Raw genomic sequence first — 269,597 nt, 5'->3', positions numbered from 1 at the left:
GGAGACACTCCCAGCTGCTTATAGTTGGTGAAGAGGCGCACAGCATAATGATCTAAAAACACACACACACGCACACATGCACACTATTCCGGACCCACCGCAGACCCCCGATCTAGACCGGAGCCCAGAGCCTTCTGACGCCCCAAGTCTCCTCGGCTGCGGGGAGCTCGACCGCTGAGACCACGCTTCTTAGCGGAGCCCGAAGCTCCGAAAAACACCTGGAGCCGCAGCCTCAGTATCTTGGAAACCGTCTCCCCTCCCTTATTCCCAGTCCTTTCTATCAGCTCATTTAAATGTATTCATTGTTAAAGGAAACTTTATGTCACTATTATGAATGGAAAACAGGTGTTTTTTTCCTCTAAATACACTTTAAAAGGCTGAACATTCTTCCACATACCGTCTGAAATCAACGAGAGGAGGACACACCTAAGATCTGCATATTTCGTTGTGTGTAAATTTTACGTTAAAAAGCGTAAACTAAGACTCAACTCCAGCCAGCGACAGGCAAACGGAAGGGCTTTGGCGGAGTGGACTGACGATCGGAAGCTTGAAGTGTTTCAAAATATAAGACAGTTTGTAGGACCCACGGATCCGAGCGCAGAGAGGTGGAGAGATTCGGGAGACTTGCGAGAGTGCTAATGCGTTCCTGCAGATCTAGGTGGTGGGTATACAGATATTCAATATTCAGTGTACTATTCAACGTTTCTGTTTATCTGAATTTTTTCCATTATAAAGTGTTGGGGAAGGAATTTTGTTTGTTTGGTTTTTGGCCGCCTCCTGGTATATGGGGTTCCAGGGCCAGGGATCAGATCGAGCTGGAATTGTGACCTACACCGCAGCTGAGGCAACACAGGATCCTTAACCCACTGCGTGAGGCTGTGGATCGAACCTGAGTCCCAGCGATCCCAAGTGGCCACCAAACTCGTTGCGCCACAGCGGGAACTCCAGGAACTTTTTAATCCCCCAGCATTTGGGGATACAAGGGGGAGACTGGCAACATGAGCTTAGGGAGGTGGAGAAAACATCTTAAGAGCAGGTACTAGAATTCCTGGGAGTAGAAGAGGGAACTTTGGGGAAGGGAGAGCCCTGGAGTGGGAGATCAGCGCAGCCCACTTGGGGCAGGATGCGACCCCCACCCCCACCCCACCCCCGAGGGGACAGGTGGGTTCCTTAGACTGTCCTCTGCTCTCCTTAGGCGGAGTCGCAGACAGGATAGGTTGCCTGGACCCAGACCCCGCAGGATGGGTGCAATTTAGCCAATCCTGGGGGAGCTCTCCCACCCTCACGGTCCCCTGCAGGAGACCCGCCAGGGGGAACCCCACCACCTCCCAACCCTGGTTGGAGCTGTCCCTCCCACGATCGCCGGCGGAAACCCGACAGAGGGCGTGTGTGCAGTGCTAAGGTCGCTGGGGCCCCAGGATGGCCCTGCGAGGGCAGGAGGACAGAAGACCGGGCCGAGCTGCCAAAGAGGAACCCCTCCAACCACACACACACACACGCACTAGAATCCAGGGACCCCCGGGAAATGCAGACTGGGGGTGTCAGAGGAGAGTCACCCAGCTCTCCAGGCCCGAGGCGCTCAGACTGACCTCTTACTGCCTCAAGGAAGCCCAGCTTCCGCAGAATCTAAGCAGATCCCAAGGCCCCACAGGGCATCTCATGGCTGCGGCGGAGGGACCCTGATTGAGTCCAGAATAAAGAGTGGTCAGTGTGACATGCCCATCAGAGTGGCAGGGGTAGAGGCCCCTGCAGACGAGGACCCTCCCGCTTTTCTAGCGATGGGTGACAATGCCGCGGGTGGGGCCGGGGGAGGGGCGAGGGCTCCAGGAACGAGCCCTTCCCATCTCCAAGGCTTTGCTGGGGCACTTCTCTCCTCCAGACCCGGCTTTTCTCATCAGGCCCCTATCCGGATCTCCTCCTGGCTCTTCTTCAGCCAGGTCAAAGATCGCCTGCTCTGAGAAACCTGATCCCCCCTTTCCTTCAAGATTTCATCTCCCTATCCCACTTCCCCCACTTCCCCTGCGCGAAAGGCGCCTCGTTCCCACCCGCTAAACGAACGCTTTCCTAGTGGCGACTCATCTACTCCCAAAAGCCTGGAGGGGTCGGTATCACTATTGCCCCACGCCTGCAGATGCGCCAACTCAAATTCAGAGGTTAGGCGACCTGCCCCAGTTCGAACCTCTCGCAGCCTAGGGAGGCTGGATTCGGTTCCACCGCAAGTGGGACCACAGCACCAGGCCTCTCACCAGAAGCCACCCCCCACCACCACCACCACCGCGCCCCCAGCAGCAGTTTCCAGGAGTGTTTCTTCTCGTGCACCGCCGAAACTTGAAGAGCATCCACACACCTCCTCAATTAATGGTGAATTGATATCTAAAAGTTCTCACTGTAAATTCAGTTAGGAAGGATGTAATTTCCAGTAAATTGTATACACTGATTTTCTAAAAATAAAACTGGAGTTCCCGTCCTGGCGCAGTGGTTAACGAATCCAACTAGGAACCAGGAGGTTGCGGGTTCGGTCCCTGCCCTTGCTTAGTGGGTTAACGATCTGGGGTTGCCGTGAGCTGTGGTGTAGGTTGCAGACTCGGCTCGGATCCCGTGTTGCTGTGGCTCTGGCGTAGGCTGGCAGCTACAGCTCCTATTGAACCCCTAGCCTGGGAACCTCCATATGCCGCGGGAGCGGCCCAAAGAAATAGCAAAAAGACAAAATAAATAAATAAATAAATAAAAATAAAACTGCATTACGATTTTTTAAACCGGCATCCAATGAAATCACAATACCTTATAGACTCCATACAAACCGTAGTGTTTCAGTTTGAGCTTCTCTTCAAGTTTACATTTGTCTTCACCCTCATAACCCTTATTTCCATGCTACTCCATCAACAGAATTTTATCTTTATATAATACATAGTTAGAGTTCTCATCGTGGCTCGGTGGTTAACGCACCTGACCAGCAACCATGAAGACATGGGTTTGATCCCTGGTCTCGCTCAGCAGGTTAAGGATCCGGCATTGCCATGAGCTGTGGTGTAGGTCACAGACATGACTCAGACCCCATGTTGCTGTGCCTCTGTCATAGGCAGGTGGCCATAGCTCCAAATCAACCCTTAGCCTGGGGACCTTCATAGGTCCAGGGTGCAGTCCTAAAAAGACCAAAACCAAAACCAAAACAAACAAACAAAAAAACAGAAACCCACAGTTTAGGTTCAAATGTCTGTTACTGACCACCCTAACATGCCTCTCAGCAACTAGAATATGTACATAAATTGAAAATCTTTTGCTTCCTGTGACCGTAAGGCTTTGTGTCATATTTTTCTTCTACATTGATATGTCATTATTTTCGTCAGTACATGACTAATCAAAAATCATACATAGGAGTTTCCATTGCGGCACAGAGGAAACAATTCCAACTAGTATCCATGAGGATTCAGTTTCTATCCCTGGCTTTGCTCAGTGGGTCTGGAATTCCACAACAGATCCAGCATTGCCCTTAGCTGTGGTGTAGGTCCCAGAGGCGGCTGGGATCTGGCATTGCTGTGGCTGTGGCGTAGGCTGGCAGCTACAACTCCCATTCGACTCCTAGCCTGGGAACCTGCATATGCCACAGGTGGGGCACTAAAAAGCAAAAAACAAAAACAAAAGCAAAAATCATAAATGTACTTATGAATCTGAAAAATGTTTATTAAATGGAAAATCTGAAACACATACCCATGAAATGGAGGCACCTTTTTTTTTTTTTTGCTATTTCTTTGGGCTGCTCCCGCGGCATATGGAGGTTCCCAGGCTAGGGGTTGAATCAGAGCTGTAGCCACTGGCCTACACCAGAGCCACAGCAACGCGGGATCTGAGCCTCGTCTGCAACCTACACCACAGCTCACGGCAACGCCGGATCGTTAACCCACTAAGCAAGGGCAGGGACCGAACCCGCAACCTCCTGGTTCCTAGTTGGATTCGTTAACCACTGCGCCACGACGGGAACTCCCTGGAAGCACCTTTTTAATCCCACTTAATTCATGTCTGTGCAGCTGGCTATTTCCTTTTTGCTAGAATAAAATGGGGTTCGACATTAATTCTGTTCCTATTTTTCATATTTACAGATGTAAATATTGCAACATTCTGTTCACATGGAGAAATAAAAAAGGATGGAAAGAGTTTTGTGTCAGCACTAAAAACGCAACTCCTTAAACAATTTCAGATTATATTCCAAACTACCTCTCATCCATCTATCGTCTTGGTTATATACATCTTCCTTCGGTTTTGAATTAGAAGCCACAATAATTAGTCATTTGATGGAATATATTCCATTTTAGGGCCAGACTTGCAGTACATGGAAGTTTCCAGGCTAGGGGTCAAATCAGAGCTGCAGCTGCAGGCCCACACCACAGCCACAGCAACACCAGATCCAAGCCACATCTGACACCTACACCACTGCTCACGGCAACACCTGATCCTTAACCCACTGAGTTCCTGGGCCAGGGATCAAACTGGCATCCTCATGGATATTATGATGGGGCTTATATTTGATCTGACAGGCAGCAAAGACTACCAGGAGAAGCTGCAGAGACCTTGGGGAGGGAGCCGCACAGTCTACAGGCACAGCCAGGACTTGGGTCTGGTTTACTGCCAAGGAGAAAGGGAGAAGCAAAGTGTCACTCCAAATTCAGAAAAGCCTCCGGAAAAAACTTTCCTTAAAAAATACACATGCAGGGAGTTCCCGTCGTGGCGCAGTGGTTAACGAATCCAACTAGGAACCATGAGGTTGCGGGTTCGGTCCCTGCCCTTGCTCAGTGGGTTAACGATCCGGCGTTGCCGTGAGCTGTGGTGTAGGTTGCAGACGAGGCTCGGATCCCGCGTTGCTGTGGCTCTGGTGTAGGCTGGTGGCTAGAGCTCTGATTAGACCCCTAGCCTGGGAACCTCCATATGCCGCGGGAGCGGCCCAAGAAATAGCAACAACAACAACAAAAAGACAAGAGACAAAAAACAAAAACAAAAACAACACATGCAGGAGTTCCCGTAGTGGCGCAGTGGTTAATGAATCCAACTAGGAAACATGAGGTTGAGGGTTTGATCCCTGGCCTTGCTCAGTGGGTTAAGGATCTGGCGTAGCCGTGAGCTGTGGTGTGGGTTGCAGACGCAGCTTGGATCCCACTGTGCTGTGGTTCTGGTGTAGGCTGGTGGCTACGGCTCCGATTAGACCCCTAGCCTGGGAACCTCCATATGCCACGGGAGCAGCTCAAGAAAAGGAAAAAAGACAAAAAATAAAAAATAAAAAATACACATGCACCCGCATGTTCAATGCAGAACTATGCACAATAGCCAAACATGGAAACAACCCAAATGTCCATCAACAGATGATTGGATTAGGAAGAGGTGGTATATATACACAGTGGAATACTACTCAGCCATAAAAAGAACACAATAATGCCATTTGCAGCAACATGGATGGAACTAGAGACTCTCATACTGAGTGAGGTAGGTCAGAAAGAGAAAGACAAATACCATATGATATCACTTATAACTGGAATCTAATATACAGCACAAATGAACCTTTCCACAGAAAAGAAAATCATGGACTTGGAGAATAGACTTGCGGTTGCCAGGGGGAGAGGGAGGGAGTGGGGAGGTTGGGGAGCTTGGGGTTAATAGATGCAAACTCTTGCCTTTGGAATGGATTAGCAAAGAGATCCTGCTGTGTAGCACTGGGAACTATGTCTTAGTACACCATGCTGTACAGTAGGAAAAGTTGTATTGAGGAAATAACAATTAAAAAAAGAAAGAAAAAAATTTTTTAAGAAATAGCAAAAAAAACCCCAAAAAACAAATTCAGAAAAGCGATGTTCAGGTGCCACCACTGGGCAGGAAAAGAGGGGCCTGTTTTAGGGAAATCCAATAAATTCTGCTTTTGCATATTTTTATTACCATGTGCTCATTATAAATTATATGCTTACATACTGTATCAGTCGGCTATTACTGTACTAGTGCTGCTTAACAAATCACCCAAAACTTAACGGCTTAAACAATGTGAGTTTTTAAAAAATAACTTTATTGAACTATAATTCACCTACCATACAATTTACATGTTTAAAGCACAGTTCAGTAGTTTTTTGGTATATTACATTATTATTTTTAAAAATTGTGGTAAGGGATATGCATAAATGCAACACTGACCATTTAAACCACTTTAAGTGTCCAAATCAGTGGCATAAAGTACATTCACCATGTTGTACCACTATCATAACTATGTGTTTTCAAAACATTTTCATCCCCCACCCCAAGCAGAAATTCTGTACCCAGGAAGTAATAACGCCCCCTCCCCTGGTAGCTTCTGATCTGCTTTCCATCTATGAGCTTACCTTTTCTATCTATGTGAGATCATCCTTTTGAGTCTGGCTTACCTGACTTAGCATAGTGTTGTCCAGGTAAGCATGTATTGCTCTCGCTCACAGGTATGTGGTCAGCTGGCCTGGCTCCAGGCTGTGGTTGGGTTCAGCTCTGCTCATCACATCTTTATGGGCTCCTGGGACCAGCCATTTCTTAAAATGTGCCTTCTTCTCACTGAGGGTCATAGAAGCTTGAGAGATCAAGCTATGCTAACCAAGGCAGCACATTTAAGGCCTCTGCTCAGGGTACTTCCGTCCAAATTCCACCGGCCAAACCAAATCACCTGCCCAAGCTCTACCTCCATGGGCCAGGAAAATATACTTGGCCTACAGGGGAGAAGCTGCAAAGCCAGGGCACGTGGGGCGTGGTGAAGAATTGAGAACAATAACCCAATCTGTATACATACAGACTTCTGCGTGTAAATAAATCCTCCGCATCCCACCCTCAGGCCAGTCCTGCTACCTCTGTCCAGAGGGAAGCACAGGTACCAGGGTTCTGTTGTCCTGTGGCTTACTGCTTCCACTTAACAATAAGTTAGGTGCTCTTTCCCTGCCAATACGTATAGGTTTCTTCTGTAATTGCAGTGGGCTGTCTCAGAATTGGAGACGAGGATGCAGACATGCCCAGAGGGGGAAGACCAAAGGAAAACACAGCAAGAAGGCAGCCATCTGCAAGCCAAGGAGAGAGGCCTTGGAAGAAACCAGCCCTGCCAACGCCTTGCTCTCTGCCTTCCAGCCTTCAGAACTGTGAGAGAACCAATATCCATGGTGTAAGCCCCTCCAGTCTGTGGTACTTTGTTCGAAGAGCCCACTGCTCTAGGTCTTCCAATTCTAGAACATCTAATTCTTCCCAATAAGTAACAAATACTGTAGTGAACATTCCTGTGCAAGGGAGGTCTGAAGAACCTGTAGGCAGCGGATTCAGGGGGGGTTTGCTGTTTCACCCCCCAGGGGGCACATGAGGAACCTTCCATTGACCCAAGGCTCTGGGGTTGGGCTGTGCCGGGGCAGTCACAGGGGCTTAAGAGCTTTTCTTCGCAGCCCAACCTCTCCCTGCACTTCCACCCCACCCACGGGTCACGTCTCCTTCTGCTGGGCAGGGGTCATGACCATGGGCGGTGTCCAACCTGACCACAGCCACAGACTTTGCATGGTCCTCTGCGTGACTGGTCCAGTGGGAGGGGAGTTGGGGAGAGCAGGTTCCAGAATCCATGCTCACGCTCTCATCTCCTTTCCAGTTCTCTCTGCTTACACATGCAAATAAATAAAAGATTAAATATATAGAGGGGCTGGGGGAGGGCTTGGTCTTACCTTAGTTATCGCGGAAGGAAAAAGGCCGGGGAGAAGGTATAGCTGAAACTTGGCCTCTGTACAACACCCGCACCAGTTAAGGCTCAGACACAGGGTTTTGGGTGAAGAAAGGACAGCTTTATTGCTCTGCCAGGTAAAGGAGGCCACCGCAGGCTAGTGCCTCAAAACTCTCTCCTGTCCTGAGACGGGACTGCAAGGGGTTTTGTAGGGTTCGCTCAGAAGATGGGGTTATTTGATTAGGTGTCTATACTATGCTTCATCCACAGATCATTTCAGATGGTGTCAGTCCCTCCAGTGTGGTTTCTGCTTGTCTGCGGGGTTATCATTCCTTGACCTTTTCATTGGAAAGAAGATTGCTTACAGGGAAGGGTGTTAGGGGGTGTTCCGATTACAAAAGAAAACACTAGACCTCTAACTAGAAAGTAACACTTAATAATGTTAGTGGGCCAAGGCAGGGTATAACATAATGGAGACTGTTTTAACCAGTTTTATTTTTTAGCTGTAACAAAATTTCATAATCATTAACCCTTGAGTCAGTTTTTGAGACTGAGGGGAGGCGAAAGGAAAGGCCAGGCTTTTACGTCAAAACACAGAGCCTTAGGGGCTTGTACACGGTTTCAGAGGGACCAGGTTGGGGTGTAGGTTCTCCAGAGGTGCTTTGGGAGGAGGCAGAGGTCCCCAGGCCCGGACTCGGTCATGTGGCAGGGCCTGGCTGCGGGCCCATGTGTCTTAGCTGGTTCTTCTGGCTGTAACAAGCCAGAAGCCAGGGCGCAGCCGGCTGGGCAAGTCCAGGGAGGCTGCGTGTAGGGGGAGGAGGGGGTTTTCCTCAGCACCTCTCAGTCATCTGTCAGGGCAGCACAAGGCCATGGTCCCCCCAGCTCCGTCTCTGACTGGACGAGTGGCCGGCGCCCTGTGAGTCAGCCTGCTGCTGGAATCTTCTGAGAGTCATTGCTCTGAGCTGAGCTGACAGAGCACTAGAAGAAGGAAGGCCTCGCCCTTGCCACCCGGATGCTCCTGAGGGGCTTGGCTCTCCTCCACACTGTGGCCAGAGGCAGCCACGCAAAATGCTAAGCTGGCCTGTCTCCATCCTGCCTAACAGCTTCTGTAGCTCCCACATCCATGAAGTAAAGGCCAAAGTCCTCCTGTGCTCCATCCCTGACCCCAGGCCTGACCCCCAGCTCAAGACGGCTCACCATCACCCCCAGCACACACCCATGCTCTGAGGCACCCCTCCCTCTCACCTCCTCCAGCAAATTCCTCCGTGACCTCAGAGAGGCCTCCTGACCCCGGGCAGGGTCAGCCTCCCCGCTCTGTATTCTTGTGGCTCTTGCTCCCCTGACCTTAACACGTAGCCCAGTCCAACGTCACGACTTCTCATTTGCCGTCTTTCCCACTAGACTGTAGGTACAGTGGCAGCAGGGTCATGCTGAGCCCAGGGTGGGCCCTTGAGCATTTGATGCTGATAGAAGAGGCCTCTTGGAGTTCCCGTCATGGCTCAGTGGTTAACGAATCCGACTAGGAACCATGAGGTTTTTGGGTTCAATCCCTGGCCTCGCTCAGTGGGTTAAGGATCTGGTGTTGCCGTGAGCTGTGGTGTAGGTTGCAGACATGGCTCGGATCCTGCGTTGCTGTGGCTCTGGTGTAGACCAGTGGCTACAGCTCCGATTTGACCCCTAGCCTGGGAACCGCCATATGCCGTGGGAGTGGCCCAAGAAAATGGCAAAAATACCAAAAAAAAAAAAAAAAGCTTCTCACGTTCTGCTGCATTTGCTTGTCTTTCCTGGGGTCAGATGCTGCAGGGGGTTCATTTCTACCTCTCCAAATTTTAGTCTGAACAAGACCTAGTTCTTAGTTCCAAAGATGTGCAGGCTCTGATTCCAGTAACCAAGCAGGCCTTTCCATGTACTGGTCAGAAACACATTCAGGTCCGTCTCCCATGCCCCACACACGGGGTGCGGAGGCTAGTGAGGTTGACAGCACTCACCTCTCAGGGCCCTCCCCCTCCGCCCCCTCTGACAGGTGACACAGAGGGTGGTAGGTGTGGTCCCAGCAGTCCTAAGGCCCCAAGGAGCTGGGCCTGTCCCTTCCAGGTTCAGACCTGGAACAGGGCAGTGGTTTTGCCCACAGTTCCAACAGGTGTAACGCCATTGGCAGAGCCCACGGTGTATGTCCTGGCATCCCAAGCCGTGCTGGGAGCAGAGCTATAGGGCCACCTTCATCTCAGAGCTAATGGGTGTCATGGGTCCCCCCTGAAGTAGCAGGCAGCCAGGGGCTGGGCAGCTTATGTCTTAATCCTTTCAAATCGTATCACTAAGATCTATTCCTGCACCTGGATTTCAAACAGAGTGTTTGTGCCTGAAATTGCACAACTATATTACAGCAAAGTTGTATCATCTGGTGCATAGTTTAAAGCTTAGAGACAATTTAGGTGACAGTCTAATGGCCAAAGGGAGAAAGTCTGATTTAAAAGAGGCATTTCCTGGGAGGTTGGGGCCTCTTCCAGCACCTGGCACATATATGCATAGGGGGCACTTGGTTTAGAGTTTGAGGAATGAATGAATGATGTAATGTTTGACACAGAGACCCTGAGTCTGTGGGTCTTACTCTTTCCAGAAATCTGTCCGCAACTGTCCCACACAGACACACACTCACCACGGAGGAAGTCTTTGTTCACTGAGGGGAAGCAGGGAGTTGGCCACAGCAAGCTGATGCATCCTTCAGTCTTTATAAGTCACTAGAGCCCAAGAGGGGTGCAAGTAGGAATCTTCTAGAACGTTGTTTTTCTCTGTAAAAAAGAGGCAATAGGCAAGTATTGGAGGGGGCAGGTGTACCTGTAGAGGGAATACAACCCACTTGGTCCACTGGAGTGGCTGAGGGCTGAGGCTGGTGTTTCTGCTCCCCCTTGGGGTAGGGGTTCCTGGAAGGTGACCAAATATTTCACGCAATGGGTATTTACCAAGTGCTGCCATGGGATAGCCACTGGGTTCAAAGTGAACAGGCAGGGAGTTCCAGTCGTGGCTCAGTGGTTAACAAATCCGACTAGGAACCATGAGGTTGCGGGTTCAATCTCTGGCCTTGCTCAATGGGTTAAGGATCCAGCGTTGCCGTGAGCTGTGGTGTAGGTTGCAGACACGGCTCGGATCCTGCATTGCTGTGGCTCTGGCGTAGGCCGGTGGCTAGAGCTCTGATTAGACCCCTAGCCTGGGAACCGCCATATGCCGTGGAAGTGGCTCAAGAAAAGGCAAAAAGACAAAAACAACAACAACAAAGTGAACGGGCAGAATTGGGTTCTCCTCTTTAAGAGACACTAAGTAGGTAAACAAATATAGAAAGAAGTCAACTCCATATTATGGTCAGTGCCAGGAAGGAGGCAATAAGAGTTAAGCTGAGACCCAAAGGTTGAGTTCTTTGAGTTCCCATCGTGGCTCAGTGGTTAATGAATCCAACTAGGAATCATGGGGTTGTGGGTTCGGTCCCTGGCCTTGCTCAGTGGGTTGGGAATCTGGCATTGCCATGAGCTGTGGTATAGGTCTCAGACTCAGCTCAGATCCTGTGTTGCTGTGGCTGTGGTGTAGGACGGCACCTACAGCTCCGACTGGACCCCTAGCCTGGGAACCTCCATATGCCTCGGGTGGGGCCCTAGAAAAGACAGACAAAGGTTGAGTCCTTCATTGCAGACAACAGAATCCTCTCTAGCTGTTTAAGCAAAAGGGCATTTGTTGCAGAGTCTTAGTTCACTACAGAACTTCCAGGAGGCTTAGGGAACACACTTGGAGCCACAGAAAACAGCCCAGCCAGGAAGATGCCCAGCCCCCCATGGTCTGTGCCTGTGGAAGCCTTCCTGCTGCCACCTCTCTCCATGTCCAACACCTTGGACTAACAGCAGCATTCCTGTCTGCTTACGATGCTGCTGCCAGGAGTTCCTGTTGTGGCTCAGCAGTGAATGAACCCGACTAGGATCCATGAGGATGCAGGTTCGATCCCTGGCCTTGCTCAGTGGGTTAAGGATCCAGCATTGTTGTGAGCTGTGGTGCAGGTTGCAGCTGCGGCTCGGATCTGGCATTGCTGTGGCTGTGGTGTAGGCTGACAGCTGCAGCTCCAGTTCGACCCCCAGCCTGGGAACTTCCATATACCATGAATATTACCCTAAAAAGGCAAAAACCAAGCAAAAACAAAAACAAAAACAAAACCTGCTGTTGCCGAAGAAGTTTCCAGGTCCTGTGAGGGTGCTCCTGCTGTCAGAGCCTGGGTCCCATGCAGAACTCTGGCTTTTGGGAGGCGTGGGAAAGGGCGTTTTGAACTTCTTAAATAGGGGAAAGCACAAAAGAGAGAGGTTGTAGTGGGTTCTGCAGGATCTAATCTACGCTCTTGACACAAGACACAATAAAATGCTAACAATTCCCATGACTAGCGGAGTGGGTATGGAAGATTGATTTTTTTCTTTTAATGCATTTTATTTATTTTTGCTTGTTTTTTCCAGTAGATTAGGATGAACACGTCGTACGCATAAAACAAAGGGCAAAAGCCAATAGAGTTATTTTCAGAAGAAAGGAGACAGAGGAAGAGTTTCCCAGCCCAGCTTGGAGGAAAGGTCCTGATTCCGCCCACCAGCCTGATGGCTCCCTCGGGCAGGTTCTGACCATGTGGCAACCTGCAGCATTGCCACTTTCTGATGAGAACAAAATACACGCCCACGAACAAAATACACATGCATGTGCAAACAAAATACAGATCATATAATTTCAGTGATTCTATATACAAGTTAAGAGCTCTTGGGAGTTCCCACTGTGATGCAGTACTTTAAGGATCTGGCCTTGTTATAGCTGTGGCCCAGTTGCAGCTGCTGCTCGGATTCCACTCCTGGCCTGGGAGCTTCCATATGCTGTAGGAGTGGCTGAAGGGGGTGTGTGGGGGGGAAGTTCTCTTATTTGCATTTAAAATGGCATTGCACAATATAAAAATGAATAGTAAAGTTCATGCTAATTATTTTATTTTTCATTTTTGACCACTCCTGTGGCATGCAAAAGTTTGCAGGCCAGAAATCGAACCCATGCCACAGCATGGATCTGAGCCACAGCAGTGACCAGATCCTTAGCCCACTGTGCCACAAGAGAACTCCCATGGTAATAATTTTAATTTTTAATTTTTCTTAAAACATTAAATAGCCAATAATAAATACCACGAGAAAATGAAAGACTACAGAAGAAAGGAAAATCTATTTTAATACCATTAATGATACTTTTCCCTTTTGCTTTAAACAAGGGGCCTCCTTGTTTTCATTTTGCATTGGGTCTCATGAACTATGTAGCTGTTACCAGCAGTGGATATTATCATTTTGTAAAGTCTATGCACCAACGAAGATGTGGAGCTAACGGAAGTCTCCTGCATGAGTCGTGGGCACGTAAAATGGTACAGGATCTTAGAAAACAGTTTGACAGTTTCTTATAAGTTACCTATACACCTACCATAGACCCAGCAATCCCACAGCTATACTCCCAGGTATTCATCTAAGTGAAATAAAGACTTATGTTCATATGAAAAACTCTATAGAGTATTTACAGCGACTTTATTCATAAAAGCCCCAAACTGGAAGTAACTAAATGTTTTTCAACAAAGAAAGGGATAAACAAAGTATGTTATATCCACGCAAGAAAACACTACTCAGCCAAAAAAAGGACTTAAGCAGGGGCACAATATGAAGGTATCTCAAGTATACTTTGCTAAGAGAAAGAAGCCAGACTCAAAAGGCTCACACTATATGATCCCATTTATAGGACATTCTGGAATAGGCAAAACTTTTGGGAACGATAACTGATCAGTAGTTCCCAGGGGTTGGGGGTGGGGGAAGTAGTTAACTACAGAAGGAAATGGGGACTTTTTGGCAGTGATGGAAATATCCTACATCTTGATTGTGCTGGCGGTTATGCTATGGAACCAAATTTGGGTCCCCTCATCCATGTGCAGTGAAGCCAATCTACTGACACCAGGGTGTGGGGAAGGAAAGTACAGAATGCCCAGCCAGGAGTCCAGGCAGCTAGTGCCTTTAAGACCCAAGCTCCCCAGTGGCTTCCAGGTAAAGGTTTTAAAGACAGGGGGAGGGAGGTGGGGGGCAGGGTGGGTGATCCGCTCGGACCTTCTTCTGATTGGTTGGTGGTGAGGTCATCAGGAGTCAACATCAACCTTCTGGTTCCAACTGGTCTGGGGGCTACATGCTTGTGGGCAGCAAACAGTTAACTTCTTCCACCTAATGGGGGTTTCAGTCTGCAAAGTAGATCAAAGGATATGGCTCAGAATATGACCTATAGCCCTTGAGGACGAGGTAGAGGTCCTTGACTTTGTTAAATGGCTAAACTATTATTTTTGTCTTGACTGTTTTGCTTTGCTTTTGCATTTTCTCACTTCTTTGATAAAATTTATTCTTTGGAACTTGGGGAAGACCTAGGAGGCTAAAGTTTTTCTACAAACAAGAGGCAGGTGGAGGACACAGGGGTCTGTCCCAGGAAGACCCCATAGGGGCCTATGCAGTTACAGTTATACAACTGTATACATTCCTCGAGACTCAAATCTACACAGTAACCAGGGCAAATTTTAACTGTATCTAAGTTCTACCTTAATTTTGTAAAAAGCTTCTGCAGATTTACTAGCCAAAAAAAATGTGAGCTCCTGAGGTTTTCATGTACGACAGAAATCTTGAACTATGGACCAGGAATTCAAAAGCAGGAAACTTGAGGGAGCAAAGGGATTTTGCAGTCATTGGCCCCTGGGAATGAAGCTTTAATGGGGCCAAGGAATGGACCTGCTGGGTGGCTGCTCCCATGAAAAGCAGTTGTAGGACTGGGTGGCGGATGGGGCATAGGGTACCTGGCTGGACCCCCTGTCCAGTTTCCCCTCTCACTCTATTGTTATCTTCGCCTGCCAGCAAGAGCAGCAGCTGCGTGAGCTCCTTGCCTGCCTGCACGGAGCTGATTATATGCAGAATGGATTGATTGGTGTTGACAGGGAGCTATTTACCCGTCTAATTAATTATGCCAACTAATTTTCAACTTAATTGCACGTCTTAGGTCACTGGGTAATGAGACTATACAATCTTCATGTTGCTGCAGGCCTTGATGGGGATGCGGCAGGGAGAAGGTGGCAGCTGCTCCTTGAGGTCAAAGAGGCACGCAGGTTCCTGGGCCCACATCCCTGCTCTCAGGCCAGCCACCCCGCAGACACACTCTGGAATCCTAGCTGGGTACCTTCTGCCTGTGTCAGCTGGCCTCTGCCCCAGGAACTCTGAGCTGTTTATTCACCTAACAAACACTGATTGCCTACTACGTGCCAGCACCAAAGTGGGATAGGCGTTGGGGGTGCCAAGAAGCTAAATCATGCCTTGTCTGTCCCCCCACCCCCCACCATAAATTGCTGACAATCTAAAGCAGGAGGTTTTTCCCTTAAACTAGCAATTGCAGAGCCTGGGTGCAGAGAAGAACTGTGGAGACGAACCCAATCCGGGCTCTGCTTTGGGCCCTTAAGGGACTGACTTAACCTCCCCGTGTCTCAGTTTTATAAAACATTCCAGCGCTATGACCAGATGCAGTGTATCATACAAAACCAACAATATTCTAGGAGTTCCCGTCATGGCTCAGTGGTTAAGGAATCCGATTAGCCTCCTTGAGGATGCAGGTTCGATCCCTGGCCTCACTCAGTGAGTTAAGGATCCGGTGTTGCTCTGAGCTGTGGTGTCGGTCGCAGATGAGGCCCGGATCCTTGGTGTGGCTGGCAGCTGCAGCTCCAATTCAACCCCTGGCCTGGGAACCTCCCCATGCCAAGAACGTGCCCCTAAAAAGCAAAAAAAAAGAAAAAAAAACAAAAAAAAAAACAAAAAACCTCTAGAAAATGGGTTGGTGCTGTCTCAGGCTGAAGAGTGGAGCAGAAACTGGGCAAGATGGGGTCACTTATCACACAGGCCTCCTCCCTGAGATCTCACAGCCTTTGAGGTTCATCCCATAAAAGAGGGAGAAGGCGCTGTGGTTACCAGGGCGGCTCTGGGACTAGACCACCCATCTGTGGCTCCTGGCACTGCTGCTTCCCGGCCAGGTGACCTTGGTAGTCAGGTCACCTCTATGCTTTAATTTCCTTTATCCACGAGACAAATGGTCATCACCCTTCCTCAGAGGGCTGCTCGGAGGAGTGAAGGAGTTAACACATGCAGAGCATGTAAAGCAGCAGCTGGCAGTTAAGCCGTGTTCCCAAAGTGGGAGCTGTGATTATATGGACAGAAACGTGAAGTTCAGGGAGGTCCTCTAAGGTGCCTACCCAAGGTCACCTGTTATCATAGGCACAGTCTGAACCCAGTTGTGCCCAATGCCAAAGGGAACTTTTCGCCATTGCATCACTCAAGGAATTAAAGGCAGTGGGGCGATGAGACAGTGCCGCCCTCGCTAGTACAAGGCTGATGGAGGCACGTTCTAGAAGCACCGTGCAGGCTCAGAGGAGGAGCAATTCCAGCTGTTGGGAATTGTTAGGAAAGCATCCCTCCCGCAGATGGGCAGGAGGAGAGACCTGGAATGCTGAGGAGGATGTGACTAAATTGTGATGGTGGAAGCAAGGACGTAGCCGGGTGGATGGGCTGAACAAAGGCAGGGGACTGGACCTCCCATATGGGTGAGGGCCAGCCACCCACTAGGCCTGGGCCGTGGACCAGGCTTCCCCAGCATCAGCACTATTGACATTTAGGGCCAGATAGTGCTTTTTTTTTTTTTTTTTTTTTTTTAGGGCCACACCCGTGGCATATGGAGATTCCCAGGCTAGGGACTGAATCGGAACTGCAGCTGAGACCTACACCACAGCCACAGTCAATGCCAGATCCTTAACCCACTGAGCGAGGCCAGGAATTGAACCTGCATCCTCACAGATACTAGTTGTGTTCATAACCCGCTGAGCCACAACAGAAACTCCCAGGACTGTGCCTTTATTTTTTATTTTATTTTTTGTCTTTTTAGGACCGCACCCACAGCATACGGAGGTTCCCAGGCTAGGGGTCGAATCGGAGCTGTAGCCACTAGCCTACACCACAGCCGCAGCAACACCAGATCTGAGCTGTGTCTGTGACCTACACCATAGCTCACGGCAACACCGGATCCTTAACCCACTGAGAGAGGCCAGGGATCAAACCTGCATCCTCATGGATGCTAGTCAGATTTGTTTCCACTGAGCCACATCAGGAACTCCCCAGACCATGATTTTAAAAACACTGTTCTACTCCCAGACTGAGCCTCTGGGGCCACAGCTTCCATGGCGCTACAGATGCTTCTAGCATTTTCCTCCCAAAAGAAGATACGGCACAGAGAGACATCTGCCTCTACCATGTACCAGATGTTTGAAGACCTGCCATCCTACTTTCCTGGCTTATTTTCAGGCCCCCGCTCGTATCTCAGTAGCCCTCACCCCTCCAACAGTCTCACACACAGTACGTGTAGCTGTGATGCTCTGCCTGAAGCCTTTCTTGGGCTCCAGGGCTGTGCTTGGTGAGCCCACAGGGCAGGCCATCAGGGCTGGGGAGCTAGTGTGGCCCCCAGAGCAGCCCTCAACCAACCATCAATAGATTCTGGTAGACGGGTTAAGGATCCAGTGTTGTCACTGCAGTGGCTTGGGCCACTACTGTGGCAAAGTTTTGATCCCTGCCCCAGGAAATCCCACACACCTCAGGTGCAGCCAAAAAAAAAAAAAAAAAAGGAAGAAAAAGAAAATAGAGGCTAGTAGATAAATTCCAAAGCTTTCTCACCCTCTGGATTGGAAAATTTGAGATGTGTGTTCTATACCACCTCCTGGAGGTCCTGGGCAGGACCGAACCTCAGATATTCACAAAGCCAGATGTGAACGTGCAAACGACAGTGACCTGCTCCGTACCAGGCCCTGCAGCGGCACCCTGCCCTTCCTCCTTCACGTCTCTGCTCCCCTATAAGTGCTTCTTGGGATCACTTCCCAGTTAGCTACTTGTACGCAAATCCCCGTCTCAGAGTCTGCTTCTGGAAGAACCCAAAGGCAGCTGGGACTCTAGACAATGCATTCCATTGACACAGCATTGACCATGCCCTGGTCTGGCAAGAAAACACGGCTTCTCCATTCGAGGTTCATCTGCCTCAAACACGCCTGTGGCCACCTGCCCCTCCAACACCAAGACAGACCCATCTCATCGGTCCAGGGCCCCTGGCACAACCACAGATTCTTTTCAAGACCATATTCAAGCAGCTGCTTCCAGCGGGTGAGCACAGCCCCAGAAATGGAACCTCTCTGGGGGCTCTGTTCAAGTACAATTGTGGCAAACACAACAGGAGAGAGAAATGGGAGAGAGGACCTTTCCAGAGAATGGGGAAGGCCAGGAGCTTGGGGAGTTACCAAGAGAAAGGAGGAGCACCTGGTGAACAGTTCTGCCTGGCGGCCATCCAGCTTCCCTTGTCAAAGGAGACAGGATGGGGGCAGATCTCAGGGGCCCCGAAAGGGACATACTTGTCTTTGAACCAATCAGCATCCCAACCGAGGAGCCCTGGAGGGGACCCAAGGCATGGGGGTGAGGGTGCTGGGAGAGCCAGCCTGCTTTGTAAATAGGCCCCAGGGTCCTGGGAGAATTGCACAAGCTGGAAAGCCGCCCAGGTGAGCTGGGAGGAGAGGAAGTCTCCCAGGCTGAGTGTGCTCAGGCGTGACTGAGCCAGCCCTCCTGGCCCACGGGCAGGGTGGGTATCCCCCAAGATAAGCCAACCCCTGGCTGTGGATGGTGATCCTATGAAGCACTGCTCAGGACAGCGGTAAATCACTTCCTTGGAGCTGGTCCTCTTGAATGCTGGCCGCACACCAGTGCTGGGAGCGGGTGCTTTCTAGAAGTGCCGGGAGTCCCGTTCCTCCTGGGTAGCGTGGCCCGCTTGCCCTTGACATCAGGAAGAGCTCAGGTGACGGCCACTTCCCCGCAACTCAGGGAGAGGCAGCATGAGCCGGGCAAGGCACGTGGGCAAGATCCAGAAACGCCTGGAGGATGTCAAGAGCCAGTGGGTCCGGCCGGCCAGAGCTGACTTTAGCGACAATGAGAGTGCCCGGCTGGCCACAGATGCCCTTTTGGATGGGGGTCCTGAGGCCTACTGGCAGGTGCTCAGCCAGGAAGGTGAGGTGGACTTCTTGTCCTCAGTGGAGGCCCAGTACATCCAGGCCCAGGCGAAGGACCCCCCCTGTACCCCCGAGCTCCCGGGAGGGGCCGAGGCAGGCTCCAAGGGACTGGACTCCTGCTCCCTGCAATCAGGTACCTACTTCCCCGTGGCCTCGGAGGGCAGCGAGCCGGCCCTGCTGCACACCTGGGCCTCGGCCGAGAAGCCCTACCTGAAGGAAAAGTCCAGCGCCACCGTGTACTTCCAGACGGACAAGCACAACAACCTCAGGGACCTGGTCCGCCGCTGCATCACCCGGACCAGCCAGGTAGCGATGGCAGAGCCTGTCTCTCCTGGGCCGCGTGTAGGTGGGGAGGAAGGGGAGCTGGTGGAGAAGAGGAGACAGGGGTGCGTCCTGCTCTAAGGGATGGACCCCAGAGGACTGGGGCTTAGGATGGAGCCAGGGATGTTATTCTCTGCCTGGCCCTAGGTCGCTGACTTCCTGATCCCACTTGTCACAATCTAGGTCCAGGCCGCCACCCGATTGGACCCCTAACCTGGGAACCTCCATATGCTGTGGGTGTGGCCTTAAAAAGACAAAACAAACAAACAAACAAACAAAAACCCTGATATTTAAGCCCAATTTCTGCTAAGATCCCACTCATGACAAAATCCCCTTCCAAGTCCAATACTGTGTGAAATCTATGGGTCCAGAAGAAGCCAGCAGAGGTGAGGAGACTGTGCTCAGACGGAGAGGGAGGGAGCAGAGTTCTGGAGAATAAAATAGAAGATAACAAGGGGCAGAGCATCAGCTTTTTCTGGGCTACTTCAGAGCAGTGTTTTCTGTTCCTCCAACAAGGCGGCATCAGGAATTGACAGATGGGCACAGGCAGGCAGCCAGGAGCACCTGCACTGCCAGGGGCAAGCTGCCCCCCACCCAGGTCAAGTCCCTTGACTGCCCCAGGTCTCAGATCCACACTGGACTAAGGTCCCTTCCAGCTCCCAGGGCCTGTGCCTAAGTGGGCTGCCTCTGGTCTCTCTGTGCTAAAGTGCTGCGCTCTCCCGAGGGCTGCCGGCCTGTGTTGGGAGAATTCTCAACCACGGAGGAAGAAGCCGGGTGAGGGCTTGTGCAACCTCATCCCCTGGCTGGGTCCCTCTCCTGCCCCCACTCCACCTAGGGAGGTGTCCTCTCTTTGTCTCTGTGGCTCTAAGGCCTGCTGATGTCCTTTGCTTTATCAACACAGGATGTTATAAATTTAGGACAACACTTAAAAATCAGAAGATTTTACCCCAGAGGAAGAATTTTCAGCTCCTCTTAGCCGATGGGAAGCTCTGGCTTTGTTAGTGCTAAGTTGTCTTTTTTTTTTTTTTCTTTTTTTAGGGCCACACCTGCAGCATGTGGAGGTTCCCAGGCTACGGGTCTCATCGGAGCTATAGCTGCCAGCCCATGCCAGAGCCACAGCAAGGCCAGATCCAAGCCACGTCTGCGAACTATACCACAGGTCATGGCAACACTGGAGCCTTAACCCACTGAGTGAGGCCAGAGATCGGCCTGCTGGGGGTTCCCAGAGCCGCTTCCACTCCCCAAGGGACAGGCCTTCTCTCTTTCCCTTCACGCTCTCATTTCTTTACTCCACTGAGTCTCATTCGCTGGCCTGGCCCTGTACCCAGAGGGTAGAGCAGAACCAGAGGCCACCTGCCTTCGGGGAAGAGGGCTCTGGTAGGTGGCAGCGCTGAGCCCGAGCAACCCTCTGTGCCTGGAAGCGGCGGGAAGGGTGACTAAGACAAGCTTCACAGAAGAGGTGGCCTCGGAGGAGTTGAGTCTCAAAGGCTGAGTAAGCGTTTGCCAGGCAGAGAAGGGAGGGAAAGGAATTCCAGGCCTAGGGAGTGTCTGATGCCAAGGTCAAGAGGATGATGGGGCTGGATCCCCTGGAGGCGGGGAGACCTGCTGGTGTGGAATTGACTGCCAGGAAGAGGTTTCCACTCACAGTTCCCTGGGAGCAGGAGGCACCCACATTCTGCAGGACTGCACGGGAGCCCCGGGCTGCTCAGGGGCAGAAGGAGCCGGGGGAGCACAGGGGCTCAAGCCTTTCTTATGGTTTTGCAGAAAAGGCAAGTCAAGGCTTGCTGAACAGTTTAGAATTAGCTAGTTTGAATAACTGCAGGAGGCTCTAGGCCGCAGGTGGTCCCTGGTTGCCTTGTACCCAACACTGGGGTGATTTAGGGCCGGCAGGGGGAATGCTGTCTGGATTTGGGTGAGTTACACAAAGGAAGGCTGGGCCTGGGCTCTGGATGCATGGCCTGGTGTGCGTCTCAGAGACTGCTCCCAGGCAAGGTATTTGTTATTTCTACTAATCAGCCCGCCCCGGGATGTCAAAGCTTCATAAAATACAGAAAACATGAGTAACCCATTCCTCCAAGTGTGGGCCAGGATCCCTGAGGGTTTCCAAGAGACTTCCAGCAGCTCCGTGAGGTCCTGCCCTTTCTAACCGCTCATCTGCGTGAGGCCGGCTTATCTGTATATATTTCCTCCCCAACTGCTCATCACGACAGATTGCTGTAGAAGCAGCAGCTATGAGAACCAGCTGTCTCCTGTTAAGCCAGACACCACGGAGATTTGCAAAACTGTAAACTAACACCACTCTGCTCACTGCATTTTGTTGTTGTTGTTGTTTGGAAAGTATAGCTTATCTTTGCTTGCAAATTGTTATTTATGTTAACATGTAATGGGTTTAAGATCATTTTGGGTAATGAGTGTTAGTATTTTTAAATACCTTACAAACATTAAATGCTTTTCTCAGTTTAAGTTTCTAATAGGATAAATCTCCATCGTTATAATCCACCTACAGCAAAGCTCTTTGGAATCCTCAATAGTTTTCAAGAGTGTAAAGGGGTCCCGAGACCAGCGAGGCAGAGAACTTGAGCAGGCAAACCTCCTGTTCCCCGCCACCCCTCTTCCTCTCTCTGTAACTTGCAGAAAAGAAAATTTCTCAGCTCTCAGGGAGGTTGGTGAGGGAGGTGGGGGAGGGGAGGGGGAGGAGTGGGGATGGGAGCACGCAGGGGTGCAAAATTGGGGGGTGCATTCAAGGGATGGGACACAGCAAGAAACCTGAGCAGAAACTACACAACCCTGCCCTCCCCACCCCCAGGGAGCGGATGAGATGGTCCCCTCCCCACCCCTGAGAACCGGATTCTGGGGTGTGAACAGTACCAGGGTCCCCAGAGCAAGATCTCTGGTTGTCCCTCTGATAAGAGCTGCTGAGTGGGGGCGGGAGAGGAATGGGGTGCTAAGGGCCCCCTTCCAAAACCGGCTTCAACAGGGTTGGTGCCCCCCATCCCCAGGAGCCAAGTCCCCTTTCCCCACCCACCCCCTCCCGGTCCCAAAGCTGCAGGATTTCCAGCCCAGGAGGAACTTACGTCCTGGCAGGTAGTGAGGGATTCTCAGCCAGGTTCTGAGGTCCCCCGCAGGATGGCCCTGGCCAGTGGGAACTGCCCTGGCAGACAGCAGCCCCCTGGCTGGGCCCCTCCACTTCAATGAAGCTCCAGATGCCTGGAGCCTGCCTGGAAGGCTGTGCTCCCAGCTTCCTTCCTCAGCGAGGTATCCTGGGAAGGGCCTCCTCCTCCTCAGCCAATCCCACGCTGCTGCGCTGGTCCGGCTGATTGGCCCTAACAAGAAACCTGCTCTCTTTTTTATGTCCATGGTGGTATGGGCACTAATTTTAATCCTCCTCCAGAACCTGGTTTAAAACAACATTCTTAGAGTTCGCTTTGTAGCTCAGCAGGTTAAGAACCCAACCAGCACTCATGAGGATGTGGTTTTGATCCCTGGCCTTGCTCAATGCATTAAGCATCTGGCCTTGCCATGAGCTGCAGCCTGGCCATGGCTTGGATCCGCCGTTGCCGTGGCTGTGGTGTAGGCCAGCAGCTGCAGCTCCGATTCAGCCCCTAGCCTGGGAACTTCCATATGCCAGACGTGAGGCCATAAAAACCAAACAAAATAAAACAACATTCTGGCATTATCCACAATTGCTCATAAATAAAGCACATAAAATCATAGTCATATTTTAACTATGGACAAGAATGACAATCCTTACTTTTGTGCATAACCCGGGCTTATGGTTATATCCATTTTGCATGGTAGCTAATGCTCTTTTATCGTGCATTGTCTTAGTGCTAAAGAAACCGAGGCCCAGAGAGGGGAAGTGACTTGTCTGCAGGCTCTCGGCGAGTCTCCAGTAGCACCAGGGTTGCAGCCAAAATTCCCCACCTCCCAGGAGACTGCTTTTCCTTTGAATTAGCTTCCCCACAGGATTAGCTTCCTAGAGCTATGGTAACAAATGCTCACACATAACACAGTAATTTATTCTCTCACAGTTCTGAAGCCCACACGTCCAAAATCGTGTCAGCTGGACCACTCCCCTCCAGAGGCTCTAGGGAGTCTCGACCCTTCCCCTCCGAGCTGCCTGTGCTCAGGTGATTCTTGGCTTGTGGCTGCAAGAATCATGTGTGCCTCCATCTTCACATCGCCTTAAATTCTTCACTCTGTCTCTCCTCTGGGTGTCTTTTTCTCTCCTTTTTTTTTTTTTTTCTTCTGGACATGCCCACGCCATGCAGAAGTTCCAGGGCCAGGAATCAAATCTGTACCACAGCTGTGACCTGAACCACAGCAGTGACAACACTGGATCCTTAACCTGCTTCGTCACCAGAGAACAACTCTGGGTGTCTTTTATAAGGACCCTGGTCATTGAACTTAGGGCCCACCGGAAAATCCAAGATTTTCATCTTGAGAGTCTTACTTACACCTGCCAAGCCCCTTTTCTCAAATGAGGTCACATGGCAGGTTGGGGTTGGGGTGTGGGCACATCTCTTAAACTTCACTCCAGCAGTGGGAGGACAGGCCAGAGGCTCTCTGCTGGGGTGGAGAGGTGGGGTCAGGACAGAGGCAAGGCTCTCCCGCCCTTCCTGAGTCCTGCCTGGCCTGACCCTCCCCCTCCAGCCCTTCCACCCTTGCTGGGCCTCCAGGAGTTTGGCTGAAACCAGTGAGCACCTGGCCCTGACCCTTCTGGTGCCCCTCTGCCCTGGCCCCAGGTCCTGGCCATCCTGATGGATGTGTTCACGGATGTGGAGATCTTCTGTGACATTCTGGAGGCGGCCAACAAGCGCGGGGTGTTTGTCTGTGTGCTCCTGGACCAGGGAGGCGTGCAGCTCTTCCAGGAGATGTGTGACAAAGCCCAGGTCTCTGACAGTCACCTCAAGGTAGGGACCGTGACAATCCAAAAGGTACTTTGCGTTAGGATAGAACATGCTAAACTGTGGTAACGGATGCTCCCATCTCCATGGCTTAACATAATAAACGTTGATTTCTTGCTAAAGTCCGAGTCAGAGAGCCCTCCCTCAGCTTGCACCGTTAGTAGTGCCCAGCCTCTGGCCTCCGAGATACAGTGGCAGGGAGAGAGACGGCAGAGGATCCCGGGGGATGCTTTTAGGACCTGACCCGGAAGAGATTTTGCTCACTTCCGCTCATAGCCCCGTGACCTCACATGGATCCACTGGGGCTGTGAAGGATAAAGGGGCCCAAGCTCTGCCTCTTCTCCTCTCATGGAGGAGACCCAGTGGATACCCTTCCAGAGCAGGGCAACATCCAGGACCGTGTGATGCGCTCTCCACGGTCCCAAGAGGGGACTGATCCTCTAGGACTCAACCAAAGTCCTCACTTCCTTCTGGCAAGAAAAAGAAAAACCCAGAGATGAGGGTTCCTTTAGTCCTGGCAAACTGGGGGCAGCTAATTCAAGTTCAGATGCAAAACCGCCCACGGCTGTCACCGGTTGACCCAGCTGAACAGCAGGCAGAGGGCTCCCTTGGTGACTCCCCAGCTCAGGCAGGTCAGACTTGGGAGACCCCACATCCCCCTCTCCCCTTCCACACTGACTGGAGCGCAGCTGAGTCAGGCACCTCTGCCGCCACAGGCCGTCCTCTCACTACGGGGTCTGCTTGACTTTACCTAGATCGTACAGCTTCCGCACGGGGCTACTAAAACAGCCCAGAGTGGGCGCAGGCCTTGTCCTTGTGGGCCACACCCACCACCCCCGGGGACAGTGCAGCATGGCCCTCCTCCTGTCATCTCGCAGAGCTAATGGAGAGGCGGGGGAGGAGCTGTTGGAGGCTCTGGGCATGCCCTCCTCACAGCCCGCCCAGCCACCTGCTGCATTCCACCTGCCCTTTCATTCCTTCAACTTCCGGGAAGGATGCCTGCTTGAGGGCGGGGGCAGCAGTGCTGCTGGGGAGGAAGGGGACACACAGGGCCACGATTTGGGTTGTAGGCACACATTTTCTTAGAACAATCTAGGGTCCATCGGGATCTCCACGAAGCTGCGCCCTCTGGTTGCAGTGGGCCTTCCCTCTGCCTGGCTTGGAGTCAGGGAGTCATGTCACTGAAGCCACTTACAGGGCAAGGCTGGCCTTGCCAGACCTCTGTGGTCCATGGGAGCCTAGACTGAGGCTCCATGGGTACCAGGCCCTCATCTTTCTTCTATTTTCTGCTTTCTTTAAATTCTAACATCGCCCCTTTCTTTTTTTTTTTCATTGCTCAAATGTCAGGACAGCAAAGAAAATTGAGTAAATTCAGCCAAGGAAAAAATAAAAATGGTCCATAGTCCCACCAACTAGCGCTAACCCTGCTTACTCTGGGGAGCATCCTTCCAGGGGTTTTCTTAGACAAATGCGTGTCTGTAAATAGATGATTCGTAAGGACACCTTAACCTCCCTTCCAACAGAACATCTCCATCCGGAGCGTGGAAGGAGAGGTGTACTGTGCCAAATCGGGCAGGAAGTTCGCCGGCCAAATCCAGGAGAAGTTCATCATCTCTGACTGGAGATACGTCCTGTGTGGATCGTACAGGTGAGCGCTGGGTTTCGCCTTCTGCTGAGGCTTCGTAAGGCCAAGGCTGAGTGTGGTACAGACCAGCCCCAGTCACTCAGGCCCATACACCCACCAGCAGCTCCCCAGGGGCTCCTGCGCCACAACTGAGGCTTCATCACAAACATGAGGCTGGAGGCAGGACCAGCCTGGGCAAAGGAGGGAAATCTGGACCCTTCCTGCAAGGACTTTGGGGTGGAGAGAGGCCTTCCAAGTGCCTCAGTTTCCCTTTGTATTGCAGTAGGACATAAAATCCAGTTTCCTTCCTCCGATCTCTCAGGTGTGATTCTAAAGCCATGCAACTTGTTTTGTTGTGTGTGTGCCCCATTTCATTTTCAAAATGTTTAGTTATTTTATTTTTGGCTGCAGCATGTAGCAGCTTGATGTGGACTCTCGGTTCTCAGACCAGGGATGGAACCCCAGACCGCAGTGGTGAAAGTCCTGAATCCTAACCATTAGACCACCAGGGAACTCCCCCCCGCCCCTTTTTTAACGGCTGCATCTGCGGCATATGGAAATTCGTAGGCTAGGGATGGAATTGGAGCTGCAGCTGGCAGCCTACGCCACAGCCACAGCAATGCCAGATATGAGCCACATTTGTGACCTACACCACAGCTCATGGCAACGCCGGATCCTTAACCCACTGATCGAGGCCAGGGATCGAACCTGCATCTTCACAGATGCTAGGTCGGATTTTTAACCCACTGAGCCACAACGGGAACTCCTCCCTAGTTATTTTAATAGAAAAAATGCATTGAGATATAATTCATAGCCAGATAATTTACCCATTTAAAGAGTGCAATTCAATTCTTTTTAGCATCGCTTTTCTCTTCTGCAAAATGGGGGTAACAGTACCTCCCCTCACAGGTTATTGTGAGGCTCAATGAGATAAAATTTGTGAAATGCGGCATAGCTCCAAGCACACAATAGGTGCTCAATAAGAGGTTGCTATTAGGCAGCCAGCACCTTAGCAAAGCTCAAGGAAGGGACCCAGGAGAGGCAGAACTTGAAAAGGTGACAGCTGGGATGACATTGAACAGGTCCAGGCAATGCCACCCTGGCTGGGAAGAGGGATGTGTGGGCCCCTCAAGAACTGGAGGACACCGAAACAGCCTTCCTCTCACTTCAGAGTTGCCAGGGCTTGCTAAACTGTCACCATGTCCTAGATAAGATGACTTGTCACTTTCTGTGGCCGCCCCCACCCCTTCCTGCCCCCCGCTCCGTATCCCTGTCAGGAACGTCTCTACGTGGGACCTGTGGCTGGCACCAAGGACCGGAAGTGGCAGTAACCCAGCCTAGAGAGCAGATGACCAAAGTTTACTTCCCAGATCTACCCCTGGCTGGGTGACCTCCGCCAAGTTACCACACCTCTCTGTTCCTTCCTTCATGCATCAGCTACGTAGAGACCCAGGTGATACAGACTGGGCCTGCTGCGGGCATGGAGGAGGAGGGCCCCCCCCCCCCCCCCGCAGCTGCAGTCAAACTAGGTGGATAACCGATAACCAACCCAGGGGAGGGAGATGGCCTGGGTTGGTGGCCAGGCTGCCCCTCTCTGGCCTCCCTCTCCACCTCCCAGGCTGCAGTGAAGGAAGTGGGGGGCACCGTCCTTCTGTGGGGAGCAGTAGTATGCCGGGGGCTCTGAGACAAGGCAGCCTGAGGTCCCCGAGCCCACGTGTGTCCAGCCACAGCCTCTCTCTCACCCTTTTGTCTCAATCGGGGCATCTATGAAAAATGGAACCCGCCTGTTTCTGACCCTTGGGACCTGCATGCAGCCTGTGGTTGTTCAGAAAAGGCTGAGGTGGGGTGAGCACCCCTCCCCACGTGGCCAAAGCCACCTCTTCACCTGCTGTTCTTTCCCCAGAGAGCGACAAAAGCCTCTGGGCAGCAAGCTCAGGGTGGGAGCTCAGCCTCAAAACCCACATCTGGCCTCTGACCTTGACTTCTGACCTCAACCAAGTGGCACTAGACCAAGGTCACTACCTGGATGAGAAGGGTCTGGTCTGTGCCTGGGCAGCTGCCCCGGACCCCAGGAGCCAAGCCCAGAGGGGGAGGTCCACCATAGCCAAGGAATCCTCTCACTGGGTTTCATTATTAAGGTGAAACTCTCGTTAACAAAAATTAACCATGAAATGCACAATTCAGTGGCATTTAGCACATTCACAGTATGTGTAACCATCACCACAATCTAGTTCCAAAACATTTTCATTGCCCTCAAAAGAAACCCCATACCCATGGTACAGGGAGGAAAACTTTTTTCTAATGCCCCTCTGGGTCCTCTGGCTGGGGCCCTGTGCAGTGGACGACGAAACACAGGTTAACAGCAAACAAATCTATTTAATACTAGTTTATGTCACATAGGAGCCTTCAAAAGGCCTGATTTGACCCCTAGCCTGAGAACTTCCATATGCTGCAGGTTCCGTCCTAAAAAGCCCAAAAAATAAAAAAGAATAAAAAATTAAAAAAAAAAAGAAGGAAAGAAAAATGCCAGGATATTTCCAAAGTCACTGTACTGATTTGCACACCATCAGCAATGTAGAAATTTGTACATCCTCCATTTGTATGGTCAGTCTTCTTTTTTTTTCTGAAAAGGTATAAAATGGTAACTCATCCTAACCTTGATTTGCATTTTCCTGATCACTGATGATGCTCAGCATCTTTTCCTGTTTCTTCCCTGGTGAAACGCCTGCTTTGGCCTCATGCTGTTTTGCTTTTGTGATTTGTGGGAGCTCCTTGTGATGCTCATCTTTATCCCTCATCTCTCGAGAGGCCCTAGAGAGCTGGAGAGCCTCGTCAAGGAAGTCGGTGACCCTGGGCCAATCACCTACCCTCTCTGTGCCTCAGCCCCCCCATCTGTCAATGAGAAGACTATTGCCTCCCTCAAAGTGGTGTCACGGGGATTACATCCTTACAAAAGGATGGGTCAAGGCCTGACACAGCTCAATAAGGTGGTTCTGCTTCCTTCTGCCCCTCCCAAGGGCAAGGTCACCCTTCGAGATGAACTCCAAGGGCAAATACAAATGAAAACGAAGAAACATTATTCTCCTTATTGAAAATAAGAGGAGTTTCCTGGGGGCACAGTGGGTGAAGGATTTGGTGTTTTCACTGCTGCACTCCGCTGTGACATGGGTTCTATCCCTGGCCCAGGAACTTTTTCAGGCCATGGGCACAGCCAAAAAAAAAAAAAAAAAAAAAAGAAGAGAGAGTTAACCCCTCTTCATCTTCTCTTTCAGAATTTCTTTCTCTGTCCTTTTCGAATGTATGGAAATCCTTTTAATGGCTCCACAAGCCACTAGTCCTATGACTGGTTGCTGGGGGTTGGGAAGGTGGGGGCGGGGGAAGTGAAGGCTTCCTGCTGAAGGCAGTGTGGATATGCCATCCCCACACAAGGACATGCTGCTCTGGCAGAAGACACATTTTGAGCTGAAGGAATCTGGGAAGCAGGTGCAGGAAGGACTCTGACCTCCCCCATCTCCCTGAAGCAGGTCACAGGGCCCTCAAGCTGTCTTCCTTGTACCCGAAGGCCGGGAGCACCCTTTTCTCCAGGGACTGGGGGACTGCCGGAGGGGTCCAGAGGGGTCCAGACAGACAGGCCTTGCTGTGCTTCCCCCATAACTACCTTGGATCTTCCCTTTCGTCCCATCGTGATTTCCATGACTTTCCACCCTTCATCCAACCTCATGTTTAACCATTTCTTTGCATCTTCATTTCCAGTCAGTACAGTGACTTTAACCTGGCATTTTTTCTTTTTTTTCTTTTTAGGGCCCAACCTGTGGCCTATGGAAGTTCCCAGGCTAGGGGTCAAATCAGGGCTACAGCTACCAGCCTACACTGCAGCTCACGGCAATGCCGGATCCTTAACCCACTGAGTGAGGCCAGGGGTCAAACCTACATCCTCATGGATGCTAGTCAGATTCGTTTCCACTGCCACATACTTTAAATCATCTCTAGATTAATTATAATACCTAGTACAATGTAAAGGCTTCGTAAATGTTGTCAATGAGGCAGATTCAAGTCTTGCTTTCTGAAACCTTCTGGAAAATTTTTTTTCTGAACATTTTCCATCTGTGGTTGGTTGAATCCTCAGATGTGGTACTCAAGTACATGGAAGGCCAACAGTACTTTGGAGAAGCTATAAAACTTTTTTATCGTAGAAAAAGGAAAGTATGGGAAGTATGGACACAGGACTCTGGATGATGATTTTCTCTATTTTTGGGAAACTGGAAAAATGCATTCCTGGGAGGGACCCTGTGGTTAGCTGCTGGTTATTGTCAAGATGCTAGCTTTTTATTTTAGGTGGTGGGTTCATAGGTGCTTATTAGATGATTTCAAATAACTAAGTAAAGCTAAATAAATATAAATGGGCCATTAATAGATCAATGATGTGGGTGGGTCTTGAACCAAAGATGATGACTAAGTCAATTCTATATACTTAAGGGGCAAAAAACAATAAAATCAAAATGTAATTCTTACCATAGGTGCTGATAAAGTGTAAAAGCTAGAGCACAGGATGAAGGGCCATGCAGGGTGTCAAGGAGGGGCTCCCCCGTGCATCGAGTGGGGTGAGGGGTGGCACTTAAGTGTTGCAGGGACGCACAAGGGACGTGGGGCAGGCAGGGGTGCAGGGGCAGACGGAGTGGGGGCCTGAGAAGCTACCTTTGGGCCTGCTTTGTTGAGAAGGCACGCAGTTGCTTGGTCTAATCTAGGCTGATTCCAAGGAGCAGAGGGTGACTAACTTCTCAGTTGCAGCCAAGACTCCCACTCTCCCAGTGTTTGCCCCCTTCCCAGTCACCTGGCTGGCTTAGCATCAGCTCCTCACCTCTCTGGGGTGTGTGGGTGGCTCCTGGGAGGGAGCCTCATTGTTCAAACAAAGCCTCATTGTTCTTCCCAGGATGGCCCCAACCTTGCAGGGGGCTGCCCTGCCTCACAAGAGCAGGGGACTCCAGAAGCGGGCCGCCTTTTGGTGGCAAGACACGCCGGCTGGGGCTGGAGGCTGAGACTCTTGGTGGCATTGTTTCTGTCCCTCCCGCCCCCGTGACCCTGTCCCCCTCTGATCATCCTGTCCCCCTTGCTCCCCACACCTGGGTCCACATTGTTAGAGGCCCAGGAATCTCTAAGCTGAGGCTCTTGATGGGTGTTCTACGCTGTTATCAGGCTTTGTCAAGGGTTTTTTGGGGGGGCAGGGAGTGGGGAGATGAGGGGAGTTTTCCATCAGAGATAGAAAGGAATCTGTTTAAATCAGGAAGGCCTTGAGCATTTTGTTTTCATTTAAAATGCGTAAATGGAAGGAGGGCAAGTCCTCTGCTTGAGGGCGTCCTCCCCTCCTGTGGGCGTCCGGGCAGACCCCCTGATGTGGCATCTTTCCTGTTTTGTGGGCTCACCCTGCATTCTCCTTTCCTTCCCTAAAGAGTATAGGGTTCTCTACCCGCCCCCGCCCTGGTCCATTTGCCTGAAAACCAGGCTACTCCCTTTAGATCTTCGTGGGAATAGAGCCTCTGCCTTCCCATATTTGTTAGAAGAGGCAGGTGTCCTGAATGTCACAGGAGGAGACACTGCACTGAGGCCCCAGTGGCTGGGTGACTTAAATCAGCCCGGCACTGGGGACACTGGCACTCAGCCCCTCCGTGCCTCCGCAGGGATCTTCTAAGGGCCCGTGATCTGAGCATCATGAGGGAGCCCTGACCTGAGCACAGGATTCGCTCTGCATCTTAACTGTTCACCCACAGACATTTACCGGTCTCCGAGGAGCTTTTGCCACCTGTGGGAGGGGACAGCCATGTCACCCGCCCAGGGGGTTGGCCAGGATGGAAGGAGCCAGAGCTGAGGAGCAAGGTGGGGGGATGGGAGTGACCCTTGCAGAGCAGGGGGGGCCGAGGCCTCCCCGATCCCGACCCCGACCCCTCACACTCTCTCTCTCTCTCTCCTCCAGTTTCTCCTGGCTCTGCGGACATGTGCACCGGAACATCCTCTCCAAGTTCACGGGCCAGGCGGTGGAGCCATTTGACGAGGAGTTCCGGCACCTGTACGCCTCCTCCAAGCCCGTGATGGGCCTCAAGTCGCCCAGGCTGGCTGCACTGCTCCAGCCCAGAGCAGGCCCCAGCCCCCCGCCCGGCCGCCTCAGCGGCAGCAGCAGCAGCTCTACCAGTGACCGCACATCCTCCAACCCCTTCAGCAGCCAGTCGACGGGCAGCAACCCCCAGAACCAGAGTCTGTCCACATCCTCGGGGCCCGGCAGCCCCCTGGCCCCAAACCCACCTCCAGCTCCCAGGTTCCAGTCCCATCACGCCCCTTGGGGGGCCCCGCAGGCCCACTTCGCGAGGCCCCACGACAGCCTGCCTGCTCCTTACAGCAACCTCAACGCCTACAGGTCCACGCGGCTGCAGCTCGAGCAGCTTGGCCTGGTGCCCAGGATGGCCCACCCCTTGAGGCCCTTTCTCCAGGCCTTGCCTCATTTCTGAGGGGTCTCTTCCTCCAAAGGACCTCCTCAGGGCCAAGGCTGGGGCATTCGTGGAGTTTCTGCCTCCAGGAGCCCACTTGAACAACTAGAAGCTTTGAGCCTGCTTCCCTTTGAACTAAAGGCGCTTGGACAAGACTTGCCAGCGTTTGGTCCCAGGCCTGAGAGCATTCACCCTGCAGACCCTCTCCTTTTCCTGCCTTCCCGGCTCTAGTATGGCCTATGCAGCGCATTCTAGAAGGTTCTGGGAAGGTGGGGGGCAGGGGGCTAGAGGACAAAATCATGAAAATAGAGCCCCTTTCTTCCAAAGACCAGTCAGTGCTTTAATATTACCATTTCTCGAATCTCTGCAATGTGAGAAAAGGCTGATATAAGCCAAGATTTACATATGGGTAAAAACTGTGGCACCGGGGCAGTGGGTGTGACCAAGGGCTCCTGTTTCCCAGTGTCCAGGAATGGTCCTCTCCTCAGAAAGTCAGGAAAGACAGATTCAGGAGAAGGTAGGGGGCATTCCGGATGTTTCTGGGAGAGGCAAGAAAATGCCTCCTGCCTGGAAGAGCACAATACTAGAGTATCCCTGGAACCGATGAACCTGCCACTATAAGTTGTGCAGGGCTGGTTCAAAGCGTGGCCACAGGGGTAGAGCAAGCCAGGGCACCAAGAGTTGGATTTGGACAAGATGGATTGGCAGCTCAGGTTTTTGCTTCAAAGAGCCTTGGGCTGGCATGGAGGTACCTGCAGTCTGGGCTGAATCCCTGGGGCTTGAATGATCAGATCTGGGAATGGCCCTGCAGTAGTGCCTTGAGCAAGCAGGAAAGGTCCCGCATTGACCTTGCAGCCCCCAGGCGCAGTCACCTGTCTCTAGATGCAGACCCCTCTACGTGGCATGTTGAGGCCCATGCTGAGCACAGAGGAGGGCCCGCCAGACCAACCTGGGGAAGTCAGGGGACACCTCCCAGAGACGTAACAGTTAACCCAAGACCGAAGGAACAAGGGTGTTATGGCTCAGGGGAGGGAAGTGATCCGGGCTGTTACAGTCCAAGAGAAGCAAGCACAAAAGCCCTAAAGGCGTCTTCTCCCCTGCCACCAACTTACTGCAGCAAATGGCTTCCTATTGCCCTTTTCCGGCTCAGAAGCTTTGCCTTTACTGCAGAAGCTGGGAGGGAGTCCCTCCTCCCGGTGGCCTCTGAATCCCGATGCCCGTGGCATCTCACGTCTCACTCTGTAGAGGGTAGCCCCCTGCAGCCCAGCCCTGCAGTGGTTAACAGCAGATCCTTAACCCTCCGGGCCGCAAGAGAACTCCTGTTTTCTTTTAAACTGCATTTCTGGGAGTTCCCTGGTAGCCCAGCAGTTAAGGATCTGGCATTGGCTTGAGTTCCATCCCTGGCCCAGGAATTCCACATGCTATAGGCAGGGCTAAAAACAAAAACAAAACTGTGTTTCCGTCCTCACTTCACCTTTTTCCTCCGTAATTCCTGAAAGTCCGACAACAACAAAAGCCCCTTGGTTCCTACAGGTTTTTCACTCCCAGTCCTGATGCTGCCCGCCGTGGTGAGGTTAGGATGACCAGGGCTGTGGAGGGTTTTAAGGTGGATTTCACCACCAGATAGGAAAGCTATGAGAAGGTAAAAAGCTTGCTGGGGCGCCCGGTGCTCCAAAGGCAGGCTCTGCCCCTGCGTCCGGCTCAGTCTTGGTGGAGAGAACCAGCCCTCCCCCTCCCAAGTCCTCTCCACCAGCCAGTTTCCCCTCTGTGGGGCTCGTGAATATAGTTGCTCCTCCCCTGGGCATCTTGTCACTTCATCGTGACCCCCACCTGCTAGGAAGTTGGGTGGTTTGCTTTGGCCGGTGGAACGTGAGGGAAGTGTTGCGGATCGTTTCCAGGATTCTAGGTGCCTGAATAGAGATCATCTTACCTCGAGATGGATGGATGGAGCCCCTCGGTCAGTTCCTAAGCGACTGCAAAGAGCAGGACACGCCTATCCCACTGACCAGCAATGGATACCTAGGATGAGCTAGAAAGAAACCTTTGTTGTTTAAACCACTGAGATTTAGGGCTGTTTCTTACTGCACCTTGATCCAGCCTAGCCTGATTGATACAATCTCAGGACCCATTGATGTGAGGCTGGGCCATTCCTCTGTGGGACTGGACTCCCCAGGGCCACCAGTCTGTCCTCTCATCCCAAGATACCATTTCCACCAGGGGACAAGGCGGGTTTTACACGCCTGGCAAGGGACTGGCTGAAAGCCAAAGCAAAGTCCTTATCCAAATTTCCAATCCTCCCAAATCTGATCTTGCCCCAGCTTTAATCCAGCTCTGGGCAGGACTGCACCTGCACCTGCCATGGCAGGCCTGCCTGCTGAGCCATTCGGAGTCTCTCCTACAGTGTGAAATTCAAGGGAAGCAGTAGAATGCCCACCAGGTGCCAGACGCCTGCAGCGACAGGCAGAGACCCAGACTCACATCTGTCCTGGAGAATGTCAGAGTAGCTGGGGTGGCACCCACGTACACCAACACAGTGGAGAACATGAGAGGATGAAAGAAATCTTTCATTGTTATGTTGGTCATGTTCAGGGGCCAGGGAGGTGGGGCACAGCGGCAAGCATTCCCCAGATCAAGGGGCAGGAATCACATTACTGGAGTTCCCATCATGGCTCAGTGGAAACAAATCTGATGAGCAACCATGAGGACACAGGTTCGATCCCTGGCATCACTCGGTGGGTTAAGGATCCACCGTTGCTGTGAGCTGTGGTGTAGATCGTAGGCATGGCTCAGATCCTGTGTTGCTGTGGCTGTGATGTAGGCCGGCAGCAACAGCTTGAATTAGACCCCTAGCCTGGGGACTTCCATATACCGCAGGTGTGGCCCTAAAAATACAAAATAAATAAAAAAAGGAATCACATTGCCCACTGCAGTGTTATCAGCCAGGACTGCCTGGAATGGCCGGCCCTGTCCCCCAGACCTCCCTGTCCTAGAAATGACCTGTGGCATTCATTTGGTCCTCACTAGATACTCGTCTTTTATTTCCCTATCTTCATTGTAAGAGGCCAAGGGTATCTTTGCAGGCTCCCCACCCCCACCCCCTGCCCCCAGGACCATAAGAACGATGCCTTGGATGGTCCTGGACACAAAGAATGTTAACTGATTGGTCAAGGAGCTTTGTTCCTGCAGGGGCCGAACATTCAGACACCCCCAGACGGCTTTACTCCCCTTCACTCTGACCCAGGCTATGCTGGCCCTCCACTATGCTGGCCCTGCCTGCCTGGCCAAGAAGTGCCAGAGCCACATTTTCAGATGCTTCATTTCCTGGACTCAGTCCAAGAAGCTGTTGGATGCAGAGAAACTATCACTCACTTTCTCAGCTTCCTCCCGAAGAGTGTATGTGTGTCAGAAAAACTGTTATCAGAGAATGTAAACACTGCAGACACATGTACAAGTATAAACACGACCTCCTTTTCCTGGTTGTCACTGTATTTCCATTGGGACAGCTCTGCTGCCTCCCAAGAGCGCCATCCTTCACTCCTCTCGGGGCGCTGCAGGGTGTGGCGAGTGAGGGTATCCAGGCGGCGATGCTGAGGGGACAGAGGCCCAAAGGAGGTGGCCACAGAGAGAGGGCGCAGCATGTGCACAAGACCAAGGGCGAGCAGGGGGGCTGGAATCCAGCTTTCCTAAGTGTGAGCAGCCCGTGTGGGTGGAAACAGATGTGCCCCAGTTCCCGGAGAGCTTACATGTCAGCCCCAAGAGCCTCCCTGTCTCCACTGTCTGCATTTCCCCAGTCAGTGGTTTCTCCAGGTCTGTGAGTGAGCCAGTGAGGCAGGAGGAGGGAGGACAGTGGGCAAAACTGCTAGCGTTTGGCTTTTTCTTTCTTTTTCTTTCTAGGGCTGCACCCACAGCATATGGCAGTTCCCAGGCTAGAGGTCAAACTGGAGCTGCAGCTGCTGGCCTGCACCACAGTCAGCAACACCAGATCTGAGCCACATCTACAACCTAAGCCAGAGCTTGCAGCAGCACCCTGAGTGAGGCCAGGGATGGAACCCACATCCTCATGGATATGAGTCAGGTTCTCAACCTGCTGAGCCACAAAGGGAACTCCGGGTTTAGCTTTTTCTAGGTGGAATGGGAAGGTGGTTAAGGGTAACGAATTCCACAAGGCACTGGGACATCTCAGTGTCTAGAGCCCACCTCCACCCTCCAGGTTAGTGCTTACGCCCTAGACCCAGAAAACACATACTGCACAGCTCAAAGGCTATGTAAAAGCAGATTTGTCAGTCTGAAGTACAACCCTGAACAGCCATTCCCCTGCTCAGAGACTCCACAGCTCGATATCTGCCCCCTCCTAGTCAAGTCAGGCTCCCTACCAGGCACTGACAATCACCTATAATTTGACACCAGTTAACCTGCACAGCCTCATCACCCACCACGTTCCTTCAGGCCCCCTCCCCTGGACAATGACCAGGCTTCATGTCCTCCAGGCCTTGGTCTCTCTCATCCCTCCAGTGAGAAACCTCACAGGCCTGGCTCTCATTCTGCAGAGGCCGCTACAACCCCCCCTGCCCCATCCCCAACCAGGGCCAACTTCTTCACCGCCACCCCCTCCTCTGCACCCTGCACTCTTCAGTCCTCCTTGCTGCCCCTAGTTTGCTGCTTGTGTGGATGTCCTATTACTCGTACTAGACATGGAAGTGCCTTGAAAGCAGGTGTCACATCTTATCTGAGATCTCAGAGATCTCCTATGACAATGCTCTATCAAGGTTTTACAGAGGAATGTCATTTATAAAAGAAACAGCCCCCAGAGACACAAAGTCTCATTCTAAAACCAAGATTGACAGGACCCAAGTGGTCCCTACCAGTATTCTCCAGTTGCAATGAACAAAAAAAAATGAAACTAGTTCAAGCTATCTTAATTTACGGGTAGGTTACTTTTTTTTTTTTTTTTTTTTTAAGGGCTACACCTGTGGCACAGGGAAGTTCCCAGGCTAGGGGTCAAGTCAGAGCTACAGCTGCTGGCCTACACCACAGCCATGCCTGATCTGAGCTGCATCTGCGAGCTACACCACAGCTCACGGCAACACTAGATCCTTAACCCACTGAGCAAGGCCAGGGATCGACCCCACATCCTCATGGATACTGGTTGGGCTTGTTACCACTGAGCCACGATGGGAACTCTGGTAGGTTACTTTTTTTTTTTCTTGGATGCACCTACAGCATATGGAAATTCCCAGGTCCAGGGATTGAATCCAAGCCACAGCTACAACCTATACCACAGCTGCGGCAAGGCCAGGTCCTTAACCACTATGCCACAGAGGGAACACCCAGGGTAGGTTACTTTGTATATTAGTTTCCTATTGCTGCTATAACAAATGACCACAAACATGGCATAAAAATGACACAATTTGATTAGCTTATGGGTATCTAGTCCAGGCCTCCCCCATAGGTTTCACTAAAATCAGGGATGTCAGCAGGATTGTGTTCCTTCCTAGGCATTGTAAGACAGAATCTGTTCCTTTGCCATTTCTAACTTCAGCAAGCTGCCTGCATTCCATGACTCCACGGCCTCTTCATCTTCAAAGCCAGCAGCACAGCGTCTCTCTGACCCGGACCCACTCCTTCTGCCTCTATGTGATGGTTAATTTTATATGGTGACTTGACTGGCTAAGGGATGTCCAGATAGATGGTAAAATATTTGGAGTGTGTCTCAAGAGTGTTTCTGGAAGAGAATAGCATCCAAACTGGTGAAGTAAAGAAAATCACCCTCTCCAGCTTGGGTGGGCATCACCCATTTGTTGGGGGCGGTGAATGGAACAAAAAGGCAGAGGAAGGACAAATCCGCTCTGTTTGACTTAGGACATCTGTCTTCTGCCTTTGGACAATGGCCCTCATGCTTCTTGGGCTTTTGGACTCAGATAGGACTTACACCATCAAACTCCTGATTTTCAGGCCTTCAGACTTGGACTGAATGATGTTACTGGCTTTCCTGGAAGACAACTGATGGGACTTCTTGGCCTCCATAACCGCTTGAGCTAATCCCTATGACAATCTCCTCTTACATATATATCTGTAGATATCCTCTCGGGCCTGTTTCTTTGGGGAGTCCTACTACACTCCATCTTCCATTTGGAAAGATCTCAGTGACTGCACTGGGCTCACTTGGATAAGACTCTCCCTGTTTTAAGGTCAGCTGATGAGCAAATTCCCCTCTGCACTGTAACCTGACACATTCACAGGCTAGGACATCTTTGGGGGCCATTATTTGCTAACCACACACCAGGTGCTTAGCAGAGGCCTCAGCCTAGACTGTTACTGGGCCTAGAGAACAGGAGGGGCCTGGAATCTGGATGTAGCAGAGCAGAGACTGTCCCCTTGCCTCTTTCTAAGCATCGATTCTCTCTCTCTCTGCAGACCTGCTCTATCTGTTCCCCAGTCCACCTGGTAGAACACAAACACCCTCAAATTTTGACCTCGTTAGTTTCACATTCATGAGAAGATTGTCTCATTCTAAATCTCAGGGGAGAGGCTCCTTGCCTGCCTGCTCACATCTCTCACAAGCATCCTATCTTAATAAATCTATTTCTGGGGAGTTCCCGTCATAGTTCAGTGGTTAACGAATCCGACTAGGAACCATGAGGTTGCGGGTTCGGTCCCTGCCCTTGCTCAGTGGGTTAACGATCCGGCGTTGCCGTGAGCTGTGGTGTAGGTTGCAGACGCGGCTCGGATCCCGCGTTGCTGTGGCTCCGATTCAACCCCTAGCCTGGGAACCTCCATATGCCGCGGGAGCGGCCCAAGAAATAGCAACAACAATAACAACAACAACGAAAGACAAAAAAAAAAATCTATTTCTGGAGTTTCCGTCATGGCTCAGTGGTTAATGAACCTGACTAGTATCCATGAGGAGGCAGGTTTGATCCCTGGCCTCACTCAGTGGGTTAAGGATCCAGCATTGCCATGAGCTGTGGTGTAGGTCGCAGATACGGCTTGGATCCTGCATTGCTGTGGCTGTGGCATAGGTCTGTGGCTACAGCTCCGATTCGACCCCTAGCCTGGGAACTTCCATATGCTGCGGGTGCAGCCCTAAAAAAGACAAAAAAAAAAATCTATTTCTTTCCTAAATAAATATATAAATCTCAGGAGAGATTCTGATTGGTGCAGCCTAGGTCAGGTGAACCCTCCTTCCACTCTCCCATCATTAGGGTCACTGAGGACAAATATGACTGCCAGGTATCCGGCCTGGTGATAAAAGGGCAGTTCTCAGAGATGGAGGGTGGTCCTCAGCTCAAGGGCTGAGCATGCACAACATTGAAGCTTTAGGTGACCAAGCCACTCTGAGCTGAGGAGGGAGAAAAAGATAAGGAGCAGTGAGCCCCAAGCAGACAAATGCCTGTTCTGTTTCTCCTGACCTCGTCAGCAGTCGCCTGGTGGACAACTTTGATCAGGAAGACAGGATTGGAGCAGCCCTGGGCCTCCCCTCATTAGGACCATGGTTTCACAAGCTTTGGAGCCTTTGTATAATCCTCTCTGGGTTTTGTTTGCTTGTTTATTTTTATGATTAAGACCTTGGAAAGCCGTGCATAAACTACTTTTATAGAGGAGATTTCAAAAGCACTAGAAAGCTGCTATTTAAAATAATCACTTTGGTAAACAACGGTCTTGGATTTGTTTCATGGAGATTTCTACCCAAGGTTTTTCGAAAAGGAAGCACATCTTTGTTGAAATGTGGTACCTCACAGGCAGGCAGGGTCACCCGTGGCGCTGGCAGTGGGGCTCCGCTGGCTCACCAGGCTTCAGGATGTCTCTGCAAGGGCCTGGGCCTCCAGAAAGGCAGGACTGGGCAGAAGTCACAGCGTGTTCAGGAAGCTGAGCTCTGCCATGAAGGGGCAAACCAGAGACACAGTCCTGGAGCTTAGGATCTAGCAAGGATTCAGACAATGAATATTCCATTACAGTTCCCTTAAACATGGGGGTGGGGGCAGGGGGAGACGCAGGCGCTCTGACATTTAAAGGGTGACCTGAGCAAGTCTGGCATCAGAAACAGCTTGTCTGAGGGTGACTTTTGAGCTGGGATGTGTAGGCAGGACAGGTTTATGGCAGGGCTGGGGGATCATGAGGAAGTGTCCCAAGTCGAGGTAACTGGATGGGCCCAGGGCTTGGTGGGAGGATACTGGTAGGGGTCAAAGACATGAGAAGAAGCCAACATCAGGTGGGGTGAAGTGGGTGGGGGCCAGACAACATGGGGGCCTCCCAGGCCTCAAGCAGCATTTGGGGAATCACTGAAGGACTCAGAGTAATCTTTACAAGATCCCTTTGGCTGTAGTGTAAGCTCGCAAGGGGTGTAAGAGTATAAAAGACAAAGGGTTCTCACCAGCTCAGCTTCTGGGCGGGATGTCCCCATGGAAGGAAACACCGAAGAGAGGCCTTCTGAGAGTCATGAGACAAGATCAGCCCTTAGGTCCCCCACCCACTGGACGCAGACAGACACCTCTTTGCTCCACATTTGCTCACCTGAGTGATTCATTCGTTAACCAGAGGGTGGGGCTCGCAGGCAGGCCTGTGGATTTTTCATTAGTATCATCATTGCTCAGTTAATTACCTTCACCATCTGTGCTGGGAATGGTCGTGACGTGTGTGTGTGTGTGTGTGTGTGTGTGTGTGTGAGATGACACCTGGAAGTGCCCAGTCTTCCTGGGGGCCCTTTCCTGCCCAGCGTTACAGCTGAAGCATCAGGGCACAGGAGGCTGGGTCCTTACATGGTGGTCATGCTGCTGCCAGGAGAGAGGTGGGGCGGAGGCGAGGGTGTGGGCAGGTCCACGAAGACCACTCAGCAGTTCGGGACAGCGTCGACGGCAGGTCTGGGAGGAAAGCAGGAGGCTGAGGCAAAAAGCCTGGGCAAAGTTAGAAGGGGACTAGGATGAGAAGGGAAGCCTGGACAAGCTTGGGGAGAAACCGGCACATCTAGGAGGCCTAGATGAAAGGGAGGAAGGGTTTTTAGCTGCAGAAAGAGAAAAGGGCAGCATTTCTGAGCAGACTGTCAGATCTGTGGGGTATTAAATTTTTGTGCAAACAAAGGAAGATGCTGGCCAATTAATTTAGTGATTCAATAAATGTTTGGTAAGATGTCAGGTGTTCTGTCCTGGTGATACAAATAAGAACAAGAGAGTCCTATCCTTGATTTTCCAGTTTTTTTGCTTTTTAGGGTCACACCCACGGCATATGGAGGTTCCCAGGCTAGGGGTCTAATCGGAGCTACAGCTGCCAGCCTACACCACAGCCACAGCAACGCGGGATCCGAGCCACATCTGCGACCTATACCACAGCTCACGGCAACGCCGGATCCTTAACCCACTGAGCGAGGCCAGGAATCAAATCTGCAACCTCAGCGTTCCTAGTCAGATTCGTTTCTGCTGCACCATGACGGGAACTCAGTTTTTACCGTTTGAAGTGTCTCATGGAAAACAAACAGGCAATGACAAGACAGAGTAATAGGGGTCAATATGGGGTCAAAGGGCAGTGAAGGAACACAGGGCAAAACCTCCCACTGCTTGATGGGAACAGACTTCGGGAAGCTAAAACCAGGTGGAGACCTGTGAGCCAAGTATGAGTTAGCCACACGAAGGGTGGGTGGGGAGAGGTTCCGGGTAGGGCTGCTGGAGTGAAAGCCAGGCAGTGACAGGGCACACTGACGGTGGAAAGCGGGGAAGACGGAAGCCCTTGGGAGCCAAAGGCAGTGTTGGGAAGGGCTTAGAAAACCATGTGCCCTCTGGGCTCTATCCTGTGGGCCACCCACAACTAGACATAAACCCCATGACAACTGGACCTCAGTGATTGTCAATGACACAATGACGGAGTGGGGGCAATGGGAACTGTGGAGGAATTTCTATACTTTTTAATGGTTCCTAGAAACTGAAACGTCTGTTAAATATGCAAAGTCTTTTGTTTCACATTAGAGACAAAAGACTACCCCTGCCGTGGCTAGTCGTGTTCTCACCCACATTCAGAGTCTCAAACAATAACACTGGATGAAGTTCTGGGTCTGTTATTAAATTCCACTTCTCATAAGGGAGCTCTCCCCTCCCAGACAACTCGAGTCAGGCAATGGCCTTGTGTAGGTAAGGATGATGTCGCAGACTGATTAAAATGTGTGTGGCTGGAAGGAGAGGGTGATCGCCTGAGACAGAGCTCCAGGGTCTCGTGTTTCTGTACATCTGCTGAGCAAGGGCCTAACAGGCCTTCACCCCAGACTATCATGTCAATGATGGTTTCATAGCAAAGAGCCTTAAAAAGGAGAGCCTGTCCTTCCTTGGAGCACAGGGCAGCCCCGCTTAGGGCTCGTTATAAAGGATCTGTGCTTCCTGAGCTCAGGGTTCTTCTCCTGTAACGCACCCCAATCCAAGGGAGCTCATTCCTTTGGGGGCCGGTATGTGTCACCCGCCTTAGGACTTGGGAGGCAAAGAAAATGATACAAATATGCTAAAGCCTGTCCTGCTTTCTGGGCCACAAGTAATGGAGTGTCCTTCGGCATCTATGAAACTGGAAGATTAACAAACACGTGGGCTGACAAGTGTGGTAAATCTCAGAGCTCGGCGCACCCTTCCCAGAAACGGTTTACTGTCACACTTCGACATGCGTGGTTGCTCCTGATGAATTCACCTAACCAACGTGGATGCTTAGGCTGTTGATTATAATACAGCAACTGTTTTTAGACGACTATGAAATCTAATAGCCACTTTTATATTCTTTCCCAAGAGATATCTTTTGGAGGGGCAGTATGCCTCAGATAAGTGAATGGTAAAAACCTAAAAAGAAAAGAAGTTCCCATGCAGCACAGCAGAAGCGAACCCGACTAGTATCCTTGAGGATGTGGGTTAGATCCCTGGCCTCACTCAGTGGGTCGGGGATCTGGCATTGCCATGGCTGTGGTGTAGACCGGCAACTGTAGCTCTGATTTGACCCCCGGCCTGGGAACGTGCACATGCCACAGGTGTGGCCCTAAAAAGCAAAATCAAAAAAAAACAAAAAAAACCCCAAGAAACTGAACACAGTAGAAATAATCTGGAAGAGAAGCCATTTTTATAAAATATAAACAATCGTTTTTAATTCAGTAGATTCCACGATTAGCAGTGGATTCTGTCTGAAGTAAACCAGGACAATTAATACAGCAACAAGATGTTTGTTTTGTTTTCAAAGGGCCCACTAAACCAAGATTTTTATCTCTGTATGGAAGTGATTTTCAGAGGGACAGAAGTGGTCTTTGATCTTTCTGAACCACCTGTCTTCAAATTCTTTCGAAGATGCAATCACCAAGGCAGACAGGGCTGCAGGGCCAACACACTTCACCTCAGTGTGAACCTCATCTCTTATTTTTTCTGGGACGATATCTTCTCCCATAACCTGCAGTAGGAAGAAAAAAAAACCTGTCCCAATAACGGGGGCAGCAGACAAGGAATAGGAGATGACGCTATTCATCAAGTGTAAAGGATTCTGTACAGAAGGAGAAATTCTTTAGCAGCCAGGGGACAACTCTGACAATTCTACTTAGTGAAAAGAAATTTGTTCAGGAGTAGTGATCCCAGACCACATTTGTAATAGATCCCCTGTTTCCGCTCTCATCTTCCCGAGTGGACAAATCACTGAGGCACATGCGTGGCTGCAGTACCATTCCAGCTACAGGGAGCGCCAAGTCAGCCTTCTTGTACAAAGAGCATCTTCAGCTGGCAAGAATGCAACCCCCTGTGATTTCCCCCGTCTTGTAAAATGACGGAACAGCAGAGCTTGGGCAGAATATGACTGCTGCTGTGTAGACAGCACAGACTCCTTCTCTTAGAAGGTCTCCAAAGAAGTCAAGGCAGCAGAGAAGCAAATACCTTTCCCATCAGGAGAGACTCCATCCCTCCAGAAACGTTACCACAGCAACCTCAGGGACTTAAGGAGCAGGCCTGCTCTCTGAAGGCACAATACTGCTCCCTACTGGTCGTAACCAGGCCCAGATTCTGCAAAAGTTCGTCTCTGGCACAGCACCCACAAAGTCAAGTCTGTAGAAAGCTTGCTCCTGAACCCACTAAGTGATCAGTCCATCTTTGAGAAGGACAGCGAACTAAAATTATGTCCCCAAGCATTTCCCACTGTTTAGCATGAAAAGCTAGGGAGCCATGTGGCTTGACGACATAGAGGAATTTAAGTCACTTGGATTTGAACCAGATGATCTGTAAATTTCCTACAAACCCTGAGGTCCAATGTGTTCATAAATATTCAAATTATAATGGATCAGAAACCCACTCAAAGAACAGGTTTCAGTGGCTTTAAATCTTCAAAGACTACTTATTGTTTGAGACAGAGCTGACGGGATGAACAGCTTAACCAGGCAACTGTCAGGATTTATTAAAGCACAGTATTTTCACCAATTCAAAGACAATTCCTGTTTCATATTTTAACATTTCTGAATTCAAGATGTATCTTATAACCTCTGGTACGTCATAGTGTAAAGAACATCTTATTTTTCTTTTAGTGGAACATCAAATAATGATGTGTCTCAACAGCTAATGACTACTTGGACTCAGTGAAATGTGGCATTTTAAAATCTGGGATATAACATCAAAGTTAACAACAAAGTTTTTGTTTTTAACTAAAAAAAGAGAGGAAGTTTCCTTGTGGCACAGTGGGTTAAGGACCTGGCATTGACACCACAGCTGTGGCACAGACCACAACTGCAGCATGGGTTCTATCCCTGGCCTGGAAAATGCCACATGCTGTGAGTGTGGCCACACCCCCCCCAAAAAACAAACAAAAAGGAGAGAGAGAGGAGAACTGTATAACAGTAACATTCAAATAATGCAGTATTCCAAAAAGAGGGCTCAGCAGGTACGTCACTCACACATGCCAAAGCATCTGCAAAAGTCTTTGGCCAAATAAAAATTTTAAACTTCTATATACAAAAAATATCACAAACTTCAGAAAATACTGCAACACATAAAGGGTTATTTAGACAGCCCTCTCAAAATTAATAGGAAAAACAGAAACATACAAATAATGAAGAAAAAGCATGACTAGGTATTTCACAGGCTATAAATAGCTGACGACTGCATGAAAAAAATTGTTCATCTTAGTAATCAAATAGTAATATTAAAAACTGCTATCTTCACTAATGAAATTATAGATTTCAAAGAGTAATAATAAGAGTCACCACAGTGGCTCAGCGGAAACGCATCCATGAGGACTTGGGTTCGATCCCTGGCTCCGCTCAGTGCATTAGAGATCTGGCGTTGCTGTGAACTGCAGTGTAGTTTGCAGCTGTGGTGCAGGTCAGCAGTTGTAGCTCCAACTGGACCCCTAGCCTGGGAACTTCTTTATGCTGCCAGTGCAGCCCTTAAAAAGAAAAAGTAACAGTTAAGTTGCTCAACATAAAATCGTTGTTTTATGGTAAAAATGATTGGATTTCAGGAGTTCCCGTCATGGCGCAGTGGTTAACGAATCCGACTAGGAACCATGAGGTTGCAGGTTCGGTCCCTGCCCTTGCTCAGTGGGTTAATGATCCAGCATTGCTGTGAGCTTTGGTGTAGGTTGCAGACGCGGCTCGGATCCCGCGTTGCTGTGGCTCTGGCGTAGGCCGGTGGCTGCAGCTCCGATTGGACCCCTAGCCTGGGAACCTCCATATGCCGCGGGAGTGGCCCAAGAAATGGCAAAAAGACAAAAAAAAAAAAAAGATTGGATTTCACATGGCTCAACCTAATTTCTAGGATTAGGGAAGGAAAATCAGTACTTTCATATGTTGCTGGAGGATATATACACAGAAGATTTTTTTAATGACAATTTGGAAATATGCTTCAAGTCTTTAAAATGTTCATACACTTTAACCCAGTGATTCTATTTCCGATAATCTATTCTAAAACAAATACATGTATTTTTTTTTGCAAACTTATTAAAATTTGTTAAATGTTCAGCATAGGACTTAACGAAATAAATGATACTACATCAAGAGCTATAACTGGACTACTAAGCAGCCGCTAAAAATTATGTACTCAATATTTAAAGATACAGGGCCATGATCATGTCACAATGTTAGTTTAAAACATCAAACTATAAAATAAAATGCAGTTTGGTAGTTCCTCAAAAAGTTAAACGCAGAAGTACCAGATGACTCAACGATTTCATTTCTAGGTAGAAACCCCAAAGAACTGAAATCAGGAACACAGATACTTGTATGCCAACGTCCGCAGCAGTATTGCTCATAATAGCCGAAAGGTGGAAACAATGCAAGTGCCATCAACAGCTGAGTGGACAAACAGGACGTGGTGTGTGTATATGTGTATATACCTTGGAATGTTATTCAGCCATAAAATGAATGAAGTTCTAATACACATGGATGAACCCTGAAAACACTGTGCTAAGTAAAATAACCCGGACTTAAAAGGACAAATATTACGTGATGTCACTGTTTGAAATATTTTGGAATATGTTGGAATAGGCAAACTCACAGACACAAAGAGCAGATTAGAGGTTACCAGGGGTTAGGAGGAGGAGGAGATGGGAATTATTGCCTAATGGTTACAGTGTTCCTGTTAGTGATGAAAAAGTTTTATAGATATAGTGGTGATGGTTGCACAACATTGGGAATGTAATTAACGCCACTGAACTGTGCGCTAACAATGACTGAGACGGCAAATTTTATCTTTTTTTTTTTCTTTTTTCTTTTTAACAGCAGAACCTGGAGCATGTAGAAGTTTCCAGGCTAGGAGTTGACCTGGAACCACACATTTGACCTACAACTTGCAGCAATGCCGGATCCTTCACCCATTGAGCAAAGTCAGGGATCAAAGCTGAATACGCAGAGACAGTGTTAGGTCCTTAACCCAATGAGTCACAACCGGAACTCCAAATTTTATCGTATATGTATGTATGTATATATGTGTGTGTGTGTTTATTTATCGTCTTCTTAGGGCCACACCCACAGCATTTGGAGGTTCCCAGGCTAGGGATCGAATTGGAGCTGCAGCCGCTGGCCTACGCAACAATCACAGCAAAGCCAGATCTGAACTGTGTCTGCAACCTACACCATAGCTCTCAGCAATGCCGGATCAAACCACTGAGCAAGACTGGGGATCAAACCCGCATCCTTGTGAACACTAGTAGGGTTCATAACCTGATGAGCCACAACGGGAACTCCAAATTTTATCTTTTTTTTTTGCTTTTCAGGGCCACACTTGTGATATGTGGAAGCTCCCAGGCTAGGGGTTGAATTGGAGCTGCAGCTGCTGGCCTACGCCACAGCCACAGCAACGTAGGATCTGAGCTGTGTCTTCGACCTACACCACAGCTCATGGCAAAGCCAGATCCCCGACCCAGTGAGCAAGGCCAGGGATCAAACCTGCATCCTCATGGATACTAGTCAGATTTGTTTCCACTGCGCCACAACAGGAACTCCCAAATTTTATCATATATATATATAAAATCACCAAAAGAAGAGGGGGAAGGGGAACTGTTATTGAATTAAAGAGATATAAGAGACAAAAGAATCAAAGACATGGAGTTCCCGTCGTGGCGCAGTGGTTAACGAATCCGACTAGGAACCATGAGGTTGCGGGTTCGGTCCCTGCCCTTGCTCAGTGTGTTAACGATCCGGCGTTGCCGTGAGCTGTGGTGTAGGTTGCAGACGCGGCTCGGATCCCGCGTTGCTGTGGCTCTGGCGTAGGCCAGTGGCTACAGCTCCGATTCAACCCCTAGCCTGGGAACCTCCATATGCCGCGGGAGCGGCCCAAGAAATAGCAACAACAACAAAGAGACAAAAAGACAAAAAAAAAAAAAAGAATCAAAGACAGTATGTGGACCTTATGTGGATCCTAATTCAAATAAAACAACCTAAAAAGAAAAAAGGTATGTAATCAAGAAATATTTAAGGATAATGGAGTTCCTGTCATGGCTCAGCGGAAATGCACGGAAACAAATATGACTAGTATCCATGAGGATGCAGTTTCGATCCCAGTCTTGCTCAGTGGGTAAGGATCTGACATTACTGTGGCTGTGGTGTAGGCCAGCAGCTACAGCTCTGATTTGACCCCTAGCCTGGGAACCTCCATATGCCACAGATGTGACCCTAAAAAGACAAAAAAAAAAAAAAAGGAATATAGGGTCATGCTCATGTCACAATGGGTTTTTTGGTTTGTCTGTCTGCACCCATGAGTATATGGAAGTTCCCAGGCTAGGGGCTGAATTGGAGCTGAAGTTGCAAGGCCTATGTCACTGCCACAGCCATGCCAGATCCAAACCACATCTGTAACCTATGGCACAGCTTTCAGCAATTCCGGATCCTTAACCCACTGAGCGAGGCCAGGGATTGAACCCACAACCTCAAGGAGACTATGTCAGGTTCTCAACCCACTGAGCCACAATGGGAACTCCTGTCACAGTGTAATCAGAGCACAAGATCTGAGCACAAGCAAGCTGTAGCACAGGTTGCAGATGTGGCTCAGATGCAGTGTTGCTGTGATGTAGGCTAACAGCTGTAGCTCCAATTCTACCCCTAGCCCAGGAATTCTGTATGGCACAGGCTGCACATTATCATCCCAACGAGGGCCCAGGAATCTGTCGTTTTTAAAAAGCTCCAGAGGTATTTCCTATGTACTATCCAGGTGGAGAACTACTATTCCAACCAGTCCACAGATGAACCAAGCATGGTGAAGGATATGAAGATGTTTAAGACATCCTGCAAGGCTGTCATACTTATAAGGAACCTAAAATTTAGTTGAAAAGACTTTTTTTTTTTTTTTTTTTTTTAGGGCCCAAAGAGCTATCTATTCCAGCAATCACTCTCTTTGAGCCCAGAGGAAGAAGCAACTGCCACAGACCAGGACGTTTAGGGAAAGCTTCCTGGAGGAAGGGGTTGGGTCTTTGAGGATGGACCCAACCTCAATGGAGGTGGAGATGAGAAACCCATGATAAGTCTGTTAGACATGCAGATTAGTCTAGTGGAAGCAAAAGACTTGCCTGAGGAATGGCCAGGTCCTAACTGGGATTACTTTCTGGAAGGCCTTGGACATTATATCAAAGCACCTGAACTAGACCTAGACCTGACCTCTGAGGTAATGGTGACACATTTTATTTTAGTTTTTTTTTTTTTTTTTTTTTTTTTTTTTTTGCTTTTTAGGGCTGCACCCGCAGCAAATGGAAGTTTCCAGGCTAGGGGTCGAATCAGAGTTTCAGCTGCCAGCCTACGCCACAGCCACAGTAACACCAGATCCCAGTTGCATCTGTGAACTACACCACAGTTCATGGCAACACGAGATCCTTGACCCACTGAACAAGGCCAGGAATCGAACCCATATCCTCAGGGATCCTAGTCGAGTTCATAACCCACTGAGCCACAACAGGAAATCCCTTATTTTAGTTTTTAAGCAAGCAGGTAACACGGTCAAAGCAATATTTTAAGATGAACCCAGCAGCACAGATCAAGACAGTTTTGTGGGAGAAAGCAAAGAAGCAAGGGGATAGGGCAAGAAATCACTGTGAGTTGAACATGAGGTGACAAGGGTGCTGGTGGTGGGCCCTAGAGGAGGGGTGGGTGTGGCGCCTGGTGGAGGCGAGACTGGAGAAGAGGAGGCCCACAGCAAGTACGCGTCCAGGTCTGGGTGAAGGGAGAATGACAGGTGGAATTGATGGAAAAATGAGGTCTAGAACAAAGCCGTGGTTCTCTCCACCTCCCTTTTGCTTCTTCTCACAAGACTTACTGAAGGCCAGGTCCATGCTGGGCACTGACCAGAGACTGACTAAATGGGGTTTGTTGGTTGGTTGTTTCAAAACAGGGTTTTGACACGTAACCCCATTTTACACTTGTACTTGAAGTGACAGCACATCGATAATCACCTCAGATTAATCACTCTGCAGGTAGCTAATCTGAGATGGGACTAGAGATACAGACTGGAGGGTTATCAGCCCAGAGGTGACAAGAGAAACTACGAGCATGGTTCTGATTTCTGTGGGAGAGAGAAAATAGAGAACTCGAGTAAAAGCTCAGGGAATGCCATTTATTTAAGACACTCAGGAAACTAGCGGAGTCCCAAGAGGCGGAGGAATGTTAAGACATATAGGAGAAGGCATTCCCGTCGTGGCACAGCAGAAACGAATCTGACTAGGAAGCGTGAGGTTGCAGGTTCAATCCCTGGCCATGCTCAGTGATTTAAGGATCCGGTGTTGCCGTGAGCTGTGGTGTAAGTCACAGACACAGCTGGGATCCTGCATTGTTGCGGCTGTGGTGTAGGCTGGCATCTGCAGCTCCAACTGGACCCCTAAGCTTGGGAACTTCCATATGTCATGGGTGTAGCCCTAAAAAGCAAAAAAAAAAAAAAAGAAAGAAATATAGAAAAAAACTAGACTAGTGTAGCTGCCCAGAAGCAAAGAGAAGAGGGAACAAAGGGTGAGTGGTCAATAGCTCCAAATGCCATAGAAAGATGAAGGAAAACAAAGAAGAAGGGAAGGCTACAGTAAATTCAGGAGAGAGTGTGTATCTGTGTGTGTCTGCGGGCTCAAGGGAAAGAGTCCATAGAAGGGAAAAGGTTGGAAACGGTGCAAAGAGAACAGACAGGAGAGCATCATCCCGGAAGAGCAAAAAGGAGTCCACATGAGAGCGTAGCCTGGGGAAGGAAGACAGGCTAGATATGCAATCGGCATTTCTTGAAAGAATGATGTGAAGATATTATTGAACAGAGTTATTCTCCTTAGAAAAGTACCTGAGCTGTCAAGTTTCAACTATATACTAAAAGGAAGTAGCATGAATATCATATAATCTTCAAATGTCATCTTAAGAAATTTCCAAAGCTTTTTTTTTTGGCTGGACCAGCAGTATGCAGAAGTTCTCGGACCAGGGATCAAACCTGTGCCATAGCAGTGGCAACACCAAATGAGCCACCAGGGAACTCAAGTGTACTTTTTTTTCCTTTTTTTTTGCCTTTTCTAGGGCCGCTCCTTTGGCATATGGAGGTTCCCAGGCTAGGGGTCCAGTTGGAGCTGTAGCCTCCGGTCTACACCAGAGCCACAGCAACGCGGGATCCAAGCCGCGTCTGCAACCTACACCACAGCTCACAGCAACGCCAGTTCCTTAACCCACTGAGCAAGGGCAGGGATTGAACCTGCAACCTCATGGTTCCTAGTCGGATTCGATCACCACTGCGCCACGACGGGAACTCTGCGTATTTTTTTTAAAGCTAAAAAAGTTAAAACAATAACAACAACAAAAAAACCCTGACATCTGAATTTCTCTGCAATCATCAAAGTAGTAACAGGGTGCAGCAGAAAACAAACAAACAAACAGGCTTGGAACTGGATGGGTTCAACCTAGTCCTGCCGCTTAAAATCTGACCTCAGGCAAGTCAGGGCCTCTCTGAGCCTCACCCCAGCTCTCCCTATCCCACGGCTGTTACAAGGGTGAAGAGAGGAAAAAAAAAAAAACACAGAAGAGCTGCCCAAATGTCAACATTCACTCCTTCATTCATTTATTTAGCACTCACAAAACAATTGTGGGGCATTTCTGATGTTCAAGCAGGCAGGTGCTGACAAACGCCAGCAAGTAAATGAAACACAGCGCCTGCCTCCTAGCCCTGCAGGACAGAGGATGAAGAGGCCACTCTTGGGGGTTGAGTGACCAAAAGGAAAGTAAAGGAAGGAGTTACAGAAGCCTTTTAGTAGAGGAAATTTGTTCCTGCTTTTTAAAAAATGGTCTTGGAGCCAGGAAAAATATCTATATGCTTCATTTCACATACACCCCAGGGGACACACTCACCTCTGCTATCAACAGCAAAGTGTCTTCTTTGAAGCTGAACCCTTTCATTTTATCTTCAATTTCCTGCTGAGTCCTTAAGTTCTTCTCCAAAGCAAACGATGTTTGCTGAGATTGGGCAAGCTGAAGCAAAAGCCTGCAAAACAGAAAGGTCCCGATGTGTGGGCTTGCACAAAGGACAGCAGCAAGGACACGTTCACACGTGGCCCGGGAACTGGGCTGGGTGTGAGTCCAACTAGGTTAAAAAGAAGGTACTCGCCTCCATCTGAATCCCTAAAGCTCCTTACTCTCAACAAATGGCCCAACTTTACATTGGAGAGTCATATCTTCTAAAATTCATAGACCAAAGCTTCTCAAAGGAATTCTTTAGAGGGCGAAACCTCAAAAAGGCTTCCTATGGAAGTCGAGAGATTGAAAGCACGAACAATTTGGAGTGAAAAGAAAAAGCCTCCCAGTCAGAGGCTCCCCCCAGAAGTGTCAGGATATGTCCCTTTGAAGTCAGTGCTCTTTGTCCCCTTGGTCTCCCTGAACCCACAGCAACTTGACCCCAAGGACTAATGAGATTCCCTAGCCCACTTCAATTACCCGAAGGAGGCCCCACCTTCAATGACCCTCTGATGCCCACCCTGCCCCTGGCTCACCACTAACCTCCCTACAGGGTCATGACCCCATCTCTTTTCTCCTCCTGCTGCTTTCCTCCCATGCTCCTTCTCTTCTTCTAAATTATTGAATGTGCAGATTTTTCCAATTTCCCTCAGGTCTCACTACTACACCCAGAGGCACTCAGCTCTCCTGCTTGCTCCTTTCCTGCCTTGAGGAAGGCACCACACGCTACTCAGGGCACAGGCGGACCCTGGGGAGCAAAACAGGCCACTTCTGCTTCCAGGTGGAAGGAGAGTGAGCACAGCGAATAAGATGACCTCAGGCAGGGATGAAAGCTATGAAACGAACACTCAAGACAGCGCGGATCAAGTGTCTACCTCAGGTGGGGCAGTGATGGAGGGCTTTCCTGAGCTGCCCCTCGAGCTAAGATTCAAATTCATGGTGAACACACTCAGGAAGAGGGCTTGGCAAGGGGAAGGGGGCCCTGACCCAAGAACCAGCTTGACAGGTCCTAAAATCAGCAAGCTCTCTGTTGCCAGAATACAGCTAAGGAGAAAACAAACTGCAGTGAAAGAGGAGAAAAAGACTGGCAGAGCCAACTCCACGAGATCTTGTAGGCCAGGGAAAGAAACATGGAGCTTACGTAAGTGCAGTGGGAAGCCACTGGCGTTCTATTAAAAAACACGAACTGGGAGTTCCTGTCGTGGCTCAGTGGTTAGTGAATCTGACTAGAAACCATGAGGTTGCAGGTTCGATCCCTGGCCTTGCTCAGTGGGTTAAAGATCCTGCGTTGGCGTGAGCTGTGGTGTAGGTTGCAGACGCTGCTCGGATCCCGCGTTGCAGTGGCTCTGGCATAGGTTTGTGGCTATGGCTCCGATTCGACCCCTAGCCTGGGAACCTCCATATGCCATGAGAGCAGCCCAAGAAATGGCAAAAAGACAAAAACAAACAAACAAACAAAAAAAAAAACCCAAAAAACACGACCTGCTCGGCCTTCACCCTGCCTGTTCACATCAGCTCCCTGGCCTCAGGATGCATTTACACGTGACCTCTTAGGTCCATGCTTCCTCTCGCGTGCTCCCCAAATCACTTGAAAATACAGCTTATCCTTGCTCCACGTCATACTCATTCATTCCTCAATCCTCTGCAATCTGCCCTGTTACACCATCGCTACCTTCTCAAAGGTCGCACATGACCTCGTAGCTTTCAAAGCCTCCCATCTGATTTCCTGGAGCTCCTTACTCTCCACCTCCCTCCTTCTGAACTCAGCTCCCGTTTCCTAACGGAAAGCGCCAGCTACATTTTCACCCTACATCTGCCCTGCTCCCCACCCCACCCTCGAGTGACCTGTGTCAGTGGAGGCACCACCATCCACACCGCCCATCCTCATGCCCAGGGCAGACTCTTCAGGGTCGTCTAACTCCTGTCCGACCCCACCCCCCCATCCTGTCCTCCCCACACCAGCTGGTTGCAAGCTGCCTGTTCCATCCTCAGTGTCGTTTAGTTACAGCTCTTCTGTCGGGCACTAGCAAGGCCAAGGCCTCAGCACCATCTGCCCAGTATTCCACGGCCCTTTGCTGGTGCTCTGAGCTCCAAACTCCTCCTTCTAATACATCCTCCCAGCCACCAGATCACTCTGGAAATCAGAGCTGTCGTCACACCACTTCAACATTTAACACCTGCGAATACTCTTCGAGCTTTCAGCCTAGGGATCAAACACTTTAAAACAGCATTTAACGCCTTGCGCTGATAAAAATGAAATAACAGAAGTACAATGTTTACTTAATGCTTACAATATACCTTGCACTATGATAAGTGCTTCAGATACTTTAATCCTTGCAACCCCACAAGGTAGGCATCTTCCTCGTTTCTCCATCTGTCAAGATGAGGAAACTGGAGACCAGAGAGCTGAAGTAATTGGTACAAATGCAGACAGCAAAGAAGCGCAGAAGTCCAGACCCATCCTCTCAATAACAATTTATCAGGTTCCCTAAAATGTGATCTGCCTCTGAGGTCCTGCCTCCTACTTGCTATGCCATCTGGGCTTCATGGTCCTCAGCCTACCTCTTGGGCTCTTGCCACCAACACAGCTCTCACCACACGAGACGGTGTGTGATGACACTTCCACGCTACACCTGCACTTCCTCCCCTTCACAAGACATCCTGGCAAGAACACAGGCTCTGGAGTCAAAGACCTGGGTCCAAGTCCTGGCAACACTACACCGCTGCGCCACAGTGGGCAGGATTCCAATCAGCTCCAGTCTGTACAGAGGAAGCCCAACACCTACCCAGAGTGGTGAGGGTTAAAACAACATCACGGCCACACAGCACCTGGTGCACACTTATCTACACAACGGACCGACGTTCCCAGGAATGCAGGACGCTTCCTTCCTCCTCCTTCCTCCTTCCTCCTGCCTCTCTGCACAGCACACTGTTTAGCACCAGTGCTGGCGGGCATCAACCACGCGTGGTTTCCTCAATGCAGTGAGTAGTTTTAGGAAAGGGATTCTTTTCAGAGGTCCTTTAGGATCCCAGCACCCATCAGGTGCCCTGCTCACCTCTGTCATTCAATGTACCTCTGAATTAAAGTGCCAGAGGCAGTGCTAAGTGAACACCTGTTGAGCCAAGTTTTTTTTTTTTTGCTTTTTAGGGCCGTACCCATGGCATATAGAGGTTTCCAGGCTAGGGGGTCCAATCGGAGCTACGGCTGCCAGCCTACGCCAAAGCCACAGCAACATGAGATCAGAGCCATGTCTGCTCATGGCAACACCGGATCCTTAACCCACTGACCGCCACCTTGTGGTACCTTGTCGGATTCATTTCTGCTGTGCCATGACAGGAACTCCTGCTGATCGAAGTTTAAAATCCACCATATGGATACCGATTTTCAGTTAAGCCCCACTGTTAATCAATATTTATCGAATTCTCCCGAGTTAAAAAAACAAAAAGAAAAACCCAACACGATGTTTTTTGGTATCATTGGAGACCTAAGAGAGTCTGTTTCGCTCGCAAATTACGAAATTGGTCAAGTGTATTCTCTCCTCTCTCTTTTACACTATAGAGCCAAAACCATGGGAGTCCCTAAAACAAGGGAATTCCCTGAAGGACGAATTAAACGTTGTTTATTTGATCTTTTTCTTTTGTCTTTTTAGGGCCACACTTGTGACATATAGAAGTTCCTAGGCTAAGGGGCAAATCGGAGCTGCAGCTGCTGGTCTACACCACAGCATAGGCCATCCCGAAAGGCGGGATCCAAGCTGCACCTATGACCTTCACCTTAGCAGTGCAGTATCACTGAGTGAGGCCAGGGATCGAACCTGCATCCTCATGGACACTCGTAGGGTTCTTAACCTGCTGAGTCACAATGGGAACCCCAGAGTTTTGTTTTTAAATCTCACATGCTAAAAGGACTCACTCAAAGGATTCCATCTAGACCACGGGAAAAAAGCCTCAAAAACATATACCAAGTGTCTAGCCTAAAATTTTTAGAAGCTTAAAATTAGAAAAATAAAACCTTTACGCTGAGCTTAGCACCATGTGTGTTTAACCCACTCTTAGTTTACCTGGTTCGTATAAAAGAGGCACAGGCTTTCATCTGAGTTTCTGGTAGTAACACCGCCGCTTTCTCTTCTGCCACACAGTTTTGAATATTTTTAAGAGCTTTCTCATTCTTCTGGTTGTCACTGCTGCTCGCTTCCACAGAAAACACAGAGCTCATTTCAGGGAAACACAGAAGACAGTCTTTTCTCAAGTGGGGAAAGCAGGATTTGAGAGTTTTGTCACTCAAGGTGTTCTGTTCCTGAGATGATGCAAAGGATGCTGAAAGTGCCAGCCCCCGACTCAAGTAAGCCTCTGCCAACTTCCCCCAGTTCCAAGGATTAAAGGGATGCAAAGAAATCAGTTTCTGTAGGCAGAAAATTGTTTTCTCCAAGTTCTGCAAACTTGAACAAATAGCAAACTGGAGGTAGAACACAGTGGTTAAGTGGTCTGTATTAGTTGCCTTATTTTCCTAAGGAGAAAAAACGAACATTAAAAAGTTTAAACTACAGGATGTTTCCCACATAAAAATGAAGATGTCTAAAAATCCAAGTCATGCATCTTACATCTTTCAGTAGCCGCACTAACAGAGTGGACTCAGTATTTTTCAACAAATCTCAGTTTGAAACCACAAGCCTAGATAAATACATACTACCTAACAAAATAATCACCAGTCATTCCCAAACAGCCCAATGTCACAACAGTAGCATAATTCAGGTGATAGTGGCCTAGCAAAGTTCAGAACTCAAAACCTCTATCTCAGTTAAGTTTTGCTTTGTATTATAATCTTTATTGTCCTCAGCCAGATATCTGAAAGACCAAGCCAGCTTTTTTATACCCTGGGCTAATGGTTCCATTTTAATCTTCCAGGCTTTTCTAAAAATCCAAATGGTCATTTCCTTGAGGATTCAAATGGACTCTATTTCCAAACTTGGCTTGGACTTCTTAAACAGGATGGCCCTGAAGCTCTCAGTGTTTCATGATGCATCTTAATTGAATCCAAATGCCTTCTCTGGGAGCTATTACCAAGGCCAGTTATTTCTGGCCAGAGGGGGCTGCTTGGTTTCCTTCTGATCAGAAAATCCTTTTCAAGTCTCCTTACCAGAGCCATCACCTCTTGCCTAACTTGCTATATGGCAGAAGCCCTGTGGGTTAGGGAAAACAAATCTTCTTTTTCTAAGTTGAAGTCTTTGGAGATTCACTTGATTTTAAGTCTAAGGAAAACCTAGCCTTCTAGTATCCAGATTAAGCCCTTACATAGAACTGAGCAAGAAATATGAGTAAAAACTACCCATTATGTAGCCTGAAGAAACTGGCAGATCAGTGAGTGAAAGCTTGGGGAAGATTCTAAATATTTACATAGTGAATGAAAAGATAGGAAATAAAGCCCCAGGTAACCTATTTGGTCATACTGTGCCTTCCCAATAAGAACTAATCTGGTTTTATTATTACTATTGTTCAGTATTCTGTCCTTCCCCACAGACCACAGATGATTAAGTTCCAAAAGAGTTTGTGTTCAATGCTGAATTCCTAGTACGGAGCACAGCACCTCAGACATAGCAGATGTCTAATAACTGTTGAGTAAGACATCTTCAGGTCTTTTATTTATAATAAGGAAAGCAGCACATATAGACTGTTTATAGCAAATGTCACCTTTCTTCTACAACTGGTCTGCAGTGCTTTATACTGTTTAAAAACATTTTCACATTGAGAAAGCAAGCGTGTGTTGGGGTAGAGGCTGTAACGTAACAAACTATGATTTTCGTGATGGGTTTGATGGCCCACACAGTATAGAATTCTCTGGAAATTAAATTCCACTTAAAGGAATTTGTGTGATTTTTTTCAGAATATCACAACTTCTGTAATGCAATGGTGATGATGACAACATTTGCAGAGTGCTCACCATATGCTGGGCACGCATTTCTTTTTCTTTTTAGGGCAGCATCTGTGGCATATGGAGCTTCCCAGGCTAGGGGTTGAATCGCAGCTGTAGCTGCCAGCCTACGCCACAGCCACAGCAATGCCAGATCCAAGCTGCATCTGCAGCCTACAACACAGCTCACAGCGACACTGGATCCTTAACCCACTGAGTGAGGCCAGAGATGGAAGCCACATCCTTATGGATACTAGTCAGGTTCTTAACCTGCTGAGCCACAATGGCAACTCCAGTGCTTTACTCATTTAATCCTCATGACAATCCTTTAAAATAGATTCTATTACTATCCCCATTTTATAAAAGAGTCAACTGAGTCACTAAGATTAGATAAGTTGCCTGATGTCACAGAGCTAATAAGTAACAGAGCTACAGTCTATCCCACTAGAAATCGCAGAATTAAGGTACTTCAGAAGAGCTGACACATGGTAACTGGCCAAGGGGTCTCCCACTAGACACCAGATGAGCAGTGTGTGTGCAGGGTATGGATAAGGTTTTCTGTCTCCTTAGGATTGGATCCAGAATTGGGCACATGGTAGGACCAAAATAAATGTCTGTGACGCACATAAATGAAAAAGAGGGAAGAGAGTCATTAACTGTCAAAAAAGAGGTTTCCCGGAGTTCTCCTGGAAATTGTTCTTACCACAATTTCTCACATGAACACATCAGCCACTATAAGATGTTTAATTATAGAAAAGTTTCTATTACAAATTTGATTTAAAAACCATGAAGAAGGGAGGTAAATAAACTTCAATGGAAGTTGTGGGCATAGGAGCTCCTGCTGTGGTGCAACAGGATCAGCCAGTGGCGTCTCTGCAGCACCAGGAGGCAGATTCAATCCCCAGCCCAGTGCAGTGGGTTAAAGGATCTGGCACTGCCACAGCTGTGACACAGGCTGCGACTGTGGCTTGGATGGATCCCTGGCCCAGGAACTCCATATGCCACAGAGCGGCCAAAAGAGAAAATAAAAAAGGAAAAAAAAAAAGTTGTGAGCATAAAATGTTCATATCCTGATGTGCACTCCAGGACTAGCTGTCTGTTTTGTTCAATGCTGTGTACTGACCTGCCCCCCTACAGAATGTGAGGGACAATAACCACTGGGACAAAACTTAAAAATGGGCCAGAGCTAATAACAAAAGAAGAGTGTCTACAAGTAGGGAAGAAATTTTAAAATGAAAACAAAACACGGGGTACCAGGAAATGAGAAAACCATGTAAATAGGCAGAGTCCACTGAGATCACGTGAAGAGACCCAGAGAACGGGCTGATACCCACAGCCGATGCTGTTACTTCCTTCCCAACTCTCCTCCCCAACGGGGTGCCCAGCGGCCCGATGAACAGTTCTCAAAGTCCTGACAGAGGAGCTGAAAGGTCTTCTGACTGGTCCTTCCTCCTGCCTGGTAACCATCCCACGCTCTGGAGACCTGGCATCTGCTGACTAGCAAAGACTTTCTCTGAGCCTCACTAAACTAGAAGGAACCAGAGAAACCAGAGAGATAATCCAGCCCTGACATGACACTAATCTAGCTGCCATTGTGCTGCCTTCAATGATCTGGTGAGGAAGACAAAGGACAACAGAGATGTGCCGGAGATTCAAGGAAGGAAGAGAGAACATGCAGAACAGGAATGAAGGAAGGGTGGCTGATGTCTAGAAAAAGCAACTTAAAGAACCAAAGCTCCTGTTCATGTGCAGACCAGAGAGTCTGAACACTGTTAAACCCCACCAAGTTCACTGAGTTCATTCCATGTACTTCCATAATTTTATCTTCCAGCTTAAGAATTAGGGGGAAAAATGTAATTGTAATGTATACATGTAAGGATAACCTGACCCCCTTGCTGTACAGTGGGGAAAAAAAAAAAAAAAAAAAAAAAAAACAGTAGTAAAGTTTTTTAAATGTTAAAAAAAAAAAAAAAGAATTAACCCACAATTAGGGAGTTCCCATTGTGGCTCAGCAGGTTAAGGACACAAGGTTGTCTCTGTGAGGTTGCAGGTTCAATCCCTGGCCTCACCTGTGGATTAAGGATCCAGGGTTGCAGCAAGCTATGGCATAGGCCACAGATGCAGCTCAGATTCTACCCTGAGCTTAAGAACTTATATAGGCCACAGGTGTGGCAATAAAAAGAAGAAAAAGAACCCACAATTAGTAAAGGGAAGAAAAAGAAAGAACAAAACACAGCTGTTTTCCATGTTTTGAAGACAATTACTGCCAAGATTTTCTCTCACTACAAGAGGCTGAGGTCCGATGCAATGAACCACTCACAAGCAAATTTTGGTATTTCTTTTAGTCAATGAGATGGAGGTGGGCAGCTCAATAATTTCATGCATACTTCAGGCTGACCTCTGGTTCAAGATCAGTGCCTTGTTGCCTCTTTAAGACCCTTTGAGGGAGTTCCCATCATGGCTCAGTGGTTAATGAATCCGACTAGGAACCATGAGGTTGCGGGTTTGATCCGTAGCCTTGCTCAGTGGGTTAAGGATCCAGTGTTGCCGTGACCTGTGGTGTAGGTTGCAGATGCGGCTTGGATCCTACGTTGCTGTGGCTCTGGTGTAGAACGGAGGCTACTGCTCTGATTGGACCCCTAGCCTGGGAACCTCCATATACTGCAGGAGCAGCTCTAGAAAAGGCAAAAAGCCAAAAAAAAAAAAAATGACCCTTTGAGGAAGAAAACAGGTCATCTGTAAACTAGGATTGGTCGATTTAGACCAAGCCCCATATAAAATTTACATGAAAACCCTAGGTGTTTTAATCTGAAAACAAAAACAAGCAGACTTGAGAACTACAGAGAACTGCTTTTTTTTTTAATTTTTTAAAAAAATCTGCAGATTCCATTTTAGAAAGGATTGTTTGACTTAATATGCTATTTAGTCAATTTTTTCCCTGTTTATAAAAGTAATACATGTTCCTTGTAGAAATTTTGGAAAATAAAAATCTAAGAAACAACAACAAAACATGTAGAGAAGAAAACAGATTACTGATAATTCTTCCACTTTGAGTTTTTCCTCCTAACAAAGAGTAAAACCTTTGTGAGTGAGGTTTTCAGGCAATGAAGTATTTTGAGCATAACACAGGAAAAAAAGATTACAAGGAAATGATTATATCTGGAGCTCCAAACTGTCCATCACAATAAAGTTCTTTCACCACTGACAATTTTCCTCAGCTTATCCAAACCCACAGATTTTGTTGCCAGCAGAAGTTGTTTTTTTTTTGTTTTTGTTTTGTATTTTAGAAAATAAACTATTAAGCCATCCCAGGGAAGCAAATGTAAAAAAGCCCTGGAAAACTCACCAAGTTTGTAGCAATCTCCAGGGCCTCCTCATGCCTTCCCAGGTGAACAAGACACCGAGCCTGGCCCTCCTGGACATCCCTTTTCATGGCAAAATTCGTAGAGGGCAGTTTTTCTGAGATACTGGAATATTCCTGCAGAGCTTTCTGGCAAATATTTGTTAAATAAAGGAAAAGGAGAGAAGAGGTGAAAAGAAAGGAAGAAAAGAAAGGCTAGAAAAAAAGAATTCAGTTAGTGGGGTGAGGTGTTTTGTCTTTTTTAGACAAAAAGTAATGTTATAACTGACCCTTCGAGGAACTAAAGTAAGACTTGAGTATTTCAGTCCATACTATTTTTCTAGAAGGTAGTCAAGAAATGGCTAAAGAATATAACTAAAGCATTCTGGAGCCCAAAGACCAGGATTTGAATTTAGTTAGTGATTTACCACTAACCTGCTGTAAAACTTTTTCATCGGCAAAATAACAACAGGACTCTAGACAGGATGATATGAGGTCTACATAAAGTAACTACTTGTTAGTTCATCCCTTTTCTTACACATTTTGGGGTGCTTTCCTCCTGTGGCCCCACAAGGTATCTGTGCTAGAGACTCCCACATAATGAGATACAGAAGCTGGAGAAATAGACCTACAAGGATCCTCACAAGCTCTCTATACTGGAGTTATAGGAAACAAAACAAATTATATACAGCCTTGTAGAAAAGGCCAGAAACTTGGGATTCTAAGATTACAAACACATGGCACAAAAGATTAAATTGATCTTCACAAACAATACCCTCATAACTTAATATTTAAATATGCTGTTATTTAAATATGCTGTAAGGGACAGCACAAGGGCCCGTTTCAAGTGGCACAATCTTCTCTATGTTAAACTCTACCTGATACTCTTGCCGTCTGTAGGCCAGGTCCCCTTTGAATTTCTGGATGGTTAGAGCTTCCACATCATCACTGCTCCCTGCGTCTTCATAAAACCACTAGAAATTGTGAAAATAGCCTATTATAGAGAATGAAGCTCTGCTTTTCCAGCCCACACTCAGAGGCAAGTTCCCATACATAACCAATTAAACCTCAAAAACAGGTCCTTCTTCAGGATAAGACTCTGGAAAACATCTGACAAAGAATGACAATTTTAACAGTGGCCCAGTTTATTAAAATTATCACAAGTAATAAATACACCAAAGCACAATACCTCAACTAAAAAAAGCGCAAAAGTTTATGGTTTTATCCATAGCATTTTTAACTTGGAGTCATGGTGCCTGGGAACCTACATGAAACTAGCACAGTTCACAATGGTTCTTTGAGATGTTTTCCTGCAGAGAAATTTTTAGGATGGATGGAATAGGGATTGACAACTCTTTATGGAAAGGACACAAGAAAAGAGAATTGTCAATTTAGTGCCACTATGAAAGTGTAAAAGCCAAAAGTAGAATCTAAGGAGTTCCCTTGTGGCACAGCAGGTTAAGGACCTGGCACTGTTCCTGCAGTGGCTTGGGTTGCTGCTGTGGCTCAGGTTCATTTCTGGCCCTGGAACTTCTACATCCTGGGACATGGCCAAAAAAAAAAAAAAAAAGAGTAAAATCTAAGCAAAGTGGAGACAGAAATTCAGGCTGAAAGGGGGCTTCTGTGCAATCAAATGTCAAAATACTATATGAGAAATGTCTCAGAAAATGCCCACTGGAATATTTTATTCACTTTTCTGATTTAAGCCCTACAGAAGTGAAGCTGAGTCCTGATGATTGCACAGAGAACGTTAGGATGAGAACAGGGATAAATGGAAAGCACTCTGTGCACAAGTTTTCCAGCCCCAAAGAAGTGTCTTATCCTCCCTTTTACTCACAGTAAAACACACTGAGGCTGACTGACGGCTATGCCCAATTAGACGCTATTATATTCAAACATAACTGCATTTGTGATGGTTCCACCGTTAGGTCAAAATTTCTTGGTTCTATTCTCAAAAGAGTTGTCTGGGTATGACTGCCTCCTTAGTAATAGAGTTTCCATCTCAGCCTGATCCATCACAGCGGGAGAAAGCTAGCCATCCCCAGTTCTCCCTGAAGCACTGTGTAACTCAACAACCTATACACTGAAGCCATGTTTTCCTTTGTATTTTACTGCCCTCCAATCACACACTGTATCAGATTATGTACCAATCCCAACCTCTGGAACTGCACAACTGCAAACCTCCATCCAATTTTCACTATCCTACTGGGAAATAATCAAGCAAAACTGGCTTTCAGAGGCAAGAGTTCAGAAGGGGGTGGCTTTAAATATTCCATTCATCAGCTTTTTTAAGAGAGAAAAGCTGTGAACAAGGATGAGCCTAAGAGGGGACATTCTCGATAAGGTAAACACCTGGTCCCACACAAAGCAGGCAGGGAAAACAAATCTAACCAATTCTAAAGACAATTATTTTTTGGATTTTACTTTATGAAGTATACAGCACACCATGGCAAAGTATTACCTCATTCCACTCGCATAATAACTCTGTGAGCCGCAAATAACTTTTTTTTTTTTTTTTTGGTCCGGCCCTTGGCGTGTGGAAGTTCCCGGACCAGGGAGTGAACTTGGGCCACAACAGTGACCCAAGCTACCGCAATGTCAACACCGGATCCTGAGCCCGCTGTACCACAAGAGAACTCCCATCAAACACTATTTTTCTAAAATGACAAATAAGGAAATGACACTTTGAAGGGCAAATGGTAAGGCCAGTGCTGGAATTCAAGGGTCCAAGCTCACAGTCATGGCTTTTTAATGTGGTTCCACAGGACTTTGAAAGCCCTTTCCCTCCATGCTTTTAGTCTACAGGACAAGTACTTAAGGTCACGTGGAAAAACTGCATGTGGCAAGGAGGAAAAGTAAGTGAAATAAAACAAAAATACAATTCAGTAATTCCTGAGCGCCTGACATCTCTAAGTAGAGGATTTTAAGGAAAATAAGAGAACACATGTAAAGGAACCCAGCCCAGTGCCTGGAACATTCGTCGTGGGGGAAGGGATGGCAGGGAAGCCCAGGTGGGCATAAGATAGCCCAGCTGTGTCGGGGAGGGTTTGGGCTGGAGTTTGACAACGTGGGCGTGAGGCTTCCAAAGCCCGTCAGGCCGGGACCCGCGGAGTGCCGGGCTCAGGGGCTGGGGTGAGGCCGAGAGGCGGCGCTCTCTCACCTGCGGCTCGCAGCGCTTGGCGATGTAGGACGATGGCGGTCCACGCCGCCGCTCCCGCCTCTCCTCGAACACGGAGTCCTCAAACTCGCCGCCGAGCAACCAGCACCCGGTCTCCATTGCGCGCCCAGGACTCACGCAACGAGAGGAGGCGGGGCCTAGAGCTGCGCCCACAAGCGAGCGGACGCAAAAGAGGCGGGGCCTCGGAGCCCAGAGCGTGGCATGCTGGGTCTTGTAGTCTTTAGGCGGGAGCCAGAAGGGGACTTGGCCCACCAGGTTGAGCTGAGATTTTTATCTGATTCATGGCTGGAACAGAACTTGACTTCTCTGCTTCAGGAGCTGGACAGGGTGATCCTTAGGTTCACGCATCAAAAAACACTGGCCTCAGGGCAGCTGTTTAAAATTGATACCTACTGGGAATTCCCATCGTGGCTCAGCAGTAAGGATACCCAACTAGTATCCATGAGGATACAGGTTCAATCCCTGGCCTTGCTCACTGGGTCAAGCTGTGAGGTGTGGCGGTAGTTTGCAGACACAGCTCGGATCCAGCTTTGCTGTGGCTGTGGCATAGGCCAGCAGTGGTAGCTCTGATTTGACCCCTAGCCTGGGAACTTCCATATGCCTCTGGTAAGGCCCTAAAAAGCAAAATAATAATAATGATAATAATAATAAGTTAAAAATAAATTTAAAAAACTAGTAGGTACCAGTTTTTCACTATTGATGACATTCCTGGCACTGTGTTAAGAACTTTTTTCTTTTCTTTTCTTTTCTTTTGTGTTCTACTATATCCTTTTCTAACAATTTATGAAAGGCACAATGATTCCCACTTTGCGAATGAAAAATTGAGGCTTGGAGAGGTTAAGTTACTTGCTCAGGATCAATTATTATGTGGCTAAGGGCTGAAAGGAAAAAATTGAGTCAGTGTTCCCCCGTCACCACAGAAGAGGCACACTAATAATAAAGACCAGGGTACAGTACCTCACACATTTGTCAATAGAAAACATGAAGCTTTACTCTGGAGGCTCAATCAGGGAGCATTAATTCTTCTTGAAAACAAAAAACCCCACTAAATTCCAGAATTCTAACACCAACATTTACTAGAATTCTTATACTTTCAAGATGTTCCTGGAGTTCCTGTTCTGGCTCAGTGGTTAACGAAACCAACTAGCATCCATGAGGACGCAGGTTTGATCCCTGGCCTTGCTCAGTGGGTTAAGGACCTGGTGTTGCTGTGAGCTGTGGTGTAGGTCGCAGACAAAGCTCAGATCCTGAGTTGCTGTGGCTGTGGCATAGGCCGCTGGCTACAGCTCCGATTCAACCCCTCGTCTGGGAACCTACATGTGCTGCCAGTGCGGCCCTAAAAGACTAAAATAAAATAAAACAAAATAAAATAAGATGTGGATGAAGATAAAAATCTAAAGAATGTATACATGTATGTGTGACTGGTCCACCTTGCTGTATGGTAGAAAATCGACAGAACACTGTAAACCAGCTATAACGGAAAAAATAAAAATCATTATAAATATAAAAAAATAAAAATTAAAAAAGAAGATAAAAATCTGTTTCTACAGAAAAAAAAAAATGATTTGTATAGAGGGGTATGCTTGAGTTCCCCAAGGCAAAGTAGATGTCACTCTCTCCACGTAGCCCGCCTTCCTCTTTCCTGTAATCCCCCCATGCTTCTATCCATTGTGACATTTACCACACTGTGGACTGTTGGAGATTGGAAGTGCTGTCTTTTTTGCGCTTGTAAACTCAGCTCCCAGACAGGGCTTGGCCCAGAGAAGCTCAATCAATGCCCATTGAATGGACAGAAGTGGCAAAAGGAGCAGATAGGAGTACTTCTCAGTTGTAAGTCACATGCTCATGTCCTATCTATGAGTGGAGGAGGGGAGAACCCAACATTTATTGAGTATTACATACTAGATTATACTATGGGCACCGAATTAACTTTATTTTGATTAATTCTCACCATCTCTCTCTCTGAATTAGACATTATTATTCCCATTCAAAAGCTAAAGGCTCTGGTACTTTGCTGATTTCTCAGGAGAGGCTGTGGGGCTGGGAGGTGACAGGGAAGCCAAATGGACATATATGTGTATTCCACAGGATTTACAACCACTGGGACCTTTGCCCATCCTTGGCTGGGAGCCCCTGAGTACATCGCTCTTGGGGGTGCTTCCAGGATATAGTACTGCTCTCACTATACTAAGAAATTACAGTCCTCCATGCCCCTCCCAGTACTGGACCCCTCTCAATTTCCACCTCCACCTCTCAAAGGCAGTCCCCTCCACAAAAACAAAATACCATATTTGACCATAGACTTTAACCGAAGGTGGGAAGACTGGCTGTCTTCAACGTGTTTCTGGAATTGCCCCAAAATACAGACCTTTTGTGAGGCAAGAGGAAGACAGAGGAATTTCTTATCCATCCCTCAAGGATGGGTGTCTGGGGCGCTCCCACTGTGGTTCAGTGGGTTAAGAACCCTACACAGTGTCCACGACGATATGGGTTTGATCCCTGGCCTTGCTCAGCAGGTTAAGGATCTGCCATGGCCTGGCTGTGGCATAGGTTGCAGATGTGGCTCAGATCCTGCCTTGCTGTGATGGTGGTGTAGGCCAGCAGCTGCAGCTCTGATTCAACCCCATATGCCACAGGTGCAGCCCTAAAGAGAGGAAAAAAAAAAGATGGATGTCTGAGGTTACTATTCCCACCCTGCCACCCATCTTCCAAGGGAGATGATAAAGGTGCTGTGCCAAAGCCTGATACCTTTCTAACTATGCACCCCTTAGCTAGGCAATCAAAGCCCTCTACAACCTGTTGCCAACCTAACCAATACTGGGGTGTTTTTTTTTTTTTGTAATTATTATTACTTTTAGTGTTTTAGTTTCTACAACTTTATTGAGGTATAATTGATGAACACAAACTTTGCAGATTGACAGTGAGAAGTTTTGACCTAAGAATTCACCTACGCAAGATTCCCCACAGTCAAGATGATGAACCTGTGCATCACCCCTGAAAGTTTTATTCCCACCTCCCTCTTCGCCATCCCCTTCAGTGAATCCTTGCTCTCCAGCCAGGCTGGTTCTCTTCAGAATCAGCTTCCCATATTCTTCTCCCCAAGGCTTTCCCTCATCCTGCAACTTCCCTGCCTACCAGGTCACAGCTCACCATTTCCTTTGTTAGGAAAGCCCTTCCCGGAGCCCTCCATCTGGCTGACTCCCTGAAAGCCTTTCCTGATACCCTAGTCTGGACTATATGGCCCCTGTATGGAGTCACATAGTGCCACGTGCTTCTCTTTAACAGGGCACTTCTCGTCTCGAATAGCTCTTGTCCATGCTCGCTTTTTGGTCCATGCTCGCTTTCTGGCCCGTGCTCACTTGACCATCACTCCCAGGAGACTGTGGGTTCACTATGCAGGGCCTGGGTCATTCTGTCTCTGTGTAGCACCGAGCAGTGCCTGGCACCCAGTGGGCCTTCACTCCGTGTTTGCTGAATGGATCATTCATGAGAGTATTTGCACAGAATCCTCTTCCTTCTACACGGTCCCTCTTCCTCTAAGCCAACACTTGGTCCACAGCATTCATTTCTGCATCCTGTGCAGAATCCAAATGTATTCATGAGAGCCTGCTCTGTGCCAGGTGCTGAGGAGACCACTCATGGCCCTGCTCTCAAGGTGCCTAAATTGAAGTGGGGAAGACAGGTGACAAACATGTAAGCAAGAAAATTATTTAATTACAGGTTGCAGCAAAGTGCTAGGATTGAGAATAACAGGGCTTAGCAGGTGTAAAACATCTTCCATGATGAAATCACAGCTCTTCCTTTCCTCTTCTTACCCAAGTAGTTTACCTCTGAGCTCCCTTCTCAGTTTCCATGGCTATTTGTAAATATTGCTTTTTCTCCTTTTCCATCTTTTGTTTCTTTTGAGCAAAGCATACCCTTCTATTACTGTCACAATTCCATCCCACTAATTCTTGAGTATTTATTAATTACATTAACATATTAAGCTGGCTTATTTATTCTCCATATTCCATAAAATTTTATAGTAGGTACATTCATTGATTCAACTGAAATTTAGAGTACTCAAAGGATTAAGGATCTGGCATTGTCACTGCTATGGCTCTGGTTACAGCTGGGGCTCCGGTTCGATCCCTTGCCTGGGAACTTCCCCATGCTGTGGGCATGGCCAAAGAAAGAGTGGAGGATCCAATGATAAATAAGACAGACAAGATCCTTGTCCTCATGGAACCTAAGTTCTAGTGGGCAGGCAGACAATAAACATTTGGTAAATGAACAAGGTATTTCAGACCGAGGCTAAGTGCTACAAAGAAAATTTGAGGGATGATGTATAAGAAACTCCTTCAGGTTGGGTGGTCAGGGAAGGTGCCTCTGAAGAGGTGACCGTAGAGCTGAGCCTGGAGAGAAGAGGAGCTGGCCAGAGTGCATCTGGAATAAGAGCATCTGAAAAACTGCGAGGAAAACTGCAAGGCAAGAATGAGGAGCGGGAAGCAAGCCCTGGTGCTAAGGCCAAGCGAGCAGGAGGGAGAGGTGGCTCTGTGGCCTGAGCAGGAGAGTGAGTAGCCAGGCCTGGAGCAAAGGGCGTACGCAACACATGCCTATTGAATAAGCGATTGATCTAGTGATTCCAGGCATCTAGAATTGTGTTTTATTAGCTTCTTGGCTGTATTTTCTTGTATTTATTTTGCCTGGTGCCCATGACATTGCATGATTTCCCCATCACTCCCTTGGTTGTCATGTGATCTGACTATGTAGCTGAGTTTTGGCCTCTTCCCTCTTTAAAACTCAATTTCATGCCCTTTTATTCAGGTCAACAAGTCTTGAGCCAAATGAAATTTTCTCAGGGCTGTGGAGTGCACTGTCTGTTGCTGAGATCATTTCATTCCTGTATCACAGGCTGTTGTCCCAAAGACGAACGCTGCCTGCCAACACCAGCTATGTGCACAACCAGCTGGCATTACTTTTTTCTCTCCTGGTTCCCAGATTTGTAATCGTCAGTTCAATATGATCAACATTTATTGAGCAACAATTTTGTGAAGACACCGGCTAGGCACAAGAGGCAGTGCTTAAGGGTGAGAGCTCTCAAGACAGTTCAGGTTTGACACCTCCAACACTTACAAGGTAGGAGAATTTGAACCTTTGTGAGGCTTACTTTCCTTATCTATACCAAGGGGGTCATAATAACATCTACCTCATGGATCATCCATGGAGACTGAATGAAGCATGTTACTCTCTCGACCCAGTACTTGACACATAGAATCAGTAAATACTGCTTAATTTTTTTTTTTTTCTTTTTAGGGCCACACCTGCAGCATGGCTAGGGGTTGAATCAGAGCTGTAGCCACAGCAATGCCACATCTGAGCCGCGTCTGCAACCTACACCACAGTTCATGGCAATGCCAGATCCTTAACCCACTGAGCGAGGCCAGGGATGGAACCCGTATCCTCATGGATACTAATCAGGTTCATTACCACCGAGCCACAACGGGAGCTCCTTAAAATCGAAAACTTCTGCTCTGTGAAAGACAATTTCAAAAGGATGAGAAGACAAGCCATACAGCCTGGGTAAAAATATTTGCGAAAGGCAAATATGATAAAAGACTGTTATCCAACATATCTAAAGAACTCACCCCTGCTGAGAGGGACAAAGCAATTATCAAATAAAGTGTTGTACAACGCAAAAAAACCCAAAAACCTCTTAAAACTCAGTAAGAAAATGGTCATCCTGATTTAAAAAATAAGCCAAAGACCTTAAACATCTCACCAAAGAAGATATACGGATTGCATATAAGCACATGAAAAGATGCTCAACACCATATATCATCAGAGAGAGGCAAATTAAAACAACAATGAGGAGTTCCCCTAGTGGCTCAGTGGGTTAAAGACCCGATATAGTCTCTGTGAGGATGTGGGTTTGATCCCTGGCCTTGCTCAGTGGGTTAAGGATTCAGTGTTGCTGCAGGCTGCAGCATAGCTCAGAGATTTGGCTCAGATCTGGTGTTGCCTCAGTTGCAGCTCTGATTCGACCCCTAGCCCAGGAACTCCCATATGTCACAGATGTGGCCTTTAAAAGGACCACAACCACAACGACAAGATATCACCCCACACCTATCAGAATGCCTCAAATCCAGAACACTGACAATACCAAATGCTGGTGAGAATGTGGAGCAACAGGAACTCTCATTCATGGCTGGTGGGAATGCAAAGTGGTATAACCACTTTGGAGGGGAGTTTGGCAGTCTCTTACAAAACTAAACATACCTTTACCACATGACATAAAGATATCACAAGAAGTGATTCACATAGACCAATATTCATTATGAATGTGAGTGCAAAAATCTTCACCAAAATACTAGAAAACAGCATGGTAAAAGTGTGACATACCATAACCAAGTGGTATTTATCCTAGGAATGTAAGAGTGGTTCAACATAAGAAAATGAATCAATGTAATACATCATGTTAATAGAATGAAAGGGAAAAGAAATCCCTAAGATCATCTCAGTTGATGCAGAAAAGGCATCTGACAAAAGCCAAGACGCTTTCATGACTTCGAAAACTAGGAGTAGAATTTCCTCAACATGATAAAGGGCATTTAATAAAAACCCACAGATAACATTATATTTGATGGTGAGACTGACAGCTTTCTCTTATGATCAAGAACAAGGCAAGGAGGCCTTCTTTCACTACTACTGTTCAACACTGTAGTAGAAGTTCTAGCCAGAGCAATTAGACAGGAAAAAGATTAACAGGCATCCAAATTGGAAAGGAATAAAACAATCTATTCATGGATGACAGGATCCTATATAAAGAAAATTCTGAAGATTCCACAAGAAAGCTACTAGGGCTAATACACAAATTCAGTAAGGTTGCAGGTTACAAGATCAACAAACAAAATTTTTTTTTTTTTTCCCTACACCAGTACTGTACAATCTGAAAAGGAAATTAAGAAAGCAAATCCAATAATAATATCTTAAAATAATAAAATACCTATGACTAGGAATCCTCTGGTGGTTCAACGGGTTAAGGAGCCACCATTGTCACTGCTGTGGTACAGGTTTGTTCCCTGGCCTAGGGAACTTCTGCATGCTGCAGGTGTGGCCAAAAAAGTAACGAAAAATAAAATACCTATGAATAAATGTGGCCAAGGAAGTAAAAGACTTGTACACCAAAAACTACAAAACACTGCTGAAAGAAATTAAATAAGACCTAAATAAATGGAAAGACATCTTATTATATAAGATATATCTTATGATATATAGGAATACTTAATATTGTTAAGATGTCAATATCACCCAAAGAAATCTAAAGATTCAACATAATTCCTTCCATAATTCCTAACAACTAATTTTTTTTGATAAATGGAAAAGCCAATCCTCAAACTCATACAGAATGTCTAGGGACCCCAAACAGGCAAAACAATCTTGAAAAACAAGAAAGTTGAAGGACTCGTACTTATGATTTGAAAATGCACTATGAATAGTCATTAGTGTATTAGTCACAACTGTGGGACTGGCATAAGGACAGACATATAGACCAATGGAATAAACTTGAGAGCCCAGAAATAAACCTTCACATATATGGCCAACATGTTTTTGACAGGGTGCCAGCTCCATTCAAAGGGGAAAAGATAGTTGCTTTCAACAGATGGTGCTGGGATAACTGGATTGCCACACGCAAAAGAATGAAATTGGACCCCTACTTCAAAACATACAAAAACTTACTCAGAATGGATTAATGACCTAAATAAAAGAGCTATAACCACAAACTATTAGAAGAAAATGTAGGGGTCTAGCTTCATGACCTTGGATTTGACAAAGGATTCCGAGATAGAACATTAAAAGCATGAGAAAAGAAAGAAAAAATTAGATAAACTGGACCTCTCAAAAACTGAAATTTTGTGTGCATCAAATTTTGGGGGTGCATTATCAAGAAAGTGAAAAGACAAACAGAAGTGGACAAAATACAATCAGTTCTCATTACTCACAGTACTTATGTTCTATAAGTTTACCTGAATAAATGCTCCCAGGGTTTAGATCCTGGGATCTTCCGTCATAAGTTTTATCAATCAATGGATACATAGCCTTGTTTTATGTGTTTTTGCTTAAAGATACCTTATTTAATATATATTGTTTATTCATGAGCATTGAACTCGCAGCCAACAGGACAATATCCTATGCCTGAATGAAGCTGATCTAACACATATTTTTTCCACAAGACACCATCCCACAACCTTCTTGCACTTAAGAATGCTAGACAACACTTCAGCACCACACTTGGGGGTCATTTTAAACAGGAAAATCACCACCACCACCAAGAAAAAAAAAAAAAACCCACAAAAATATTTTAAAACTGGCACTAAAGAGATTACAAAAAGAAAGATGCTTCTGGAGTTCCCATCGTGGGGCATTGGTTAACGAATCCGACTAGGAACCATGAGGTTGCGGGTTCGGTCCCTGCCCTTGCTCAGTGGGTTAACGATCCAGCGTTGCCGTGAGCTGTGGTGTAGGTTGCAGATGCGGCTCGGATCCCGCGTTGCTGTGGCTCTAGCATAGGCTGGCAGCTACAGCTCCGATTAGACCCCTAGCCTGGGAACCTCCATATGCCGCGGGAGCGGCCCAAGAAATAGCAACAACAACAACAACAAAAAGATAAAAAAAAAAAAAAAGAACAGAAAGATGCTTCTTTATAGTCTGAGAGCTGAAGTAAGAGACAAAGCATCACCTTTTTTTGACCTCAGCTGGGAATGTACACACTGGGCAACTCAATTTTTTTTTTTTTTTTGTCTTTTATGCCTTTTCTTGGGCTGCTCCTGTGGCACATGGAGGTTCCCAGGCTAGGGGTTGAATCGGAGCTGCAGCTGCCAGCCTATGCCAGAGCCACAGCAACTCGAGATCCGAGCCGCGTCTGTGACCTACACCACAGCTCACGGCAATGCTGGATCCCCAACCCACTGTGCAAGGCCAGGGGTCGAACCCACAATCTCATGGTTCCTAGTCGGATTCGCCAACCACTGCGCCACGACGGGAACTCCGGCAACTCAAATTTTTTGCCACTATGCACAAGCACATGAATGAGCACAGAAGTGCCATGAATATTGAATAGCAGGTTACAAATAAATTTTAATGAGTAGTCAATTTTGCATATACAGAATCTGTGAATGAGAACTGACTGTATTTACAAATCATATATCTGATAAGAGTGCAACATCTAGAATATACGAACTCCTAAAACTCAACAAAAAGGCAACCCAAATAAAAACTTAGCGGAGTTCCCATCATGGCTCAGCAGAATTGAATCTGACTAGGAACCATGAGGTTGCAGGTTCGATTCCTGGCCTCACTCAGTGGGTTAAAGACCCGGCATTGCTGTGAGCTGTGGTGGAGGTCACAGATGCAGCTCGGATCTGGCCAATTCGACCCCTGGGAACATCCATAGGCCATGAGTATGGCCCTAAAAAGCAAAAAAACCCAAACAAACAAACAAACAAAAAAAACCAACCAAACAAGAAGAACTTAGCAAAGGCCTTGAATAGCCATTTCTCCAAAGAAGATATATAAATGGTCAGTAACCACATGAAAGATCCTCAAAAGCATTAGTGGTTAGAGAAATGCAAAATCACAGTGAGACATCATTTCACACCTACGAGGATGGTGATAACGGTAATTTTAAAAAACTGAAAATAAAAGGTGTTGGTGAGGACACTGAGAAATGAGAACCCTTGTACATTGCTGGTGGAATGTAAAATGGTTACAGAAAACTGTGGAAAAGTTTGATGGTTCCTCCAAAACGTTAAACCATTAAAACTCAGCAATTCCACTCCCAGACATAGGTAAAAGAACTGAAAATAGGGACTCACATTGTGAGTTGTATGCCAGTGTTCACTGTAGCATTTTTCTAGCCAAAAGGTGGAAAGAACCTGTGTCCACCCATAAACCAAAGAATACATAAACAAAATGTGGTATACATACACACGCACCTGCATGTACACTCACTGGAATATTACTCAGCCCTAAAAAGGAAAAAAATTCTGATACATGCTACAACATGAATGAACTTTGAAAATATTATGCTAAATGAATAATTCAGATACAAAAGGACCACGACTGTATGATTCCACTTATTTGAAATATCAAGAATAGGTAAATTCATAGAAACAGAAGGTAAATTAAAGGTTACCAGCAGTTGGGAGGAGGAGGACAATGGAGAGTTATTGCTTAACAGTTACAGAGTTCTGTTTGGGATGATGAAAAGTTTTGGAAATAGCGGTGATGGTTGCCCAACACTGTGAATGTAATTAATGTCACTGAACTGTACATTTAAAAAGGTATATAACTGCAAATTTTATTATATTTTACAATTTTTTAAAAACTCAGTTAATAAAATGAAGAAAATCACTGAAAACTACTAATCACTGCTAACTTTTATTTTGTATTCAAGGACACAATCAACCAGGAGAGGAGGGTTCTTTGCTCTGTCAAATAAAAATATTTAAAAGCTGGCAAACATCAGAGCAGAATTAAGTGCCAAGTCTATAAAAGAGACAGGGGAAAAATTACTAATAGTTATTTACAGCTGTACAAAGTTAACATATTGCAAGGGAAACATAATATAAATATATTCAAAGGTTTCATTTCCAATACTTGACATTTCAAATTTTGAAAACATTAAAATTACTGTCAAACAAAACTCAGACCACATTAGCAATGGTTTAAAAAAGGGAGCAATTTAATCATTATAATACAGAGTGCTTTAAGAAGTTTTTAAACGTGTAAAAGAAAGAACAGTTTAGTGCATTAAATTGTTACAGTCTTTACATTGCTTCTCTTAAAAAAAGTTAACAGTAGTATGAAAAAGCCACCCACAAAGCCAGCTGTCTGAGTGAAGAAACCAGCTAAATTGCAGCATTTCGGAATTACTAATAAAGCTATAGTTAAAAAATAAAAAGTTTATAAAAATGAAAGCAGCATGCATAGTCAAGGCTTTTTCATAACATTTTCATTAGCCGACAAACGTTTAGGTAAAAACAAGAGCTTAATATTTAGTATTCATTAAATTAGATAAAATAAACTGGCCAAGCCCACTACATCTTGTCATTCAGAAAAACATTTTGAAATTCAAAGCTAATGAAACTGAACATTTCTTCTATGAAGAAAGCACATTTTGAAAAATGGTCCTAGAGTCACAAAAGAAAGGGTCCTTCTCAACATGAATGAACAGCACCGGTCTTTACAAAGTTTGTGAGTAGGAACTTTCAGTCTCCTGATATATGGCAAAAGTTAACAGTTAATACTCCCATTATTCATAAGTGAAAAGCTACGTTTTAACTCATTGTGATCAGCTCAGAATTTTTTTTCTTTATTCGCTGAAATTGTTATACAAAGTAGAACGTCACCAAAAGAGAATTCTTGAAAATTCTGATCTGACACCTGCACAAACATTTCTGATTTCCACACGATTGTAAGAAAACACTAAGTAAATATTTACGATATGATTCCTTTTCACATTTTTGGTACGATATTTATTTCAGAGTTTCACCCTATCCAAATGCTTATGCCAGTTTCTTTCCCTTCTTCAGTACTGATTATGTTCAGTTTAATAAAAGCTAATTCAGTTTCTAATGAAAAAAAGTAACAGAGTATTACAAGTAGTAAGAGTGGTATCTACGAATGTGTTCAATGAAAGATCAATCTTTAAACGCCAATGATACCACAAAATCTTCTTGCTTCAATAGGTCAACAGGCTGTTTTTTTCTGTATAAACCCATGCACAGCTCTTAATCTTAGTGCAGGGCCTGATAAATGAGACGTAGAGATAAATCAGATTTCACTTTTTCCTGTTTCTAAGAATTTTTAGTCTGTAAAATGTTTGGTCACTCAAAGCTATAAGATTAATCACATATCAAAGAATACAGGCAATAAGGCCCATTTTATGAGACATACAGTATTAAGCTGAACAAAATATGAGGACAAGCTCTAGTGGTCATTAAACCCCCTCAGAAAGTCTAAGAATCAGAATGTCTCCATCATATCAGAATAAAAATGTACTGTATTAAAATTTGAATTTTTACAAGTTGTTTTTTAATTAGTGTTCTATGTACAATGCAGGACTTCTGCCATCTGCAGTAGTTTAACTTTGGCACAACATTGAGTTCCATTTCTTTTGGGTATTGGATGCTATTTTTGAGATTGTGTATGCCCCAAAACGTTTTCAGTGTCATCAAAGATTGGGCCCATTCACAGTAAATCAGACATCTGGAATTGAAGAATTTGTTCTCCTCCAACGTTTTAGGAAGCTATAAAAGAAAAACATAACAAAAAACTAAAATTTAAAAGATAACCATATTTAAACATTTACCACTGTTAGGGAAAAAATGATATAAATTAGCCATGAAATTTATATTAGGCATCCTCTACATTCACACATGAATCCTGAGACCACTTGCCAAGTGTGTCTTATACACTGCATTAGACTCTGTGTGCTACTCCAATGTATAGGTTCTGTATACACTAGATTTGCTTATGGACATTTTTCATGTAATAATTTATAAAAAATTCATAGTAGGAAATATACATTTCATTGTATCTGTAATAAACAGACTATGAAATCTAAAAACTCTTGTATCTTCTATCATATACAGGACTAGCTTGTGCTATATAGATATATCACTTTTTTTTTTTTTTTTTTTGCTATCTGTGCGGCGGCTTGATGTGAGATCTTAGTTCCCAGACTCAGGCTGCAGCAGTGAAAGCGCTGAGTCTTAACCACTAAACCACCAGGGAACTCCCTATGTATATCACTTTTTGGAGTAAATACACTGAAAAGGTTTTTGGTTTTTTTTTGGTAAATTAAACCATTTAGAGAAAATAAATGGTGAATCCTTTTATGAGATTAAAAGTTATTTTGTCGGAGTTCCCGTCGTGGCGCAGTGGTTAACGAATCCGACTAGGAACCATGAGGTTGCGGGTTCGGTCCCTGCCCTTGCTCAGTGGGTTAACGATCCAGCGTTGCCATGAGCTGTGGTGTAGGTTGCAGATGCGGCTCGGATCCCGCGTTGCTGTGGCTCTGGCGTAGGCCGGTGGCTACAGCTCCGATTCGACCCCTAGCCTGGGAACCTCCATATGCCTCGGGAGCAGCCCAAAGAAATAGCAAAAAGACAAAAAAAAAAATTATTTTGTTAGGCCAACAATAACTGTCTAATTAATGGGTTTTATAATTTTAGACTTCAGTATATTTTAAAAGCAGAGCACAGCAATTTATGTATCACAACGTGCATGTATAACTTATATGATACAATTTTTTGGAAACCATGGCTTTGTATGAATTTTCTGACCATAGTCTCCATCAGCATATTAATATATAACTTAAGAACTATCCACACAAACTACAAATAAGGTCAAACTAAGCTCTACAAAAAAGTTCATGTTATTTTTAGAATAAGATTGCAACTCCCTCCAAAATTACTGCAGAGGTTACTACAACAACAATTCACTGCAGCAACAAATTTGTTGATTTAATCTTGGCTGAGTGCACATTCTCACATTTAGCAGTAAAATAGAAATGCCTGTTAAAAATATTTTCTGCATCTAGGTTAGAAGAAAGCTTGTCCTGAAATTTTCTGACGTAACAAAATGCAGGGTTGCATTTCAGAACAAAGCGTACAGTACTGTTTAACCTCTTGTGACTCACTCACAACAATACATTATGCTCTACAACCTGGAATGAGAGCCATTCTAAAATAGATGCATTTTTAGTTTCATTTGTTTTTCTGCCTGAAAAAAACCAAAACTGTTAATGAAAAGAAAACCTGGAAAAAAATTGCTAAGCAGTAAGAATAGTGCCTGGTACATATTAAGCTCTCTAGAAATAATTGTTAAAACAAATGAAATCCTGGAAAAAGGCGTGTGGGGGGGGATTAAGGAAATTCTGTGCAGAATAAAAGAGCATAAAAGTAGAGGATGGCATAAGGAAGCAAAAAGCTATGGTGACATGTAAATATGCTCACGTGAGGAGGGGCTAGGCCTCATTTCCTCCCCTGCTCTTCGAGAACACAGCAGGGATTTCTGACAAGATGCTACTGATGATGGACAGATACAAACACTTCATGACAACTGCACTGTTTTAAAAAAGTATTGTCTTATCCTAGAACACTCCAAAACAGAGAGTAGAAGAGAACTATGCTACTGAGTTCCCAAAGCATTAGGAACTGAAGTTCTAATTCCAAATCAGGTATCTGATGTGTAACTAGAGGGAAATTTTAATTAACCCAATCTATAAAAGAACATGCCAAACCTTTCAAATCTAAAGCATATTTACTTACACTTTTTTGCCTACAGAGAGATATTTTTAACTTAATGCTGTTATGTTTCTGCTGGTAGCAGGTTTGTTTTATATCAAATAATGAAAAGACATTTTAGGCAATTGAGTTAATTTAATGTCAAATCTGTTATTTACCATTGATCTCTAAAACAGAAAAAATTTATATCACAGTTTTCAAAAACAGATGCCACCTAAGCAAACATGAACTTATATATAGCTTAAAACAGACCTTTGGCTTTTAATAGAAAAACTATTGAATAATTTTAATATATAAAGCATTTTAAACTCTAGTTAAAAATCTAATAGTGTAGGGGGGAATACAATGAATAAAAAAAGATACCCATTGGCACCTAGTTGCCTAAAACTGAGCAGTCCTCACCCCTGTGCTAAGTCTTTCCTTGAGTATACTTTTCCCCTTCTTTTTAGTTCTCTCTTTTGAATTCTTTCCTTAAACAGCTTTAATGAAGGAGGGTTGCAAGAAATACATTTTAGTTATCTTTAGTATTTGTGAATCCCCAACCCGCCCACCAGTCTTCCTTCTTAGAAAATGGGTAACTTTCCCTTAAAACAGAGTAATAACATTTCACATAGGAAATAAATAATTGGAGTTCCCTTTGTGGCTCAGCAGTTAACGAGCCCGACTAGGATCCATGAGGAGGCGGTTTCCATCCTTGGCCTTGCTCAGTGGGTTTAAGGACCAAGTGTAGCCGTGAGCGGTGGTGCAGGTTGCAGGCATGGCTTGGATCTGGCCTTGCTGTGGCTGTGGTGTAGACCAGCAGCTGCAGCTCTGATTCGACCCCTAGCCTGGGAACCTCCATATGCCGCAGGTGCAGCCCTAAAAAGTAAAACAAACAAACAAAAAACCATTAAGGCAACATGCAACTCTTTACAATAAGCATAATCATCATAAAAATCAGACTACACACGATAATCACCTATCTCTCGGCTATACTCCCGGCACCCAGTCCTCTTATTAGTATGAGAGAAAACTACCTGAGAACAAAAACTGTCGAAAGCAAAGATGACAGGTACAAGGTGACTGGTCTAAACAGATGTGGCTGGTGAACATACACTCAGATTAAAAACTTACATTTCAGTCATCCGACTTAGAAAGCTTTCGTTTCACATGTCGTGGGGGTTCCCAAGTGTCACTATCGTCCGTTTCTTCTTCATCCTCTTCCTGATCGTCGATAACTTCCTCTTCCTCCTCGTTTTCCTCAAATAATTCTATTCCTAACTCTGATCTTCTCTGTCTTTCGGCAAACCATTCTCGGACCTGCTCGTAGCCCATGTGTGATTTGTTCACGAGTTCATCGAGGTCTTGCTCGTTTAGAAATTTGTGCTTCAGGTAATAGTCCTTAAGTATTGCAGTTCCAGTTTTAAATTTGATAAGCGACGGCCCCCTGTCCCAGCTGTTCATCCTCTTGCTTCCTCTGGGCCGCCCGCGGGGTCTTCCTCTTCCCCTTCCTTTGGGTCTCCCTCTCCCTCTTTTCCTCAGAGAGGACAGACCGTTCATGCTGGAGTTGGCGCTTTGATAGTAGTAGTACCATTTCAGGTTTCCGTTTTTCCAAGCATAACGGGTGTCCCCAAACCAGCTGACTATGTCTGTTCTAGCAAGGCCGCTTTCTTCGGCCAACTTGTCATACTCTTCTGGCGACGGCCACTGGGTTCGGACGAATGCGCTTTTAAGCATGTGCAACTGCTCGGGGGTTTTTTTACATATCTTGCCCGTAGTCCCTGACTTCGGTGCACTAGCCTCATCTCCGGGAGAAGTTTCTCCACCTTCTTCTTTGGAACTACCTGCATTGCTTTCCTCTATTTCCACTTTCTCTTCCTTTAAAGCTTTTGATTTCTTCTTCTCTGTAAACCAAGCATCAATTTCCCTTCTGGTGAGTTTGGTTTGCGCTCTTAACCTATTTAATTCCTCATCGGTAAGTACGGAGCTGTTGAGAAAACTCGCCTGAAGGGCACGGAGCTGCTCTGCCGTCTTCTCTTTAAACTTTTGGGGAGTAAAGTCGGGAAAAGGATTCCAGGATTGTTTCTGCTGTGACGCAACAACAGTTGGGGATTCCGTGGTTTCATCACTGGAGTCTATAATAATAGTGGCCGAGGAATCATTGTTGAGATGTAAGCACTGATTACTCTTTGAATTTCTCTGGTTGTACCTTGTGTCGCTGAACCATTTTTTAATCTCTCCTTTAGTCAGGCCTGTGATTTTCATAAGTCTGATAATTTCGGAATCGTGGGGAAACTGATTCTTCAGGTAGCTAACTTTTAATTCTGCCAGTTGCTCTTTAGTCTTTTTTGCCCGAATGCCAAATGAGTCAGGGTTTGCCAATGTGGTTTCATGTTTGACAAGCTGAGAAGACGGGACTGCTGCTGTTGCTGGTTTGGTTTCTGCACCAGCCTGGGCAGCAGGCACCTGGGTTTTCTGTACAGTTGTTTGATTTGGAACTCCTGCCACGGTCAGGGCTATAGGTGCTGTGACTGGCAAGGTATTTGTGCCAGCTACCTGTGTAAGGACCAGACCTGGCTGACCAACTATTTGGCATGTCTGTAAAATGGATGGTAAACCATTACTCCCTGTGGAAATGTGGGTAGGAATGACAGTGATGGTCTGAGGTACTGTGTGTACTGTGCCGTTGAACTGTTTTCTTCTTGCCTCCTCTACTTCCTCGGGAGTCCAACTAACACCATGTTTTAGACGTTGGGCTGAAAACCATATCTTGATCTGTTCCTCTGTATATTTTGCTTGGGCAGAAAGAACAGTAATTTCTGACATTGTTGGATAAGGGAATTTGTTGTAGGTGTTAAGCAAGAGGGGGTTGTTATCCAATGCAGCATTGTAGGTAGGAATGCTATTCACAGGGATTAAGACTTTGGGAATCAAACTGGAATTCTGCTGAGCTGAGACAGCGGTTATCACCTGCGCTAACCCAGGAAGAACAGCTGCTGCTGGGGTCACAACTGTGCTGGCAGTAGTTGGATGTATTCTGTTAACGAGGGAAGTACTTGTACTCGATTCAGAAGCTGAAGAACTTGGATTTTCCACAGTTTCTTCATGGTCTGCTTTGATTTCATTCTCTTTCTCTTCTGGAACGTCCTCAACTGAGTTATGATGAACTGTAATCCGTTTGTTCTCCACTTTATTTTTCATCATTTTCATGATAGGAGTTTTACTGATAGATATACCAGAAGAAGAAACTTCCATGGAGTCAGCTTGCTCTGAATTCTCCTCTTTAACAAAACTACCATCAAAAGTCAGATCATTTATTGTTTGTTCAAAGATTGTCTGGTTATTTCGTTTCACCATAGTCAACTTAAAATTCTCTTCTCCTGGGTGATATTTCAGATTATGCTCGGAAAGTGCATCATACCTTTTGGTAAGAAAATTGCATTCAACACAAACATAAGATGAATTTAGCACTACATTGGGGTGTTCTGAATCCACATGAAAAGTAAACATATTCAGATCTGGAGTTTGAAAAGTACAATATTTACATTCATAGCCACCTTCAACTTTTTTATTTTGCTGATTGTCAGAATCCACAGATTCATGCACTTCTTCTTCACTTGAGATACTCTCTGCTCTGGTGTTTTCTACAGGTGTAAGCACAGGAGGACCTTCATCCAAATCTGAGATCAACTCGAGGTCTGGATCCTGCTCACTGGCAAGGACCATGCAGGGTGTTGTTGATTTTCGCCTGCTTGCCATTCTGATGTTATGGGGAAAATCTCAGTGATGATTAAAAAGCATCGGGGCTTAAAACTGTTCAGTATTCTTCATATGAAAACAATGGCTTTTGGTTCTTCAAGTCCGTTTTTGTGCTCAACAAGTCTCATTAGCAGCTTCTTCATGGTGCAATCAAGTAAAGAGCTTATGGTTGGCAAATAAAATACTGTCGAACTGCGGAAATTTCTGAAGCACAACTCCAATCACCTACATTAAGACAAATTAAAAATGTTTTCAAATGAGTGATTATCTCTCAAACAAATTACAGTTATATTTCACTTATGCGAAACTGTTGGCTAGCTCAGTTATAAAGATCTAGAATAAGATCAGAACCAGGAAAAAGTCCTCTAAGGATCAAAACAGAGGTCTCCAAGCCAACTCACTGAAGGTCATGTACTGTACCTCACGGGTCAGCCTGCAGGCTTGTTTATTTGGATTTTTCAGCCAGCCAGCTATACACTGGAAGGGAAGGGGGAGAAAGTCTGCTCTGGTAGGCACACTATGACCAATGTGAAAGGACAGTCTGTTAACAGGAAAGGAATGTTAAAACTATAGGAAGCAGTCACAAGCACTCAAGACTATGACCATTCAGGGTATAAGAAATTCAATCCATCAGTTACACTTTCTTCTTCCCCCTGGTCTTTTACCATCCCAAAAGCATGCCCAAGTAGGGCAAAAGCAGCAAAGGTAGAATAGGTATGATCAAAGTTTTAGAAACATTATTCTTAATCATTCTCCACAATGCTACCAGAATTTGTAAAACATATCTAATCGTATCATGCCTGACTTAAAGCTTATGATGGGTCCCCAGTGCTGAAAGAATGAAGTGCAATAAGCCACATGTAGTTCCCTTCAGAACCTGGCTGGGACCTCAATTTCCTACCATCTCTCTGCTGACTCTCCTTAGGCTTTAGGCATACAGCAGAAATGACTGCTATTCCAGGGACATTCAATGCAGGCCATTCCCTGTGCTAGGACACGTGTTTGTACACTGGGTTGGATGATCTCTACAGATCTCCTTTTAGTTTGGCCTGACCTCCTCCCTGGTTTACTTTCTAGTCTAGCACTTATCATACTGTACCAGGAAGATGTTCCCATTTCTGCCCTGGAACTCCTGGTCTCCTTTTTCTGTTTCTTTTTTTTTTCTTTTTTTTTTTTTTACTAATAGTTTCATTGAGATATAACAAAGCTCCTTAAACTCTGGATGGAGCCAAGTTTCTTTGTATATTCAATCTAAGCTTTCTCAGATGAGCTCTCTTGGTGACTTATCATTCATTTCTGTATCCTCTTTTGCATACAAGAAGCCTGAAATCAGGGACTCACTAAATGTTTGCTATCTTAACCTGAACTAGAATGAATAGAAAAACAGTCCAGGAGTTCCTGTCGTGGCTCAGTGGTTAACGAATCCGACTAGGAACCATGAGGTTGCGGGTTTGGTCCCTGGCCTTGCACACTGGGTTGACGATCTGGTGTTGCCGTGAGCTGTGATGTAGGTTACAGACGCGGCTCAGATCCCGTGTTGCTGTGGCTCTGGAGCAGGTCGGTGGCTACAGCTGCGACTGGACCCCTAGCCTGGGAACCTCCATATGCCGCGGGAGCGCCCAAGAAATGGCAAAAAGACCAAAAAAAAAAGAAAGAAAAACAGTCTTATAAAACTCAAAATGCTGTAAGGGCATCATCATGGAGAACAGAAACTGAAATTCACAAGAGAAGCCTTGAATCATCAAGAAAAAGTGGATTATGTTCATACAAATACAATTTAATAATTTTGCACCCCAAACAGTTAAAATACAATTTTGATGCTAAGTCATTTAAAGTTGGTTGTGCTTGGAGTTCCCGTTGTGGCTCAGTGGTTAACAAACACGACTAGCATCCATGAGGAAGCAGGTTTGATCCCTAGCCTCACTCAGTGGGTTAAGGATCTGGCATTGCTGTGAGCTGCGGTGTAGGTCACAGACGTAGCTCGGATCCCATGTTGCTGTGGCTCTGGTGTAGGCCAGTGGCTCCAGTTCCAATTGGACCCCTAGCCTGGGAACCTCCATATGCCGTGAGTGCGGCTCTAAAAAAATAAAAAAATAAAAAATAAAGTTGGTTGTGATTCAGAGTTCCCATTGTGGCGCAAGTGAAACGAATCCGACTAGTTTCTGGATTCATTCCTGGAGAATGAATGATGCAGGTTTGATCCCTGGCTCTGCTCAATGGGTTGAGGATCTGATGTTGCCATGAGCTATGGTGTAGGTGGAAGACAAAGCTCGGCTCTTGAGTTCCTATGGCTGTGGTGTGGTCCAGCAGCTGTAGATTCCCTAGCCTGGGAATCTCCATATGCCATGGGTGCAGCCCTAAAAGAAGCAAAAAAATAAGTAAAAAAAGTTGGTGTGCTTCTCAAGTCTAAACCAAATGAAAAGGAATAAAATAAATGGTTTCACATATTCTCTACAAATTCAAACTATTTTCATTTACTAGCATAATCCTAGTCCTAGCTGAACTGGGGAGTAAAAGCTTATTTCAAAAATTATAAAGCAAAACTAGGTCTCCATGACTCAGTAAAGGTAGAGACACTTTCAGGAAACAGAGCTGTCCAAAGAGAGGATGTCCTGCTTTGAAGGTGGTTAAGATCCTCCGCACTGGGACCATTCAAGTATATACTACATATCCACTTGAAGGATTCAAGTGACAGATGGAAAACTGACCCAAAGGTTCCTCGTTTTCTGATTTCCCATATTATAAAATAAAGAGCATCAGCTTAATAATAATAGTAGTATCAACAATTCAAATCCATACTCTCAAGTGTCATTCTCTTTTTTTTCCTAGAAAAGTCTTTCTTTAATGTCTAAGGGAATATAAGGAAATCACTGCAATCATTTCTTAGTTAGATGTTATAAACTAAGATAATGCTATCTCTCCTATTCAATGGGAGACACCACTATTTTTTATCTTCTTTTTTTTTTTTTCATTAAAAACAGAGAATTCCAGAGTTCCCCCTGTGGTGCAGTAGGTTAAGAATCCAACTGCAGTGGCTCAAGTCACTGCAGAGGCGTGGGTTCAATCCCTGGCCCGGTGTAGAGGGTTAGAGGATCCAGCATTGTCACAGCTGCAGCATAGGTCACAGCTGCATCTCGGATTTAATCCCTGGCCGGGGCACTTCCATATGGGTGCAGCCATAAAAAGCAAACAAACAAACACGGAATTCCTCAAAAAGCTTTAAGTAAGTGGAAGAGCAACAAATGAGGAGCACCCATATTTTTGACAGTGAAGGAGAACTGTTCAAAGGTAGGTGAGTAAGCTATTTTGTGACTGTTACTCTCATAGAATCTTAGGTTATATTTAGTTGGAGTATATTAACAGCTAAAAGTCAAAGACAGAGGGGGTTTTTTTGAAACTGCATTTCCTTAAAGTGGTGGTTTCAAACTTTTTGTTGTAAGCAATACAGCCCTTTCTTCCAATAAAATTCTATGAGAAGCCCAAGTGTAAAACTGACTAAAGAATATATAGCTATCTGGTCGGAGAGGTACAGAAGCTAAACTACTTCCTGACCCCATCCCAAAGATCCCACAATCCCTGTTTCCACCTCTGATGGGTTCTGAGATGTGCCTGAAGCTTTTGTCTTAAAAACACTAAGTACTTTCAGAGTTCCCGCTGTGGCACAATGGGATCAGGATCCCCAGTGTCTCTGCAGCCCCAGGATGCAGATTTGATCCCCTGCCCAGGACAGTGGGTCAGAGGATCTGCAGTGGCGTAGGGTGAAACGGTGGCTGGGATCTGTTCCCTGGTCTGGGAACTCCATGGACTCCATATGCCTCAAGGTGGCTGAAAAAGAAAAAACAAAATCGAAAAACCTAAGTGCTTTCAAGACAATATATCATTTTCATCAAAAATCTCAGCTTGCTATTGCTGAGCCATTAAATTTGAAAGTTAAAGTGAATTTAGTGTATCCTTTCAGGTTGTTTCACTCTAAAAGTCAGGGCTGGGGCACCCAGGGGAGAAGAGAAGAACCAGTATTGTCAGAGATACAGAGAAACCTGAGGAGCTAAGATCCCTTTATTATTTTGGTCGCTAGCTCTTGGGTTAAACTTCTTATTTTTTAATCTTATGTACTATAGAAATAGGAATATACCATTAAATCACTTTTATTTCTTTTCTCTATAGCTCATTAGCTCAGAATAATCAGTCTGTAAGAACTGAAACAGATACAAATTTTAAAAGCTTAAATGGAGTTCCCTCTGTGGCACAATGGGATCAGTGGTACCTCTGCAGCACCAGGAGGCAGGTCCTATCCCCGACCCGGCACAGTGGGTTAAAGGATCTGGCATTGCCACAGCTGTGGCATAGGTTGCAACTGTGGCTTGGATCTGACCCCTGGCCTGGAAACTCCATATGCTGCAAAGTGGCCAAGATAAATTAATTAAAAAAAAAAAGCTTAAATATTTTTTGCTGAAGTCATGAAACATAAAATATCCACATACTATAATCTAATGATGTATACATGCAACTGTGCTGTTTCCTTTGAAAGCACTGATCTTTGAAAGGAATTTGAAATTTTAAAGTTATAAATTAAACTTATTTAAATTAAAATTTTAAAAATTAAATTTATAATTCAAAAATTATAATTACTTTAAGCAAGCAACTTAAAAGGCTTTTTTTAAAAAAGTCTTTTTTTAAATTACTCAAATGAATTTATCACAGATGTAGTTGTATAAAGATCATAACAATCTGATTTCACAGGATTTCCATCCCACAGCCCAAGTTTGAGCAAGCAACTTAAAAGGCTTTTTAAAAAAAGTCTTGAGTAATGCAAAAGATTAAAAATCTGGTTATCTTTGGGATCACAAATTGCCTCAACCTAGGTTATTTCTATATCCAACTACATAGACCTGAGAAATACTCTTGCCTCTTTTAAATTTTTTTATTTTATGATTTTTATTTATTCTTGCCTTTTATTCCTAAAACTGTTTGCTCACATTTTGCTAACAAAACCAGAATCAGTATATTATTTAACATATTTCCAAAGGGAGACTGAGAATTCCCAAAAGAGCCTCAAGATTTCGTGCAGTGGCTCAATTTCACTAATATTACATGTAACATAAAAACAAATCAAAGCACAAACAAAGGTGTCCTCGTGGTCCTTATTATAAAGCCCTAATCTGGGGGGGAAGCAGCCACCTCAGCACAATTGCCCCATTTCTTTTATGGAAGAAGAAACCTAAGCCCAGAGGAATAAATTCGGAGGCATTGTGATATAGGTAAAACCACGGATTTTAGAGTCTTCTCTGTCACTTAGTAGTTCGGTAACTGGAATAGTTACTCAATATCAGCTTCAGTTTTCTCATCTATAAAATGAAGATTCTTCAGTTAAACAAATTTACCAAACAACTATTTGTTGAATGTCAACCATGTGCGAGACACTGTGTCAGCTACTAGGGTTACGGCAATGACCATGACAAATTGTCTCTGGTCTGCCAGGTTCTAGTAGTTCAGCACGGAAAACAGGCAGTAAACAATTACTCAGAATAACTATGATCCACGCAATGACAGAGGGAGTATCGGGAACTAATGAGCACATTACAGGAGGCTTCTGTAAAGAAGCAGAGGAGGCTACCTTGGAGAAAATGAGAGTAGTGGTATATACCTCAGAGGCTGATCAAATAAATGTTTCACACACTCAGATATAGTCTCTGCCTAATTAATGCTTTTTTCCTGTCCCTGAAAAATTCTTTGGGAATGAATAAATACCACTTATTTACTCTAATTCTCTTTCTCTCTTTCTCTCAAGCAACTTAATCATCTGACAAGGCTCACAAGTTGAATGAAAAAGCAGAAGGGGTAAAAATACAGCATAAGAATTTCCATGGTGTGGTTTCAATTCATTTCCTTTTGTCATTACAATGCAATGAGGTTGGGGCAGGTAAACTATCACAGAGAAATCCCTACTAGCTGACAGGCATCCCATCCTCTGTTTGAAAGTCATCTCAAAATAGCTGAAAATCAATTCAGGGAACCTTTCACTATTTACCTGTAAAAGAGGGTTCGAGTTCAGTTGCACAACTGAGAAGCTAGGTGGCTTTGCAATTAAAACACAAGTATAATGAAGTCTGCCAATTAAAGAAAAAATTATGTTCTAAATGCATACAGCACTGTAAATATTAATTGTTTGAAAACTATTTTCAGTTAATCTTTCAGCAGAGAAATATATTTTAAAAAAAAACCTGATCAAATCATTTATACTGTCACTAAAAATGATATTCAAAAAAGTAATTCACGACTATGGAAAAGTATTCATTTACTGTAAAATTGTTTAAAATCAGAACAAAAATTGCATATTGATTACAAAATAATTATGGGAAAACATGTATACATGTGACAAAGACTAGACGAGAACATAAAAAAATGAAATTTTCACATGAGCTTATGGGTGAAATTTTTATGTGTGGTATTTACAAGTTTCTTTAATACTGCTATAACATTGCTTTATTATAAAATACAACAAACAACAGTTTCAAGGCCTTAAAATTGCAAATTGACTAAGATATTTCTATAGCTGTTTGTCTCAGCTGGAAACAAATTTTACTTTCTATTTTTAAAGGAAAAACATGTGCTACACAGAGGGTTTTTTTTTTTTTTTCTCCAGGAAGAGGAGGAATCTCTGAGTATGCATAGCATTTGGGAGTATTCCGGACATTTTTGGAGCTGCTGCCCCAAGGTCTAAGAGCCCTCAAAGAGCACCCAGAGTGTAGATCTAGGCCAAGCCAGTTTCCATGGTTCCATGTGCATACTGGCTCTTCTCCTGAGGGTAAGACGCTCCTTAACCAATTCATGATTTTTAACTCATCAAAATAATTATATCAGATTTTCTCTGCAGAAAAGCATTTAATGAAAGCAAAGTTTATTTCATCCCAGGATAACAGTTGGGGGGGCAGTTTTAAAAGTAGTTCTTCCTACATGGTCAGAAAGAATGTCTGTTTAGCTCTCTACAATATCCCTAGGGTCAAACACAGAGCCTACTAAGACCCCAACAATATTTGCTGGGTAAAGAAAAGCTTTAAAATATATCTGTGCTGTGTATTATAACATATAATTTACTTCATTAAGCTCTCATTTATAAAGAAGCTATGAACAACTGTGCTTTCTTTACAGCACTTTCATGTAAAATCCTTACTAATAAAATTACCTTAAGTCATTGGAATATTAGAACATGCTCAAATATAAAACACTAAAATACAGCAATAAATATTCAACAAGTACTTATCAATATCTATAATTCTATTATAATAAATCAGTTTCATGTATGAATAGCATATGTCTAAAGCTACAGACCACATAAAAGTGAAACAAGGGTGAAAATTTCATTCAAAAAATTAGTCGTGCAGTGCAATTCCAGAGATAAGAGTTCTAAAAATAGCAAGTGCAGGAGTTCCCATCTTGGCACAGTGAAAACAAATCCGACTAGTAACCATGAGGTTGCCAGTTCAATCACTGGCCTTGCTCAGTGGGTTAAGGATCCAGCATTGCCGTGAGCTGTGGTGTAGGTTGCAGATGTGGCTTGGATCCTGCGTTGCTGTGGCTCTGGTGTAGGCCAGAGGCTACAGCTCCAGTTCGACCCCTGGCCTGGGAACCTCCATATGCCGAGGTTGCGACCCTAAAAAGACAAAAAATAAAAATAGCAAGTGCAAATTTGTACTTAGAATCACTTTTTCTCTGTAAGAGAAAACTATATTTTAATGGTATTTTATATTTTTAAAGAGATTTAAAAACAGGTTCTCAATGTAATAACACTATACAATGTTAGTGGATTGTCTCAAATTCTATGCTTGGTGCTAAAAAAAGTCTAAAAACTTTTATAATTAAGCAGGGCCATAGCTTCACTGAATTTCCAAGACTACTTCTTTTTTTTTTTTTTGGCTTTCTTGTACTTCAAATTAAATGATTAACAGTTTATTGGCCTAGTTAGCCACAAAAGCATGTTATTTTGGTAAGATTTTATACGAATAAAAACAAACTTTGTCTTCTATGCCACGTCTGGGTCAAATAAGAACACTCAGAAGATAACTATAATTTTTAAGTATCCTGTTAGTTTTGCTTTAGTACTGACTAAATAAAATTGTTCTTAGGGCAGCTAAAATACACAAACTGAGAATTCTTTGAAATCTGTATTCATACATATACTGATAACTCTTAGGACTTTGTATTCTATTTAGTTTCACTTCTCCCTCTCTGAGTCAAAGTTCGGTTTAGCCAGCTGAAAATACTTATTTTTACATATTTGTATTCAAACTAAGTTACAAATCCACCAACATTACAGAATCCCTGAAATAACAGTAGGAACCAAGAACGATAAAGCCAAATTAAAACAAAGGATCTATATACCATGTTTTCTACAAAAAGCTGTCCAAGACGATAATTTTCTTAACTACAAAAGTTTTTTTTGTTTTGTTTTGTCTTTTGTTGTTGTTGTTGTTGTTGCTATTTCTTGGGCCGCTCCCACGGCATATGGAGGTGCCCAGGCTAGGGGTCAAATCGGAGCTGTAGCCACCAGCCTACGCCAGAGCCACAGCAACTCGGGATCCGAGCCGTGTCTGTGACCTACACCACAGCTCACGGCAACGCCAGATCGTTAACCCACTGAGCAAGGGCAGGGACCGAACCCGCAACCTCATGGTTCCTAGTCGGTTCCTATTCGTTAACCACTGCGCCACGACGGGAACTCCTTTTTTTTGTTGTTGTTTTGTTTTGTTTTGTTTTGTCTTTTGTTGTTGTTGTTGTTGCTATCAAAAGTTTTTTTTATCTTTTCACATTTGAGGCATCTTTCTTTTTCTTTCCTTTTCTTTTTTTTTTTTTGTCTTTTGTCTTTTGTCTTTTGAACCATATGGAGGGTTCCCAAGCTAGGGGTCAAATAGGAGCTGTAGCCACTGGCCTACGCCAGAGCCACAGCAACGTGGGATCCGAGCCACGTCTGCAACCTACACCACAGCTCAAGGCAACGCCAGATCCTTACCCAACTGAGCAAGGTCAGGGATCAAAACTGCCATCTCATGGTTACTAGTCAGGTTCGTTAACCACTGAGCCACGATGGGAACTCCCTTAGGCATTTTTCAAAGCTAAAACGAAAAACTATTTAGAAACAGTAGTGAAATTCTTAAAAATATTAAATGAGAAATTGGACAACCCAAAGTTATACCCACAACAAATGTTTTCAGAAATTACTGTAACCTAGAACCATTACCTAAGAGATAAATCTCAAGAAAATGGCCAAAATGTCTCAAGATAATCAAAATTCAAGTATCAAGACAGAGTGAATGTGATCAAAGTAACAGCATCTAAGAAACCCTGGCCAAAGATAATCTAATTTCAGAAGAAGCCTTTGCTAATGCTAATTAAGGCTTAAAGGTTTAGAAACTCTAACCTCTCTACCTTATTTTTTTTTCCTACCTAAGAAAGCTGACCTTAACACTGCTAAAGATTAAAAGAAGAATCTATCTAAGCAGGACAGATTTCTCCTGGCAAGCTCTGACCCCAGATTTGAGGAGTGAAGTGTCTTCTTAAGAGACCTCTACAACGTCCTGGTGTTCCACCTTCTGCTGGCAGGTACGTAGGCACATAACATAATGAGAGTGATACATAAACAAGCACTAGCATGAAATCTCCTATCTTTATTATTAAAGCTGGTGAATACAATCCAAAGGTAGTTTTTTCCAGAGAATAGTTTTCCCTTACTTTTCTCAAGGAGGTGTGTTAATAAGTCTTTCACAGAGAGTCTAACACAAGAATGTTTTCTTTTCTCTTTTTAGGGCCACAGCCACGGCATATGGAGGTTCCCTTGCTTTCAAGTGAGATTATCATCAAAAGGTCGAAAAGCCATTTATCTGTCCATTATCTTCCCCATTTACAAAATAAAGCAACAGTTACTTATTTCACTCAGGATATAATTATTCAATTATTAAAAATACTTTGAAGGATGGAGTTCCCCTCGTGGCGCAGCAGAAATGAATCCGCCTAGGAACCATGAGGTTACGGGTTTGATCCCTGGCCTCACTCAGTGGGTTAAGGATCTGGCATTGCTGTGAGCTGAGGTGTAGGTCAAAGATGTGGTTGGGATCCTTTGTTGCTGTGGCTGTGGTGTAGGCTGGCAGCTACAGCTCCAATTAGACCCCTAGCCTGGGAACCTCCATATGTTGTGGGTGCGGCCCTAGAAGGACAAAAAGACAAAAAAAAAACAAAAAACTTTGAAGGATAATACCAATTAATATTGGTAATGTCACCTGTAAGAACACAAAAAATGAAAGTGAACCACATTAATGGTTATGGACTCTTTCCTAGTACTTTCTGGAATCATTTACGATAACACTGGACTAAAGTATAAATATTTCCAACAAGATAGTATGTAACCTAATGTTTCTTATAAAAGCCAATTTATACAAAGGAAATAAATAAAATATAAAAGTAGTAACGTAAAAATATATTCAAATATTTAAATATTGGCATGTTTAACCTAGATCAAAGTATTCAATTATTAATAGCTAAATTTTATAATTGTAATTAACTATTATTAGAGGACTGTATATTGAAAATGTATTTCCAGGAATTGTTCCTCTAAGTCTTCTTCCCTTTTTTTTTTTTTTGGTTTTTTTAGGGCCACAACCAAGGCATGTGGAGGTTCCCAGGCTAGGGGGTTGAATCAGAGCTGTAGCTGCCGGCCAACGCCACAGCCACAGCAATGCGGGATCTGAGCAGCGTCTGCAACCTACACCACAGCTTATGGCAACGCCAGATCCTCAACCCACTGATTGAGGCCAGGGATCGAACCTGCAACCTCATGGTTCCTAGTCAGGTTCATTAACCACTGCACCACAACGGGAACTCCTGTTCTTCTAGGTCTTGAAGCATTTTTCTGGATTTAAGCAAAAGAATAGCAAAATGTCTAGATCAGTTTCCCCACATAAAAGGCCTCTACCCTCATGGCTTTATTGTTTGTTTTATCACTGTTACCACTGCACCTGATACAGTGGATTTCAGCAAACGTTAACTGAATAATAAATTCTACAATACCACTTAGATTTATTATGAAGTGTGATGCTGTTTCTTCTTAAATTAAAGCAGCCCATACTCCTATATTTTTAAAGTTTGAAAGTATATTTCTCAAAAATGTTAAGAATATATTGGCTGCTTTTTAAAGAAAGGCTTTTAAAATTTTAGCCAAATATTGTATCACTATATTAAGTGCGCACATTCAGTATGTGAGTTTTACCACACCAAGATGATGAAACACATACTTGCCATAGCTTCCTCAGCATTCTGTCCTTTGACACGGAAGGGTGTCCCTTCAAATTAGGAGGTGTTTAGCTCAGGCCATCATTATCGCCAGGTCCAAAGTACCTATCTGCCATCTCCTACAAAAAAAGTAATATCGCTTTGTTATTCTATATATGAGTCAGTCTTATTAGGAAACTTTAAGCTTATACCTCAGCTTCTTAAAAATAAAAGTAATTTAAAAAATTAATTTCCTCATAGACATTTTGAAAGAATTATCTAAATTCAATATTGGTAAGAAATGCAAAACTGAAAGCTACACTTAAAAATGTATTTATATTTTATAAAATATCCAAGTCACTATTTTACTGTTTTCAATAAAAATTTTCAAAATGTTAATATATGCAGGCTATAATATGATAACTGAGATGAAGAAATTAGGAAGTATAAAAAATTAGGAGTTCCCGTTGTGGCGCAGTGGTTAACGAATCCGACTAGGAACCAGGAGGTTGCGGGTTCGGTCCCTGCCCTTGCTCAGTGGGTTAATGATCCGGCGTTGCTGTGAGCTGTGGTGTAGGTTGCAGACGCGGCTCGGATCCCGCGCTGCTGTGGCTCTGGTGTAGGCCAGTGGCTACAGCTCCGATTCGACCCCTAGCCTGGGAACCTCCATATGCTTCGGGAGCGGCCCAAGAAATAGCAACAACAACAACAACAACAACAAAAAAGACAAAAGACAAATAAAAAAAAATTAGTACACAGAAGTTAGAAAGACAACTCAGTTAGGAGGTGTGTGTTTATATGTTTACATATAAACCTAGTAATATTTGTATCCTAATTTACTAAATATTAATTGGAATGTGGTGGTCATTAATGCTAGGGACAAACCAATACTACTTTAACTTGTGGTATCCTACCTCTAAACATATGGTATATCTTACAGAGCGTCATCTCATTTTGCAAGAAAGCCACCACCAAATGGTTTTCAGTCAGTGCATCATGAAGCTTGAGGTGGTACAATCAAGCAAACAAAATCATTCTCTGAAAACTCAATTTGTGTCCAAAAATGTTGTGGTATATTACTCAGACTAGTTAAACCAACCAGGAAAATGTAATAAAAACCATAATGTCTTATTAAATAACAGTAAATAATGCCTTTGAAAAGCTGAAGCATTTTTGCTATTATTTTTTCAGCACGGAAACTCTGTAAACCACAGTGAATGAATATTAGGAAGATTTCCCTTAATACCTTATCCTTTGATCCTGCTTTGACAACATTCACGTTTATGAAGAGCCCTCAAATCAAGCAATCATGTAAATATACCCGTCCTTTAGTAAAATACTTCTAGGGTAAGTTAAAGCTTAGAGTGAATAGTTACACTATTTTCATGAAAAGCAAAAGAGCATTTTCCTGGTAGGCCAGTGGAGCATCCTGTTCTGCCTGAAGTCGGGGATTCTACAATTTCATTTCCTGTATCTCCTTATTCAAATACTCCTTAGCCATCCATGTACAGGATGTGGACTAGAAGAGAATATAGGAAACAGCTGCTAAAGTGGGGAGGTTATTTTCCAAAATGAATTATTAATATTATAAGAAATTGGTAACCTATCTAAATCCATTCTTAAACCACACAGTAACTACAAGATGTTTTACCAAGAGAAAAGAGCTGCCAAGACATGTAGAAGAACAACAAATGAGTTCCTCAGTATTCAAAGTATTTTTTTTAAATTCAGAAGTTTCCGGAGTTCCCGTCGTGGCGCAGTGGTTAACGAATCCCACTAGGAACCATGAGGTTGTCAGGTTTGATCCCTGGCCTTGCTCAGTGGGTTAAGGATCCGGCGTTGCCATGAGCTGTGGTGTAGGTCGCAGACACGGCTCAGATCCCATGTTCCTGTGGCTCTGACGTAGACCAGCGGCTACAGCTCCAATTAGACCCCTAGCCTGGGAACCTCCATATGCCATGGGAAGCGAGCAGCCCTAGAAAAGGCAAAAAGACAAAAAAAAAAAAATCTAGAAGTTTCCTTGTGCCACAAGGGGTTAAGTATCCAGCGTTGTCACTACAGCGGCCCAGGTCACTGCTGTGGCAAGGGTTGGATCCCTGGCCCAGGAACTTTTACACACTACGGGTGTGGCCAAAAAAAAAAAAAAAAAAATTAGGATTAGAGTGAATTTCAAAAATCAAAGAAGTCATCTCAAGTACATATATTATGTAATACAACAGATAACTTATTTTGGCAGTAAAAGACGGGCTGTAAATAAAGACAAAGAATTTGGGCTTTGGAACCAAAGTACATGGGTTCAAATCCCTGCTGGGTCACTTACTAGCTGTGTGGTCTTAGATAAGGCACTTAACCTGTCTGTGCCATAGCCCCCTCATCTGTAAAATGAGGCTAAGGACAGTACCTACTTAATAGGCTTGCTCTAAGTTTTGAAAGAAATAAAACATGTAAACTGCTTGAAATATTTCTTGGTACATGGTAAGTCCACAATTAGATTTTTCTTTTCTTTTTTTTGCCTTTTAGAGCTGCACCTGCTGCATATGGAAGTTCCCAGGCTAGGGGTCAAATCTGAGCCACAGCTGCCGGCCTATGCCACAGCCACAGCAATGCCAGATCCTAGCCATGTCTGCAACTTACACCGCAGCTCACAGCAATGCCAGATCCTTAACCCACTGAGCGAGGGCAGGGATCGAACCAGCATCCTCATGGATACTAGTTGTATTGGTTACCACTGAGCCACGATGGGAACTTCCCACAATTAAATTTTTCTGACTCTTGTTTAAGGCTTTAAGTTATATAACAAAGAAAGTCTTTGTTTAAAAGTTACTAAATGTTGAGAACTAGCATAGTTCTGTGGGTCAGTTATACTTCAAAAACCAAACTCAAAAAAAGATCAGATTTGTGGTTACTGAGACAGAGTAGGGAACACAGGGGAGGAGAATTGGATGAAGGTAATCAAAAAACACAAACTTACAGTTATAAGATAGACAAGCAAGTACTAAGAATGTACTACTGTACAACATGATAAATGTAATACACGCTGCTGTATGTTATATATGAAAGTTATCAAGAGACTAAATCCTAGTTTTCATCACACACACAAAATTTATTAAATGTTGAAACATAAAATATTTTAAAAGTCCACATAACAATCAATTTTATTTCATTTAAAAATTTTTTTTTATTTTTTGTCTTTTTATTTATTTATTTATTTTTGTCTTTTTGCCGTTTCTTGGGCCGCTCCCACGGCATACGGAGATTCCCAGACTAGGGGTCGAATCAGAGCTGTAGCTGCCTATGCCAGAGCCACAGCAACAGGCACAGCAACGTGGGATCCGAGCCACGTCTGCGACCTACACCACAGCTCACGGCAACGCCGGATCGTTAACCCACTGAACAAGGGCAGGGACCGAACCCGCAACCTCATGGTTCCTAGTCGGATTCGTTAACCACTGCCCCACGATGGGAACTCAATTTTATTTTTCATTTCATACCTTTGAGCATGATAAGCAATGCTTTAACAGGTAGTCATTAATCAATTATAATTTATATCCCCCACCCCAACAGACACATGCTTTCTCTGACTTCGGCCTCAAGATGAATCATTAATATATCATATATTTAAGGGGTGTTTCATATAGAACTAACTTCTGATATAAATAATCTTATCCTAGTAATAAAGAGAAATTGTTCACTTTTCACCAACCCTCCACTCCTAAGTACAGCCAAGCCCAGCCAAGTTTTAACAAACTTCTCTTTTACAATATTGGAAGGTAAAAGGGAATGAACTTTTATTTATTTAGTAAAAACAAAAACATAACTATGAGTGAAGTGCTTAAAAATATCAAAATCTTATCTTCCTGCATTCCCTACAGTAACCAAAAAAAGAGAAAGACTTTTAAGAAAGGGGAAAAAGGAGTCAAATCCTAAGAGAAATATGAAATCACTAAAATTTAATGACGAAGTTATTTTATTTTAAATGATAAATATGTATATATTTCTACCACTTTAATGTTTTAATTTTTAGATAAGCTTTGATGATTTCTAAAAATTTAAATCTAAAAACTGAAAACAAAAATCCTGCATAAAAATGATTTACTCAAATTTCACTGCCTGAATAAATGTTACTCCTAAACTGCTCATATATGCTTTTTTCCCCCAAAGTACATCATCATATTTCTTTAAAACGAAGGTATATAAGGCCATCTTTATACCTTTTAAATATATTATGGGATACTGATTATAGAAACTGCAAAGATTAAGTTCCTTTAACACCAAAACCTGACAACTACATAAAAATTTACCTAAGTATCAGTTTAAAACAACTTTATAAAATACAGATTTCCAAAACGTAAACACAAATGTACATGCTGTCTCGTAATCTAAATCAGCAGCTTTAGTCACACAAATCTGGTTACTCATGACTACAATCACATCAGAGCAACAAGGACACAATAATATTATAGAAGTATCAGCTATTATTCAAAGGCTAGTACCATGGTTTTTCCCTTCAAATGAACATAATTGAAATTACTTTTGAAATAACACAGGACGATTTAAAAGGATTTTGAGTTAGAAAAAATTGCCATGTAAAAGTGAGCTATTACCACAAGCAGTGCAACAGATATTTCCGGACTCCTCCCTGAACTGATTGAATATGATATTAGATTAAAAACTAGCTTAGGCACTGAACTGTTCATCATTGTTAGTATTCAAATAAGTACAGTCTTTTGAGCCCAAATCTACAATGCTGCAATGCACATAAAAAGGTTATTTCCTCAGCTATACTTGTAATCATTTTAGCAATTTTAAGAGCATTCCATTTAAGTATAAAGAGATAATTTAAAGCAAACCAAGTTCCAAATATCACATTTTTGTGCCCATGTAGCAAGAAAGAAAATGTATAGTGCATCATAACATCACCTTTCAGTCTCAATGTGAAATATAGAAACAAAATGAGCCACCCCAGCATGCTATCAAGTTCATTCATAAACTGTAAAACTTTTTTTCATACTTAATGGAAAAAAGAACTTATAATACAAGTATCATTAAAGGTGAAACAACTGCCACAACATTCATGAATTGTTCTCCAATCCAGTGAAATAATCAGCTCAGCTCACTATAAGGGAGCGACATCTACTAATGAGTTTTCACCAGCACAGGCACTTTATGTTTTCAGCCTTAGCATATTTTCAAACCATCTGGCATCAATGCCTTTCTGGTTCACCCAGCCTAATCTGTTCAGAATTGAATGTAAAACTAGACCTACGTGCACTTTGGGGAAACCAAAGAACAGCATGCATGAATAATAATGTTCCAAACAGCAGCTCTAAACTAGTTTATACTTGAAATGTGTTTTTTAAAATATTTCTATTGAAGACATTAAAGCTCTTTTTAAAAATACTAGAATGGTTCAAGAAATCTGTATGAGTCATAGCTGTCATGGGTTACCCAAATCTCACTTTCTTTTTTTCTTATTTTAATCTGATCACTAAATAAACCATTTGAAAAGATCCTTCCACAAAAGTCATTGATAAAATGCTACCATTTCTATACTGCAAGGATCCAAAATTTTACATCTTATTTTTCCCAAAATTAGTCTGCTTAGCCCTAAAACACTTAGAGTACGGAGGGAAAAACTAAGAGGGAAAAATATTCACGAAAGCCTTTTTTCTTTTATATCCTGTTACAGCATTATTGTTCTTGGCAGCTCTCACATTTCTTTTGCTTAAAAATCAAGAGTCAGAATTGCTACTTAAGAAATTGTTTAAAAAGCTATCGATATTCTAGGGCCAATATCCCTGTTAAAACCAAATCCTGCTCATCCTCACTGCTGGCATAAAAAACAAACGACTTTTTCAGGATAATTTTTTAGAAGCAGGGATAATTCACGTAGCACCATATAACACAAGTTAAAGCTTCCAGACAAAGGCTGAAAAACAAGGACCAAGATCAGCAAATCTTAAGGTTAATTCATGTAGGTCATGTACACACATACACTCCAACCCAGTGAATAGTCACAATTCCTGGGAGAAAGCTGCTTCTTCCTCCCTAACTGAGAACCACTCTATTTCCCAATCTTGTGATTTTCCCTTTTCTGCCCTCTTACTCTCCAAGACAACTGCATCTTCCTTTCAAGTTACATGGAATCCCAACCTAATCACATTATAAATTCTCAGTTAGCTTTCCTGACATTTCCCCCACCCCCCGCAAAGATAAGCCTCTTCGCACGTTTTTCTTTAGAGCTGGGGTGAAATGATAGAAAAGCGCTGTGGAATTCCCGCTCTTCCCAGTCTCTTCCCCCATCCCTCCTCTATCCATCCCCTTTCCCGCTTCCTAATTCTTCTACCCCAGGGCCAGGGAGCTTGATCCTTCACTACCCTAAACTAAGGATATCAAAGGGAACCTTTTTTTTCTCCCGGGTTTTGCATTTTCTTTGCTGTTACCCACGGAGGGGAGAGCTGGGATGTCGAATTGAAACAAAGAATTTCAAGTCCCTTTCCCTAGAACTTTGGAGTAAACACACACACGGAAAGGGCATCAGCCAGGGCTCTTCTTTCCTACCATGAGACCCCCTTTCTCTCACAGCTCCCTCCTAGCCCTTCACTCCTCGGAAAGATCTGGAAACCGTTCCCTTTAGGCCCTAAGGCTTGGAGTGGTCCCCGGTCAGCCTCCTCATCTTCCTCCTTAAAGGGACCGATAATATTTACATTCTCTTGAATCAACTTCTCCCAAAGTTCCAGGGCTTCTTCAAAACCTTATATAGTTCTTAAGGTCTCAACTCTGAGACTCGCCCCGAAATGGGTGCCCAGCCTCTCCTGAAGTGGAGGTACAGCCTTTCCCAGACGGGTTTCTCCGAGCTCCAACCGCAATGCCAGTGCGCTCAGCTCCAGCAAGAGATGACTCCCCAGACTCTCAGGGAGACAGAGTCCCCACGAGGCCACTCGCCCCCGCAGGGCAGGGCCCGGCTCCCGATCTCCTCCCCAGGGACCCTCGACATTGCTGGTGCGCTCCGTCCCTGCGGCCCCGTCCCCCCCACCCCCCTAGGGAGACCCGGTCCTCACTCCCTTCAATAATCTCAAGTTGCTCGGTCCTCTCGTAGCCGGGGGGGGGGGGGGGGGGGAGGAGAGGGGTGCTGAGATTTCCCGTACAAGCCCACCCTCAGACCCTTCCGCGGCCGCAGAGACCCGAGAATGCAAAAGAGGCTCAGGGTCTGTCCCCCGGCGGCGATCCCGGCCCAGGCAGGCCAGGTCCCTCCCCCTCGGAAGCCCCGAGCCGGTCAGCCCGGCCACTCGCGGCGCGGAGCGCGCTCAGCCCCCCGGGGTCTCTGCCCTAGGGCCGCCCTCGTCCAACCAGCCCGCGCGCAGCGCGCTTTCCCGGCCCGCCGCACTGGCCGCGGGCTCTGCGCCGCGGGTTCCTACCCGCAGCCCCGGACGCCCGGGGCCGCTCGTCGCGAAGCCCGCTCGCACCGCTACCTGCAGGGGCCGCCGCGCCTCTCAGCGCCCCGCCGCCGCCATCTTGCATTTCAAACCGGCTGCACTTTTCAAGGAGTCAACTCTGACCTGTGAACCCTACACCCGGAACCGCTCGGCGGTCCGGCTCACGGCTTCAGCAGATCCGCAGACTCGGTGGAACGTAAAGTCTGGGGTGGGGGTGCTAGGCGAGGCGCGCGCCCCAGCGGCCGACCCGGGGCGAGAGCGGGGGAGGGGAAGAGCCGGCCGAGGCGGGGCCCTCCCGCGCGCGCGCCCTCCGCGCGCCCCCACCCCGCTCTGCGCCACGCTTTCCACTCGCAGACCCTGCTGCTCCCCTGGGGTTCGACCCTGGCCTCCACCCCCGGATTGGCGCAGGGCGAGAGGTAGGGGGCCGCCCCGCCCCTCTGTCAACAGAAGCCCCGCCTTTTCCAAGTCTCGAAGCGGCCACGCCCCTTGCTGGTGTTAGCTCCGCCCGCTATCGGTAGAAGCCTTTTCTTCACTCAGGTCAATCCAGAAGGCAGCCCCGCCTTCTGTCAGTTGTGGCCCCGCCCCCGGGCGCTCCTTCTTCCTAAAGTCACCGCTGGATCCCGAGAAACGCCCCTTGTCATAAGTCCCATTTGGTGGCAGTACTGTCCAAGCTCCGCCCCTTTCGTCGGGAGCCCCTCCTACTGTCAATAGAAGTCGGGTCTTTCTGAAACCCTTCGGGATTCTAGCCCGAAGCTCCACCCCCTGTCAGCTGCCGCCCTGCCACCTCTTGCCTCCAACTCCAACAACATCAAAAGCCGTCCCTCCACCCGCTGATACCAAAAGTTCGATCCAACCTCACTTTGAACCGCGGGGCAAGACGGAGCCACCCTTTGCTCCCCGAAAGCCCTCCCTCTCCCCCTCACGAGTCACTCTTGTGGGGGGCTTTCTTTTCAAGCCGTGGTCGTCAAATATTGAACAGCTTCAATGTGAACCAGCCCTGCAAAGGAGGCCGGCTAAGGACCCAGGCTTTGGGAAAAACTACCCCTCCCCATTTCTCTTCGTCCCTTCTCCCCTCCCCACATCATTTTTTACAAGGAAAATAGTACAGACCAAAGCAAAGGGAAACAAATCACCTTCCAAGCTACTCTTCACAGAATCTCCGGCCAGGACCTGTGGGAACTTTCCGGCGCCTTGATGTTCATTCCCCGCCCCCACCCCGGGCATGGACCCTCTGCGCTTTAACAGCAGCGCTCCACTGAGCCACATTAATCCTAAAACATGCAGTTGCTTAAAGTGAAAGCCTGATGGTTGAAATCAGTGCACATCGGCTTCTTTTATTTGTTTGTTTTATCTTAGAGTACTAGAACTTGTGGAAGCAGAAGCAAGCAAAGCTTAATCTTGCAAACATAGGTGCTCAGTCCTGCCATGCTCAACACCCTGTGTATACAACAAAACTTTAACACCACTTTAACTCTCCTGGAATTAAATTCATTGATAATGTAAACTATCCACAAGAAACTACTGTAATGTTCTGATAACATAAAGGTGAAATAAGTGAAAGTAATTTATTCTAAAATATTAAACTAATATAAAAAATACTAATAAAATACATTTTCCACTATGGAAAAACTCTGGCACCAATATCATTACAGTCCAAAACAGCCCCAACAAAATTTCAGCACGCCCCCTAGGGGGCAGTACTGTGCCCACTGAAAACTGCCTAAGATTTATCTCTGAGGAAAGGAAAAGCTTCTGATACAGAAATTCACTTTTTTTGTTCATGCCTTTAACGACTAGGTTTTTGAGCATAAGTGAATTCCAGGTACTGTGGAAGATTCAAAGCTGAGTCAGGCAATATTTCTGTCTTCAAGGAGATTACAGTCTAGTAACCAAGCAAAAAAACAGGAGCATGAAAACATCAAGCAAGGGAGCTTCCACTGTGGCTCAAAGGATTACCAACCTGACTAGTATCCATGAGGATGTGGGGTCGATCCTGGCCTCGTCTCAGTGAGTTAAGGATTCAACGTTGCTGTGAGCTGTGGTGTAGGTCGCAGATGCATTCCTATCCCAAGTTGTTGTGGCTGTGGGTAGACCAGCAGCTGTAGCTCTGATGGGACCCCTAGCCTGGGAATTTCATATGCGGCAGGTGCGGCCCTTAAAAAATAAAAATCAAGCAAGGTGAGCAGTCAGAAAGATCAAGGATAGCTAGAGACCCTTTTAAGGGTATGGACTAATGAACATGAGTCTCACTTTCCTCTCTTTCTCTCTCCTTTTCTCTTCCTCTCTCATCTCTCCCTTCCTTCCTTCCTTCCTCCCTCCCTCCCTTTTTTTCCTTTTCTCCCACCCATCCTCCTCCTCTTCTTTAGCATCAGTTTATAGTCACCTCCTCTTCTCTTTAAGCTGTCTGCCTGGTTCACTGCCCAATGCCAGCAGCTCAGAGTCCTCCCACTTTAGGGCCATGTCCAGAGGGCAATTCTGTCCAGGAAAACAATTTCAATAGCTCAGTGCTGAGAATAGTGTCCTTAGCTGAATAGCTGCCAATTATTTGGTATCCTTGTACAAAGCAAGAGTGTTATCATCACTACTCAAAAAAAAAAAAAAAGTGATTGCAGACCTAAGCAATATGAATATATGTTTAGCATAGCAGATTGTGCCAGCCCACATAAATCTGTTTAGAGATCATGTTCACAGAGTAACTTGTTTTTATTAAAATAAACTCATTTGTAAAAATTGTAAATATGACTGATTTCAACAGCTGTGTGGCTCTAGAAGTAAGTTTTTACCCACGGATTGGCACAATTAGAAGAGTCTAGATTTTTTTTTATGCATATGTTTTGTGATTTGTCATACACAGTCTGGTATGGAAAAACTTGAGTACTGTTAGAGATGAGAAGTTGTCCAGCAGGTTTTCAAAAGCAAAGAATTTTTGCTATTCAGAGCCTCTTCCACCCTTGGAACAGTGAAAAAAATATATTTGTAGGAAATAAAGAGCTTTGAATCAAAGGTTCTAAGCCCTGGTGTCATCTGAAGAGGAATAGACTTCCAATACCACTTTTTGAAGTAGTTTCCTTCTGTTATTATTTTTCCTTTTTCTACTTTTGGTGAAAAAGTCTTCTAAAAACATGAGACCATGAAACACATTGGCCAAAAAGACATCAAACTAAGATACTTTACACTTTTAACTAGAGATCAGTGAACTTGAGAATTTAGCCCTAGTAAAATACTCCCACAATTCTAATGGCTATTTCAGAAGGTGAACAAAAATGTTCCTGCTTAAAGCTAGTCCAGACTGAACAAACTTTCAAAGTCAGTTTAGGTCATTTCCTATTCCTCTTAGTGGCTGCTTTGTGAAAATAATAATGCCATGGATAACAACAGTAAAAAAATTAATATTTTCATAAATGCCCCTCCCACTCCACCCCTCCCCTATTTCTGTATCTAGCATAAGTCTGTATATAAAGGACTAAGGATTATAGACACAAAACAAGAAAAACAGGAAAAATTGATTTCCCAGTATTTATTCAAGTAATAATATGTTGATACACTTAAAAAAAATCATGGTGTCATCTGGGTTGGTTCGTTCATTGGTGAGTACTCTATTTCCACCATAAAGTTAGTGGTTATGTCAGCAGTACTTCTGAACAAAAAATACACCTTTTTGGACCTAAAATCTTAGGACGCAACCCCGTGGGAACACCCAGCTAGAAAGCAACACTAGAGTGAGAAAACACAATGCTTCCCTATGTTTTAAAGTCTTATCAGAGGAACTTTAATGTGCATGAAAAGTATTGGGAAACTTTTTTAAAAAATGTAAATTCTCAGAATTTCTGTCATAGCTCAGTGGTTAACGAACCCTACTAGTATCCCTGAGGGACTCAGGTTCTATCCCTGAGGGACTCAGGTTCGATCCCTGGCCTTGCTCAGTGGGTTAAGGATCCGGCGTTGCCGTGAGCTTCGCTATTGGTCACAGACGTATCTCGGATCCGGCATTGCTGTGGCTGTGGCATTGGCCGGTGGCTACAGTTCTGATTCAACCCCTAGCCTGGGATTCTCCATATGCCACAGGCGTGGCCCCAAAAAGACAGAAGACAAAAAAAAAAAAAAATTTTTAATTCTCATGAGTTCCCTTGTAGGACAGCAGGTTAAAGATCTGATGTTCTCACTGCAGAGACTTGGGTCACTGTTGTGGCATGGGTTCGATCCCCTGGCCCCAGAACTTCTGCATGCCACGAGTGCAGCCAAAAATAAATAAATAAATAAAAAGTAAATTCTCTCACCTTGCTCCCCAGAAGGGTCTCACTCAGTGGGTCTGGGATGAGGTCATGAATCTGCATTTGACAGGCAGCTGATGACCCTATGAGAGTAACCTGTAGGCTTCACTTTGAGAAATATTGATCTAGAAAAATGCCTTCATTGGGAACTTACTGCATTCTTGTAAAACTAAGGGTTACAAGCTATGTAAAAAGTCAATATCTCTAAGAAGAGATATCCATTCCTAGTATTATCAGGTGGTTGAACACCAACCCTGAAAGCGAAGTTCTATTTCAGTTATCAAGAACTTTTGGACCCACTGCAAACTTCCATCCTCTGGGAAACTTCATCGCTCTCTAAACTCTGGAATTTTCTATCTTATTTATTTATTTATTTATTTATTTTTCTTTTTACAGCCACACGAGCATCATATGGAAATTCTTGGGCTGGGGTCCAATCAGAGCTGCAGCTGCTAGCCTACACCACAGCCACAGCAATGCTGGATCCAAGCCACATCTGTGACCGACGTGTGCCACAGTTTCTGGCAATTCTGGATCCTTAACCCACTGAGCGAGGCCAGGGATCAAACCGGCACCCTCATAGACACTGTGTTGGGTTCTTAAAATGCTGAGCCACAATAGGAACTCCTGGACACTTCAGATGTATGATCTCATTTTACTTTCCTGGTGTCTCTGTGAAGTAGTTGGTATTGTTTGCAGTTAACATAATGAGGAAGCTGAGGTTTGAAGTTAACCTGCTCAATCAGTTGCCCAGAAACCTGTGGCAAAAACTGGGTTTTGAATTCACCCAGACCAATTCTACTCTAATGAAGATGCTACACTTGCAGTGTCTCAGAAAGAAGATATGGATTGGCCAAGCTACAGGATGCACAGGATTCGAGAGCATTCACTGGTGTGGAAGTCAGATGGTCTTCTGTTCCCAGCCCAGACTCTCAGCTTCAGCAATTGTTGCTGCATAACAAACCCAGCAAACTTTAGTGGCTTAAGAGCCTAAGTAGCTCTCAGAGTTCCCATCATGGCACAGCGGAAGTGAATCCGACTAGGTGTCATGAGGTTGCAGGTTCCATCCCTGGCCTTGCTCAGTGGATTAAGGACCTGGCGTTGCTGTGAGCTGTTGTGTAGGTAGCAGACACAGCTCGGATCCTGCATTGCTATAGCTGTAGCTTGGATTCTACTCCTAACCTGGGAACCTCCATGTGCAGTGAGTGCAGCCCTAAAAAGCAAAAAAAGCAAAAAAAAAAAAAAAAAAAGGCCAAAGTAGCTCTTAAAACTTAGCTCCTAACTCTGTGAGTTGGCTGGGTGGTTCTGCTGATCTTGGCTGCACTCACTCATACATCTGTGGTCAGCAGGTGGGTTGTCTGGGAACTGCCTGGTCCAGAATGGCAGTTGGCTGAGTGTCAGTGGGTCATCTAGGGGCTGACTCATCTAGGATGGCTTCAGTCCACCTTCAGTGGTTGGCCATTGATCACAGGGTTTACTGGGCCACATGTGTCTCATCTTTATTAGTGGAATAGCCTGGACTCCTTCACACACACACATAAGGGTCTAAGAAATCAAGAAGCAGTATTTAAGACCTCTTGAAATCTAGCTTAAGCACTGATAATGTCATTTATGCCCACATTTTACTGGCCAAAGCAAGTCACAGGGCTAGCCCAGATTCCACACCCACCCCACCACGATTTATTTATTTTTTTTTAAAGGCTGAACCTGTGGCGAATGGAAATTCTCCAGGCTAGGGTTGAATCAGAGCTGCTGCTTCAGTCTACATCACAGCCACGGCAACACCAGATCCGAGCCACATCTTTGTCCTAGGCTGTAGCTTACAATAATTCCGGATCCTTAACCCACCAGGGATGGAACTCAAATTCTCACGGGCAGCCACTATGTTGTATTCTTAAAACGCCGAACCACAACGGGAACTCCCAGATTCCACCTCTTGATGGGAGCAGCTATAAAGTCACACTGCAAAGGGTAAGGATACAGGAAGGGTGAATAATCATGGCTATATGTGTAATTGAGTGCCACGATAATTATATGACTAAAGGCAGGTTTGTTTGTTCTTTTTAGGGCCATGCCCATGGCATATGGAAGTTCCCAGGCTAAGGGGGTCCCACAGCCACAGCAATGCCAGATCTGAGCCACATTTTTAGCCTATACCACAACTCATGGCAATGCTGGATCCTTAAACCCACTGGGCAGGGCTAGGGATTGAACCTGTGTCCTCAAGGATACTAGTCAGGTTCATTACTTCTGAGCCACAATGGGAACTCCTAAAGGCAGGTTTTTTAACCTCTCTGTTTTTACCCATCAACTGTACCCTATCTCCAAGGCTTGATAATTCATACTATCAAGGGCCTGACTTATCTTAATTTCTCAGATGGTATTAGCAGAGATGCTGCTGGTATTGTCTTCTAGGATCTTTCCAGCCTGAACATCTTCTGCTTCTGCATGAAGAGAGATTAGGCTGATTGTTTTGGTGGCCCCTCAGGGCAGGACTTTGGCCTCAAGGTTCTCATTCTTGATTTCATGATGTGCCAGTTAACACTCTCCATGCAGAAACCCACTCAAGCTAGCGCCAGTACGAAGTCACCTCTACAGCTTGTCCCTGCATGTCAACTCTGTCCTCTCTCCTCCTTCAGCTTTGCCTTTTAAGACTCCTCTAGAACATGGCCCAGCCAAGCGGTCTTAGCCAAGGAGTCCAAAGTGACTGTTCAGCTCTGTTCATTACAGCTGAATGGCCTGGTTCTCAGTGTTCCAGTTCCAAAATCTAAACAGAGAATGTGACTGGTCCAGCACATCTTTTCTTGAAAGGTCAGCTTAGTTCAATCTGCCCTGGCAGGAGGGGTGGGCAGTATTGGAAGGGGGAAAGGGCAGCTTTCTGTGGGCAGCAGAGGCTGTGAGCAAGAGCAGTCCCTTCAGGAGATGGCTGTGAGCCAGAAGACACAATGATTGATATTTCCTGGACCCAGGCAGCCTTTTAAATCACCTTCCTATCACACAGTGTTTGTACTCAACTTCAAGGGCCTTACAAAAACCTGTCTCTCTGAACATCTCATAATGAAACAGATGCAAGGTGGCTATTTCTCCCACCCACTCACCCAAAACCTATTACATGCTTTAGCTGAAACACAGGTCTATTAGTTTGCCAGGGCTGCTGTAATATGGTACTACAGGAGTTCCTGCTGTGGCTCAGTGGGTTAAGAACCTGACTAGTATCCATGAAGATGGGGGTTTGATCCTTGACCTTGCTCAGTGGGTTAAGGATCTAGTGTTGCCACAATCTGTGGTGTAGTTTGCAGACTCGCCTTGGATCTGGCATTGCTGTGGCTGTGACGTTGGCCAGCAGCAACAGGTCCAATTCTCTAGCCTGGGAACCTCCATATGCTACAGGTGCACCCCAAAAAGACAAATGAATAATAATAATAATTTTAAAAATACAGTACTACAGACTGAGTGGTTTAAACCACAGAAATTAATTTTTCTCACAGTCCCAGAGGCTCTAAGTCCTAGATCAAGGTGTGAGCAGGGTCAGTACCTTCTGAGAGCTGCGAGGGAAGCATTTATCTCAGGTCTCTCTCTTTGATTTGCAGGTGGTTGTCTTGTCCCAGTGTCTTCACTTTACCTTCCACTGGTATCCATGAAGGTACTAGTGGAAGGTGAAGGCACGTATGGATGTCTGTATGGATACATGGATCCTGTACATGTCTGTGTTCAAATTTCTCTCTAATAAGGGCACCAAGTACACAGGACTAGGCTGCCCTGATGACCTTATTTTAAATTCCCTCTGAAAGGACTCGATCTCTAGATACAAATTCTGAGTACTGGGATTACGACTTTACCATGAATTCAGAGAAACCCAGTTCAGCCCACAACACCAAAGACCAGTCATCACTACAAACAACATACATGGTATCTGAGCCTTTCCATTTCATTGCAGCATCGCTGGGCTTATCGGAATGCCCGTCAGTCCCCGAGAGCATCCACAGTAACTACTTATTGACTCTTTGTGTCTATCATTTATGTATAAGGCTTTTTTGAAAGCTCCAAGTCTCTGAAAAAGTGGTCACCCTGTGTATTGTTTGAAGATTTTCTTTCTTTTTTTTTTCCATTAGGAAGGCTTTATTTTAAATTATGTGTAATCAAATAGTTTGTTTACACATTGCCTAAGGCAATGGTTCTCAACCCCGGGTAGACAACGGAATCACCTGGTGCTTTTAAAAAACCCTCTATGAAAAAAAATCTAGGGAGTTCCCGTCGTGGCTCAGTGGTAACGAATCTGACTTGCATCCATGAGGACATGAGTTCGAGACCTGGACTCGACTCAGTGGGTTAAGGATCTGGCATTGCCGTGAGCTGTGGTGTAGGTTGGATCCCATGTTGGTGTGGCTGTGGTGGAGGCTGGTGGCTACAGCTTCAATTTGACCCCTAGCCTGGGAAATTGAATATGCAGCGGGTACAGCCCTAAAAAACAAAAAAAGAAAAAAAAAAAATCTATGCCTCAGCTTCACCTCCACAGATTCTGATTATTTGGTTTAGGGTGGGATACAGGTATTGATCTTTTTTCAAAGCTTCCCAAGTGATTCTAAAGTGCAGACAGTGGTGAAAAACACTGGTCCCAGATAAAGGCTAGGGGAGGCAAATAACTCATGTGAAGCACCTCTACCTGCCAGGCCTTGAGCTAAGTGCTCAATGTCTTTTTCAGAATAATCCTATGGGTACTAGTTCTACATGACCCATTTTACAGACAAGTTAACTGAGTCTCAAGACTGTTTTGCGCAAGTCCTACAAGTTGTGGGGGCAAAGTTTATTTATCTATCTATTTATTTATTTATTTCTCAGTGGATTTTATTTCAACTATCGGTGTACAACAATCATCACAACCAAGTTTTGTAGCATTTCCATCCCAGACCCCAGCGCATGCTCCTACACCCCAACCAGTCTCATTTGGAAGCCATAAGTTTTTCAAAGTCTGTGAGTCAGTATCTGTTCTGCAAAGAAGTTCACTGTGTCGTTTTTTTAGATTCCACATGTAAGTGACACCATATGATGTTGGTGTCTCATTGTCTGACTGACTTCACTTGGCATGATAATTTCCAGGTCCATCCATGTTGCTCCAAATGCCATTATTACTCTCCTTTTAATGGCTGAGTAATATTCCATTGTGTATATGTACCACATTTTTGTTATCTACTCCTCTGTCGATGGACATTTAGGTTGTTTCCATGTCTTGGTTATTGAAAATAGTGCTGCGATGAACCTTGGAGTACACGTGTCTTTTCGAGTCATGGTTTTCTCTGGATAGATGCCCAGGAGTGGGATTGCTGGGTCAAATGGGAATTCCATTTTTAGTTTTCTGAGGAATCTCCATAATGTTTTCCACAGTGGTTGCATCAACTTACATTCCCAAGAGTGTAATAGGTTCCTTTTTCTCCACACCCTCTCCAGCACTTACTGTTTGTAGACAAAGTTTATTTTTTTATTCAGGTTTAAATATTGGGTTATCAGGAGCCTGAGTAGGTCTGGAGGTTGGTCCACTGTTTGTGAAGTGAATCAGTACAAGAAAGGCACATCAATTTTCAGCTTCTTTAAAAAAGCAGATCTGGAGTTCCTGTTGTGCCTCAGCAGAAACGAATCTGACTAGCACACATGAGGACGCAGTTCGACTCCTGGCCTTGAGCAATGGGTTAAGGATCTGGTGTTGCTGTGAGCTTTGGTGTAGGCCAGCGGCTACAGCTCTGATTTGGCCCCTATCCTGGGAACCTCCATATGCTTTGGGTGTGGCCCTAAAAAAAAGACCACCCCCCCCAAAAAAAAACAAAACAAAAAAAGTAGATCTCATAGTCTTGCCTTTATACTGATTCTTCTCTCATGAGCTCAACAACCTTCAAGTGAATATATCATCTCCATTTGTCAGACTAGACTAGATTACACTGCTATAGCAAAACCAAATACCCCAACACCTAATGATTTATTTATCTTTGGCCTGTGGCATGCAGCAGCTTGATATAGGCTCCCAGACCAGGGATTGAACCCAGGTCCCAGCAGTGAGAATGCTGAATCCTAACCACTAGACCACAAGGGAACTCCCAATTTATTCATTATTCAAGGTTTCTTGTAGCTCTCACTCTGGGGCAACTCCTACCACATGGCCACTCAGAGATCCAGGCTTCTTCCTCTTTTGGGCTGTCATCATTTGGAATATATGTCTTCTAGGTTGCTGAGGCAGAGGGATTCTGACTAGCTATTAAATGCTGTAGTTTAGAAGTGATACATGACACTTCTGCTTAGAGCTTTTTCTTGCTTTTTAGGGCCACACCCCCGGCATATGGAGATTCCCAGGCTAGGGCTCAAATCAGAGCTATAGCTGCCAGTCTATACCATAGCCACAGCAATGCAGGTCTGAGCCATGTCTGTGACCTACACCACAGTTCACAGCAATGCCAGATCCTTAACCCACTGAGTGAGGTTAGGGATCGAACCCACAACCTCATGGTTACTAGTCAGATTCCTTTCCGCTGTGGCACTGCAGGAACTCCAGCTTAGAGCTTTTTGATCAGTGCTAGTCACAGGAAATATGGGGGAGCATAAAGACATTTTGGTGAGCAGTAAACTTCTCTGCCCTGGTACAATAACAAACGGCATCTTTTTTGGAGAACTTGCTCAAAGAGATTGAGGTCCATTTTTCATTTCACAGGCTCTGCCTCTCCAGTGCACAGTGAAGTCTGCAGTCTGTCCTTCTGTGCCATGGATGATAAGGAAAATAAATGCAAACCCATATTCTTTTTTTTTCTTTTCTTTTTTTGGCTGAGCTTCATAAGCAACCCGTGCCAGAGCTCATGGTAATGCCAGATCCTTAAACCACTGAGCAGGGCCAGGGATTGAACCCGCATTCTCATGGATACTAGTCAGGTTCTTAAATTGCTGAGCCACAACAGGAACGCCAAACCATATTCTTTGCAGAGGTATGCAGCAAGTTAGGTGTGTTAACATGTAATCTTACCACATTACACATTCCTTAGGGGGAAGGGACCATATCTCATTGCTTTTTTTCCCTCTCCTAATGCTTTATAGGTTTTAGGAGATTATACATAAATCCATAAATTCAGTAAATACTAATTGAACAAGACGGACATAATCTCTGTCCCCGTGACTACAATGAAAATATCCTAATATCATCTTCATGCTGTCTTACCACTTGTGATGTGCTTAAATTATCACCTCATTCTAATTATGAAAGTTATAAATTAAAAATGTAGGCCAATTAGCTTGGACTTCTCATTGTTAATTTGTCAGCTTTTTTGTAGCTCTGGTAATTTGTAATTTAATTCCTCTTTACACATTTCTTCCCCTCCTGTTTCATAGCTGCATGAGAGGTATGCAGTTTGCACTCAGCAAGGTTATACAATGCTACACCACAGCCACAGCAATGCCAGATCCAAGCCGTTTCTGTGATCCAGGCTGCAGCTCTTGGCAACACTGGATCCTTAAACCACTGAGTGAGGCCAGGGATGGAACCTGTATCCTCATGGATACTAGTTGGGTTCTTAACCCACTGAGTCACAATGAGAAATCCTATGCATATATTATGCATGTACCCAAAGGTTAAACACCTCCTTTCTTTTTTTTTTTTTTTAAGGGCCACACCCGTGCCAAACGTAAGTTCCCAGGCTAGGGGTCGAATCAGAGCTACAGCTGCCGGCCTACACCACAGCCACAGCAAGTTGGGAGCTGAGCCTGATCTGTGATCTACGCCACAGCTCACAGCAACGCTGGATCCTTCACTCACTAAGTAAGGCTAGAGATCGAACCTAAGTCCTCTTGGATACTAGTCTGGTTGTTAACACTGAGCCACGATGGGAACTTCACCGCTTTTCTGATCATACGATAAGATTTGGAGACTTTTCAAAACTTTTTTGAAAAATATGTGCCCAAAGACAGTGGCAGGATGGTATAAAAATATGAGAAATACAAAAATTTTTCCATTTAGATACACAAAGATTTTTTAAAGTCTTTTTTGCCTTCTATAAGATATTTCAGATTTCACAATTAAAATAATTATAGCTTAAAAGAAACTTTTACATTTTATAAAATACTTTTGTTGCTAAAGGAATATAATCACTTTATAGGAATAAAAAAAAAAACAACACAGGATAAGAATTCGTTCATAGTTCTCCCTTCCTAATCACTATTACCATTTTGGTGTATTCCCAGATTAGCTATTTTTGAGTAGGAAAAAAAAAATGTGTTTATCTCTGTTTCTTCTCCTGCAAAGTTACTTGGTGTAAGAATGTTAGAAAACTGTCATTTTGGATAGACATTTTCATTTAGCTAATACTTTAGTGATTATATTTCGTGCAACAGCTGTGAGGTGAAGGTTCAGAAAAAAAACAGGGAATTCATTTGAGTGCTGGTGGTAATTTACATTTCCTCCCGGGTGGGGTGGGGAAGAAGTCTTAAGAAAAATTTAAGGAAGAAACAGAAAGGAGACATATGCTGTGATCCTAAATATAAAACATATAAACTGAATGTAAAATATAATTACAGAACATAAGACCGGGGTAACTTTATTTTTCTTCCTAAATAATTAAAGCAGACGGTAGTGTCTCTTTTTAAGACCCTGATTTTCCTAAATATTCACCACAGTAAATAGCTATAATTAGGATTCATCACACGTAATCAGTTTCCAAATTATTTCATGAATACATTATCTATTGCAATGAGCACCCTCCCCCACTCTTCCCAAGTCAATCTTTAAGCCAGCTAAAGTTTCACAATGGTCCTTTCCACCAATACTTGTAGCTCACAATGTCTGCATGTCCAGGAGACCCATGTTTAGCACTCCTTGATCCCTTAAATGTTTTAGTCCCGTATCTTTTGGACATTTAAATCATTTCGATTTGGCGTGTGCTCTGAAGGTAGTAGTATTCCAAGAACCCTCTCACTGCATGTTAAGTGCTATTCTCTGACTCCAAGCCAGAGCTTGGATGTTGGCAGGGCTGATTGCTCGAATGTAGTGATTTTGATTCCAACCTTTGCATACTAAAATCACATAGCCTAAACATGAAGCTTCCAGACTTTTCCTCTTAAAAACAGAATCAAAACATAACATTGCTACAAAACAAGACAATTTCTACTTTTTAAAAAAATTTTTTTTTGTCTTTTTGCTATTTCTTTGGGCCGCTCCCGCGGCATATGGAAGTTCCCAGGCTAGGGGTTGAATCGGAGCTGTAGCCACTGGCCTACGCCAGAGCCACAGCAACGCTGGATCCGAGCCGCGTCTGCAACCTACACCACAGCTCAAGGCAACACCGGATCGTTTAACCCACTGAGCAAGCGCAGGGACTGAACCCGCAACCTCATGGTTCCTAGTCGGATTCGTTAACCACTGCACCACGACAGGAACTCCAAGACAATTTTTAAAATGGGAAGAAATTTGAAAATTGTTAGGCTATCTCAAGGAATATTGAGGAAGTTAATGGTGGTTTGTGAGGTTCAGCAACAGCAGAGATAGCGAAAACAAATTTAGTAATTTTGTGGGTATTTCACATTTTTCTACTTTTACTTTATAAAGGGAGCAAGTGTCTTAGGTGGGGTTTCCCCTAAAGCACACCTGGAGTAAAGGACGTGAGAGAGAGAGAGGGGTTATTGGTAGGTGATGCCAAGAAGTACAGGCAGGGGAGGACAGAAGCGAGACAGGGAAAGGAAGGAAGCTGATAGTTTCAAGGTTACTGCTCTGAGACCTAGGGCTCAACCTCCATGGAGAAGCTAGAGACAAAGCATACAACACACCTCAGAGTTGTCTTATCCAAGCGGCAAGGGAGCTGGGGTTTTATTCACAACTCCCACCATTGTCTGGTTGGCAGTTATTCCCAGGGATGTGAACTTCCTGTCACTTTCAGTCTACACTCAGCATGGAGCATGAGAATGCCCTCAGGTGTTGGAGGTGCTCGCAGATGGCCAACAATGGCACATACTAGAATGCTGAATGCCAAGAGCGTAAGAGGAAGAGGAGGGCATCTACAGCATGTTTTCAGGGGAGGTGATTAAGAAGAACATGGATTTTGATCACACAGACCTAGTGGAGTCCTGCTTCTGCCACTTATGTGTGAAACTGAGTAAAGTACCTAATCTAAGCTTTAGTTTTTTTTAATTGTTTTTTTATTCTGTACATTCTATGCCAAACTAAAAATATGCAATCATTAATTAGATGGGTTTCAATCTCATGAGGATGCCCAATATGTGGACAATTAACTATTAGCAAATTGAAGTGAAAGTGTGTTCTTTTTATAGCTTTGGAACTGGATAAATCCAACAGCTGCAGCTTCTGAAAATATAAACAGGAGTTCCCGTCATGGCTCAGCAGAAACAAATCTGACTAGCATCCATTAGGAAGTAGGTTCAATCCCTGGCCACGCTCAGTGGGTTAAGGATCTGGCGTTGCTGTGGCTGTGGCTGTGACGTAGGCCTGTGGCTGCAGGTCCAATTTGACCCCTAGCCTGGGAACCTCCATATGCTGTGGGTGTGGTCCTAAAAAAAAAATACACACACACACACACACACACACACACACGACATGATTTTGTATTTTTAAAGAAATTAGGAGTTCCCGTCGTGGCGCAGTGGTTAACAAATCCGACTAGGAACCATGAGGTTGCGGGTTCGGTCCCTGCCCTTGCTCAGTGGGTTAACGATCCGGCGTTGCCGTGAGCTGTGGTGTAGGTTGCAGACGCGGCTCGGATCCCGCGGTGCTGTGGCTCTGGCATAGGCCGGTGGCTACAGCTCCGATTCAACCCCTAGCCTGGGAACCTCCATATGCCGTGGGAGCGGCCCAAGAAATAGCAACAACAACAACAACAACAAAAGACAAAAAAAAAAGAAAAAGAAAAAAAAATTAGATTCTATTAGCTAGACTTCACTCTTTTTTTTTTTTTTTTTTTTTTTTAAGGGCGCATCGTAAGCTGCAGGCCTACACCACAGCCACAGCAACACCAGATCCATGCTGCCTCTGCAACCTATACCACAGCTCACGGCAGTGCTGGATCCTTAACCCACTGAGCAAAGCCAGGGATTGAACCTGCATCCTCATGGATACTAGTCAGATTTATTTTTGCTGCACCACGACGGGAACTCCTCACCCTCCTTTTCTAAAGTATAGGCTTCCCTTCACCATAGTCCCCACGGTCCTTTATTTTTTAATAATATCATATCTTCCTGTTCTCCCGCTCACCTCATCTATTGCCCAATCACTAAGTCAACTGACATTTATTTAGTGTCAACTATAGACCTGTTATGTAACTGCTGGATCTATAATCATAAAAATGAAACAAACTTAGTGACTGACTTTAAAAACTTCCTCCTCCGGGGGAGGTTTTAGAAGAGAAGGCAATGTAACCATCAAGTCACAGCCGTGATAATGCTGAATCCTTAACCCACTGCCCCACAGAACTCTGGAAGTGCACATATGATGCAGGAAAATGGCATCTACTTAGTAAGTGCAGTTTGAACAAGTATTTTAGCAACCTGTGTCCTATTCTAATCATGCCCTTCCCCCTGAACAAAACATTTTAAAAAAGCAAAAACGTCCCTTTTTATTTGAAAGTTGTAGTATTCCTACTCCAAGTGAGAAATCCCCCTTCATATAAAATCAGTTCAGAACCTCTTTCATTTCCTTCCTCATCTTATTCTCATATATATCCATCCCATCGTCTGAGGAAGACTCATCTCAAGGGAAGGGACTTAGATGATTGTTCCTCTCACCACCGTTTACTTATAGACAATCGTAACTCCTCCAGTTCTGAAGGTCCAAAGTCCAAAATCAGTATCAGTAGGCCAAAATCAAAATGTTGGCAGGGCCGCACTGCTCCAGAGGATGGGGGAGGCAGGGGGAGAGCTGCTCCTTGCTTCATCTAGCTCCTGGTGGCTAGCTGCCAGCACTTCCTTGCTGTGGCAATCGACTTGACGGTCACACCGCCTTCTCTTCTAAAACCTCCCCCTGGTCTCCCTGCATCAGGATGTATAACTGTATTTAGGGTCCACACAATCCAGACTAATCTCCCTATCTCAAGACGCTCCGTTTAATTATACCTAAAGAACCCTTTGCTTTTTTTCTTTTGCTATAGAAGGAAACATTTGGAGGCTTTAGGGATTAGGATGAAGATATCCTTCTGGTGGCCATTTTTCAGTCTATCACAAAAGTTATGTTCAAAATACAAACCGTACTCTTAATATTACCTGAAAATCAAAATGTTTCCAATTACATTCAACTCATTCCTGAACCCAGCAACTTTTCTCTATTATTGTTAATACCCCCACCAGTCCCCAGGGGGCTTATAACCATGGAATGATTTTACTATGCACTGTATTACTAAGCAAGTTCTTATTAAGTTTTCCTTTGCAATAAAATGCCCCTGAAGTCTTTCTTTTGACTCTCCTACCTTCACTTTTCTGGACCATCCAAGAAAAGTTTTCAGGTCCATTTGACTCTGCCACTTGTGTGCTCAAGGACTCACGGGCTCCTTACTTTTTCCACTTTTGGTTCCTATAAGCAACAAGTCCTGAATAAGAACCCTAAGCATTAAAAATATTATTATCCCTCCATCCTTCCATCTTCAAGGTCACCTTACAGTCCAAGATAGCTTCTGAAGTTCCAGCTATTTTCCACCTTTCTCTATTCTATTATAGCAAAATGTGGTCATGTGACTAAGTTCTAGCCAATGAGATGAAAAGGGAAGTGTACACAATTTCTATGGAAGGTCTTTGAAAGGAAGGCGTAAGAGCACTTTCTGCCGTCTGCTTTATATATATACATATTCACATTCACACCCCATATATATATACACACATATATATGGTGTGTGTGTATATATATATGCTACATATAATAATACATAAATATAGGGGAGTTCCCACCATGACTCAGTGGAGACAAATCTGACTAGTATCCATGAGGACACAGGTTCGATCCCTGGCCTTGCTCAGTGAGTTAGGGATCCAGCATTGCCACGAGCTGTGGTGTAGGTCAGATGTGGCTCGGATCTGGCATTGCTGTGGCTGTGGTGTAGCTCAGCAGCTGCAGCTCTGATTCAACCCCTCCCCCATATATATAATAATATAATAGGGATAATAATATTTTTAATGCTTAGGGTTCTTATTCAGGACTTGTTGCTTATAGGACGGCAGAAAGTGCTCTTACGCCTTCCTTTCAAAGACCTTCCATATATATATATATTCTAGGCAGCAGGTAAAAGGAAGCACAGATGCACAGAAAGTGTTCTCACTCCTTCCCTTCCAAAGACTTTTCCTAGAAATTCTGCACATGTCCTTTTCTCTTTGGCTAGAACTTAGTCACATGGCCAGATAATTGCTGTTCAAATCGGAATCAAGAAAACACAATTTTCCTGCTCAGGGCTTTGTTACAAGGAATGAGAGAGGGTATTAGGGGGTAAACTTGCAATCTTTTCCTTTATGTCCTAATAGAAAGCGAGTTTTCCTCCTACATTGTTGGTAGGAATGCAAACTGGTACAGCCACTGTGGAAAATAGCACATATGGAGGGTCCTTTAAAAACTAAAACCAGGAGTTCCCGTCGTGGCGCAGTGGTTAACGAATCCGACTAGGAACCATGAGGTTGCGGGTTTGGTCCCTGCCCTTGCTCAGTGGGTTAAGGATCTGGCGTTGCCTTGAGCTGTGGTGTAGGTTGCAGACGCGGCTCGGACCCCACGTTGCTGTGGCTCTGGCGTAGGCCGGTGGCTACAGCTCCGATTCAACCCCTAGCCTGGGAACCTCCATATGCCGCGGGAGTGGCCCAAGAAATAGCAACAACAACAACAACAAAAAGACAAAATAAATAAATAAATAAATAAAAAATAAAAAATAAAACCAAAATTGCCATATGATCCAGCAATTCCACTCCTGGAAGACAAAAACTCTTAATTCAAAAAGATACATGCATCCCATTGTTCACAGCAGCACTACTTACAATAGTCAAGATATGGAAGCAACCTAAATGTCCACTGACAGATGAGTAGATAAAGGTGTGGTATATTTATACAGTGGAACACTACCCAGCCATAAAAGAGAACAAAATAATGCCATTTGCAGCAACAGGGATGGACCTAGAGATTATCACATTAAGTGAATTAAGTCAAACAAAGGCAGACAAATATATATCACTTACATGTGAAATCTAAAATGATACAAATGAATTTATTTACAAAACAGAAACAGACTCACAGAAATAGAAATTTATGGTTACCAAAGGGGAAGGAGGGGGGAGGGATAAATTAGGAGTTTGGGATTAGCAAATACAAACTACTGTATATAAAATAGATCTACAAGGTCCTACTGAATAGCACCGGGAACTATATGCAGTATTCTGTAATAAAACATAATGGAAAGGAATATGAAAAGTGATATATATGTATACATAATGGAATCACTTTGTGGTACATAAGAAACAATATTGTAAATCAACTATATTTCAATTAAAAAATTGAGTGAGTTTTTACCCTCCATATAACATTCCTCAGCAAGTAGTTACCTTATACTCAAGTCTCTCTTATTTTAGGGCAATCTCTCAACTGCATTATTTTGAGCAAAAAATGTATTTGATGTGTGTTCTGTGGCGGGGGAGGCACTGGAGAGAAGTTAAGTGAGACTGAAGTAATTTCAACTGATCCCACAGTGCACACTCAGTAGGACCTTGTAGATCTATTTTATATACAGTAGTTTGTATTTGCTAATCCCAAACTCCTAATTTATCCCTCCCCCCTCCTTCCCCTTTGGTAACCATAAATTTCTATTTCTGTGAGTCTGTTTCTGTTTTGTAAATAAATTCATTTGTATCATTTTAGATTTCACATGTAAGTGATATATATTTGTCTGCCTTTGTTTGACTTAATTCACTTAATGTGATAATCTCTAGGTCCATCCCTGTTGCTGCAAATGGCATTATTTTGTTCTCTTTTATGGCTGGGTAGTGTTCCACTGTATAAATATACCACACCTTTATCTACTCATCTGTCAGTGGACATTTAGGTTGCTTCCATATCTTGACTATTGTAAGTAGTGCTGCTGTGAACAATGGGATGCATGTATCTTTTTGAATTAAGAGTTTTTGTCTTCCAGGAGTGGAATTGCTGGATCATATGGCAATTTTGGTTTTATTTTTTATTTTTTATTTATTTATTTATTTATTTTGTCTTTTTGTTGTTGTTGTTGTTGCTATTTCTTGGGCCACTCCCGCGGCATATGGAGGTTCCCAGGCTAGGGGTTGAATCGGAGCTGTAGCCACCGGCCTACGCCAGAGCCACAGCAACGTGGGGTCCGAGCCGCGTCTGCAACCTACACCACAGCTCAAGGCAACGCCAGATCCTTAACCCACTGAGCAAGGGCAGGGACCAAACCCGCAACCTCATGGTTCCTAGTCGGATTCGTTAACCACTGCGCCACGACGGGAACTCCTGGTTTTAGTTTTTAAAGGACCCTCCATATGTGCTATTTTCCACAGTGGCTGTACCAGTTTGCATTCCTACCAACAATGTAGGAGGAAAACTCGCTTTCTATTAGGACATAAAGGAAAAGATTGCAAGTTTACCCCCTAATACCCTCTCTCATTCCTTGTAACAAAGCCCTGAGCAGGAAAATTGTGTTTTCTTGATTCCGATTTGAACAGCAATTATCTGGCCATGTGACTAAGTTCTAGCCAAAGAGAAAAGGACATGTGCAGAATTTCTAGGAAAAGTCTTTGGAAGGGAAGGAGTGAGAACACTTTCTGTGCATCTGTGCTTCCTTTTACCTGCTGCCTAGAATATATATATATATGGAAGGTCTTTGAAAGGAAGGCGTAAGAGCACTTTCTGCCGTCCTATAAGGGATCCCTGATAGAAACACTACAAAAAAGCAGGGGGGTTAAGGGGGGCGTAACTTCTTATTCCTTAAGAGTGGGCTATAAAGAAGAAGAAGAAAAAAAAAGAATGAGCTATATATACAGTGATCTTCCAGAGCACAGAACCCAAAGAATAATTTAACAATGGAGAAACCTTCGAAACACCACTTCTACCAGGTGTCAAGGTCAATCAACAGTCATAACATACCGAGAGTATATAACCTTGATATGATCACTTTACTCCGTGATCTTTTCAAAACCTACAATCCCAGTCTAATTACGGGAAAAAAAAAAAAAAGACTAATTCTAACAGAGGGAAATCTTCCAAAATGCCTGACCACTACTCCCCAAAATGGTTAACTCACCAGAAAGATCCACTGTTGGACTTTTTCTTCTTGCGTTTTGAGATAGTATCATATTAAATTACATAATAGTATAGAAACTATCAAAAGCATGAAAGTTCTTTAATTTTGATGAAATACCATTTATCAAATTTTCCTTTAGTTGCTAGCATATTTTTTGGGCTATATTTAAGAAAATCATTTCCAAATTCAAGATCACGTTTCCTTCTAATAATTTTATAGTTTTAGCTCTTTAGTTCTGACCCATTTTGTGTTAAGTTTTGTATATGGTGTCGGGTTGAAGTCCATCCTCATTCTTTGGCATGTGGATATTATTTTCCCAGCAACATTTGCTGAAGAGACTATTCTCTTCCCATTGAATGGTCTTGGGCACCAGTGTTAGAATCAATTGATCACAGACATTCGGATTTATTTCTGAACTCTCAATTTTATTCCATTGATCTGTAGATCTATTCTTTAATAAAACAGTGGGGTGCTGTCGTAATGTAACTTCATGTAAATTTTGGAATAAAAAATATGAGTCTTCCAACTTTCTCTTTTTCACTGTTTTGGCTACTCGGGGTCCCTTGCAGTTCCATTATGAATTTAGGATTGACTTTCCCATTTCTGCAAAAAAGGCCATTGGGTTTGTGAAAGGTATTGCACTGAACCCACAGATTGCTTTGGGGAATATTGCCATTTTAACAACATTGAGTCTTCCAATGCATGAACACAGGCTCTTTCCATTTATTTAGGTCTTATTTAAAATTTCTTTCAGCAATATTTTGTAATTATCAGTGTATAAGTTTGCACCTTCTTGGTTGAATTTACTCCTAGGTGTTTTATTGTCTTAGATGCTATTGTAAATGGAATTGCTTTCTTAGTCTCCTTTTTTGGATATCATTCATTGCTAGTAACAGAAATACAACTGATTTTTATGTTGATCTTCGATCAAGCAACTTTGTGGAATTAATAACTTTAATCAATACATTGTGGATTCTTTTAGGATTTTCTATATATAACATCATCTGTGAATAGAGTTTTACTTCTTCCTTTCAATTTGGATGTCTTTTATTTTTCTTTCCTAATTACTATAGCCTGATTGTACTTTTAAGCAAAAAAAAAAAAGAGAGAAAAAAATTCTAAGCTTGCAATTTCAGCAGGATTTTTGAAAGTCTACATAAGGCATGTAGATGTATTAATTCCCATGTCTGTAGATAGTATATCGTGAAAAAAAACAGGAAGCACATTAGCCTCTGTAGCTAAAGAATATATATACATTCCACTGTCAACAGCATTTAAAATTATGCACAATAATAAAATAGGTTTTTTTCACCTGTCTTGCATGGAATTATTTTTAGGGCATTTTAAAATAATGAAAAAAACAGGAGTTCCCGCCGTGGCGCGTGGTTAACGAATCCGACTAAGAACCATGAGGTTGTGGGTTTGATCCCTGGCCTTGCTCAGTGGGTTAAGGATCCGGTGTTCCCGTGAGCTGTGGTGTAGGATGCAGACGCGGCTCGGATACCGCATTGCTGTGGCTCTGGCGTAGGCTGGCGGCTACAGCTGCGATTGGACCCCTAGCCTGGGAACCTCCATGTGCCGCAGAAGTGGCCCAAGAAATGGCAAAAAGACAAAAAAAGAAAAAAAAGAAAAAAAAAACAAAACTGAGAAGCAATTTTTAACCTTTAAAATTTATTACAGAAGCTATACATACAAAATCCTAGTTATAAAAGATGCATCTAGAATAAGTTACAATAAACTTCACTAAAAATGAGTACGTGTGTGTGTATGTGAATCCAGGAATGTACATGTATTTAAACATTTTCAGTGACTCGCACTGCATTATATATTACATAAGACATAAGACAGTATCGACTAATTAAAGTATCTGAGCTACTGGGTTTTAGAAGGCTTTAAATACAGTATTCAGATAAACTGACAACAAAAGGCAGTTCAACTCAGAAACTGTCTTAGAGTCCAGAGCCTCTCATTTGAGATTATTTCCCCCTATTCCCCTCAAAAGAAGTTTCCAACATAAGCCTTTTCACAAACTACTACTAGTATATGTCCTTTAAAAAAAAGAAGATTAAAAAAAGGAGGGGAAAAGGGAAGAATATGTATGGTGGTGAATTTTTTTATTGCTTTAAGAAATGTATTTTTGGTATCATTAATACAAAATTTATAATACTTATATTTATATAATTGTATATAAAAGTTAGCTATAGAATACAACCTAAACACATGTTTAGAAGGATATAAAGTTTTCAAATATAAAAATTTTGTGCCATTAAAGCAATGTTTAACAAAGTGGTTATTAATACATTTGTTATGTATAAACATAAAAGTAAACCAAAAAATATTAAAATTTTTTATTAACCCAAATTAGAATTATAAAAATGTTTATCTAAAAAGCATTAATTTTTAAGTACATTCAAGTACAGAACTGTGGTGCAGCCAAGAGGCTGTTCAAGGGGCCTCCTGTAAATCATGACTAGAACATCGGCTTTTAAGTGACGGGTAGAGGAAGGTAAAGGCAGGTCTGAGAGAGGAGCACTGAAGAACACAAAGGTAACAAAAGGATGGCAAGTATACAATGGTTCAACAAGTTGGTAGTCTGACCAATCAACTATTTTGGGGAAGGATAAAATTAAAAGTGCTTAAAACAATAACGGTCAATGTCACTAATTACTCTTAAGTGCCACAAACAACTAAGAGTTGGCCACACTTCAACTACTGATAGGCACAGCAATACTATTACTACAGTGACTTGTTCAATCAAACTTCTAATATTTATGTTATCTTGGCAATTTATCTTACACATGTACATAAATATGAGAAAAGTTTAAATATCTTTATTTACCATTTTAATCTTTTCCTTAAATATGCAGGATTTCATCTTGCATCAGTTATATGAACATGACAGAGGTGAATTAAATAGGAACTGAATATAAAGAACATCTGGTGCCAGGACATCATAATCTGGAACAACTGAAGTTTGCTACCTCTTGCTCCATTTTCTAAAGGACAGGGAGGAAAACAAGTAAGTTTCAACACAGAAAAAACAAAAACATTACTTCACTGCTGCCTTTTTTTTGCATAAACAACTGTAAGGATATTATTACCCATGTATATGTGTATATATACATATACACGATATATACGATACGTGTTTTCACTATATATACGATAGTGAAAACAGAAATCTTTTCAGTATTTGTAACTACCGCACAGACTGATACCACTGATGGGACTTACTATTTAAATCCATTTGAATTAATTCTGAGATGCTTTCATCTTACATTAAATTCAAATAGTTATATAATCAAGGCACGATGTACTTAAAGATATTAATACATTATATTTTGTACGTACCAGTGTTACAAATACATTATACTGTGTAGGTACCATAGTATACTTTATTAGATATACTAAAGACTACATATATATTACATACTAGCAGGCATATAGTAGATACCAGTAATATATGTGCATACATATAAAATACTATATAGGTTTTAGCCAGTATCACTTTTTAAACATTAGCACTCTAATGCTCACTATAAAGAAAGATCAAGACAAACAGGTCTATCGAGTCTGTCTTAAAAAGGAACTATAAACCTTCATTAAAATAGATACAAAATAGATTTTTCATAGTTTACAGATATTACAGAGCTCCACTGTTTAAGACACACAAACTACATATATTTATGGCTGTATCCACAGCATACAGAAGTTCCCGGGCCAGGGACTGAATCCTATGCCACAGCTGTGGCATCCTTCAACCCACCGTGCCAAGCTGGGGACCAAATCCACAATTCCGCAGTGACCTGAGCCTCTGCAGTTGGATTCTTAACCCACTGCACCACAGCAGGAACTCCAAAACACAAACTAATTTTAAGTGCTAGATTTTAAAAGTATAGAGAACAGTTGTATCTAGAAATAATCCATAACTCATATTAAAAATTATATTTAGAAATCTTTTAATCAGTTGATTTCTTATACAGATTAGTTTACCTGAATGAGTGTTGTTTTGTCATAGTCCCTGCGATGCTGATAAATACACTGGCTGATTACAGCATACAAATTTTCCAACTGAAAAATATTATATCCTTGACTTTTCTTAACGACAGTCTTCAAAAGATTCTAAAAGAAAACATGAGTGTTCACATATGTGAGAGAAATCCCCTGAGATAAGAGATTTTAATTTTGAAGATTTGGGGGCATCTTTAGCATATAAGGCAGAGAAAAGGCATACAAGTCATCTGATGGTGGCTCTGACATTCAGCTGTTAACTTTATCAACATTTTAGGGGTGCCCATCGTGGCTCAGTGGTTAATGAACCTGACTAGTTTTCACAAGGTTGCAGGTTTGATCCCTGGCTTTGCTCAGTAGGTTAAGGATCCAGCTTTGCTGTGACCTGCGGTGTAGGTCATAGACACGGCTTCGATCCCGTGTTGCAGTGGCTGTGGTGTAGGCCAGCGGCTGTAGCTCTGATTCAACCCCTAGCCTGGGACCTTCCATGTGTTGAGGGCGTGGCTCTAAAAAGACATGAAAAAAAAAAAAAAAATTCTAGGATTCTGGCCTCTGCTGCCCTCAGTAACTCATCCTAAAAACTACAGCTAAGGAGGTTGCCAATTTCAATTCTAGTCGTAAATCTCTAAATCTCTACAGACAAAAAATAATTCACAGGAAAAAAGGCAGGATATTTTATGGCACTCTGAGTACATTATAATTAATTGTGTTATGTGAAACAAAAAGAGACAGCACGGGGAGTTCCCTCGTGGCCCAATGGTGGTAAGGATCCAGCATTGTCACTGCTGTGGCTTGGGTTCAACCCCTGGACCAGACTTCCTTTTGCTGCAGGCATGGGCCAAAAAAAGAAAAAGAAAAGAAAAAAAGATGAACCACCTCACCACATCAAGGTTATTTTCCTACAAAAAGGAATTTCCATCTGCTCAGTATTTTTTCTCTTGACTGAAATGGACACATCTCCAAATCTGGTCCTACCACAATATTCCATTATCTCATAATTTTCTTCTTCTTTTTTGGCTGCCCCACAGCACATGGAGATCCTGGGCCAGGGATCAGAACCTGTCAGGGATCAGCAACACTGGATCCTTAACCCACTGTGCCAGGCTGGGGATTGAACCTGCATCCCAGTGCTCCAGAGACACCACCAACCCCATTGTGCCACAGCAGGAACTCCTCCATTACCTCATAATTAACAAAAACATGCAATCATGGTTAAGTTAAAAACCAACTAAAATGGTTATAGGTAATGGTCATAAAAACAGTGTATGGGATCAATGATACAGACAAGTATATTAAAACCAATAATGTCAATATATTAGCCATCTCCAACCACTGCCTTTATGAAAGTTATTCTATACCAAATTGATCCTTTCATAAACCATCACATTTACTGCATGCCAAGGTGATACATCACAATCCCTCTTCACCTGGGTTATGTTACTAATCTGCACAACCCAAGCACCGATTTAAATTTACATACTTTTAATCGCTCATGGTCCACAATAAGTGAGGGGGTAGGCTGAGAAAGAATGGCCAAAGCCTTTTCAACACTGATGAGCTGCTGTTGCTCTACTTGGGAACGTCTAGCTCGAGTCATCCGCAGAACACACATTTCTAGAATGAAAACATAACTATTATATGGTTCACAGACATTTTATAATGTCTAAAATAAATTTCAGACAGATTAAATAGCAGGACATACTAAGACACAAACCCCAGTTCTGGTTTACTGACTGCTGTAATATTAAGATGCTGCCATTCTCAAACACTCAGAAATTAAGGACATTTGAGAAACGTTTTCTCAAATAGAGTATTTTGGGAGATCCACAACAGATTAGACTGTCTCCAGCTTATGCATAAAACCCAGAATTTAAGAGCTGGAAGGGCCTCAGTAATTTAGAAAAGGAGTTGCAACTGCTACCATAGGCTAAATTTGGTCTTCTGTTATAATTAAAGTTTTATTAGAACACAACCCACAGCCATAATGGAAAAAAATAAAAATCATTAAAAAAAAAAAAGAAAAAAGAACATAACCACACCCATTTTACATATAAATGTCAGTGAGGCCTTTCCAGCAGGGCTGAGCAGCTGTGACAATCCAGCTCTTTACAGAAAATGCTTATCACTGATCTAGAACAATCTACTCAGTGATAGATGAGAAAAATGACACTGAAGAAAGGTGAAGAGACTTCTAAGGTCAATATACCTAACTGTTCTTTGAGCCAGGACAAGAACACAAATCTCCTGACATGGAAACACTAAACTGTGTCCTTTCAAAAAAGACAATGATAAAAGAAAAATCAAAACAATCCGAACTTAAGCAAAACACACTAAAGTATAAAGCCAGAAGATTAACATTTAAAATATTCACATTGGAGAGTTCCTATTGTGGCTCAGTGGTAACAAACCCAACTAGTATGTGGATGTGGGTTCAATCCCTGGTCTCACTCAGTGGGTTAAGGTTCGGCGCTGCTGTGTGCTGTGGAGTTGGTTGCACCCGTGGCTTAAATCTGGCATTGTTGTGGCTATGGCGTAGGCTGGCAAATGCAGTTCTGATTTGCCCTCTAGCCTGGGAAATTTCATATGCCGTGGGTGAGGCCCTTAAAAAAAAAAATTCACATTGGAAATGCTATATCTTAGCCCATTCTGCTATGATTACTAAGACACACTAGAACTCACTTCACGGAAATCCTTGAAAAAGATTTACCTACAGCCTATAAGCCACTGAAGAAAACCAGTCTCATTAACGTAGTCAATACTTGTTTTTGATCAAAATAAATTTTTGACCCTGCTACCCTTCTTTTTGCTTTGTAAGACTAAATGATGTTTGGCTTTTCCAAAAACCAAACAAATCTAAATCAAAGATCCAAGAAGATCCATATAGAAGGCAATTCTAAATGAAAAACTTTGGGAGTAGTATCATTAGAATAAATATAAATAATCTTGGATTCAAGCTACAACAGAGGAACGATGGGGGTGAGTAAGAGCCGTTCTACATTACTCAGCAAGAAATTACAGGAAACCGTTTATCTTGCTCAAAATGAGAAAGTATCCTGCCAGCTTTTAAAAGCACTTTGCTACAAGCTTTAGATGTATTACTTTATTCAATCCTCAGAATATCTTACTACCCAGCAAACCACCCCACTATTGCAAATCATAAAACTGAGGCTGATGGGTCAAGAACCTTGACCAAGGTCACAAGCTACTAAGCAGTGGACTAGAGGCTCTGTTTGATGCCAGAGTGTGCTTTTAATAACAGTGATTTATTAGCTCAATAGTTATTAAATATTATGCTATTTTCCCTAATTAACATTTATACTCTGAAAGACAAGGAAAAAAGAATAACCTGAGACAGTAATGAATCATTTAAAAACTTTGAATGGGGAGTTCCCGTGGATCAGTGGTTAACAAAGCTAACATCCACTATGATGCAGGTTCGATCCCTGGCCTTGCTCAATGGGTTAAGGATTTGTCATTGCCCTGAGCTGTGGTGTAGGTCAGAAGATGCGGCTCAGACAGATCCTGCATTGCTGTGGCTGTGGTTGGCAGCTACAGTTCCAATTTGACCCCTAGCCTGGGAACTTCCATATTCTGCAGGTGTGGTTCTAAAAAAAAAAATTTTTTTAATTAAAAAAATAAATAGAAACTTTGAATGAATCACTTCATAAAATGAGTACACTGCTTAACTGAGACTTACCTTTTGCTTCATTTTCATCAGAAATATCTATTATCTGAGAGCTAGAAGCATCTCCATTGCAAGCAATTTTATCTTTCCTTAAATCTGTACATGCTGTAGTCCTTCCAGATTCTTCAAGTTCATTCTCAATACAAGTACCTGAACTATTATTTCCCAGTTTTATTTTGCCTTCAGAGACATTTTGCTGCTTTTCATTTTCTTCCATTGAAGACTCCCCTGTGTTTCCAGTCTCATTGTGGTCTGCGCTTGTATCTTGATTTTCCTCTGTATCAGTCTCAATTTTGTCATCTGTGACATTTTGGCCATCATCTTTCGCCTGTGAAATCCTCCTTCGTTTTGTTATGGTGCCCAAGTACCACTTTGACTTTTTGCGGATTTTCCTCTTTAACTGAGCTTAAAAGAAAAAGGATTCAACAATTTTCTAAAGTCTAATAAGTAAGTGGGGTAAAAATGCTTCTTGAGATATTAAGAGGAGAATTTGAGATATCACCCTAGTTTTGTTTGGTCGGAATATACAAACAAAAGCAGAGAAGGTAAAGTTGGCAATGACCTATTATTCTAAGGAGGCTGGAATTTATCTTGAATTTTTTGCCTTTTTTTTTTTTTTTTAGGGCTGCACCCACAGTTTATGGAAGTTCCCAGGCTAGGGGTCGAATTGGAGATACAGCTGCTGGCCTATGCCGCAGCCACAGCAGAGCAGGATGCAAGCCACGTCTGTGACCTATACCACAGCTCACAGCAATGCTGGATCCTTAACCCACTGAGTGAGGCCAGGGATCGAACCCACATCCTCATGGATCCTAGTTGGGTTCTTTAACCACTGAGCCACAAAGGGAACCCCTTATCTTGAATTTTTAAAAAATCTTGGATTAAAATTATTCAATTATTAAAATTAGGCATATAATGACATAAATTGTTCGATGCATATATTACAAGGTTACTTTGGCAGTAGTATGAGAAATGAACTGGAGCAAGGGTAAGACTAAATTAGCCTATGCCTGGAGTTTCTTGGTGGCCTAGTAGGTTAAGGATCTGGTGCTGTCATTGCTGTGACTCAGGTTTGATCCCTGGTCCAAGAACTTCTGCATGCCATGGGTGTGGCCAAAAAATAAAATGAAATTAGTCTACTTATTGAGTGTTTACCACATATATAGTAGGAACTCTTCTAAGCCCTTCATATGTACTAACTCACTGAAATTTCAATTTAACCTGATCAGGTTACTACATTACCAACATCATTTTACAGATGAAGAAACTATGGTATACAGAGATTAAACATTCTGGTTGGCTAGATCAGTAGTCTCGACAGTCTAACCACACTGCAACCTTATGTTTGGGAGACTCATCTGTACTTCTGTATGCACATGAAGTATAATTAGTTCTCGCTTTTATATAATAATCTGTATTTTTCCATCCTACTGTTGATGGGCATTTGCATCCCTCCCATTGTTGGGCTATAATGAATTTTGGTTCTACAAAAAATTCTTTTAATTTTTTTGGCCATACCTGCAGCATGTGGAAGTTCCTGGGCCAGGGATCAAACCCACGCCACAGCAGCAACCTGGGCCGGTGCAATGACAATGCTGGATCCTTAACCCATTGCATAAGAGAACTCCTCTATGAACATTCTTGTACATGTCTTTTGATGATAATAACGTACACAATCCTGCTGGGTATATATGGCTAGGAGTGAATTGTTTTCAGGGAGTCCTTTTCCATGTCCTCAATCCTTGTGTGTGCGTGCGTGTGTGTGTGTGTGTGTGTGTGTATTTGCTTAAAGTTGATTTGTTGGAGAATGTTCTGTTAGTGGAAGTTTCTTGCTAGTTCACTTTTCTTATTTTCCCTTTCCCAGCTGCCTCCTCCCATTTTGACACAAGAAGGGCTTAGTCTATCTCAAATCAATCATCACAGGACAGACAAACTTGTAGTATAACTAAGGAAGGTTCCAACACACATATTTACAAAGGCACTGGAGACCTAAGAAAGCACTAAGGAATTATGGCTCCAGTATCTGGGAAAACGAACAGCTAAGAGGTTAAGAAGCCGAGGACAGTCTGACATTCATGGAACTTAAAGAGCAAAAATTGGAATTAGGAGTCTGACAAGAGAAGCTTTGGGAAACCCACAGGATTTGGGTTGCTACCCCGTGAAGTTATACACTAAGAAAAAAGAAGAACAGGAAGCAAACTAGCATTTATAGGAAATAAAACGCAGTTTCAAGTTCCTGTCGTGACTCAGTGGTTAATGAATCCGACCAGGAACCATGAGGTTTCGGGTTTGATCCCTGGCCTTGCTCAGTGGGTTAAGGATCCGGCGTTGCCGTGAGCTGTGGTGTAAGTCGCAGATGTGGCTTGGAACCCGCATTCCTGTGGCTCTGGCATAGGCAGGCGGCTATAGCTCCGATTAGATCCCTGGCCTCGGAACCTCCATATGCTGCGGGAGCAGCCCTAGAAAAGGCAAAAAGACCAAAAAAAAAAAATCAGTTTCAAATCAAGTCAATTCACAGATTATGAACTGAAAAGTGAACTGGGATTGCAAGTGGTACCTTATTGTAAGCCTGGATTTATTTCAAGAATGCAAAGTTGCCCTAATATTAACAAAATCAATGTAATTTTCTGGATCAATATAGACAAAGGAAACTGAGGGGAAAAGTAAATGGCATTAGAAGAGAGCAAAGGATTCAGATTTTTCATAAGTAAAAATCAGCAAAAAGGGGGGCAGGAGAGTTCATCTGTGGCTCAGAGGGTTAAGGATCCAGCATTGTCTCTACTGTGGCTCCAGTTCAATACCTGGCCCGGGAACTTCTGCAAGTCTCGGCCAAAAAAACCCCACAAAATACCAAAGCGCTCTTACCAGGAGTGCTGCAAGCCATAGGAGTATTGGGTGTCTTCAACTTTTCATTTTGCTCTGGATCTGATTTTTTATCGCCAGCAGGGGTGGAATTTTGCTTTGGCATTACATGGTAGTAAGACGGGGCATATTTGGAAGAGCTACAACCTTATAGAGAGACATGGGGAATATCAAATCAAATTTCCAGATTTCAAAATTACATAAAGAATTAACCAAAAGGACTCAATGCATTACATCGAAAGCATCTTTTTCTGATATCACATCATTTTCCTACCTCTCTTCTTTCTAGATTCTTGAATTTCTTCACAAAGCTGCTCAAAGTCTTCATCAAGTTCTTCTTTAATTATTGCATAGGCAGTATCTCTTAAAGCACAGGCTCTGTGCCTAATAAGACGATCTATAGATGAATAAAGAATTTTAAAACTTCCTCCTTTAATAATTTAACAAAAATTAACTCAACATGTCAGACTAAGATTACAGTTATTACTTTTTAACCTCCACCGTGAATAGTAAAAGTCACTGGCGTTATGTTATTTCTGTTTTTAGCATTAATCTAAACATCTAACTCAACATGGCAGACTAAACCCAGTTTCACTGTCCTGTTCTATCCAGATCCCCCTGAAATGTCAGAAACAATATAAGAATCAATCAATAGCAAGACTAAACAACACACAATGACACAAAAATAGCAAGGAAGGCTATCAGGGTTATTACTGAACCAGGGATGAAAAAGAATTTCGGAAGAAATAAAGAGGACATCACTACACTGACTGAGAAACTAAACAAAGACAATGAAACAGTAATCCTACATGGGAAACAATGGAAAAAATCCTAAATTGAGTACAAGCACTGTAAAACTGGAATATGCCTTTAAGCAGGAGGCAGGTAATAAGAGAATGTAGGAGTCCTGTCATGGCTCAGTGGGTTAAGAACCTGACTAGTATCCATGAGAATGTGGGTTCGATCCCTAGCTCTGCTCAGTGGGCTAAGGATCCAGCAGCACTGCTGTGAGCTGTGGTGTAGGTTGAAGATGTGGCTTGGATCCTGCATTGCTGTGGCTGTGGCATAGGCTGACAGCTGCAGCTCTGATTGGACCCCTAGCCTAGAAACTTCCATATGCCGCAGGTGTGGCCCTAAAAAGCAAAAAAAAAAAAAAAAAAAAAAAAAAAAGTGAATGTAAATTTGCTTGAATAGCTGGATCAGTCCCCCTCATAGGGCAGTAGGCTGCACTATCTCACACCCAGTTTACAGTTGACAGCAACAGCTACAAGGACAGAAAGGATATTGTTTCTAATGTGGCCTGAAAAAAAGGAAGGACATCAGTTTCTGGAGTGTGGTAGCATCGGCACCACCTGAGAAACTGTCAGAATGCCCATTCTTAGGCCCTACCCTACATTTACAGAATCAAAAATCACAGAGATGGGCCCAGCAAGCTCCTCTTAACACGTTCTTTAGGAGATGCTGATGCATGCTAAAGTGTGAATATCACTGGTCTAAAGTAATTTTAGATTGTCACAACAGACAGAAAGGGAAGTAGCAGTGGTACAATTACAATGAAACAGGCTATCTCTCTCCAGGATAAATGTTTCCCTCTTTCTACAGTGATGAGATACTCCTCCTCTTGGTAGCCTGTTTGCCACTGCTTGCGCTCCAGCACTTTGAACTGTGGGGTAAAGCCTATGGAAGGTGGGGGTAGAAGACTGGCAAGGGAAGAAGAGTAAGCTTTTCAACTGCTGAAGAAACTCCCAGTGTTAATCAATCTAATTTATAAACAGTACAAATTTAAAAGCAGAAAGCCAATGTACTGGAGAAGAGAGTCAACGCAGAAAACAGAACTATTAAAAAAAAAAAAATCATCCACTGAGACAGATAAGGACAACATGGCATCCATAAAGCAAGACTAGGAAACTAGGGAAAAAAATCACCTGAGAGAATATTTTTGGGAAATGAACACGTTTATAGCAAATATGAAGATATTTGAATATATCATTACATATATGAACAAATATTATCACTTAAAAATCCCTTTATATATTTTATTCATTAATAGACCAGATAGGTGAGGTAGAATGTGAAAGCACTCAATGCATTGAAAAGGTCTGGAGCGATATCCCCAAACTTAACAGTGTCTAATTCCGGAGAATGGAAATGGGGACTTAGTTTTAAAAGTATTATTATTAGCAAGTATTATGCTATATTACTTTTGTAATACAAATTATAATGTGCTTAACTAAAAAATCCTTTCAAACTTACTAGTTTTAATTTTTCTATTTTGAGAAAGAATACTGATAAAGGAGACAAGCTAAGTTATTACACAATTTGTGTTTCATTAGAAGCTATATCACATAATTGTCTTGGAGTGAAACAAACCTGCAAATTAAGAAAACTGCAAATTCTGTCTCTGCCACTTCCTGATAGTATCCTTGAATAAGTTTTTTTTTCTTTTTTTTTGTTTTTTTGCCTTTTTAGGGCTGCACCACGGCATACAGAGGTTCCCAGGCTAGGGGTCAAATTGGAGCTGTCGCCACAGGTCTACACCAGAGGCACAGCAACGCTGGATCCAAGCCGCGTCTGAGACCTACACCACAGCTCACGGCAACGCCAGATCCTTAACCCATTGAGAGAGGCCAGGGATCGAACCTGCAACCTCATGGTTCCTAGTCGGATCCATTAACCACTGAGCCACGACGGGAACTCCTTGAGTAAGTTTTTTCTCTCTCTAAACTTCCATTCTCCTCAACTGTAAGATGAGGATATTGTTGAATGGCACTGTAAAATATTTGTAATATAGAGTCCCCATTGCACCCCCTGGGGGAAAACAAAAGAACGCTAATGCTCACCTCCAGGATCTCTGTCTGGATTGTATTCTAAAGCATTACTACAGATTAGATCAATATCACTCAAATAGTCTTTCACAGTCAGATACTTGTGGAGATCAATTTTACTGATTACAGACGAAAGGTCCATTGGCTGTTTTATTACAGAGACATAATCAGGAACCTAAAATTCAAGCAAATGACCAAATCACTAAATTAATTCTGAACATAAAAAATATGAGTCACATTTTTCTGCCAGGCAAAGTAGGGGAGAGAGAACAAATACGTAAGAGACAACGAAAATGTATTATTATGAAACTTTGACTCTAAGGTGGGCTTTGCTTTATATTAATTCTTATTCTTGGGCATCTATATCTCCAATAACATCCTATACCTCTTTCCTCATCAAAATGCCACCAATCCTTCAATGTCAACTTAGACCTCACTCTTAACTCTGGAGGTCACAATATCATCATGCAGCATTAAGACATTCTCGAATTACTTCTAGAATGTTTGAGTTGGTCAAAGTTAATTATCTATGCTTGCAGGAAAGGAAAATGCCTTCCTCTCAAAGCCTCCATGTGCTTAGGAAACTACTTGATAGGTTTCCAAACACAGAAAACAAATTCAGAGTGTATAGAGGAAACCACATAAACTATTCAAATATCCTCTAATTCTGAAGCATTATTTATATAGCTTAGCACACATTTTATCCAAAGATTAATACCTCATCAGGGTCAACAGGTTTGGTAAATATTCTGAATCGCTTGTCACTAGCAAGTCTATGTGTAACATTTCTTAAAAAAATCCTCAGTTCTCTAAATGTATCTTCTTCTTGTTCTTCTAGTCTTTTCACTTCTTCTGCTGTCAATGGTCTTGGCTCAGGTGGTGGTGCTACGGGGAGTACCTCCAAAGCCTGCAAAACTTTACACGAATGGAAGATTTTAGTTACCACTCTCCCATCATACCGAGAGTGACAAATGTTTCAGTGTACACAGTAGCTGAGCTTTCAGGGGTTATCTCCTTATATTCGACTGCCAGGAATCAGAGGATCAGGAATACTAAAGTGCTACAATAATCCCAACCACTACACCCTCTCCAGCAGTAATTAGCTACTTGTAATTTGGAATGCTAATTCCTAAGTCATTACCACTTTAAAACCCTTTAAGAGGCTAAAATTAAAATTTTGAAAATACATATTTTCAGACAAGAATATTCTATTTTAAAAGTTGTCTTTATTAATTCTTGAACTAATGAAAAATTATGGTATGTTTCAAATATAATAAAAGTTTTATTTTGTTTAGATATGCAATAACAAGCACTCAGGATAAAAAGGGGAGTATGAGAGTGCTGTTCCAATAAGTTGACAGTCAATTAAGGGAGTAAGAGACACAATTATAACATCACTGTAACGTCATATTAGTAGTATGAAAAAAGTACAGTGCATCTTAAAGGTAGTGTTAATTTTGTCTATATGTTGGGGGGAATGACTTATACTAGAAGGGAAAGTAGTTCCTTAGGCAGTGACAGGGCTAGGGATAGAAGAATTACTGACAGAGAGCGAGGATACATAAAATTATAAAGACAGGATTATGTTGTATATGATTTAAAGACAGAGTGCTTTGTAAGGAAAAAGGTAGGGGAGAGAAAAGTGCCAAAAATGGCCTTGGAAAAACAGATTAGTAGGGCTATACTATGGATTGTGGCCCCAATCCCGCACAGATTTGGGCTATCCTATGAAAGGCTTTTGTATGCTTTAAGAACTTTAGTCTATTTTAATGGGAATTATAGGGAGTTTTAATCAATAAGAGCTATCAACCTCATAACAGGTTTTAAGCTTATGTTATTAAAAGCTGGCAATGTCATTAACTGATATTTTATTTCCACTTTCTCAAAATTATTATATATTACCTTTAATATAGGAACTAACCTGCTTTCTTTTTTGATATAGGAGGCTTAGCAGCTTGCTTTAGAATTAAATCTTCAAAAAATTGTGTCCGTTCTTCTTTATTAGGTAACTGGACATTAAAAATTTCTCCATAATCACGGATAAATAATTCTTGTACCTTAAAGAAAACAGATGTATGTATGTACACACACACTACATATGTGTCAATCATTCAAGGCAACAGTAGATTACTGTACACATATTTCTAAATAGCAATCTAAATCATATAATAAGGATAATAAAGGACTTCTTAAATCTTTATACTAGACATATATAAAGCATGTATGCAATAGATTAGGAACTAAAAAACATGAGATCTTCTTTAGAACTCAAGACTTCAAAACTATAATTCCTATGGTAACTGATATGATAATATTTTACCTAAAAGTTTTTTTTTTGAAATAAATTAATTCACTTTCACAATCCAAAGTGACATATGAAAATGAGTGGTTGTTCAATAAGAATAAAGGCTGGAAAACAACAAGTACTGGTAAGGATGTGAAGAAATTAGACCCCTTGTAATGGTAGGAATATAAAATGGTGCACCCGCTGTGGAAAATGGTATGGCAGTTCCTGAAAAGTTAAACACAGAATTATCATGTAACCCAGTATATGTATTAAAAAAAGACTCAATAGATACTTGTATATCAACAATCATAGCAAGATTATTCACAGTAGACAGGAGGTAGAGACATTCAAATGTTCATCACCAGCTGAACAGATAAAATGTGCTGCATAGGTACAGTGGGATATTATTCAGCCTAAAAAAGGGATGAAATCCTAACATATGCTACCAAGTGGATGAACACTGAAAATATGCTAAGTGAAATAAGCCAGTCACAAAAGGGCAGATATTCTATGTTCCACTTAAATGAGGACACATTCCAAGAGACAGAAAGTTACTAGAGGTTTCCAAGGGTTGGGAGAGGAGGGAATGGGGAATAACTGTTTAATGGGTACAAAGATTCTGTTTGGGATGATAAAAAATTCCAGAAATGGATCATGGTGATGCTGCATGAAATGAACAGACTTAATGCCACTGAATTATATGCTTAACAATGTTAAAACAGTAAACTGCATGGGTTTTTTTTTGGGGGGGGGGCGATGGTTAGGGCTGCACCCACAGCATATGGAAGCTCCCAGGATAGTGGCAGAATCAGGGCTGTAGCCACTGGCCTACACCACAGACACAGAAATGCGAGATCTGAGCCACATCTACTATCTACACCACAGCTCTCCGCAACGCCTGATCCTTAACCCACTAAGTGAGGCTAGGGATTGAACTCGCATCCTCATGGATACTAGCTGGGTTCTTAACCTGATGAGCCACAGTGAGAATTCCGGATATTTTATTGCCAAAAAAGTAACATGGCAAAACAGATCCCCAAAGGATGTTTCTACATAAACCTCTAGATCTTTCCAAGTATTATTTTTATTATTTTCTTCTTTTTTGGCTCTTCCATGGCATATGAAGTTCCTGGGCCAGGGATGGAACCTGCCTCCCAGCACTCCCAAGACACTGCAGATCCCATTGTACCACAGCGGGAACTCCTCCAAATATTACTATTTTATCTTACTTTTTTTTTTGTCTTTTTACGGCCGCACACATGGCATATGGAGGTTCCCAGGTTGGGAGTCAAATTGGAGCAGTAGTTGCTGGCCTATACCACAGCCACAGCAACACCAGATCCATGCCACCATCTGTGACCTATATACCACAGCTTGTGGCAACGCTGGATCCTTGACCTGCTGAGTGAGGCCTGGGATCGAACCCTCATCCTCATGGATACCAGTCAGATTCGTTTCTACTGAGCCACGATAGGAACTCCTCCAAGTATTACTTTTAAAGGACAGTAATGTTTATTCCTTATATGATGCTTGTGTGCTTTGATTAGCATATCTTTATACAGAGAAATTTACATTTATGGCTTTTGCACTTTCTGCTTTGTCGGGTTTTTCCTGCTTCAAGCTTATGAAAATTATGATAATTTTCCTCATATCATCGCAACACAATTTATGAAATAAGTCCCTACTTTGCTAATTCATTTAGTTTACTAAACTACTTATATACAAGAGTCTACTAATGAGCTGTAGTCCATTAATATGTTCACTCTGGCCCAAATTCAGAGTTGTTTTTTTTGTCTTTTTGCCATTTTCTTGGGCTGCTCCTATGGCATATGGAGGTTCCCAGGCTAGGGATCGAACTGGAGCTGTAGCCACCAGCCTACGCCACAGCCACAGCAACGTGGGATCTGAGCCACGTCTGCAACCTATACCACAGCTCACAGCAACGCCAGATCCTTAACCCACTGAGCAAGGCCTCAGTGGGATCGAACCCGCAACCTCATGGTTCTTAGTCGGATTCATTAACCACTGAGCCACAATGGGAACTCCCAAATTCAGAGTTTTAATTGCCAACTTTGTGGTATGCTTTACCAAATTTGGTGGGCTAAGAACCTACTCACTGCTTTTTCAAAATTTTCTTGGAAATTCAAACACTTTTTTCTTCTATGTTAAATTTTAGAATGCACTTGTTCTGTTGATATTTTTATTGCAATTTGTACCTTTCCCCGCTTTTTGCTGGCCTGGAAGTTATATTTCTATTCTTTTACTGTTATAAGCTTATTTTCCTACCAAACTGTAAGGCTAATCATTGTCTACATATTGGCTAAATATCTGATTTTGCTTTTACTGCCTCATTCTCAATATACCCTTCCTGCCGTTTTGAGTTCAGACCAAGATCGACTTAGATTGTTTCACATTCCTTAAAAAAAATGTTTCTAGCACAATTTTGTAACAAGTTTTACTGCTTTTTTCACTCCCTGCTTCTTATATGTCTCTTCTGCAAAACAAACAAAAACAACCCAAGAGGAGAAATAATAACCCTTTAATAATTCTTTCAGTCAGGGGTATATGGGTAATAGTTTCTTAGGCATTGAATGTTCAAAAATATATTTTGCTCTCTCATGCAAATGCTAACTTTGTTGGGAAGAAAATTGCAGGTTCAAAATTATTTTCCTTCAAACTTTGAAAATATTGCTCAGTTGCCTCCTTAGTAACCAGTGTTACCAATAAGAATGTAGAAGCTTGGATCTGGCATTGCTGTGGCTGTGGTATAGACCAGCAGCTGTAGCTCTGATTAGACCCCTAGCCTGGGAACCTCCATACATATGCTATTGGTGTGGCCCTGAAAAGCAAAAAAAAAAAAAAAAAGAATGTAGAAGCAATTTTTCAATCCTTTCTAGTAATGTTTTATTCTCTTAGAAGATTTTTTCTCTTTACTTTTGATGTTCTGAAATTTTATCTAGATGTGGATCTTTTTATATCCATCAGTTAGAACAAGGGACCTTTTAAATCTGAAGACTATGGTATTATTTAATTCTATGAAATGTTTTATTATGCGACTATTTTATCTTCTACAATTCTTTTCTCTCATAAATCCCAACAGATGTTAGACCTGAATCTATTTCCTCCATTTTCTTTAACTTTTCCTTACTTTTTAAATCTTTATTATTTATTTTTATTATATATGAATTCCTGATTTTATGATCTTCCATCCTGCTAATCCACTCTTCAACTGTGTCTGCTCTTTTTTCACCTTGTGGACCTTTTTATTTTCATGGAGTTACTTCATTTATAATGTCTTCAATTGGTTCTTTTCCACAAGTCTGTTGCTGATACATGGACATGACTGTCTTTCTGCAAATGCTTATTTATAATAAAAACCCATCTCTGCCTTGAAATCTCTGAATGTTCACTGGCACCTTTTCTGTTTATTCTAACTTCTACTTTCAGTGATTATGGAAGAAGCTAGCCTATACTGGTACCTGTAATTTGTCTTCTGGGCACAGGGTCGCCCCACTCCTTCTGACATTAGCACCTATGGATAAACTCAATGCTTTGCCACACTAATTCTTGGGTGCATAGTCACTGCTCTAGCTGGGGACAAACAACTCTGCTGACTGCTGTCTGGCATGGTCAGAAGTGAAGAAAGCCAACTACCCCAAAGTTGTCCAAGGACTCTTTCAATTCCTTCCTAGCACTGATCCAGAGCTAGAAACTACTCCCATCTTTCAAAGCAGTCCTTTCGCACACATACTTTGAAATGTGGTTACCTGCATAAGCCTAATAACCCCTGCTTGTCTTTCACAGATCCATCAAAGTATCTAATCCACTGATGACATTCTTTCTCATTTCTCCATACTGCAAAGTTTTTATGGTCCACTAGTGCTCATGCATACAGACACTCTGACTGCAGTTTTGAGATGGACAAACTTTAATGTAACTAATAATAGTTTACACAGTAGTTCTCATATATTATAGTCCAACACTATATAGACAGCATCACTGAATCACAAAGGACTATATAGACTACATAAGGCTCAAAGTGGATTTGCTTATTTGTATCTATATAGTCTAGTCTAGATTATTCATTTTGTAAAATGAGCAATTCCAGGTCCAGTATCCATTCCAACCTGCCGTACAGTATGATACTAGGATACTTCATCCAGTTTAAAATTACATGCTCAGGAAATATTACTGTAAGAAAACGAAGAATTTGTCTTAAAAAAATTTTTTTAAGCACAGAATTTCCACATTCTTAATAAAATTATCCCAGGTTAAATTTTTTTGTTTTTCAACTTTGTCCATATAAAGAAAATTCAGCTAGTTTGCCTTACTCATTACCAAGAATACAAACTTATCTTCACTTTAAACTCTGAAATAATTAACAAGTTTTAACTTATAGTGAGTACAATAAATCAATAGTATAATGGGGCTACTAAATAGCAATTCTTCTTTATTCTGTTAATCAGAACACTGCTAGAATACTTAATTCATTCTGGGTACAGCCTTTTAGAAGGAATATAAAAAGAAAGACATTCATTCAGGAGAGTGACTAGAATTTTGAGGAAACTAAAAATATGTGTGATGTGCAACACAGCCTCTATTATCACAGCCCATGTTCTCCTCTTTTTGATGCACACTGCTGTATCACTTTTCCTAGTCTCCCTTGCAGTCAGGTTTGGCTATGTGAATTTTAGCTAACAGAATGTGAAAGGAAATAATATGTATTACTTTCAAACCAGGCACAAGAATGGGCCAATCCTTTTAGCTGGGTGGAATAAAAATAACCTGGAAAGCCACATGATGAAAATTAGAAAGCTCCCTCAGCCCAAGTGTCTGAAATGACTACTTGGGGGAGGGTAGACCTATCAGTCTAATTATCTGCCTGGTATTGTTAAATGAGCAAGAAATAATCTTCTATTGTATTTAATAATTCCAGGGATTATACCTCATCATAGGAAAAATGTTTAGTGTGAAAAACCCTGGGTCAGAGTGAAGAGATAGAAATGAACTCAAAAGTATATTTGAACATACAAAGAGTTATCATAATGAAGACAAATTAGACAGGTTCTCAACTGCATTTGGGAAACAAATGGAGATTAAGAAGTCTCTCAAAATAAATGCATTTTTTAGGAGTCAGAGCTAACAAAATGAAGAGAGAAGGCGCTCTACACAATAGAAAGACTTCGAAGTTCAGAACTAAATTAACTAAATTAGAAACCTTTAAGGACTCTTCCCACCCCAAGAATCTGTAATTAATCTATACGTAATGTTCCTTCCACAATTACCCAATGTTTAGTTGAATGATTCACAAGGACTAAAACTGCCATCAGGGACATTATCTGGTCCTTTGGTAACTTCTTGACTTCATTTCCTTCTATTCTACCCTTCACTCAGTCTGCTCCAGCCACTCTGGACTTTTTGCAACTTTTCTAACACATTAAATGCACTTTTGCCTCAAGACTTTTGCACTTGCTTGTCCTCTGCAGGAACCCTTGTTGCTTAGATGCTCAGGCGGGTCACTACCTTACCTCTTCCAGGTATTTGTTTAAATGCCATGTTCTTAGTGATGCCAACCCAGGGGATTTAATAATGTGAACCTACCACACTTGGCAATGCTTAGCTAAATTTTCTCCAAAGCTGCAGATTAGTATTATATTTTATTTATGTCTGTTTCCCACTCAACTAAAATGTAAGCCCTAGAAGGATATGAATTTTGATCTGAATTGTTGAATGCTATATTCCAACACCTAGAATGATGCTTGTCATAGAATAAGCGCTCAATATTTCTTTAATAAAAGATTTGAATTTATCTTCCTACTAATGTTCTAAAGACTATAAACAAATTCTGTTAAAGGCAGGAAAAACTTATTAAAGTCTTTTTTTTTTGTCTTTTGTCTTTTTAGGGCCGCACTCATGGCATATGGAGGTTCCCAGGCTAGGGGTCAAAACGGAGCTATAGCTGCTGGCCTACACCACAGCCACACCAACGCCAGATCCAAGCCTCGTCTGTGATCTACACCAGTTACACCGGCTCCTTAACCCACTGAGGGAAGCCAGGGATCGATCGTGAGTCCCCAGGGATACTAGTCAGGTTCGTTAACCACCGAGCCACGATGGGAACTTCTAAAGTCATTTATTTTTAAAAAAGCATACACACAGAGAGACCTTCGATATACTCATCAGTATGTACTCTGGGGATAGAGAGGTAGAAAAAAAGTACTTAACTTTACATACTTTACATTCTGCTAGGAGAGACAGAGTCAAAAAGGAATATTCAATATCAAGTAGTGACAAAAACAAAGCAGAATAATGGGCAGAGGTGCCACTCTATAATTGAGAAGCTAATCAGGGAAGACCTATCTGAATTGATACACAGGCAGAGACCTGAGAAAAATAAAGGATCATGCCAGGAAAATATCTAGGAGAAGAGCATTACAAGCAGGGCAGCATCAACTTTTGTTACTGGTAGCTATGTAAATTGATACAAATTTGAAGGACAACAATTTGACACTATCAAAAGTGTCAAATGTGCATACTCTGACGAAGCTATAGTTATTCCATTTCTAGGAAGGGATGCTAAAAAATCCACATAGTAATGCTCACACAATTTAAAACCCAAGAGTACTCACTGTAACAGTTCAACAGGAAAAAAAAAAAAGAGAGGAAAAATGAAATATCTATTAATAAGGATTTGGATAAATGAGTTATGGCATATCAAGACAATGGAAAAAGTCATGTCCCTCTTAAAACTTACATATTAAAAAATACATAAGGTATAAAGCAAGTTACAGATTATGCATCAAATTCCGTTTGTGTAAGAGAAAAAAAATTTATGTGGTCTTACTATACACATACACGTGTACACATAACATCCTGCCCAGTAAGAACATATAACAAACAGCTAACAATGATTATCTTTAATAGGAAAACTTTTCCTTATTTTATTCACCTCTGTAGCACTTTGAATTTTTACAATAAATTCTTATTACTTTGGTATGAATATCTCTTTTTGAAGTATAATGATTTCTTCCACAAATTACCTCTTCTGGCAGAGAAGAATGGGGTTTGTCAGAAGTTGCAAGTAATAAAACTGGAGCAAATGAAGGAATATTCTGTAATAATGTGGTAAATGTGGCTTTGAGTGTTGGTCCAACTATTTCCCACCACAAGTGAATATGAGGAACATATACTATACTTGGTGCTGTTCTCTTAGCTTCACGAATCATCTAGTAGAGAGAGAAAAAAATTACATTCAATTAGAGTCAGTATATTAGTAATGTGCTTTATTAATCTGAAACAATGTTAAGCTTCCCAGAATTTTCACATAAAACCCTTGAGTTTTTAAAATGCTCCCCCAATCTTTAATCTTATTTTTAAATGTTTTGCAGAAGTCTCATTTTTTGAAAAACACTGATTCAAGCAATTAGAAAACAGCTCAAGAAATCTAGAAGACTTTTCTTTTTTCTTGTTTAGGGCTGCACCTGCGACATATGGAGATTCCCAGGCTAGGGGTCGAATCGGAGCTACAGCTGCCAGCCTATACCACAGCCACAGCAATGCCAGATCAGAGCTGCATCTGTGACCTACACTCACAGCAACAACCTGGGATCCTTAATCTGATGAGCGAGGCCAGGGACGAACCTGCAACCTCACGGTTCTTAGTTGGATTTGTTTCCGCTGTGCCATGATGGGATCTCCAAGAAGACTTTTTTTTTTTTTTTATGACAACCAAGGTTAAATATAAAAATAAAACACTTTTACATTTACAAAAATTAATATAAACATAGTAAAAATAGAATCGGCAAACATCTGCATAAAGCAGTCACTGTTTTAAGTACTTTACTCATTTAATTCTTACAACAGCCATACAAGGTTAAGTACTCTTATTATCTCCATTTTGCAAGTAGGGAAAAGGAGACAGAGAGATCTAATAACTCTCCTAAGTCACACAGATATTGAGTGGTGAAAATGGGATTTAAACCCATACTCTTTAATAAAAAAAAAAGAGGCAATTCTAAATTCTGTCTTTGGAAGACTACTTTTTCTTACAGCTTATCTGTCTGAGCAAAAATGAGTTACCTGGGCACATGTTTCTTCAGGAGATGTAGCACTGACTCCAAAAAGAACAGGAATGTCTAATGTGTATACTGCAAATTTTTCCAAAGCATGGATGACAGCTGGGGCTAAATGAGAACCCTGCCCAAATCCTGGCTCTCCCACTATCAACATTCTTGGTCGAAAAGACATAGGTTGATAACATGTATTTCTGAAAGAAATGAGTAATAATCTACGTTTAAGGAAAAAAAGTTTAAATTTCTCTCCCAAATTACTAATCAAGAACTTTTTTCCCCTGTCCTTTTAGGGACCTACCATTGGCATATGGAGGTTTCCAGGGGCTGAATCAAAGCTGTAGCTGCTGGCCTACACCATAGCTATAGCAACGACAGATCCGAACCACGTCTGCGACCTACCCCACAGCTCATGGCAACACCAGATCCTTAAACTGCTGAGTGAGGCCAGGGATCAAACCTGCATTCTCATGGATACTAGTCAGATTCGTTTCCGCTGAGCCACGACGGTAACTCCTAATTATGAACTTTTATAAGTCAAAAAGTTTTGACTACATGGCTAGTCAATCATAACAACATGGTTTAGGAATCCTTGATGGGACACAATGGGTTAAGAATCTGACTACAGTGGCTCAGGTCGATTCTGGCTCAGTGCAGTGGGTTAAAGGATCCAGCGTTGCAACAGCTGTGGTGTAGGTTTCAGCTGTATCTTGAATTCAATCCCTGGCCCGGGAATATCCATATGCTGCAGAGGCGGCCATAAAATAAAGTTTTAAAAATAAATAAAAATAAAATAACAGCATGGTTTATATGGCTTTTGGAAACAACCAACCTCTACAGATTTTTAGGAATACTTTAAATAGTATAGTTTCTACCATCACGACAATGTAACAATAAAAAATTTTTCAAATAATTTTAGTTTAAAAAAAGATTAATTAGCATCCATTATCTTTTCAAACATCATTTCATTTAGTCTTAGAGAATTTACACATCAAAGAATACATATATTAATTTTCAAGGGAAATGTACCTATTCAAATGAAGAAAATTAAAATTTTCTTTTGCCTTATTAAAGGATTTTTGAGAAAGTCCATTTTCATATACTGATGGAACATCATCATCACTGTACGCCAAGTCACTTTCTAACAGAGGACAAGAAATATCTATAAAACAAATGAAAAAAGTGTACATTAGTAACGTTTTGGGATTACAAAGCAAATCTTTGTTATGATTCAGTTAGCAACCTGAGAAACTTCCATTACATTTTTTAGCAAATGGATGTGTACATATGTATAACTGAACCGCTATGCTGTACAGTAGAAATCTTCCAACATTATAAATCAACTATTCTTGAATAAAAAAAAAAAAAAAGGGGGGGGGGGAACACCAAAAAAAAAAAAAAAAAGTTTCTTGAGTTCCCATTGTGGCTCAGCAGGTTAAGAACCCAACTAGTCTCTGTGAGGATGCAGGTTCAATCCCTGGCCTCATTCAGTAGTTTGAGGATCCAGCACTGCTGCAAGCTGCAGTGAGGGTTGCAGATGCAGCCTGGATCTGGTGTGGCTATGGCTGTGGCATAGCCTGGCAGCTGCAGCTCCAATCCATCCCCTAGCCTGGGAACTTCCATATGCCATAGGTGCAGCCGTAAGAAGAAAAAAAGTTTGTACAGAGGGTTCCCTTGTAGCTCAGTGGGTTAAGGATCTGGCATTGCCATTGCTGTGGCTTGGGTCGCTGCTGTGTGGCAGGTTCAATTACCGGCCCAGGAACTTCCACATGCTGCAGCGTGGACAAAAACAAGTTTGTGTAGATACAAATAACAAGTAAATATAGAAATGCCTTCTAAACTTAAAAACAGATTAAGTCTAGGGCAATCTGTGAAGTAAATTTCCTTCAAATATCTAGGCAAGGATGACCAAATTACTTTTAAGAGGCTGTTTATAAAAGAAGTATCACTGGGATGTATAAAACACCTAGCTTTATTGATTATAAAAATGAAATGGTCAGAGTTCCCGTCATGGCTCAGTGGTTAACAAACCTGACTAGCATCCATGAGGATACAGGTTCAATCTCTGGCCTCACTCAGTGGGTTAAGGATCCGGTGTTGCCATGGGCTGTGGTGTAGGTCGCAGATGCAGCTTGGATCCTGTGTGGCTGTGGCTGTAGTGTAGGCCGGCAGCTATAGCTCCAATTCAACCCCTAGCCTGGAAACCTCCATATGCCACAAGTACGGCCCTAAAAAGACAAAAAGGCAAAAAAAAAAAAAAAGGACATGGTCAATCAAATTTTGTACCTGAGTCTAATGCCTTATTTCTCCTGATTTCGGCATGTGGAAACACTCTTTGCAGGGCTTCTAAGATCTTGCGAACAGTGCTTTGCAGAAGTGGTTTCACAATGGTGGACAATGCTTGCCCAGGCGATGTCACAGCTCTTTGGGAGGCTGGTATCATCTTTTGCATAGCCACCTCAAAATCCTTAGCTGAGATAGTAATTGAAGACAGATCCAATTGTAGTTTCTCACTAGTGGTATAGATCTGTGGGTAGCGTCGCCGCAGAGCACATAAAGCAGCCTCAGAGCATATTGACTTGATATCTGCACCACAGTATCCTATTCAAAGCAACCAAAAAAATTTTTTAAGTAAACCACGACCCTATTAGAGTGACCAAGGTTTAAAAAAAAAAAAATCAGCCTAGCAATATAGCAGCAAAATCTTTTAAGAGTAATAAGGCTAACATATCTCTCATTCCTCCAGGCAACTTACATGGTGGTAATAATCCTTAACAAAGCCATCAACTATTTGAGTGAGATGTGCACGAGGGGTCAAGAGCTTAAGTTTTAAAACCAGACAGGCTATGTTCAAATTCTAATTTGTCATTTACCAGATGTGTGATTATTAGAGAATCACCCATGTTCTCTCAGCCATTTCCACATCTGTAAGATGGGGATAAGGCTAACTACTTCATAGGACTGATGTGAGAATTACCTGAAACAATAAATGCAGAATGCTTAACAGGATGACTAGAAAATTATTAAGTCAGCAAAAGGTAACTATTATTATTATTGCCTAACTTTGTTCTCAGACTACCTGACAGCCAAAATGTCCATTATCTCTATTTAATATCTAGGACTCCATAAGAAGAAAACATGCCACAAACAATAAATTTAAGAAATAAATATAACCTTTATGTCTTTAAACATAACCTCAGCAAAACTGCAACTTGTTCCATCTTTGAAACGCATGTAATTATTTCTTTTAACGCTTAAAGCAATGTTTACCAACACAGTTTTCTGCTAGTTCTTCTAGAAACATGTCCAGTGGTTTAGGATTCCAATCCCTTGTGTGAATCTTTAGAATTTCTTTTCGAGCCTACAAATAAAAATAATTTAATTTGTCTATAATAATAAAATGCTATTCAGATTAGAATAACAAAATAATTTGATTAAAAATTTAAAGACATCAGTAACTAATATAAACAGAAATATGAAACAGTAAAAATGAAAAATGTTATTTTCAAGAACTTAAAGAATTTGTGTTAAACATATCTGCATTTACAGTGCTCAAGTTCTATTCATTATAAATGTAAATGAGAGAAATTAAGTCACTAATGGACTACTGTTTATTCTGGAACATATTAAGAACTGTTTTATTTAAGAATACTGGCAGCTTTACTCATCTTTTCTTACTTAGTTCTCAAAAGATTATGCAGCTTTAAAATAACTAAGTATGATTATATAGTTATATCCATGAAAAGCCAAGGCTAATGAACTGGCTAAGGAATGACTGTTCATTATGGCCACATGTTCTGAATCAAAATCAACTTGCATGATTAACATGCAAACGTTGTGCTCAAACTGAAAGAATTTTAAGAGCATTTTCAGGGAGGTACTATTTAAAAAAAAAAGAATAAAAAATTATCCGCTATTTTCTTTAAATAATACCTCTTTAAAAATACATACATATGTATTTGAACATTAATCATGCAACTTTGCTTCAGAATATACGAAACTCAATCCTCAAATTTTCACTATACCAAGACTTGTTCATGATAAAGGCAATCAATTTTGTCAAAATTTCAGGATGTTAAGTTCTTTTTTTTTTTTTTAGGGCTGCATTTGCGGCATATGGAAGTTCCCAGGCTGGGGTCCAGGTGAGAGTTGCAGCTGCCGCAGCAACACCAGATCTGAGCCACATCTGCAACCGAGACCACAGCCACAGCAACAACCTGGGATCCTTAGCTGAGCAGGGCCAGGGATTGAACCTGTAACCTCGTGGATACTAGTCAAGTTTGTTACCACTGAGCCAAAATGGAAACTCCAGAGTGATGTTAAATTCTTACATCTTTATCAGGTAGGCTAAAAAGGAATTCTCTGTCAAAGCGACCGGGCCTTCGTAAAGCAGGATCAATGGAATCCAGTCTGTTGGTAGCTCCAATGACCACAATTTCTCCTCTGCTGTCCAGTCCATCCATAAGAGCTAGTAGGGTGGAAACAATCGAACTAAGTTCAAAAATAAGAGAGAAGAGATTAATTGTATGAAAGCTGAATACATCATTTCTTTCTTTGCTAAGATTTAACACATTAAACATATGAATGAATTTTCTCGGAGCATCCCATTATTTCAATGGACTAAAAAAATCTGTAAAATAACATAGTAAATAGCACATAAACATAAAAATCAGTGGGAAATATAGTCTTTAGAATGCCACGAATGATCCTGGAAGCCATTTCATAAAGCATAATTTCACCGAGGAACTTAAAGAGTTCTCAAACAAGGAAACAATATAAAAAATTATTAGGAAATACTAGGCAGACAAACAGGAACTAAAAATCACAAAACGCTTCCTTGTGTATGCGTTATCAAAGGACCCCAAAATAAAATGGAATATACATATAGCATAAAAACAGAATTTTAACTACATTTTAATCTTTTTATTATGGAGAGAACAGTAAAACAACCTCTACATCTTCATCCCTCGGTTTCAATAATTGTCAGTATTCCTTTATATTTTTACCCAATAGCTTTAAAAAGATCCAACCAAACAAAAAAATCTCAGATCAGTTAGTCCATAAATATTTCATGCTAAGTACCGCACATATGTATTTCTGAGATGAGAGCTTTAAAAAACTCCCATGAGGAGGTCCCATTGTGGCTCAGTGGTGAACGAATCCAACTAGGAACCATGAGGTTGCGGGTTCGGTCCCTGGCCTTGCTCAATGGGTTAAGGATCCGGTGTTGCCGTAAGCTGTGGTGTAGGTTGCAGATGCGGCTCGGATCCTGTGTTGCTGTGGCTGTGGCGTAGGCTGGTGGCTACAGCTCCGACTTGACCCCTGGCCTGGGAACCTCCATATGCCGTGGGAGCAGCCCTAGAAAAGGCAAAAAGACAAAAAAATAAAAAAATAAGAAAAAAATAAAAAACTCCCATGATACTATGACACCAACATAAATTACAATAATTCTTTAATATCACCTAATATCCAATTTCCATGATTAACTCAAATTATTATTATTATTATTTTTTTGGTCTTTTGTCTTTTTTTTGTTGTTGTTATTGTTGTTGTTGCTATTTCTCGGGCCGCTCCCACGGCATATGGAGGTTCCCAGGCTAGGGGTTGAATCGGAGCTGTAGCCACCAGCCTACGCCAGAACCACAGCAACGCAGGATCCGAGCCACGTCTGCAACCTACACCACAGCTCACGGCAATGCCGGATCGTTAACCCACTGAGCAAGGGCAGGGACCGAACCCGCAACCTCATGGTTCCTAGTCGGATTCGTTAACCACTGCGCCACGACGGGAACTCCTCAAATTATTTTTTAAACTTTTTTTTTTAGTGGCCACACCTGTGGCACATAGAAGTTCCTGAGCCAGGGACTGAACCCAAGCCTCTGCAGCAACCCAAGCTGCTGCAGCCAGATTCTTAATCCACTGTACCACAGCGGGAAATCCTTTTTTTTTTAATAATGATTTTTATTTTTTCCATTATAGCTGGTTTAGTGTTCTGACAATTTTCTACTGTACAGCAAGGTGACCCATTCACACATACATGCATGCATTCTTTTTTCTCCCATTATCATGCTCCATCATAAGTAACTAGATATAGTTCCCAGTGCTATGCAGCAGGATCTCATTGCTTATCCATTCCAAAGGCAATAATTTGCATCTCTTAACCCCAAATTATCTTTTTACATTTCGATCTGCTCAGGCCAAGATACACACATGCTGCACTTGGTCAAGCATCCCTCAAATCTATAACAGTTCTCATCACACTTCCGTTTTTTCCCCTCTTCCTTCACGCCCTTTATTTGTTGAAGAAACTGGTTCATTTGTCTTTCTACATTCTGGACTCGGCTGACTGCTTCTAGATAGGGTCATTTAACTTTCCTCTAGCTTTTGCATTTCCTGTAAACTGGCAGTTAGATCTAGAAGCGTAACAGATGCAGACTAAACTCTCTGGGATGACATATCTCACAGCAAGATTCCATGTACTTATTATGGTGTATCTCAGGAGGCACATAATACCAGATTTTCCTTTAAGATCAGCGAATTGGGTTTAGTTGAGGTGTCATCAGCTCACTCCACTCAGCATAAACTTTACTATTAACCTTTTCACCTATTTACTGTTTTAGCAGCCACTGATAACTATTGCTTAGATCAGGATTTCTCAATCTTGGCTCCACTGACATTTTGGGCCCCGTAATTTTTTGTTGTGGAGAGCTGTCCTGTGATTACTGTAGAATATTTAACAGCATCCATGGTATTCATCCACTTGATGTCAGCAGAGCACCCCCTCCCAGGTGAGACAATTAAAAATATATTCAAACATGTGTCTCCTAGGGAAAGCAAAATCACTCCCAGTTGAAAATCATAGGTCTTGATCCACTCTTTCATAAGAGGTTGAAAAATGGTTATTTTTCTAGCTTAATAGTTTCCTCTGCATTTATTAACTGTTATTTTTCCTATGGAAAACAAAAGTTACTTCAACAATACTATTAATTTGCTTTGAATCATGGCCTGAATCATGGTTATAGGACAGGAAAAAGAAAAGCTTGATTCATTCACTTCATCAATTTTCAGAGTAATGAGTCACTGTTCAGGCAACTCTGGAGTGACCAATTAAGTTTTTTTAAAAAAGAAATAAAAAACTGATGACTTCTGCATATTTCTTTCACCATTTAACATTCTATCCCTCATGCAACATCAATATAGTTTAGAACGTAGGAAGAAAGGCAGAGGTGCCATCAAGTTTTACCTGTGAATTTGATCTTGCCTACTTGATCGTACTGGAGCCAGACCGTCGATTTCATCAAAGAAAATAATTGATGGGCGCATCTGATAGGCCTAGAAAGCAGGTCCAGTGATTGCATGTTATCATGAAAACCTTCAAATATGTAGACTTAATATAAGTCATTTTAATTCATTTTCATTCTAACTTGCTTCTAAGAAGTTATACTTTTTTTAAGAAGTTACACTTTTAAAATATAAATGTAAATTAAAGAACTATGTTTTAAGGATTCAGACTAAATTATAACAGCATACTATTTAAATTTATTTGCATTTTTAGTTGGAAGTATGCAAAATACTCCACTGGTTATATCCCTTAGATTTCATATAGCTATAATTATTGGGACACAAAAAGTATCTATTAAAGACCAGCTGTCAAAACAAGACAAAGAACAGAAGACAGTGACATACAAAACCTTCCTCCACGTGAGGATGAGAAAACATTTAACAAGATGCTGTAGTTTAAAAAAAAATCTATTTCAGACTTTTAAAAATAAAAATTAAATACCTCAGTGAATTCTACAAAGGGATATAAAAGCATTTTCAGGAATACGTCTCAGTAGATGAGAATGTATTGTCTAACAATGTGCTGTCAATACAATGAATATGTATTGAAACTGAATGCCACTCTGGGGCAGAGCTAATCTTCAGCCTGCATCCTGAAACATCACTCACTACTGCTGTGTCTCTAAGTACAAAACTACCAATCTCTCTCTAGATATGGGACCTAAGACTCCAAAGAACTTAGATCCAATTACTCCTTTCTCTTTTTACTGTAAAACTGTTGGTTTGATCCCCGGCCAGGCACAGTAGGTTAAAGGATTTGAAGTTGCTGCAGCTGTGGCAAAGTTAGAAACCAATTTCATGAATGCACCTGTGGCATAAGTCACAGCTGCAGGTTGGATTTGATCCCTGGCTTAAGAGCTTCCACATGCCACGGGTGTGGCCATTACAAACAAAAAACAAAACAGAAAACTTCAGAAGATGGTGCTATCATAACACACAAAAGAAAAATAATCTAAAAAGATTATATACATTGTATAATTCTCCTGAGTTTATTTCTATGAAAGTGATTAAAGCCAAGGTTTATTCAATTCTTACATACTGACATCTACACTGATTATAGATCTAGATAGGTAAATTTTAGTATCATACCTGGTCAAATAGCAATCGCAGCTGTCTTTCAGATTCTCCTACCCACTTACTCAGACAATCAGCACCTTTCCTCATGAAAAATGCTACTCTTTTATCCCCTTGACTGCACTCATTGGCAAGCGCTCTAGCAACTAGAGTTTTTCCAGTTCCAGGTGGACCATAAAACAAACAACCTCTGTAAAAGAGTAAGTATTATTTTAGTACTGCATTAAAAAATGGATTATTTAAACAAAGTTAGAAACCAATTTCATGAATGCACCTAATTAGTAAATAAGAATGTAAGTAAGACACCTGAAATATCATTTCAATCTACAAAGCACAACTTAAAACCTGGAAATCAATAGTGATACTACAAAACTACTATTGAAACTAATTAAAACCCTTTATTTGAAATATTTTCTTTTATTCATTCAACATGCTTATCACATTACTTTACCTTGTATAAAAGTAATGATTAAAAAGACATGACAGAAGTTCCCATCATGGCTCAGTGGTCAATGAATCCAACTAGGAACCATGAGGTTTCCGGTTTGATCCCTGGCCTCGTTCAGTGGGTTGGGGATCCAGTGTTGCTGTGAGCTGAGCTGTAGGTCGCAGACATGGCTCGGGTCCAGCGTTGCTGTGGCCCCAGTATAGGCCGGCAACTACAGCTCGGATTGGACCCCTAGCCTGGGAACCTCCATGTACCATGGGCGCAGCCCTAGAAAAGACCACAAAGAAAAAAAAAAAAAAAAGATAAAAAGACCTGACAGTTTACTTTTATAACATATCAGGGAAAAGAACAGCAGATTTCATCTTTAATCTTTGGCCCTTCGGTACCTAAGATCGAAAGTTTTACAAGAAAACACGCTGGCAATGAACAGGAGAGAAAGTAAGATAAGAGAGAACAATGGTGGCTGGATGATAGGAACTAGAACAATGTACTTTTTTGGGGGGGGGGGGGGGCGCTGCCCTTTGGCATATGGAGTTTCCAGGCCAGGGATCAGATCCAAGCCACAGTTTCAACCTATGCCACAGTTGCAGCAACATGGGATCCCTAACCCACTGTGACAGGCCAGGGATCAAACCTTCGTCCCAGCCCTCCAGAGACACTGTTGATTCCCTTGTGCCATAGTGGGAACTCCAATGTACATAGTTTAAAATAATTTTTGGTGGTTATCACTGCACTGCTATGGAGTAAGATACAGCTTTTCTGCGTACTTTCAAAGCTATTCATTGCTCTCAGGAAAGAATTCTGAGAAAATGGGTTATATTCATAATCTTGATAGAAATGATCATTAAAATAACTGCTTTTGAAAGGAAACACGGAAGACCCCAGAAAAACGGAAATGACAAATTAAGAACGGAAAAAAAGAAATCACAAATCTTATTTTCTTTTACATTTTATTCTTGACTTTGAATAGATTTCAAATAGATTTTTGAATAGGATGACGCCTATCCAAAGTCAAGAATAAAATATAAAAGAAAAATAAGATACAGACATAATCAAATGCAGATGGAAAAAACAAAGTAACTGTTAAGAAAAAAATCAGACAAATGGAATAAACCACAGGAACAGATTTTCAAAAATATATCTAGTGAGAAGTTCTCTTGTTGAACAGCAGTTTAAGGTTCTGGCATAGTCGCTGCTGTGGTGCAGGTTTGATCGCTAGCCAGGGGAACTTCCACATGCTGTGGGTGTGGCCAAAAAAAGAGGTGTTCCCTTTAGTTAGAAGAGAAATTGCAGTGAAACAAGAAAATCTTTAAAAAGAAAAAAAAGGAGATGGCAGTATTTGAGACACTCCAACAAAATTTTGCAAGTTAGAATGCAGATGACACTGGACACCTGAAAAAGCTAAAAACCTGAACTTAAAAAGTACCCAAAAAGGAAGATAATTTGCAAAATCCCTCTCAATTTAGAGGCAATTTATCTCAAGGCAGGAGTGAAAGGCAGGGATGAAAAAGGCACAGTGTGAAACACTTTTTTTTTTTTTGTCTTTTTGCTATTTCTTGGGCCGCTCCTGCGGCATATGGAGGTTCCCAGGCTAGGGGTCGAATCAGAGCTGTAGCCACCGGCCTACGCCAGAGCCACAGCACCGCGGGATCCGAGCCGCGTCTGCAACCTACACCACAGCTCAGGGCAACGCCGGATCGTTAACCCACTGAGCAAGGGCAGGGACCGAACCCGCAACCTCATGGTTCCTAGTCGGATTCGTTAACCACTGCGCCACAACGGGAACTCCTGAAACACTATTAAAGAGCAGTGAGACAACCCTGATCCCCTTTCCTTATCCTCTGCAGGCAGCTTGCTTGGGTGGTTTACTTTCTGGTAGAGCACAAGATGAGTTGTTGCAAGAATTAAGTTTAAAACTCTATACTTAATGGTGGAGACTCCTAACCCTTGCCTAGATCTGCTGCTACAATGCTGGCAGTCAGGCTCAGGCTCATAAGCATCAGACAAAAATGGAGGAGCCGTCCCTGGGCGGGAACCCTCCTAGGTATAGACTCTGAGGAATTCTGGTAAAAGAATCATCCTCATCAATCACCCTAAGGTGAGGCCTAGAACTTAAGCCCCACTAACGAGCTTTTAAAAATATGTTTCATTCTTAAATACCAGCAGAGAGCTAAGGATTACTAGACTTAAGGAAAGCCTCTAACATCAAGACAAACCAAAATCAGAGAAAAAAGCTAAGAAAAGCAGATTATCTAGAAGGTCCACCATTGAACTGACACGAACTTAAAAAATGGTGAAAAAACTATGAAAGAATTTAAAAAACTTTTTGAGAAATCAAAGCCATGTTTCCAGGTCACAAAGGCATAGCCAAACAAAGGACTGAGGGGAAAAAGAGATATCATGAGTATTAGTTACATGACCACACTCGAAAACGAAATAAAAAATAATCTCCCATTCACTTTTTCCCTCAGGCTAGTCCTAGAATGTGCTCTACTAAATATAGCTATAAACCAAGGTCTTAGCTGAGTCCAGGAAGCTGGGAACTCAGCACCAAGAAAAACACAGAGGAAATTCATGATGATGGTAATGGAGTCCCGCAACCGTGTTATGCTACAAAAGCCTCCCATCTGACAAACATTAAAGTTGGCGGGGAGAGGAGAGATGTAAAAGAGAAAATGCAGTTACAACATAATGTGGCTCAACTGTAAGAAATATTTATGTAGCCATAAAGCAAACCCTGAAAACCAGCTCAACAACTTTATGTATGTATAAATAAACTACTATTGAGGAATGGGGAAAATGAATGAATGTGGAGGGTGGGGAAAGTAAAAGAGCCAAATAGCTACTGTTCATAGTTAGAAGTCTATTAATTGTGTCTAAAATAGAAAAATAAGAAATTATGGTATAAATATATTATTTAGATATGTACTGGTAAAAATCTAACAGCAAAAAGAGTTAAAAGTGGGAGTTCCTCTTGTGGCTCAGCAGGAACGAACTCAACTAGTATCCATGAGGATGCGGGTGTGATCCCCGGCCTTGTTCAGTGGGTGAAGGATCCCGAGTTGTCATGAGCTGTGGTGTAAGTGGCAGACACAGCAGATGAGGCTCGGGCTCTAGGATATGAGCTCAGATATGGCGTGGCTGTGGCTGTGGTGTAGACTGGCAGCTCCAGATTCAGACCTGGCCTGAGAATGTCCCTAAACTTGAGGTGCAGCCCTAAAAATCAATCAATCAATCAATCAATCAATCAAGGAGTTAAAAAGAAATTGGCTCTGGAAGTAGAAACTGAAATGGAGAAGGGTAGAGGAGGGCCTACAATCATTATTTTCTTTGTAAAACTTATAGCACCATTTTACTTTTAAATGCACATATTTAACTTTGTTACAAATTTATTTTTTTGTTACAAATTTAAAACTAAATTACAAAAATGTAAGAAAAAAGTAAAGAGTATTCATGGGAAGAATTTTACTAAATGTATAGAAAGCCCATAGAAAATGATTTTTTAAAAATAGAGAATCAATTTGAAACCATTTTTCATGTTAAACATTAAAAATATTCAAAATACCAAGGACCTTGCAAGATAAATATAACACAATACAGTACACCTGGAAAATTTCAACCAAGAAGCATTATCTTTCTGGACAGAGCATAGCCCAGAACTTGACTTAAAAAAAAATAACTATATTACCTTGGAGGTTGAATTTTGAATTTTTCAAAGACTTCTGGATAAAGCAATGGAAACACTACCATCTCTTTCAGAGCTGCAATGTGATTAGACAGGCCACCAACACTATCAAATCGTACCTGGTAATGGAAGAGGAACATTGACATTCTTAGGTCTGGAGTCAAAATTAAAATCTCACTTCATTTCCAAACCATACTCAAGCCACACAGTCAACTGAGTAATCTTAACAGTTGTGGCCTGAAGAGTAAAAGACAAGAAAGAAAAGAAGCTATAAAGGTTAAAGTTTCTGATAAAATAAAATTGGCTTCTTTTTTACCTTTAAACTAAAAAAAACAATATTCTAGTTCAAGCATAGACTGTACTCACTGAAGAATCTAGTTGCATTGGATCAACATCAGCAAGGCTTGCTCCAATTTTCATTCGATCTTTATAAATTCCTTTTAATTCATCTTTCCGAAAATTTAGTGGAAGGCACCTATTTTAAAAAGATTTAAAAAAAAGAGTGGGAGTTCCCGTTGTGGCGCAGTGGTTAACGAACCCGACTAGGAACCATGAGGTTCTACAGCTCCGATTCGACCCCTAGCCTGGGAACCTCCATATTCCATGAGTTCGGCCCTAAAAAGAAAAAAAAAAAAAGAATATTGAGGAGTTCCTATCGTGGCTCAGTGGTTAACGAATCCGACTGGGAATCATGAGGTTGCGGGTTCAATCCCTGGCCTGGCTCAGTGGGTTAAAGGATCTGGTGTTGCCATGAGCTGTGGTGAAGGTTGCAGACACGGCTCGGATCTCACACTGCTGTGGCTCTGGCGTAGGCAGGCGGCTACAGCTCTGATTAGACCCCTAGCCTCGGAACCTCCATATGCCGCGGGTATGGCCCTAGAAAAGACAAAAACAAAGCAAAACAAAGAATACTGATATTTTTCTTAAGAATTAAAAAAAAGTCCTGGGAGTTTCTGTTGTGGCTCAGCAGGTTATGAACCTGACTAGTATCTATGAGGATGTGGGTTCGATCCCTGGCCAATCTCTGGCCTCGCTCAGTGGGTTAAGGATCCCATGTTGCCTTGAGCTGTGGTGTAGGTCGAAGACATGGTTCAGATCCCACGATGCTATACTATGGCTGTGATGTAGGCTGGCTGGCCGAAGCTCCAATTCAACCCCTAGCCTGGGACTTCCATTTGCCACAGGTGTGACCCTAAAAATCACTGCCCTCCCCCTTACCCCTGCCAAAAAAGGGGAAAAAAAAATACGAATGCAGCAATCATGAGATTATGTGTTTTAAGTTCCTAATTTTTTAAGAGACTGAGAACTCAAGTGTTAGAAATATTATTAAATATATATAATCAAATGATAATATTAGTTTTCAAGATACCAAGGTAAAGTAATTCATGGTTGAAAATTCCAAAGGTATCAACATACATTATAATGATTATGTCCAACCTATAGAGACCTGTAAATATAATAAACTTATACAGATCTTCCTATTTCCTGAATACTGTTCGGGTCTCCAAATCTGCAACAATTCTGCTACTACACCTCTCGGCAAAATATTCATAGTCCACCAGCACTTGGATCCAAGTCAATCCTCCTATGCAAGAATGAATCACTACTTCCCTAATTACTCTCAAAAACAGTTATGGCAGCTTATGAAGATATACCTAGAAAAGTCTGCACGGAAACCTGAGGGAAGAATGAAAACACTTATGTTAAAAATTAAGATGCTTGTACCTGAATGTCTAAGCAAAGAATGCCTGTTGCAACTGAACCTAGGTAAAAGTACCCTATGGTCACCCCAGGTGACAATTCCTGCCAGTCTCAAACTCTACAAGGAATTTATACTGTGAAATTTAAGATGGAAAAGCTTTCAACTGCAGCTTTTAAAAAGGTGTTTCTCAAATAATTCTTTTTTTTTTTTTCTTTTTGCCATTTCTTGGGCCACTCCAGCGGCATATGGAGGTTCCCAGGCTAGGGGTCCAATCGGAGCTGTAGCCACCGGCCTACGCCAGAGCCACAGCAACGCAGGATCTGAGCCGCATCTGCATCCTACACCACAGCTCACGGCAATGCCGGATCCTTAACCCACTGAGCAAGGGCAGGGACCGAACCCGCAACCTCATGGTTCCTAGTCGGATTCGTTAACCACTGCGCCACGACGGGAACTCCAATAATTCTTAATAAAACTGTAACTGCATAATATAAAAGCCATATAGGATTAGATGCACATTTCTATGAAATGAAGGCAAAGTATATGGCTTTTGAACAGTCTAACTCATTGCTGTTAAACAGAAATAAAATGTAAGCCAAAGTATAATTTAAGATTTTCTATCAGCCACACTAAAAGAAAAAGAGTAAAATTAATTTAATACTGTATTATATATATTCCAATATATCCAAATTATTTCATCATAAAAATTTAATTTAGAAAACGAAGATATTTTACATTTTCTTTTTTTTTGCACTAAGTCCTTGAAATCCAAGAGTGTACTTTTTTTTAAATAAAAACTGATAGTACATCCTAATTCAGACTGGCTGCATTTGAAGTACTCAACAGTCACATGTGGCTAGTAACCACCTTACTGAATAGGGCAGAGTTAACGTGAAAAAAAGCATAGAGCTCAGGATACAGAGAACAACTGGTTTGCATGCCCCTTCAATTATTATGTTATGTTCCAACCGCTTTATTAAGCATTATTTTCTACCCTAATACTATATTACCACTATATTACTAGAATTCAAGCACTGAATTTTTTTTTTGACCACACTGTGGCATATGGAAGTTCTTGCGTCAGGGATCAAATCTGAGCCATAGCTGTGACCTATGCCACTTCGGCAATGCCAGATCCTTAACCCACTGAAACAGGCTGGGGATCAAACCCGTGTCACCAAAGAGCCCACCCAGATCCTTAACTGGCTGCACCACAGTGGTAAGTCCCAAGCACTGCATTTTTCACTTACCCACCCACACCCATAAAATGGGAATATTCCTTGCCCTATCTACTTCATATAATTATTGTGAAAATCCAATGAGGTGATTTAGTATATGTGAACTTACAGTACAAGGAGTTATGAAATGAGTTAACCTTTCAAATTTTCTAAAGAGTTCTATAACAAGAATGTATTATTATTATGAACAAAAATATACATATTTGAAATGAAAAAACAGTTATTTCAAGTCAGTGTTTATCAAGAATCATTTTGGTTTTACAAGACAATATATGTTCTAACCTGTTATTATTTTCAACTGCAAATACTTTAAAGACAGCATTCTGGCTTATACATTAATTTGGTGTATATTTTTTATTTTATTTTTTTATTTTTTAGTCTTATTTTTTGCCTTTTCTTGGGCTGCTCCCACGGCATATGGAGGTTCCCAGGCTAGGGGTTGAATCAGAGCTGTAGCTGCCGGCCTACACCACAGTCACAGCAACGCTGGATCTGAGCAGCGTCTGTGACCCACACCACAGCTCACGGCAACGAGGGATCCTCAACCCGCTGAGCAAGGCCAGGGATCGAAACGGCAACCTCATGGTTCCTAGTCGAATTCGTTAACCACTGTGCCACGAAGGGAACTTCCAGTGTATATTTTTTAATTCAGCCAAGCTTTACCTATTGCCAAATTATTCATCTTTCTTTCCACTTAAAAGAAAAAAACTGGTATGGAGTTCCCATTGTGGCAGAGTGGAAACGAACCCGACCAGTATCCACAAGGATGCAGGTTTGATCCTTGGCCTCGCTCAGTGGGTTAAGGACCCAATGTTGTTGTGAGCTGTGGTATAGGTTGCAGACACAGCTCAGATCCTGCATTGGTAAGCCAGCAGCTGTAGCTCTGATTTGACCCCTAGCCTGGGAACCTCCATGTACTGTGGGTGCGGCCCTAAAAAGCAAAAAAAGAGAAAAGTTGGTAGTTTTGTTAAAAGGAGTCAGCATGCACTTACCTGTTAATAGCTCTATTACGGCTCCTTTTTCTTCGCCTCTCAAAGTGCTGTTCATCTTCAGAAGAGGAAGATGAAGTAGAATCACTACTGTGGATTGCATGTCTTCGCCTAAAGTAGAGGAAAGCTGAAATCATGATGCAGAAAGGCAGGAGAAAAAAGGGCATGTTTCTGATGCAAACATCAGAAATACCTAATGATCCAAAAATGTTTACCATAAAATTAATACATTTGCTGAATCAATGAAGTAAGCTTTGTGGGCTGAATCTTTTGAAGGGAATAAAACACTTGGCTAACTGAGAAGGGAAAAAAGATAGGAAGCTCAAATGTTCATTAAGAGAAAATATGGTCCAGGCAGAGTGACTTCTTAGTCTTAATATAAATTGGTTATCCTCAAAGAGAAAGGTGGCACAAAGAGAGTATTAGCATCTTTGGGACTGTGATTTTGGAATGCATTTTCAATGTTACAACACATATAATTTCACATTTGGAAGAGAATCACCTATTTTGAAATGTCAAACAACCCTAAAAGAAGAACAAGAGAATATTTTTTTCTTTTTACAGCCACACATGCGACAAATGGGAGTTCCTGGGCTAGGGGTTGAATTGGAGCTGCAGCTGCCAGCCTACACCACAGACACGGCAGTGCCAGATGTAAGCTACCTTCTGGATCCAGAACAAGAGAATTTTTATGTAAACCAAAGGGGATCAAGAAGGGTTAAAAAAAGTGCAAAGAAACAGTGAAAAATAAGATGGCTTTTTATCTCTATTATATTTTCAACTCTAAATTTACAACTGCTAGAGTTTCAGTGGGTTAACCTGCATAGTGTCTGTGAGGATGTGGTTCGATCCCTGGCCTCACTCAGTGGGTTAAGTATGCAGTGTTGCCGCGAGCTGAGGCATAGGTCTCAGATGCAGCTCTGATTTGACCTCTAGCCTAGGAACTTCATATGCCACAGGTGCAGCTATTAAAAAAAATATATATATATTTTTAATGAATTCACAACTGCCATTTAACAGTCACATAAATGCGGATGAATTACCCAGCCCATATAAGCCTCAATCTTCTCACTTACCAAAAAAAAAATAAATAATAAATAAATAAATTTAAAAAATATACAGTCAAAATCTGGTTGGTAGTATCAAATAAGATGTTGAGTGCTACAAATATTCCAAAAAAATTTAAATCACTTTCACTTTTGGATAGTTGCAAAAGACCCACAGAATAAAAACAAAGAATCTGGCTAGGAAAACCTTTAATCATTCTATTGGCTCAGGATCAAGAGCATTTTCCTGAGTCAGAGTGCAATCATGGTTAAGTAGGTATTTCCAAAAATATACCAGGTTCACAATCTATTATCTGCATAATTAAGGTGTAGAATCTTATGCCTAAAAGACTCTGAAAAAAAGTTTTTTCCATTATTCACTTTACACTTGGTGGCAAAACATGACCTGAATGTTATAAAGGCATAATCTCCTTTTGCCCCGCTTACAAAGATTATTCATGTTTTACTATTAAATTAACATATTTGACTATACAGTGCTGGCTCATACATATCCACAAATGTTAATGTTGTACATTATATATATTGTATGTTACCTTTGTAAATTCCCCCCCCATAAAATCTGAATTCTAGAATATAAATGGCTCCAAGGGTTTTGACAAGGGGTTGTGGAAACATAGCTATAAGTGAGAAAATAATCCACCACCATTCACCCAAACACATCTAAGACCATTTCTGTGATTTGCGCAAAACTAAAATTATCTACTAGAAGTCTGAATTTATATGAAAAACCAATTAATAAATTTATTTAATATCACCATTAATATTACAAAGAGACCAAGTTACACTTACATAATACACATAATTGTATATGAATTTAGTAGGTATCAACATAATTTAGACTAATTTAACAGTTAATAAAAATGACCAGCATTTACTAAGTGTTTCTTATGGTAAGTGGCTGACATATTACCTCATTTAATCTTTTAAAAAAATCAAAAAAAATTTTTTTAAAGTATAGTTGATTTATAATATTGTGTCAATTAATCTTATCTAACTTTGGACAAGTTCATATTGCATGTATTACATGTGTTAACTCATCTAATTTGCACGATACTATGAGATAGGTGCTATCGTCTCTATTCTACAGATCAAAAGGCCATTATTTCAGTTTTTTTAGAGGATTCTAAACACATATACCCACATTCACTCACTTTTTCTTCATTTTACTAAAAACTTTTAAAACTCTGGCATGGAGAGCACTGGACCAGCACTTTGAATTTAACCAGAGTGTCTAGACTTGCCAGTTCTAATTTCCTGACAACCAGTACTTTGGAATACTGGTGAATCAATTATGCTATTTATGCTACCTTCTTGTTCAAAAGGGTTAGGCTTGTTCCAGAACTACAAACTAGGCTAAAGAATAACCCTTAGATGACTAGAGGTTAGCAATCATAAGAAAGAAAGAAAATCCTACTTAAAGGCAGCATTCCTCAAGCTCTGATATATAAGTGTGTCAAAAGACTTTCGAAAGATCCTGCATTAACAGGCTGCAAGTCTCACTAAGAGCAATGTTCAAACACTCCTCTGGATGTGGGATTTTTATCCCATGCCTAAACAGGATATGAACTATAAAAAGAAGCTAGAGAGTTCTCTTGTGGCACAACAGGTCAGGGATCTGGCATTGTCACTGAGTGGCTTGGGTTGCTGCTGTGGCATGGTTTCGATCCCTGGCCCAGGAACTTCCACTTGCCATAAATGTGGCAAAAAAAAAAAAAAAGAAAGAAGTTGGTATCATCAAGAGAAAGTAAAAAGGCTAATAAGCAAAATATCTACCATTAAAGCTATCACAAGGAATGAGATGTTAACTCCACCTTTGCAAGAAAATTGAAAAAAGGAAAAAGGTTTAAAGGGCTACATTCAAAAGATCAGGTAGTAACAAGTATTAGTAAAGATGAAGGGAAATTGGAACACTGTACACTGCTTACAGGAATATAGTGTAGCAGCCATTTGGGAAAACAATTTGGAAATTCCTCAAAACATTGAATATAGTTAGTCTTTGACCCAGCAATTCCATTTCTAGGTATATACCCAAGAGAAATGCAAACATATGTCCATACAAAAAGCTGTACATGAATATTCACAGTAGCATTACTCATAACAGCCAGAAAGTAGAAACAACCCAAATGTCCATCAACTAACAAAGGGATAAACAAAACACGGCATATTGAAATAATGGAATCTTACTTGGCAATCAAAAGGAATGAAGTGCCAATACAACTTGGATGGATCATGAAAAGGTTATATCAAGTTGAAGAAGCCAGTCACAAAAAATTCCACTTACAAAAAATACCCAGAATTTATAGACATAAAGTAGGCTAGAGGGACTGGGGAGTGATAATTATAGAGTAGAAAGTTTCTTTTTGAGGCAAGAAAAATGTTGTAAAATTGATCAGATGATAGTTGAACAACTCGGTGAATATAATAAAAGCCACTGAACTGTATACTTTCAACAGGCAAATATATGGTATGTGAATTATATCACAATAAAGCTGTTATCAAAAAGAAAAAGTTAAGAGTTCCCATTGCGGCTGAGTGGGTTAAGGAACCATCATACTCTCCGAGAGGATGTGGGTTCAATCCCTGGCCTTGCTCAGTGGGTTAAGGATCCAGCATTGCTGCAAGCTGCAGCACAGGTTGCAGATGAAGCTTAGATCTGGTGTTGCTGTGGCTGTGCCATAGGCTGCAGCTGCAGCCGATTCGACCCCTAGCCCGGGAACTTCCCTATGCCACAGGTTTGGCCATGGAAAAAAAAAAAAGGAAAAGAAACGTTCTGGAGTTCTCACTGTGGTGCAACAGGATCAGTGGTATCTCTGAAGTGCCAGGATGCAGGTTTGATCCCAGGGCCAGCCCAGTGGGTTAAAGGATCTGGTGTGCCACAGCTGTGGTGCAGGTTGCAATTGTGGCTCAGTTCTGATCCTTGGCCCAGGAACTCCATATACCACAGTGCAGCCAAAAAAGAGGAAAAAAAAGAAAGAAAACGTTTTAAAGGGAGTTATCAAAACCAACACCAAGAAGATAATTAAGTCAAATAATGTGACTCAAGGTACAGCTTAAATCTCTCGGTTCATACTTAAATGTGTCAGAATCCTCCACTAGTCTGAAATCCAAGGGCACAAATTCTAGCTTAGTCATTTTTATATCCACAGTGCTCAGCAAATAGTAGTAGTCAAACATTTGTTAAGTAACTGGAGGGGAAAAAAAAATCCCGTACCCAAGAAGCTATAAGATGACATAAGACACTCTCTGCAGAGAAAGAGCAGGCCCTGAGATTTAAATATGGGAACTCAGGGTTCCCGTAGTGGCTCAGGGGAAACAAATCTGACTAGCATCCATGAGGACTTGGGTTTGATCCCTGGCCTCACTCAGTGGGTTAAGGATCTGGCGTTGCCGTGAGTTGTGGTGTAGGTCCAGACACGGCTCAGATCCCATGTTGCTGTGGCTGTGGTGGAGGCTGGCAGCTACAGCCCTAATGGGACCCCTAGCCTGGCAACCTCCATATGCTGCAGGTGCGGCCCTACAAAGACAAAAAAAAAAAGAAAGAAAGAAAGAAAGAAAGAAAGAAAGAAAGAAAGAAAGAAAGAAAGAAAGAAAGAAAGAAAGAAAGAAAGACAGTAAATACATATATAAGGGAACTCAAGCACTAAAATGGCAAAAAAAATTCCTACCCACTGTAGGTGGTGACTAGAGAGGTGTAGTCAATCAACATGTTACTTTCAGAAATAGAAACCCTCTCACTTCTGTTGGATCAAACAGAGACCTATCTTTTGAGTCAGGCAACCAAGTCAGTTGCCCTGGGCCCTATGCCTGATAAGGACTACAGAGAACACTACACCTTACTCTCCTTTTCTGAAGATAATTAAATTTCCCTAGCAAAATATCAGTCTTCAACAATATCCTAAGGTGCCTATGAAAAGTACCAGCAGTGTGGCCTCCTTTCAAGTGCAATTTATCTTGGATAGCCCTGACGGGCTGACTTTTTGGTCCTCTATCCTTCTGGGCTCTGGTTGTATGAAAAGGGATGATGAAATAAGAAATCGAGAATGTAGGAGTTCCCGTCGTGGCGCAGTGGTTAACGAATCCGACTAGGAACCATGAGGTTGCGGGTTCGGTCCCTGCCCTTGCTCAGTGGGTTAACGATCCAGCGTTGCCGTGAGCTGTGGTGTAGGTTGCAGACGCAGCTCAGATCCTGCGTTGCTGTGGCTCTGGCATAGGCCGGTGGCTATAGCGCCGATTCGTCCCCTAGCCTGGGAACCTCCATATGCCGCTGGAGCGGCCCAAGAAATAGCAACAACAACAACAACAACAAAGACAAAAAGACAAAAAAAAAAAAAAAGAAAGAAATCGAGAATGTAAATGGGATGTTGACACTCTGAAAAGGAAATTCAAAGACCCCGGGACAAAGTGGTATTTCATGGTTTCCCTACAAGAGAGGAATTTGTCAGCACCTAAAGAGGTGTTGCCTTCCATGGCCAAAATATGACCAAATAGTCTCCTTCTATGAGAAGGCTTCTAGGAACTGTTGGAATAGTTGAAGTCTCCTAAGGCTTCAGTCTTACTTCTGAGCAGACTAATAATATTAGGAAAAAAGCACCATTTCCCATACCAATGTCATTTCTTTCTGCCTTGTTAGGCTTCACCCTATAAGCTCTTTATCACCCAAAGAATTCTAACGCATCAGAAAATCCTTTATTACTCAGGAGAATAAAGAAATAACAAAAATTACCTCTCTGGACTTAAATATAACAGACGAGCAACAGGTGTTAGGATGCAGAAGGAAAATTAACTCACAAATAATTTGGGTAGTCAAAGAAAACTAGTGTTTTCTACTATAAAGGAGAAGTAAACTCAACAAAATAGATCCAAAAACAGATGGTCAGTTATCAGGAGTCTAGAAGCTATGTAACTTGAATGTTTTTCACGGTAAGAAAATATGTCTGGAATAGACAGGGATACTAAGCCTATACTCTAACTTAATGTGAAAAATAAATGAAACAGTCTATGTAAAATGTTTTAACACCAAACCAGGAATACAGTAAACACTGAAGCAAAGGTAGCTCTCTATTATTAAAGTGTGGAATAATGGAATCAACTACCTTCCCATGGTAGTTATTAACAATTCAATTAGTGAACGCAAAAACAAAAACCACTCAGTGGTAGTGGGGATTAGAGCACTAGAGGCATAGAGTTAACGCTCTCAAATACATAATTCTAGTATTCCGTCCTCATATACCCAACCCTAAGACTCTAGAATCCTGCCTACATAGCCACAATTATGTTGTCATAAATCATTCACTCTTTCAGAACCAAACCTGTTCATTCGTTTACAATAAGGACTCCTCGGTCCCGCAGAAGATAATCGATATCTTGGTCTTGCAGGAGAAGCTGGGTCACTATAAAATATGTTGCGCTTTCTCTGATGACGAGGTTCTAAGAAAAAAAAATTATATCTATGTGACATATAAATATGTATAAAGATAATTTTACTTCTCATCTAAATACTTACAAAAGTGCTTACCTTCCACGAAAATACTAGTACATATCTACTATAGAATATTTTACTGTTCATGTTTTAAATAATTTACTCCTGCAAGGCTGCTGCTGAATATATGTGTACAGCACAGACAACGACCAACCAAAACATACACTGGCCATAAACAACCATTATGATTATACTCATGCGTAACAGCCTTACATACATATGCTCATAAGTACTAAGGCACAGCTTTAACATAAACCAAAAGCAGTCCTATTCCTATAATCTTATAAGTACAAAGTTGTGAAATCTAAAATAACTAAAGACAGATATGAAATCTCAAAATAACCAAATTATTTTCTCTGGTCAAGGCTAACATTTAACTTTCTTCAAAAAAACAACTTCCTGAATATCTTGGGTAAGTTAAGAACGACAATAGCCAAGGGTATTCCACAAAATGAAAACATGAAAAATAAGAGTAACAGTGGTGCAGTGGGTTAAGGATCCAGCATTTCCTCAACTGTGGCAGAGGCTGCAACTGTAGCTTGGGTTCGATCCCTGGCCCGGGAACTTCCACATGCCATGAGCACCTCCCCCCACCCCCAAGTAATAACAGCAGAAGAGCAGTAAAGATAAAGGCAACATAATAACATCTCTGGAAAAAAAATACAGCACTTACTTTCCAATGGAGCCTGGTAGTAAACAGTAGCTTTTCTCTGTCTAAGATAGTATCGCTTCTGATTATCTTCTTCTCCATCCTCTTCATCATCCTCTTCGTCATCTTCTTCATCATCTTCATCTTCACCATCATCCTCATCTTCTTGGTCTTCACCCTCTTCAGATGACTCTACAATTAAGAAATATTTACTTTCAGGCTGCTCAACCAAACGTCAATTTTTAACATGGGGAATAGAAAGAGACGATCCTTTTAAAATTTATTTACTTCTGGACTGTTCAAAGAAAGAATTTGTAATTCTGAAACACTGAAGATTTTTTAAAAATGAAGTAAAAAATTATACAATTAGAAAAATTAGAGGGAAAAAAACTAGAGGGCAGAAAAAAAGTAGTTTAAAGACTAATGTCAGTGAGTATAAAACTAAAGTTTAGAGCATTGCTGCTAATTTAATATAGTGGACTTCTGGCTGTCATTGAGTTACAGGCAAGTATAATTCAAATGGTCTAGTGACGATAATGTAAAACTCCCTCACCAAACATTCAAAACACATTTCAGAAGACTGATTTTCATTCAAGAAAAGTTCTAAGAAACTACAGCAATAAGTCCTAAAAATAAGAGTAAAACTTAACTTTAATCATCTTTTAACTAAAATAGGTAGAGAGATACGTTGTCTGTAGATGGATTATACAAGCAAACTTATTTCCTTTTTTTTCCCCCCTTTTAGGGCAACACCCACGGCATATGGAAGTTTCCAGGGTAAGGGTCAAATCAGAGCTGCAGCTGCCAGCCTACACCACAGCCAGATCCAAGCCACATCTGTGACCTACACTGCAGCTTATGGCAATGCTGGATCCTTAACCCATGGAGTGGCGCCAGGGATCGAACTTGTATCCTCATGGATAATAGTCAGGTTCGTTACCACTGAACCAAATGGGAACTCCCTTTGTTTCATATTTGTTGATTTCAAGTATCTTCTCAACAAAACAGACTATCCTTTTATCTCACCTGCCCTCACTTTTTTCTTTTAAACCAACCTTCTAATTTATCAAACTATCATAAATGTCACAGCTTCTGAATAAAAAGGCTATATCCTACTAAATAAAAACGCTGAAATTCAAACCCAGAAGACAGAATAAGAGAAAAGACTAACCCACACTGCCTTCTTGATTGTCAGTTGTTTCTTCATCAGTTCTTTGAATACCTTTTTGTTTTCCTCTTGTGTACATGTTAAGATTCCCCTAAAAAATGTTTAAATAAAATCCATTAATGTTCAGTATGATTTTTTGAAAAAATCCAGTAGGAACTTCCAATCTTTCTTAAAATGAAGGTATTTCCAGCTATAAACTCTTACAACTCCAGCAATAACTAATGACTGACCACACAAATGCTGAACGAAATTAACAAACAAAAAATGGATAGGTACTATAGAAAAAAGGTTAAACTGGAGATTATTAAATCACCCCCTTAATGGAAGAATATACTTACTTCTTCTGTTTCATTGAACACCGCCAAATCTTCAAGTTCTCTCATTCGCTGTCTGCGCATCTTCTTCATATCATCCATTTTCTGAAGTACAGCTTCAGCAGTGCTTTAAAAAAATGGAAATAAATACAAGCTAAAATTGTAAAAGAGTAGTACATTTTAAAAACTTAGTTTTTCTTCCACTGTGTTCTTTGAGTGCTGGGTTTTTACGCCTTTTTTAAATTTTTTTTAGGGTTGCACTGGTAGCATATGGAAGTTTCCAGGCCAGGGGTCAAATCACAGCTATAGCTGATCGCCTATGCCACAGCCACAGCAACAGCAGATCCAAGTGTCAATTGCTCACGGCAATGCCAGATCCTTTAACCCACTGATCAAGGCCAGGGATTGAACCCACATTCTCATGGACGCCAGTCAGATTCATTTCTGCTGAGCCACAACGATAACTCCAATGCTGGCATTTTCAATATCTCTATAGCAAGTACTGATTTACTTGTGTAAAAACATTTTTTTTAACTTGTGTAAAAATATTTTAATATTCTTTGTAAGAACTTAGATACACAGGAGTTCCCGTCGTGGCTCATAGGTTAACCAATCTGACTAGGAAGCATGAGGTTGCGGGTTCGATCCCTGGCCTTGCTCAGTGGGTTAAGGATCCGGCATTGCTGTGAGTTGTGGTGTAGGCTGGTGGCTACAGCTCCGATTGGACCCCTAGCCTGGGAACCTCCATATGCTGTGGGTGCAGCCCTAGAAAAGACAAAAAGACAAAAAAAAAAAAAGAATTTAAATACACATATAGAATTATTACAAAATTCTCTAATAATCACTTTCCTTTATATTTAGATAAACTGAATATATTAAATATTTATGCTAGTCAAAATTTGGTCCCCAACAAAAAGTTTTCACCAGCTAACCCATCTTGATTTAAGTAAGTTTTACTTACTTTGTTATAAGTTTGTCAAACAGCACAGACTGGTTCACACTGCCGTAACGACTTCTAATCCTACAGCTTCGGCGAACTTCAACATCACCATTCTCTTCATGCAAATGTTCTGCATTTTGAACTATGTTTCTAGTCCTCAATGACCGAGTAACTGGAATCACTTTGTCTTCACAGATGTGTACATAAAACCAAACACAAAAATTTGAAATAAGAGCATTTATAAAACAATTCTAAAATGAACAACTACACTTTCATATAACAAAATTATAGTTTCTTAACTTACCCTTCTTAAAAATACTAGAAAACAAAATAAAGACATACACCCATCATACATGTACCCATACCAACATCAAGAAAAAAAAGATATATATATACATATATATAATATATAGACTTATTAACACAATGTTCAAAGCTGCTTTGTGACTGTCCCAAAATGTAAACAACCCAAATGCCCACTAAAAGATGAATAAACATACTGTGGGAAACAACCTAAGTGTCCATGATAGATGAATGGATTAAAAAAAGATGTGGAATATACACACAATAGAGTATTACTCATCCATGAGAAAAAAGGACATCCTGCAACATATGGATGGACCCCAAAGGCATTATGCTAACTGAAATAAGTCAGAGAAAGACAAATACTGAATTATATCACTTACATGTACAATCTAGAAAAACTAAGCTCACAGAAACAGAGATTAGAATGATGGTTACAAAGAATGGAGGAGTAAGAGAAAAGAGGAAACTGATGGTCAAAGAGTACAAATTTTCCACTCTAAGGCAGTTCTGGGGCTGTACAGCAAAGCAATACAGTTAATAATCCTGTACTGTATACTTGAAAGCTGCTAAGACAGTAGATTCTGAATGTTCTCAGCAGAAAAAAGAAATTACATGACATGACACAGATGTTAGCGAAAGCCACAGTAGTAATCATCTTACAGGACGTAAGTACCAAACCAACATTCCTTGTACTCCTTTAATTAACATAATGTTATATGTCAATTACATTATAATAAAGCTAAGGAAGAAAATCAAATTGTGGTATATCCACATAACGGAATATTACTTAGTAACAGAGGCAACAACATGGATCATGCTCAAAGTATTAGGCTGAGTGGAAGAAGCCAGGTGAAAAAGAACATACTAGGTAATTCCATTAACATAAAGCTCTAGGAGTTCCCGTCGTGGCGCAGTGGTTAACAAATTCTACTAGGAACCATGAGGTTGTGGGTTTGATCTCTGGCCTTGCTCAGTGGGTTAGGGATCCGGCGTTGCCATGAGCTGTGGTGTGGGTTGCAGACGCGGCTCGGATCCCGCGTTGCTGTAGCTCTGGCGTAGGCCAGCTCTGATTGGACCCCTAGCCTGGGAACCTCCATATGCTGCAGGAACGGCCCTAGAATAGGCAAAATAAATAAATAAATAAATAAGAACTCTAGGAAATATAATCTAATGTATACTGAAAGAGAGTAGTTTGGGGGATGCTCAGGAATTTTGGGGTATAGAGAGGAGCTAGGGGAACCAGGAGGGATTATAAAAAGGGCCTGAGGAAATTCTAGGGAGTGATGGTTATCTTCACTACCTGTTACCTTATTGTGGTAATAGTTTGATAGCATACACTTTTGTTAAAACTAAACTATATACTTTAATCATAGTTTATTGTATGTACCTCAATACACCTGTAAACAAAATACTAATTACATGTTTCAAAATTTGTAAATGCCTTTAACATTACTTACCTTCTTTGCACTCTTCTTTTTTTTTATCAGCCTGCTGTCTGGCCAACTGCCTATATGAGAAAAATATATTAAATAATTCAAAATAATTGACAATTTAAAATTCTACATTTTATAATACTACAAACTATGATAAAAAAATTAAGTCAGCTTGGAGGGCAAATATTTATAGCTACCTAAAAACCACTGAAAAAATAGCTTGAGAATATCTATGCTTATATAAGTTATGGCTAAACAAAAGCTGAGAACCCTGCTGTGAAATTCAATGATATACAGTATCGGCAGAGGATGTGGTATCCTCACGGATACCAAAATCCCAGGATGCTCATGTCCCTTAGATAAAATGGCATGGAGTTCCCACTGTGGCACAACAGGATCAGTAGCATCTCCAGAATGCTGGCACGAAGGTTCAATCCCCAGCCTGGCACAGTGGGTTAAGGAGCCGTCATAGGTCACAATGCAGCTTGGAAATGATCCCTGATATGAGAACTCTACATGCCTCGGAACGGCCATATAACCTATGCACATCTTCTTGTATACTTTAAATCATCTTTAAATTACATATAATGCCAAATACAATGTAAATTCTATATAAACAGCTACTGGTGAGTGGAAAATTCAAGTTTTGCTTTTTAGAATATTTTTGATCCAGTTGGTTGAATCTATGCATGCAGACCCAGTAGATACAGAGGGCCAACTGTATGCAATGACTCTTAGCTAAACAGAACTAATCAAATCAAACTATTTTACTTAAAGAAATGAAATCCTTAGCTTAAGTATTTAGGTATAACTGAACTAATACGCATTCAGCAAAAATAAGACAATGCGTTTTACACCACAGGATATAGTGGTCCCACATCCTTGAGAAATTTATAACTATACACAGACCTACAAACATGCCAGAGAACTTAGTGACATGTTTAGAACATTCTAAGAATATTTGCTGGCTACAATCTTTACTTAACGTACATTATCATTCCCATGTAGAAACGGTCACATTTGCAAATCACCTATCCAGCATACAAACTGGCATACAGAATCCTGAATTGGAAAGAACACCTCCCAAGGTTTAAAAAAAGTACCCTCCTCTCATCTTTCCCCCCAAATCTATTGCACAAACAAAGCACTATGTCTATTTCTAGGGACTCCATTTTCCATACTAGGTTAGGCTATATCTATTAATCAACCTACATTATCAAGCTATTTGTAAGTGAGCTAGTTATACCCATGGAATTTCAAATATGACACTTTATTTATTTATTTATTTATTTGTCTTTTTGTCTTTTCTAGGCCTGCACCCATGGCATATGGAGGTTCCCAGGCTAGGGGTCAAATTGGAGCTGTAGTCACTGGCCTACGCCACAGCCACAGCAACACAGGATCCAAGCCGAGTCTGCAACCTACACCACAGCTCACGGCAACGCCGGATCCTTAACCCACTGAGCAAGGCCAGGGATCGAACCCGCAACCTCATGGTTCCTAGTTGGATTCGTTAACCACTGTGCCACGATGGGAACTCCTCAAATATGACACTTTAAAATAAAATGAACCATGAGGTTGTGGGTTTGATCCCTGGCCTCGCTCAGTGGGTTAAGGATCTGGCATTGCTGTGAGCTGTGGTGTAGGTCGCAGACATGGCTCGGATCTGGTGTTGCTGTGGCTGTGATGTAAGCTGGTAGCTGTAGCTCCAATTGGACCCCTAGCTTGGGAACCTCCACATGCCGTGGGTGCAGTCGTAAAAAGACAAAAAGACAAAAAAAAAAAAAAAAAAGGAAAAGGAACAAAGGAAACCATCCTATCTGGAAGAGTTAACTCATGTATCCTTATAACAATTTAAGTTATCATTAATCCCTTACCTCTTCTGAAACACAGGTAAGAACCAAGCAACAAAATAATAAACCTTTCAGCAATCCACATATAGGTCTGTTCACAGGCTCATAGACTTTTCTCATAGAGAAGCCACTCTTTCCATACCATGTAAGTCTATCCTTTTATAAAGCAGGTCCCCATTGGAAGCTAGGGACACAAAGATGAAAGCAATACTTTTTTTCCTTTTTTTGTCCTGCGGGGGAAGGGAAACATTTTTTTCCTTGCAGGAGTTGGTAAACTTTTCCTTAAACAGCTAGATACTAAGTGTTTTTGGCTTGTTAGCTATACAGTCTCTGTCATAAATACTAATACAACTCTAACACTGAAACAGGAAAACAGCCATAGACAGAATGAATGGGCATGGCTGTGTTCCAATGAAACTACTTACAAAAACAGGTGTCTGGACTTTTGTCAACTCCTATGAATTTGATGAAAGCTACTGATCTTTTCTCCCTAGGAAACTGCACATACACATACAAGTTTAAACATTGTTTCAGAGGTTTCATGTGCCTCCTGAAAACTATGATTACTGAACCCTAGTGAAAAACTCCAGGGCCAAAGAAATATATATCCTACCTGCAAGGCACAGCTACTCAAATCTTTCTGTATTATTCTAACAGTCTTGGTTCTCTGGTCTTGAGCCCAAAATAGATTGAAAAAAATGTGGGGACATGGCTCAGTGGTTAATGACCTGACTCGGTGATTAATGACAAGTTCGATCCCTGGCCTTGCTCGGTGGGTTAAGGATCTGGCGTTGCTGCGAGCTGTGGTGTAGGTCACAGACACTGCTCAGCTCCCACATTGCTATAGCTGTGGTGTAGGCCAGCAGCTATAGCTCCAATTCTACCCCTAGCCTGGGACCCTCCATATGCTGTGGGTGTGGCCCTAAAAAGACAAAAGACAAAAAAAAATGTGGGGGGGAATGGATAGACACAGAATGGAAGTATGTAAAGGGATTGATTGGCAAAGGGTCGGGCAAATTGGCAATAAGAAACAGGAAAACTACATAAAACAGAATTCAAAAATACTATAGGCCACTTTATGTAAGTCTTATACAAACAGATCCTGATATTCATCTGATTTTGGGGGATTTTTGGCCACCCCACGGCATGCGGAGTTCCCAGGCCAGGGAAGATCCAAGCCGCAGTTGCAGCAAACCCAGATCCTTAATCCACTGTGCCGAGCTGGGGATCGAATCTGTATCCAAGAGCTCCAGAGATGCCACCAATTCCAACGCACCACAATAGGAACACCCAAGGAGTTTTTTTTTTTTAAAAGACAGGAATTCTTCTCCATAAAATACATATAAATGACAGGCCAATGAATACATGAAAAGATATTCAGGAGTTCCCATCGTGGCACAGAGGAAATGAATTTGACTAGCATCCATGAGGACACAGGTTCAATCCCTGGCCTCGTTCAGTGGGTTAAGGATCTGGCGTTGTTGTTAGCAATGGCATAGGTCACAGATGCAGGTCAGATCCTGTGTTGCTGTGGCTGTGGTGTAGGCTGGCAGCTGCAGCTCTGATTTGACTCCTAGCCTGGCAACCTCCATATGCCTTGGGTGTTGCCCTCAAAAGACACACAAAAAAAAAAAAGAAAAAAGAAAAAAGAAAAAAGAAAAGGTACAGCTGTTCTGGGCAACAGTTTGGCAGTTCCTCAACATTAAAACAGTTACCATTTAACTTAGCAATTCACTCCTAGGTTAGGTATATACCATATGTCCATATAAAAATTTATAAACCAATGTCACAGCATTATTAATAATAATCCAAAAGGATAAACAATTCAAATGTTCATCAACTGATGAGTGGATAAACAAAATGTGATATATTTATATGATGGAACTTATTTGGTAGTAAAAAAGAATGAAGCGCTGATAGATACAATACAAACAACCTTCAAAATACACCAGGTAAAAGAAGCAAGACACAAAAGGCCACATATTATATGATTCCATGTGTATGAAATGTCCAGAATAGGCAAATCCACAAAGACAGAAAGTAGATGCATGGCTCCCAAGGGGCCAGGCATGGGGGGATAATGGCCATAGGGGTTCTTTTTGGGGTGATGAAAATGTCTGAAATTAGACAGCAATGGTTGCACAATATCACAAATATTTTACAACCACTGAATTGTACACTTTATTTATTTATTTATATTTTGCTTTTTAGGTCTGCACCACAGCATATGGAGGTTCCCAGGCTAGGGGTCAAATCAGAGATACAGCTGCCAGCCTACACCACAGTTACAGTAACTTGAGATCAGACCCGCGTCTGCAAACTACACCACAGCTCACGGCAACACCAGACCCTTAACCCACTAAGCAAGGCCAGGGATTGAACCTGCATCTTCATGGATCCTAGTCGGGTTCGTTAACTGCTGAACCATGAAGGGAACTCCAAAATTATATACTTTAAAATCATGAAATGTATGATATGTGAATTATACTTCAATAAATTATTTTAAATTAATAAAAATATAGGAATTCAATATCTTAGAAGGAATCCAATTTAAAAATACAAAGTCGCTCATCTTTAAATCAAGATTTAAAAAATGTTTACTACACTCCTTTAATACCTTTTGAGCATAACGCCTAGCACAATGTTTTACAAACCTTAATAATATACGGAGCTTTTGAAAGCAAAGACTTGGAGGATTTCCAACATTGTTTTGTTATGACTACCTATAAGCCAAACTAAATATAAATTCATTTAAGTTTTATACAAATATAAGCTACAAAAACAACTACCAACAAATACATTAACAGAAGACACTGGAGTTTTAGCTGAAACAAAATAAACATTTGCTGTGTCAATGTGGTTCAGACTGCTATTGGTTTCTGTTAAGTTTGGCATGTTATGTATCACCTTTGTTTTGTATCATGACTCAATGTATCCACTTCAAGTGCTCCAAACCTTCATTTGAACTGCATGTCATAGCATAACAGTTTTCTCTTGGAAACAGATACACTGTTTATGTATTAAGTAAGGTCAGAGTCAGTTCTTACATGGTGAACCCCAGAGATAACTAAAGCAGTACTACTTGGTGCCCATTCTAAGCAAAAAGGTAGGGCCTGAAATTTTATGGCTATTCTCTATAAGGAAGCAATTTGGATGATACAGAATGTTTATTTTTAATTCAGATCATGAATCTTTTCTTTTTTTTTTTTGGCCCCCCTGTGGCATATAGAGTTTCTGGACCAGGGATTAGATCTGAGCCACAGTTGTGACCTACACCACAGCTGTGGCAACGTGGGATCCTTAAACCACTCTGCCAGGCCAGGGATCGAACCAGCGTTCCAGCACTCCAGAGACACTGCCAATCCCATTGCCCCACAGCAGGAACTCCCAAAACATGAATCTTTAAATTCTCATAGAGAAGTCATGGACCCCACCCACCCCAAGAAGACTTCAAGTTTCAGAAATACCAGGGTAGCTTTTTTTCTCTTTAGGGCTGCACCTGCGGCACACCGAAGTTCCCAGGGGTCAAGTCAGAGCTGTAGCTGCAGGTGTAGCCACGTCTGCAATCTATGCCGCACCCTGCAGCAATGCCAGATCCTTATCCCACTAAGCAAGGCCAAGGATCGAACCTGTATCCTCATGGATACCAGTTGGGTTCTTAACCTGCTGAGCCACAATGACAACTCCCAGAAATACTGGGGTAGCTTAAATTGTATTTCACTGATTCTAAAAATTGTACATTTTCTCCCCATTTTAACATCTCTGAAATTGAGATGTCTCCTAGAACTGAGAGGATGTCATAATCTAACTTGCAGTGTTTTTTTCTTTCTGTCTCACAAAATAATGTTGTGTGTTTCAACAGCTGTTGCTACCTTGGAATCCATGAAATACTGTAGTAGCCTCTTCATAAATAGTGGGTAAAATAAGATACAGATTTAAATACATATAATAAAAGACCAATTAAATAGTTGAAAAAATAACAGTAACAAAAAACAGACTTAAAAGGGCACAACCTCACTTTTCCGGAAAATCAGCTACACAAAAAGAGAATCAAAATTCTATTTGAGAGAAGAGAGTTCTGGTTTTCGAAGTCATTATAAGTAAATTCTTTATGAGAAGAACATAAAAACAATTATTTCATCAAATGAATTTTACTCTAATTTGTACCTCTTCCCAATTTATGTTAAGCCCCACCAAAATGGAAAGAAAAGTGAAGATTTTGAGCTAATTAAAGTTAGATTTAAATTTTCTCTGGACCAAACAAACCCAAGTTCCATTAAGTACCTACCACCTAATTCACAGAGTATTAAAATGGGATTCATAACACCTACCTTGGGGTCCTTGAGAAACGAAATTTAAGTATGTATAAGGCACCCAGTCCAGTTGAACAAGTGAAAATAAAAATCATGCTCTTAACTCCTATGTGAAGACAGTTTTAGAAGCATACCAACACAGAGGTATTCATAAATGATTTAGAACTGATGAAAAACTTGATAGTAATCAGAAATATTACTACTGTTTTAAATAAAGACTTTTTATAAACTATGAAGCAGAACCACATATCACAAGTAAGTTACAGGCATAAAGTCTTTATAGATTACTTAAGTACTCAGAACTGATCCTGTATCAACCAAACAGGTCAGCTGCACTCACACATAACATAGATATTATCTTTGAACAAGAAAACAAAAAACAAACCTGACATTAAATTTTTAATTCAATAATATTCATTTGCGGCAATTTCTTTTCAAATAAATTATTTCTACAACCTGACTACTGATGACCAGTCAAGAATACTCTTAAAAATTAAAGGCAAACCCTAAATTATTGCTTTCAAATTATTTTAGTTAGCATTCAAGCATCTTGTATTACCTTGTAAAATGCCTGCCATTAGCATGCTTCTCCGTTATTTCCATATTCTTATCGAAACTAGAATCTGAAGAATTCTGTGCATTTTTTCTCAAAGACCTTAAAGCACGTGTCCGCTGATAAGTTTCAACTTCCTTAACTGAAGACCCATCCTTTAAAAAAAAATTAAGAAAGCCATCTAAGTTTTTCTTCAGTCAAATCCCAAGTTAAATTCCCAAGATTTCTGATTACAAGTTCGTAACAACTGCTTCTGGTGCAGTACCATTTTTGTATCTCTTCAACAAACTATAAAAATTAATATCTAAAATAATCATTGTAAGGTAAACAAATGTCGGCAATGTCTATGAAGTGACTAATACGATTTATTGATGTTTATAGTTTAACAAACAGTCTAGAGGGTGAAGTTTTTCTACCACTGATCAAGAGTTGTAATAGCTCACAACAGTAGGTATGCCTTTTATTTTAAGGCTATAGCAATTAGAAAGATACACGCACACATACACCATTGTCTGCCATGCAACCTTTGGCAGCAACCTTAAAATAACTAGACAATCAGAATTATAATTTTGGCTTGGATGACATAAAGGAGTTAATACCATCTCACACAATTTCACCCAGATAATTTAACAACTCAATTTAAAGACTGTTTAGGCCTGTTAATCTGTTATAAAAACCATAGAGCTCTATTTATTTCTGCTCAACAGATTAGAGGCTAAGTTAGTGGGTTGGTTTATGAGCTGGAGAGGTTCCATCATAGAGTATTCAAAATTTCATATATGGCCCTTTGAAATCATATAAAAGATACTTTTATATTAGAAGAGAAGGCAAATGTACCTAACAGCTCTATAATCCCATGCCTTACTACTCTAAAAATGTATAATTTTAGAAAAACAGGCAGTTTTTTTTTTTGTTTTTGTTTTTTTTTGTCTTTTTGCTATTTCTTTGGGCCGCTCCCGCAGCATATGGAGGTTCCCAGGCTAGGGGTCTAATCGGAGCTGCAGCCACCGGACTATGCCAGAGCCACAGCACCTCGGGATCCGAGCCGCGTCTGCAACCTACACCACAGCTCACAGCAATGCAGGATCGTTAACCCACTGAGCAAGGGCAGGGACCGAACCCGCAACCTCATGGTTCCTAGTTGGATTCGTTAACCACTGCGCCACGATGGGAACTCCTGCTTTTTTTTTTTTTTTTTTTTTAAATGTAACATTAGTGTCCCACCATGGTCCTTAAGCTGGCTTTACTTGGTCATTTCATCATGTTTTTATTAAGATAGTCTGCCATTTAATTTTGTTTCAGGGAGAACATTTGAGTGGTTCACAAGTAAGGACATTTATAGCATGAGGATCTGTGTAAGAATCAGACAGGTACTTCATAAGGTATTAAGTGATGTGTATGATTCGTCATCATTTTTATCAGTGTACCTATATTTAAGGATGTTTGAGAAAAGAATATCTACACATTTTGGTAGGTGTATTATTTTGAAAATGGATACCTACATCTTAAATGGGTGTAGTGCAATATAAGACTTTCCAAGGAAAACTGTAAGGGTATCTATTTCCAGTTTCTCAGTTTCCATATGTACTTTTCTTAAAAATACCTGAGAAGGCACCCTAACACAAGGCACCCTCTTTCATTTACCTTTCTCCCATTTTACAAAAGAAAGTCATGTCTCTTACTTTTTCTGAATCTTACTATTGTGGACTGCTTCAAGGCATTACAAAAACCTTCATAAAGCCAAATAAAGAAAAACATTAATGTAGGTGTTAAGAAATTGAATGGCTAAACTAGGCAACAAATCCTTTCCTTTGTTAGGTGGTTTCCAATTCTCTGCTTTCAACAAAATTGAAAGGAGACCTAATCAAGCTAAGAGACCATTAAAAATGTTTGGCAAGTGATTTTCTGCATATAAGCCAGAAAACCTGAGTGGCACTACAAAGAAAACTCCTTTCATTACTATCTACTTACTTATATGAACAATGTCTCTCAGTGCTTAAATTTATAAAAACAATGAAACTGATGCCAAAGCACTGTCTTCAGCAATAAATAAGATTCACCCATAGATACACTAACTGGGGGGGGGGAGGGAGATTTCAACTATATGAAATCCTAAGAAAATGATATTTCCCATGTTTAATCATTTTTAATCGATATAGATACTTTTTTAATTGTTTTTACCACTTGAATATTAATAAGTATAATACATTAATAAATTAAATTTTATTTTTGGAGTTTTATCATCATGGAAAAGTAGAAAAAATTCAAATTTTGTTTTACAAGTATAAAAGGATAATAAATGACTTTCAAGCATAAAAATATATCAAGATAAAGTGCTGTGGATTTAGTACAAATTAAAAGAAGAAAAAAGAATCAAGGTAAACTTTCTGATGTTACAAGAGCTTGTTCCTGTATTATTTTTTAATGTATCAAGACAGGTATCAAATAACTGGTTTTTAGATTCCAGGGGACACTTAGAAAACTCTAATGTAATAGTTATAGTTTTATTTTATTTTTAATTTTTATTTATTTATTTATTGCTTTTTTAAGGCCCACACCTGCAGCATACGGAAATTCCCAGGCTAAGGGGCCAACTGGAGCTGCAGCTGCAGGCCTACACCACAGCCACAGCAACACCAGATCCTTAACCCACAGAGTAAGGCCAGGGATCAAACCCTCATCCTCATGGATACCAGTCAGGTTCATAACCCTCTGGGCTAGAAAAGGAACTTCCATTATAGTTTTACTTTTTTAACATCAACAACAAAAGATGACGGAAATCATCTTCTTTGTAACTATTTAAACCTATGCAGGGGTGGAGGGGGGAAGACTTTAGATGACAGCTTAAAAATTTAATAAGAGATTATAGAGCTAAAAAAATTTTAGAATTTCAGAAGAAAACATAGGGGAAAACTTTCATATGACAATGGATTTGGTAATGATTTCTTAGGACACCAAAAATATAGACAACAAAAGAAAAAATAGCTAAGTTGGACTTAAAAGTTTTGTACAAAGGACATCATCAATAGAGTGAAATGGAAACCCACAGAGGAGGAGAACATACTTGTAAGTCATGTAAAGGACAAAGGACTGATACCCATAATAGATAAAGAACTTCTATATTTTAACAACAAAAGATGGGCAAAAGATTTGAGTAGACATTTCAGTAAAGAATATGTACAAATGGCTAATACACACATGAAAAGATGCTCAACATAATAATCATAAGGAAATGCAAATCAAACAAAATGAGATACCACTTCACACTCATTAGGATGGCTATTACCAAAAAAACCCAGAAACTAAGCGTTGGCAAAGATGTGGAGAAACTGGAACCCTTGTGTGTTACAATGGTACAGACACTGTGAAAAATGATATGGCAATGGCTCAAAAAATTAAACACAGAATTGCCATATGATCCAGCAATGTTGCTTTTGGATATATACTCAAAAGAAGTGAAAGCAGGGACCTAAACAGATATATGAACATACATATTCATAGCAGCATATTCACAAGAGCCAAAAGTTGGAAGCAATTCTAGTGTTCATCAACAAATGGATAAATAAATATACATATGTGTACTTATATGTATGTATATAGGACATACAATGGAATATTATTCAGTATTAAAAATAAATACCCTGGCCCAGGAAACCCATATGCCACAGGGCAGCCAAAAATGAAAAAAGGAAACAACATGGATAAACCTTGAATATATTATGCTAAGTAAGGTAAGCCAGTCACAGAAGTACACATACTGTATGTTTCCTCTTATGAGGCTCCTAAAGTAGTCAAATTCATAGAGACAAAAAGTACAATGATAGTTGCCAGGGGCTGGGAGGAGGGAAAATGAAGAATTAGTATTTAATAATAGGCAGAGTTTCAGTTTTGGAAGATGAAAAATTCTGGAGATGGAGGGTGGTGATGGTTGTAGAACAATGTGAATGTACTTAATGTTATAGAACTGTACACTTAAAAAACGGTTAAAGTGATAAGTTTATGTTACCTGCATTTTATTACAATAAAAATAGTAAATATCCCCATGTTCCTGGGGATAATTTTTAAAAAGTTTGTTTTCATAGGAAAAAAGAAAGGAGGGGGGGTTGCTAAATACTGGGAAAAAAGATTCCCTGAAAAGCTTGGAATATTTAATCTTTTTTTTTTTTTTTGGCCACATCTAAGGCATGTGAAAGCTGATCACACCCACACCAAATGAGCCACCTAAGTCGCTGCAGTCACAATGCAGGGTCCTTTACTGCTGATACTTAACTGCTGGCCACAAGGAAAATCTTGCAAGTGGTCTAAATGACTCTTTGATTTGCATAGTGAGGGGCTTAGTTCATCCTCCCTAAATAAACACTTAGTATCAGAAAAGACTATCCTTAACAACATGGAGAAAAAAATAAAACAGGTTTTTGGGGAATCACCTACGTAGAGGCACGCACTGGGGAATTTAAAAATATCAATAACTTCAGAAAATTTTTTTTATAAAAGCAATATAAAAATCAAAGCAACATGTGCCCATTAAGTGGAAAAAAGAAGAAATGAACAAGGATGAAACTGTCACCCTTAATTCTAGCTATGCGCAGACAACTACTGTTAACCTTTTGGTGCATAAACAATTCTTTTCTTATGCAAATATATTTACACAATTTCTAAATTGGGATATTATTTATGCTTTGTAACTTTTTTCAAGGAATACAACCATTTGCCCACATCATGAACTGTTATTCTAAAAATCTTTTTCTTTTTCTTTTTTTTTTTCATTTTTTAGGGCCACATCCGAGGAATATGGATGTTCCCAGGCTAGGGGTCAAATCTAAGCTGTAGCTACTGGTCTACACCACAGCAGCAACGCCAGATCCGAGCCATGTCTGTAACCTACACGGCGGCAACACCAGATCCTTAACCCACTGAGCAAGGCCAGGGATCGAAACTGCAAGCTCATGTTCCTAGTCGGATTCGTTTCCACTGTGCCACAACGGGAATTCCTAAAAATCTTTTAATATGAAGGAATAGTATTCCAGCCATTACATGAATCTACGTAACAAACTGCTTAATGTATTATGTTTAGGTTATCTGCAATTTTCTGGTGTGTTATAAATGCCTCAAGATGAATTATCTTGTGTACATCTCATTTTGCTAAAGAAACTAACACTGTTATCAAATCCAACTCACAGTTTAATATAGCTAATCAAATAATTCTCGAAGTAAGTTTAACACCAACTATTAACCAAAAGTTAACCCTGGAGGATAGAAAGGAGAACTTCCACTGTCTATTTTTCACATTTTCACCAACATGTATTACCAGAAAAAAATTTCCTAAGAAGTGAAAAAGAGAAAACACCATATGAAAACTAAATCTAGAGATGGAGTCATTTATTCTTTCGCTAAAATCTACTTCAATATTGAGAGCACTGATTGTTCTTAAAAGTGAAATTTTAAAAGAAGAAAAAAAATATATTTCATTAGCTTTTAAGTCTGCTATAATTTTTCAGAATCAGTAAGTTAGTACAGGGAGCATGCAACAACAACAAAAGTTTTTCCCTTTAGTAGACAACTGAAAAACAGAAATATTCTGATGTTAGTTTTCCACAAAAGATCAAGCTTATTAAAGATTTAATTCATGACAAAATATGTATGGGAGTCATACTGGTTGAGTCAATTCAAGCATCAATTCAACAAATTAGGTTTAAATAGGATTTTAAAAAATTTTTATTGAAGTATAATTGATTTAAACAGGATTTTTAAAATCATAGTTATGATACTAACACAAAATGTATTCATCCAGACTTAGGGCTTCTTGCAAACAGCAGCAGTATATCCTATTGTAAAAAGTATTCACATTATACCCAGGATAGTGGGGATAGCCTTTCTCAGGTTGTCTTTAAATACTGGTGTGGTCAATTACTCACAATTACTCCACTTGTTCCAGCAATTCGGTTTCCAACTCTACAACTCTTTCAGAAGGTCTAAAATTATCTCCCAATAGCTAGATCCAATGGCCTATTTTACCTCAGTGGTGTCTATGGAGTTGTTTATTCCCTTCTTTGATCCTTTGTTTATGTGACACTTTATTTTTTTTAAACCTAATTCATTCTTTTTAAAAAAAAAATTCATCCTCTTCTCACCCTTAAAGTCATTGCTCCAGATCTTAAATATTTTTGTGTTTTGATATGTTTTGTCTTCAAGGATTTAACTATCACCCTATATAGGTGACTCCCAAAGAAAAACAGTCCTAACCTCTCGTCAAACTCATATTCCCAAAGGTGTATAGCTTACCTCTTCAGCTGGGAATAACACTTCCTCCCTCCTTGTATCTAAACAACTCTCAGACCCCCTTTTTCTCTCCATGCCTCCTAGTATCACCTTAATTTAGGCTCTAGTTCTGCTCTAACATACTAATTAAGAACCCAAATTCTTAAAGATAGACTGCCTAAGATTGTCACTTAGAGCTGTATAATCTTGTCCAAGTTACAAAGAGACCTTAGTTCCCATATGTATAATGAGGATAATATATTAATAATAATAAAGTTGTTATGCTCCAATTAAAAATTAAAGATATTAATTTTTGGAAAACAAAATAATAATATTTTGTGTATGCATACTGGGTACTTGCCTGGAATATAGCAAGTGCTATAAAAGTCGTGCCTATTAGTATTACAATCTTTTTTTTTTGGTATATGGAGCTTCCAGGCCAGTGATTAGATTTGAGTCGTAGCTTGATCTACACCACAGCTGTGCCAACACCAGATCCTCAACCCACTGTGCCAGGCCAGGGATAGAACCTGAGACCCAGAGCTCCAAAGATGTGCCGATCTCGTGGGGCCACAGTGAGGACTCCAGTATTACAATCTTTTAAGTGGTCTTCCAAACTCAGATTTGTTGACTACAATCCATCCTAAACACTATCTGATTAAATCCCTGTTCTAAAAGTTGCAACTTCTAAGCCTAAAATCAAGGGCCAGTCTAACACAAACTTACAAAAATGGACTGTTATTCTCCCAAAACAAGTAAACTCCCTCAAATGAAGAGTAGCCATGTCACTCAACTCCAGGAGGTAACATTCATTACCACATGTTAGAATCTCTCTATCCATGCCTTGTGATACTTCACTGAGCTATACATTTTTCATTTTTGTGCTGTGATATGCTCCAAGTTTTACAAAAATCTCTCATAGGTTATATATTATCAGTTTGGGATATCTTTCCAGACCTCTAAATAAACACACAATTTTTTTTTTTAAGTACGTTCTAGGAGTTCCCTAGTAGCACAGTGGGTTAATGAGCCAGTGTTGTCACTGCAATAGCCGTGGTGTGGGTTGGATCCCTAGCTTGGGATCTTTCATATGCCATGGATGTGACCCCCCCAAAAAAATTGTTTTTAAGTACATTCTACACACTACAGAGTGTTTTATTTTACCTAACAACATACAGAATAAATATGTACATAAACACAACCCAAAAGTAATGTACAATTACCACCAAGAAACCCCTACTATCCATCCTGAAGGGTCTCCTTCAGCTTGAGAAACAACCCTAAATTTAACAAATCAAAGAGCCCCAGACCTGTGAATGCACAGAAATAGACAATGGCAACCCTGATTCTGGAGGAAACTTTTAAGGTAGGAAGAAAATAAAAAGTTTAAAAAACAAAGAAACAAATTTTAAACAAAATATTTTCAGGGAATCCATACAAGTCAGGGGAAAAAAAAACCTTAAGCCCAACTAAGTGAGATCATATTCAAAATGTAAGAGTAAAATGGAGTTAAAAAATAGATAACTATAGGGTTCTTCAGAACTTGAAGATAAGGTTGGCCTCCAAGATGAGATGAAGAAAAATACAAGTTAATGAATTAATCTGAATAAATCCAACCATTTAAAAAGAACCGAGGAGGGAGTTCCCGTCATGGCTCAATGTTTAACAAATCCGACTAGGAACCATGAGGTTGTGGGTTCAATCCCTGGCCTTGCTCAGTAGGCTAAGGATCCGGTGTTGCCGTGAGCTGTGGTGTAGGTTGCAGACACGGCTCGGATCTGGCGTTGCCGTGGCTGTGGTATAGGCCAGCGGCTACAACTCCATTAGACCCCTGGCCTGGGAACCTCCATATGCCGAGGGAGCAGCCCTAGAAATGGCAAAAAGAAAAAAAAAAAGAAAAAAGAAAAGAAAAGGAACCGAGGAGGTTCCCTGGTGGCCCAAGTTTAAGGACTTGGCATTGTCATTATTGTGGCTTGGGAACTTTCACAAGCAGTGCACATGGCCATAAATAAATAAATATAAAAAGAATGTACCATAAGAAACACTCTGTCAATAAATGCGTGACTTAAAAAAAAATGTGTGAATGAGGAGACTGAGAAATACCCAAATACAATGAGGGTGGATAAAAGAGTTACATTTCTGAAACACATGACTAATGTCAAAAGCAAGCTATAGTCAAGTCAAATGTATAGAATGTAAAGTCCCCAAATGAGAAAATATTCCAATCACAAAGTATGTTTCATTTGGGTATTAATGGACTTTGTTAGCATGAATACATAACCCCCCAAGATCCAATCCATGCTCCCTAAATAACCTTCTGATTATAATTAGTTCTACAGAGGATTTATGGCTCAAAAAGGCATAACTTCTACTGGAAATCCTAGCCAGAAAGAAAAATCTTTCCTACCCTACAACAATCGCTAATTGCTCAACCACCACACACACTGATATGTGGTAAGACAATCAACAAAATTATTTATTATGTACCTACTACACTCTAGGTGCTAATAAATACACAGCTAAATAAAAGGTCAAAATCCAAATCCCTATGGAGTTACATTCTGACTGGCCAAAATAAAAATATTTTTAAAACAGCAAATTTTAGAATACTTAGAAGGTCATAAGTGCTGGGAACATAAAACAAAGAGGGCTGTCAATGAGTGGTTTGTAATTTTAAATAGGGTGTCAGGGTAAGTCACTGTAAAGGTAAAGTAATGGTTCATGGATATCCAGGGAATCCCAATATCCCAACATAAAGAAGAGCAAGGGCAAAGACCCTGGGATTCAGGAGCAGCTAGGCCATAAGGGCTAGAATAGACTAGGTTTTGCAAAACAGAGAACAGAAGACAACGTCATCATAAATGGAAGGGGACAAGGAGGTAGAGGGCTGCTCTTCAACTTTCAAACTTTTAGGGAATTTTGAGCAGAGAAGCAATCAATTGTTTGACATTTTAATTCATTTTTTATTAAAAATTACTTCAAATACTTGTTTTATTTATTATTTTTGCTTTTTAGGGCCGCAGGTGGAGCATAGAGATCCCAGGCTAAGGGTCAAATCGGGGCTACAGCTGCCAGTCTACACCACAGCCACAGCAATGCCAGGTCCGAGTGTATCTTCGACCTACACTGTAGCACATGGCAACGCCAGATCCTTAACCCACGGAGGGGGCCCAGGGATCAAACCTACATCCTCGTGGACACTAGTCCGGCTAGTTCCCAATGAGCCACAAGGGGAACTCCTGTTTTAACTTTTAAGAAGATCACTCTGTAACCTACACAGAGAACTGACTTTTGGGGGAGGAGGGCATTACAAAAATAAGGGTAGAAAACAGGGAGGCCAGTCAAGAATCTATTTTAATGATCCAGACAACAGATATTGGCTTGAACCAGCAAGGCCAACAATGGAAAAGCTGAGAAGTGGTCAGATTCTGAATATATTCTGAAAGACAACAGAATTTGCTAATATGAACCAAGAGAGGAGTCGAAGATGACAAGATTTTTAGTCTGAAGAACTGAAAAGATGGAGTGGCCATTAAAACTGACTGGTCTAAACAGCTGACAACGACTGAGTACTATTAGCCAAGTGTTCGGCTAATTTCCTTACATGCATGACAACATTTAATTCTCACTACCCATGTGGTTAAGTATCCCCTACTTTTATCAAGTATAGAAACCCCCTGATTACCAGTAGGTTAAGATTCAGAACTAATAGTGGTTTTAAGCACCTATGTTACTTAACCAGTATTCAGTACATCATTACAGTCACAGAATCCAGCACTGTCCTGAGGATAATAAGCACTCAATAAATATTTACCGAAATACTCAGCTCTTTCGAACACAGGTTAGTAAGTCAAGTGACCGAGTTCACTGAACAAGTGTCTGCCTCTCAGATCTCTAACAACATGTGCCTGTGATTGAGAAAAACATCCTAAGAGTCAGGAAATTATTTGTTTTTTCAATTCGGATCACAACTTCAGAAACTGAATGAACTCTTTCATTCCCTCAGTAGAGGAGCAACTAGCATGGGGGGGGGGGGCTCTAAAAAAAGATACTGACAACTGATTTCATACAGCGATCACTCTCTTACCTATGTTTTGTCACTCTCTCCCACCACACAAACCTCCCCTTGGCCTCTTATTCTGGCTTCCCAGTTCTAACTCTCTCTGGTCCTATTTTTCCCAACCCCATGCCCACTTCCCTTTAACAGAACTAGACTACTTCCTGCTGCCTTAACTTTGCTAGTCTTGCTTCCTCAATTTCTCTAACCTTTTGTTAACACTGTCCCCTCCATCCGCGGAAGGGGAGGTGGAGGGACTCTCCCTCAGCCTTAAATCTACCAAACATTCCACCTGTACCTCAGACCCAGAAGAAGCACTTCTTTCAAGGAGACCTACTGCTCCACCTCCTTGGAATCCTTACAGACCTTGCTTATGACTGGAGTATGAAATAACAGAAAGAGAAAGGTTGTGTAGGCAGAAAATCCAAGCTCCAGTTTTAGATCTATCACTTACTGGGTACCTCGAGGCTGTTTTTTTCATCTGTGAGATTCATATCACAACTCTCCATTCTCATGGAGCTGCTAGGAGGCTTAAGTGAAGATGTACCTGAAATGTCGCTCTCCATCCCTGCACATTACGCAACCTGGTATTATTCATTGCGTTCTGATTACCGAACCTCTCTTAGATCGTAAATTAAAGTCAGGGAACCTGAGTCACACTCTATCTGCCGCGGCCTCTAAAACATGTCATGCATACAGTAAGCGCTCAGTACAGACGTGTGGCTCGCGATTCCTGCGAACCTAAAGCCGGAGCCTGGGAGATTGGTTAGGAAGGTGTGTGAGCTGGGGGCGGGGCAGCCCCCAACTCAAGGGTTGGCCTCCAAGTGCACTTGGCCTCCGGGGAGCTCGGGTTTCCTCTGGCGTAAAAGTAGGTAGTAACCAACGGCTTAGCCCTCCTGCAATCTGCCCCATCTCTTCGCCCACCCCACACCTCCTCGGGCTCTGATCTTGAAAAGCCTTCCATTTTACTTGTCCTCGACAACACTCCTCCCAACACGCCTCTTCTCTCCCCGCGCCAACTGTCACCAGGACCGCCCACCCCACCCCCAGGCTCCACCGGGCACCAGGCAGACAGTCCCCCAGGCCCGACCGAGGGGCCCGCCCCAGGCCGGTACTCACGCCCGCAGCGGCCGCGGTGACCGCGGACTGCTCAGCGGCGCCGGCCGAGCGGAGCCGCCTCCGGCCGATCTGCTCCAGACTGAGGAACTCGTTGGACAGGTCCAAGGAGTCCGTGGCCGAGGCGGCGGGGTGGCTGTGCAGCTCCAGGCTGCTGCGGAGGACCACCATCTTCTCTCCCTCCTCGGCAGAGCGTCCGCGGCGGGAGACGGACCCTATACTGGGAAACAACCGCTCAGGCGCTTCCGCGCTCCGAATTCTGGCGCCACAAGCTGCGCGCGGGTGGCCGCAGCGCGCGCACTCTGAATCCCTCCGCCTCCCGTTCCGCCCACGCGGCCACCCTACGTCGGCGGGCTCGCAACTTTCCCCACATCTATAGAGCGAAGGACTTTGGGCCGAATTTGAAGAGAGCCCGCACGGATAGTGTGGACGACCTGAGCGGACAGTGAGCAGAAACCGCTGACTTCTTTTTCTTAGATAGTTCCGGCTCGCTGAGCTCGGCGGAGGGAGACGGCGGGTAGTGGCGCGAGATCGGGTTTGGAATTTTGGCGCGTGGACGCCGGCGGGGGAAGGGAGGCTCCCGCCCGCTCTGATTGGCTGGCGGGGCCTGGCGGCCCCTCCCCACCCCTCCTGACACCTGCCCTCCGCTTCCCGCCACGCTGGATTCAAATGCAAAATGCTGGGTCCTTGACTGAAGGGGTGGGGGAAGCGCTTGGCTTTTGACAGTTTTTGTCTCTGAGTCTTTAGAGCTTTTCACTGTTAGCTTAATCCAAACAAGTTAACAGAAAGGGATCTAAAGGCCAGTTGGCAGAGTATTATAGTTAGAGACGTAGGTTCTGTACTCAGCGCCGCCCATCCTAGGAATTGAGCAAGCAATTCCCTTTGCCGGGCCTTTATTTCCTAATCCGTATAAACTGAGTCTATTTATAATATCTAAATTTTAAGATATTATTATACCTTAGGACCCTGTCTACACATCTAAATGTTTGCTACCATTACAGAATTACAGAAAATGGCTTCTCTGGAATTAAAGCAGTTACGTGATGACTGAGAATAGATAACATGCTGAATGATCGGAATGTGAGAGGAGTCTTCCTAGTGAAACAAATAAAAGCTACTTATTGATTTGGAAATCATTTCCTTAATTCGACATTTATTAAATATTTATTGAGCATCTATTATGAGCCGGGCAGTATTCTAAGCACCAGGGATGCCACTGTGAACAATAAGAGCAAAAATGCCCTCATGGAACTTAAATTCTGGTAAAAGGGGAAGGGCAATAAACTAAGTAAATGATATGTTCGTTAAAAGAGGAAGTGCTGCAGAAATATAGAGAAAGTGAAGGGAAGCGTGCACTTTTAAACAGGGCGATCTAGGAAAGATCTCACGCAATGTAAGCAAAGACTTAAAGGAGGTTAGTTATACCTGGGAGAAGAGAAGTGCAACCAGAGGCCAGGGGAGGACAGTGGACCAATAAAATCAAAGAGGAAAAAGCTGCTGGGAGCAGATCCTGCAAGGCCTCAGCTTTAAGGTTTTTTTTGCTTTGTATAATAAGAGATGAAAAGACATCACAGGGTTTTGAACAAAGGAGAGACTTATTCTGACTTTTTGAAAGAATCCCTCTGGCTGCTGCATGGAGAATGCAATAAGGGGACATACTTATGCTAAAAAAATTGTTGTTCATCTGAAATTCAATTTTTAACGGGGTGTCTTGTCATTTTATTTGCTAAATATGGCAACTCTACTTCGGAGGCCACTACAATTATTCAGGCAAGAGATAATGGTGATGCAGATCAGTGGAAGTAATGAGAAATGGTTAAATTCTGGGTTTATTTGGAAGAAAGAGTCAACCGAATTTGCCAATTAATTGGATTTAGGCATGAGAGAGAGGAGCCAAAGGATGACTCCAGTACTTGGTTTTTGGTTTGCTTGCTTGAGCTGATGGCAAGATGAAGCTGCACCTAACTTAGAGAGAGAAGGCTATGGTAAAGCAAGTCTGGAGGGAATATCAGGAAATCCCTTCCATGCGCTTTTGAGATACAGAAGTTATTATATATTCAAGCACTTAAAATTCAGTCTTTTAAAAGCTTTTTTAAAAATGTATGCACCATGATATTTACCACAGCATTATTTATAATGTCAAAAAGCTGAAAACAGCTTGAATGTCTCTCATTGGAACCTTAAAAAGAATGCTATATGGTCATTAAAAATTATGATGCTGGAGTTCACGCTGTGGCATGACAGGATTGGCTGTGTCTCTGAAATGCCAAGGATCCAGGTTCAATCCCCCACCACAGCTGTGGCATAGGTTGCTCCAGCTGGGATCTGATCCCTGGCTTGGGAAACATATGCCAAGGGGCAGCCAAAAAAAAAAAAAAATATGATGCAACTGTGTTTAATTATACAGAAAGTTGTACACGATGCATTGTAACTTGTTAAGAAAATACAAAGAACTAGGTATTCACACAGTCCCATCTTTTTTTTTTTTTTTTTGTCTTTTTGCCATTTCTTGGGCTGCTCCTGCAGCATATGGAGGTTCCCAGGCTAGGGGTCTAATCAGAGCTGTAGCAACCGGCCTACACCAGAGCCACAGCAATGCGGGATCCGAGCCTCATCTGCAACCTACACCACAGCTCACAGCAACGCCGGATCCTTAACCCACTGAGCAAGGACCAAGGATCGAACCTGCAGCCTCATGGTTCCTAGTCGGATTCATTAACCACTGAGCCACGACGGGAACTCCACAGTCCCATCTTTGTTTAAAAAATATATATGTATATGCTTGCGTTGGAAAAAGCCCACAAGAAACTATAACAAAATGTTAATGGTTAATTTCTGGAGATAATATTATAGTCGTTGTAATTTCTTTGTACTTTTCTCAATTTTTCTGATTTTTTGCAATAATATGTATTACTTTTATAATAGAAAAAACGTTTTAAGACAATTGTTTACCCAGTATAAATGAAAGCAGAAAGAACAATATTTAAAGTAGCATTGTCTACCTCTATGATATGTTCACTTTTCTTTATGCATATTATATCTCGATAAACATTTATCAAAAGAATTTCTACCCAAAAGGCGTATGCATTTGTGATTTTGTTAGCTATTACCAAACTGAGGGAGTTCCCATTGTGACTCAGCAGAAAATATTCTTGAGGATGTGTGTTTCATCACTATCCCGGATCAGTGGGTTAAGGATCCAGCATTGCCGTAGCTGTGGTGTAGGCTGCAAATGTGGCTTGGATGTAGCGTTGCTGTGGCTGTAGTGTAGGCTGGCAGCTGTAGCTCAGATTGGACCCCTAGCCTGGGAACTTCTATATGCTGCACCTGTGGCCCTAAAATAAATAAATAAAACCTAAAAAATAAAAATGCCTATTGCCAAATTGACCTCTACAGAAGTTATAGCTGTCGTTTTAGTTTTCCCTTTTTTTTTTTTTTGCTTTTTAGGGCTGCACCCAGGCTAGAGGTCAAATTGGAGCTGCAGCTTCCAGCATACGCCACAGCCACAGCAACTCGGGATCCACGCTGCGTCTGTGACCTACACCACAGCTCAAGGTAACACCAGATCCTTAACCCATGGAGCAAGGCCAGGTATTGAACCCACATCCTCACGGATCCTAGTCCAGTTCGTTAACCGCTAAGCCATGAAGCAAACTCCAGTTTTTACATTTTTTAAATAAGCAAAGACATAAAAATTTCAGAACACCAGGAAACAGAGCTAGCCAAATGCTTTTCTCTCTTCCTTTGTTCTCCCTCCAACATTGTTAAGAATCATCACACTTGCTGTAGCCTTTACTTGATGTAGTGGGCTGATTTGTGTACCCCAAAAGGATACACCCAGGTCCTAGACTCTGGCACCTGTAAACGTGATCTTATTTGGAAATAGAGTCTTTGCAGATGTAATTAGGATCTTGAAATGAGATCATCCTGGATTTATGGTGGACCCTAAAGCCAATGTCTGGTGTCATAAGAGAAAGGAGAGGAAGGAGTTCCCACCGAGGCTCAGTGGTTAAGGAACCCAACTGGTACTCATGAGGACGTGGGTTCGATCCCTGGCCTTGCTCAGTGGGTTAAGGATCCGGCCTTGCCATGGGCTGTGATGTAGGATCCCATGTTGCTGTGGCTGTGGCTTAGGCCGGTGGTTGCAGCTCAGATTTGACCCCTACCCTGGAAACCTCCATATGTCACAATGTGGCCCTAAAAAGCAAAAAAAAAAAAAAAAAAAAGCCTCCTGAGGGAATTGAGCCTGCAGACACCTTGGTTTCAGACTTTTGGCCTTCTGAACTGTGAGAGAATAAATTTCTGCATGTGTGTATGTGTGTGTGTGTCTGTGTGTGTGTGCTTAAGCCACCTGGTTTGTGGTAATTTGTTACAGCAACCTTAGGAAACTTATAGAATTGGTCTAGCATTGGCCTCTGGCAGGTCATATTTCTTTCCATGTCTTCGCTATTGTCAATAGGATGGACTTGATTTAGGAAAAGAGAGGGAGTCAAAACTGAGGTTCTTTCCCACACCGCCTGACTTCTTGAAGAGGGTCAAATGTTCTTACCCTACATGTGACAGAAAAGAGGGCTGAAGTAAGAGCTAATCATCATTCCATTACCTCATTTGAGATGAGGTCATAGGTGGGTCCCTTTCTGTTCTTTAGTAACACAACGAGAAAGTAAACATCAGCTGGAACAGGGGTTTCTTACAAGAATGTGGTAAATCTGACCTCACTTCAGTATGATAGGTAATCTCATTGGTTTTCCGTAAAAGAGGAGAAAAATCTTAATCACCTGGAGGTGAGGGGATCATAGTTGACTCGGCCATTTTTTAAGCTACTCTGGATCTAAACAGACACATCGCTTATCTGAGAGATTTTTCTCTTTGGGTTTGGGTTGGGCAGGGCCCATCTCCTTCACTGGAAACCCTACAGGGACAAAGACGTCATTTCCCCTTTAATCTGACAACTAGGGCTCAGGCATGTTCCCTCATCTCAGTCAGTAGGCTGCTCCCGCCTGGAAAATTCATTTCCTCTTGAAAAAGTGACCCAGGAGTTTCTGTCATGGCTCAGTGGTAACTAACCCAACTAGCATCCGTGAGGACACGGGTTCCATCCCTGGCCTCGCTCAGTGGTTTAAGGATCTGGCATTGCCATGAGCTATGGTGTCCGCTGCAGTCGCAGCTCAGACCTGGTGTTGCTGTAGCTGTGGTGTAGGCTGGAAGCTGCAGCTCTGATTCAACCCATAGCCTGGAAACCTCCATATGCCTCAGGTGTGGCCCTAAAAAGACAAAAGCCAAAAGAAAGGAAGGAAGGAAGGAAAGAAAGAAAGAAAGAAAAGAAAGGGGGAAAAAAAGTGACCCAAATCCGAAGTGGCAGAGATTATTCATGGTGGCAGCAAGAGAAGGTAGAAAGGCAGGGTAGGTTTAATGGTGGCATCCTCACCAGCTAATTCTTGGATTCTTGGAGGAATTTATCAGTGTGACCTGGCTGTGCTTCCTCCCCTCCAAGTCCTTCCCAACCTCTCTCCTCCTCGTTCTTCTAGTAAATTTCCTGTTTTAGGTTTTTTTTTCTCTCTCTCTCTTTTTTTTGGGGGGGGGGTCTTTCATCTTTTTAGGGCCACACTCTCAGCATACGGAGGTTCCCAGGCTAGGGGTTGAATCGGAGCTGTAGCCACTGGCCTACACCACAGCCACAGCAACACCAGATCCAAGCCGCGCCAGTCTGTGACCTACACCACAGCTCGTGGCAACACCGGATCCTCGACCCTCTGAGCAAGGCCAGGGATTGAACCCGAGTCCTCATGGATACTAGTCAGCTTTGTGAACCACTGAGCCACGACCGGAACTCCTGATTTCCTGTTTAATTTACCCAGAGATGGATTCTGTTGTCTGCAGTCAAGAACTCTATCTAGCATAGGGGCTTCATGTGAGAAGGGGAATTTTACCAGTGGTTTCCTGTAATGGACACTGCCGAAATGACTGGTGGGAGGACATGTGAGACATGCACCCCTATCAGATCTCTTCTGGCGGGGAGGAGAGCATATGTGGGCAAAGCACGTGAGCCAGGAAGCCATGTCGTAATTTTATGTGATTTTTCAGACTTACCCTATCAGCCTCTCTTGAATGTACTTCACTTTCTCAATTTTCCCATGTGAGGTGTGGGACAGCCCTGAGTGTAATACCGCAGGCATGGGCCCTGGGACCAGAAGAGGCCCAGCCTCTTCTAAGTAAAATTAGTGATGATAGTTTTGAATTCCAACCCAGCCCAGCTCCCCACCCTCAATGATGAGGGGCTTCCCCTCTGAGAGCTCACATAGCACTTTGCTGCCTTTGCATTTACTGCTTTATATTGAAATTATCCCTTTAACACGGGAAAGTAGTAATCAGATAAATGCAAAATAAAATTACAAGGAGAGGAGTTCCCTCTGTGGTGCAACGAAATCAGTGGTGTCTCTGAATCGCTGGGACATAGGTTCCCTGGCCTGGCAGAGTGGTTTAAGGATTCAGCGTTGCTGCAGCTGTGGCATAGGTTGCAACTATGGCTTGGATCTGATCCCTGTCCCAGGAATTCTCTATGCTGCAGGGTGGCCAGAAAAGAAAAAGAAAATTACAATGCGAATATCAGGTTTTTTGGCCTATATTTTAATTTTTTAATAACACTCCTCAGAGTTCCTGCTGTGGTACAAGGGGATCAGCAGCATCTTGGGAGTGCTGGGATGCAGGTTCGATCCCTGGCGGGGAAGACTCCTATGTTGTGCAGCTGTGGCGTAGGTGGAAATTGCAGCTCAGATATGATCCTCGGCCCAGGAATTTCATTTGCCGCAGGACAGCCAAAACCAAACAAACAACTTCAAAACAAAAAAACTTCTCAATGTGATATTGAGGTATAGGCCTGTTTCTTGAAAGCAGTGTAGACAGTAACATGTATCAAGAGACCTGGAAACATTTAAAACATTTCACCCGGGAATTCTACTTCTAGAACTCCCTCCAAACACTAATCATTAGAGGCATGGACTAAGATTTACGTACAAAATGTTGATTGTAGATTTATTTCTAACAGTAAGATCTGAAAACAAACTAAATGTACAACATTTGCAGAAAAGTTAAGTTAGCAATCGTCTGTCCATGTTGCTTTTTATATTGATATTGATGAATTTCATTTTTTTATAAATGTTTTATTAAAAATTCGGCATTAGAAGGTAAAAATTCAAGCAGTACAGAAACGTAAAAATAAAGGTACAAGTCACTCTGTGTGAATGCAATAAGGAAAAAAAGTTTTCTCTTTCCAGTAGGGTTGCCAAGCCTGGAAAATATGAATATGGGGCTGCCAGCAGCCATCCTCCCACAGCAAGAAGTGAAGTCACCTCAGAATGAAGCAGACAGAGACAGGAGCAGGAAGGCTCCTGGGGAAGTGAGCTTTGCTTCTGGTCCCTTGAGAACCCTGGTTTCTGCAGCTCATCCTTTGACTGTGAGAGCTGCTTCAGGGTCCTTCCTCTTCAGTGGGCTAATAAACAACCTTTCTGCCTTGGCTTTTAACTGACCGAGGCATGACTAATACCACGGGGACAGCTGCTTTGTTGGAATCAAATTATATTCCGTTTGTGCTATAATCCTATTCTGAGGATCAATTAATTCTTCCAACAACATGAAATGAGGTCCATTTGGCATGAAGTGGGCTTGGCAAACCAGTTGAGGCCTCTAAATAATCACCTTTTTTTCATGGTCACAAATCATCCTGGGAAGAGACATCAAGTTCCCCTGGGTATAGTGTCTGGAATATATATTTTTTCCTTTTATGAATCTGAAGACAGCAGCTATTCGCATTTAGTCTTATGTCATCTCCTCTGACATATTTTCTCAAAGATCTGTAAGAAAGGCTTTGGGGTCAGAGTCTAAAGCACTTTCAAAGTATGCTGGAATAGAACGCACCTGAATTGAAAGGTTTTTTTTACCCCATTTAAGGTAACTCGGTGCTTTCTACTGCTGCACCTTGGCTTTAATTTCCTCTTACTGCTATTTTCCTTACTCTTTATAGCTTGAGGATCCTTTTCTTTGATAGAGAAAAATGCAAGCAAAATAGACATTGGGTATTTCTGTTTTCTTTCAGTTGTCTGAGCACATCATATCATGTGGTCTCAAAGCAGTGGGATTATCTCCTCCTTGTTCTTCTGGCTCTTCCTATTAAGCATTAAAATACCCCCTCCCCCAATAAAAAATAAAAGCCCCTTTTGTTGTTAAACCTCGCTGTACTGCATGCTGTAGACTTCCTGAATCTCCCCTTTCACATTCATGACCCCTTTTTGATATTTTCCTTTGTTATGTGTTCCTCCTCCAAATCCCCGCCCATAACATCCTGATTTTGTTGGGTATTGGCTTCTGTGAGTGCATCTCTTATTTCTTCCACATCCAGATCACTGGAGTTTGTAGGTCCGAATCTGATTCTACGTTCCTCCAACGCCACCAAAACCATATCCCTTTTTATTGTCCTTACTGTAAAATCTTATGTAATTTAAAGATATGATCTATTTTTCCAGCTTAAAAGTAATTCCTGCTTATTTGACAAAGTTTAGAAGCATCATGCCCCAGACTGCTGGCTCTCTCAACATTCTTTCCCTCCTTCTGCTTGAGGTATTTATTTCTCTCTCCCTCTCCCACTCTCTCTCTGCCATGCCCATGGCATGTGGAAGTTCCCAGGCCAGGGACTGAACCAGTGCCACAGCAGTGACAATGCCGGATCCTTAACCCACTGCGCCACAAGAGAACTCCCAGCTTGAGGGATTTAGTGATAGCTGGGCTGCAGAACAAACCCTACATTTCCTGATTTCCCTTGCAATTACCTTTTTGTCAGTGGGATGTAAGCAGAAGTGATGTGTACAACTTGGGGATTTTGTTCTTAAACCTTCCACTGCTCCTTTTTCCTGATTTTGGTGGCCAGAATGTAATTGCAGTAGACAAGGTGTTGAGTATTTCTCAGCTACGTGGATCAGGGCAACGCTGTGGGAGACACCATATCAGCTCTGGAATGTGAACACTCAGGCTGTCATATGAGAAATGCATTTGTGGAGTTCCCGATGTGGGGTGCAGCAGGAACAAATTTGACTAGGAACCATGAGGTTGCAGGTCTGATTCCCAGCCTTGCTCAATGGGTTAAGGATCCGGTGTTGCCGGGTCTGTCATTGTGGTGGCTGTGGTATGGTGGCAGCTCTATCTAGCTCTGATTTGACTCCTAGCCTGGGAACCTCCACATGCTGCAGGTGCAGCTCTAGAAAAAGGCAAAAGACAAAAAAAAAAAAGAAAAAAAAGAAAGAAAAAAAGAGAAATGCATTTGTATCTCATTTTAGCCATTTTGGTGTTTCTTTGTGACAGTAACCTCACTTGTATCATAATAAATTCAATAATTCAACAAGGATTTACGGCAATCACAGTGCTTACACTGTCCATAGAGAAATATAATGATAGTAATTGTAGTTGGAAAACTCTGTAGTTGTTTACTGCATAGGGTACTTCTGATGTGCCAGCCACTATGCTTTATTTATTTATTCATTTTTTGTCTTTTGTCTTTTTAGGACTGCACCTGTGGCAAATGGAAGATCCCAGGCTAGGGATCGAGTTGGAACTGCAGCCACCAGCCTACACCACAGTGATGTAACAGGGGATCCCAGCCTTGTCTGTGACCTACACCACAGCTCACGGCAACACTGGATCCTTAACCCACTGAGAGAGGCCAGGGATCAAACCTGGGTCCTCAAGGATACTGGTCAACTTCGTTAACCACACTGAGCCACGAAGGGAACTCCTGTCACTATGCTTTTGCACAGATTAGTTTATTTAATGCTCACTACAGCACCATTAGATAGACACTCTACTTTTTTTTTTCTTCTATTTTTGGCCACACCCATGGCATACTGGGGTTCCCAGGCTAGGGGTCAAATCAGAGCTTTAGCCACTGGCCTATGCCACAGCCACAGCAACATGGGATCTGAGCGGCATCTGTGACCTACACCACAGCTCTTGGCAATGCCAGACCCTTAACCCACTGAGTGAGGCCAGTGATCGAACTCATGTCCTCGTGGATCCTAGTCAGGTTCATTAACTGCTGAGCCATGAAGGGAATTCCTAGACACTCTACTTTTATTTCTCATTTCACAAAGAAATTGACACCCGGAAAGGCTGGTGACTTGTCCAAAGTCATGCAGAATAGTAAGTCGCCAAGAAAGGATTTGAGCCAGAGTCTGTCTGACTCTGGAGCTATTACTTTGTCATACCTCTCAAGCCAAGAACATGTCATGGAATTGCTCATGGTAGAGGTAGAGACAGGATGAGTTACTGAACATGGTAATAATTTTAAAGACAAGGGACTAAAAAGTAGTGATAAAACAAACAACAAAAAAGCTGTGTAAGGAGTTCCCTTTGTGGCTCAGTGGAAACTCACTAGTATCCAAGAGAAAGCAGGTTCAATCCCTGGCCTCTCTCAGCGGGTTAAGGATCCGGTGTTGCTGTGAGCTGTGGTGTAGATCGTAGATGTGGCCCAGACCTGGTGTTGCTGTGGCTGTGGCATGGGCTGGCGGCTACAGCTCTGATTCAACCCCTAGCCTGGGAACCTCCATATGCGAGGGTGTGGCCTGAAAAAAAAAAAAGAATATGACTAGCATCCATGAGGATGCAGCTTCAATCCTTGGCCCCACTCAGTGGGTTAAAGATCTGGGGTTGTCTCATGCTGTGGTGTAGGCTGAAGACTTGGCTTGGATCTGGTATTGCTATGGCTGTAGTGCAGGCCAGCAGCTGTAGCTCTGATTCGACCCCTAGCCTGGGAACTTCCATATGCCACAGGCGCAGCCCTAAAAAAAAAGAAAAAAAAAAGCTGTGCAAAAATGGAAGGCAGCAATGAACTTTTCCTGGGAAAAGCTGTAAACAAGGAAAGTGAAAGAGTATATTAGACAGAAGATGTATCTTCTGCAAAGGTTTAAAGTGTCTGAGGAATAGTAAGACACTCAGTGACAGGAGTATAGGGTATACTGGAGTTCATGGGGTGAGATTATACCACAATCATGTTTGCTAACATTTATTATTCTTGGAGTTCCTGTTGTGGCTCAGAGGAAACGAACCCAACTAATATCCGTGAGGATAAGCGTTCAATCCCTGGCTTTGATCAGTGGGTTAAGGATTCAGCGTTGCCATGAGCCATGGTGTAGGTCACAAATGTGGCTTGGATCTGGCATTGCTGTGGCTGTGGTGTAGACCAGAAGCTGTAGCTCCGATTCGACCCCTAGCCTGGGAGCTGCACCTTTAGCCCTAAAAAAAATTAAAAAATAAAAAATAACATTATTCTGTGCCAGCACATATTCTAACCAATTTATATAACGTACATTCATTCAACCCTCATAACAACCCTAAGAGGTAGGTGTTATTATCACTAACTTCATTTTACAGACGAAGAAACTGAGGTACAGAAAGGTGACATAACTTTGCCCCAAAATACACTAGTAAGTAGTAGAACCTACCTAGTTTGGTTTCAAAGTCCTATAGTAGTCTGGGTCCGATCAAAAGAAACCACGTGTTAAACAAGTGAGTTTTTTAAAATTGAAATTTATTTATTTATTTATTTATTTATTTTTATTCTCTCTTTAGGGCTGCACGTGCAGCATATGCAAGTTCCCAGGCTAGGTGTCGAATTGGAGCTGCAGTTGGTGGCTTACGCATAGCCACAGCAACACGGTATCCGAGTCACATAAAGCAACCTCTGCTGCACCTTGCAGCAATGCTAAATCCATAACCCATTGAGTGGGACCAGGGATCAAACCCGCATCCTTGTGGATACTAGTGGGGTTCTTAACTCACCAAGCCACATTGGGAACTCCTAAACAGTAGAATTTGAACGTCAAGAATTAACCATGGAGAGTTCCCTTTGTAGTGCAATGGAAACAAGTCTGACTAGGAACCATGTGGTTGTGGGTTCAATCCCTGGCCTTGCTCAGTGGGTTAAGGATCTGGCATGGCTGTGAACTGTGGCATGGGTTGCAGATGTGGCTGGGATCTCGTGTTGCTGTGGCTCTGGCGTAGGCCAGCAGCAACAGTTCCAATTAGACCCCTAGCCTGGTAACCTCCATATGCCACAGGTGTGGCCCTAAAAGGACAAAAGACAAACAAAAAATTAACTATGATAAAAGTGAAATGTAAGAGAAAATGAAACTATCTGGTGCCTGAGGCTGAGGGAGAGTATGTAAGGACAAACTTGAGAGGGGTCTGGATCTTGTTGGGGAAGGTTGGCTCCCAGAGAGCAGATAAGTTCCCTGGTTTAGCCAGGCTGCAGGTGGTCTGGAGTTGCTGGGCAAATAGAGAAGCAGGTGGAGGGGAGCAATCACCAACCAGCGGTGTGGGGAGCCATGAGAATATAGGAGCCAGCAGAGACAGAAGGTCTTGGAGATGCCTGGGGGGAATGAAAGAGTAGAATGAAGGGCTGTGGAGTGTGTGACCCTGGGCTCCCACAGACGAGAGGCTTCCTGAAGGACAAGGGGCAGGTGGTTGCCTGCAAGCTGCACAGGAGTCTGGTTTCTCTGCCAAGAGGGCTGCGTGAAAGTTATTGCCACGCTAAACTTCAAGGTGGTAGAAGGACCGAGTTTGGGTCTGTGGCTAGGCAGATCTTACTGGGTATTCTCATGACCACCCTCCTACTTGTAGTCCACATTTCTGGTCTGCTCTCAGGAACTGCAGAAAGCATCTTCCTTCGGTGTAGGTAACCGAGAAGATTTCATGTTGTGCCCACTTTGAAGGAGAAGTGCTTAAAGTAATTCCGTTATTTATCATGGGGCCAATGCTAAAGTGTGTATTTGGATCTGAGAGGCGATACAATGATAACTGACACAATGACATTTTCAAAATCTTTAGGACTTTTGAACTCGTAAGACTGGGAGAATCTATGTATGGCCTATAAACCAACCTAACAATTTCAGATTTTATAACGGGTAATAAATATCCTGATCAGCCATTTATGTCCCTTGCAAATATAAACATTCAGAAAGATAAAAATCTAAAGTGAAAATCCTACCATTCATTCACCAGAGATAATCACTTTTTAACAGTTCGGTGTCTTTCCTTCCAGACTGCCAGCAAATAAACAAATATATATGATTAATACCAAAAGAATATCATGAAGGGTCTCTCAAATTTTTTTTCTTACTTAATATGTGAAAAAATAAATATACATTTCTTGCCAATATATAATTTCACCTAATTAAAAAAGTTACAATATGCTGAGAGTTGGGAGTATTATCCCGAACACCATCCTCCATGCGGTCATATTTGGAATTAACCTCCTTCTACCATCCTCTTTCCCCCTACTCCGGGTTCTCTCCAACTCCAGGCTCAAAGTGCTAAATCTTTGTTTTTCACATGCAAGGTCCTCTAATTTCACTTGCACAAGTGGAGTCTTCCGAGTCTCAACTTCCACAGCTGGCGATGGGTTGGAGTCTGTCTCACGCTCCGCCGAGAAAATCACAGAGCACCGATTACCGAATCCAAGCCCTCCCAGGACTCCTCCCTCAAGCCACGTGCCAGAGACCTCTCCTCTCCCGGCCGGGACTGGTACGCCCAGTTAACAAACCCTCCCCCGTGCCTGGCCCCGCCCCCTGCCCGGACCCCGAGCCGCACCGCCCGACTTCTGGCCCCACCCACCTAGCGGGCTCCGCCCACCAGGAACCACGCGGTCTTCCTCGCCCCGGGCTCCGCCCACTGTGAACTCACGCTGCTCACACCACCCCGGATCCATTCTTGGCTCCACCCTCTTGGCAAAAAGCGCCGGGCGCCTCGAGCTCCGCCCACCTCGACCGGGCCTTCTCACGCCAAGACCTTGCGCCTCTCCCCGCCCAGAATCCGCCCACCAGAACTTGCTCCACCAAAGCAGAGCTGCCCGCATCCGCCCACTAAGCCCCGCCTACCTTGGCTCCACCCCCCCGCAATCCAGAAAGCGCCTCTCAAGCTGGGTGCGTAAGAATCCTGCGCCACACGCTGGCCCAGGCTCCGCCTACCGTGCCCTAGGCCCCACCACCCGGGAACGCCACAGGCGGTCGATCTCAGGCTCCGCCCACCCCGCCACGAGAACCCGCGCTGCTTGTTGAGCATCGGCCCCTCCCCCGCAGCCCGCCGGCGGGGCTTGTCTCGTGCGTCGGCCTTAGGCCCTTGCCCAGGCCTGCCATGGAAGGGGATGTCCCCGTCGCCGCAGCAGCCCACTACCAGCCGGCCAGCCCCCCGCGGGACGCCTGCGTCTACAACAGCTGCTACTGGTGAGGCGGCGCAGGGGCCAGCCCCCGACATCTCCCCTGCCCACCCGGCCTGGCGTTGCAGCTGGGCCCCGCCTCTTCCCGGCCCCTCTGGGCCGGGACTGGCGGGTTTTCTGGTTTGAGGGGAGGAGAGAGAGGGAATGGCAGCCCTGTCCCTAGAGTTGAGCTTGGGTATTTGGGTTGCGGGAGGGTGTGGTGTGTGCGTGTGTGTGTCGGGGGGTGGGGGGAATTCGCCAGGAATGGCAGGGTCGGTAAGTGCATTACTTCTGCCTGGCGTTTTTCGCTTGGATTTTTCTCAGCGGACCTCAGCGTTTGGGGGGTCCAAGAAGGGGAGGTGGAGATGGAGGCGGAGTGCAGAGGGCCTTTGAATATTATACTGCTGATAATGTGTTTTCACGCTGATAATGAAGGTCATTTTAATTTTGGAAGAGAATGGGGGTGCAGAGTTTTTGCAGTAACATTCCCAAGGTCACCCAGCTAATAGCAGCCAGGAATCCATTTCAGGCCCTGTTATACCAGATACCAAAATCTTAACCACCTAGTACTCATTGTAATAACGGTTAAATTTATACATAACAACTTCACATATGCTAGTCATTGTTCTGAGGCGGTTGCGTAAATGAATTCGTTTGAAACCCACAATTACACTAGGAGGTAGGTACTCTTATCCCCATTTTATTTTATTATCATTATTATTATTTTTTGCCATTTCTTGAGCTGCTCCCCCCGGCATGTGGAGGTTCTCAGGTTAGGGGTCTAATCGGAGCTGTAGCCACCGGCCTATGCCACAGCCACAGCAAGGCGGGATCCGAGCTGTGTCTGCAACCTACACCACAGCTCATGGCAACGCCTGATCCTCAACCCACTGAGCAAGGCCAGGAATTGAACCGGCAACCTCATTCCTAGTTGGATTCGTTAATCACTGAGCCACGACCGGAACTCCTTTTATCCCCGTTTTAAAGGTGAGCACGTTGAAGCACAGAGGTGTGCAAGTCATTTGCCTAAGGCCACACTGCTTGGGAGCGAAGGAATGGCGATTTAAATGTAGAGTTTGTTTCTGGAATACACACACTGTACCCCCTATCCTGGGCCACTACTGTGGCTGAATCACCACTCTTATCGTGATTCTTTTCATTCCCTTTCCCTTACTTGATTGATTAATGACTTCTAACTCCAATTTCCAGTCCCTGCACAAGAAACCAAAGTAATGCTGGGAAGAGCTTGACATTCGTTCAGCTCTGACAGTGTGTCAGGCCTAGTACTTCCATCCGTCCTTGGGAAATAGTTTTATTATTATCATTTCCCTCATTTTACCAATGAAAAAACTGGGCAGAGAGACCTGTTGTTTGCCCAAGATCACACATCTGCAAGGGTGGTGCTGAAACTGGAACCTCGGTAATGCCAGAGTCTGGAGTCCGTGCTTTGTTTCTGCCCTGCCTCTCACCTGGGTCCTGTTCTTGTCCCTAACATCCCCTCATTGTTTTGTCAATTCAGTAAATGTTTATTAGGCCCTTGGAGTGTGAGATGCACAATTTTATGCATGAGGGAGATAGCAGTGAACAAAATAGACATATTCCCTGGTAAGAGGTTTTTTTTTTTTTTTTTTTTTTAAGGTTGTACCGGCGGCATGTGGAGGTTCCCAGGCTAGGGGTCGAATTGGAGCAGTAGCTGCTGGCCTACACCACAGACACAGGATCTGAGCCTCGTCTGCAACCTACAACACAGCTCACGGCAATGCAGGATCCGTAACCCACTGAGTGAGGCCAGGGATGCTAGTCAGATATGTTTCTACTGAGCCATGACGGGAACTCCCCCCTGTAAGAGTTCTTGATTTCTTGATTTCTTTTTCTGGTTTTTTTTTTTGAGTGCATTTGTTTTATAGTGTTTTTAATTTCTGCTGTACAGCATAGTGAGGCAGTCATACACACACCCCCTTTTTTTTTTTTCATACTATCTCCCATCATGTTCTACCCAAAGAGATTGGATGTCCGTCGTAAGATTGCATAGTTCTCAAATTTCGATTGGGGGAAAGCAGACAAAACCCCTTTTAACCATGTTTGGGTTTAAGTGGTAGGAGAAAGCTAGAACAAGTTAAGGGGTAATGACTCATTGTGTTATTAGGAGATTTAAAGAAGACATTGTGGATAAAGTGATCTTTGAACAGAGATCTGAAGAAAAAGAGGGCAGGAGCTTTGTGGATATTGGCAGGAGGCCACTTCGGGTGCAGAGGCTCTCAGAAGGAAGTGTATCCTAGAAACGGCAGGGAGGCCGGCACAGTTGGAGTGGAGAGGTTTGGGGGAAGGATGGTGGGAGATGAACTTCACTTCAGTAGATCGTCTCCTCTAATTCCTTCAGCCAAGGGCCAGACCCTCCTTACCTGGCCCTCGGGGCCTCTTCCAGCCGCCCTTCCTGACAGCCCTCTCTGCCCAGCTCTCCCCTGTCCTTCAGGTCTTTAACTTCAGCTGGCTTCACATTGCTCACATCCCTTCTAAATTTGAACGTGTCGGAGAATCACCTGGGAGCTTGTAAACTATGCAGATCTCCAGGCCCCACCCCAGAGCCGCTGGGTGTGTGAACAGCAACCTGGATGAGTCTGAGGCTGGTCTGTGGATCATATTTCAAGAATGCAGCCTTTGACAATAAAGTCTGCTTTCTGAGCCTAGTAAGCCCTCTAAAGATCTAGTCACCACCTGTTCCTTCGGTCTCTTTGTGAACTTGCCTTTCCTGCCCTACCTGAGGGTTTTTCAGCTTTGCCTCTGTTGGCATTTTGAGGTGGTAATTCTCTGGGGGCCTGTCCTGTGTATGGTAGGCTGTGTAGCAGCATCCCTAGCCTCTGCACACTGGATGCCCATTCCACCGTCTCCCAGTTTGTGACAACCTGAAATGTCCCCAGACACTGCCAAATGTCCCCTGGGGCTGGGGCAGAATCACTTCTGATGGAGAACTGGTGCTTTGTCCTGTCTGAACACATCAGGTAGGTATGCCTTTCTACAGGCTCCTGTGGGTCCTCCTAGCTTGAAATAAATGCCTCCTTTCTACTTCCGTTAGCTTCCATCAGATGTTACTTATCTTTTAAGACCCAGCCTCATGAGAACAGTGATAGCCTATGTTTGTGTGGCTCTCTGTAGTTTGCAGAGCACTTGTGATTCTTTTATAATGGTGTTGGATTTTTCAAATATTTGTTGAGCACTTGCATGTGCCTGGGATCCTCTCCTTGAGGTCCTCTCTGACTTCAGCCCATCACCGGTAGCCATTCTTGCAGAATCCTGGCCCTAATGGTGCTTTGTCAGCGTTTCTCCTGCCAAAATAATCAACTGGAACATTTTTATTACCATCCCCTCTTTTTTTTTTTTAAGAAAAAGTTAAATGGGTTTCAGGAGTCACACCAAATCCAGGGCTTTTTCTATGCCAGCGTTTCCACGGATAAGGCTCTCTTTTTTATTAGCATCACAAGTTTTAGGAGATCCTTCTCCATGATAGTAACTGTATTCTTGAGGAAAAAATTGATTAGAAAAGGGACGAGAAACCCAGTAACTGTTACGTTTAAATTTGTTTTTTCTCTGCGTAACATTCACGCGTATTTGAAAAGTAATAGGCAAAGTATGTCCAAGTCACATGTGTAATTCAGCTTCTTACCAGTAGTGCTTGTGGTACAGGCGGATTTGCGAACCTTTTGCATTAACTCGGTGCCCACCCTTGGAATGGGCGAGGGGAGCAAGGAGCATCCACTGAACTACACCTCCTCCATCTTCCTGTATCCTTCAAAATGAACGCCTCGTCTGTGCTTGCTCTATGCATCTTTCATGCCTTCTGTGATGCTCACTTTTTTATGGATCTGTACGGCTCCTCTTGCTGGCTCATTACATTCTCCAGGCACTTAGCAGTGTGCGTTGTACATCACAGGCTCTTGTTTGTGGTCATCTCTCCAAAATTATTAGGCTGGACAGAGAGACGTTGTCTCAAAACTTGGTCTGAGAACATCCAGATTAAAAAAAAAAAAAATTAGCTAGTACAAGTTGTGTGGTACTGAAACAGTAAAATTTTGTTCCTCTGTGCTACACATCCTATGGAATTAGTAGCAATCTCCTGTTTTTACCTCTGCCATTTTTTTCTCTAAGGGTTCTTAAATATTTCAGGGGAAAATAATATTACTGGAGAAAAATGCAGACTCTCCACTTCAGTAAGCCTAGTTTAGAGCATTGAGACAGATAGGGCAAGACTGAATTGAAAGTGTGTCTTTCCACAGCATGGCTATAGTCCTTGGTGCCATTTGTGCCTTGCCTCATCTTCAGGTGGCATGGTGTAAGGTGGCTGGAAATTGGATTTTGACACAGTGAGTCACTTGTGCGAGCAAGATGTTGGTGTAGCTCGTTTTGAGCCGAGGTGCTCTGTAGCTCACTAGAAAAAGACAGAAGCCCAAAGGCTGAACTGTGGCTTCCAGCATGGCTTGGTTTGATGCCCTGGGCATTGCATTACTTGGGCAGTTCTGACCACTGCTTCAGAGAGCTAAAGGCATCTCATGTAGAAGAGAGATTCATCTGGGGCAGGAGTATAGGAATATAGATTTCAGTTCAGTATGAAAAACAGCTTTGTAAAAGTCAGGACCCCCTCCATTCCAGGGGGGCCCAGGGAATACCACTCATGAGGGGCTCCCTCCAAAGAATTCCTGGGCATAAGACAACTGTCCCAGTCGTTTTTCAGTAAGGAGATCTCCTACCCCAGACACACATCCTGCCCCATTCCTAAGGGGAGCAGGAAACCAGTGTTAACTAAGATTGAGTGTTCATCACACGCTGTGGTTATGATGGTTGTGCCCATTTTACAGAGGAGAAAAGCAGACCTTCAGAGAGGTCAGGATGTCTGAAGCTTCCTACTTTGTATGTGGCTGAGTTGGAATTCCAGCTCCATCTCAAGGCCCTGGATTATAGATTATAGAAGGTTGACATAGTGTTTGAGTGGTGTTAAAATGCCTCCGTACAGTAGCACTGCTGACAGAGGTCCTGAGCTCTGTCTGTAGATGGGGTCACGAGCAGTATAGTTTGGTAACAGCTTGCTGGGGGTGTTTTAGAGGAAGTTCTGTCAGCCAGTTAGTTGTTGGATGAAGTGGTGATTATGGTTGCTTCCAACTTTTTTATATCGTCATCAGTCTTTTGTTCAAATTTGAAAAACAGCGCGTTCTTGCTTGAATTATATTGCTTAAGCAATTATTTTATTTCAGTGAAGAAAATATTTGGAAGCTCTGTGAATACATCAAAAACCACGACCAATATCCATTAGAAGAGTGTTACGCTGTCTTCATATCTAATGAGAGGAAGATGGTAAGTTGGTGAGTGATTGCAGGAAGAAGACAAGTTTAGGCTGGAATTAGAAGCTAAACAGAGCATGAGTTTAGCACTGACCTAAAATGTGCTTTACAAAATATAACAACATTTTAAAGTTTGTTTTTGAATGAGATTTTTTTTCCCCTACCAGAATGTGGTTGAGTTAGTAGAGTTTAGTCCCTTATTTGTAGGTAAGGAAATATGTGATGGTATGGTTATGCAAATTAAGTCCCCTCTCCTTGGATATTAAGTTAGAGGTTTTTATTTATTTTATTTATTAAATTTTTTTTTTTTTTTGTCCCCTAGTCTCCCCTAAGGCTGTACCCGCAGCACGTGGTTCCCAGGTCAGGGGTCCAACTGGAGCCGTAGCTGCCGGCCTACGCCGGAGCCACAGCAACTCCAGATCTGAGCCTCATCTGCAACCTACACCACAGCCCATGGCAACGCCAGATCCTCAACCCACTGAGCGAGGCCGGGGACTAAACCCGCAACCCCATGGTCCCTAGTCGGATTTGTTAACCACCAAGCCACGATGGGAACTCCTATTTTTTTTTTTTATTATTTACTTATTTATTTGGCCGTGCCCGTGGCATGCGGATGTTCCCCAAGCTGAGAATCCAACCCGTGCCGTGGCTGTAACCAGAACCACAGGAGTGACAACGCTGGATCCTTAACCTGCTGAGCCAAGAGGGAACTCTTAGAGCTTCTTAAATTGCTTAGATTAGAAGCACACATTCTCAGGTTTGATGTAAAAGATTTCTTTGTTTTTGGAGTTTTAATGGAACTCTAGTAAACTTATAGGAAGTATTCAGAAAGGTCAGCCTTTCATAATTGTAAAGCTCTTTTGCAAGCCTCATCTTGTTTGATCCCAGTGGAAACCCTGTGAAAGAGACAAGGTTCAGACAGATGTCTGCATTTTATAGATGAGGAAGTAGAGTCTTAGGGAGGTCCTGTGAATAATTAAGTGGGAAAGAAAGACTTGAACCTGCCAGGCCTTCCAATTCCTAGTTCAGGTCTCTTTCTACTCTCTAGAGAACATCTTATAATTAATTATTGCTCTTTCATTGTTAAGGACACTTGGAAGGATTTGGATTTCTTCCTATAATTCATTTTTTTCACCTTGATTGTTGGTTGATTAGAAACACTTTATTTTTCATGATGCATTGCTTTAAAGAATTTATTAGTGGTTTAACTGAAGTTGTGGCTTAAGAAATTTGTTGAATTTTTCAGATTCCTATCTGGAAACAACAGGCAAGACCTGGAGATGGACCTGTGATCTGGGTAAGATCATCAACACGAACAGCCTCTGATGCATTAGTACTTGTAATCTGTGAATGGTCTTTGTGTTTTGGTAAAGCAGAAATTATGGGGCAGTAGGTGAAGGCTATGATAATTATTAGTAATTTGACCTTTTGACAATAATTGTCATTTGGTCTAAGGTTGAAGCACTTAGGACATGTGTCCTTTTAATTTTGAAATTATTATAGGAATGATTTTAAGTGGCTGATGTGGCAGATATATTTGTGTTCTGGACTCTTGTCTGCTTAGCACTAGAAAGAACTTTAGCAGTATCTAGTCTGGCGGTACGGTAGAATGATCCTGTTAAAAATAGAGGTTTCTTTTTCCTTCTTTTCTTTGCTTTTTTCTTTCTTCTTTCTGTCTTTCTTCTTTCTTTCCTTCTTTCTTCTTTCTTTCTTTCTTTCCTTCTTTCCTTCTTTCTGTTACTTCCTTCCGTCCTTTCCTTCCTTCCTTCCTTCCTTCTTTTTCCTTCTTTTTTCTTTCTTTCTTTCTTTCTTCTTCTCTTTCTTCTTCCCTCCCCCCCCCCTCCCTCCCCCTCCCCTCCCCTCCCCTCCCCTCCCCTCACCTCCACTTCCCCTCCCCTCCCCTTCCCCTCCCCTCCTTTCTTTGTCACTATGTGCAGCGGCTTGATGTGGGATCTCATTTCCAGATCAGGGATTGAATCTGGGCCACATTGGTGAAAGCACTGACTCCTAACCACTAGACCATCAGGGAACTCCCCAAAATAACAGATTTCTGATCTAGTTGATGTAGAGGTGTAGGAATTCGTGTTCCCAAGTGAACATGACTAGCATTTGAAAAATACAGATCTGCTCTAACCGTTTCATTTTTCAGGTGAAAGATCAAGCCCAGGAAGGCAGAGTGTGTAGCTCAGGGTCATCTGGCTCATCAGTGGCCAGACTAGGTCCTTTCTAGGACACATCTTGTCACCTTAACCTGGCCTCTGGAGAACAGAATTGTTCATGCTCATAACATGAAGATAAAGGAAAAACTCCATTCATGCTAATGTAACAAACATCAAATTTCTGACGCTTATTAGAATAAGATAACATTTGAATTGACTTCATTCATTTATGTAACATACATTTATTAAATGCTTCATATGTGCTAGACACAAAATTGACTAAATCCATGGCCTCGTGGAGCTCATGCTCTTCCTTCAGCTCACGCTCTTCTTTCCTTCATCTGTTCTAACATGAAATCCAGCAGTGTTGGGCTAGGAGCATGGGCTCAGGGTCAAGCAAACTGGGATTAAGCTGCAGTCCTCACCCTGGGGGGTTGTGTGAGGTGGATGTGTTATTTGCTGTCTTTCTTCAGTGTCTTCCTCTGGTCAGGCAGGTTGTGAGCCTTCAGATACATAATGTATTTGAAGCATCATCCTGCGTCCCGGAGGCGTTACGCTCTGGAGGCGTTAGCTGTTACTGTGAGCAAAGCTACAAGACTCTGGTTACCGAGTGTCCAGCTGCCTCCGCAGTCATGGCCATGGCTGAAGTGCTCAGCTGCCTTTGAGCCATGGCCTTGCTACCTGTCTTCAGGAGGCTCACAAGGAGAGGGCCTTTGATCACGTCCCCCTTTACACAGCAGCTCTGGTGGCTCAGGGTGGGGAGTCCTGTTGTAGGAAGTCTCCCCACAGATTTCCTGTGTGAAATAAGCCTCTGCGCCTCGCTGCCATCCTGTCGTGGGGAATGGGTAGACTTCCCCAAGTGGGTGGAGACACCAACCCCCAAGGAACAGATCGTGTTCTAGGTGGGCCTCCCTGCCTCTGACCTCGCTGGATCTTTTCTGGCATTTGGACAAGCTCTGTATCCAGCTCAGACTGAGGCTTCTGCTGGATCTGCACTCCTTGGCTCCCCATCTCTGCCGTGGAGGTGATTCCTGGTTGAGGCCTGCTTTCCCTCTCGAGGTCACCAGACACCTGGTATATAGGAAAATGGACCTGAGCTAACCAGAAGGATACTTCTTGTTTTAGCCTTTCCACAAGTTGTGTCATCTTTCTGGAAAGCCTTCCCCTTCGAAGATGTGGTGATGGCAGCCCTTTCTCAATGAAACTCCTCTTGGTTGCCTTTTTTTTTTTTTTTTTTTTTTTTTTAGGGGCCACACCCGAGGCTTATGGAGGTTCCCAGGCTAAGGGTCGAATCAGTTACAGCTGGGGGCCTATACTACAGCCACAGCAAGGCAGGATCTGAGCCTTGTCTGCAACCTACACCACAGCTCATGGCAATGCTGGATCCTTAACCCACTTGAGTGAGGCCAGGGATCGCACTCACAACCTCATGAATACTAGTTGGATTTGTTTCCACTGCGCCACAATAGGAACTCCTTGGTTGGCTTTTTAAAAAGACTGAGCATTTACATACATCATCTCATTAATTCTCTCAGTAATACTATGAGGAAAACACTACAGTTGTCTCTATTTTGTGGAAGAGGAAACAGGCTGGTTAGGGAGGGCTGAGGTTGAACCAGGTGACCTGACTTCAGATGCCCTCACCTGCGCGCTCTCCCGCCTCCCTCATTTCCTTATCTCCCTGTTGTGCAACAGTTGACTTGTGTTTCCCAATCACTTCTCCCGAAACTCTTACTGCCAGAAAGATAGAAAGAACTTATCTTTCTCATCTTCGTATTTTATTTTATTTCTTCTTTCTTTTTAGGGCCGCACCTGTGGCATATGGAGGTTCCTGGGCTAGAGGTCGAATCAGAGCTGCATCTGCAACCTACACCACCCACTGAGCGAGGCCAGGGTTTGAGTTCGCATCCTCATGGATACTAGTCGGGTTCGTTACTGCTGAGCCACAGCAGGAACTCCTATATTTGTATTTTAATAGCACACTTTGTCATAAATAATAGGGAGTACATAGCTCAAAAAAAAAAACAACACAAAGTAGAAGGGAGAGACAGGTTTTGGAAAGGCAGAGACTCCGGCAGGGGCGGGAGAAGATCACAGATGGGCTCGTGAGGAAGAAAGCAGACAGAGCTTGAGTGATGGGTACGGAGAGGGGCGGTGGAGGAGGTCGTGCAGAAGGAGTGGAGTAACACAAATAAGCCTAGGGGAAGGAAACTGTGGACTGTTATGGGGGAGCAGCTTTTAGTTCATTTATCTGGAGGGTAGGATGCATTAAGGGGCAGTACAGGGAATAAGCGTTCATTTCTGATGCTGGATCTGCTTTACTAAGATAGAATTGGAGCCAAAGGAAGCACTTTAGGCTCTGATGGTACAACATCTCCAGTCTCAATTAATTATCTGCCCCACCTCACAGGGTCAAATGAAATGTTCGAGAAAGTGCTTTGTGAGCTCCGAAGCACTGGAAATGTAAGATGTATTTCTGATGTTGTATTAATGTGATTGACCTTTTTATCTCACAGTGCTGTTCTCTATGAGAGATTTTTTTCCCTAAGGAGCTCTGAGCACCCGACTATTGGCATGTCCCTTGATAACCACCCTGACATGCCTCCCAGCCCTTAGCTGGTGTGGGCTGCACTGGGCATCTGGCCTCGAGAGTGAGAAGTCACACGTGCACTGGGACCCAGCTGTGCGGGAGAAGCTCTGTGTCTTTCTTCTGTAATGACTACAGATTAGGGCCTGGCTGGTTTAAAAACAATCGCAACAACATTTTATTTTTATTTTTTGTTTTTGCATGTTCATCTTTATTAGAAATGCCCCAAAATAAAAGTCTGCATGAATATACCAGTTATACTCCCACTAGTGGTAGGAGGGAATCTTCTTGTTGTCTCCCTCTCATACACTTGGTATAGATAGATTTTGATTTAATTTTAATTATTATCAAATTGCTAAATATAAAATTGTGTTTTATTACGGATTTAAAGTTCTCTCTGATATAAATGGAATTGAGCTTCAGTACATAGTCTTTTAGTTTATTTGCATTTCCTTTGTGAAACACCCGTTGATATTTTTCTTTTTCTTTTTTTAATTAAAGTGTAGTTGAGTTACAGTGTTGTGCAATTTCTGCTGTACAGCAGAGTGACCCAGGCATACATACATATACATTCTTTTTCTCATATTATCTTCCATCATGTTCTGTCACAAGAGGTTGGGTGTAGTGCCCTGGGCTGTGCAATAGGACCTCATTGCTTATCCATTCTCAATGTCGTAGTTCGCATCTACTAGCCCCAAACTCCCAGTCCATCCCATTCCGTCCCCCCTGCCCCTTGGCAACCACAAGTTTGTTCTCCATGTCTGTGAGTCTGTTTCTGTTCTGTAGATGGGTTTATCTGTGCCATATTTTAGATTTCACATTTAAGTGATACTATGTGGTATTTGTTTTTTCTCTTTCTGATTTCACTTAGAATCTTTAGTTGCATCCATGTTACTGCAAATGGCATTATTTTGTTTTTTTTTTTTTAATGGCTGAGTAGTATTCCATTGTGTATATGTACCACATCTTCTTAATTCATTCGTCTGTTGGTGGATATTTAGGTTGTTCCTGTGTCTTGGTTATTGTCAATAGTGCTGAACATAGGCGTGCAATTATCTTTTTTTTTTTTTTTTTGCTTTTTTAGGGCTCCACTGGTGGCACATGGAGGTTCCCAGGCAGGCTAGGGGTTGAATCGGAGCTATAGCTGCTGGCCTACACCGCAGCCAAATTAATGAAAGGTCCAAACTGTGCGTCTGTGACCTACACCACAGCTCACGGCAACGCTGGATCCTTAACCCACTGAGCGAGGCCAGGGATCAAACCCACAACCTCTTGGTTCCTAGTCGGATTTGTTTCTGCTGCGCCACAACGGGAACTCCTGAGTGAATGTTTTGTCTGGATAGTTACCCAGGAGTGGGATTGTGGGATCATATGGTAGTTCTATATTTAGTTTTTTGAGGAACCTCCATACTGTTTTCCATAGTGACAACATTTTAAAGTCTTTCTTCCCCTCTCCAGGCTCACCATAAGCCGTCCCCTTTGTTGGTGGTTGGAGGATATCCTTGTAGGCATTTTTCTCTGTACTCACACTCGTGCATGTGTACTTCTGAATGCTCATGTCTGACTCTGTATACACATACACTTGAAAAATACAATAATCAGCAGTTTGCTTCCGCCATCAAACCGTATAACATGGACTTAATCCAATTTCACATAAATTTACCTATTTTTTATTTTTTTGGCTGTGCCTGCAGTGTGTAGAAGTTCCCGGGCCAGGAATCGCACCTGAGCCACAGCAGTGACGTGCTAGATCCCTAACCTGCTGAGCCATTGGAGAACTCCGCATTTACCTAACTCCTTTGAGTAGCCACATGGGACTCCATCTTGTGGCTGCACCGTAGTTTGTGAACCATTCCTCTCTTGGTGGACTTCTGGTTGCTTCTGAATTTTCAGTTACAAGCAATGCTGCAGGAGATTTTCTTTGCTTCTGTACCTCTCCATACATACGGCCGATTTTCTGTAGGATGGATTCCTCAGGGTAAAATTGCTAGGCCAAGGGTGTACATTTAATGTACATCAACATTTCCACCAGTTGCTTACCTGTTCCCCATCACTGGACTTTTGGCCTGTTTTCAGGGTTTTGTGTTTGCTTTATTTGCTGTTATAAGGAGGGCTGTATTTGTCTTGTTCTCCGTTTTTGATGATATATATGCAGTACTGGTATACCCTTGGAATACACGATCGTAGGGTAATCTGGTTAATTTCAGCAACTTTTACTTCTAGGATTACCATGTTGTCTTGCTTCATGTGTCGAGTGGAGGACAGAGCTTCATTTATGACCTTGACACTGTCCTGCCATTTCCCTGCCCCTTTGATACTTACGTGGAAGATGCCTTTAAGTCTGATGAGGACATCCATCCGCAGTTTAGAAGGTGAGGAAATTCAAGGTGGATTTATCAACTTTCTGAAATCAGGACCTTGATAATAATTATATTGAGTTGTTTTGTTTGTGTGTTTGTTTTTGCATTGGTTTTATAAACATCAATTGTCTGGGCTTCACCATTTAGTCGAGGTTTGAGAATGATGTGCTACATAGAAGATTCAAAATGTTTTAAAGTTTTAAATGTTGTCCGTTGTGTAAAAGGTTGGCAGTCTTTTAAAAATTTGTGTGATGAGATCCAAAACAGTTTTTCTGAAAGTTGTTGTGGGGCTCTCTGTCCTTTTCTTATTTTTAGGGGGAGTGTGGTGGGATGGTGTGGGGTGGGTGAGTAGGATGCCTTATGATGCCACCGTTGAGAGCGCTGTGATGGCAGCCTCTGAAAACTACCCTTTGCCCCTGATACACAGTTGGGTAAGTAAAGGCAGCTAGATATATTTCCATGCCTTTGAAGTTTGGGTTTTCAGCTGATCATTTCTCACGCTGTCTTTAGCAGGTATTAAAGCAGCATGTGTATGTTTTTGTATCACAGAGTGTATAAAAAGGCCTGCGTGGTTTTGTTCATGTCATAGAACACGGTCTATGTAAGAACTGAGTTAGGATTTCAGCTGTGATATAAAATGAATGTTGGTTTGTGTGTAGGAAATTCCGAGTGATCCGTGCAGATTCATATTTGAAGAACTTTGCTTCTGACCGATCTCACATGAAGGATTCCAGCGGGAACTGGAGAGAACCTCCTCCGTCCTATCCCTGCATCGAGACTGGAGGTGAGCCACAGGCCGCCCCCAGGGGGTTCCCATCACTGTGCAGATGAGCGCAGTTCCCTTAACCAGGGTCAGGAAGCACATTGTTCTTTGGGTAAGACTCCTGGAGGGCTAAGGAGGCAAGAGGGAGTGTCGTTCTGTGTATTCATCCGATTTAGGAATCCGAGGCGCGGAGAGCAGGACTGGAAGGCACCAGAACTCATGGGAGAGGAACGGTGTTAGGGCCCAAACCTTGGCACCGTTGCTGGGACATGGGGCTTCGGAAGGTCTGCGTGTTCGCGTCATTTAACAGCGGGACTACAAGCATCTTGCCACGGGAGGGTTTCATGTTATGGGGAGGAAATCCCAGTGCATCTTTGGGATGTGTGAAATGTCATTTCACTGGCTCTGTAATAAAAGCTGCATAAGAAGGAGGTGAGAGCTAGCAGGTTTTATCATCCCACTCATCTCTTTTATGTGCTTTTAGGCATCAGTCCAATTAGTAATTCTTCCAGATTTAAGCGGATAAAGGGTTCTTCACCTCTTTCTGTTGCTTGGCACTCACCTGAAGCTGGAAACATTATTTATGATGGGAAGTAATTGGCAGCGTTGCCATTAATTGGTGAAATCATCCTCTCACATGGATGAGGCTGTGTGAGTCAAACTGTTCTGTAAGCTGTGCAGGATGCTGGAAAAATAGGACAGTGGTGTTCGGAGTTGAGCAGGGAAGAGAGTAAAAAAAATATTTGGCATGTTTGAGGGGAGTGAAGACTGAAAGAGGAGTCAAACTCTGATTTTTGAGGCTCTCTGTGAAAAGCTCTCATAATTTAAAAAATTTATATTGGAATTGATTTTGCCTCACCAACCGGGTTCCCAACCTCAGGGTTAGAATTGGGACAGCTGAGGTCAGGGAGGGGCCTCAGGGATCTTGCCTTCAGTCTCACTCACCAGGCTGACAGGGCCTGTGGCAGCTCTAAGGCAGAGTTTGGTGTGTAGTAGGCCTTCAGGAAACAACACCTTCTCAGCCCCTGTCCTCTGTGAGTCATTTCTTTGGGTTTGATGGCTACTACCCAGTAGGTGCTGTTTTGGGAGAGGCTTTGGTGCCAGCCCCTTTGCATCTTATTTTGGTTTAAATCTTCACCACAAGAGGCAGGCTTTGTTTTCCACACTTGCCTGCCATACAGACTGGCGCACAGGCAGGTCAAGCCTGCTTCCCCAGCTGGAAGGCCTCCAAGTCCGGTAGCACCTTGTGATCGGGTGTCAGTTGCCCCCACCCTCGTGTAGCTAGCTCATCAGAGGCCTCCTGAACTTGAGATTGGAGCTCAAAGGAATCTGCTCTGAAGTGTGGGGTAAACATACTGGTTTCTCATGTCGTAATTTACTGCGTGTTCTCTGTGTGGGACATGCATTACTGCAAGCCCTGTCTTTATCAAAGCAGTGTATTTGAAATTAGGTTAAGGGGGAATTACTTTCAGCCAGTTAGGGTTTTATTTAAGAAAAAACGGTTAGGAAAGAAAAAATGGTTCAAGAAAACATCACACTTCACCTCAAATATGTTATTTAGATAGTGTGTCATTTTCCTCTTAGGTCAGTGATGTTCTGTTCATCTTTTTCAGACTTTTTCTGTATGTGCTTCATTTTCAGTAATTATTTTGCTTGTAAATTCATTGATCTTAAATCCTTTTGTGGTGCATTTTTTTTTCCATTTTACGTGTTTGTTTTTTCATCTCTAGATGCTCCATTTGGGGCTGATTTACTCTCTCCCCTTTTGGTCTTTGTCGTGCTCATATTTAACTACTCTTTTGAGTAAATGGAGCCTATTTATAATCGCTGGTCCTTATCTGCCGATTTCTCTCCTGGTTTTGAGTCGTATTTTCCTGTTTTCTTTGTATGACTCCTAATATTTGGTTGGCTGCTGGATTTTGTGCATTTCACATTGTCAGCTCCTAGATCTTGGGTTACTTTAAGAAACAGTCTTGGATTTGGTTCTGGCCCCACTTAAATTTCTGAGGGTCAGGCGGGTCCTTTCAAGGCTGGCTTGTAGGCCGTTTCCTGCGTGTTCGAGGTGGCCTTTGGCTGCTGCTGATTTAGCTTCCCCACTCTCGAGTGACCTTTCTGTGGATTCTCCCAAATGCCTGAGGGCTGGAGGGGTGTTGTTAGACTGCTTTCTGCTGCTTCTTTCCTGGACTTGTGAGATCAGTCCTTAGCCAAAGACTTGGGGGTAAAGGGCTGAGGCGCCTCTGCAGATCTCCAGACATCTCTCTGTGTAGTTCCCGCCTCTCTCACACTGTCCCCAGGTCTAGCTGCCCTGGCCCCCTCAACTTAATTTTTTTGTTTTTTTTGGTTGCATGTACAAGTTCCTGAGCCAGGGATCAAACCTGTGTTACAGTGGCCACCCAAGCCAGAGCAGTGACAATGCCAGATCCTTAACCTGCTGAGCCACCAGGGAACTCCAGGATTTATTCTATTTTTCATTTTTTGCTTTTTTAGAGCTGTACCTGTGGCATATGGAGGTTCCCAGGCTAGGGATCAAATTGGAGCTGTCGCTGCCGGCCTACGCCACAGCCACAGCAACGTGGGATCCAAGCTGTATCTGCGACCTACACCACAGCTCATGGCAACACCGGATCCTTAACCCATTGAGTGAGGCCATGGATCGAACCCGAACCTCATGGTTCATAGTTGGATTCGTTTCCACTGCGCCAGGACGGGAACTCCCTTTAGAGTCTTTTTGATATGTAGAGATTTGTAGTCCAACTCTTTTTTTTTTTTTTTTTTGGTAATTTATATGTTGGAGAAACTGAGTCTGGGAGAAAATGGTGTGGATTTTGGTGATTGTATCTTTTTTGTGTTCTCTGAATTCCTATAAATTGGCAGTTGCATCCAGTAAACTGGCAGTTTGCTTATTTTTACAGTTTTCCATTTAATTTTTTATTTTTGAATAACTTTATTTTTAGCCTACTAAAGAATTGGTTAAAAAATAAAACACTGCAGAGTTTTTCTATACCTTTTGGTCAGATCCCAGGGGAATCTGAGAAAACCATGGTGTAATTATCTAAACCAAAAAAATAATACAGTTGATACAAAAATATTGCCGCAGTGCTCTTAACTTACAGACCTTATATAAGTTTTGTAATTTTTCCCACTAATTTCTTTTTTTGGTTTAGAATCTAACCCAGGATATTACATTTATTTGTCATCTCTCCTCACTCTCCTTCAATCTGTGACACTTTTTGTTTTTTCTTTGATAACTTTTATACTTTCAAAGGGTACTGGTCAGTGACTTTTTTTTTTTTGATCTTTTTAAGGCCATACCCACAACATATGGAAGTTCACAGGCCAGGGGTCGAATTGGAGCCGTTGCTGCCAGCCTACACCATAGCCACAGCCACAGCCAGATCTGAGCCACATCTGCGACCTGCATCGCAGCTTGCTGCAACCCCAGATCCTTAACCCACTGAGCAAAGTCAGGGATCACACCCACATCTTCATGGATACTAGTGGGGTTCTTAACCCGCTGAGCCACAACAGGAACTCCAGTGACTTTGTATAGTGCGCCTCAGTTTGGGTCTTTGTGATACTTTGTCATGGTTAGATTGAGGTTATGCATTTGAGACAAGAAACCGTAGAAGTGATATTGACCCCTTGTGAAATGTGAATAATTTTCCCTACTTTTGGTCTCCTGGGTTGTTTTATTGCTGTTAAACCAGAATTGTGTTTTCAGTGGACATTTTGTTCATGTATTCTTTTAGATTCCAAAATGAACCTGAATGATTTTATCAGTATGGATCCTGAGGTGGGATGGGGAGCCGTCTACTCACTGTCTGAATTTGTACATCGGTTTGGCAGTCAGAACTACTAAACTTGACCTGTGGATGTAGTCCTGTGGAGAAACGCTAGGACCTGAACAGATCCACCCCTTCATCTGGGACAGCGAACATTATGGTACATTTGGTTTGGAATTATGTTTTCCGTTTTATTTCAGTTGAATTGAAACATAAGTGAACAAAGTAATAAATAGAACCAATTTTTTTTTTGATATGTCAGGTTGAAACTTGATGTAGTGTGTATTTGCTCAGTTATTCCTACAGCTCATTTGTTAAAACATGTGAAGACTTAAGCCAATAATTGTTTTTGTTATGATAGATGTGTGGATTTCATGTCTGTTTTGGATGTTTCATTTCTCTCCAGCTACACTGTAAGCTCCTTGAGGGCAGGGCTGTGGCCCATTTCTCTGTGAATCTCTAATGCCCGTAACGTGTGCCATAAAATGTTTGCTAGTGATTGTGCTCCTGCTTGAAGAGGGCTGACATAGTGAGCTGAATCAGCAATAAGTATTAGTGTTTTGGACCATTATGTTCTTAAAAAAGATTGCAGCCCTCTCAGGCTTAAGTGTTATTTGGCCTCTTTATATACGTTTTTAAATAAAACTGACTTAAAATCAATTTTGTTTTGAAGATTTTGTGTCCCTCTTGATGTTCTGGGATCCTCAAGAATGTCTTAATTGTAGATGGGACCCATTGCTTTAAAATACATTGATCCATTTTTCTTCTTGAAGATGTCTTGGAAATTTGGCTTTCATCATTTAATCCCAAATAAAATAATGCCTAACGTTCAACCGGCTTACAGCACTAGCTCTCGTTCACACCTTCCACGGTTCTATTGTAAAAGCGAGCAACTTTCTTGTAACAGGGCTGTCCAAGCTTTTGATCTTAGATGAGTTTTCTGCTTACTAAGACACTTCCATTCACATCCTCTGCGTTGTGCTCTGGAGGGACACGTCCATTCGTTTCCTCGAGAATCGGTCTAAGGAAATGCCATGGATCCACTTGGTTCAGCTGGCCAGGAAGATTCTGGGAGAAAGTGAATCAGCTTTGGTAAGAGGAATATAAATACAACCTAAATCATTTTTATAACTTAGAGTTAATTGTAGAACCTATGCTTAGATAAATTTGTTGACTTTCAGATGGTCTTTTAAGAAGTATGTGACTACAATAAAGAAGATAAATTTTGGCAGGTTGCACCACAGAAATACTTTGCCCTGAGGAAAAAAATTTCAGAGGGACCAAAGAATTGTGATCTGATTTAAAAATTGCATTTTTGGAGTTCCCGTTGTGGCGCAGTGGTTAACGAATCCGACTAGGAACCATGAGGTTGCGGGTTCGATCCCTGCCCTTGCTCAGTGGGTCAAGGTTCCGGCGTTGCCGTGAGCTGTGGTGTAGGTCGCAGACACGGCTCGGATCCTGCGTTGCTGTGGCTCTGGCGTAGGCTGGCGGCTACAGCTCCGATTCGACCCCTAGCCTGGGAACCTCCATATGCCGCAGGAGCGGTTCAAGAAATGGCAAAAAGACAAAAAACAAAACAAAACAAACAAACAAAAAAAACCCAAAAAAAAACAAACAAAAAAAATTGCATTTTGGAGAGTTCCCATTGTGGCTTAGTGGTTAATGATTCCAACTAGTATCCATGAGGATGTGGGTTCGATCCCTGGCCTCCCTCCGTGGGTTAAGGATCTGACGTTGCCATGAGCGCTGGTGTAGGTCGCAGACGCGGCTTGGATCTCGTGTTGCTGTGGCTCTGGTGCAGGCCACTGGCTGCAGTTCTGATTCGACCCCTAGCCTGGGAACCTCCGTATGCCGTGGGTGTGGCCCTCAGAAGACAAAAGAAAAATTGCATTTTTGGAGTTTTTTTTTTTTTTAAACTAATTTATGAGTAGGTTTCCTATCTGGTATTCAAAGGTATGTCTCATGCACACCAGTCAGACAGCGTGCATGCAAGTTTGAACTTCCCACCACCTTGCCTTGAAATTGAAAACCCCCTACTTCTCACCAGTGTAGTGATCAAGGTTTATAGTTTTAAGCCTGTTAAAATATCCAGTGGCCATGGTCATGACTTGTTAGAAGCCATAGAAGATGTTTGTTTTTCCTACCTACCACTCCTACAGTGCCCTTTGGGGAAATTCTCCTTTGCATGTTTTTTATAGTCCTGCTGGCCTGTAAATAAAGGCATGTAGCCTGAGCTGTACCAGGCTTGTACTCCCCAGCCCTGGACAAGGCTGAGAATGACTCCTCACAGTGTTCTCTGCAGTTGCTGTATTAATATTGGGAGAGAAAAATTCTCCCTCCATTAGAACTGCTGAGCTGGGGGCCTGGGAGTTTGGGGCTGGTGGTGGGTATCTTGACTATCACAGAAGGGGACTCCCCGCCATCCCCTCAAAGCAGCACCCCCCCCCCCACCCTCCCCGAGAGGCATTTCTGAGTGTCTGGATCTTTTCAGCTTGTGTGAGTTGGATTGCTGTCATTTTTAACTGAAAGGTAGGTTCCCTTGCAAGATTTTTCTTCAAAACTTTTGATTTTATCAGGAACTGTTACTTTTTGTCTCTCTGTGCTTTGTTTTTCTCTGAGGTCCTCTTTATACTCAACATGTGTAAGAGTACTGAATAAATACTGATAAATGCTGTCAGGAAAAAGGAACTTGCAAGAAAAGCAGGGGACTAAAGTGGATTTGTAGTCAACCACGAAAATAAGAGAAATAAGGTGTCTCTGAAAATCTGAAAGGAAAGCAAATACAATGATGTAAACTGGCTCCCAGGGTAGGAGAACTGACTGTACCTGATTGTGGGTATTACCATGGCTTTTACACTTAACTGTGTCTTTTCAGAAGAAGGGTCTGTTAGTGGAAGTAAAAACAAACTCTTTTGTATGTGTGGTTTTTCTCAGGTTAATTTTTAATTATTTGAAAAATAGACAGTAGATGCACATTGTACAGACTCAAAAGATACAAAAGGGTATATGGTAAAAACTTTTCATCCCTCGTAGCTGTCTTTCAGTTTTCTGATTTCTCTATCCAGACACAGCCTCTGTCTTCAGTTTCTTTTATATCGTCACAGGAATTTTTTATGCCCATGAAGGCAAAGAGGTGTCATGCATTAGATTTTGTTTCCTTCCCCCACCCCCAAATGGTAACATCCTAAAAGCATTGTTCTGCATTTTACTTTTTTTTTTTTTTTGCTATTTCTTGGGCCACTCCCGCGGCATATGGAGGTTCCCAGGCTGGGGGTCGAATCGGAGCTGTAGCCACCGGCCTACGCCAGAGCCACAGCAATGCGGGATCCGAGCCGCATCTGCAACCTACACCACAGCTAACGGCAACGCCGGATCGTTAACCCACTGAGCAAGGGCAGGGACCGAACCCGCAACCTCATGGTTCCTAGTCGGATTCGTTAACCACTGCGCCACGACGGGAACTCCCTGCATTTTACTTTTTAAAGTTAAGGATATGTGGATTTTTTTGCAATTAATACATGTTGAACTTCCTTATTCTCTTTAAAGGTTACATTGTATTCTTTGGTATGCATGATCCATAATTTAACAGTCCTAAAGTTGTTTTAGTCTTTTGGTTATGACCGAAAAAAAATACAAGAAATATTTTTGGCCATATATCTTTAGAGCAATTTCTGAGATAAATTTTGAAAGTTGAAACTGTTAATTGTCTCACCGAATCCATTCTCCTTTTTTGTCTTAGAAAAAGGGATGCAAATATTTTCTATGAAGGGCCAAATAGTAAATATTTTAGGCTTTTCAGGTCATAAGATCTCGGCCATAAATGCTCAACTCGGCCTTTAGAGCTGGTAAGCAGCCAGACAGTATGTAAATGAATGGGTGTAGCTGTGCTCCAGGAAAACTTTGTTTATAAAATCTGGTGGCTTGAGGATTTGACCCTTAAGCTATTGTTTGCCATCCCTTGTTCTAGAGGCATAGAGTTGTAGCTGGCAGAGCCATCATCAGCCTGGATTCCTGAGTGACCCTATGGAGCTGAGCTGCAGGCTACCTGAAAAGTATATTGTGGAACTGTTACATAAGAGACACACTTGTGTATGTTTTTAAGCTGCAGAGTTATTGGTGCGCCTCGATTCTGCAGTTTAGCCCTTGTGATCAATACAGTGCCCATTGAAGCCCTTGTCACAGGGGCCTTCAGCTGGGTGGGAACGAAGACTTTGTGATGTCTCATGTGGAGCTAGGTCCTCGCTGGGTCACACACGCCACCCCTTAAGTGTCCTACAGTGTTTGTAGCAGGATTGCCCTTCCCAGAATGTTCAGGAATACTGAACACAGATGTCCATCCATACTTCTTGTTTTGCTTGAGGTTCAGGGGCCTTATGGGAAAGAAGCCAAATGAGCCCTGTCTTCATTTGTAGTTTGACTGAAGGACGAGGGGTCCTTGGGGCTCTCGTAGCTAGAGGAGAGAAAAAGGGGATCCTGAGAGAAAATCACTCTGAGGGAGGAGGACATCTGGCTGAGTGGACGGACTGGGCAACAAGGCCTGGCGCGTAGAGGGACCACCGGTGGCGGGTGCAGTGGAGGGTGTCCTTCCTCGCTGCTCCCCCTTCATGCAGTGGACCCTTGGCCCACTCTCTCAGCCTCTCACCCTCTCTCCCGTCCTCGGGGAATGAACGAACGAACGTGGCACTGGGGGCCCAGCCTGGCTCTGCGGGAACCTTGGGAGCAGTTGGTCGTGGGTGTAGAAGGAGAACGAAGACGTCAGTGGTCTGACAGAAGTTAGAATTGTGGTGGCTGAGTGCTTGGCTCAGAGCAGAGGAGCAGAGGCATGATAAAGCCTGGCGGCTGTGGCCCTAATTCTCTGTGAAGCCCCATTTCATCAGGACTTGTTTTTTCCTTTTCATTGTTCCAGTCAAGTGAACGTTTATCAAGCCCTCGTTAACCAGGGCCTGGTTAAGAGATGCCCGTCTTCTGTCTCTCTGTGTACAATTCTTGCCCCGCTGTTCATCCTCAAGTGGGTACTTTGTCGGCCTCACCAGTCTTTTACGGTTGTTCAGGCTCCTATGATGGAATGATAGGCTTGTTCAGAGACCCAGAATCTTCACAGAAGGTTGTGGTTAGCAGAGTGATGGTCACAGCTAATGGAGGATCTGCTTCATTTTCTGAAAACAAAACAAAACAAAAAAAAACAAAGCAATGAGCCGGACTTGCCTCCTGTGAAGACTGACGCTCATCTGGGGCCTCAGGCACAGGCTCTTTGGAATAAGCAGCAGTGCTGTCTTCATAATCTTCCCTGCAAAAGTCCTCTGTGTGAAGTGAATCATAATCGGCTGTGGCCTCAGGGACTCCTTCCTCAGAGCCAAGGGTGTTTAATCCCACCTCAGTGATAAACCAGAGGGTGCCTGCTCTCTGTATACCAGCCAGTGGTTGTTTCTGCATCTTCAGTGAAGCCTTGGTCAGTGGTCAACCTGATGAATGAGACAGAACTGTCTTAAGATATACTCAGCGTGCTCAGGTTCAAGGACAAAACGCCTGTCCTTGCCTAGTATCTCTTTATTACCTCACTCTCAGTAGCATGTGATGCAGAGGGCCAGCCTTTGAGGGGCCTATTGTATAGAAATCTTTTGGTAAAGACTTGGCCCTCAAAGATTGTGCTTCGAGCAAATATATAAGCCAAAATGAGGAACTTTTCCTGTAATCGAGAGGGCCTGGAAGGAAGAAGTGAGTATTCCTGTACAGATGGTACAGAACCAGAAACTTTGGAAACGTGTGACAATCCCTAGGACGAGGAAGATAAGTCCAGCCTGAGCCTGAATTCTTCACTGACCTCCTCCGGTCAGGGGTTCCCGTCCGCTCTTCAGTGAGCAAGAGCTGGAGGCTCAGGTTAGCGCCACTGCCTCTTCTGCGTGGTGGTACATATAGGTGTACGTATGTGGTCAAGTCTTCAGTATTCCAGAGGCTAGTGGTTTCTCTAAACAAGTCTTTTTGTCACCTTCATAGGACACTGAGCGAAAGAAGCTCTCCAATTATAGATGCAGAGAGGTGTCCACCAGGCTGGGTGCTGTAGCTATTACGGACCAGCTTCTGATACTCAGTGTGGGCGAAGGAGCCAAGCAGGCCTCCGCACTGCATCTTCTCCCAGTGCGTGGCACACAGCAGCTGCTCAGTACACATTGGCTGCGTGAATGAATTTATATGTAGGAGGTTCTCTGAATGTGTTTCCATTAGTGATGCTGGTTATAAAATCAATAAAATGGTATGTAATTATGCACATAAAACAGCTGCAGCCAGTCGATCAGGTAGAACTTGGTTGTGAGGCAAGCAACAGTTACCACCGTTTTTCTTCCTGGCAGAGAAATGACAGGAATGTCCTGTGGGAGGGCTTCTCTCAGCCTCTTCTTTTGCCCTTTGTCCTCCCGCTGTGCTCCCTCCCAGTCCTGTTTGGTCATTATGTTTGTGCTGTTGTTGAGAAGAATATTCAGAAGTATCCCAATTAATGCGAACATTTGGGCAGGGTATTACGTTCCTGTGTGCCGGGACCGAAGCGATGGGGCAGCAACACTCTCCCGTGCGTTTCACCCTGGTGAACCACAGAGTGAGTTTAGCCCATGGCAATTAGCAAGGGCGCTGTGGTCTGAATATTTGTATCCCGCCCTCCACCCACCCCTAATTCCCAAAGGTGATGGTGTTAGGAGGTGGCGGAGTGTGTGTGTGTGTGTGAGATTAGATTAGGAGGCTGGAGCTCTCATGAATGGGGTTGGTGTTTTAGGAAAGAGATCCCCCGAAGTCCCTCCTGCCGTGTGAGGAAACCAGGAGAAGCCTGCAACCTGTGCTTTTACTTGACTGTGCCGCCACCCTGATGGGACTTGCAGCCTCTGGAACCATAAGCAATAAATTTCCTGTTGCCTATAAGCTTCCCAGTCTGTGGTATTTTGTTATAGCAGCCTGCATGGACCAAGACCAAGGGTCCTTAACTTGGGAGTCCTAACACACATTGAATGTGCACATGAGTATGTTTTTCTGGAGAGAGGTCCTGTAGCTTGTATTGCCTGTTTATTCATTTAATGATATTTGTTATTTTACCTATTAAGAGCCTGCTGTGTAACCTCAGGCTCCAGGTTAGATGCTGGTAACTGAAACCCCCTGTCGCTTACAGGCCGATGGTGGAGACTAACATCAATCAAAAAAATCACACAAATGACTGTACAATTGCTGCAGCAAAAAACGCTGTCATGGCTCTACGAGAAGATCCGGTGGGGAAAATTAGCAGTTAAAGGGGCTTGAGAGGCTTCCTTGAGGAAGTGGGTCATCCATTCAGCAAGTATCTCGTGCTGTGTGCCAGGCACTCTTACCCCGGCGATTCAGCAGTGAGGAGACAGAGCTTCTGCACTCAGAGCTCATGGAGCTCAGTGACGCACTCAGAGCTCACGTTCTGATGGGGAAGACAGGCGTGGGCATCTACTGTGTGCGGAAGAATGGTTGCTGCTTACCGAGATGGGGAAGATTGTGGGTGGAGCATTTTGGGGGAGTTTTCTTTTGGACGAGGAGGTGTCAAGCCTGGGGTTCAGGGGAGATGCTCAGGCTGGGACTGTAAAGTGGGGAGACATCGGTTAAAGGGCGCAGGAGTCACTGAGCTCATTCAGAGAGTGAATATAGATAGAGAAGAGGTGGGGGGACCTAGCCCTGGGAGCTTTTATATTTAGTGGCACCAGAAAGAGGACCGAGGGATTGGTCAGGGAAGGAGGAGGAGAAGACAAGACAAGCTCAGAAAAGAAAGTGAAGAGGGAGAGAGGGAAGTGACACGTCCGGTGTTGCCGATCAGGTGAGTTAAGCTGGGGACTGAGGTGACCATTCCTTGGCTTTGGCTGTGTCTTCAGAGCAGTTTCGAAGGAGTGACAGGGCCGAGAGCCTACTGGGAATGGGTTCAGGAGAGAAAGGGAGGAGGGAGTTAGGGAAGCAGGGCAGCACTGGAGGGGATGGGGGCTGGTGAAGGGAGACTGCTCTGAGCCTGGCCGTCATCCAGTTCTTCCTTTAAGAAGAACAAGTTGGAGTTCCCGTCGTGGCGCAGTGGAAACAAATCTGACTAGCATCCATGAGGACGCAGGTTCAATCCCTGGCCTTGCTCAGTGGGTTAAGGATCCGGCGTTGCCATGAGCTGTGGTATAGGTCACAGATGTGGCTGGGATCTGGTGTGGCTGTGGCTGTGGAGTAGGCCGGCAGCTACAGCTCTGATTAGACCCCTAGCCTGGGAACCCCCATATGCTGCAGGTACAGCCCTAAAAAGGACGAAAAGACAAAAAAAAAAAAAAGGAACAAATTAACCGTTTTGTAGCCCTCCAAGAGACCTCCAAGACCTGTCCTCCAGGCACACTGCTCTCATTCAGGGCTAACAGTGCTCTGTTCTTGACCAGATCCATTCTTTGGTTCAGCCTCCTCAGCACCGACATGGAGAAAAGAAAGCTGGATGCCCCTCAGGGGTAGTCATCCCTGAGCGTCTGTGGAAATAGGTTCCAGGACCCCCAGCAGATGCCAGACTCCGAGGATGCTCAAGTCCCTCATAGAAAATGGTGTAGTACCATGGCGCCTCTGCATTCATGAGTTTCACATCAGTGGCCTCAACCAGCTGCTGATGGACAACTGCAGATTGAAATCCGTGAGCTCGGAATCCGCGGATAGAGGATTGGCTGTATTTCATCCAGGTCATGGAGAAACCTTAGCACCACCCCTAACAGACTCCCTGCATTTTTCCTTGTCCCCTTCTCACCTGTCAGTGTTTTCTCCACACAGTAGCCAGAGTGATCTTTTAAAAACATTAGCCAGATCATCTCACTTTCCTGCTTTAAAGTCACCACCACCACCATCATTTTGCATTGGCTTCGACAGGTACTTAAGGTAAAGTTCATTTTTCTTACTCTGGCCCTCAGGGTGCTGCATGGTCTGGACGTGGCTGCCTCTGATTCCTGGCCTTTCCCCGTCCTGCCTCTACCGTGAGGGTTCTGCCCCTGAGCCAGATGAATTCACTCCTTCCATAGGGACCCCACGTTTCATTTGCCTTGATGTGACCCTTTTTTCCCCATATTTTCTCACATGGGAAACTCCATCATCTGTAGACTTCTTAATGACGGCCATTCTGACCAGTGTGAGGTGGTACCTCCTTGTTACTTTCATACTCTTGGTGGGTTCATCTCTCTGGTCTCCTGTTGTAAACATGTTTTGAAAGCACCTTGTCCTGTGTGTCTCACTGTGATATTTTGGGCTCACATTACATTTTCCTTCTTTCCTCCAAGCTGACCACACAGCTGAGCATCAGAGAATGAACTGTCTCTTTCACCCTCTCAGTCCCAGGAGAATGTGGCTTTGGCCATGAGCTGTAGCAGGTGTCCACTGGGGCCAGGCTTTTAATAACATCCATTTGTTATCTAGGGAACAGTCGTAGCAGAATTTCACTTACCATCAATAGGCAGTCTTTCCTGAGGTTTCCATGGGAACTTGGGATTTTAGAGCAACTTCTGGGAAGAACATTGGAAGGAAATTGAGGGGCAACATGTTAATACGGTCACACTGTTTCTAGAACCAGGGTGATGAATGAGTCTCTTTTCTTTCTTTCTTTTTTTTTTTTTTGTCTTTTGTCTTTTGAGGGCCGCACCTGTGGCATATGGAGGTTCCCAGGCTAGGGGTCGAATCGGAGACGTAGCCACCAGCCTACACCACAGCTATAGCAACGTGGGATCTGAGCCATGTCAGCGACCTACACCACAGCTCACGGCAACGCCGGATCCTTAACCCACTGAGCAAGGCCAGGGATCGAACTTGCAATCTCATGGTTTCTAGTTCGTTAAGCACTGAGCCGCAACAGGAGCTCCCTGGAAGAGTCATTTTCCACTCAAGGCCCACGAGGTACAGAACTGTGTGTTACATCCTTAGGGCCAGGTGTGGAGGAAACCTAGTCCCTAGATTTACTGGTCAGAATATAGGAAAAATCAGATTTGAGTCCCAGTTACTTCATTAGTTGCTTGCTATGTGACCTTGGGAAAGTTACTTAACCTCTGTGAGCCTTTGTTGCTTCACTTGAGGTTATTTTGAGGCTCAGATAAGATCATGTGTGTGTGTGAGAGAAGGAGGGAGGGAGAATTTTTCATACTCTGAAAGGTAACGTGTTTTGCATAGCTCACACTTACTCTGTGCCTAATGTGTATTAACCCATTTAATCCATGACACAACAGAAGCTAGAGACTGTTATTCTCCTCATGTTATACTTGGGGAAACCAAGGCATGGTGAATTAGTTACGTATCCAAAGCCACATAATAGTGGCAGGGGCAGGATTTGAATCCAGATAATCTAGGACCAGGCTCCCATCCACCTTACTCAATTCCCAGTGCACACTCCCTCACCTCAGTTCTGTAAGCAAATTCTGGTCACTAGAGAGGTGTTTTCTACTGTGGGGCAGGAATGAGGCATCCAGCTTCCCCATGGCTTGGGTGAAGTATCTTTCAAAGCTATGTACTCAGTCTTGTAGTTGCTGCAAAGAACTACAGTTAATTTCAAAGTTTATCAGTTAATTTCAAAGTTTTTGAGCTTAAAAAGAGTTGGAGAGGAGTCCATTGTGGCTCAATAGTTTAAGGACCTGATGTCTCTGTGGGGATGCAGGTTCCATCCTTGGCCTTGCTCACTGGGTTAAGGATATGGTATTGATGCAAACTGCGGCGTAGGTTGCAGATGTGGGTATGATCCAGTGTTGCTGTGGCTGTGGCCTCAGCTGCAAATTCCATTCAGCCCTTGGCCCAGGAACTTCCATATGCTGCAAGTGCATCCATAAAAAGAAAGAAGAAAAAAAAAAAGAGTTTTTGTTGTTGTTGTTGTTTTTTAAAGCAGAAGTTCAGACTCCTTCCTAAGAGATGCTGATTCGGTAAGCACACCAATCAGACTTTGGGTGCAGATAACAGAAGTTACTCTCGCTACTTGAAGCTGAAAAGGATTTGATTGAAAGTCATAGAGAAGGGAAGCAAACATTTGGAGATGGGGTCATTGGGTGTAGCAGCCAGAGATGCTTCACTTCTATCCTGTGGTGCCTGGATCCCTGAATTCTGGCAGCACTGCTGTGACTTACCACATCCTTTAGGACAGGACCTCAGTGCTACCAGGTGGTGTCTCCCAGCTGGTACTATGCCTCAGCCTTCAATAGGCCATTTATTCTACCATCCTGAAGACCAGCTGCTTCTGGGTTACGGGGAGCATAATAAAACCAGAGGATCTTGGGGGCACTTAACCTCTTTTGCTGTACATGATTCATGATCAGAAGTAGTGTTGGCTTTGGGTAAGTCAGTTTAACTCACTGTATTTATTTACACGAATCTCCAATGCCAAATTCCAGAAGCTGTGACATTCCATTTCACAGTATATTGTGATCGGAGAGTGATTATATTTCCAGATAAACACTTTAGTTAAGAGGCATCCTGCTTGTTCCTGATGCTATTGAATGTCAAGAGAACTTATGTATCACAGGGATTTTATTTTTAAAACTTGAAACCCAAGATGCGCATCTTAAATATCTAGGGCACTAGGCATTTTCAAGTAAACAAAATTACAAAGAAGTATAGCTGAACTTGATTATATAATTTCCTCAATACAGGAAATAATTACTTTGGTTCATTCTGAACAATATCAATCCTTACAGGAATTAAACCAGGATAAAGTATATACTTGGACTCTTTATCAAGTATTGAGGGAAAAGCCAGGAATTGTTTTATATGATTACCTTAGGGTAAAACAAGAAAAATATTTAGCGTGTCCTTTTAAAAAATGTCACTTTAGGAGTTCCCATTGTGGCACGGCAGAAACAAGGAACCATGAGGTTGTGGGTTCAATCCCTGGCCTCAATCACTGGTCTGAGGATCTGGCGTTGCCGTGAGCTGTGGTGTAGGTTGCAGACACAGCTCAGATCCTGCATGGCTGTGGCTGTGGCATAGGCCGGCAGCTGTAGCCCTGATTCACCCCTTAGCCTGGGAACCTCCATATGCCGAGGGTGGCCCTGAAAAGCAAATAAATAAATCCATGATGTCACTTTAAAGCGATTGTTTTGTTTCCTGTCCTCTTTGCTTTGTCACTTAATGACATCTCCATCTATTAAACATTCAGGCATCTTGGAAACTCAAAAACAAACAAAAATCCGGAGTTCTCTTATGGTGCAATGGTTAAGGATTTTGCATTGTCACTGCAGTGGCTTGGGTCACTGCTGTGGCATGGTTTTGATTCCTGACCCAGGAACTTCCTCATGCCCTGAGCATGGCCAGAAAAAAATTTCAGTTTGTTTCATACTCTGTGGAGGGCAGTCCAGATATTTATCTGTAAAAATGACCTACGGTCACAGTCGAGGCTTGGATCCTGTGTTGCTGCTGCGGCTGTGGTACAGGCTGGCAGCTGCAGCTCTCATTTGACCTGTAGCTTGGGAACTTGTATATGCCACAGGTGTGGCCCTAAAAAGCAAAAACAAAAACAATGTGAAAAGGTGTGTATTAAAAGAGAACAAATACACATGTATTTACTTGTGTTTGTACAGAGTATCTAAAAGAATATCCCGTATCCAAAAGCCACTGGTGACCCTGGTGGCCTGTGCACTGGAGAACCAGGTGGCTGGGGTCAGAGGAGGGAAGGAAACTTAGTGGTATATCCTTTTGTGTTTTTAAGAGTTGTGAACCCTGTGAATATATTACTTATTAAAAGTAAAATAAAAAATGACACAGAATAGATTTATAAGGAGATCCTGCTGAGTAGCATTGAGAACAATGTCTAGATACTCATATTGCAACAGAATAAAGGGTGGGGGAAAAATGTATACATGTAAGGATAACTTGATCCCCTTGCTGTACAGTAGGAAAAAAAAAAAAAACAAAAACCCAAATATGCCATACCTTTTTTCACCACACTTTATCCACATGACTTTTTTTTTTTTTAAATGAACAAGCACAGTTTTTTTTTTTTGTTTGTTTGTTTGTTTGTTTTGTCTTTTGTCTTTTTAGGGCTGCCCCCGCAGCATATGGAGGTTCCCAGGCTAGGGGTTGAATCCAAGCTGTAGCTGCCAGCCTACACCACAGCCACAGCAATGCGGGATCCGAGCCATGCCTGGCCTGTGACCTACACCATAGCTTATGGCAACGCCAGGTCCTTAACCCACTGAGCGAGGCCAAGGATCGAACCCATGTCCTCATGGATGCTAGTTGGGCTCACTAACCACTGAGCCATGATGGGAACTCCAACAAACACAGCTTTGAACAGGTACAGCCTCAGATGTCCACAGTGAAAGCTGCGTTGACCCACAATAGGAAAAACCAGGGTGTGTGACACACACTTACAGAACTTGACCATGAGGTTCAGACAATGGGAGACCGAGGAACGAGGAGAAAATGGCCCCAATTGTTTTTCTGTTATACTGCTTTTAGCCTTTTGCTCAGCATTTCTATCCTTTGATTCAGCCGCTGTGAGTCAGGGGGAGACCTTTGAACAGCTGATGAGCTGTCTGTGTGCTGGGGAGGGATGTGTTTCAGGGTCTTAACTGGCTTTGAGCAGCAGTTTGGGTGCAGGAAGGCTCAGGAAGCCCATGAGCTCGTGCAGAGAGAGAATACCTTCTTAGTCGATAGCACTTGATTTCTTTTAAGAATCTTAAAAAATAAAATAATCTTCAAATGAAACCCTTCTAGAAACCCTTGCTGAAACCCTGTAGAAATCCTTAACTGATGGCTGACCTTTATTGGGTGCTCATTTGCTCAAAGCTACTGATTGTGTATAAAATGATTAATCCTCACAACAACCCCCTGAAGTAGGGATTATTAGCATCTCTCTTCCTCAGATGAGGAAACAGACGTGGGCCTTGTTTCAAAGGAGCACAGTTAATACAGACAAACGAGATAGGAGCCTGGGGCTGACTCCAGAATTACTGCCCCATAAAATGAAGGTCCGTCAGTAAATCCAGTAAATCCAGAGGCACAGTCAGGGCACTGCTTCTCATGCTGGGCTCCAGACGGAGGAGCTGGGTGGATTCCAGAAGCGAGACCCTGGGGAGGTAATGGGGTAGCCTGTCTGACACGTGTGGGGTCTTAACTATGCGAGAGCCTCAAACCACAAGATGAGATTCAGGGCTTATCCTTGGTGGCGGGGTGCGGGGGAAGAGCTGGGGTGGGGTGGGGTGGGGCTGTGGTGATGAGCTCTTAAAGATGGGAGGCCTGGGAGAAAACCAGCATTTTGCAGAGGGTCCTTGAACTGTGGCTGGCAGAGGGGAGACCAGAGGGAAGAGGCCTCCGCATGCAAACAGGTGGGGGTCAGGACTCAGGAGGAAGGATGGATCTGGGAGATTTCGGCAAGAGAATTTGGGAGGGCTCATGCCAGTTGAAGGTTGAAGAGGAAGCAAGGAGATAAGAACATGCTTAAGATGCTCTGTCATCCAGGGGCGGGTGGAGGAGGTGCTTCCTCCTCCTTTTACATTCGGGTGTATTTATTGCCGCTGCCAGGACCCTCTGCTCTCTTTTGTTTTTCTAGAAGGTGTAGTAGATGCTGTCATGGCTGTCTCCGCCTGCTCTTCCTCACCTAAGCAAAGGCCTCGTGCATCTGTGAAGGGTTTTCCCTGGTCCTAAAGCACTTGGCTGTGGCTTCGGGTGGGGGGTGGGGGGTGGGGGGTGGGGGGAGGGGTGGGGGGGGGGGGGAGGGGTGGGCGTGGGGCACGGGGAGGCGTTAACGTGCCCTGGAGCAGGAGCTGGTGGGTATGCTTCTTTCTTTCTCTTCAAGGGCACAACTCAGAGTGAGGTGCTGTACCATCTCCCAGGGGTCTCCCACAGGGTGGAGCCCCGCTGTCCACCAGGCCATATCCTGCTCAGTAACCCGCCTCCATGCCTCTCCCAACTCACTTCCCCAGTCCTTGGCTGGTGCCACCTGGGATCCCCTCTCAGATAAACTACTTGTACCCCTCCCCTCGTCTAGGCTCAGAAAGGTTACTTCACTTGTTCAAGCTCACAAAGCTAGTCTCTAGGACATCTAGGATTTTAATCCACATCTTCTAAACCCAGTGGGCTCCTGATTTTTTTTTTTTGTCTTATTTAGGGCCACGCCTGCGGCATATGGAGGTTCCCAGGCTAGGGGTCGAATTGGAGCTGCAGCTGCTGGCCTACGCCAGAGCCACAGCAATGCCAGATCCCAGCCCTGTCTGAGACCTACACCACAGCCCACGGATCCTTAACCCACTGAGCGAAGCCAGGGATTGAACCTGCATCCTCATGGATGCTAGTCAGATTCGTTTCCGCTGAGCCACGGCGGGAACTTCCTCCTGCTGTTGTCTTTTGCAAGACCATGTTTTCTATCTGTTGTGATGACTCCCTGGTCTTTTTTACATGTTTGGCTTTCCTACCAGAGCCCGGCCTGTTAGACTCTAATATAGACTCACAAAAGGCAGGAACCATGGTCTGGATAATTTAGTACTCAAGACCAACAAGAACTGCCTTTCAGAGATAGATGTTCCGTGAGGATTTGTCGAAGAGACAGAGCTAGAGGAAGCAGGTGGAAGAGGAGGCATAGGCAGTCGGTGCCTGACATTGGAGGGTGGATGAGAGCCTCCAGGCATCCTGACACAGGGCATGAGAGTGCCTTGGCTTGAAGGAGACCATGACTAGAGTGTCAAAAGCAGAAGACCCAGAGGAGACACTAGAGTGAGCAGAAAAATTGGTGGAGAACTCAAAACTCCATTTTCTTGGCTTTATAAGGAAAGATAAACCTAATGGAATAGCCCTTCTCTGTCCATGTATCCCTGAAAGGGAGGTTTTTTTTTTTTTTTTGTCTTTTTTGCTATTTCCTTGGGCCGCTCCCACGGCATATGGAGGTTCCCAGGTTAGGGGTTGAATCGGAGCTGTAGCCACTGGCCTACGCCAGAGCCACAGCAACGCTGGATCCGAGCCGCTTCTGCAACCTACACCACAGCTCACGGCAACGCCGGATCGTTAACCCACTGAGCAAGGGGGGGGACCGAACCCACAACCTCATGGTTCCTAGTCGGATTCGTTAACCACTGCACCATGACGGGAACTCCGTTTTTTTTTTTTTTTTCTTATTTGTTTTTAATATGAGATGAGTAATCTTAGCTTTGTAGGAAAAACATCAGATGGATTCTCACCCAAGAGGAAATTCTACAAATCAGATACTCCCAGGGCAGTATTTTCAAACTGTGACCTATAAGGCAGTGGGACCTCTAAGGGACTCTCTTAGAAGCCTCTCGAGAAGAGGTTAGTAGAGCATAATCTTTGATTAGTCCTTACTCAACTTTAATTAGAGCGAGGGCCAGGCCCTAGGCTATGACTTGAGCTGTTTTTTCTCATTTAGTCCTCCCGGTTACCCTTGAATGGGTACTAAGGTCATCCCTGCCTCACAGATGAGGAAGCTGATGCTCAAAGAGGTCACCCAGCTGGTAAGTGAACCAAGCGGGATTAAACATCCAGGGTATTTGACTCTAGAGCCCGTGACCTCCACAGGCAAGGCTCTAGGCACTCTCCTCTCCCTGCCACCCTCCTTGGCCAACTAGCTGTCTCTCCACCAGAACTGAAACTCTTGATTTTGACATTAAGGGGAACAAACTGGGGGATGGGAACAACTGCTGGATGGGGGTTGGGAGTGCATTAAAATGTGCCATGCTTTGGCCGCTTTCTCTAGAAGTCTTGGACTTTTCCACCATGCCAGGGAGTTTAAAATGCTCTTTGGTGAAAGCCCTCTGCTCTTTTGGTACACAAGGGGGAGCGTTTAGCACGGGAATGGGAATAAGATTGCTACAGGGAGTGAGTGCTTGCTCTTTGCAGGAATTTCTCTTTCGCAATAGGATTTCCTAAGAACAAAGACAGCTTTCTGCCTAATTGTTATTGAGCCCAAGAAATTAATATTGATGAAACCATATTATTTTTCACATTGTCTATGTTCAGATTTCTCCACATATACCCAAGATGCCCTTTATTGTTTTTTTCTTTTTGTTCAAACCAGAATCAATTTTGTATTTCCTCTCTTTTTTTAAAAAAATAGGGACTTCCCTTGTGGTTCAGCAGTAATGAACCAGACTAGCATCCATGAGGACTCAGGTTTGATCCCTGGCCTCTCTCATGGGTTAGGGATCTGGTGTTGCCATGAGCTGTGGTGTAGGTCACAGACACAGCTCAGATCTGGCAGTTGCTGTGGCTGTGGTGTAGGCCGGCAGCTTCAGCTCTGATTCCACCCCTGTCCTGGGAACTTCCATGTGCCATAGGCATAGCCCTTAAAAAAAAAAAAAAAAAAAAGGACAGGATTTCCCCTCGTGGCTCAGTGGTTAACGAATCTGACTAGGAACCATGAGGTTGCAGGTTCGATCCCTGGCCTTGCTCAGTGGGTTAAGGGTCTGGCATTGCTGTGAGCTGTGGTGTAGGTCACAGACACGGCTTGGATCCCTTGTTGCTGTGGCTGTGTCGTAGGATGGTGGCTACAGCTCCGAATGGACCCCTAGCCTGAGAACCTCTATATGAGCAGCCCAAGAAATGGCAAAAAGACAAAAAAAAAAAAAGGACAAAAAAAATTTGTTTTTGGCTGTATCTGCTGTATGTGAAAGTTTCTGGGCCAGGGATCAAACCCATGCCACAACAGTGACCTGAGCCACTGCAGTGACATTGCTGTGCCACAAGGGAACTCTATTCCTTTAATATTAGATCATGGTCATTTTTCTGAAATGTTTTGGTGTAAAATGTTCACAATTTCTACTGGCTATTTACTATTCCATGAAGCTGATTTGGCATGATTTATCAATAAATTTCCCTTTGGTTATTCCTGTTATAAGCCTGACATGGTGTTAAATGGGACTTTTCCTTTTTCAGTTTTTCAATTAGGCACCAATTCAGTAGATATCAGAGTCCAAAGTGAGAGTGAGATTAACAGTTTATATATGTGTCAGGTCAAGTTCCCTGGAAGAGCCTCCTGATGGAGATTTTTGTACAGTAAACCTGAGGAGATTTATTGAGGTTTATCATTTGGGGGGTGAGCACCTGTGAGGACAGGAAGAAGGACTGGGCAGAGGGAGTAGTTGAACTTTGATGCAGTCGATGCAAAGGCCTCAGCTGGCCCTCCCCTAGCTCTGGAGCGAAGATGGTCTCTCAGAGTTGACCCTCTTGGGGCAAGGAGATGGGGTCCTTTTACCTCTGCATGGGCTGTCACTGGATGCAGATTGCCTCCTGGAAGGGGACGTGACCTTGGAGGAGGTAGCTAGCATGGAACATCCACCCCCCGCCACCCCCGGGGGGAATCCTCATGAACCCGCAGCCAGACTGAATATACAGGTGGGCAGGGAGGAGATGGGATGAGGGTGGAGAGATGCTGCTGGAGAGATCATTTCGTGTTGGGACTTACTCCTCTGAAAGTGTGTGATGGTGGAGTTGCTGTTGTGGCTCAGCGGAAATGAACCCAACTAGTATCCATGAGGTTGCGAGTTCCCTCTGGCTCTGCTCAGTGGGTAAGGATCCAGCGTTGCCGTGACCTGTGGCATAGGCCAACAGCTGTAGCTCCTATTCCATCCCTAGCCTGGGAACTTCCATATGCCACTAAAAAAAAAAAAAAAAAAAGGTGTAAGATGGGGGCTTCCTCAGCACCAAATATTGTAGGTTTTCTACATCTGAGGGCAAAGAGAACTGGCTAGAGTGGCCTGTGGCAGCAGGACACAGAGAGTGGTATTTGGTTGTCTTGCCTTCCCAAGGTTTGTTGGGGCAGAGGATTGAGAGAGTGTTTCCTGAGGCTCAAATGTGAATCACTTGGGAGAAAGAGAACTAAGCTAGAGCTATTTTAAAAAAATCTTTTAAAAAAATCCTGTAAGACTCACAAGAAGTTGCAAAAATAAAACAGAGTTCCTGTATGCCCTTCACCCAGCTTTTCCCAGTAATAGCATCTTATGTACTCATTGTGCATTTTTCACAATAGGAATTGACATTGACATTGGTACAATGCTATGAACTAATAAACTGCAGACTTTTCTTGGTCTGTATCAATTTTTACATGTACGTGCGTGTGTGTGTGTGTGTGTGTGTGTATTACTGTGAAATTTTATCACATGTCTAGGTTTGTGGATTTGTGTAATTGCTGCCACCATCAGGACACATAGTTGCTTTGTTACTGTGAAGAAACTCCCTCACACTATACCTTTGCCGTGAGACCCTCCAGCCAACCCTAGTCCCTGGCAGCACTGGTCTATTCTCCATCACTATAATTTTATCATTTCAAGAGCGTTACGTACTAGAAGTATGTAGTATGTACTCTTTTGAGACTGGCCTTTTCCACTCAGCAGAACTAACATCTTTGGGTTCCAGCCAGTATTTCATTCTTTCTTATATCTTCGTAGTATTTAATCGTGTACCTATCCACAGTTTGCTTATCCTTTCCTGGAGGGAGTCATTTAAGTCCTGCCCAGAGGACTTTCTGGGAGGGTGAGAGGACATCAAATGGTGAAGTCTGAATGCAGAGGATGCCAGGGAACCAGGAGCAGAGGGGATAGTGGTGGCTGGGGTGGAAGGCTTCTCCTTGTCCTGGGAATTAAAATGGGAGCGGTCCCCAGAGAAGGGGCATCTCCAAATATCCCATAAAGAGTGCACAAGCGAGAAGCAGTTTTTTTTTTTTTTTCTTCACAGCTTCAAAGCCCAGAGAGCCCAAAGTCAGCTTACGACGGTGCCAGTCACAAGCCAATTAAAGTATTTCCAGACATAACCATTTCCCACGACGCCTTCTGTCCACTTTGACGTGGGGTCTGAAATAGCAGCTAGTGAGTGGGGGAGGAAATGTGAAGGAGGGGTGGAAGACAGAGGAAATTGCATATGGGACCCCCTTACCCCTTACCTCTGAGAAGAGGGAGAAGGCTTTGGGGGGAACTGACACATTGAATCACTCCATTAAGATCATGTTTGTGACTTGATGTGACCTCATACTGTCGTCACTTGAAAGTGGCTGGAACAGATCGGGTCCTGCCGTTGTTGTCATTTACATTCAAGGATAAACTCCTTTCCTCCTCCTCTATTGCCCCCCCCCTCCCCACTCAAACGAATACATTTTAAAAGGATGGTGGGAGAAAAACCAAGTATGTTTTGATTATGTCCACCAGCAGTTACATAAATAACGTGGGAATAAACATCTTTTATACATAAGCCTTTTTTTTTTCTTTTATCATGTAATTTCCTTCGAACAAATTCCTGGAAATGGGGTTAATAGGTCAAGGGGCATGGATATTTTTATAATTCTCAAAAACATATTGCCAAAGTGCTTTTCTGAAGGTTTGTGCCAATTTATATTCCCACCAGATAGTGCATGGAAGTTTGGTATCATAAGATTATTAGCATAATGGGTTTTAAATGCTACTTTACATTTGGAATAATTTTTAAAGTGATTTTATGACTGAAAAAGCATTTTTCGTGTTAGGTGTTTTGTCAGTCTCTTTGAACTTCATGTTAATATCTTGAATATAGAATACTGCTAAGAATCTGATTTAGTAAGTTAATTACTGGCTGTTTGTATCCAGCTTCCAGGGGGCTCCCTGGCATACTTAGAAGAAGACCAAATCCTAAAGAAAGAAAGGGAGAGATGAAGGCCAGATGATCCGTGAATACAGGAGTCAGGTTCAGAGGCTCTGAGTGAGAGGTAAACAAATGAAGCAAGGGACCAGGAGCAAGGAGATGGCCAGGAGGATAAGAGATGAAGTAGGAAAGGGCCTCGAGAGGCAAAGATTCTGGTGCAGGCCCCAAACAAGGAAATACGCCTTTTCTCCAACCCCTAAGTATCAATGGATGCAAAACTCTATTTGTTTATTTAAAAAAACCATTATCTTAACCGTCTTAAGTGTACAGTTCAGTAGTGTTAAACATATTCACGCTGATGTGAAATAGATTTCTAGAACCTTGCAAAATATCAACTGTTCTTGGGGTTTTAAAAAAAGATTTTATTGAAGCATAACGTACATACAGATGTGTGCACCAGCGAAGTGTACAGATCAGTAAATCCTCACCAGTGAACATGCTCTAGTAATTGCACCAAAATCAGGAAATAGAATATTGCCAGAATCTCAGAAACTTATATCTTAACCCCTTCCTGCCACTACCTCCTCCCCACTGTGTATCACAGAATGACTTCTAGCACCATAGCTTAGTTTTTGCCTGCTTTGAGGTTCAAATAAATTCAGTCTTTGGTATGTATTCTTTTGTGTCTGGCTTATTCAACATTACATTAATGAGATGCATCCACATTTTGTATACCAGCAAAATAGAAACTTTTTACCTAATAAGGAATAAAACCCCTTTTCCTTTCTTCCCTCAGTCCATGATAGCCACTATTTTTTTTCTTTAATCTTTTTAGGGCCACACCCTTGGCATATGGAGGTTCCCAGGCTGGGGGTCGAATGGAGCTGTAGCTGCTGGCCTGTACCATGGCTCATGGCAACGCCGGATCCTTAACTCACTGATTGAGGCCAAGGATCAAACCTGAGTCCTCACAGTTACTAGTCAGATTTGCTTCCGCTGAGCCACGATGGAAACACCACTGGAGAAATTTCGAGTCTTTTGCTTATTTATTTATTTATCTTTTTAGGGCCGCACCCATGGTATAGGGAGGTTCCCAGGTTAAGGGTCCATTCGGAGCTACAGCTGCCAGCCTACGCCACAGCCACAGCAACGAAGAATCCCAGCTGCATCTGCGACCTACACCACAGCTCATGGAAGTGCCAGATCCTTAACCTACTGAGCGAGGCCAGGGATTGAACCCGCAACCTCATGGTTCCTAATCGGATTTGTTTCCGCTGCGCCACGGCTAGAACTCCCTTTTGCTCATTTTAAAGTCAAGTTATTTGCTTTTTTATTGTTGAGTTGTATTCTTTTTATATTCTGAATATTAACTCCTTAATTAGATATATGGTTTGCAAACATTTTCTCTCATTCCATAGGTTTTTCTCTAATTCCATAGGTTGCCTTTTCATGCTATTGATTGTGTCTTTCCTTGTACAAAAAGTGTTAAAGTTTCCTGTAGCCCCTTTTATCTACTTTTGCTTTTGTTGCCTGTGTCTTTAGTGTCATATTCAAGAAATCATTCTGTGTCCCATGTCATAAAGCTTTTCCTTCTTGTTTTCTTCTAGGAGTTTTATATCTTTAGTTCTTTAATCCATTTTGAGTTAATTTTTGTGTATGGTGTAAGATAAGGGTCTAACTTCATTCTTTTCCCCGTGGATGTCTAATTTTCCCAATGGTGAAAAAAGTCTTTCCCTTTTGGTATTAGCAACCTTGTCAAAAATCATCACGTTATTATTTTTTAATTGATAGAAAAATAATAACATCATAGAATTCTTAAAGTAGATTTGGGGACATATAATGACTTCTTGAGTGAGGTGGAGAAGTCCAAATAAAAAACACAAAATATGAGTAAAACTTTGAGACCATTGGGTGGGGAGCCAGTAAAACCTTTTCTTAAAATGTCATTAGTGTCAAGGGGCAGCCATCGATTAGCTAATTAATTCACCAAATAAGTGACTATTGAGTGCCTACTATGTAGGCATTAATCAGGTCAAGGGAATATAGGTGTGTATAAGAGACAAGTCCCTCCTATGTGTGTTTCTGTGTAGAACCTCATTTCCTGTTAGTAGCATCAACAAAAATGTGTGAGCCTGACTTCCCTCTGCTAGGAATTTGGAGAGACATGAGACCATGAGATGCTGTCCATGCTCTCAAGAGCCCATGTGAGCTTATTCTTACCATGGCCCCAAATCCCACTCATGCCCATTGCTCTTTGCTTAGGGTTGGTACCTAATGAGGTGGACACATTTTGTAGCCTGGAGAGTGAAAGGGATAGGGGCTTAAAGGCTGAGGCTTATGTCTGATGGAGTCTGCATTCTACCTGAAGCTGATCACCATAGGGCTATTTCTCAAGGTCTCCCCAGGCACATCCCACTCTTGTAGAAACCAAAGTTTCTGTCGTTTCAATAACCTAAGTGCGCCATTCAAGAAACACAGAAAATAGGGTAATAGAAATATTACTTTTGCAAGCCACAGACTAAGACCGAGACATTCAATAGCACCCTCATTGGGGCTGAACAATGGCCATTGTGGGTGAGTGAATGTAATGCTTTGTTTTGCAGTTATTTGGCGAGGTGTTTTATTTCTTCCAAGTGGGGTGGGTGTGCATGAGAATCGGAGTCTCTTTTGTCTGTTCTCTCCTTACACCTTCTCTCAGCTCTGTATGATGAAGGGTTTTCAGTATCACTGGAGAGGAGTATCAAGTTCATACAAGAAACTCAGTGTGTAATCGTCACTGTTGTAAACAAATTATTTATGCCCAAGTTAACTGTCCCTTCGCCTCTGTAGGTCCCACCTCATAGTGTAGGTCCAGTCACTTTTTACATTTTATTTTATTTTATTTTTATTTATTTCTTTTATAGTTGATTTACAGTGTTCTGTTAATTTCTGCTGTACAGCAAAGTGACCCACTTACACATTTATATACATTCTTTTTTCACATTATCCTCCATCATATTCCATCACAAGTGACTAGAGATAGCTCCCTGTGCTATACAGCAGGATCCCATTGCTTATCCACTCCAAATGCAATAGTTTGCATCTACTAACCCCAGACTCTCAGTCCATCCCACTCCCTTCCCCTCCCCCTTGGCAATCGCTTTTTTGTTTAAAATAAACTTTTACTTTGGAATATCTTGGATTTAGAGAAAAGTTGCAAAGTTCCCTTATACATGTCCCTTACCCAGTTTCAGTTTCCTTTGATGTTGACATCTTGTATTATCATGGTACTTTTATCAAAACCAAGAAACCAGCATTGGTATGTTACCATTAACTAAACTTCAGACTGTTTGGATTTTACTAGCCTTTCCAGCAATGTCCCTTTTTTGTTCTTCAGTTGAATTTAGGATACCACCACATTGCATTTAGTTGTTGTGTCTCTTTAGTCTCTTCTGGTTTGAGACAGTTTCTCAGTCTTCCTTTGTTTTTCATGACCTTGTCAGTTTTGAGGAGAACTGGGCATGCATTTTGCAGTGTTGGGTCTGGTCACTTTCAGTGCATTGTTTTGTGGTCTTCCCAGAGCCCAGAGTTAAAGCACTTCTGCAGTTATTTTTAAAAGTCATTTTTCTGGGTTGGGTGGACCTGAATGGAACCTTGCAACTCATACAATAATTTAAAAAATCCAGTGCCCAGAAGGGGCAACTACAGGTATGAGTCACTCTGACAGAGTCTAGCCTTGGCCAGGTTTCTATCTGCTTGGCTTTGCAGCATGGTCACTCTATGAGTCAGGGTTTTGGAAGGAAAATCTGTGGTACACTCAGCCAGGACTTTGAAGGGGATTAATGAAGGAAGGAACTGTCCAGATGGGGCAGTGTCTTAGCTGAAGCGTCTATAAAAAAACATTATAGATCAGGTGGCTGAAAGTATAGTTATTTGTTTCTCGCAGTTTTGGAGGCTGGGATGTCCTCGACCAGAACCTTGGCAAGCGCCCTCTTCTTGGCCTGCACGTGACCGCCTTTTCTGTCCTCGCCTGGAGAGAAAGGCGGCTCTGCCGAAAAGGGCACTCATCCCATCATGGGGACCCCACCCTCATGACCTTCCCTGCACCTGATTACTCCCAAAGGCCCCACCTCCAAATGCCATCATCTTGTGGGTTAGAGCTTCAACATAGGAATTTGGGGGCTAGGGGGGACACAAACATGCGGTCCATAGCAGGCTGGAGGGAGAGGGAACTGAGAGGGGTGTGAGGCTCTCAGGGACTGGCAGCAGCGGGAAGGGGCTGAAGGGGCGAGGGGAGGAGATGGTATCGTGGATCTCAGAGAGAGCTGCTGCTGGTGGTTGGGAGCAGGAGCAGGAGCTGTAGCTGTAGAGAGAGGAAGACATTGCCAGAACACTGAGGCAGGGAGAGAGCACGAGATATCCAGCCCTACCTCTCCTATCCTCCCGTTCCCAGTTTTTATCACCCGCTGGCCCAGCCCAACCAGAAGCTAAGGGCAAGGGAGCCTGGACATAGCAGTCCTTCAGGATCGGCCCTCCGGGCCACAGAGAAGGATGGGGAGTGGAGGACCATGTGCAGAAATAGTGAATAACCAGCAAGATACTTAAAAGCGTACCTGGTTTTTGTTTGTTTTTTGCCACACCTGCAGCATATGGAAGTGCCGAAGCACTTCCAGGGATCGAACCTGAAGCAGCAGTCATGTTCTTAACCCACTGTGCCACAGTGGGAGCTCCAGCATGACATCATCTTAAATGAACTCTTTCTATCTTCAGGGACCATATTTTCAAATACAGTCACATTCTGACATTGTGAAAGGATATGAATTTAGGATTCATGCACTGCAATTATTAAGCTTGTTTTTTTTTTTCAATCCACTGCAATTATTAAGATTCTTCTAAGTTGAGGTAGAAGCAGAAAGAATAACTTGTCCAGGTCACAGAAAGTGGCTGAGCTGAATTTACAGGCATGTCTTTAAGTATTAATTAGCCAAAATGTCTTCTTCCTTCACATTTGCCTGCCCCTTTGCCAGCCACCTGTATTTTCATTACTTATTTTACTTATTTTCTCATTCATGGATGGATACCTTGGATGTTAATTGACCTTAATTGCAATGGACAAGATTGACTGGGGTTGTTAGCTGTTGGGTGGAGGGATGAGAACATGTGTGGAGGGAAAAAAAAAAATCTTTCAATCTCCTTGAGATTTAGTTTTCTTTTTGTTTGTAAAGTAGTGAAAATGAAACTGATCTGATTTGGTTGTTGTAGTAAATAAAATCAGTTTGTGAGAAAGTGCTTGGTAAAACCTTTCCAGGCGTGCATGCAACTCTGAGGAATTTTTATAGACAAACTTTCAGAGAGTCAAGGGAACATTACTAATGTAGGGTATTTTTTTTGGCTGCGCCCGAGGCATATGGAGTTCCTGGGCCAGGGGATCAGATCCTAGCCACAGTTGTGCCCTACACTGCAGCTCCAGCAACACCGGATCCTTTAACCCACTCTGCTGGGCTGGGGACGGAACCTGTGTCCTGGTGCTGCAGAGATGCCATCAATCCCATTGTGCCACAGTGGGAACTCCAACCATGTAGGGTATTAACTTATATTCTTAAATTTCTGCATTGTTGATGCCTTCACATCTTAGATAAATGAAAAGGGAATAGAAATGGTTTAGCACGGATATGCAACATTGTGTGTATAATTTTAGGCTGCTCTTTAGCCTCTTTCAAACAGTAAGTAATTTACTTTCATTCTCTCCGCTAGGTTACCATAGAAGTTGATGTCATAGCTCCTGCTATTTACCAGCAATATTACTTTGGTCATATTACTTAACGTTATGATTTTAGTTTTGTGAAAGTTAAACACACACACACAGAGGAAAGAAGACATACAAGCTCCTACTACAACTCATGGTACATTGAAGGCGGTTAGGAAGTGAAAGTTTTTTTAAACTTTATCATATTATTAGTATTACTATTCATATTTCTAATATCATTGGTATGCAAAGGCATTGAGTTATAAATGCTTGGCTAATGAACATATTTTTTTTTAACTTCAGAAAAGTTTGAACTAATTTTAGACAAAGAAAAGTTACAAAAATAGTACAAAGAATTTCTTTGTCTTTTTTTTTTTTTTTTGCTATTTCTTGGGCCGCTCCCATGGCACATGGAGATTCCCAGGCCAGGGGTCGAATAGGAGCCGTAGCCACCGGCCTATACCAGAGCCACAGCAATGCGGGATCCGAGCCGCATCTGCAACCTACACCACAGCTCACGGCAATGCCGGATCGTTAACCCACTGAGCAAGGGCAGGGACCGAACCCGCAACCCCATGGTTCCCAGTCGGATTCGTTAACCACTGTGCCACGACGGGAACTCCAAGAATTTCTATATTTGTTTCACTGGTTTCCCTAATGTTAACATGTTAACTAACTGTAGCATGATGATCAAAATCAAGAAGTTAACATTGATGCAACACTGTTAACTACAGATCTTACTTGAAATTGCTTTTTTTCCTATTTAATACTCCAACTTCTTAGTTCAAGGCAGTAAGTTTGTTATGAGGAGACTAAGTCTTCTCTAAGCTTTGTATTGTTTCGTGGTCTTGACACTTTTGAAGAGAACTCATCAGTTGCTTTGTGGCATGTCCTTCAATCTGGGTTTGTCTGTGTATTCTTTGATTAAATTGAGGTAATCCGAGTTCCCATTGTGGCTCAGCAAGTTAAGAACCTGACGTCATCTCTGTGAGGACACAGCGTTTGATCCCTGGCCTTGCTCAGTGGGTTAAGGATCTCGAGTTGCCATGAGCTGTGGTAAAGGTCACTGATGCAGCTCAGATGTGGCGTTGCTGTGGCCGTGGCATAGGCTGGCAGCTGCAACTTCAATTCCACCTCTAGCCCAGGAATTCCACATGCAGCAGCTGCAGCTGTTAAAAAAGAAAAAGAAAACTGAGCTAATGCAGTTTCATCAGGGATACCTCAGAAGAAATGTTATGTACCATATCAGGAGATACACGATGCCAGCGTATTTTATAACCGGTGTTGCTAACTTAGATCTGTTGGTTTAAGTGGTATCTGTCAGGTTTCTCCATTGTAAGTTACTGTTTTTCCTTTTGTGGCTGTGAAAATACTTTGAGACTATGAAAATACCTATTTCTTATACTTTTGCACACTAGGTTTAGTATCTGTGGAGGATTCTTGCAAGCAGCAATTTTTTTTTTTTTTTTTTTTGCCACTAGGAGCTTTGTTGGCTTCTGTATCTTTTCAACATGCTCCATCATTTGTTAGTACCGTCTTACTTTATGACACTTCCTTCTTTTTCTAGATTCATCTTGCATTTTCCTTGCCAAACCCTGGAATCAACATCACCCCCCTCCCCCCCAAAAAGCACTAGTTCCTTTTACTAGAGAATGGATTTAGAAACCATGGTCTTGGTGGTGGATATGCTCATTGCTACTGGGGTGTCATTGCTTCTAGGTCCTCTCAGTGGACAGAGCTAGAAATTATGTGTATGTATACTAACACTCATATCTACCTTTATTTCAGTGTGAATCTGTATAAATACTAAAAGCCATAACGAACGCATTCATTCTAAAGTAAATGCATGAGGAGTTCCCGTCGTGGCTCAGTGGTTAACGAATCTGACTAGGAACCATGAGGTTGTGGGTTCGATCCCTGACCTCGCTCAGTGGGTTAAGGATCCGGCATTGCTGTGAGCTGTGGTGTAGGTTGCAGACGCGGCTCGGATCCCGAGTTGCTGGGGCTCTGGTGTAGGCCGGTGGCAACAGCTCCGATTAGACCCCTAGTCTGGGAACCTCCCTCCATATGCCTTGGGTACGGCCCTAGAAGAGACAGAAAGACAAAATAAATAAATAAATAAAAATAAAGTAAATGCATGCGTGTCCGCAAGACAGGCTTCTATTTTTCTCCCCCAATCAAGAGAATGTTACGGTATTTTGCAGAGTCAGTAGTACTTGTTTACTTTCAATTTTATGTTATGATCACATAGCTGAGGTTAATAGAGAAGAGCCCTAACATCATATAATTCTGAAAACAGGAAAAAAAAATCATAGAAGTATCCAATTTATGTTTCCTAAATTGGTATTCCATGGAATATTGTTTTGGGAGGGGTTAGCAGGCTTATCATGATAAAAGGGCTCTGTGGTCCAATAAATTTGGGAACCTTGTCATGACAGACCCTCCACACTTGTGTAACCCTCTCCAGGGATTATCAAAGGAGTTACAAAATTTTTTTTCCCAGGAATTTCTTCTGTGACACGGTGGTTAATGATCTGGCATTGTCTCCATGGTGGTGAGGGTTCCATCCCCAGTCCAGCACAGTTAAGAATCTGGTGTTGCCACAGTTGTGGCATAAGTCATAGCTATGGCTCAGCTTCAATCCCTGGTCTGGGAACTTCCATATGCCACCATTGTGGCCCAAAAAGAAAAAAAATTGCATGTTATAAACAAAATATTTATCAGACAACTTTATGGAAGCAAAAGGTAGAAGAAGAAGAAGAAGAAGTAAACAAATTTATGTGTGATTTGTGTTACATAAATTTATTTGGGACTGAATGTTGGCCTGTGCAATAATGTGAAATTTTAAAAGTAAGTGTGATCACAGTCCTTGTTGAGAGAAGCTGCTATAAGGTGTGTCTTCAAATGGCTTTTAAAGTCTGTGGGGAAAATTATATTTGCTTCAACAAGGGGCAAATATATTCTTTAGAGAAAAGGTGTTCTCTACTCCTGCCCTTGAAATACAGCTCAGCAGAACTTATGGAAAAGCTAACAACAAAGACAAAATATCCTGTTTCAAAGTAGTCATTTTGTGGATGAAGGTAGAAACCTACAATCTTTCCCCCACCACAGCATTTCATATTTAAACCTTCTATTTTTAACCTGATGGTGGGATTCATGGCTAATGCTTATGAGATCTGTGTCTAGACAGTTGAGAAAAACAGGAAATGAGTTACATTGTTGTAGCTTAAGAAATTTAACCTTTTGTCTTCTAGTTCCAAGCTGTGCCTGATTTAAAAAAACATTCCTTCCCTCCTGAGAATTTGAGGGCGTTTAAGGAACTATAATAATCCAAGGACTCTTCAGGGAGCAGAGAATAATCCAGGGCCTTTTCGGGGAGCTATTTTGGTAGAAAAGGAAATGAGAACATGGGTTTCCTGGGCTTGGCCCATGAAATGAACGCAGCCATTTGGAGGGACATGTGTGCTCTCTCTTCTTCTGAATTCTGAGCGTGTATCTCTGATGGTGTGCTTCTAAAGGGCAGGAACTCAGCCTGGCTAATTCATTCTCTCTCTGGGTTGGATGCATCATTTGATGCTGTAAGACAAACAGCATCCTCCAGAAGAGCAAGTTAAGAAGCATCAATGGTATGCTGCTATAGCCAGGCACTGAGCCAAGCACATCACATACATGATCTCACTTAATCCTCTCAAGAACCCTAAAAGATGTGGTTATACCGTTACTCCCACTTTACCCATGAAGAAATGAAAGCACAGAGAAGTTAAGGAACTTTGCAAGAGTAGCAGAACTGGCATTTAAAACCAAACCAATATGGAGTTCCCGTTGTGGCTCAGTGGTTAATGAATCTGATTAGGAACCATGAGGTTGTGGGTTCGATCCCTGGCCCTGCTCATTGGGTTAAGGATCCAGCGTTGCCGTGAGCTGTGGTGTAGGTTGCAGACGCGGCTCGGATCCCGCATTGCTGTGGCTGTGGCTGTAGCATAGGCCGGTGGCTACAGCTCCAATTAGACTTCTAGCCTGGGAACCTCCATATGCTGGCGGGAGCGGCCCAAGAAATGGCAAAAAGACAATAAATAAATAAATAAAACCAAATTAATATGCTTTTCGAAACTTGTTCCTTTTTTTGGGGGGGGGGGGCTGCATCTGTGGCATGTGGAATTTCCTAGGCCAGGGATGGGACCTTTGTCACAGCAGAGACCCGCACCACAGTAGTGACAATGCCAGGTACTTAACCTGCTGAGCCACCAGGAAGCTCCTAGAACCTTGTTCTTAGTTGGTATGCTATACTGTCGTCGGGCTGTTGTGAAGTTTAAATGAATTATGTATATAATAAATTTATCATGATTTCTGGCCTATATTAAGCATCACGATTAATTTCTGCTATTATTTACATATATAAGTAAAATACTGCAATTCTTCATTGTTACGTAGATGACACTCACCCCCACCCCGTCTTTGTAAGATACACAGTGTGTAGTGCTTCTAAGTAGCTATCGAATTAAATGAATCGAATAGTAGTGATAAGGATTTATATTTGATGCATTTATTACCTGCAGCATTATAGTGGGGCTGGAGATATAATGATGGCAACAGCTAGTCAGGTTGGAGAGTTTGTTAACAAGTAAAGGAAACTGGCCCACATAGCAATAACATTTACAATTTTGGCTTTATTAGCCATTGCTTTTTTTTTTTTTTTTTTTTTTGCCTCACCAGCAGTGTATAGATGTTACCAGGCCAGGGATTGAATCCAAGTTGAAGCTGTGATCTATGCCTCAGCTATGGCAATGCCGGATTCTTTTTTTTTTTGTCTTTTTGCCTTTTCTAGGGCCACTCCTGTGGCATATGGAGATTCCCAGGCTAGGGGTTGAATCGGAGCTGTAGCTGCTGGCCTATGCCAGGGCCACAGCAACGAGGGATCCGAGCCGCGTCTGCGACCTACATTACAGCTCACGGCAACGCTGGATCCTTAACCCACTGAGCAAGGCCAGGGATCGAACCTGCAACCTCATGGTTCCTAGTCAGATTCGTTAACCACTGAGCCACGACGGGAACTCCAATGCCGGATTCTTAACCCACTGTACCACGCTGGGGACTGAACCCATACCTGGAGCCGCTGCAGTCGGATTCTTAACCCACTGTGCTACAGCGGGAACTCCAGCCATTACTTCTTAGAGTCTAAGAAGTAGCCGTATACCACACACAACAAATATTGCATTAAGGGCCTGCTTTGTCAGCCTCAAAGGCAGGAGGGATGCAGTATTAGGTAAGATATAATCCTTGTGCTCATGGATTTACAACCTAATAGATAATACACTAAAAAAACAAACAAGCAAGTGAAATCATTCCAAATTGTAGTAGGTGCCACCAAGGAAATGATCAGAGGGTTGAAAGATGGAATAATGGAGCTGAGACTGGGAAGGAAGGTCAGATCCTACCTTGCATGGGGAAGTGAAGGGAGGCTTCCTGGAGTAGGTGACCTTTAAGCCCTGAAGATGAGAGCGAGCCCAGGAAGAAGAAGCAATACAAAGACTGTGAGGTGGGGGAAGGAAGACCTTGACAAGTTCAAGGGCTTGAAAGGGGGTGATTGGGCTAGAGTATAACAAGGAGAATGGGATGAAGTGAGGCTGGAAAGAGGCAGGACAAATCACGGAGGGCCTTAGCCACTCTTGGTAAGGCATTGGGTTTTATTCAGAGTGTAGTGAAAACCCACCAAAAGGTCCTGAATAGACAGTGACGTGATCTGACTTGCTGCTGTGTGGAGAATGAACTAGACAGCATGGGAATGCTGTTGGGGTCGCCTATACAAAAGATGGTGGTCGCTGGGCCCAAGCACTCCTTACAAGAGGGAGGATGGATGGTCAGGGACGGAAAAGGAAAAGGAGAGGTGGTGGCAGAAGCAGATGTCAGAGTGACGTGGCGCCAAGAGCCGAGGAAAGCAGGCAGCCTCTAGAAACTAGAAAAGGCAAAGGAATGGATTCTTCCTGAAAGCCTCCAGAAGGAACCAGCCCTGCCAACCTAATTCTCGACTTCTGATCTCCAGAACATTCATACATTCATCTTCATACATTTGTGTTGCTTTAAGCCTTTAGGTTTGTGGTAATTAATTACAGCAGGGGGGTGTTGCCTCCCACCCTGCCCCCTCCTCGAGATCTCTGTCTTTCTTCCACTGGCCGGAAGACACAGGCAAGGGACCACAGATGCAGTTTCCATGGGTCAGCCGTTCAGGTGACAAAGAGGATGGGAAAGGGTGGAGAGTGGATCTGGTGCAGCCGCTGGAAAATAACCAGCCCTGTGCAGGTTGCCAAGCAGAGTGTCTTGCCCATAATCTGGAGTTTATTATAAAGTAGGACGTTTGGAGTGGTGCCCTTGCTTAATCTCTGCTCTCTTTTGTGAGTTCTTTCTCGGGCAGCCTTAAAAGTTCTTTGGTTTTGCCTCATATCTTTATAGTGCAGATAAGTGAAGTCAATGCACCTGTTTCTAATATCAAATTCACCCCCCAGTGGGATGCAGTGAGTTTCCAAAGCAAATGATATGAGTTAAAGTTAGGCCATCTTTACTATGAATATAAGAACAGAAAGCTGGTTGACATTGCAGTATCATGGATGCATTTACTTAAAACTTTTTTCCCCCTTGTTCCCCCTAAAATAGAGGTCCCAAAGCACCTGTCTTTGAACCAACTACACCCCACTTGCAGGGATGTTTTAAGATTTTACAGATTTGGGGATTCTATCCTTGGGGATTCTTCTTTAGTAGGCCAAAGTGAAGACTGAGAATCTGTTTTCTTCTAAAAAGGTGCCCCTAGAGATTCTAATGAACAGCAGGTGCCTTAGATCAAGACAATTTTTTTTTCATTTTTTTGTCTTTTTAGAGTTTAGGTTCTTCTGCCAGCGATTGGTTGCTGTTCTGTGCGAGTCGTTTATGCTGTAGATGTGGTTTTTTTGTGTGTTTGTGGGAGAGGGCGAGCGTGTCCCCCTACTCTTCCGCCGTCTTGTCCAAAGACTCGTTTTTTTGACTTTTTAGGGCCGCACCTGTAGAATATGGAGGGTCCCAGGCTAGGAGTCCAATTGGAGCTGTAGCCGCCGGCCTACACCACCGTCACAGCAACTTGGGATCCCAGCCGAATCCGCGACCCACATCACAGCTCACGACAACTCCAGATCCTTAGCCCACTGAGCGAGGCCAGGGATTGAACCCACGTCCTCATGGATGCTAAGCAGGTTCATTAACTGCTGAGCCATGATGGGAACTCCAAGACTAATTTTTTTTTTAAGGATAAAGTGACTGTAGACTCACTAGTTACATATTATGTGAAAGCAGACTTTTACTAGTCTTAAAACTACCTCCTCCAAAAGCTTACCCAGCTCCACTTCCAGTCACTGGATTTTGATTGGAATTAAAATTTACCAAACAGTTGGATATGAACAGAGAAATCCATTTCAGTAATGTTAGCTATACTGTGTAGATGTAATGAACTACTATGACATGGCAGCCACTGAACTAGGTAGACACTCTGGATACAAAAATGTATGAATTACAGTATGGATTTTCAAAGATTTAGTTTATTGGGAGGGACAGCTCTGCAAACAAGTACTTATAATACAGAGTGATCAAGACCATGATGGGACCATGGATAGAGTGTCTTAGGAATTGGGGTTGACGCTCCAAAGAAGTGTTTACCGAAGAGGTGACGTTTGAGCTGGGCCTTGTAGGGAGAGTAGGAGGTTATGGAACAGGGAGGGGTGTTCCAGGCAGTGGGAAGAGCACATGCAACAGAGGCATGAGGAGGGGCTAGTTCAGAGAACTTCACGTGACTTGGAGGACCTGGCACAGAGGAGAGGACCTGGCTCTTGATGAGGCTTTGGGAGGTGCAGGGACACTGAGCTTGAGGGCTAGATATGTGTTGATGGGAAGCCTCAAAGTAATTTGAAAGATTATTATAAAAATGACAAAAGTAACTCTTTTTTTTATTACTCAAATGAATTTATCACATCTGTAGTTGTATAATGATCGTAACAATCCAATTTCACAGGATTTCCATCCCACAACCCCAGCACATCGCCCCACCCCCCAAACTGTCTCCTCCGGAGACCGTAAGTTTTTCAATACCTGTGAGTCAGCATCTGTTCTGCAAGGAAGTTCAGTCTGTCCTTTTTTCAGATTCCACATGTCAGTGAAAGCATTTGATGTTGGTGTCTTATATGGCTGACTTCACTTAGCATGATAATTTCTAGGTCCATCCTCCATGTTGCTAAAAATGCCAACTATTTCATTCCTTTTAATGGCTGAATAATATTTCATTGTGTATATGTACCACAGCTTCTTGATCCACTCCTCTGTCAATGGACATTTAGGTTGTTTCCATGTCTTGGCTATTGCAAATAGTGCTGCAATGAACATCGGAGTACATGTGTCTTTGCGAGTGGTGGTTTACTCTGGATAAATGCCCAGAAGTGGGATTGCTGGATCAAATGGTAGTTCTATGTAGTTTTCTGAGGAATCTCCATACTGTTTTCCACAGTGGTTGCTCCAGTTTACAATCCCACCAACAGTGTACTAGGGTTCCTTTTTCTCCACACCCTCTCCAGCACTTCTTGTTTGTAGACTTTTGGATGATGGCCATTCTGGCTGGTGTAAGGTGGTACCTCAGAGTGGTTTTGATTTGCATCTCTCTAATACTGAGTGATGTTGAACATCTTTTCATGTGTTTTTTGGCCATCCATATGTCTTCTTTGGAGAACTGTCTGTTTAGATCTTCTGCCCATTTTTTGATAGGCTTGTTTTTTTTTTTTTTTTTTGCTATGGAGCTGCAGAAGGTGTTTGTAAATTTTGGAGATGAATCCCTTGTCCATTGATTCACTTGTAAAGATTTTCTCCTATTCTGCGGGTTGCCTTTTCGTTTTGTTTAGGGTTTCCTTTGCTGTGCAGAAACTTTTAAATTTGATTAAAAGTTTATTTTTAATTTGTTTATTTTTGTTTTTATTGTCAATACTCTAAGAGGTGAATCTGAGAAGATGTTGCTGTCGTTTATGTCAGAGAGTGTTTGGCCTGTGTTTTCCTCTAAGAGTTTTATAGTGTCTGGTCTTATATCTAGGTCTTTAGTCCATTTTGAGTTTATTTTTGTGTATGGTGTTAGAGAGTGTTCTAATTTCATCCTTTTCCATGTGGCTATCCAGTTTTCATAGCACCACTTATTGAACAAGCTGTCTTTTCTTCATTGTATATTCTTGCCTCTTTTGTCATAGATTAGTTGGCTGTAGGTGCGTGGGTTTAATTCTGGGCTTTCTATCCTGTTCTACTGATCTGTATTTCTGTCTTTGTGCCAGTACCATACGGTTTTGATGATTGTTGCTTTGTAGTATAGTATGACGTCCAGGAGCCTGATTCCTCCAGCTCCATTTTTCTTTTTCAGGATGTCTTTGGCTATTCTGGGTCTATTGTGCTTCCAAACAAACTTTAAAATATTTTGTTTGAGTTCTGTGAAAATGTCCTTGGTAATTTGATAGGAATTGCATTGAATCTGTAGATTGCCTTAGGTAGTGTAGTCATTTTGATAATACTGACTCTTTCAATCCACAAGCATGGTATATCTTTCCATCTATTTGTGTCATCCTTGATTTCTTTCATCAGTGTCTTATAGTTTTCAGAGTACAGGTCTTTTGTCTCTTTAGGTAGGTTTACTCCTAGGCATTTTATCCTGACAAAAGTAACTCTTGCCAAACTTTCCAACAACCCAGAATAACTTTATAGTTAAAGAGTAAAAGTTTTCTTGCACTGTTTTCTTCTGGGTCCATCCATATTGGCCCCCGTTCCCCCCACCCCCACCCCCAGGTAGCCATTTTTAATAATCTGGGGATGCAGCCTCATTGATGTATTACAAATTTTATTATGTATATTTTCAAACCTACTGCTATGGAGTGAACTGTGTCCCCTTGAAATTCACATGTTGAAATCCTACCCGCCCCACAACGTGACTGTATTTGGAGATATGGGGTATTTAGGAGGAAACTAAGATTAAATGAGGCCAGGTGTCCGTCATGTGAGGCCATAGCGAGGAGATGGGGGCTGCAGGTCTGGAAGAGAGCTCTCACCAGAAACCGGACCCTGCTAGGCCTTGATCTTGGACCTTCCAGCCTCTGGAACTGTGAAAAAGCAAATTTCAATTGTTCAAGGCCCAGTCTATGTTAGTTTATTATGGCAGCCCGAGTCCAAGACACTGATCTGAAATTAGGAAAAAATAGCAAAAGGAATCTTCATTTACCTGTTACTTAGATCTATCTATTGAATGATTGTAAACAGGGAAATGATATGATTAGATAATATGTTCTAGAAAGACCTCTAGATATGATGGAGGGGTTCTGGCTGGAGGTGGGGAGACAGATTAAGCACCTTTTGTAAATTTCCAGGCTGGTGATGCCAAGGGCTCTAGTCGGGTGTGGAGAGGCAGTGGAGAAAGAGAGGAGGGGCTGACCAGGAGATTTAAAAGAATTGATGGGCTACATGTATTTCAATCGTGAGTCTGTATTTCATTGCATCTAAGATGCCATGGATTATAAGATGCAACCTGAATTCAAAGTTAGGAAAAATGAAAAGAATGTTAATCTTAGGTCTGATGAATTTTAGTAGATTTGAAAGCTGGGACGGCCAACCCTCTGTGAGAACAATGGACATGAGCTCATAGGTTAGAGTGTAACAGAGAAGCAGGGTTTTGCTATCTGGAATCCCAGTGCACAGCATGAGTTCATGAACATATCTTTTTTACACTTCTCAAGTTGAGCTCTTTTCCTGCTGTTCTCCTGATTAAAAGGCATGTTTGAGGGGCGGGTCATGTGGCTGAGAACTTTATAGCGGCCTCTCAATTTAACAGAATGCTCCCCAGATGAGATGAGGTCATTTACAATGCCACAGTCATGCTCTGTTTAGGGGTAGCCAGACTCTGTTTATTTTAAAAAAAGGATGTTTTGAATGGTGATGCTGGGGGATTTAGCCTGCTGATTTCCTTTTCATGGAGCTTTCTTAGGCTTCCAGAAAGAGTTTGGATTCCGCAGGCAGATGGAGCTATTACCCATGTTTTCTCTCCCCAGTGACAGGCCTGCAAGCCTGTAATTACAGAGGACCACATTATGTGTTCCATCCCTAAGGCAACATTCTGCATCTATTTACCCCAAGCTCCCAGTCCCTCCCAGTCCCTCCCCTTCTCCCTTGGCAACCACAAGTCTATTCTCCAAGTCCATGATTTTCTTTTCTGTGGAAAGGTTCCTTTGTGCCATATATTAGATTCCGGATGTAAGTGATATCATATGGTATTTGTCTTTCTCTTTCTGACTTACTTCACTCAGGATGAGAATCTCTAGTTCCATCCATGTTGCTGCAAAGGGCATTCATTACTTTGTTCTTTTTATGGCTGAATAGTGTTCCATTGTGCATATATGCCACATCTTCCTAATCCAACCATCTATCAGTGGACATTTGGGTTGATTTCATGTCTTGGCTATTGTGAATAGAGCTGCAATGAACATGTGGGTGCATGTGTCTTTTTAAAGTAGAGTTTTATCTGGATATATGCCCAAGAGTGGGATTGCTGGGTCCCATGGTAGCTCTATGTATAATTTTCTAATGTATCTCCATGCCGTTCTCCATAGTGGTTGTACCAGCTTACATTCCCACCAACAGTGCAGGAGGGGTCCCTTTTCTCCACACGCCCTCCAGCACTTGTTATTTGTGGGCTTCTTAATGATGGCCATTCTGACTGGTGTGAGGTGGTATCTCATGGTAGTTTTGATTTGCATTTCTCTAATAATCAGGGATGTTGAGCATTTTTTCATGTGCTTGTTGACCATCTGTATATCTTCCTGGGAGAAATGTCTATTCAGGTCCTTTGCCCATCTTTCAGTTGGGTTGTTGGCTTTTTTGCTGTTGAGCTGTATAAGTTGTTTGTATATTTTAGAGATTAGGCCCTTGTCAGTTGCATCATTTGAAACTCTTTTCTCCTATTCTATAAGTTGTCTCTTTGTTCTCTTTTTGGTTTCCTTTGCTGTGCAAAAGCTTGTCAGTTTGATTAGATCCCATTGGTTTATTTTTGCTCTTATTTCTGTTGCTTTGGGAGACCGACCTGAGAAAACATTTGTGAGGTTGATGTCAGAGAATGTTTTGCCTATGTTCTCTTCTGTAATGTGAGAAAAAAGAATGTATACATGTATGTGTAACTGGGTCACCATGCTGTACAGTAGAAAAAATATATATATAAAGAAATAAAAAAAACCCCAAAAAAACAGAGGACCAGCATCTCTGTTTTGGAGCCGGGATGGTTATTTATAGAAACACCGAGACAAGCATTGCTTGTCCAGGCTACACTTCAAGGACCTGAAATTCGCTTTTGGAGGGCACAGGACTCAAATCACAACAGCCATCTGGCTGAAGGGCAGATCAAAGCTTTCTGCAGAACAGCCAGAGGCAGGCTTGGAGGATCAACATGCCAGGATGGGCCCTGGTCATGCCAACCAGCAAACTCATGTCTGCATGCCCAGGACCCCATGACAATCTTTGCCTTTTTTTATTTTATTTTATTTTTTTGTCTTTTTGTTGTTGTTGTTGTTATTGTTGTTGTTGTTTGTTGTTGCTATTTCTTGGGCCGCTCTCACGGCATATGGAGGTTCCCAGGCTAGGGGTCGAATCGGAGCTGTAGCCACCGGCCTACGCCAGAGCCACAGCAACGCTGGATCCGAGCCGCATCTGCAACCTACACCACAGCTCACGGCAACGCCGGATCGTTAACCCACTGAGCAAGGGCAGGGACCGAACCCGCAACCTCATGGTTCCTAGTCGGATTCGTTAACCACTGCGCCACGACAGGAACTCCAATCTTTGCCTTTTTGAATTTAAAATTGGTTTGAAAAAAATCATGTGAATATTTTTAGAGTCCAGAGTCAGACTTTTGTTACAGGTTATTATAGGACTACATTTTATTGGTTACTGTTTTGGAAAAAGTGCTTAAGTCCTGGAAGTGCCCAGCAAAACTGGCCACTCTTAACCCAATGAGTGCGGGCTCTGGGTTTAGACAGCTTAAGTTTGAATCCCAGTCCAGTGTGTCCTGTCTCTGGGCAAGCTGCTCATCCTTCCTGGGCCTCAGCTCTCTCCTCTGTAAAATGGGAATTGCAAGTAGTACCTATTTCATAGAATTGTTGAGATAATCAGCCATGCTTAGAACAGTATTCAATATAAAAGGAACAGTAATAACTACAATATTGAATGGTAACAAGTGTCCAACTTACTCCGTGTCAGGCACTTTTCTCCATAAACTAGCTCATTTAATCGAACCAACCATCCTATGAGGTTGGTGCTGTTATCGTTCCTGTTTTATAGATGAGGAAATTGAAACAGAAAAGTGTATTCAGTGTAAATATTATTGTGTGTTTGTTGAACCTCTTGTATACCTACCTATAGAATATTAAATATTTTAAATATTATTGGCTTAAAGGCCTGGCTTTCCCCCTTAAATGTGTGGGCTCTTCAAATATGATGACACTAGCTGTCTTTTTCGATTCCCTAGACCAAGTGCCAGGCATACTGGAATAAATAATGTTGAATAAGTTGGAACTAGCCTAACGGGATGTGTCAGTTTAGGGCATCAACCTGCAAATACATATTTTTTCAGTATTGGCTCCTAGCCATATTATATGGTTCTTCCTGAGGCTTCATGGGAATAGCTTCTTTGATGAGTTTCAGGCCAAATTCTGCAGCTTTTCAGTCCCTCCTGGTTATTAGCAGTCTCATCCCAGTGTCTGAGCCCCAGCCTGGTTTATTTTGTAGCATCTCTCAGATTCCCTCCATGGCTCTCCTTGCTCCCTGCCAGTGCAGCGGGAGGCTGTGGTTGCAGTGGCTACTGGTTTCCTCATGGCTGTTTCTCCTTCTGGAGCGTTGGTGGGGGGTTGAGGGGGTAGGAGGGTGGGGGTGGCGAGTAGGCAGAGGTCACGCCCTACTGAGCCATCCAATATGAGGGTTCCATCCTTTCCACGTGCGTTGTTGCTGCTTCTCCAGCTGATTTGCAGCCAGTTCTCTCTGGGGCAGGTGCCCAAAGCTGGGTCTCCCGTGGTGTGTGGGGAGCTGCCTCCAGTGCAACCTCTTCCCCTGACCCCATTTTAGTCCCCACCCCTTCCAGTGGCTGCTGACCTAGAGGACACTGTCTTAGTGAGGTGTAGAGAAGATGGCTCAAGCCCAGCCACCTTTTTAGTGTCCACTGCACCCAAGGAAAACTTGCTCACCCTTCTACGCTGCAGGGAACATTGCAAGGTGCCTTGCTGCCTCTCCATCCAGACCAGCGATGGCTCCAAGTCTTTCTTCCCCTGCCCCAGTTAGCAGTTGCAAGCCTGTTGCCCAAGGGAATGAAATGCCAGGCTTCCAGACCACTAGAGCTCCTGGGCTGTATGAATGATTCTCTGGAGCCCCTGATGTAGGTTCTTTCCATGAACACGGTCCTCCCCTCTCTTCACGCCTCCTGTTATGTTGATTCAGAGGACAGAGGGGTAGAGCTGATTCCCGCCTCTCCAGAAGCCCTTCAGGGGCGTGGCTGGCTCCAGCTGTTGAACTTAGACTGTCACGATACTCAGTGCCATTTGTCCTCTGCATTGGGTTTTATTAGTCACTTCATTGCCGCGTTGTTCACAGTAGCTAAGACATGGAAGCAACTAACATGAATGGATAAAGAAGATATACATGTAAATATATATGCATATGTAATATATAACTATATATGCTATATTTAAAACATATGTAAAATATTATTTTACTATGTTTAAAAATATGCAACAGAATATTATTCAGCCATGAAAGAGAAAGACATTGTGCCACTGGGGACCACATGGATGAATGATTATGCCAAGTAAAATAAGTAGGTGGAGAAGGACAGATGCTTTGTGATCTCACTTGAGGTGGTATCCAAAAATGCCAAACTCATAAAAACAGGCAGAGGCGGGGGGTGGAGGAAATGGGGAGTTGTTGCTCAAGAGGTGCAAATTCTAGTTCTAAGATGAGTAAATTCTAGGAGTCTCATATACAGCGTGGTGACTATAGTTAACAATATATTACCAACTTGAAAGTTGCTAAGAGAATAGACCTGAAATCTTTTCACCACAGACACCAAAAAAATTGGTAATTTTATGAGGCAATGAAGGTGTTAACTAAGCTGATTGTATCATTTAGCAACATATGTGTGCATCAAATCATCGCATTTTATGTCGTAACCTTACATGATATTACATGTTAATTACATCTCAAAAAAGCTGAGGAAAAAACCCCAAAACAGAACTAAGGGACATTTCTAAACTTAAAAAAAAAAATCTTCAGGGATAATATAGGAGACACAACACTTTATGTGATAAACAATTCCATGAAATACACCGCCAAGTTTAAGGTATGTCTTTAATGCACATCCCTTCACACCGGTAGCTAGGACTGTGAATTGCTTATCTTTAGAAATTAAAAAATGATAGGTTTTTTTTTCCTCAATTATATGCCCTGGCAGCTACTCTTTGAGTTAAAGGAAGATGGCCCATTTAAGAAATACTTGAAAAACGCAAATGTCCCCAGAACTGGGAAGCGAGGTGAACCATAATCGTTAAACTAGTTAAAATGAACCCTTAATGGGAAGAAAAGCCCCAAACAAATTCTAGGACAAGAGAAGACCATTCAACATTCTGTTATAGTAATTAGCAAATTACAGAGCAGGGTCCTATCTCCAGTGTTTTTGGCAGATCACTGACAATTCAGCTTCTTAGCTGTCTCATCCGTAAGCGTAAGTGGGGCACTGGGCCTGTAGGAAGTTGGTAGAGGCGGGACCAGGTCACCTCTTAAGGTTTGTCAGCCTTGATGTCCTTCAGTGTACAAAGTTCATGGTTTTAGGGTAGGCTGAATTCAAGGTTTCTCCCCACCCTCCTTGGTTTTATTTATTTATTATTTTTTATTTTCCCACTGTACAGCAAGGGGATCAAGTTATATTTTAAGTTAAAATCGTATTATATAACTCAGGCACAAAAAAGAATGAAATATTGCCATTTGCAGCAACATGGATGGACCTAGAAATTATCATAATAAGTGAAGTTAGGCAAAGACAAATATCATATGAGATCACTAAAATGTGGAATCTAATAAAAAATAGTGCAAAAGAACTTATTCACAAAACAGAAACATATTCAAAGGTTTTGAAATCAAACTTACGGTTACCAAAGGGGAACGGGGTGGGAGAGATAAATTAGGAGTATGGAATGAACCAGATACACACTACTATATATAAAATAAACAACAAGGATTTACTATATAGCACAGGGAATCATAGTCACTCTTTTGTAATAATCTAAAATTGGAAAATAATCTGAAAAAGAATATATATATTATATATTCTATGTATCTGAAAAAGAATATGTACTATATAACCCACTATATATAATTTATAACCCATACTGTATAACATGCAACCATATATTATATATGTGTGTGTTTGTGTGTGTGTGTATATATATATATAAAACCTACTCTCTCTCTCGATGTACATATAATCACTCAGTGGGCTATTTATATGTATAAAACTGAATCACTTTGCAGTACACCTGAAACTGACACAATATTGTAAATCAACTACTGTTCAGACAGAAATCACATTCCTATTGTAGCAGTTCAGAGTTGTTCAATGCCTGACATAGAAAGAGGGACAGATCCCAAGAGGGAGAGGGAGCGGGGAGAAGGGGGTCATGTTCAGACACAGGAGGGAAATGGACCCAGGGCTGTGGTCTGCGTATAATCTGTTCTCATCTACCAGGGGAAGGGCTGTGAGCACAAGCCGAGAATTCTTTCCATTAATTGTTGGCAAGTCTTCCTCCAAAGGAAAGACCATTTGGATGGCAAGGCTAGTGGAGGTTTAGCCCAGAGACCCCGGGGCCCCTGATGTAGGAAGTATGTATTTCACAAAGACTCTGCACAAGGTCCGGTGTGGGGAAGACAGCTGCAGAGTCATAAAAGGACACCAGGTTTAGGGGAAGATTTGAGCTTAAAACCTACCTCAGTGGTTTAGTAACTGTGTGACCAGAGTGGGTGATAGGAAATGTTAAAAAACCAGCTCTCTTTCTCTCTCTCTCTCTCAAAAAACCAAAAAAAACAAAAAACCAAAAACAAACAACAACAACAACAAAAAAAAACCCCTCTGATTTGTAGCTCTTGCTAATTTCTAAGGTTAAATAGTCCCAATGTGGCTGATTTTAAGTTACCAGCATGCCACTGAATGCGGAGTTGGGAAGCGATGAACCCACTGAGCTCAGCCCTCATGAGCCAGCTCCAGCTCACCTCGCTGTGTGATGCATTCGTAAAGTGAGGATGACGCTGGTATTGACCTTACAGGCTGGCTAGGACAGTTCAAAAGGCTCATGTTATTTGAAAGCATTTGGCAAAGAGTGGATTCAATTTCTTATTGATGTGGCACCTGGGCTTTCTCATTTCTTCTCACCTAGGAGTTTATAAAATTTAAAGGATTTTTATCCCAGAAAAATTCTGACTGGTGGAGGGTGTATATGCGCTTGCTGTGGGAGTGGGGCGGGGCTGGAGGGAGCATTGAGAAGAAAAAAAAAATCAAACAAAAGTGCAAAATGCCATAGATTCATCTGAACTAATAGATGACGTTCTAAAATCACAAAAGACTCTAGGAGCTCCAAGGGACCTAGAGGCTAGTGAGTCCAGCCCACTTTCCTGCTAGAGATGAGGAGGCTGAGTCAGGGGCTTCCTTCAGGTTCAGCTCGGCTGCGACGGGCCCGGAGTGGGAACCACGTTTCCTGGCTGGCTGTCCCGGGCTCTTTCTGTGAGCCCACCTCCTTCCAGCCTCTGTTTGTTTTTTATTTCATTTTATTTTTTAATTCTCTTTTGGCCTCTGTTTATTAACTCGCGCAAAGCGTTATGGGGGTCTAAGGCTTACATTCATACTGGTCAGGAAAAGTCATTTGGCTCAGTCATCAGAATAGCTCTATTTTATTTAATTGAATTAATTAACTAATTTATTTTTTGCTTTGTAGGGCCATACCTGCAGCATATGAAAGTTCCCAGGCCAGGGGTCAAATTGGAGCTGGATCTGCCGGCCTACACCACAGCCCATGGCAACACCGGATCCTTAATCCACTGAGGGAGGCCAGGGATCGAACGCATGTCCTTATGGATACTAATCGGGATCGTAACCTGCTGAGCCCCAACGGGAACTCATAGAATAGCTCTTTAAGCCAAAGTGAGGTGCCGGAAGAAGACAAAACTTTCGTCGATTGCTCAGCAAGTAAGACTAGTAGTTCTCACTGGGGCCTCTGGCAGGAAATGTCTGTGTAGGTCCATTGAAGGGGCTTCTCGGGCAGGTGTGGGCAGGGCTGAGGGAACACAGAAGATGATGAGGCCCCCAGAGATGAGCCACAGTGAGAAGTACTTCTCCCTGCTTTGGCGCGGAGCCTGGTGATGGCTGGAGCAGTGAGCCGTAAGGAGCGTTTATGCGGAGGAGGAACGCAGCTTCTGCCAGACCGGGGCCAGCCAGGGAGAGCAGGCGAGAAGGCCCCTGAACTCTGTCTCTTTCTGCCCTGGTCTCTGCCAGCACCTCCCGCTGGGCAAACCCAACCAGATGCCAACAAACAAGGAAATCTGGAGGATGCAGCCCCAGGGCATTGAGCTGGGCAGGAAAGTAGAGAATGGATCTTCCGGGGCAAACAGAGAGCAACCAGCACCAAAGCTTTACAAAGGTTTAATGTTTGGATTGACCCCGGTCCTCTCCATCCATCAGACGTCAGTCAGTACCCAGGGTACCTTGGCCCCAGTGGGGAGTGGAGGTCAGTGGCACCCAAAGTCAGTCATTTGTTTGCAGTGTATTGTGACCGCTTGTAACTTTTGTGCGCCTGGCTAAGTGGCCTTATGGATTATAGTACCAAGTTTTAAATAAACAAGATTTCACAAGATGGACAAATGCTTGAAGAAGTTTCCTGGTTTCTTGCAAAGAAACAGCACAGTGAAGATGTTGCTGTTGCAGACACAGAAGAACAAGAAAATGTCAGCACCCACTCACTGTTCCTAGGAGGGCCTCTTCACTGGCTGCGTTAGCTTAATGATAAGATAATGGCCAGAAATTTCATAATGGCCGCAACTATTTGAAATATGGATTTACATCTGTTATTACTAATGATAACTCTCCCCCGTGTGTGTGCATTATGCTTTGAAATATTAGTTAGTGATAATGGTGCCTGCCAGTACTTCACAGATAAATACGTGTATACTGGGTTTATGCTTAAAAAAATGTTTACTGATGGGACGGTTAGAGACCATTGGTTAAAACGGTAAGCAGGAGTTCCTGGCGTGGCTCAGTGATGAATGAACCTGACTGGTATCCACGGATTAGATGCGGGTTTCACCCCTGGCCTCACTCAAGTGGGTTAAGGATCTGGCATTGCCGTGAGCTGTGGTGAAGGTCACAGATGCGGCTCAGATCCTGAGTTGCTGTGGCTGTGGCATGGGCGGGCACCTACAGCTCTGATTCAACCCCTAGCTTGGGAACCTCCATATACCTCAGGTGGGGCCCTAAAAAGACAAAAAGAAATAAAGTAGTAAGCAAAGGCTGGAATTGTGGGGGTCATTGATTTAGTCATTATGTTTCTCTTTAGAGACAGTGAAGGCTACATGGTTTTTCTACCTATAGCACAGAATGCAAAAAAAAAAAAAAAGTGGGCTTGTGAATAACAAGTGTTTATGTAAAAATTATGTGTTAAGCACCCCTCTAACCACACAAAATGTATCGATCATACAGAATGCATCAATTCAGTTAGGCCTCACACCACTTCCAGGATGCAGGTACTGTCATTGTCCCTATTTTACAGATAATTGGGACTGAGGTTTAGCCCAGTGTCTAATACAGCTAGCAAGAGGCAGGGTGGCGTTCGAACCTGGCCAGGTTGGCTTCGGATTCTTTGCTTTTGATCGCCGTGCCTTGCTGCCTCTTTGAAGGAAGTAGGGGCTCCCTGGAGTAATTTTGAAATTAGGAAAACGTGAAATAGCAAAGTAAAATTAAAACAATTGAATACAAGTTTAAAAAGCACAAAGAGGAGTTTCCTGGTGGCTCAGCAGGTTAAGGATCTGGCATTGTCACTGCTGTGGCACAGTTCGATCCCTGGCCTGGGAACTTCTATATGCTGAGGGTGTGGCCAAAAAAAAAAAAAAACCTCAAAGAAAGGGGAGCCACTTAAATATTCTTATGTGGGTTAAGAGTGACTATTTCCTTGCACTTTGGCATCTGCCAAATATGACTTCTCAGGATGTGGTAGCTGGCTGACTGCCTCTTGTAGCCATTAGATTCCGCTCACTCTCTGTTTTTTCTCCCTTTCTCCCTTGCCCTCTGAAGCCTTCCTCTACACTTTCCTTGCCCTCGTTCTCTTTCTAGGAGCTTGTATTAGTCAGGGCTCTCCAGAGGCACAGAACCAATAGGCTATAACTCTCTCATTCCACCTGTCTCTATGTCTCTATCTCTTATCTCTGTCTCTATGTCTGTGTGTGTGTGTGTGTGTGTGTGTGTATCCCCTTGAGAGATAAAGAGATAGATTTTATTCCTTAAAATAAAACATTTTGTTTTTTAAAATCTCTTTACAGAGATTTACCTATTTGAAGGAATTGGCTCATGCAGTTGTGGGACTGGCAAGTCCAAAATCTGC

General features: G+C 43.1%; 5 protein-coding genes across 9 annotated transcripts; 2 read left to right on the top strand and 3 right to left on the bottom strand.

Moving 5' to 3' along the window:
• Positions 1-18,465: 18,465 nt before the first annotated feature.
• Positions 18,466-32,484, top strand: FAM83A (family with sequence similarity 83 member A). The gene is made up of 4 exons (XM_047783321.1): positions 18,466-19,136; positions 23,897-24,064; positions 25,582-25,706; positions 31,651-32,484. The coding sequence occupies exons 1-4, from the start codon at positions 18,657-18,659 to the stop codon at positions 32,177-32,179; spliced, it is 1,302 nt and encodes a 433-aa protein (XP_047639277.1). The 5' UTR covers positions 18,466-18,656; the 3' UTR covers positions 32,180-32,484.
• A 10,730-nt stretch (positions 32,485-43,214) lies between these two features.
• On the bottom strand, positions 43,215-64,599 carry C6H8orf76 (chromosome 6 C8orf76 homolog). 2 transcript variants are annotated; one of them, XM_047783320.1, is made up of 6 exons: positions 64,440-64,599; positions 62,158-62,253; positions 61,286-61,495; positions 56,093-56,538; positions 51,930-52,062; positions 43,215-43,555 (listed from the first exon to the last, which is right to left on the bottom strand). In XM_047783320.1, the coding sequence occupies exons 1-6, from the start codon at positions 64,554-64,556 to the stop codon at positions 43,358-43,360; spliced, it is 1,200 nt and encodes a 399-aa protein (XP_047639276.1). In that variant the 5' UTR covers positions 64,557-64,599; the 3' UTR covers positions 43,215-43,357. The 2 variants fall into 2 exon arrangements, with proteins under 2 accessions (XP_047639276.1, XP_047639275.1); XM_047783319.1 differs by having other exon boundaries at positions 61,286-61,429; positions 64,440-64,584.
• A 2,718-nt stretch (positions 64,600-67,317) lies between these two features.
• On the bottom strand, positions 67,318-101,444 carry ZHX1 (zinc fingers and homeoboxes 1). 3 transcript variants are annotated; one of them, XM_047783317.1, is made up of 4 exons: positions 101,218-101,347; positions 93,769-93,885; positions 79,862-82,711; positions 67,318-68,116 (listed from the first exon to the last, which is right to left on the bottom strand). In XM_047783317.1, exon 3 carries the CDS (start codon positions 82,484-82,486, stop codon positions 79,865-79,867), a length of 2,622 nt encoding a protein of 873 aa, XP_047639273.1. In that variant the 5' UTR covers positions 82,487-82,711; positions 93,769-93,885; positions 101,218-101,347; the 3' UTR covers positions 67,318-68,116; positions 79,862-79,864. The 3 variants fall into 3 exon arrangements, with proteins under 3 accessions (XP_047639273.1, XP_047639272.1, XP_047639271.1); XM_047783316.1 differs by lacking the exon at positions 67,318-68,116 and adding an exon at positions 74,858-76,747 and having other exon boundaries at positions 101,305-101,444; XM_047783315.1 differs by lacking the exon at positions 67,318-68,116 and adding an exon at positions 74,858-76,747.
• A 22,407-nt stretch (positions 101,445-123,851) lies between these two features.
• On the bottom strand, positions 123,852-191,795 carry ATAD2 (ATPase family AAA domain containing 2). Of its 2 annotated transcripts, none has more exons than XM_047783314.1 (28): positions 191,428-191,795; positions 180,000-180,148; positions 173,299-173,348; positions 171,557-171,722; positions 170,620-170,722; positions 170,285-170,372; positions 169,138-169,305; positions 168,295-168,412; positions 161,922-162,029; positions 158,356-158,464; positions 157,993-158,108; positions 153,872-154,046; positions 152,685-152,773; positions 149,773-149,932; positions 148,712-148,802; positions 147,728-148,042; positions 146,471-146,603; positions 145,452-145,638; positions 144,413-144,598; positions 137,007-137,142; positions 135,804-136,000; positions 135,101-135,260; positions 132,535-132,657; positions 132,264-132,407; positions 129,549-129,803; positions 127,194-127,327; positions 125,696-125,824; positions 123,852-124,698 (listed from the first exon to the last, which is right to left on the bottom strand). In XM_047783314.1, exons 1-28 carry the CDS (start codon positions 191,593-191,595, stop codon positions 124,654-124,656), a joined length of 4,002 nt encoding a protein of 1,333 aa, XP_047639270.1. In that variant the 5' UTR covers positions 191,596-191,795; the 3' UTR covers positions 123,852-124,653. The 2 variants fall into 2 exon arrangements, with proteins under 2 accessions (XP_047639270.1, XP_047639269.1); XM_047783313.1 differs by having other exon boundaries at positions 129,411-129,803; positions 191,428-191,792.
• A 13,574-nt stretch (positions 191,796-205,369) lies between these two features.
• NTAQ1 (N-terminal glutamine amidase 1) lies at positions 205,370-223,301 on the top strand. The gene is made up of 6 exons (XM_047783311.1): positions 205,370-205,688; positions 210,904-211,003; positions 212,237-212,287; positions 217,960-218,108; positions 218,756-218,880; positions 222,609-223,301. The coding sequence occupies exons 1-6, from the start codon at positions 205,600-205,602 to the stop codon at positions 222,716-222,718; spliced, it is 624 nt and encodes a 207-aa protein (XP_047639267.1). The 5' UTR covers positions 205,370-205,599; the 3' UTR covers positions 222,719-223,301.
• Positions 223,302-269,597: the final 46,296 nt, after the last annotated feature.

Source organism: Phacochoerus africanus, chromosome 6 (genome assembly GCF_016906955.1).
Source record: "Phacochoerus africanus isolate WHEZ1 chromosome 6, ROS_Pafr_v1, whole genome shotgun sequence".
In the NCBI taxonomy this organism is placed as follows: domain Eukaryota; kingdom Metazoa; phylum Chordata; class Mammalia; order Artiodactyla; family Suidae; genus Phacochoerus; species Phacochoerus africanus.
The sequence above is the reverse complement of the archived record's forward strand: the minus strand, read 5'-3'. Positions and strand labels throughout refer to the sequence as shown.

Excerpts from the sequence above, each read along its gene's own strand:
- ATAD2 (XM_047783313.1), bottom strand. The coding sequence starts at position 191,595 with ATGGTGGTCCTCCGCAGCAGCCTGGAGCTGCACAGCCACCCCGCCGCC. Across the intron at positions 162,030-168,294 it reads TATTGTAAACGAATGAACAG|GCGAAGACATGCAATCCACA; the intron begins GTTTGGTTCTGA and ends CCTCTACTTTAG. Across the intron at positions 135,261-135,803 it reads AACCTGTTGACCCTGATGAG|GTTCCTGATTATGTCTCTGT; the intron begins GTATTAATCTTT and ends CTTGAATTTTAG.
- C6H8orf76 (XM_047783320.1), bottom strand. The coding sequence starts at position 64,556 with ATGGAGACCGGGTGCTGGTTGCTCGGCGGCGAGTTTGAGGACTCCGTG. Across the intron at positions 56,539-61,285 it reads TGGAGATTGCTACAAACTTG|GAAAATAAGGCAACTAATAC; the intron begins GTGAGTTTTCCA and ends TTTTCTCCTTAG. Across the intron at positions 43,556-51,929 it reads CTTTGCTGTTGATAGCAGAG|GTTATGGGAGAAGATATCGT; the intron begins GTGAGTGTGTCC and ends TTCCTACTGCAG.
- ZHX1 (XM_047783316.1), bottom strand. The coding sequence starts at position 82,486 with ATGGCAAGCAGGCGAAAATCAACAACACCCTGCATGGTCCTTGCCAGT.
- NTAQ1 (XM_047783311.1), top strand. The coding sequence starts at position 205,600 with ATGGAAGGGGATGTCCCCGTCGCCGCAGCAGCCCACTACCAGCCGGCC. Across the intron at positions 212,288-217,959 it reads GAGATGGACCTGTGATCTGG|GATTACCATGTTGTCTTGCT; the intron begins GTAAGATCATCA and ends TTTTACTTCTAG. Across the intron at positions 218,881-222,608 it reads TCCCTGCATCGAGACTGGAG|ATTCCAAAATGAACCTGAAT; the intron begins GTGAGCCACAGG and ends GTATTCTTTTAG.
- FAM83A (XM_047783321.1), top strand. The coding sequence starts at position 18,657 with ATGAGCCGGGCAAGGCACGTGGGCAAGATCCAGAAACGCCTGGAGGAT. Across the intron at positions 19,137-23,896 it reads GCATCACCCGGACCAGCCAG|GTCCTGGCCATCCTGATGGA; the intron begins GTAGCGATGGCA and ends CCCTGGCCCCAG. Across the intron at positions 25,707-31,650 it reads GTCCTGTGTGGATCGTACAG|TTTCTCCTGGCTCTGCGGAC; the intron begins GTGAGCGCTGGG and ends TCTCTCCTCCAG.